A 256,491-nucleotide genomic window follows, 5' to 3' on the forward strand; every position below is an offset into this window, starting at 1 on the left:
AGCGCTGAACGGGCGCCTCACTGGGAACTGAACAGACAGCATCGATCAATGAACGGACTCCACATTACGTTAACTGAAGTTTGTTAAATTGTTTGGGATTAATGTGAGTTTTCAATTTTCTCTTTCCAGTTTTACCCTTTTTTAAAAATTTTATCAATAAAACAACGTCATTTCTATAACCAGGGGGGTGTTCCATCGACGTCGCTGGAGGAAAGTCTGGGCTTGTTTTGACAAGTCTCGCGAGATCTATCAAGATATGCCTGGATCTTTTTAAGAGTCTCGCGGGACTTGGCGAAGTGGGCCTAGGTTTTCCTTTGGCGACGTTGATGGAACACCCCCCAGGTCTCGCTGGTTGGGAAGGCATTTTCGTTTAGCTGCCTGTCAAATCATACTTAGGGGATAGCCCTGTAAGCTCATACGGGTCTGTATGTCGTCCTGAAGACCGGCTGTTAGATCATATAGCTGAAGTTTGTCTCCATCTTACAACACTACTTTACATTGTTAGCAGGCTCATAAAACAAACCGTGTTAGTTGACTAGCGATGTGTCATTGATTTTCGACAACGCGGAAATGTATTCACATTTTTCGAAAGAAAAGTCAAAGCATTAGAACGTAGAACGGAACATCGCACGCGCGCGGAAAGCCACCGGCCCCGATTTGGCCAGAACTTTTTTTTCCGTCAGGAGATTTTCTTTTTGTTGCTTGAATCCCTGGGCTCCCCCGCACACCGTGATTTAATTCGCACACTGTCTTAGTGTAAATGTTGTCCGTTTCGTTTGTTATCCTTGTTATTGTGCGATAAAGATAAGGCTTTCCGCTTCGGGCCACCATTTTCAGCTGGGCACCGGACACACACACTCGTGCACGCGCGGCACTGCCCGAGAGAGAAGGACCCGCCCCCTTTGGTTAGCCTATAGGCTGGCTGGAGGGGGCGGGTCCTTCTCTCTCGGGCAGTGTGTGTGCGTGGGTGTGTGTGTGTGTTTGGTGCTCAGCTGAGAATGGTGGTGATTATTTTCACCGGACATTTTGTCCGACGAGTTTTCAGTTTGTCGGACTTCAACAAATGTTACCGGACAAAGACCGGTAATTACCGGTTAACGGAAACCCTGGTGTGTGTGTGTGTACCCTAGTTATGGAGTGGAACCCTAGTTGTGGAGTGGAACCCTAGTTCTGGAGTGGAACCCTAGTTGTGGAGTGGAACCCTAGTTCTGGAGTGGAACCCTAGTTATAGAGTGGAACCCTAGTTATGGAGTGGTACCCTAGTTATAGAGTGGAACCCTAGTTATGGAGTGGAACCCTAGTTACGGAGTGGAACCCTAGTTATAGAGTGGAACCCTAGTTATGGAGTGGTACCCTAGTTCTGGAGTGGAACCCTAGTTCTGGAGTGGAACCCTAGTTCTGGAGTGGAACCCTAGGTATGGAGTGGAACCCTAGTTATGGAGTGGAACCCTAGTTATGGAGTGGAACCCTAGGTATGGAGTGGAACCCTAGTTATGGAGTGGAACCCTAGTTATGGAATGGACCCCTAGTTATGGAGTGGAACCCTAGTTATGGAATGGAACCCTAATTATGGAGTGGAACCCTAATTATGGAGTGGAACCCTAGTTATGGAGTGGTACCCTAGTTCTGGAGTGGAACCCTAGTTCTGGAGTGGAACTCTATAGTTATAGAGTGGAACCCTAGTTATGGAGTGGAACCCTAGTTATGGAGTGGAACCCTAGTTATAGAGTGGAACCCTAGTTATGGAGTGGAACCCTAGTTATGGAGTGGAACCCTAGTTATAGAGTGGAACCCTAGTTATAGAGTGGAACCCTAGTTCTGGAGTGGAACCCTAGTTCTGGAGTGGAACCCTAGTTATGGAGTGGAACCCTAGTTAGCTTTGGCGGGCCGCATCTGGCCCGCGGGCCGCCTGTTGGTGACCCATGGTTTAATACATCAACGGGGGGAAAAGCGAGATGAACTCGCGACTATCATGCTTCCTCCATTGAACGGAAAGTCCTATCTATTCCATTCAAAGTGTTTTAGTCGAGTGCTCCGGTCTTGCTGGTAGTCAAATATTAGGGATGTCCCGATCCGATACTGATATCGGATATCGCCGCGATATTGGACCTGAATGCTTGATCGCGGATCGCACCAGAAAAAAAAAGGCTACGATCCGCGCTCTCGATCTGGTGTGTCACTCAAGTGACGACAACAGTAGTAGCCAGTGATCACGTGCATGACCAGGGCTCGATAGTGCGACTGTTTTGGTCGCATTTGCGAGTGAATATATTTCTGTGCGACTTGGAAATACATTCAATCGCACCAGTGCGACTAAGAGACTGCTGAACTACTGTCATGCGCAGTCAAACTTATGTGTATAAGCGAGGAGGGAATGAAAACAGTGAACAGAAACGCGTGTCGCAGAAATGCTTCACGCGAGTCCTATATGCGCTTAAAATGCGCATAATGGATACAGCTCTCATAGTTCGTAGCGCTGTGTGCTTCCGGTTTCATTACAAAGAGGTTAACCCTATATGTGTCTGACGTCTAACAACATTCAAATGACTCTAACTTCATATTTTTTTGGATTTCAATGTATGACACATCATTTGAAAGCTTATGATCCGTAGTTCCAATCCACAACACGTCGCATTTGTTGCTTTAATAAAGGCTGGCAGCCCGGCTCGCCAGATCCAGATATGGCCGAGGCACACGGGAAGCGGCATATTGGCCGGCCGCTTCCGAGGGTGGTATAGGAGTATTTCTGGACTAGGATCCGTCGCGCAACACCGCCCCCTGGGCGCCGGAATAACGGTACTGGGCTCGAGGAGCCAGTCAGCCTAGTCTGCCTGGCGGCCTCCTCTGGGACTGCCGGCCACGGGGTCGTGCGGCGGATCCTATGCAATAGGCAGGGGATAATTGGATGCTACGTTGGGTTGAATTGGCTACCAAATTGGGTGAAAAAGGGATAAAATCTGAAAAACAAATTTAAAAAAAATAAAATAAAATAAAGGCTGGCAGTCTTTAATTTAACTGTTGTTGGTGTGGACTATATACTGGGGAGGTATTTGTTATTATTCAGGGGTCAAAAAATGTATACAAATATCGGATCGGTATCGGTATCGCAGATACCCGAAGCCCAGGTATCGGTATTGGTAGTGAAAAAGTGGGATCGGGACATCCCTATCAAATATATACAGTATATTTATATATACAGCATATGGATGCTACGTGCCTGTTACCTGCCGCTTTCAGTTCTAATAGTTTAGATCTCGCAACCAGGGAAATGCCTTAAAGGGAGCAAGACGCGAATCTACCGGCATTTGACTGCCGCTGGACTGAGGAACAGCATAGGCACAGCACATTGCCATAATAGCGATTTTTTTGTTATGCTTGTTGTAAATAAAAGTTCTATGATGCATTGAAATGACATTAAACTAAGATAATACGATGGTTAGCATAACTTTTCTAATCTTTATTAATAAGTTATTACAGAAACAGTAAGTGACATTTTCCTAGAGCGAAATCTGTTGTGGTATTTAAAGATGGCGGTTAGCGAAGAAATCTATGAACATGGGATGACGATTTCCATTGACCAATCAAGGGTGTGCAGCGTCACACGTCACACGCAGCCTGGCAAAAAGGTACCTTTCGGCCCTGTAGTTCCTGCTCGTGAAGGGTAGCTAAAGAACCGTGCCGTACCGTGCCGTGCTGACCCGGGCCGACAAATGGAAAAGCGCCAAAGAGGAAAAGCGCCATTATACTTTCAAATTGAACATGATAAATATGTTGTCTATGTGCAATCACAGTATCTATTTGACTAAAAACATGTAAAATCTAATTCCGATTTTGTGTTTTTCTTATTATTACACTGTTATTACACTCTTATAACATGCAGTCAGTTGTAAATAACTGACAGATTTGGAAAAATGGGCCAAAGCAGCCAGACGGTGTGGCGGGACACGTGCTGACAGACTGCGCTGACCAGCTGGCGGGGGAGAAACATGTCTTTTATACAATAATAATGATCTTATCATTCACTGAAGACTGGATGAATAACAAGAATGGTATGTGACTAAAAGTGCAGGTGCTAGATAAAGAGAGACTCTCACTCCCTTCTCTCCAAGGCTAAAGTGAAATAGTTATGCTCAGTTATCTGTACCCATGTGATGTTGTACAAGAACTGAATGTTGAAACTATAAGATGAACCAACCCCATAGAGAGGTGGGCTTTGTACTTTGGAACCCTATGTTGACTGGGGCCCACCCGCTGTGCCGACGGACCACGATGCCGACAGTTTATTAGCGGATTTCTGCGAGAGCTGACAAGACGGTACATGTGGGAAAACTAGGGTTAGGGTTAGGTGCTAGGGTGCTACGGTTAAGGTTAGGGTTGGGGTTAGGGTTAGGGGTAGGGTTGGGGTTAGGGGTAGGGTTAGGGATAGGATTAGGGTTAGACATGCCAGCATGTACCAAGTCGACGTAGCACCTAACCCTAACCCTAGTTTCCCCACATGTACCTAGACAGAGAAGCGGAGAGCATTCACGGCATATTGATGCGGCACCATGTTGACTGTACAGAAGCTCCTCTCTTACAAGATTGAAATAAACACTCTGAAATGACATTAGTTAGAAAGGGATACAATCAGTAGGCCTACAGACAAATAGAATCGCATAACAGTCCTGTTACTCTTCGTCCAGTGTAAAGTCAATATTGTAACTATGTGAAGCCTCCAGTCATGTAACTGTAGTCATTCTCCTAGTAGTCCAGACTGAGGAGGTTTATTTACTGTGAACAAACGGAATGAACGCGCAACTTCCACCAGAGAACCTACACGGACACTTTCACATAGCGGTTCATTTCATCCATATCAACTTCAGCACATAGCAGCTATGTAACTTAGAGCATCACGGACATTTCAGGTGAATGAACCAGCTGCATTACAGAGACGCTCGTGTTTCCTTACCTGCGCTCATGCGATATTCACCAACCTCGACGTTTCTAAAGTTGTTATGATCGACCTGCTCAACTTCCTCACGACCAGGAAGAAGTTACTTCAACAACTTCCGCTTTTGAGGAAACGTCCAAATAAAAGCTAAAAAGAATATTGAAACGTTGATATAACATTTGATTAGGAACAGTATAGTAATACTATAGTATAGTATTATAATATAATATATATTATTATATATACACACTACCGTTCAAAAGTTTGGGGTCACTTAGAAATGTCCTTATTTTTGAAAGAAAAGCACCGTTTTTTTCAATGAAGATAACATTAAATTAATCAGAAATACACTCTATACATTGTTAATGTGGAAAATGAAATTGTCTGGGTGACCCCAAACTTTTGAACGGTAGTGTATATATATATATATATATATAGTAATATTAGGAACAGTTTAGTAATACTGGGCCTCCCTTTGTAAATGACCCATTTAAAGACAACGTGTCTAAGTTATATTGTAGTTTAGTTTATTTCGTTTATTTGTAAAGGGACAATGCATATTATGTAAATACGCCAGATTTAGCCAGAAGGCTAATTTTCATCCGTAGTCCCTTGCAGTGTATATAGCCTATATATATATATATATATATATATATATATATATATATATATATATATTTGGGGGTCTTTGCATTTAATTCGAAATTGTACATTTAGATTTTCAATATGGAGTTTATAAGGTGACTTTTATTTTGACAAGCCGTCTATGTTTTGCGTGGGGCATGTAGCCTATGAAGAGAAAAATATTCCGGTGAAACAAATAAATCGATTGAGAAAGGAATAAAGAATAAAGATTTTTGTCTTCTAATCCACTAACTCGAGTTATTTGTTATTATTATGTTTGTGTTAAATTGGTTAGGGCTAGCATGCTAACGTTAGCAGTGTCTTGTTAGGTCAGCTGTAACCTAGCAACGGTGTTATAGTAACGCTGTAACCTAGCAACGGTGTTATTACAGTTTTTCTCAGTCGCTTTGGTGCATTTCTCACATCACTATTAACATTTGCACAACAGTTAGTGCATTTCTCAAAACAATTAGTACAAACTGCAAAACCTAGTTGATAACCTGCAAAAGCGTGTCACTTGCTCAAAATGGATAGTTAATTCCTCAAAAGCAAGTATTCATGTCAATGAAAGTGTCATCAAAATGAAAAGTCCTGACAACACTGTTTATGAACAAGATAGTCAAATGGCTTTGTCATGTTTTCATTATGACAGTTCACTCTGTAAGTGTTTTCCAATGCAAAAAAGTCAGATCTTGGTGACACTACCTGAAAATGCTCAAGACAGTACTATACACTATTTGCACAGTCATTTGAAATGGGTTACACATTACTGTATTTAGTGAGGTAAATGAGTACAAGACACTGAATACGTATGTTTCACATTTTTACTGCATATGCTCTTTGCAATTCTAATTTATTCACAGCATTGTGCAAAAGAAAAATACTAACTTATTTACAACAAACATAAGAAACAGAGCTGTGCACAACTGTAAACAATATTGCAGTACATATTGGAACTGAATTGGAACATACAACAGACACAGAACTGTAAATCATTCATTCACATCCAGACATTCCTGTCTGTCTGGCCACATATTTTCATCGACATCACAGCGGATATCATCCCTGGCAATGCAGCGAGGAAAGTATCTCCTTGAGTGAAAAATCCACCCTCTGCAGGGCTGTGCTGTGATGTCATCACATGCTGCATCCATGGCCGCTAGCAAGGCCATTTGGGTATGTGGATGTCGGTCATATACCTTCCACCTCCAGGCAGAGAAAAACTCCTCTAATGGATACAGGAATGGGGAGTAGGGAGGGAGATATTCCACCAGCATCCTTTCATGTGCTGCAAACCACTGTCTGACCAGATCTGAGTGGTGAAAACGCACATTATCCCAACAACATACTTGTTCAGATGGTCTCCATTTAGACCCCTCTCATTCTCAGGGATTATGTCCCGGGAAAGAATGTCTAAAAAAGTCAACACAACAGTGTTTGGGTCAACACAACAGATATGGGTGAGGGCGCCGTTTTCTGAGATGGCTGCACACATTGTAATATTCCCTCCACGTTGGCCTGGGAATGGTTGCTCTCTGTCCAATGTGATTTCTTCCACGCCTTCTACCTTTTGCCAGATTGAAACCCGCCTCATCAACGTATATGAATGTGTGCAGCGGTTCCCTGGCCTCCAGCTCCAGTACACGCTGTCACGACCCAACAGCAATGTGCGTACATTGACAGTCAATGGGCTCGTTCCCACACAGGGCCGAGGCCGGACACAGGTAGATTAGCTCAGGGTTAGCTGACAGCACTCAGGTAGATGTTTAAGGGGAAATGGCTTACCTGGCTCCGATGTATCGTGGCGTGGTCCGCGGGGATACTGAACAGCCCGCACGTTCGTTCAGTGGGGTCTTCCTTCCCGTTCAGTATTGACATATAACAACACAAACAAAACCGGACACGACACAACACGACCTCGGGGGCAATCCACTATTCCACACGGTAATAGTCTTGATAGTAATTGTCCAAGGGGTTCTCTTCTAGGTAAGGCGTCTCAATCAGTATTACTCTTCTCCACTCTCCACTCTCTCGACTCTCGACTCTCGACTCTCCAGGTAGCTAATGAGCACCTGTCATATACCTTTCGAGAGTCCCGCCAACAGGCAAGCCACTCCCCCATGTATCCTGGGTAGCCAATCAACACCCCCTGAGCTTACCATGACAACTAGGAACAGTTGGATCGTGACATTCCTCCCCCCATAAACAAAAACACACACACAATTAACTTTTTCTTCATTTTGTGTTTGTTTTCTCTTTTTTTTCTTGTTTTCTTATTTTCTTTACACACACACACATATCTTCTTCTAAAATAACACATATAAGCTTTTATTCTAGTACTCTAGATTCTAAGCTTGCCATAAATCAGTAGTTTGTCTGTTCTTAAGTGAGGTAACGTTTACGCTAGCCTGGAACTAAGAACACAGAAAATGAGGAGTTCACAAATAATTAGAAAATCTGATCTAACTCCTGTAGGAAAATCCATTAATCTAACATATAATTTCAACCTCTAGAGAGAGCATCAGCGATGACACCCTTAACACGTCTGTAATCCACACAGAACCTTTCTGCTCTGTCTTCCTGAGCGACTAAGGCCACTGGGGAGCTCCATGCACTGTCTGAAGGCTCAATAACTCCGATATGGGTCATATAGTCTACCTCCTCTTGTACTACCAACTTCTTCGATGGGGGAAGCCTATAGGAGGGGGCGCCCCCCTCCCCTCTCTGGAAGAGCTGTACAACACACGCTGTCTCAGGAAGGCCTCCAAGATCTCCAGAGACCCAACCCACCCTGGGTACGAACACTTTGCCCGGCTGCCCTCGAAAAGGCGGTACAGGACCATGGCCGCAAGGACAAACAGACTGAAGCACAGCTTCTACCCCAGGGCCATCCAGGCCCTGAACACAGCAAAGACCTAGGTTCTGGGCCCTGGACAGTCTGGACGGATTGATGGCAGCTGCTGGATTGAAAAAATCAGGTGTAGTGCTGAGGCACAAATGTGTACATTTCAAGCCTGCAAACTGCGACACTTTAAATTAATGTGCAATAACACTATGTGCAATATGACAACCCTAGTCGTCTTACCTGTACAGTATAGTATAGTGGATACTAGTGTACATAGCCTTTATTTATGTAAACCAGCTCCTTTCCCTTCCTGTTTTTTTCTTCTTTTTTTTTCCTAGCACCAGGGGAGCCACCCCTCCCAAATTTCGTTGTTTGGTACCTGTACTATAGCAATGACAATAAAGACCATTCATTCATTCATATGGATGCTGCTTCACAGGGTCAGCGTTCCCTGTTTCCACATCATGTACAGCCTTGTTGTTCTACCAGGAGTATCTCGTTTCAGTGATGGGAAAGAGTCAATGAGGTGTACTATATCCCCCCGTTGTGAGACAGTAAGGTACCCTAACTTCTCTTCCAACTCTGCACGAGCTTGGGTATTATACAGCCTAACATTAACAATGTCAGGGGGTGAGTCCCCAGCACTGGGCTCCTCTCCAATATCTGGTAGGTCACGTTGTACACAAGCTACCACCGTCTTAGGTATTTCTCCCTCATATGCTTTCATGGCATTTATGTGACATAAGCGGGTCTTAGACCGCCTCTCTGGGGTACTGACTACATAATTGAGGTTTTCAACCTTCCTCAAGACTCTGTAAGGCCCAGCAAACATAGGCCCCAACGGTCCGCGGGGTCCTGCACCTAAAACCAAGACTAAATCGCCTGGCTCAAATAGGCGACACACTGCCTTCTGGTCATACCTGGCCTTCATTCGAGCTTTAGCCCCTGTTAAATTCTTCGAGGCAACCTCATACGCCAACTGCATCCGGGCCTTCATCAATGACACGTACTCTAGCACGTCACCAGGGGGTGCTGGTCTAACTATTTTCTCCTTCAAGAGCTGTAATGGCCCTCGAACCTCATGACCAAAGACTAATTCGAAAGGGCTAAAACCCAAGGACTCAGTAGGAGCATCCCTGATTGCAAACAGCAAAAACGGGATAGCCTCATCCCACTCTTTAGGCTGACCCTCAACAAAAGCACGAATCATGTTTTTCAATGTCCCATGAAACCTTTCTATGGCTCCCTGTGATTGAGGATGATACGGTGAGGAATGCTTTACTGCTACATTCAACCCAGACAAAACTTGATGATACAGTTTGGCTGTGAAGTTGGAACCGCGATCCGACTGAATAGATCGTGGTAAACCTACAGAGGAAAAGAACTTCAACAAATGTTCAATTATAACCTTCGTTCTTATGCTACGAAGTGGAATGGCTTCCGGATACCGGGTGGCGATGTCTAAGATAGTCAATAAGTATTCATTTCCCTTCTTTGTTTTGGGTAAGGGGCCTACGCAATCTATCATGATTTCTGAGAACGGCTCTTGCACCACAGGTAAAGGTTGTAACGGAGAAACTGGCGGTTTACTGCCCTGTTTCCCCACCACCTGACAAGTGTGACAAGACCGACAAAACCCCTTTAACGTCATTGCGTAGCCCTGGCCAATATAATTGCCTGCTAATCTTAGCTAAGGTCTTTTTTGGGGGGGGAACTTAGTTTTTATTTCAGTTTCAACAACTTGTACAATCATGTCATGTTTTGTCTACAATTCTTTCCATTCTTTTAGCTGTACACATATGGTCCATGGATGTGGTTCAAAGCATGACACACAAAGCAAAAAAGAGCGATCAACAAAAACATTGAGATGTCAATGACGGAATAAAATTAAAGGTTTTGAAAAGAAAGAAAGAAAAAGGGTAGGGTCGGGGGGGGTTGGGTCAGGTGGGGGTTGTGTATGTATGTGTGTGTGTGTGTGTGTGTGTGTGTGTGTGTGTGTGTGTGTGTGTGTGTGTGTGTATGTGTGTGTGTGAATGCGTAGTGATATGAAGTGAGTATACGAGTCGAGATGTGTGGAAGGGTTCACTGTATTAATATGGACATAACCGGGCTCCATCTTTTAAAAAATAGATGTTTCTGGAGTCTCAGAGTGTATGTTATTTGTTCCATCTGGTAGATTTCCCATACTTTCTCTGTCCACATATTGTATGTAGGGGGGTCTGGTTTTAACCACTTAATTGTAATGCATTTAATTGCTGCCGTTAGTAATATTTGTAAGAGATATATTCTTGCCCTTCCATCAATGCCTTCTGGTATAACTCCCAGTAGTGCCATCTTTGGATCTTTGGTAAATTTTTGGTGGAATACTGCTTCAAGGGCCTCAAACACCTCTTCCCAAAATGTTCTTAATTTGGGGCATGACCAGAATATGTGGGTGTGGTTGCCAATTTGCGTACTGCAATTTCTCCAACATTTATTTGAGTGTGTTGGGCCCATTTTAGCCACTATTTCTGGGGTTCTAAAGAATCTCATAACCACTTTCTATTAGAATTCCCTCCATGTATTTGAATTGGTCACTAAATGTGCTTCAGTGCATATTTCCTCGAATATGTCCTGTGATATGTCAGTGTTCATTTCAGTTTCCCATCTCTCTTTCCTCTGTAGTGTATTATTCAAATCCATGGATAGAAACCCCTGATAAAGGTCACCTATAATTTTCTTATTCTCGTTTCCTTTTTGCAGCTTTATCAATAACTCTTCGATTTCAGTGGGCTCCAAGACTTTATTCCATTCTCTATGTTTCGTTAGGAAGCTTCTTAATTGTAGATATCTGAAAAAGTCTGTGTTAGGGAGCCTAAATTCCTCTCTTAACTGTTCAAATGATTTAAGGCTACCGTCTTTATGGAGTTGGTGTAAGTTAGTAAGTCCATGATCCGACCACTTTCTAAACCCTATATCTGTATTGGAGGGTTCGAAAATTTTCATCCAATATTATTGGATAATGCTGAGATTGCTTTAGGTAAGCCAAATGAGAGTTTTATTTTCCTCCAAATCTTTAGTGTGACTCTGGTCCATTCACCTAGTTGAGTTTCCTTTAGAGGGACATCTATGAAAGGCAAGGTCTGTAAGGGCATCGAACATAAACTTTTTTCAATGTTGAGCCATCGTGTATATGAAGAGTCTTGGATCCATGCTGTTAGAGGCTTTAGCTGGGCCGCCCAGAAGTAGTATCTTAGGTTTGGGAGTTTCAGCCTACCATATGGTTTAGATAGTTGTAGTGTTTTAAGTCTGATTCTTGGGCGCCTTCCTTGCCATATGAATTTTGAGATGAGTCTATCCCACTTATCAAATGTGGATTTGGGGATATCGATGGGTAGCATCTGGAACAGGTATAGAAGCCTAGGCAGCACATTCATGCGTACACTCTCAATACGGCTCAATAGAGACAGGGGAAGTGTTGACCAGCGGTCTAGATCTTTACTGATATTTTGGATTATGCTTTTGTAATTTGCATCACTTAGGTTTTCTAACACTGAGGGGATTTGAATGCCAAGATATTTAATACCATCCTTGGGCCATTTAAACTCACTCTGGATTTTGATTGTTTGTGGAATTCTACCTCCTATGTCCATAGCCATTGTTTTATCAACATTTACTTTATAACCCGAGAAGTACCCATAGTTGGAAATAAGATCTTTTAGGCGTGGGATTGTTGTTGCAGGTTCAGTTAGATAAAGAAGCACGTCATCTGCATACAATGATCATTTATGTTGTTCCTCATTTATTGTCAGTCCCTTTATGTTGTCGTCGTCTCTAATGAGCTGTGCCAGTGGTTCAATACTGATATCAAACAGCAGGGGCGACAAAGAGCACCCCTGCCTGCAACCCCGTTCTAGAGTAAATCGGTCCGACAGAAATCCATTCACTTTTACAGCAGCTTGTGGATTTGAATATAGTGTTTGAATCCATTTTATAAAATTGGGGCCAAATTTGAGTCGTTTTAGAGTTTGAAATAGGTATTGCCAAGATACTCGATCGAATGCCTTCTGGGCATCGAGGGATAATATCATTGCTTCTTCCTCCTTAACTTTAGGGTGAGTCATAATATTTAGTAATCTTCTTATGTTGTCCCCGTAGTATCTTCCCTTTATAAACCCGGTCTGATCGGGGTGGATAACTTGTGTGATAATTTTATTGACGCGTCTTGCTAGGATGGCTGTTAATATACGTAGGTCGGTGCATAAAAGTGAGATGGGTCTGTATGATTGGCATTGGGTGGGGTCCTTGCCCTCTTTATGTATTACAACTATTGTTGCGTCCCTCCATGAGGGGGCCGTGGTTCCAGATTGCAATGTATGGTGGTATGCTTTTAGCAATAAGGGACATACTGTCTCTTTAAATGTTTTATAGAATTCATTACTAAACCCATCCGGTCCAGGACTTTTATTGTTTTTTAGTGTAGAGATCACTTCTTGTATTTCCCATTCTTCAATTGGTTCATCTAGTTCTTTTGCCATAGGTTCAGATAGCTCTTTTAGTTTGATGTCTTTCAGAAATGCTGTCAATTCATTATCATCTTTGCAGGTGTCCGTATTTTTGTAAAGAGATTTATAAAATTCTGCAAAAGACCTTGAGATTTCATCAGGTTTTGTGAGAGTCGAGTTATGAGTTTTTAATTTCTGTACTATATTCGATGATTGTTGTTTTTTTAGTCTTAAGCTTCGTGCACACCAGGTCATTGCGTTGCACCGGAAGTCATTCATCTCAATGGGGCAGTTGCGTTGATCCGTTGCGTTGCTCTGCATTGCGTTTCTTGTCCGTCAGGGTGCGGTAATCAGTCAAAATATTTCAGCTTTTGCGTTGCGTTGGATCCGTCAAAACAACAGGAAGTAACCGGAAGTAGTTTCTTGACCAGAGCTTTCGCCACAGATGTAAAATCCGCTGTAGTATATTTCTGTAGTATGTATGATCTATGTATGAATATGTGGTATGTTTTAGACACACACACATGCCAGGGCATGCAGGGACACAGATGACCAGCAGGGACCTTTGGGGGTTGGGCAGGGACACACATGCACGCTGGCCCCTCCCCTCTGGAGGGGAACGGGAAGAGAGGGACAGAGAGCGCTCTCTTCTCACCCTGATGTCCATGGAGAACGCATGTAATGTATGAATCTGCCTGTAACTAATTAAATTGTCTTAAACTAACTGTTCTTTGATTCATAATCAATAAGAATACACGACAGTAAATGGCGAGCAAGCGACGGAGTTAATATAACTTAATTTACAGTATTGTGCGGACTCTTCAATTCGACGAAGAAGGTAGATTTTCTGCAGAAATCTCTCTCTAGTCGATTGGTGTGTTTAAAATAGGCTGTAAATCTCAGATAAGTTATAGTCAAAAGAATCTGTGTAACGGTAATCTTGTTGGAATAGAAGCAAACTTCATAATCTTTGATGGGTGGGTGGTGAGAGCCGGACTTGGAAGCCCGTTTTTTGTAAAATATAGTGTTTGATGGTATGTGATTTGTTTGTACGGTATTGGAATATCGTGTGTGTGGCTGTGTAAAATTCGGTGAGGTTGTGTTTATGTGTTGGAGTGTGGGTGGACTCGGTAGTCTGTTTTATATTGTAGCAGTGAAGAACATGTGAGGCTCTTTTGTCTGTTTGGAAGGACGCCATTGTGTTGCAGTGTACTGTCGGCGGAGTTTAGACGCCATTTGCATTTAGACGCCATTTGCAGTGTGTCAGAGAGTCCATTCTTAGACGCCATTTGCAGTGTGTCAGAGAGTCCATTCTTAGACGCCATTTGCAGTGTGTCAGAGAGTCCATTCTTAGACGCCATTTTTCTTTGTCCTTGGGGAAGGACACACACAGAGGCCATCTCTGTGTGGGAAACGTGAATACATTGTAGTGATTCAAAGATAGGAAGATAGTGAATTGATCATTGGGGTATTTTAAAGTAGTTTAAAGTTTAAGCAATGTTATGTTGTAAAGATTGATCTGGGAGTCCACAGCGGGTTTTTCCCCCAGAAGGACAAAGACTAGCCCCTCCTTCCCCTACTCCATTTTTACACGGAGGCGCTGGCGCATGCGCAATCGATACGCAAGTCGGTTACTTGGCGCCGCCTGCTGGACGAAATACGACAATACATTTTAAAACACTAAATCCTCAGGGAGATACAGCTGAGGTCGATGAAACAGTCCGATACATTAATAAATAGATGGTTATAAATGATTGTAATGTATTACATTAATTTAATTAATTTAATTAATTACAAATTGATTGAATTAATTATTCAGATCATTTTATTTCTCTGTTTTCACAAAACTTTGATCAATTGTTTTGTGACAATCTAATGATATGTTGATAATAGCTAATTGACTTTACAGGTTTACCTCAATGAAGTGTCAATGAATAATTCTAACTAATCATTCATTCCTTTCACTTAACAAGTCGATTTCTGTACAGATTGTAATTAATAATTAATCATTCATTCTTTTCCAAATAACAAGTCGATTTCTTTACAGGTTATAATTAATATTTGTAATTTACATCTTTTATTTTAGTTAGGTCATTTCCACAGTGTTTGATTAAGGAATAGCAGAATAGTACATATTTGATAGTTGAGCAGTAAAAGGGTTTTTGTGGATCGGTGAATACTTAGGTGTTGATCAGCCTTTGTGATTTAATAATTGTGTTGACCAGAACTGTAATTAGTATTGAATGAGTAATCAACACATATTCATAAACAATTAGGAAACACATTTAAGTATAAAGTACTTACACAGCTATTAGATTTAAGTTAATACTGCACTGACATACACAAGAGGCAAGTCTGTTATTCTGAAGTTGCAGGGTTTTTGTGGGGATGGTTAATACAGTTATATTGGACTAGCATTTGTTTAGCAAACAAGACAAAATAAGGTGGGTTGTAAGAAGCGTACACCTTATCTAATATAGAATATTGTCAGCATATTGAACAAGTAGAATGGGGTCGAATTCCACGAAGCTGTTAAAAGATATTAGTGAACATCGTGGAATGTTGGCTACGTTATCCCCTATGGCTATAGTGGAAAAAATGAATCCTCTTGTTAGGGAAATTAGCAAAATGTCAACGAAATGGAATAGCCGTTGGGCATACATTGAACAGCCGTGGCCGAAAGAGGGCAGCATTAATTTACAATTAATTGCAACATTGGAAATACTTATCAATGGGCACAAAGCACATCAAAGAGGAAAGATTAGATCAGAGAAACGCAAGTTAGAGTTAGCTATTTTAGATCTATTTAAGGTAGAGGGACAGAAAATAGCTCAGTGTCCTGCCTCCAGTCCCCCTCCATATGCTAAGGCACTGGAGGATCATTCCCAGAAGAAGAAGAAGGAGCCAAGGGGAAAAGGGGACGACAGGAGTGACGAGGAAGATGACAGCGAAGATGGCAGTGCAGACTCAAGTGATGACGACAATGCAGATGGAGGCTACAACGCGCAGGTCAGGAAGAGGATAGCCACAGCCGAAAGGAAAGGTGGGAGAAGACGCCCGGAGAAAGAGGGAGATTGTCACCGAATGTCATCAAATACATTAAAGAACTGTCCAGTGCTGATTCGGGGTAACAAGATGGAATATCATCCGTGGCATCATACAGATTTGTCTGAAGTGATCGAGAAACTCCCAGTTCTTCAAGAGGGAGGACATTCGTGGACGCGAGAGGTCGACGTGATACTGACAGGAACGCAGGCCGCGATGGGAGACCTGAAAAGACTCTTAGCTTTTATTGCAGGATTGGATACAATGCAGGAAATATTGATGAAGGCAGGACTTCATAGATATATCAATACATCAGTTTATGATCCAGAGCTCTTCGCAGCAAACAGAGGCAGGCTGTGGAAAGCAATCAGAGAGACCTACCCTACTCACATTCACCCAGACAATATCATTGTGAAGCCACTGGGGGGGAATGAGAATCCCAGGGGTTATATTGCCCGTATGCACTCTCAATGGAGAAGTGTGACAGGGAAAGACGCTGAAGATAACCCCTTAGAAAAATCCATAATCAGGGAAAAAATACAAGAAGGGCTTCCTACCCCAGTTAAGGATAAGCTAGCAGAAGTGGTGGGGCTACGACACATGAACAAAGCTGTTTATATAGACCACGTAGCTCATCAAGTTGAGTTATATCGAAAGAACATTCAGATACAGAAGGCACGAGATGAAGAATCCCTCAGAATATTGACTCATTTGCAATTGACTGAAAGCGAGAGGAACATAGAGGGAGTGCAGGCTTTAGCCCCACAGCAACAGCCACCTGGAGTGCAGACTGCTACTTACCAGTCCTACTCACAGGGGCCACAAGGGGGGTATCCTGCTACTTACCAGTCCTACCCACAGGGGCCACAAGGGGGGTATCCATACCCACAAGGGCCACCAGGGGTGCAAGCGGTTCCATACCAGATGTACACACAGCCTGGCCAAGGACCACCACCAGGGGGATGGACAGCAGCAGGGAAGGAGATGCTAGAGCCATGCCAATGCGACCAGAATGGACATCTAGCCTGTGCCTGCTGCAACAGGCCCCAGGGGGGCGCAGGGGGGAGCCAAGGAGGAGGATATTGGCCCCCTACTACACCTGCTCCAGGAGTGATGAACCCTTACGGAGGCCCAGCAGCTGGCCTATAGGGGTGCCCGGAAGATCCGAGTGGGAGGTGCCAGCTGGTGGTGACACAGAAGCCTGAAGGCGCCACGCACCTCCCTATGTCTAGAGAATATGTGAAGACAATCGGATTTGAGGGAATTAAACAGCTGATTCCTACAACTGAGCTTGTAGACTTAGAGTACAAGGGACAGAGAGCAACTCTGTCAACACTTGTGTCAGAACACACGCCAACAGGGCTGCTAGGGAGAGATGCTCTATGCCAATTGAACTGTACAGTAAAATGCACACCTGACGGCTGTCAGGGGACGATGCCATCCGGTGCTCAGGTTCCATCGACAGCCAGAGTGATTAAGCATAGAACAGACCTACAAGCTTTGCCTTTAAAGGGAGCTGATATAGAATATTGGGTTGATGGGTCTTGTTACGGGGTAGGAGAAACTTTGTGCGCTGGGTATTCCTTAGTTAAAGCACAAAATTCAAAGTTTATTGTAGAACAGGCTGAGGCAGTTCCTCAGCCTTGCTCGGCTCAGTTGGCTGAATTGATTGCCCTCACAGAAGCATGCAACTTGGGAACCGGACGGAGAGTGACAGTGTACACCGACTCTGCCTATGCACATAATGTTTGTCATTTTAATGGAGCTGTATGGAGGGGGCGGGGTTTTAAGAGAACTGATGGTACGCCTATACAGCATCACGCACAGATCATGAAGCTGTTACAAGCCATGATGAAGCCAAAGGAATTAGCTATAGTGAAGTGTGCCACACACAGGTCTGACTCATCACATGTCACACAAGGTAACAGGGCTGCAGAGGATGCAGCCAAAGCCATTACAGGAGCAGACAAGGCAGGTAAAGGTCTTCTGGTCACACATGAAAAGCAGTTACAGGGCATGGTCACACTTGAGGATTTATTGATGTTACAGAGTAGAGTAACTACGTTAGACAAGAGCGTTTGGCTAGCAAGGGGGGCAAATCAGGATGACACAGGTCTATGGAGGAATCATGAGGGGTTGGTTGTAGCACCCTCAGATTTATTAGGCATGTTAATACAGGAAGCTCATGGATTAGCACATGTGGCTAGGGGGGAGGTAAGACGCAAGATTACCAAGAAATATGGGTTTTGGAGTCCATATTTGATGGAACAGATTGACCATGCTTTAGGTCAATGTGGGGTCTGTTGGAGAAACAACATCAGAGTGGGTACACCAGTGGTGTCTGGGCATATCCCTACCCCAATAGGGCCACGGGTGGTGGACAGGGGGGTGGATGTACAGAGTAGGCAGGATGTTGTGCCAACAGGTGCCGAGGTCCCCAGAGAACCTGAGAAGGAGGAGCTACGAGGAGATGCTGTGGTGTTGCCAGAGCCAGTGGCAATGCCAGTGTTACAGCCAGTGACATTACCGGCAGTGCCTGAAACCGAGGGGACAGCGGAAAGCTGTCCAGATGCCAATGAACCAGAAACCAACGAAGCAGAGAGTGTTGACAGTCTGGAGGTCCAGCCTGGGGGTGTCCAAAGCCTGGACACCTGTGCTACTGGGGATGCTGGCGAGTGCCTGCACCATGCTTCAGATGATGCTGAGGGCGACTCCCCAGACCTTGATCAGCGTGGGAGGGGACCAGGCGGCTGCCTTAACCTCAATGACACTGACGGACGACGACCAGTTAGGAAAAGATTAAAGACTATGAATAGGGTAGTGAAGCAGCAGATCAAAGGGAACGACGGGAATGGACAGCAGATGATAGCATGGCTGGAAACGGTCTTAGGGGCATGGGAAACTTATTTTGCCAAGATAGGAGCACCTATTATAGCAGACATGATTTTTGACTTTCTTAGGAGGCAGGGCCTCATTGACTGTTTTTGGAAAATCAGTCACTCAGTCCACGTTAATGAACTTTTCAGAAGACTAGTCCTCACCTGAGGTGAAGATCTATGCATTAATGCATTCCCTTTGTCCTATGCTTACTGTTGGAGAATTATGTGTTATGATAACTGAATGTCATTATTTGTGTATTGTTTGTTTGTTTCTATATCGTGTGATTGAGGTCAGTTGAGAAGTGATGTGGTGGTTATACAAAGCTAGGAGAGAGGTTCTGTTCCTAGCGCAACGAAGATGGAAAGCTCCTGACTATGGAAGTGTTATCAATCTGAGACAGCGGTAAAGGCTGTTCTCCAACTGGGTACAAGTGCTAGTAACCTCTGACCCCGACGCTTCAAGGACAAAGAAAACATCGGTCGTTGGAAGTTTCTGTATTGATTTGTGCATGATAAACTGTGTTTAGTTTAATTGTGATTGTTATTTTCAAAATTCTTTTTATTATTGGTTGTTTTCTATTTTTTGTTTATGATATCTTTGGTTCCTAATACTGGTCCTGGGTTGGTCTGTGTTATTGTGCTTCTTGTGTTGTGTGTTGGTGTAGTTTTTCTGTCTGTTGTTGTTTATTTTTTAATTTTTAATTTTATTTAAAAAAAAAAAAAAAAAAGATTTTTTTTTTTTTTTTTTGGGATGTTTTGTGGGGTTTTGGGTTTTGTGTTTTTGTTTTAGTTTTATGGTAGTTTAGTTTCGGAACACCCTCTGGGTGGTCCGAGGGGGGATGTGTAGTATATTTCTGTAGTATGTATGATCTATGTATGAATATGTGGTATGTTTTAGACACACACACATGCCAGGGCATGCAGGGACACAGATGACCAGCAGGGACCTTTGGGGGTTGGGCAGGGACACACATGCACGCTGGCCCCTCCCCTCTGGAGGGGAACGGGAAGAGAGGGACAGAGAGCGCTCTCTTCTCACCCTGATGTCCATGGAGAACGCATGTAATGTATGAATCTGCCTGTAACTAATTAAATTGTCTTAAACTAACTGTTCTTTGATTCATAATCAATAAGAATACACGACACCGCCATTGGCGAAAATCTTTAATTTGGCTCTACAAGTGTTAATATGTCATTTTATGAAGTTTTTATATGTTTTCAGGCGAGAAAGTAACCATATATATTCGGGTCAATGACGTGACGCCTACTTTTTCTGTCCAACTGATTTTTTTACCTTAAAAAAAACATAAAAATACATAAAAAGATAACATGTATGTCTAATACCTTCCCCATATACATAACCACTCTAACTTCTCCAAACATTTTAGTTATTGGTAATTTTTCTGCTATCTGAAGTGTCAAAACATCATGTGGGGCGACCGTCCAGCCTTGACTTCTATTTAGACAACCGGTTTAAAATCACTTTAAATCGATTTAAATATATCCCTTGCTCTATTTGGCATAATTTCAAACATGTTTTACATTAATTGACAAAATTATTAAGCATTTGCACTTATATTTCCATCAGAAAATACAAACGAATGTTGTCCGAATATGTTAATTTTATGAAATATCATCTCGGGCGACCATCAAGAAAACACAATTGTGGGACTTTTATTTTGAAACCACCTCAAGGACAGATGTTGCATCCGCCAGTCACATGTGAGGGACCCAGAGAAACAACTGGCATGTTAGTAAGTCTCTCTCATATTTGCAAATAAATCTCTTTTTTAACTGCTGTCATGTACTTGCCACTTTTGGATATCATGTGGGACGACCCCCACAAAACTGTGAATAATACGTTTTATCTGCAAATCTATATTTTGATGATAAATTTGATAGTGACATGTGGTAAGAAGTAGCTAGTTTGGTTTCTGTAGCTAACTGTTAGCCTGTAATATTTGACTGAACTTGAAAACATCATCTGGGGTGACCTAGTATCATGTGGGGCGACCACTGCTGAGTGTCTTACATGATAGATATACGTCCTGTATTTGTAGTTTCTGTATATTTATATTTTATTAATGATTTATATGCATACAGTTCTTTGTTTTAGCATAACTCTTTGTATACTTTAACACATATTTGTCTACATTTCAGTCATTTTCCATTCCTATTTAGGAATTAACGTTTCTTTTTGATTATTGTGCAATCTTATGAAAGAAATGTAAAAAATTGTATAGCATGACATTCCATTTAGGTAATTGTAGATGTATTAGTTATGTTTAACTAGTTTAACCTATGTTCTAGATGGCACCACAAACAAGCAAACAGAAGACTGCTCGATACAGGCAGCGGGTCAACGCAGACCCTGCAGCAAGAGCCGACTATCTTGCCAGGAAAAAGGAAAGGTAAAAAACTATAGGTAACATGCAGTAGGCTATATCTTTCTCTGGTGTATTTGGAACTGTCATGTTAGTAGGATTAGGAATGACCTTTTCTGTAATATCTTGAACTTAAGTTTGTATGTAAGTTAGGCCACCAGAATGCTTCTCGCGTCTCGAAGCTGACTTGCCAAGACTGGGTAAAGTTCAGAAATGCCTGGGGGCTCATTTATAAAAATTTACTTGAACGTCATCTTTAACTTGCACGTAAGCACATTTTTCTAAATGGACGTAAGCATTATTTATAAAACGGGCTGTGCTTGTTTAAAATTGCGTACGTCTGTCGTACGTACTTCCGTCTATAAATAACAAATATACTTGAAATTGAACGCAGGTGAATGAGCTTTGTATTTACGCCCTGTGATAGCGGCTCAATTATAGCAGCTGAATTAAGCCAAGTGCTATAAATAGGCTTGATTGAGGTGTTGAGCAGCACCTTTGACGAGTTCACATGATGGTAGACAAACAAAAGAAGAGAAACTTTACTGAGGAGGAGATCGACTGTCTTATCAGAAATAGACGCGCGGTCGCAAACGCTCGCCCCCGAATTCCCCCGATCACATCAGGCAGGATGCGGCTGAAGGAGGGCTGGGATCAGGGACGCGGGAAGGGGGGTGCTGAGGGTGCTGCAGCACCCCCTAGCGGCAGGCAGAAGGAGCTCCTCCTGCCTGAATTTAAAAAATAAAAATATTATTCAAACAATAAGTTAAAACAATATAATAACTATTGTTGCTTTTGGGAATAAAAATAAATGTGTTTTTTGTAATAAATGTAAAAATGTGTTTGTTAGTTTTAATGTTAGTGATCACATGGTCATATCTTGCTAGGGAATCTCTGAGTTCTTTAGCAAAAATGCTAAATCAGCCAGAACAATTGAAGTGGAGTTGGAAGAAGATGCTGATGCAGTTGCTTGCTTCGCTTAACAACACTCCCATTAATGCTCTACTGTCGGACGTTGTTGAGAAAGAGCAACAGACGGCCAGAAACGTATTAGAACTGATATTCAGATCCATCCGATTCTTCGGCAGCGAAGGGCTTCCAAGAGGCAATAACAATCGACATGGAATGCTGTCTGTAATAATGGTCAACATCGTGTTTGTGGACATTGTGGGACACTGTGAGCTGAGTGGAAATTACTGTAAATTCCAACACATTGTTGGTAAAATATTTAACGTTACGTCGTTGTAGTGTGTGGGTGCGTGCGTGCTTAACTATTATTGCCCGTGCGTTGGGGCCCGTCGTTATGCCACTGTGTGCGTGTGAGCGAACGAGCAATCAGCGAGAGGGAGGGAGGGAGGGAGGGAGAGAAATCGTTATAATGTTTTCCCTGGCAATTTTTTTCCCTGTAGCGTATATAGACAGCACCTCAGCACCCCCAGTCAAAATACCTTCCCGCGTGCCTGGCTGGGATATACCCGACTGCCTTTATCACGCCTCAATTTAGAATGATTACACCATACAATAGCCTAATGGCATATAAAGGAAGACTGAAATACAATCATAAACATCAGTTCCCTTTAAATCTTGAATTAAACTAATTTTCTCGGCTGATAACAACATTGTTAATTTTATTACGAGCCACTTTCACTTCGCATGAATTACAGTTAAGTAGGCATTAACGTGTTCGAGTGCGGCTCACATGCCTGTAATAACTTTGCATAACTAGTAGGTAATGTGCGTACGTCAAGTCAAGACCTGACGTAGAGCTACGATCGTTTCCACTGTCAAATTGACTCACGTTGACATTTTATGATTCACTATTTTGACATGGTTTTCTACGTACGCCAAGGGTAAGATCACATTTTATCCAGATTCTATAAATGAGGCCCCTGGTGTTAAAGAAATGCCTGCAGTTTACCATGAGTCTGGTCACAATGATTAGATGGTCATTGGTCACAATGCAATGAGTAAGGAAAATGAAATGGCAATAAAATGGGGAAATAAAGGAACGAAAAGAAAATGGAAGTGACAAATGAGAATGAAATGACAATAGCAAAGACAATGAAATTACAGTAACAATGAAATGGAAATAGCCTAGTTTGTTACATGCTGATGTTCCTAAACATCGTTTTAATGTAACAAATGATCCACTGCTCCAACCAGCCTGTGTTGTAGGTCATATACAGGGAACTGATACAACTGTGTTGTAGGTGTTTAGTGTTGATTTCATCCATGCAACTATGTTGGTGTTTATTGTTTATTGACTCTATAGAACTGTGTTGGTGTTTAGTTTTTATTCCATATACAACTGTTTACTTTTTATTGACTGAAATTGTTGATCCCTGTGCAATGTGACTACCAGGGTACACAAAAGTGATGCTACTTAACCCTCCTTCTCTCTCTCATAGATTGACAAAACCAAAGATGAGATGACAAGGATGTGAAAATTTACATTTGTGAAATGTTTGTTCTTGAAGAAGTTCCTGAAGCATATAATGTGCATTGCACTTTAACTTTTTAAATGTTTAATGTTTTTAAAATTTGTGATATTTTAATGTTCCTGACGAAACTTGTAACCTACGCGTTTTACATTTGACATTTTTTTTGTTCTGTGATATTTGAATGAATTTAAGAATATTTTTGACTTGACCACTTGAAAAGATTGTAATAAAAACTTTGTTCCATTTTCTTTAGTCTGAACTGTATTGTGTACATTTTAAATAGACTTTTAACTACTTGCGGTTTTTTCATCATTTGGGGCGACCATCTGTCATGTGGGGTAACCAACTATTGGCAATTACTGTACTAAATTCAAAATCGAATATCCATCAGTTTTGGCTCAAATATTAATCAATTGTATACTATGCTTAAGTGGATATTATCTGTACACATTTTAAATCAGTTTTATGGGTTTTAGAACAAAAATGGGTATTGTAACTGCATTACGAGGGAGACACTGCCATTATAGAATAAACTTGTGAAGACATGGTTTACAAAAAATGAAAGGGCACACAAGCCTGTCTTTCTTAAACAGTTTATTTAATTACTGATACTTGTTAAAATATTAGTAATGTTAAGGAAATATATGCATTTTTAGATAAATTACGGTCGCCCCAAATGACTTTTTTTAAGGGCGTGTCCTATTAATTCAACTTTAAAAACACTAAAATCTCTTAATTTGGGTTTTTTGCATAAATGCATGTGTACACTACATTCCAAATGTTTGAATAATGGCCAAATATATTGTTATTGTTAGTATTTTAAAATTGGCCCATTCAAAAGTCTTATCCGTCAATGACCCATTCACAAAATGTGTCCAGTTTATCAAAATAACCCGTTTATATATCTGATGTTAACATACTGACTGTGTCCGCGAATGCTATGCTATTGTTGTGCTAGGTGCATTGACTGACTGTCCGCGAATGCTATGCTATTGTTATGCTATCTGAATGGTGTACTAGTTTTCACTGAATAAATCGCGATTTCTTTCAAAGAAGGTAGCAGGTGTTTATGTCCATGTCAAGGAGAAGGTACGACTTGTATGACAGTAGTGTGATTAGGACATAAGTTGAGGATATTAGTCTACCTCTGATGCTAACTTGTATGGCATAGTGTTTGTGATGCTAACGGCGCCATCTTTGCTATCTCCTCCGGACATAATATTACGATAGTTATGGAGATAGACTCCAGTTCTATGAGTGGAGCGGAGCCCCATAGGGGAGCTCTGCTCCTATTGGTTTACCCGCTACCTAAAGTAGCCAATGACTGAATTTTTCAATGCCTGCGCCCGCCTAGGGTGCTATATAAAGGGGCGTACTTCGCTCCATCATTCTCCCAAACATACAAAACAGCCGGGTTTGAACGAGTCGAAGTGGGCCAGCAGCCCTATGGGGCTCCGCTCCACTCATAGAACTGGAGTCTATCTCCATAACTATCGTTCTATATCGTGGAGCTCCGCCCCATAGGGGAGCTCTGCTCCTATTGGTTTAGGCGGAGCGAGCGAGGCCAAATGTACCCCCACTGAGACTATTAATCCGAAAACAATCTCAGCGGCACCCGGAGCTGACCACTGATGTTGGTTCAAGACAACCTTAAAAAGTTGGCCCAACCCACACCGAGTCTGCTCCACTGATCTAGCCCTTACGTGAGCACGCAGGGTTGTAGATCTAACGGAACATGTCCTGGAGGAGGGTCCCCTCCCCAGGCACATCCGTAATCATCCTGACAGCACTTGAATAGCATCCCCAACCAGGGTAATCCAAGTGCCATCCCCACTACATCAGTCCTCAGCAAACTGAGGACAGAATGAGAAAAGGATGAGGAAGAAATATCACTTACCCAACCCTTACGTTGGGTTGTTGATCTAACAGACATGTCCTGGAGGAGGGTCCCCTCCCCAGGCACATCCGTATTCATCCTGACAGCACTTGAATAGAATCCCCATGACCAGGGTAATCCAAGTGCCCTTCCCACAACATCAGTCATCAGCAAACTGAGGACAGAATGAGAAAGGATTGAGGAAGAATATCACTGACCTAACCCTTACGTGAGCACGTAGGGTTGTTGATCTAACGGAACATGTCCTGGAGGAGGGTCCCTTCCCCAGGCACATCCGTATTCATCCTGACAGCACTTGAATAGAATCCCATGACCAGGGTAATCCAAGTGCCTTCCCCACTACATCAGTCATCAGCAAAACTGAGGACAGAATGAGAAAAGGATGAGGAAGAAATATCTTCAAGTAACACCGTATAAAAAGTGATGGCGACGACCAAGACGCCGCCACACATATCTCCTCCACTCCCACTCCCCTGAGAATGGCCACTGATGCGGCCATGCCCCTGGTGGAATGAGCCCGAATGCCAGTCGGCACGGGCTGCCCCTTCGATTCGTATGCGAGGCTAATAGCCTCGCAAATCCAAAGGGACAGCCTCTGCTTCGAGAGTGGTGTCCCGGCTTTCTGTCCGCCATAGCAGATCAGAAGCCGGGGAGAAGATCTCAGTCCTGCCTCGCGCTTCACATATTGTGCCAACGCGCGCACCGGACAATACAATGTAAAACGCCTCTCCCTCTCTCCGTCGTGAGGAGGAGGAAAAAAAGGCGCTCAGAGCACAGCTCTGAACCCTAAACCCACGATTAACCGTAGGGATAAAATCCGGGTTAGGGCGTAATACAGCTTTTGTTTCGTCATCAGATATGATCAAACAATCTGCCCGTGACGAGAGAGCGCACAAATCACTCACTCGCTCAGCCGTAGTCAAGGCGAGGAGTAGACTCGTCTTGAGAGACAATAAAACGCAACGACACAGTGACAATGGGTTCGAATGGGGGCACGCACAGCGCCTCTAGCACAATCGACAGATCCCATTTTGGCATTAGAGTCCTATGAGGGCGTCTAAGCCTACACACTCCAGTCAACAAACGCTTAACCAGCGAATGACTGAAAAAACCAGTGTCGTTGTCGCAAAACCCTCATGACAAGCTGAGATGGCAGCCGCGTAAACTTTAATAGTTCCCGCCGCCAATCCCTTGTCAACAGCGACTGTAAGAAGCACAAGAACGTTTCGACCCGACAACAGACAGGGTCAACGTCCTGTCCCTCACACCACTGTGTAAAACTCGCCAGCGCGCCGCATATCCCTTTGCAGTGGATTGCGCGCGCGCACTCTGAATGGTCTGAATGACCGCGTCTGTCAGACCCCTGCGTTCTAACAATCCCTCTCAGTAACCAGGCCATGAGGGGCCCCCCCTCATAGGCGGCCCCTTCACCAAGCCTCCGGCTTGAGGGAGTGCATCTTGTCGATGAGGTATGGGCCATGGGCCCTCTACCAACATCTCCATCAGTTCCGGAAACCACGGGGCTCCGGGACGGTCCGGGGCTACAAGAATTAACTCTAGCCTCTCTGACCTCACTCGTGCCAACAGTGGGAGGATAGATGTCAGGGGTGGGAACGCGTATAACAGGACCCTCGGCCATGGGTGGTGTGCGAATGTATCGACTCCCAATGGCGGGTTGTCCTGTTCGCGCAGGGAGAACCAAAGGTGACACTGCGCATTCGTCCGTGACGCAAACAGAACCACTTCTGCTTGCCCGAACCGTGCCCAAATCAGCGACACAATGGAGGGTGCTAACCTCCAGTCGTCGTCCCTCGGGCCTCCCCGTGATAACAGATCTGCTCCTTCGTTGAGCAGACCTGGAATGTGGAGAGCTTTCAGCGAACTCAGGCGACTCCGCGCGCGATGACGCGCGGGTCTCTCCAGTAGCTCAGGTCGGTTTTGACCGATCTCTGTATTACAATCAACTTGCGACGGCGTCTCACTGGAACCCGTCGCAGTCGTGCGAACCGCCTCTGCAGTCTGCGCATGTATAACAGGCCTAAGGGGACCACTACATGGGCTGCAGACATCAGTCCTAGTAAGGACATCCTTGACAGAGCGGTGATTGTATTTGTCACTCGACACACCCGGAGAGCTGACGTCAGTGTCGCTCTCCGTGGTGCCGATAAACTGGCCCTCATCTCGGCAGTATCCAACTGAATGCCTAGATAGGAAAACTGTTGAGCCGGCCACGGAGCACTCTCTGTCCAGTTTACAGCTAACCCCAGCTGAGTGAGGTGCTGCACCAGTGAGGTTGCGTCCCGAATGGCTCGATTTGGGCATTGGGCCAAGACCAGTAGGTCGTCGAGATATGCTAATATGCGTATCTCGTTTCGCCTCAGTGGTTCGAGTGCTGTCTGCACGCATTTGGAGAAAAAACGAGGAGCAAGCGTGCACCCGAAGGGCAGGCGCGTGTACTCGTAAACCTTCCCTTGGAAAGCAAAACGTAGGAATTTCCTGTGCCACTCTGTGATTGGCACACGAAATACGCGACCCTCAGGTATCTACGAAAGGGGCGTTTCGCCACTCTCTCGTTGAGGACCCTGAAATCTAGTATGGGTCTCATGTCTCCCGAATTCTTTGGGACAAGGAAATACGGGGAGTACCATCTCATGTCCCACTGGTCCCTCGGAACCAATGTCACTGCGCCCTTTGTTAGGAGATTCGTAATCTCCTCCTGGAGCGCACGTGTCTTTATCGGGCAGGACAAAAAACAGTCTCTCTCACGCCCCTGAAGGGCGGAGGAGGCTGAATGAACTGTAGTGCATATCCCCTCCTCAATGTCCTGTCTAGTCAGCCCGACAGAATACCTGTCCCTTCTAGTCATTCTGCATAACGCAACGACAGCGGCTGGACCGTCTGTTGTGGTGCAGTCGACAGAAAAAACTTGAATTTCTGTATGATCCCAGCCGCCGCTGCACACCGAGGAGGTGGCACAGCCCAAGGTGGGGTCATTTCGAAAGGGATGGGCTGCCGTCTGTAAAGAGTGTTTGTTATGTGTAACAATGCTCTTTATTGACGCAGGTTTATTATGCCTGATAATCAAAGAACCGGCCGCACGCTCATGAGCTGGGCCAGGTCTTGATAGACATGGAGGGGTTTTTGATGTACATAACGACCCCTCTATACGGCTACATACAGGGGTGTTTAACCCGCCTCGTGTCGTGATAGGGGTAAGTCCGCTAGGCAGAGAGCTGGCCACACGCCGGTAAGCTGGGCCAGTCTCCGCCTTGTTTCTAACCGGTAGCGATTCGACCACACTCTGACAAGGCAGGTGGGTCTCCGCTCTGGTAGATACCATGGAAAATCCTCCTTAGGGATGGTTTGCCGTCTGTAAAGAGTGCTTGTTTTGAGTAACAATGCCCTTTATCGACGTAGGTTTATTATGCCTGATAACCAAAAAACCGGCCGCACGCTCATGAGCTGGGCCAGGTCTTGATAGACATGGAGGAGTTTTTGATGTAATAACGGTCCCTCCATACGGCTACAGACAGGGGTGTTTAACCCCCTTTGTGTCGTGATAGGGGTTAGTCCGCTAGGCAGAGAGCTGGCCACACGCTGGTAAGCTGGGCCAGTCTCCGCCTTGTTTCTAACCGGTAGCGATTGGACCACGCTCCGACAAGGCAGGTGGGTCTCCGCTCCGGTAGATAACATGGGAAAAATCTCCTTTACTGAAAAAGTAAGGTGGGGATTTTCCTTCTTTTGCCTCTTTATGAGGTAGCAGCCATGAAGAGGAAACCGGTGGTGGGGTCATTACCGACCCCTCCGCCCGTGAAACCGGGCCACGCTGCCGTGGGGGGCCATAGCGGGCCCTCCCAGTGGTCAGCGGCGGGGGCTGGGGATGCCGAGTGGGGCATGGCTCCGTCGTTTAGAGGTAGAGCCAGTGCCGCATCACGCCGAAACCTCCGTTTCGCAGTGATTTTCGCAATGGCGGCGTTAAACACGGCGATGTTATTCGCCGCTGCCGCCGCCTGCGCACCGAGATGGGGCGGCGAGGGCGGGGAGCACGTGCTCTACCTGCCGCTCGCTCTCATCAGAGCTTTCTGATTCTGACACCGGCACCGACCACTCAGCTGGGTGAGGGCGGCGTGATGTCAGGGCCGGCTGAGCGGGCGGGACCATCCCTACTTGGGGAGGTGCCTGCCCAGAACGCCGTTCTTGCTTGTCCTCCGCTGCTAGAAAATCGCAGCGGCAGGTAGTCCGCTAGGCAGAGAGCTGGCCACACGCTGGTAAGCTGGGCCAGTCTCCGCCTTGTTTCTAACCGGTAGCGATTGGACCACGCTCCGACAAGGCAGGTGGGTCTCCGCTCCGGTAGATAACATGGGAAAAAAACTCCTTTACTGAAAAAGTAAGGTGGGGATTTTCCTTCTTTTGCCTCTTTATGAGGTAGCAGCCATGAAGAGGAAACCGGTGGTGGGGTCATTACCGACCCCTCCGCCCGTGAAACCGGGCCACGCTGCCGTGGGGGGCCGTAGCGGGCCCTCCCAGTGGTCAGCGGCGGGGGCTGGGGATGCCGAGTGGGGCATGGCTCCGTCGTTTAGAGGTAGAGCCAGTGCCGCATCACGCCGAAACCTCCGTTTTGCAGTGATTTTCGCAATGGCGGCGTTAAACACGGCGATGTTATTCGCCGCTGCCGCCGCCTGCGCACCGAGATGGGGCGGCGAGGGCGGGGAGCACGTGCTCTACCTGCCGCTCGCTCTCATCAGAGCTTTCTGATTCTGACACCGGCACCGACCACTCAGCTGGGTGAGGGCGGCGTGATGTCAGGGCCGGCTGAGCGGGCGGGACCATCCCTACTTGGGGAGGTGCCTGCCCAGAACGCCCGTCTTGCTTGTCCTCCGCTGCTAGAAAATCGCAGCGGCAGGTGTCCCGGAGGAACTTCTTCGTGGTCGGCGGCGGACGATCCATCGCTGAAGGGAAAAGTCTCCTCCACTGAAAAGTGTCCTCCGCTGCTTGGAAGTCGCAGCGGCAGGCGTCCCGGAGGAACTTCTCCATAGGCGGCGGACGATCCATCTTGAAGGGAAAAGTCTGGCGGGTCCTCCAGTCTTAGTAGTCGTCCTTCTCAGTCTTCAGATATAAACCCGTGCTGAACTTTTTGGGAGAATGATGGAGCGAAGTACGCCCCTTTATATAGCACCCTAGGCGGGCGCAGGCATTGAAAAATTCAGTCATTGGCTACTTTAGGTAGCGGGTAAACCAATAGGAGCAGAGCTCCCCTATGGGGCGGAGCTCCACGATATAGAACCGCTGTGTTGTTGCGTTTGCATCGCATGCGACATGCGTCAAGCCCATCCCACCAGGTTGCGTCAGAACGGTGGGTCACGGTTCGCGGTGTGCACGAAGCTTTAGTGCACGAAGCTTTAGTGCTAATAATCTACTAGCTCTGTTTCCATTTTCATAATATTTTTGGTTGGTAAACCTTAAATTGCCCTCAATCTTTTCAGTGATTAGGCTATTTAGATCCCTGCGTGCTTGTTTGAGAGCATTAAGTAGATTGGAGGTTGGTGTTCTTTTATGCTGTTGTTCAAGCAGCCTTATTTTATCCTCTAATTCTCCTTGTTTTGCTTCTCTATTCTTTTTTTTCGCGCTCGCGTATGAGATAATGCGACCTCTGATGTATGCCTTAGCACAGTCCCATAGGATGAGAGGTGATATTTCAGGTGAGTCGTTAGTTTCTAGGTAATACTTTAGTTCAGTTGTTACAAATGTGATAAATTCCTCATCATTTAGAAGTGATGTATTTAATCTCCATTGTTTGGTTTTTGGCCTGTGACCTATGTTCCATGATAATGCAAGAGGTGCATGATCAGATAGAGTAATTGGTAAGATCTTTATGTCTTCTATCCTGTGTAGTTCTGCTTTGGGTGTAAAGAAATAATCAATTCTCGAATAAGATGAATGTCTGTGCGAGTAGAAAGTAAAATCTCTACCTTTAGGGAATCTGCTTCTCCAAACGTCCACTAGGCCTGATTCTATCGACAAGTGTTTAAGCATTCTACTCATTCTAGAAGTGGGAGTTTTGGAGGTAGGTTGTCTATCCATTAGCTGGGACATAACACAGTTGAAGTCTCCTCCCAACAGTAGGATACCGGAGCTGTGTTGTATTGCTGTGTTAATGACTGTGCTAATGAAGCCGGGCTCATCCTCATTTGGAGCATATATGTTCATGAGGGATACATGTATCCCATCTATAGATCCATTCACTAAAATGAATCTTCCCTCAATGTCCTTGTGGACCGTTGTTGGTGTAAAGTTAACCTGCCTATGTATTAATATAGCCACTCCTCTCTTTCTACCTGACTGATGTGATGAGTAGAACACGCTGTCTGTTCCATATCCGACAAGTGGGTCTCCTGTAGGAATGCTATCTGACAGTTGGCTCTTTTTAACTGATTAAGGATTTTCTTTCGTTTTATAGGATTGTGAAGGCCTTTAACGTTATAGCTTATAACCTTAAGTGATCCCATGGTTCAGAGTAAGAATTAGGGAGGATCTTAATTTTACCTGTAGGTATGGTGATGGCAAGGATAGGCACATGAATAGGAGAAGATTCTGAACTGCATGTAGTACAGTGTCTATGTGTGTGATTGTGTGAGTGTGGGTGTGTGGATATATGAGGGGTGGGTATGGGTAGGAGGTGTGGGGGAGTTGGGGAGTATATATAAGGGAAAAAAACTAAATAATGCAAAAGAAAACAAAATACATAAACATACACGTTGCTCTTATTCTTCCGGTATGATCCCTGTGGAACAGTGGGATCTGAACATCTGAAAAATCCGGACACTCAACCGACATGAGTGTCTGGACAGACTTTTGGGACATGGTCCCAGGCTGCGAGTCTGAACAGGCAGCTGTGCGAACAACCTTTAAGAGGGTTCGCCTTTGCTTGGTTATAGTACCAAACAGAATAGCTAGGAGTAGTTTGTTAACATTTCAGGCTCCCGTCGAACCTTGAGGTAAAACAAAAGGAGGGTGAAAACCCCCTAACCTTAATTTTGACATTGTCGAATACATTTTACATTGTATATGTATATATAAAGAAATAAGAGTAATAATAATGATGTCTAGAGGCAGAAATAAATAAAAGGATCGGAGAGAAGCATTAACGCAGTGGAAATTAAGAAACAAATAAAAACAGTCTCCTGGTCAGGTAATTTTCACTTCCCTGCCCCTTATGAATAAACAGATAGATTATTTCCCCCTTGGGGTAAGTTTTAAATTGAACTAACATATGTCCAGTCTCCTTCAACACTTGCATATAAACTGATTTGAAGAACTACAATAACAACAAAGGGGTGGCATTGACGATGGTAATATATTTAAACAGATATCGTCCCGTCAAAGTTGGTCTTGTAATGACACTGAGACCCACTGGTCCGTGGCTGGGGGAGACCTACCCTTAACCTGTTGCAGGGATGACGTTCTTCTTAACGTAGTCCATCGCTTTGTCTGCATCTGTGAATTCCTTTTCTTCTCCGTTGTGTGTGATGCGGAGTCGGGCTGGAAACAGTATACCATACCGGATGCCCTGACGGTTGCGCAGCAGCTTCCTGACCTCCGTGAACGCAGCCCTGGCCCTGGCGACGCTGACAGCATAATCCGGAAAGATGGCGATGGTCTGCCCGTTGACCTGGAGAGGAGCTCGAGTGCGCGCGCAGCTCAGCACCTCAACGCAGTCCTGGTAGTAATGGAGTTTAGCAATGATGGCGCGCGGTTTCCCCTCCGGTCTCCTCGGAGCCAGGGTTCTGTGTGAACGGTCCACAAGCACATCTCTATCCAGTTGTAGCGCTTCCCTCAGTAGTTTCGAGACCGATGCAGTAGAGCATGATCCATTCGTCTCGGCCACCCCTAGTATTCTGATGTTGCATCTCCTCATTCTTCCCTCCATGTCGTCGCATCTCTCTCTGAGCCCGGTTACCTCTGCTTTCAAGCCCGTCACCGTAGTCCGCAGGGCCACCACCTTGTCCGACCACGTTGACAGGCCGCCCTCCACCTCCGTGATTGTAGCCTTTATTTGGTCAATCTCAGACGGAACCGCCGCAGAATTGTTAATTATTTCAGATTTTACTGCTTGAAGTTCACTTTTAATATAGTTGAAATCTTCGGCTAGTGCATTTTTAATCTCTGTCTTTATCACCTCGGCAATGTCGGATTTCAGCGAGAGGAGGATCTCTGTTTTCAACGCTACAGCGTCCATCACTGGGCTGTCTGTCCGGGGCGGGACCGTCTGAGCCGGGGTAGCTGTGGGACTCGATGTCGCGGTGGCTTTTGGCCTAGTAGTGGACGGATTGTACTTATATTTGCGCAGATTTGCAGCCATTGACCCCTAAATACACAGACTTTTGATTTTAGGAATATGTTAGAGACAAGTTTCCCAGTATTTTGTCATGTAGAAAGCTTATTAAATTAAATAAAACAGAAGTCCGACGGGAGCTCAAGCGAAACACGTTCTACTCCATTGCCAGCCCACGTGATCCGATCTACTCTTGCTTTTTAAAGTTTTAAATGGGATTCTTCTGTGAAAATAACGTTTCTTTTGCTTTATTTAATTACAGAAGCTGTCATGAACCTAAAAAAGGTCACAGAGGTGGAGGCAAGGGCGAGCATTGGAGATCACCTGAAGCAGGCCCCAGGCAGAACGGGCGGTGCTGGCTACAGACAGAATAACCCAACCTAAATGTTGTCTCCATAACTGTCAATAAATACTATTATGTTGTTAAATGTTCCTATTTCATTGTTATTATGTTATTAAATGTTGTTAAATATGTTGTTATTATGTTGTTAAATGTTCCACATCAATCAACATTGTTAATATTTAATATTCTTTTTTCCTTATTTTTATTTTGTATTTACTAGTAAAATGTTTACTAGTTAAATGTTTACTAGTTAAACGTTCCTATTTCATTGTTATTATGTTATTAAATATGTTGTTATTATGTTGTTAAATGTTCCACAACAATCAACATTGTTAATATTTAATATTATTTTTTCCTTATTTTTATTTCGTATTTACTAGTTCCCTAAATAAATACATGTTCCTATTCATATTTCCTTATTTATATTTACTTATTACTCATGAAAATTGTATTTGTCTACTTATACTAAGTGTTTAAACGTCTAGGCTATAACAAAGCTAAATTTATGTGAAATTGGAAATTGAAACGTCTGTTTAAACTGCATTTCAACAGCTATATATAGTCTGCCGTTGAAATGCCTATAGAAACAGTCGTTTCAATTTCACCTCCATTAGGCTTTGTTTTAGCCTAGACGTTTAAACACTGGTGTTTCAATGTCTAGGTTATAATTAAGCTAAATTTAGGCTAAATTGGAAATTGAAACAACGTCTATGTTTAGACGTTGAAATGCCGTTGAAACATAGAAAGGGAAACAACGTCTATGTTTCAACGGCATTTCAACGTCTAAACATAGACGTTTTTAAAATATCCAATATGGCCGATATTTAGCCTCGATTTGGCCTAGACGTCTACGGGCCATTTAGACGTTGTTTAGACGTCTAATCAACGTAAAATTGCTCACTTGATTGATTGATTGAAAACTTTATTAGAAGATTTGCAGAAGTAGGTACATGAAAGTACATATTACATACAAGGTCAACTAACAGGATAAAAACCCAAGAAAGCCACTGGCTTATTTCAATTGGGGTCCTTCAAACTTTCAAACTTGAGGGGTGTTCGTATGACACTTGAAAATCACATGACTCATTCTAGAAGTGTTTCTGAGTACTGAGTAATATGAATCAAGTGGATATGAATCAAGTCAATATGAATCAAGTCAATATGAATCAAGTGGATATGAATCAAGTCAATATGAATCAAGTGGATATGAATCAAGTCAATATGAATCAAGTGGATATGAATCAAGTGGATATGAATCAAGTTGATATGAATCAAGTGGATATGAATCAAGTCAATATGAATCAAGTGGATATGAATCAAGTGGATATGAATCAAGTCAATATTAATCAAGTGGATATGAATCAAGTGGATATGAATCAAGTCGATATGAATCAAGTAGTGGATATGAATCAAGTCAATATGAATCAAGTGGATATGAATCAAGTCAATATGAATCAAGTGGATATGAATCAAGTCAATATGAATCAAGTGGAAATGAATCAAGTGGATATGAATCAAGTCAATATGAATCAAGTGGATATGAATCAAGTGGATATGAATCAAGTCAATATGAATCAAGTGGATATGAATCAAGTCAATATGAATCAAGTGGATATGAATCAAGTCAATATGAATCAAGTGGATATGAATCAAGTCAATATGAATCAAGTGGATATGAATCAAGTCAATATGAATCAAGTGGATATGAATCAAGTTGATATGAATCAAGTGGATATGAATCAAGTCAATATGAATCAAGTGGATATGAATCAAGTCAATATGAATCAAGTGGATATGAATCAAGTGGATATGAATCAAGTCAATATGAATCAAGTCAATAGGAATCAAGTGGATATGAATCAAGTGGATATTAATCAAGTCAATATGAATCAAGTGGATATGAATCAAGTCAATATGAATCAAGTGGATATGAATCAAGTGGATATGAATCAAGTCGATATGAATCAAGTGGATATGAATCAAGTCGATATGAATCAAGTCAATATGAATCAAGTGGATATGAATCAAGTCGATATGAATCAAGTGGATATGAATCAAGTCAATATGAATCAAGTGGATATGAATCAAGTCAATATGAATCAAGTGGATATGAATCAAGTCAATATGAATCAAGTGGATATGAATCACGTGAGTTTCAACCTTGAGGGGTGTGATACAAAGTATTCTTGGTCCTTTCCTGCGTCCCAACAGTTAAAAGTGCCACCTCTAGATTGCATAGGGAACCCATAATGGACTGTACACACAAATATTTCCAAGGCTATAAACATGATTACTACCACTGTACTCAGCAACACTTGTAGAATATGGATCATGTGAGTTTCAGCCATGGTGACACACAGCTGTGTCTTGTCATATAAATTCTACTAATTAACCACTAAAGACACATGTGAGTTGCTAGGCTTACAAGAATTGACCCCTAAGGACACACAATGTGATGAAGCTAAGGGTGTGTTCTCACTGTAGAACATTTGCTTCACTTGAAACGGAGTTTAGGATAAAGTTCGCTTTGCTCTGCGTCGTTTGGAGCTGTGAGAACGCGCATTCGAAGTCGCTCCCAGAGCAAACAACCGACGGATGCTCCGCTTGAAAAGGGTGGTTTCGCTTCGGTTAGAAACGACGCATCCATCACTTTGCTTCGCTTCGCTTTGGGTGAGAACGCTGCCCGACGCAGTCCATAGGAAAACAACAGCGCAGGGGTGTTGATCTGTAGAGAGCTGGACAACGGGCAATTCTAAATGTTTCTGACCAATCAACTACCACGTCTGTTGCTTAGATTGCGTATGTTACTTTGTTTACATGAAGGGCTGTGAGAACGCAAATCAGAGAAATAATTTATGCAACAATGTTGCGAACTCATCCACTTGCTCCGGGTCTCGATTCGGACTTTCATATGAGAACAAGACCTGAGTCTCCTCAGTTTATTAACACTAGAACAGCCATGAGGGGTCATGACCCCTGTGAGGAAAGAAAAATGTGATATCTTTGCACTCGATCAAATTTCAGGACCCTCCTTTCATGACTTGTCCTAGGTATGTGCGTTCTACCACCCAGTATCCTTACATTTTCTAAATCACATCAGATTAAGCTAGTATAAAGCTATTTTGCAGTTTTTCTGTGTAGGAGGCAGGCTAATTTACAAGCGGCCAACTAGTGGTGGTTGTGTGTAAATAGCAGCTTAGCATTGTAAAGAGGGGGTCATTTAGGAGGTAAAAAGGCACGGCTGTTCTAGAAGCTGGTAGAGGAGCAAGAGAAGCGAGACCCAAAGCAAAGCTCTGGCTCAGTTCTGAGGGGGGCTGAGGGGTCACTTCCCCAGCAGACAGCATCTGGTACTAATAACACAACAAGGAAGACAACAGGTTAGCACTTCTGGACATTTGGGATTTGATTTGATTTGTATTTGTCCCAAACACAATAAACATATAAAAACATAAAAAGTTCAAAAGAAAAAAATTGTTATCCAACACAAATTCACCTCGTGCAATTTACACTAGCGTGTTATTTCTGTCTCAAAGCTATGTATCTGTGTATTCAGGTTTTTTGTGACATCCCACCGTTTTGCTCCATAGATATGATTTTGTTTGTGGTTGCTCTTATCTTATTGACATGTATTAAGTGTTCTTTGTAGAAGAGATATAGAATAGACACAGACCTTCTTCAGGCATAAAGCAGTGACAAGTGAATGCAGGAGTATAAAAGGTTCAAACAACATCACTTTATTAGCACACAACACACGTGTCAAATATGTCACCTAATGGCTAGATATCTGGGGAATTGTAGTCCTAGATTTAGTGGACTACAAAAACACATACACAGCTGAACTGAACAGAAATACATACATAACACTGAGACAACAAACTATGAGTATAAGTAAGTGATGTTAAAACTATTGTTTGTTACATTGAGGCTCTTCAACCTTTAAACTTTCATAACATAAAAAATAAGAAAATCACATTTAAAAAAAAACATAATTAAACAATCTGTACACGCAGGCTAGAGGCCAATCTAACAAATGTGGGGGAGGAACAGTGTTGGAGTACATCCAAGCGTATGTCCAGAAAATAAGCTGTTCTAATAGAAAACTGAGAAGTGATAGGATCTATATCTTAATATAATATGATGTACAACATCTCAGTCTTCCAGCTGAAACGTTAGGAGGATTTATTGCAAACATAACAACATACCAGTATTCATTCACACTCGGCTTCTAAACACCAAGGCCACAACTGGGTGGAAGGGGCGGTGACCACATGACGCAGGAGGGACATCTCAACTCCTACGACCTCGATTCCTCCTTCACTCTCCAGGAGGGAGAGGAGAGGAAGGGAGGAAAGGAAGGGAGGAGGAGGAAGGAGGGAGAGGAAGGGAGGGTAGGAGGAGAGGACGGGAGGAATTGAGAGAAAATAATCTAGAAAAGGCTCATGTCATGACACAACCTTCTCCCTGATCCGATCAACAAGCACATGTACATACAGTAGATGATGGTGCAGCCAGCAGACCCCCCCCCCCTTCTTCTTTAGGGCTCCTGCCTCCTTTAAACTCCTCCCACACTGGGAGCAGTCGTGTTAACTAGTGTGTGTTCTCTGGTGTTTCTTTAGGGATCCTGCCTGAATGAAACTCTTCCCACACTGGGAGCACTGATGTGGCCTCTCTCCTGTGTGTATTCTCTGGTGTCTCTTTAGGGATCCTGCCTCACTGAAACTCTTCCCACACTGGGAGCAGTAGAATGGCTTCTCTCCTGTGTGTGTTCTCTGGTGACTCTTTAGGTTTTCTGCCTGACTGAAACTCTGCCCACAATGGGAGCAGTAGAATGGCTTCTCTCCTGTGTGTATTCTCAGGTGTTTCTTGAGGTGTCCTGCCTGACTGAAACTCTGCCCACACTGGGAGCAGCAGAATGGCTTCTCTCCTGTGTGTATTCTCTGGTGTGTCTTTAGGTTTTCTGCGCGACTGAAACTCTGCCCACACTGGGAGCAGCAGAATGGCTTCTCTCCTGTGTGTATTCTCTGATGGCTCTTTAGTTTGCTCATACAACCAAATCTCTTTCCACACTGAAGACAAGAGTGAGTCTTCTGTCCTCCTTGAGTCTGTGGTTGTGATTTAAGGTGAGTTGGACAAATGAAACTCTCACTGCAATCTAAACAGTGGTGATTCTTCTGTCTTGAGCTCCTCCTCCTCCGTCTGTGTTGGCTTCCTGATGCGGTGGAGCTGGGCTCCATGTCTGAGTCTGGGTTGGAGCTCTCTCCTGTAAGAATAGGAACATATACAGGATTAGAAACAACATGAACAAGTGCTGCTTCCATAGACTCAGCAGTGCCAGAAGTAACACCACATCTCTGGAGTCTGCACACGCTGTGGGAACATGAAGTGTTAGGATACCTGTAATGGAAAACTGTAATATTCCATCCTTGATAGAACTGTGTCATTTAACTTAGGGATGCACCCAATTGAAATTTCATGGCCGAAGCTGAATTTAAGGAAACATTTGTCCGAATACCGAATGCGTACCGGCAGTTTTCATTTCACTATTGATCACTTTTATTGAACACTCCAGCAGACATTAGGCTATACCAACAAAGCACAATAACTGGAAATAAATAAATAAATAAGAACAGCATTGCACTGTTTGATCGCGTCATCAAAAACGTCTACTCAGGGTTTTTCCTGCCACAAAATAAGGTTATGCCAGAGAAGGTTTGTTAGTCCTTGTTAATGACAGTAGTACCATGTCATTCCAAAACCTATTGTTGACTGTCTGATTAATACAACTTTTCAGCAATTGAAACCCCTGACAGACTTCAAAACTGATCATTTTGCAAATAATACATTAAAAGGAGCACTGACTAACGCTAGTATAGGCTCAACTTGTCATTCTGGATAATGGAACAGCAAGCCAATGTTGCTGGCTGGTTCCTTGTTCTGTCTTCGCTAGCAAACACCAAAGCTAAGCTTATTTGCAGCACAGCGCCACCAGGGTTAAGGTTAAATAGCGCCCCCGCCACCACATGGGCGCAGTGCCGCAATTGCAGTTAGAAATGACAGAAATCCACCGAGTGCAACGCTTGTCGAAAATACGACCGTCAGAGTTTTGACGAGAGCTGGAGGCGGCAAGAAATATGACGGAGGCGGCTGCCTCATAATTCTCTATGCAGGAAAAACCCTGAAACCCTGCTACTATTCACCTGTATAACCAGGGGTGCACATAACTTTTTGGGGCCAGTGCTCAGAGGAGCACCTAGGGATGCTGCTTGGTGCTCCCCGAGCTCGCGAGTCACGACCCGTCCCACAGGATGGATAAAAAAGGGATACATGGATAACTTATATTAGCAAAACGACATGTAGTCATAAATAAAGATGAACAAACAAATGATTGTGTGATTGTGTGCAAAACAAAAGAAACAAATGCAAATTCAAATGACTGCTCTTTAAGCATGAAAGTCTGTCAGACTCCTTTAAATACAATGAAATCAACTGACATCTCTTTAAGCACTAACTGAATGTCTGTTCTTTAAACACACTGAAATAAACGGACATCTCTTAAAGCACTGCTCTGTTCTGTTCTGTAAACACTGAAATGAACTTTTCAACAAAAAGTTACAGCCTAAGCATTTATTTATGCTACAAGCTTAATCATCATCATCATCACTGCTCTCTTGACTGCTGTTATCACTGTCCTCAATTTCAACCATGGTAGAGGATTTTATAGGCTATCACTTTAAATAGCTCATTATTTTGATTGTGCAACAAAGTCTTTTTTTCTTCTTTTTTCTAATAGAATTCCCAACCATATTTCCTGGGTCAGCGGTCGAGGTGCGATAATGAAGCTGTAAAACAAACGTCTGAACGTTTGAAAGCTTCAGAGAAAAGAAACGTGATTGAGGCCTGAATGGGATCTGAGAATATCAGAGTCAATGTGCTTGTTTACTGCTTACACCTGCATGTTACATAACCCATCTGTGCCACACGAGAAAAAACGTGAAAAAAAATCTGAATTGTGTCACTTGGACCTGCGGTGTAAATGCAGCCTAAATATCTGCCAGCGCCCTTTGATCTACTCATTAACCTGGCCTGGCCTTCGCCAAATACATAGCATGAACTCACCATCCTCATCATCTTCATCATCCTCACCAACTTCATCATCCATGTCCTCTTCATCCTCCCCTTCCATCACCACGTCTTCCTCCTCTACTTCCTCTTCTTTCACCATCACATCTTTCTTCTCTTCTTCCTCTCCTCCTTCTTCCTGTTCTTCTTTTACGATCACATCTTTCTTCTCTTCTTCCTCTCCTCCTTCTTCCTGTTCTTCTTTTACGATCACATCTTTCTTCTCTTCTTCCTCTCCCCTTTCTTCCTGTTCTTCTTTCACCATCACATCTTTCTTCTTTTCGTCCTCTCCTCCTTCTTCTTGTTCTTCTTTCACCATCACATCTTTCTTCTCTTCTCCTCCTTCCTCCTCCTCCTCCTCTTTAATTGCCACATTGAGTTTGAGTGTTTTCCTGCAGTCTTCCAGCATCACTGCCACCATCCATCGGCCGTGTGTGCTTTCCAGGGCTGGAGAACCACACCCAGAACCAGGGGACTGTGTGGACCTGGGGTCAGACATGGTAGCTGGGCTGTGAGGTGGATCTGTGCAGTGGAAACAAAGGAAGCATAAACAGTGAAGAGTATATTTCACAAACAATACCAACAACAACCCCTAACCAGACACTTAACTCTCTACTCCCTCCACCTGTCATTCTAACCAGACACTTAACCCTTCTAACAAGACACTTAACCCTTCTAACCAGACACCTAACCCTTCTAACCAGACACTTAACCCTTCTAACCAGACACCTAACCCTTCTAACCAGACACCTAACCCTTCTAACCAGACACCTAACCCTTCTAACCAGACACATAACCCTTCTAACCAGACACTTAACCCTTCTAACCAGACACCTAACCCTTCTAACCAGACACCGAACCCTTCTAACCAGACACCTAACCCTTCTAACCAGACACTTAACCCTTCTAACCAGACACTTAACCCTTCTAACCAGACATTAAACTCTCTACTCCCTCCACCTGTCATTCTTACCAGCCTGGGAGTAACTCTGCCAACAACCTAACAGGGAGGACATGAACACACTCACTGTTATTAGGATAAAACACACACACACATCAAGTATGTTGCTATATCATTTGATGTGTGACCAGAAAATGGGGCATAAAATAGTAAAATACATAAATATAATATGTATGTAGAAATATAGGCATATATGGCTTTTTCTGATGCAGTTACCCCACACACACACACACACACACACACACACACACACACACACACACACACACACACACACACACACACACACACACACACACACACACAGAGAGAGATTTGCCTTTATTCATGCTTTGTTCGTGGCACTTAAATGAGCCGTTGTCATGTGTTATTCTCAAAACGTCTGATACTCCAAGCTAACTATTAAACACAAGTAGCAAGCTAGCCACTCTTCTACAACACCACTCTGAGAGATTCATGTAAACAAGCTAACTATTATATTATTTGTTTATAGAATTATATTGTATTTCATGTAAACAAACGCGCAGCTTCTGGGCGGGAAAGCACTGGTTTGTTATCAGCCCCAACAGAGAGCCATACAGACAGATCCACGGTTCATCTCTTCAGATCAAACCTCAGCACATATTGGTCTAACTTAGAGCATTCGCGGACATTTCAGGTGAATGAACCAGCTGCATTACAGAGACGGTCATGTTTCTTACCTGCGCTCATGCGATATTGGAGAACGGTGCAGATGCAGCCGCAGGCGGACTTGTTATGGTCGACGTGCTCAACTTCGCCCCGACCAGGAAGCAGTCACTAGAAGACTTCAATGAACTTCCGGTTTTTCGGAGATTTCAAAATAAAAGCAAAAAAATATAAAATGTCTATTAAAACGCGGATAGAGATACTATTGGACCGTTTTCCACTGATATTGATGCAGTAATCACAATATATTAATTCCAAACAATTTGTTTTAAATTAAATGTTTCATCAAATTAACAAGACTGGATATTATTCTTATCTGCCATGTATACATTGGATATACAGACAAAACACAGCTGAGTGTCTCAATGACAGTGGGTGGGAAATACTCAGCACAGTCCCTAGCAACCCTTTGAATTTGAGCAAAAAGAGATGTCTTATAGATGTGTCTAAACCCCACCCATAGGGTCATTATGCAGTAGAGCTAAGAAAGATGGAACAAGTCGGCAACCAAACAAATGTTCTGACTTTTATTATTTTAAATAAATGTGTGTAAATGACCCTATTACATCACCTGAAAGGAACACGAACACACACACACACACACACACACACACACACACACACACACACACACACACACACACACACACACACACCGTATCAAATATGTTTGATAAGTAGAGTTATCCAAGTAAAGGTATATTTATCATGGTATCATGTTGTAGCCTCATAAAATTAATGTCTGCTCTCTAAACTCCGACAAACATGCTCTCTAAACTCCTATAAACATGCTCTCTAAACTCCTACAAACATGCTCTCTAAACTCATATAAACATGTTCTCTAAACTCATATAAACATGCTCTCTAAACTCCTACAAACATGCTCTCTAAACTCCTATAAACATGCTCTCTAAACTCCTATAAACATGCTCTCTAAACTCCTATAAACATGCTCTCTAAACTACAGACATGTTCTCTAAACTCCTATAAACATGTTCTCTAAACTCCTATAAACATGTTCTCTAAACTCCTATAAACATGCTCTCTAAACTCCTATAAACATGTTCTCTAAACTCCTACAAACATGTTCTCTAAACTACTATAAACATGTTCTCTAAACTCCTATAAACATGCTCTCTAAACTCCTATAAACATGTTCTCTAAACTCCTATAAACATGCTCTCTAAACTCCTATAAACATGCTCTCTAAACTCCTACAAACATGCTCTCTATACTCCTATAAACATGCTCTCTAAACTCCTATAAACATGCTCTCTAAACTCCTATAAACATGCTCTCTAAACTCCTATAAACATGCTCTCTAAACTCCTATAAACATGCTCTCTAAACTCCTACAAACATGCTCTCTATACTCCTATAAACATGCTCTCTAAACTCCTATAAACATGCTCTCTAAACTCCTATAAACATGTTCTCTAAACTCCTACAAACATGCTCTCTAAACCCTGGTGGTCAAAGCCACGTCAAATCAGTGTCTCTCTGACCAAATTAGATCACATTTGGAATGATTTTAATACCCTGGACAGAAAACTTGTATTTGCTGACATCTAGTGGTTAGCAAATGCATAGATATATAGACCATCATGCAGGTGTATGTGCATTCATGTAATGATCAGAATCTCTAAAATGATCTAGAAAAATGAAACATGTTAGAGCATAGCTAGAACGAGGATGGTAATATCGATATCTGATGACATCACAAGGAGCCTCAACTGAGGCCTTTATTACAATAACACAAAGTCATCATGAATAACAACTTACATTCAGAATGTACCCAGAACACTGGTAAACTTCCAACACCCAGTTCATATATCATTTCTTTTTACACAATCAGCCTAGAAAGAGAGAGAGGTCTGTATTTTGAAGGATCATTTCAGAAGTGTGATGAATATAACATTTTAATTTCTCCATGCTCTATGTATTTATTTATGAAAGTTGTGTTTTGTTTTGTATTCTGTTGAAAGGGGAAATTGTGATAAATAATTGACTCAATCACTATCTAATATTATTCCCACAATGTTGGCAGATTGCTCTATTATTGTGAGTCATGAGGTTTAAATGTTCCCTTATGAAATAATGCATCAATGACATCACTGGCACCATTTTATACCAAAGTGAGTGACAGCAGCTGGTGAAAGGTGGACCAAGTCGATACGGTCATCTTTCCTTTTTTTTTTTTACAGATTATGAAAGTGTAGATTGTCAGCTCTCAAATGATGATGTCAGCACTGAAACCAGTTGAAATTAGATTAATTTATTGTTTATGTGAATGTTGGTACACCTCGATTGAACTAGCGGAGAAAATCTCCCTGAACCAAAACAAACAAACATATTTGGTTTCAGACATGGTTTCAGACAGTGCTCCATCGCGCTAGCTAGCTAACAACAACAACAGCTGCTCTGCATGTTTAGCACATCACAACATGCTGACAGAACATGAACATGCTAAAAACACATAACTACACAAAACTAGATCACACAGTCCCTAAACATGAACAAGACATGTATCACCATGACAACACTCACCGAGTACAAAGCTCAGAACGTGTTAGAGCAGACGAGTGTTGTGAATCACGTCATGAAAACAAGCTTAGTTCGCTGACAAAAAGTATTTAAGGATTCTAAAACTGTTGATTGTTATATTGAGGGGGCTCTAAAACATTTAAACTTTCATAATAAAATAAAAATAAATGATTAAAAAAAAAAGAAAAAAAAGAATCTGCATTGTTGTCAATGTCAATCCGTACACACAGGCTAGAGGCCAATCTAACAAATGTGGGGGGAGGAATAGTGTTGGAGTACGTCCAGGCGTATGTCCAGAAAAAAGCTGATCTAATAGAAAACTGAGAAGTGATAGGATGTATATCTTAATGTGATATGATGTACAACATCTCAGTCTTCCAGCTGAAACGTTAGGAGGATTTATTGCAAACTTAACAACATACCAGTATTCAGTCACACTCGGCTTCTAAACACCAAGGCCACATCTGGGTGGAAGGGGCGGTGACATGACGCAGGAGGGGACAAGGACATCTCAACTCCTACGACCTCGATTCCTCCTTCACTCTCCAGGAGGGAGAGGAGGGGAGGAGATGAGAGGAAGGGAGGAGAGGAAGGGGGGAGAGGAAGAGAGGAGAGGAAGGGGGGGAGGAAGGAAGGAGATGAGAGGAAGGGAGGAGACAGGAGGAAGAGATGAGGGAGGAGAGGATGGGAGGAGAGGAGGTTATGAGAAGAGGACAGGAGGAATTGAGAGAAAATAATCTAGAAAAGGCTCACAACCTTCTCCCTGATCCGATCAACAAGCACATGTACATACAGTAGATGATGGTGCAGCCAGCAGACCCCCCCCCCCCCTTCTTCTTTCGGGCTCCTGCCTCCTTTAAACACCTCCCACACTGGGAGCAGTCGTATTAACTAGTGTGTGTGTTCTCTGGTGTTTCTTTAGGGATCCTGCCTGACTGAAACTCTGCCCACACTGGGAGCAGCAGAATGGCTTCTCTCCTGTGTGTATTCTCTGGTGTGTCTTTAGGGCTCCTGCCTGACTGAAACTCTTCCCACACTGGGAGCAGTAGAATGGCTTCTCTCCTGTGTGTATTCTCTGGTGTGTCTTTAGGGATCCTGCCCCACTGAAACTCTTCCCACACTGGGAGCAGCAGAATGGCTTCTCTCCTGTGTGTATTCTCTGGTGTGTCTTTAGTTCACCTGCCTGACTGAAACTCTTCCAACACTGGGAGCAACAGAATGGCTTCTCTCCTGTGTGTATTCTCTGGTGTCTCTTTAGTTCACCTGCCCCACTGAAACCCTTCCAACACTGGGAGCAACAGAATGGCTTCTCTCCTGTGTGTATTCTCTGGTGTGTCTTTAGGTCTCCTGCCCGACTGAAACTCTTCCCACACTGGGAGCAGCAGAATGGCTTCTCTCCTGTGTGTATTCTCTGGTGTTTCTTTAGGGATCCTGCCACACTGAAACTCTTCCCACACTGGGAGCAGCAGAATGGCTTCTCTCCTGTGTGTATTCTCTGGTGATTCTTTAGGGATCCTGCCTCACTGAAACTCTTCCCACACTGGGAGCAGCAGAACGGCTTCTCTCCTGTGTGTATTCTCATGTGTTTCTTTAGGGATTCTGCCACACTGAAACTCTTCCCACACTGGGAGCAGCAGAATGGCTTCTCTCCTGTGTGTATTCTCTGGTGTGTCTTTAGGTTTTCTGCGCGACTGAAACTCTTCCCACACTGGGAGCAGCAGAATGGCTTTTCTCCTGTGTGTATTCTCATGTGTTTCTTTAGGTTTCCTGCGCGACTGAAACTCTTCCCACACTGGGAGCAGCAGAATGGATTCTCTCCTGTGTGTATTCTCTGATGGCTCTTTAGTTTGCTCATACAACCAAATCTCTTTCCACACTGAAGACAAGAGTGAGTCTTCTGTCCTCCTTGAGTCTGTGGTTGTGATTTAAGGTGAGTTGGACAAATGAAACTCTCACTGCAATCTAAACAGTGGTGATTCTTCTGTCTTGAGCTCCTCCTCCTCCGTCTGTGTTGTTTATGGCTTCCTGATGCGGTGGAGCTGGGCTCCATGTCTGAGTCTGGGTTGGAGCTCTCTCCTGTAAGAATAGGAACATATACAGGATTAGAAACAACATGAACAAGTGCTGCTTCCATAGACTCAGCAGTGCCAGAAGTAACACCACATCTCTGGAGTCTGCACACGCTGTGGGAACATGAAGTGTTCAGAGTGTTAGGATACCTGTAATGGAAAACTGTAATATTCCATCCTTGATAGAACTGTGTCATTTAAATTAGGGATGCACCCAATTGAAATTTCATGGCCGAAGCTGAATTTAAGGAAACATTTGTCCGAATACCGAATGCGTACCGGCAGTTTTTCATTTCACTATTGATCACTTTTATTGAACACTCCAGCAGACATTAGGCTATACCAACAAAGCACAATAACTGGAAATAAATAAATAAATAAGAACAGCATTGCACTGTTTGATCGCGTCATCAAAAACGTCTACTCAGGGTTTTTCCTGCCACAAAATAAGGTTATGACAGAGAAGGTTTGTTAGTCCTTGTTAATGACAGTAGTACCATGTCATTCCAAAACCTATTGTTGACTGTCTGATTAATACAACTTTTCAGCAATTGAAACCCCTGACAGACTTCAAAACTGATCATTTTGCAAATAATACATTAAAAGGAGCACTGACTAACGCTAGTATAGGCTCAACTTGTCATTCTGGATAATGGAACAGCAAGCCAATGTTGCTGGCTGGTTCCTTGTTCTGTCTTCGCTAGCAAACACCAAAGCTAAGCTTATTTGCAGCACAGCGCCACCAGGGTTAAGGTTAAATAGCGCCCCCGCCACCACATGGGCGCAGTGCCGCAATTGCAGTTAGAAATGACAGAAATACACAGAGTGCAACGCTTGTCGAAAATACGACCGTCAGAGTTTTGACGAGAGCTGGAGGCGGCAAGAAATATGACGGAGGCGGCTGCCTCATAATTCTCTATGCAGGAAAAACCCTGAAACCCTGCTACTATTCACCTGTATAACCAGGGGTGCACATAACTTTTTGGGGCCAGTGCTCAGAGGAGCACCTAGGGATGCTGCTTGGTGCTCCCCGAGCTCGTGAGTCACGACCCGTCCCACAGGATGGATAAAAAAGGGATACATGGATAACTTATATTAGCAAAACGACATGTAGTCATAAATAAAGATGAACAAACAGCCCCGCGGTGGTGTAGCGGTCTACGCACTGGCCGCTAGTGCATGCTGCCCACCGGGGCCGGGGTTCGTATCCCGGCTCGCCAGATCCAGATAATGGCCGAGGCACACGGGAAGCGGCATATTGGCCGGCCGCTTCCGAGGGGGGGTATAGGAGTATTTCTGGACTAGGATCCGTCGCGCAACACCGCCCCCTGGGGTGCCGGAATAACGGTACTGGGCTCGAGGAGCCAGTCAGCCTAGTCTGCCTGGCGCCCTCCTCTGGGACTGCCGGCCACGGGGTCGGGCGGCGGATCCAATGCAATAGGCAGGGGATAATTGGATGCTAAGTTGGGTTAAATTGGCTACCAAATTGGGTGAAAAAGGGATAAAATCTGAAAAACAAATTTATAAAAAAAAAAAAAGATGAACAAACAAATGATTGTGTGATTGTGTGCAAAACAAAAGAAACAAATGCAAATTCAAATGACTGCTCTTTAAGCATGAAAGTCTGTCAGACTCCTTTAAATACAATGAAATCAACTGACATCTCTTTAAGCACTAACTGAATGTCTGTTCTGACTGAAATAAACGGACATCTCTTAAAGCACTGCTCTGTTCTGTAAACACTGAAATCAACTTTTCAACAAAAAGTTACAGCCTAAGCATTTATTTATGCTACAAGCTTAATCATCATCATCATCACTGCTCTCTTGACTGCTGTTATCACTGTCCTCAATTTCAACCATGGTAGAGGATTTTATAGGCTATCACTTTAAATAGCTCATTATTTTGATTGTGCAACAAAGTCTTTTTTTCTTCTTTTTTCTAATAGAATTCCCAACCATATTTCCTGGGTCAGGGGTCGAGGTGCGATAATGAAGCTGTAAAACAAACATCTGAACGTTTGAAAGCTTCAGAGAAAAGAAACGTGAAGTCCCTTGGTGTTGTTTTTCCTTTTAGCGACGAGTCGTTCGGGACTGAATTTTCACGTGGCGGCGTGATAACCGTGCGATACGCGGAATGAAAGTATGAGTTACGATACTTTCCGAATGTTTTCATGAGGGGAGTCGCCGTGGTCGTCGTCGGTCGACTGTTGTGATGGATTACTCGTCGGGCCTTCGGCTGAGGTGACGGCAAATAGTTACTTAGTGGGGCTTGCTTCTTGGACATTTTGACGGCTCGTCGGGTGCCGCAGTGATGCAGCAGTCAGCAGCTGGATTTTGAGGAAGTAAATTCCTCTCCCAGCGGTTCCAGCTGTTGGTGCGCAAGAGCGCCTTCATGCGGCTGATCTGCCGCGCAGCATGCATTTTGGCGACGCATGCGCACTGGCGCACCAGTTGTGTGCACCCCCGTGTATAACCCTGCTACTATTCACCTGTATAACCCTGCTACTATTCACCTGTATAACCCTGCTACTATTCACCTGTATAACACTGCTACTATTCACCTGTATAACCCTGCTACTATTCACCTGTATAACCCGAACTCTTTGACTTCAATAAATGGAATGATCATTTAAAAACTGCATTTTCTATTTACTCAGGTTATCTTTGTGTAATAGTACAATTGGTTTGATGATCTGAAACATTTAAGTGTGACAAACATGCAAAAACACACGGAATTGGGAAGGGGGCAAATACTTTTTCACAGCACTGTATATGCGACCTGCCTGCTGAGACCGCAGTAGACATGACACATATCAGATTCATATCTGATAGAGGCCGGCATGAGATTGAGGCCTGAATGGGATCTGAGAATATCAGAGTCAATGTGCTTGTTTACTGCTTACACCTGCATGTTACATAACCCATCTGTGCCACATGAGAAAAAACGTGAAAAAAAATCTGAATTGTGTCACTTGGACCTGCGGTGTAAATGCAGCCTAAATATCTGCCAGCGCCCTTTGATCTACTCATTAACCTGGCCTGGCCTTCGCCAAATACATAGCATGAACTCACCATCTTCATCATCCTCACCAACTTCATCATCTTCACCATCCTTGTCCTCTTCATCCTCCCCTTCCATCACCACATCTTCCTCCTCTACTTCCTCTTCTTTCACCATCACATCTTTCTTCTCTTCTTCCTCTCCTCCTTCTTCCTGTTCTTCTTTTACCATCACATCTTTCTTCTCTTCTTCCTCTCCCCTTTCTTCCTGTTCTTCTTTCACCATCACATCTTTCTTCTCTTCGTCCTCTCCTCCTTCTTCCTGTTCTTCTTTCATCATCACATCTTTCTTGTCTTCTCCTCCTTCCTCCTCCTCCTCCTCTTTAATTGCCACATTGAGTTTGAGTGTTTTCCTGCAGTCTTCCAGCATCACTGCCACCATCCATCGGCCGTGTGTGCTTTCCAGGGCTGGAGAACCACACCCAGAACCAGGGGACTGTGTGGACCTGGGGTCAGACATGGTAGCTGGGCTGTGAGGTGGATCTGTGCAGTGGAAACAAAGGAAGCATAAACAGTGAAGAGTATATTTCACAAACAATACCAACAACAACCCCTAACCAGACACTTAACTCTCTACTCCCTCCACCTGTCATTCTAACCAGACACCTAACCCTTCTAACCAGACACTTAACCCTTCTAACCAGACACTTAACCCTTCTAACCAGACACTTAACCCTTCTAACCAAACACTTAACCCTTCTAACCAGACACTTAGGGCCAATCCCGATTCCCTTTTCTACCCCTATGGCTCGTTTTCGAGTGTGACTCGATTCGAAGCCAGGGCCTTCGAACAGAGCCACAAGCCATACCCCTTGAAATCTACATCTATGAATTGGGACGGCCCTTCACGGCGGCTACGTCATCAACAGTGGTTTAAATAGACGCGGTACGGGTGACGCGTTATGTTGCCGGCGAATTCTCACATCTCGCAATGCCTTCTTCAGCTGTGTTTATTTCTGTTGCGTGTGCTAAGTATCGTGTGCTAAGTATCTTTTTTCGTTTGTTATCAACACACTGTAGTGTTTAGACGTTCCTTTTTTAGTCTCTTCCGTCAACGATGTCTTTTTTGTGGACATCGCAATAATGACAATGAATGACTCCAACCAAAACACAGAGTATTAACCAGATCTGTCAGCGCACGATGTTCCTCCAAAGATACCCGTGACTCAGCCACCACATACACACAAGTCAATCAGTAGTCATAAAGCGTTGTCCAAAAATCACGTTACCAAGCGCCTTTCTCAGAACAATTCGTCGTCAAGAATCCAAAAATCAATCCATCATAGTCGTGGTCAAAAACGTAGAAAGAGGATCTCTTGGGGACGCGGCCACATTTGCCCGTGAAGGAGAGATGACAAATAGGCGGAAACATTTCTCAGTAGAGTCGAACGGTGATAGATCATCATCCTTTACGCGTATCCTTAACTGTAGTTACATTTCGCGTGTCATATGCCATTAGACATGGAAATATGTCAATGCGCGGCTGTCATGCACAAATCAGCTTGTAACGTTAGACACACAGCACATCGGCATAATTACGTTTTGTTGTTGTGCTTGTTATAAAGAAAAGGTCTATAATGCATTTAAATGAATGATACAACCCATTAATAATATTACATATTAACAACTGCTCGGATTAGATTGCGGGTGCCGCTACATGGAAATAGGTAAAAATGTGCATCATGTCAGCTGAACGTTTGGCAGATAACTTTACATATGTGTACCATCATCCGCTGTCAAACGCCACAGGTAATAATTGATTTATGATTACATCTCTGAAATGCTCGACTGTCATGCAGCGTTGCGTTACTGTAACGTTAGACACAGCACCGACATAAAAGCGATTTTTTTTTGGTTATGCTTGTTATAAATAAAAGGTCTATAATGCATTGTAATGACATTAAACTAACATAATAACATGGTTATCATAATTTTCAAATCTTTATTAATAAGTAATTACAGAGGAAGTAAAATGAAATTTACGCATTGAATAGAGCGACATAACATTTCTGTAGATGATTCGCAATGCATCCTGGAATCAAGGGGTAGCGTACCCCTATGGCTTCGAAGCTAGTCTGGTCCTGGAATCGCTCGAAACGAAGTCATAGTTAGCCCTCGAAATGAAGCCATGGCTCGATGAAATATGAATTGGGATAGCCCTCCCCCTAAACGTGAACGCGCAAATCGAGCCATAGGGGTGAAAACGAAGGGCTAGGGGTGAATTGGGATTGGCCCTTAACCCTTCTAACCAGACACCTAATCCTTCTAACCAGACACCTAACCCTTCTCACCAGACACTTAACCCTTCTAACCAGACACCTAACCCTTCTAACCAGACACCTAACCCTTCTCACCAGACACCTAACCCTTCTAACCAGACACTTAACCCTTCTAACCAGACACCTAACCCTTCTAACCAGACACCTAACCCTTCTAACCAGACACTTAACCCTTCTAACCAGACACTTAACCCTTCTAACCAGACACCTAACCCTTCAAACCAGACACTTAACCCTTCTAACCAGACACCTAACCCTTCTAACCAGACATTTAACTCTCTACTCCCTCCACCTGTCATTCTTACCAGCCTGGGAGTAACTCTGCCAACAACCTAACAGGGAGGACATGAACACACTCACTGTTATTAGGATAAAACACACACACAACAAGTATGTTGCTATATCATTTGATGTGTGACCAGAAAATGGGGCATAAAATAGTAAAATACATAAATATAATATGTATGTATAAATATAGGCATATATGGCTTTTTCTGATGCAGTTACCCCCCCCCCCCCCACACACACACACACACACACACACACACACACACACACACACACACACACACACACACACACACACACACACACACACACAGAGAGTTTTGCCTTTATTCATGCTTTGTTCGTGGCACTTAAATGAGCCGTTGTCATGTGTTATTCTCAAAACGTCTGATACTCCAAGCTAACTATTAAACACAAGTAGCAAGCTAGCCACTCTTCTACAACACCACTCTGAGAGATTCATGTAAACAAGCTAACTATTATATTATTTGTTTATAGAATTATATTGTATTTCATGTAAACAAACGCGCAGCTTCTGGGCGGGAAAGCACTGGTTTGTTATCAGCCCCACCAGAGAGCCATACAGACAGATCCACGGTTCATCTCTTCAGATCAAACCTCAGCACATATTGGTCTAACTTAGAGCATTCGCGGACATTTCAGGTGAATGAACCAGCTGCATTACAGAGACGGTCATGTTTCTTACCTGCGCTCATGCGATATTGGAGAACGGTGCAGATGCAGCCGCAGGCGAACTTGTTATGGTCGACGTGCTCAACTTCGCCCCGACCAGGAAGCAGTCACTAGAAGACTTCAATGAACTTCCGGTTTTTCGGAGATTTCAAAATAAAAGCTAAAAAATATAAAATGTCTATTAAAACGCGGATAGAGATACTATTGGACCGTTTTCCACTGATATTGATGCAGTAATCACAATATATTAATTTCAAACAATTTGTTTTAAATTAAATGTTTCATCAAATTAACAAGACTGGATATTATTCTTATCTGCCATGTATACATTGGATATACAGACAAAACACAGCTGAGTGTCTCAATGACAGTGGGTGGGAAATACTCAGCACAGTCCCTAGCAACCCTTTGAATTTGAGCAAAAATAGATGTGTCTAAACCCCACCCATAGGGTCATTATGCAGTAGAGCTAAGAAAGATGGAACAAGTCGGCAACCAAACAAATGTTCTGACTTTTATTATTTTAAATAAATGTGTGTAAATGACCCTATTACATCACCTGAAAGGAACACACACACACACACACACACACACACCGTATCAAATATGTTTGATAAGTAGAGTTATCCAAGTAAAGGTATATTTATCATGGTATCATGTTGTAGCCTCATAAAATTAATGTATGCTCTCTAAACTCCTACAAACATGCTCTCTAAACTCCTATAAACATGCTCTCTAAACTCCTACAAACATGCTCTCTAAACTCATATAAACATGTTCTCTAAACTCATATAAACATGCTCTCTAAACTCCTACAAACATGCTCTCTAAACTCCTATAAACATGCTCTCTAAACTCCTATAAACATGCTCTCTAAACTCCTATAAACATGCTCTCTAAACTACAAACATGTTCTCTAAACTCCTATAAACATGTTCTCTAAACTCCTATAAACATGTTCTCTAAACTCCTATAAACATGCTCTCTAAACTCCTATAAACATGTTCTCTAAACTCCTACAAACATGTTCTCTAAACTACTATAAACATGTTCTCTAAACTCCTATAAACATGCTCTCTAAACTCCTATAAACATGTTCTCTAAACTCCTATAAACATGCTCTCTAAACTCCTATAAACATGCTCTCTAAACTCCTACAAACATGCTCTCTATACTCCTATAAACATGCTCTCTAAACTCCTATAAACATGCTCTCTAAACTCCTATAAACATGCTCTCTAAACTCCTATAAACATGCTCTCTAAACTCCTATAAACATGCTCTCTAAACTCCTACAAACATGCTCTCTATACTCCTATAAACATGCTCTCTAAACTCCTATAAACATGCTCTCTAAACTCCTATAAACATGTTCTCTAAACTCCTACAAACATGCTCTCTAAACCCTGGTGGTCAAAGCCACGTCAAATCAGTGTCTCTCTGACCAAATTAGATCACATTTGGAATGATTTTAATACCCTGGACAGAAAACTTGTATTTGCTGACATCTAGTGGTTAGCAAATGCATAGATATATAGACCATCATGCAGGTGTATGTGCATTCATGTACCGTAATGATCAGAATCTCTAAAATGATCTAGAAAAATGAAACATGTTAGAGCATAGCTAGAACGAGGATGGTAATATCGATATCTGATGACATCACAAGGAGCCTCAACTGAGGCCTTTATTACAATAACACAAAGTCATCATGAATAACAACTTACATTCAGAATGTACCCAGAACACTGGTAAACTTCCAACACCCAGTTCATATATCATTTCTTTTTACACAATCAGCCTAGAAAGAGAGAGAGGTCTGTATTTTGAAGGATCATTTCAGAAGTGTGATGAATATAACATTTTAATTTCTCCATGCTCTATGTATTTATTTATGAAAGTTGTGTTTTGTTTTGTATTCTGTTGAAAGGGGAAATTGTGATAAATAATTGACTCAATCACTATCTAATATTATTCCCACAATGTTGGCAGATTGCTCTATTATTGTGAGTCATGAGGTTTAAATGTTCCCTTATGAAATAATGCATCAATGACATCACTGGCACCATTTTATACCAAAGTGAGTGACAGCAGCTGGTGAAAGGTGGACCAAGTCGATACGGTCATCTTTCCTTTTTTTTTTTACAGATTATGAAAGTGTAGATTGTCAGCTCTCAAATGATGATGTCAGCACTGAAACCAGTTGAAATTAGATTAATTTATTGTTTATGTGAATGTTGGTACACCTCGATTGAACTAGCGGAGAAAATCTCCCTGAACCAAAACAAACAAACATATTTGGTTTCAGACATGGTTTCAGACAGTGCTCCATCGCGCTAGCTAGCTAACAACAACAACAGCTGCTCTGCATGTTTAGCACATCACAACATGCTGACAGAACATGAACATGCTAAAAACACATAACTACACAAAACTAGATCACACAGTCCCTAAACATGAACAAGACATGTATCACCATGACAACACTCACCCGAGTACAAAGCTCAGAACGTGTTAGAGCAGACGAGTGTTGTGAATCACGTCATGAAAACAAGCTTAGTTCGCTGACAAAAAGTATTTAAGGATTCTAAAACTGTTGATTGTTATATTGAGGGGGCTCTAAAACATTTAAACTTTCATAATAAAATAAAAATAAATGATTAAAAAAAAAAGAAAAAAAAGAATCTGCATTGTTGTCAATGTCAATCCGTACACACAGGCTAGAGGCCAATCTAACAAATGTGGGGGGAGGAATAGTGTTGGAGTACGTCCAGGCGTATGTCCAGAAAAAAAGCTGATCTAATAGAAAACTGAGAAGTGATAGGATGTATATCTTAATGTGATATGATGTACAACATCTCAGTCTTCCAGCTGAAACGTTAGGAGGATTTATTGCAAACTTAACAACATACCAGTATTCAGTCACACTCGGCTTCTAAACACCAAGGCCACATCTGGGTGGAAGGGGCGGTGACATGACGCAGGAGGGGACAAGGACATCTCAACTCCTACGACCTCGATTCCTCCTTCACTCTCCAGGAGGGAGAGGAGGGGAGGAGATGAGAGGAAGGGAGGAGAGGAAGGGGGGAGAGGAAGAGAGGAGAGGAAGGGGGGGGAGGAAGGAAGGAGATGAGAGGAAGGGAGGAGACAGGAGGAAGAGATGAGGGAGGAGAGGATGGGAGGAGAGGAGGTTATGAGAAGAGGACAGGAGGAAGTGAGAGAAAATAATCTAGAAAAGGCTCACAACCTTCTCCCTGATCCGATCAACAAGCACATACAGTAGATGATGGTGCAGCCAGCAGACCCCCCCCCCCCCTTCTTCTTTCGGGCTCCTGCCTCCTTTAAACACCTCCCACACTGGGAGCAGTCGTATTAACTAGTGTGTGTGTTCTCTGGTGTTTCTTTAGGGATCCTGCCTGACTGAAACTCTGCCCACACTGGGAGCAGCAGAATGGCTTCTCTCCTGTGTGTATTCTCTGGTGTGTCTTTAGGTGTCCTGCCTGACTGAAACTCTTCCCACACTGGGAGCAGTAGAATGGCTTCTCTCCTGTGTGTATTCTCTGGTGTGTCTTTAGGGATCCTGCCCCACTGAAACTCTTCCCACACTGGGAGCAGCAGAATGGCTTCTCTCCTGTGTGTATTCTCTGGTGTGTCTTTAGTTCACCTGCCTGACTGAAACTCTTCCAACACTGGGAGCAACAGAATGGCTTCTCTCCTGTGTGTATTCTCTGGTGTCTCTTTAGTTCACCTGCCCCACTGAAACCCTTCCAACACTGGGAGCAACAGAATGGCTTCTCTCCTGTGTGTATTCTCTGGTGTGTCTTTAGGTCTCCTGCCCGACTGAAACTCTTCCCACACTGGGAGCAGCAGAATGGCTTCTCTCCTGTGTGTATTCTCTGGTGTTTCTTTAGGGATCCTGCCACACTGAAACTCTTCCCACACTGGGAGCAGCAGAATGGCTTCTCTCCTGTGTGTATTCTCTGGTGATTCTTTAGGGATCCTGCCTCACTGAAACTCTTCCCACACTGGGAGCAGCAGAACGGCTTCTCTCCTGTGTGTATTCTCATGTGTTTCTTTAGGGATTCTGCCACACTGAAACTCTTCCCACACTGGGAGCAGCAGAATGGCTTCTCTCCTGTGTGTATTCTCTGGTGTGTCTTTAGGTTTTCTGCGCGACTGAAACTCTTCCCACACTGGGAGCAGCAGAATGGCTTTTCTCCTGTGTGTATTCTCATGTGTTTCTTTAGGTTTCCTGCGCGACTGAAACTCTTCCCACACTGGGAGCAGCAGAATGGATTCTCTCCTGTGTGTATTCTCTGATGGCTCTTTAGTTTGCTCATACAACCAAATCTCTTTCCACACTGAAGACAAGAGTGAGTCTTCTGTCCTCCTTGAGTCTGTGGTTGTGATTTAAGGTGAGTTGGACAAATGAAACTCTCACTGCAATCTAAACAGTGGTGATTCTTCTGTCTTGAGCTCCTCCTCCTCCGTCTGTGTTGTTTATGGCTTCCTGATGCGGTGGAGCTGGGCTCCATGTCTGAGTCTGGGTTGGAGCTCTCTCCTGTAAGAATAGGAACATATACAGGATTAGAAACAACATGAACAAGTGCTGCTTCCATAGACTCAGCAGTGCCAGAAGTAACACCACATCTCTGGAGTCTGCACACGCTGTGGGAACATGAAGTGTTCAGAGTGTTAGGATACCTGTAATGGAAAACTGTAATATTCCATCCTTGATAGAACTGTGTCATTTAAATTAGGGATGCACCCAATTGAAATTTCATGGCCGAAGCTGAATTTAAGGAAACATTTGTCCGAATACCGAATGCGTACCGGCAGTTTTTCATTTCACTATTGATCACTTTTATTGAACACTCCAGCAGACATTAGGCTATACCAACAAAGCACAATAACTGGAAATAAATAAATAAATAAGAACAGCATTGCACTGTTTGATCGCGTCATCAAAAACGTCTACTCAGGGTTTTTCCTGCCACAAAATAAGGTTATGACAGAGAAGGTTTGTTAGTCCTTGTTAATGACAGTAGTACCATGTCATTCCAAAACCTATTGTTGACTGTCTGATTAATACAACTTTTCAGCAATTGAAACCCCTGACAGACTTCAAAACTGATCATTTTGCAAATAATACATTAAAAGGAGCACAGACTAACGCTAGTATAGGCTCAACTTGTCATTCTGGATAATGGAACAGCAAGCCAATGTTGCTGGCTGGTTCCTTGTTCTGTCTTCGCTAGCAAACACCAAAGCTAAGCTTATTTGCAGCACAGCGCCACCAGGGTTAAGGTTAAATAGCGCCCCCGCCACCACATGGGCGCAGTGCCGCAATTGCAGTTAGAAATGACAGAAATACACAGAGTGCAACGCTTGTCGAAAATACGACCGTCAGAGTTTTGACGAGAGCTGGAGGCGGCAAGAAATATGACGGAGGCGGCTGCCTCATAATTCTCTATGCAGGAAAAACCCTGAAACCCTGCTACTATTCACCTGTATAACCAGGGGTGCACATAACTTTTTGGGGCCAGTGCTCAGAGGAGCACCTAGGGATGCTGCTTGGTGCTCCCCGAGCTCGCGAGTCACGACCCGTCCCACAGGATGGATAAAAAAGGGATACATGGATAACTTATATTAGCAAAACGACATGTAGTCATAAATAAAGATGAACAAACAAATGATTGTGTGATTGTGTGCAAAACAAAAGAAACAAATGCAAATTCAAATGACTGCTCTTTAAGCATGAAAGTCTGTCAGACTCCTTTAAATACAATGAAATCAACTGACATCTCTTTAAGCACTAACTGAATGTCTGTTCTTTAAACACACTGAAATAAACGGACATCTCTTAAAGCACTGCTCTGTTCTGTTCTGTAAACACTGAAATCAACTTTTCAACAAAAAGTTGCAGCCTAAGCATTTATTTATGCTACAAGCTTAATCATCATCATCATCACTGCTCTCTTGACTGCTGTTATCACTGTCCTCAATTTCAACCATGGTAGAGGATTTTATAGGCTATCACTTTAAATAGCTCATTATTTTGATTGTGCAACAAAGTCTTTTTTTCTTCTTTTTTCTAATAGAATTCCCAACCATATTTCCTGGGTCAGGGGTCGAGGTGCGATAATGAAGCTGTAAAACAAACATCTGAACGTTTGAAAGCTTCAGAGAAAAGAAACGTGAAGTCCCTTGGTGTTGTTTTTCCTTTTAGCGACGAGTCGTTCGGGACTGAATTTTCACGTGGCGGCGTGATAACCGTGCGATACGCGGAATGAAAGTATGAGTTACGATACTTTCCGAATGTTTTCATGAGGGGAGTCGCCGTGGTCGTCGTCGGTCGACTGTTGTGATGGATTACTCGTCGGGCCTTCGGCTGAGGTGACGGCAAATAGTTACTTAGTGGGGCTTGCTTCTTGGACATTTTGACGGCTCGTCGGGTGCCGCAGTGATGCAGCAGTCAGCAGCTGGATTTTGAGGAAGTAAATTCCTCTCCCAGCGGTTCCAGCTGTTGGTGCGCAAGAGCGCCTTCATGCGGCTGATCTGCCGCGCAGCATGCATTTTGGCGACGCATGCGCACTGGCGCACCAGTTGTGTGCACCCCCGTGTATAACCCTGCTACTATTCACCTGTATAACCCTGCTACTATTCACCTGTATAACCCTGCTACTATTCACCTGTATAACACTGCTACTATTCACCTGTATAACCCGAACTCTTTGACTTCAATAAATGGAATGATCATTTAAAAACTGCATTTTCTATTTACTCAGGTTATCTTTGTGTAATAGTAAAATTGGTTTGATGATCTGAAACATTTAAGTGTGACAAACATGCAAAAACACACGGAATTGGGAAGGGGGCAAATACTTTTTCACAGCACTGTATATGCGACCTGCCTGCTGAGACCGCAGTAGACATGACACATATCAGATTCATATCTGATAGAGGCCGGCATGAGATTGAGGCCTGAATGGGATCTGAGAATATCAGAGTCAATGTGCTTGTTTACTGCTTACACCTGCATGTTACATAACCCATCTGTGCCACATGAGAAAAAACGTGAAAAAAAATCTGAATTGTGTCACTTGGACCTGCGGTGTAAATGCAGCCTAAATATCTGCCAGCGCCCTTTGATCTACTCATTAACCTGGCCTGGCCTTCGCCAAATACATAGCATGAACTCACCATCTTCATCATCCTCACCAACTTCATCATCTTCACCATCCTTGTCCTCTTCATCCTCCCCTTCCATCACCACATCTTCCTCCTCTACTTCCTCTTCTTTCACCATCACATCTTTCTTCTCTTCTTCCTCTCCTCCTTCTTCCTGTTCTTCTTTTACCATCACATCTTTCTTCTCTTCTTCCTCTCCCCTTTCTTCCTGTTCTTCTTTCACCATCACATCTTTCTTCTCTTCGTCCTCTCCTCCTTCTTCCTGTTCTTCTTTCATCATCACATCTTTCTTGTCTTCTCCTCCTTCCTCCTCCTCCTCCTCTTTAATTGCCACATTGAGTTTGAGTGTTTTCCTGCAGTCTTCCAGCATCACTGCCACCATCCATCGGCCGTGTGTGCTTTCCAGGGCTGGAGAACCACACCCAGAACCAGGGGACTGTGTGGACCTGGGGTCAGACATGGTAGCTGGGCTGTGAGGTGGATCTGTGCAGTGGAAACAAAGGAAGCATAAACAGTGAAGAGTATATTTCACAAACAATACCAACAACAACCCCTAACCAGACACTTAACTCTCTACTCCCTCCACCTGTCATTCTAACCAGACACCTAACCCTTCTAACCAGACACTTAACCCTTCTAACCAGACACTTAACCCTTCTAACCAGACACTTAACCCTTCTAACCAGACACCTAACCCTTCTAACCAGACACGTAACCCTTCCAAACCGGAGCTGTTGGCGCAGACAGTATTTTACAGCGTTCCTTCAAACCAAAATTCCTTCGTAATTCATTAAACTAGCATATATCATGAACTATACTATATATGCAATTCATGAACTATATGCCCAATCTAAAAAATTAAAACAGTTTCTGAAAGCAGAGAAGTTGCTCGTTCTTTATTTTTTAGGCTAATTATGGTAGTTCACCAAAAAAAGAAAGCACAGTGCTCCACGTGTCAGGAGAACTAAAAATAGAATCTGGGCTTTAAAAAATAGAGCGGGGAGAGAGAAGCGGCGTTGTGCGAGTCGTGTTTTAGCAGTATTTAGCATTGGTATCTTATAGTTTTGTGAGTTTCTGTAAATATATATGTGTGTAAAATGTCACGAAGAACATCAAGAGTAACGAAACCACCCAAAAGGTTCGTTGAGGACGACGACGGACCGATTTCTTCTTCTGAACCTGGGTATGTTACGTTAGTTCTAGCGAATTTACATTACATGTAAACTGAGCTTTACCTCAGAATACCTCTACCTAGCGTACAGGGCTATTAGCATTAGGTAGAATACCTCTACCTAGCGTACAGGGCTATTAGCATTAGGTAGAAATCTGTGTGTGTGGGGAGGGAGGGGGTGGGTGGAGTGTGTGTGGAGGTGTGTGTGTGTGTGTGTAGAGGTGTGTGTGTGTGTGTATAGGTGTGTGTGTAGAGGTGTGTGTGTGTGTGTGTGTGTGTGTGTGTGGAGGTGTAGGTGTGTGTGTGTGTGTGTGTGTGTGGAGGTGTAGGTGTGTGTGTGTGTGTGTGTGTGTGTGTGGAGGTGTAGGTGTGTGTGTGTGTGTGTGTGTGTGTGTGTGTGTGTGTGTGTGTGTGTGTGTGTGTGTGTGTGTGGAAGTCTGACAACACACTTGGAGGAAGTGGAAGGCACATATTTTTTCAACTGCAGGTATGTTAATATCTTCAAACTTGCAGTGGCCTCAACAGTGTGTGTGTTTTAGTAAATATAGCCGACAACAGATATTGATTTCACTTTCTCATTATCTCTTTTTAGGACGTCTTCTGCAGGCGGGGCCGTAGGCTCAGTCGGGGCCGTGGAGATGCTGGTGCCGGTGATGCTCCTAGCCGGTCACCAATTCTCCAGCCTAAACATGTTGTATTTATGCAATCACACTTTATTGTTCACTAAGTAAACTGTTATTACACTGTTATTACACTCTTAGCCAGCGAGGGGCGATAACGGTGCAAAATCTGCAATGTGAGCACTACCTGTTTCAGGGATTTCCACAAAGGCCCAACAGTGTGACATAGGCCTGTGTTTTCAGCCAGAGAGGCCCAACAGTGTGACATAGGCCTGTGTCTTCAGCCAGAGAGGCCCAACAGTGTGACATAGGCCTGTGTCTTCAGCCAGAGAGGAGAGAGTTCAGAAAACACCTGTGTACAGATATGTACACATAGTTTTCTTTTTTTGGCCTGTTTTTCCAAACTAAGAGGCCAAGGCTCACCAACTGTCTTGGACAGATGTTTTACACTTATGGCGCTTTTCCACTACCGACCCGAACTGGGCCGCATTTGTATCCGAGCCGTGCCGTACTTTCAGAAACGCTTCTCCACTATACAGGAACGACCCGGGACTGTAGGAGGAGTTACGTGTCATAAGATTCCCCCCGCTATACAGATCAGCGGGGGGATGCGATAAGAATTATGTCAAAATGCAGCACTATCGTGCACAGATCAGCCTTACAACATGTAACGTTAAGTGCCTGTTACTTGCCGCTTTCAGTTCTAGTAGACTAGTTTAGATCTCGCAACCAGGGAAATGCCGACATGAAATGCCGACACGATTCTATTTTTATTTCTCCTGACACGTTGAGCACTGTGCTTTTTTTGTTGGTGAACTACCGTAATAAGCCTAAAAAAGTTCAACTGTTCAAAAAGTGCAACTTCTCTGCTTTCAGAAACTGTTTGAATTTTTTAGATTGGGCATATAGTTCATGAATTACGATAGTTTGAAGGAAAGCTGTAAAATCCTGTCTGCACCTACAGCTCCGGTTTCGGAGCAAGACGCGAATCTATCGGCATTAGTCAAATACATGCTCACATCCAGTCATCCACTCACTGCTCTCCATCAAAAAGGGCACATCCATCAATAATATTACATAATAACAACAACTGCTCTGATTAGATTGCTTAGATTGTTTAATACATCAACGGGGGGAAAAGTGAGATGAACTCGCGAGTATCATGCTTCCTCCATTGAACGGAAAGTCCTATCTATTCCATTCAAAGTGTTTTAGTCGAGTGCTCCGGTGTCTTGCTGGTAGTCAAATATTAGGGATGTCCCGATCCGATACTGATATCGGATATCGCCGCGATATTGGACCTGAATGCTGGATCGCGGATCGCACCAGAAAAAAAAAAGGCTCCGATCCGCGCTCTCGATCTGGTGTGTCACTCAAGTGACGACAACAGTAGTAGCCAGTGGTCACGTGCATGACCAGGGCTCGATAGTGTGACTGTTTTGGTCGCATTTGCGAGTGAATATATGTGTGGTGGCCTGGGAAAACCCGTCGGATGTCGCTGGCGTTCGTATGTGGCAAAGAGCAAAAATAGATGGAAATCGCGATTTTGGCGTTTTTGATATTATGTGGTATTCTAGTACTTTGAACTCCATAATACATTATGGTGAATAAACATTTTAAGAAAACAAAAGAGAAAGTACTTATTTTTATGTTTTTGTGGTGGGTAGTTTGTCTGCATCACAAGCAGACAAACGAGACCGGCTGATCTGCATAGGCTCCTCCCCCGACCCGGAGGAGAAAGGAGTCGGGGGCAGCATGGGGGCAGCATTTCTCATCTTTCACTTTTTTTGACATGATACATTAAAATGCTCATAACTTTTTAAAATAAAGGGCTATCTCAGTCATTCAACCAGTTATGAATAGCTGAGAACTTCTAATTTATGGAAATATAAAAAATGAAAATGTCAAAATGCCACCATGTGAAGGGTTTTCCCAGGCCACCACACATATTTCTGTGCGACTTGGAAATACATTCAATCGCACCAGTGCGACTAAGAGACTGCTGAACTACTGTCATGCGCAGTCAAACTTATGTGTATAAGCGATGAGGGAATGAAAACAGTGAACAGAAACGCGTGTCGCAGAAATGCTTCACGCGAGTCCTATATGCGCTTAAAATGCGCATAATGGATACAGCTCTCATAGTTCGTAGCGCTGTGTGCTTCCGGTTTCATTACAAAGAGGTTAACCCTATATGTGACTGACGTCTAACAACATTCAAATGACTCTAACTTCATATTTTTTCGGATTTCAATGTATGACACATAATTTGAAAGCTTATGATCCGTAGTTCCAATCCACAACACGTCGCATTTGTTGCTTTAATAAAGGCTGGCAGTCTTTAATTTAACTGTTGTTGGTGTGGACTATATACTGGGGAGGTATTTGTTATTATTCAGGGGTCAAAAAATGTATACAAATATCGGATCGGTATCGCAGATACCCGAAGCCCAGGTATCGGTATCGGTAGTGAAAAAGTGGGATCGGGACATCCCTATCAAATATATACAGTATATCTCAAAAGTGAGTACACCCTTTAGAGTTTTGCAAATATTCTGTCATATCCTTTCAGGGGATAACACTATTTTAATGAAACTTTGATATAACTTAAAGTAGTCAGTGTGCTGCTTGAATAACAGTATAGATTTATTGTCCATTGAAAATTACTCACTACACAGCTGTTAATGTCTAAACAGCTGGCAACAAAAGTGAGTACACCCCATAGTGAACATGTCTAAATTGTGCCCAAAGTGTCAATATTTTGTGTGACCACCATTGTTATCTAGCACTGCTTTAACCCTCCTGGGCATGGAATTCACCAGAGCTGCACAGGTTGCTTCTGGAATCTTCTTCCACTCCTCCATGACAACATCACGGAGCCCACGGATGTTGGACACCTTGCACTCCTCCACCTTCCTCTTGAGGATGCCCCACATGTGCTCAATTGGGTTTAGGTCTGGAGACATACTTGGCCAGTCCATCACCTTAACCTTCAGCTTCTTCAGCAAGGCCGTTGTCATCTTGGAGGTGTGTTTAGGGTCATTATCATGTTGGAAAACGGCCCTAAAAAACGGCCCAGTTTCCGAAGAGAGGGGATCATGCTCTGCTGCAGGATGTCACAGTATATATTGGAATTCATGTGTCCCTCAATGAAATGCAGCTCCCCAGTGCCGGCAGCACTCATGCAGCCCCAGACCATGATGCTGCCACCACCATGCTTGACTGTAGGCAAAACACATTTGTCTTGGTACTCCTCACCAGGGTGCCACCACACACGCCGGACACCATCTGACCCAAACAGGTTTATTTTGGTCTCATCAGACCACAGGACATGGTTCCAGTAACTCATGTTCTTGGATTCATTGTCTTCAGCAAACTGTTTGCGGGCTTTCTTATGCATCGGTTTCAGAAGAGGCTTCTGTCTGGGGCGACGGCCATACAAACCGATTTGATGCAGTGTGCGGCGTATGGTCTGGGCACTGACAGGCTGACATCCCACTTCTGCAACCTCTGCAGCAATGCTGGAAGCACTCGCACGTCTATTTTTGGAAACCAACCTCTGGATATGACGCTGAGCACGTGGACTCAACTTCTTTGGTCGACCCTGGCGAGGCCTGTTCCGAGTGGAACCTGTCCTGGAAAACCGCTGTATGATCTTAGCCACTGTGCTGCAACTCATTTTCAGGGTGTTGGCAATCTTCTTATAGCCAAGGCCATCTTTGTGAAGCGCAGTAATCATTTTTTTCAGCCGCTCAGAGAGTTCCTTGCCATGAGGTGCCATGTTGTCCAGCATTCAGAGAGAATTGTGCCCAAAACACCAAATTGAACAGCCCTGCTTATCATTTACACCTGAATCCTTGTAACACTAACGAGTCACATGACACCAGGGCGGGAAAACAACATCATTGGGCACAATTAGGACATGTTCACTATGGGGTGTACTCACTTTTGTTGCCAGCTGTTTAGACATTAACAGCTGTGTACTGAGTAATTTTCAAAGGACAATAAATCTATACTGTTATTCAAGCAGCACACTGACTACTTTAAGTTATATCAAAGTTTCAGTAGGATAATGTTATCCCCCGAAAGGATATAACAGAATATTTGTAAAAATCTAAAGGGTGTACTCACTTTTGAGATATACTGTATATTTATAAATACAGCATATGGATGTTACGTGCCTGTTACCAGCCGCTTTCAGTTCTAATAGTTTAGATCTCGCAACCAGGGAAACGCCTTAAAGGGAGCAAGACGCGAATCTACCGGCATTTGACTGCCGCTGGACTGAGGAACAGCATAGGCACAGCACATCGCCATAATCGCGATTTTTGTTTGTTATGCTTGTTGTAAATAAAAGTTCTATGATGCATTGAAATGACATTAAACTAAGATAATACGATGGTTAGCATAACTTTTCTAATCTTTATTAATAAGTTATTACAGAAACAGTAAGTGACATTTTCCTAGAGCGAAATCTGTTGTGGTATTTAAAGATGGCGGTTAGCAAAGAAATCTATGAACATGGGATGACGATTTCCATTGACCAATCAACGGTGTGCAGCGTGACACGTCACACCCAGCCTGGCAAAAAGGTACCTTTCGGCCCTGTAGTTCCTGCTCGTGAAGGGTAGCTAAAGAACCGTGCCGTACCGTGCCGTGCTGACCCGGGCCGACAAATGGAAAAGCGCCATTATACTTTCAAATTGAACATGATAAATATGTTGTCTATGTGCAATCACAGTATCTATTTCAGGGTTTCCGTTAACCGGTAATTACCGGTCTTTGTCCGATAAAATCTGTTGAAGTCCGACATTTTTAAACCTCTTCGGTCATAATGTCAGGTGAAAATAATTCCCTTTAAGCACAATTTGAATACAATTTGATAAAATTAATTTGTCACATATTCTGATTCCTTCTACATTAAAAAAGACGAATATATAGGCTATATGTTTTCTTTTATTATTAATGTGTAGACTAGCCTACGCGATGACAAACAGCGGCAGGGTTGCCAGATGGGATTGACAATTTACAGCCTAACTAGTCCGCTAAATAACCGCTAAACCCAGTAGCCCATTCGGCGGTAACCCCACCCCCATCTGGCAACCCTGTCTCTCAACGGCGCGAGTAGTTTAGTCAGTTAATTTAGTTTGATCTAGTCTAAATAAAACCACTGCAGTGACCGGAGTCAAGGTTATTGTTCTGCGTGTTTTGGATGTGCTAGAGCACAGTGAATGACCACCGAGGGCCGTGAGATGTGGCTAGTAAAGGACGCTAGCGGCCATCTCAACCCCGTTCATTGATTGAGCCTGCCATGCCCTTCCAGCCCTGAGTCGGGAGATTCAGAGTATAACATCCCCACCATTAGATTAGGATTGATTAGATTAGGTTGACAATACCACACTACATTTGAGTTTAGGGATATCAATGTTAAATATTTGTGTATGTTTTATCTTTATGTATTAAATGTTATAATTGTTCCACATTTGAGACCTGTCTTCCCCCCACTCAGTTATTCAGTCGGTGTCCATCATTTTAGTTCAATTTAGTCTATCTATAGTGTTAGAGTTTAATTTGTGCAACTAAGGTGAAATAGTCCACGGGTGTGTATCCCCCCCGATACATCCTCCCCATTCTCATACTCCCGAGTCCGAGTAAGTATGATTTGACAGGCAGCTAGACTTAATGCCTTCCCAATCAGCGAGACGTGGTTATAGAAATTAGGTTGTTTTATTGATAAAAAGGGTAAAACTGGAAAGAGAATATAGAAAACGTACATTACTGTCATGAAACTATTTAACACACTTCAGTTTACGTAATGTGGAGTCCGTTCATTGATCGATGCAGTCTGTTCAGTTCCCAGTGTGGCGCGCGTTCAGCGCTGGACATAATGGCATAGCGCGCATGCGAATCATGAAAGCCTATATTATTCTATTTATTATATAGCTCGCATCTAATCGTATCGGATGAGAAATAGACATTAAACGGCATATATAGGCTACACAACAGTAATCACCGCGACAAACAGCTATATTATATTTTAATATGATGACCGGAATATCTCACGTTTGTCCGGTAAATTGAAATCTTCCCGGACACGATGACCGGCGCCAATTTTTTCTAACGGAAACCCTGATCTATTTGACTAAAAACATGTAAAATCTAATTCCGATTTTGTGTTTTTCTTATTATTACACTGTTATTATACTCTTATAAGATGCAGTCAGTTGTAAATAACTGACAGATTTGGAAAAATGGGCCAAAGCAGCCAGACGGTATGGCGGGACGCGTGCTGACAGACTGCGCTGACCAGCTGGCGGGGGAGAAACATGTATTTTATACAATAATGATGATCTTATCATTCACTGAAGACTGGATGAATAACAAGAATGGTATGTGACTAAAAGTGCAGGTGCTAGATAAAGAGAGACTCTCACTCCCTTCTCTCCAAGGCTAAAGTGAAATAGTTATGCTCTGTGTTATCTGTACCCACGTGATGTTGTACAAGAACTGAATGTTGAAACTATAAGATGAACCAACCCCATAGAGAGGTGGGCTTTGTACTTTGGAACCCTATGTTGACTGGGGCCCACCCGCTGTGCCGACGCAGTGTTTCCCCTAGGTTTGCTGCCTTGGGAGGGTGGCATGGATCCTCCAACCCCCCCCCCCCCCCGTTGTGAAATGTTAATTTCTCCTCACCCCCGCTCTTAGTAACAGAACAAGTTATCTCTGTAATATCATAATATCAATTTATGTGACTAGAACAAATATGATAATTTATAGACTTTATTGTTGAGCCACAAAGCCATCACTTATTTTTATTAATTGTTTTACTGTTTTGACACTACAACAATCTTGACTTCACTATCTGTCCACTTTCTCACCTGGTTCTTCCTGCTCTTGCTCTCTCACTCTCTCTCTCTCTGTGTCATCTCCATCCTCCTCTCTCCCTCTTTGCACTGACAATCACACACAAACATATGTGACAGGGTCTGGTTAAAAAGTCTGCAAGTCTGGCAACATCATTTTTCAGTTTTTTTACTACCTTTCATTATCTACCTGTCATCTGTCAGTGATGACATGCTGACATGTTTAAATAGCAAAAATGTTTTGCTAATTCAAGATTCATGTTTTTTTATTGCCATGTGTGTCAAACGTTTATGACAACCTATTACAAGTAATGAAGGGGAGTGCTGAGGGTGCTGCACCAGAACCATAGGTTCTCAAGGCTACTTGTGGTCTTGACTACCTGTCCACTTTCTCACCTGGTTCTTGCTGTCTCTTTGGTGTGCTGACTCCATCCTGCTCTCTCTCCTCCTCCTCTCCCTCTCTATCCTCCTCTCTCCCTCTTTTGCTGTCCACCGAAAGGCAAACATAACAACCAGAATATGTATAATCTAATAAGAGGTATAAATTGATCCATATCAATGTATAACATCATTCTAATTGTATATTGGGTTGCTGTGGGCAATGCAGTCAGATAATGTCATTTTGACTTGACTCTCACCTGAAAAACAATCTTATGTCCATCTATGGAAAAACAGACATTTCCAATGAGTGAGGGTTTGTTCCAATGCTTCAATCCACTTTTTTATTGTATTTTATTACCATAAAGCCCAATTCTAGCAGAATAAGACATATTGTATTATTACTACTACCATCTATTATTACTAATCACCTCTGAGCTAGCTAGCTAGCTTGCTAGTTCGTTAACACTATTCACACAATGGAACTAGACACTTTCTAGTCACCATGGAACTACAATCAGACACTTTCTAGTTAAGTCACAATAAAAACGAACAATTTGAACCAATGTTTTCTGTCAGAAATTCAGAAATTATATTTGCTACGGTTACTTACTTTCATCTGCTGACCTCTCTCTCTCTCCCTCTCTCTCCCTCCCCCTCCCTCTCCCTCTCTCCCTCCCTCTCTCTCTCCCTCTCTCCCTCCCTCCCTCCCTCCCTCTCTCACACTCGCGCGCTAAACAATTATTCTCCAGGCGAACTACTTGCGGACCAACGAGGTGCGTGTATGTAGGCTACTGGACCGGAGTGTGTAACATCATGACTGTAATTGGGCTAGAATGATTTCAGAAAATAATAATAATAATGATAATAATGATAATAATAATGATTATTCTTTTTTAGGTCCTGCTGAGATGAAATTTAGGGATACTCAAGCACCCCTAAAAAGCGTCTAAAATCGTCCATATCGCCAGATTCGGGTTTGGGTGCGTTTAATAAACGCGGGAAGTTAGCCTGCTTGTCAGAGGTTTGGGGTCTACGTCCATCCATTACTAAAACTATTATTGTTGGCCTTTATTTGCACTTACAGTAGAGACGAATGGCTTGTTTGAGATGAGCACGTCAGAGCGTGTGTGTGGAGGGAGCTGAGCCCCGCCCTTCGTGAAACGAGGAGACAAGCGGACAAGCGTGGCAGCAAAACGCACCGAGGAGAAACATATTAAATGAGGGTGCACATAAATTAGGCAAATGACACAGAATAAACATATTTCGACCACATAATAAACATATTTCGGCCATATACAACTGGGAGAAAAATATTATTATAAAAAAAAAAAAAACATGAACCAAATTGACATTGAACTTTTTTCTTGCGTGGGCGGGAGGTCCCGTTGGCGTCCTAACGATTCCCACCGTAGTTGGGTCAGACCACGCCAACACCACGCCCACGCCACGCCAACTTCTGGAATATGTAGGGGTGTTCTCTGTATCTTGTTCTTCACGTAACACGGGGTGCACGATTAGAATCTAAAATTCTTAGAATCTAAGATATAGGTTACCCATCTATGTATGCAACTCGGCGGCGCTGAGTGTGCCGCGGGCCAACGGTCAATGTTCGCCGCGGGCACGGACGCAAGCGGCCGGGCGCGGCTCTCATTGCCCTGTGGGCCCTGGAACGCGCGCCTATTCTTAGTGTCAGTGATTGTGTTTGTGTTTGAGAAAAAAAAGAAAAAAAAACACCCCTACATATTCAAGAAGTTGGCGTGGTCTGACCCAACTACGGTGGGAATAGTTAGGACGCGTCCCGTTGGGGGGGAAACACTGCGACGGACCACGATGCCGACAGTTTATTAGCGGATTTCTGCGAGAGCTGACAAGACGGTACATGTGGGAAAACTAGGGTTAGGGTTAGGTGCTAGGGTGCTACGGTTAAGGTTAGGGGTAGGATTAGGGTTAGACATGCCAGCATGTACCAAGTCGACGTAGCACCTAACCCTAAAGCTGCATGCACACCAGGTCATTGCGTTGCACGGAAGTCATTCATCTCAATGGGGCAGTTGCGTTGATCAGTTGCTTTGCTCTGCATTGCGTTTCTTGACCGTCAGGGTGCGCTAATCAGTCAAAAAATGTCAGCTTTTGCGTTGCGTCCGTTAAAACAACCGGAAGTAAACCGGAAGTAGTTTCTTGACCAGAGCTTTCGCCACAGATGTAAAATCCGCCATTGGCGAAAATCTGTAATTTGGCTCTACAAGTGTTAATGTCATTTTATGAAGTTTTTATATGTTTTCAGGCGAGAAAGTAACCATATATATTCACAAAATGTGTCCAGTTTATCAAAATAACCCGTTTATCCTAGATACTACGGAGGATGTTATCATAGTGTTGTTAGCATAGTGTTTGTGATGCTAACGGCCGCCATCTTTGCTATCTCCTCCGCTCAACAACCCAGGAGAAGAAGATCCTCATCTATCATCTATCATCATCTTTATCATCCTCCTGGGCTTAAACACGACTAGACTAGTGTGATCATGTCATATTACTGTGTTAGTAGAAATGATGCATTGGTTTAGCATTGGTTTAGTAGTATAGTACATGACAGTAGCCTTTAGCTACGGCGCTAGTTGTTGTGCTAGGTGCATTGACTGACTGTGTTCACGAATGCTATGCTATTGTTGTGCTATCATGTGCTAGTTGATTGTGTGTACTAGTTTTCACTGAATAAATCGCGATTTCTTTCAAAGAAGGTAGCAGGTGTGTTTATGTCCATGTCAAGGAGAAGGTACGACTTGTATGACAGTAGTGTGATTAGGACATAAGTTAAGGATATTAGTGTAGTTGTACTTTAGCCTGTGGAGACGCGATAGCATTAGCTCCACACGGAATTAACATGAACAGTAGTCAGACACTTGTAGTAGTAGTAGCTGTTGTATAAGGTGAATAGTGAGTTAACATGTTTATTAGTTGTATCCCTTCCTTGTTGTAAAACGTTGTTGTTGTTGAACATGTCTGTGACTGAGATAGACTAGATACTATGGAGGATGTTATCATAGTGTTTGTGATGCTAACGGCCGCCATCTTTGCTATCACAAATGTCTTTTTTTTTTGTTCAAACTTCCCCCGCTGTGTTGTTGCGTCTGCATCGCACGTGACGTACGTCAAGCCCATCCCACCAGGTTGCGCCAGAACGGTGGGTCACGGTCCCTGGTGTGCACGAAGCGTGACCCTAGTTTCCCCACATGTACCTAGACAGAGAAGCGGAGAGCATTCACATGCAGGGAGGGCAGTCGGCACAACGGTCCGTCGGCATATTATTGATGCGGCACCATGTTGACTGTACAGAAGCTCCTCTTACAAGATTGAAATAAACACTCTGAAATGACATTAGTTAGAAAGGGATACAATCAGTAGGCCTACAGACAAATAGAATCTCATAACAGTCTTGTTACTCTTCGTCCAGTGTAAAGTCAATATTGTAACTATGTGAAGCCTCCAGTCATGTAACTGTAGTCATTCTCCTAGTAGTCCAGACTGAGGAGGTTTATTTACTGTGAACAAACGGAATGAACGCGCAACTTCCACCAGAGAACCTACACGGACACTTTCACATAGCGGTTCATTTCATCCATATCAACTTCAGCACATAGCAGCTATGTAACTTAGAGCCTCACGGACATTTCAGGTGAATGAACCAGCTGCATTACAGAGACGCTCATGTTTCCTTACCTGCGCTCATGCGATATTCACCAACCTCGACGTTTCTAAAGTTGTTATGATCGACCTGCTCAACTTCCTCACGACCAGGAAGAAGTTACTACAACTTCCGCTTTTGAGGAAACGTCCCAATAAAAGCTCAAATTTGTATTGAAACGTTGATATAACATTTGATTAGGAACAGTATAGTAATACTATAGCATAGTATTATAATATAATATATATTATTATATATACACTACCGTTCAAAAGTTTGGGGTCACTTAGAAATGCACCGTTTTTTTCAATGAAGATAACATTAAATTAATCAGAAATACACTCTATACATTGTTAATGTGGAAAATGAAATTGTCTGGGTGACCCCAAACTTTTGAACGGTAGTGTATATATATATATAGTAATATTAGGAACAGTTTAGTAATACTGGGCCTCCCTTTGTAAATGACCCATTTAAAGACAACGTGTCTAAGTTATATTGTAGTTTAGTTTATTTCGTTTATTTGTAAAGGGACAATGCATATTATGTAAATACGCCAGATTTAGCCAGAAGGCTAATTTTCATCCGTAGTCCCTTGCAGTGTATATAGCCTATATATATATATATATATATATTTGGGGGTCTTTGCATTTAATTCGAAATTGTACATTTAGATCAGGGGTGCTCATTACGTCGATCGCGATCGACCGGTCGATCGCGAAGGTAGTGTGGGTAGATCACACGGCATTGAAAAAAAAAAAAAAAAAAAAAAAAAAAAGTTTAAAAAAAAAACATTTAAATATTTTTTTTAGAAAAGTAGCCGGGGACGCCTCCCGTCTGGACCACACAGGAGAGGGCATCACTCAGCCCCGCGCCGCCTCACAACACACACACACACACACACACACACACACACACACACAGACAAGCACACACACACACACACACACACACACACACACAGACAGACAGACACAAGCACACACACATGCACACACAGACAGACAGACACACACACACACAAACACACACACACACAGACAGACAGACAGACACACACAGACAGACAGACAGACAGACACACACACACACACACACACTCCGCCGCCCGGAGACGTCGATGGCACCTGGCTTGGCACTGGCCAGTCTGGTGTAAACCACTCAGAGCTCCTGAGTTAATGTTAATGTTAATGGACTACCAGTGTGAATATTTGTTATATAGTTTAATAAATCTCTTCTTTGATTTTGAAACAGTGTAGCGTGGCCTTAATTTGTTATTATTACAGTACATTTTTGTGTTCGCAGCAATGGCAATATGTTTTATTTGGTTGGTAGATCTTGTTGAGCTGGTAATTTGAAAAGTAGCTCACAAGCCTAAAAAGTGTGAGCACCCCTGATTTAGATTTTCAATATGGAGTTTATAAGGTGACTTTTATTTTGACAAGCCGTCTATGTTTTGCGCGGGGCATGTTGCCTATGAAGAGAAAAATATTCCGGTGAAACAAATAAATCGATTGAGAAAGGAATAAAGAATAAAGATTTTTGTCTTCTAATCCACTAACTCGAGTTATTTGTTATTGGTTAGGGCTAGCATGCTAACGTTAGCAGTGTCTTGTTAGGTCAGCTGTAACCTAGCAACGGTGTTATAGTAACGCTGTAACCTAGCAACGGTGTTATTACAGTTTTTCTCAATCGCTTTGGTGCATTTCTCACATCACTATTAACATTTGCACAACAGTTAGTGCATTTTATTATGTTTGTGTTGTGCTAATAAATGTAGATCCACACAGGTATACAAACTGAGCTCCGTTTACTGCCATGTGCCATTCATTCTGACAACACACACACACCTTCGTAAAGCTCTAACAGACGTACGTAACGTGACGTCGTAAAGGGCAACAAAGTGCTGCAAAGACAATGACACTGTCGTACATAACATTTCCCCCCCCTTTCCAAAACTCAAACAACTAAAGTAACAGTCAAACAGGAGTAGGGCCTGAAGGCCTATGTGTGAAATTTAGTGACATAGTCCTGGAGGTGTGCAGGGCGAGCCCGTTCCCGCTGTGGCCTATCGACCTCCCCACTGGGCTGTGACCCTGCGAGGAAGCCAGGGTTAGGTGGAGGAGGGTGAGGAAGAGGAACAGCAGGTAGAGGCTGAGCGGGTGGAGGCCACATAGGCAGTGGCTGCGGCGGAGCCTGGGGCGGCCTAGCTGCCCTTAGCAGTACAGGACTCGAGGCCTTTGAGACAGTCCTATCTGTCTCTGCTGCACCGGCTGCTGGCAGCAGTGTGGCCATGGCAGGCCCAGGAGGACCAGGCACATTCCGCATTCGGCTGGCGTGCCAGAGGGATCCGTCGCTCAGCAGGAACGTGGCTGGCCCCAGCTGACGTGTCACCTGAAGGGGCTGAGACCAGAAAGATGCCATCTTGTTATGTCGCTGGGGCCTACGGGCCCGAACCCAGTCGGACACCTTGATGGTGGTGGTCTTTACTCCACGTTTCTTGTCGAAGCGTCGCTTCATCTCCCCCTGATGTGTGGCCACTGCTGCTTGAGCAGCATCTCGGGTGCTACCTGCTGCAGGTGTCACTGCATCCCGGGACCTGAGTCTGTTCAGTGGCAAGTCCATCTCACGGCCAAGCATGAGGGATGCTGGAGAGGTCTGCGTTGTTGCATGCTGACTAGCTCTGTAGTGCAACAGTGTTTGGTTGAGTGCGGCCTGGAATGTGCACCCCTGGAACAGATGTGCTCGGATCCCATTTTTAAGGCTTTGGTTGAAACGTTCCACCCCCCCGTTGGCCTGAGGGTGGAAGTATGCCGTGCGGATGTGCTTGATCCCCTTGGTGCGGAGGAAGTCCGAGAACTCTGCTGAGATGAACTGGGGCCCATTATCTGTGGTGATGGTGAGTGGCAGACCCCATCTAGCAAACAGGCCATCCAGGATGTCAATAATGGTCCGTGTTGTGACCGTTCCTGCTGGGACCACTTCAGGCCATTTGGAGTGGAGGTCGTATGCCACCACCAGAAAGTGTTGGTGGTGCGGGACCCCTCGGCCATGGATCTCTCCACAGATATCAAGCTGGAGGCCCCGCGGTGGTGTAGCGGTCTACGCACTGGCCACTAGTGCATGCTGCCCACCGGGGCCGGGGTTCGTATCCCGGCTCGCCAGATCCAGATATGGCCGAGGCACACGGGAAGCGGCATATTGGGCGGCCGCTTCCGAGGGCGGTATAGGAGTATTTCTGGACAAGGATCCGTCGCGCAACACCGCCCCCTGGGTGCCGGAATAACGGTGCTGGGCTCGAGGAGCCTGGCGGCCTCTTCTGGGACTGCCGGCCACGGGGTCGTGCGGCGGATCCTATGCAATAGGCAGGGGATAATTGGATGCTAGGTTGGGTTCAATTGGTTACCAAATTGGGTGAAAAAGGGATAAAATCTGAAAAACAAATAAATAAATAAAAAAGATATCAAGCTGGAGATGCTCCCATGGGCGGGGCGGCCACGGGGTAGGTTGCAGGGGTGTTGAGGCTGGCAACCCACTTTTCCCTCTGAGCAGACATGGTGCACAGTCCTTGACCATTGTTTCGATGTCACGGTCGATGCCTGGCCACCACACCAGGTCGCGGCATCGTTGCTTGACCCTCACTATGCCCAAATGACCTTCGTGCGCCATGGACATGACACGCGCACGCAGGCCACTTGGGATCACAGTGCAGAGGCCCCTGGAGACACAGACGTCCCCCCAGCATGAGAGTTCGTGCCGTACTCTAGCGAACGGGGCCAGATCCTCCGGCACCCGTGATGGCCATCCGGTGCGTATGTAGGTGCGCAGGGTGGATAGCAAAGGGTCCTGTTCCGATTCCCGCTGCAGCTCCTCTAGTGACACTGCTGTCTGCAGGGGCCCATGCAACATCTGGATGAGCTCTGGCTCTGTGTCGTCATCCGGAGAGACAGTTGGGGTGGGGGCCTCGATAGACCGAGAGAGGAGGTCGGCCACTACGTTGTCCCTCCCCGGGGTGAACCTGAGCTGGTAGTCATACTGCCTGAGCCGCTCCCCCCACCTGTGCAAACGGAGAGGCCTGTGCCCACTGCCTGAGGCTGACAGCAGTGTGGTCAGGGCCTGGTGGTCTGTACGGAGGGTGAACCGCCGGCCGTATAGATAGAGGTGCCACCTCTCACATGCCCAGACACAGGCTAGAGCTTCGCGTTCGCCGACTGAATACCTCTGTTCGGTGGGGCTAAGAGCCCTGGAGGCAAAGGCAACTGGCCGCTCGACGCCGTCCTGAACCTGTGAGAGCACGGCACCCACCGCCCCGGCTGAGGCGTCACAGGTGACGAGGGTAGGGCTGGACGGGTCAAAGTGGGCCAGGATGGGGGTTGTGGTGAGCTGGATCTTCAGCGAGTGGAACGCCCTTGAGCATGCTGCAGTCCACTTCCATGGCTTCTCTTTCTTGAGCAGTTGGCGAAGGGGAGCTGTGGTCTGAGAGTAGTGGGGCAGGAACCGTAGGTAATAAGCTGTCATGCCCAGGAATGAGGCTACTTGGGAAGCAGAGGTGGGCTCCGGAATCCGGTGTATGGCGTCGACATTGGACAGGAGAGGTGTGATGCCCTTTGCTGTGAGGCGAAACCCCACAAAGTCGATGGCGGTAGCGGCGAAGGAGCATTTCTCTGTGTTCAGGGTCAGATTATTGTCCAGGAGGGCTGCAAACACCCTGTGAAGCCGCTCGTTGTGTGTTGGCACATCTGGGGCATGGACCACGATGTCATCCAAGAACACCGCGACCCCAGGGATACCAGCAAGGATGGTGGTCATGACCTTCTGGAAGCAGCTGGGGGTGGAGCTAAGCCCGAAAGGCATTCGGGTGTACCGGAAGACCCCAGCGTGCGATACAAAGGTTGTCAAGTCTCTGCTGGCTGGGTGGAGGGGAACCTGGAGATAGCCCTGGCGCAGGTCGAGCTTTGTGAAAACCGTGGAGCCGTAGAAGTGGGTGGTCAGCTCCTCTGAGGTAGGCAAGGGATATTTATCTGGAATCACCGCCTTGTTGACAGACCGCAGGTCCACACAGACTCTCAACCCCCCTGACTTTTTCTTAGCGATGACCAGGTTTGAAATCCAGGGGGGGGCGTTGACCGGCTCGATGATGCCTGCCTGCAGCAGCATGTTGAGTTCCTTTGTGACATCATCCCTCAGAGCGAGAGGGATCCGGCGCAGGGGCTGCATGACTGGTGACACCTCTGTGTTCACCAGGGGTCTGTGTGTGAAGGCTGTGAGGCAACCCAGTCCATCGAACAGCGCTGGCCATTTCTGCTCCCAGGTGGAGGTGACATGTTGAATGGCTGACCCACTGTCGTCATGCAGTGTGAATCCCAGGCCCGTGAACAGGTCGAGGCCCAGCAGATTGGCACCCCGCTTAGCGATGTGGAATGGGAATGCAGACATGTGCTTAGATCCATAGTGCACTGGTACCTGAAGGATGCCCACAATCTCTATCTTAGAGCTATCATATCCACACAGAGGAGTGGAGGGCTGCTGCAATGGCAGGTGGGCAAAGAATTTGTTGTAGGTGCTGAGATTGAGAAGAGACGCAGCCGCGCCTGTATCCAGTAACAAGGGAAGGCTGACCTCAGCCAGCTGCACTGTGCATGTTTTAAAGCTCACATGGTTTGTAGACACAGTTCTAATTTCAGTATGGTCGCTGCGAGTTGAGCGGGGTCTGGACTGTGGGGGATGAGCCGCAGGAGCAGACCTGCACACTTTAGCAAAATGGTTGGGCTTCAAACAGTTCCTGCATGTCTGCCCTCGAGCTGGCCAGTTAGGAGCCCGTGCATTGTGTGAGCTAGCCCCACAGTTATTACAGCTATCAGAGCTACGTGTGTTCCCCTGTCTGCGAGCTTGCTGCACTGGGAACCACGCATCTGTGTCCTCTTGGCTGTCCTGGTAGGCAGGCTGAAGCTGTTGCGTTAGTGAGGCTGTGGAGGCGGAGTCGGAGCGTGAGCTGGCAGTCAGCATGCTAGTACACTGTAACGCTGATTCTACCTGCATGGCTCTAGCTAGAGCATCATCTAGTGTTAGCTCATCTGGCTCCAAAAGTAATTTCTCCCTGATTTTCTCACACAATGTCCCTTCAATAAGCTGATCCCGTACGATTTGATCGTGAATCACCCCGTAGTTGCATTTTCGGAGAAGCACCCGTTGTTTGCCGGCAAAGTGATTAGTGAGGAGAGCGACAGCTTCCTCGTAGGTCTCAGCGCAGCCGAGGGCTCGGAATATCCTCTGACCCTCCGTACCGAGACAGTGACGGAGCAGCGCCATTTTCCGCTTGTCGGAAAGTTCTGTGAAGTCCATGGCGTCTAGGTAGACAGTAAAGTCATCCAGCCATCCTACCCACGGAATAGGAGGCTCGCCGGGCAGAGACAAGAAAGGTGCCGGTGGTGGCAAAGTAAATTCAGCCATCTTCGTCGCCAATATTATGTTTGTGTTGTGCTAATAAATGTAGATCCACACAGGTATACAAACTGAGCTCCGTTTACTGCCATGTGCCATTCATTCTGACAACACACACACACCGTCGTAAAGCTCTAACAGACGTACGTAACGTGACGTCGTAAAGGGCAACAAAGTGCTGCAAAGACAATGACACTGTCGTACATAACACATTTCTCAAAACAATTAGTACAAACTGCAAAACCTAGTTGATAACCTGCAAAAGCGTGTCACTTGCTCAAAATGGATAGTTCATTCCTCAAAAGCAAGTATTCATGTCAATGAAAGTGTCATCAAAATGAAAAGTCCTGACACCACTGTTTATGAACAAGATAGTCAAATGGCTTTGTCATGTTTTCATTATGACTAGGGATGTCCCGATCCCACTTTTTCACTACCGATACCGATACCGATACCTGGGCTTCGGGTATCGGCGATACCGATACCGATCCGATATTTGTATAAATTTTTTGACCCCTGAATATTTTTTTTTTTTTTTTTTTTTTTTTTCCTAACACCAGGGGAGCCACCCCTCCTAAATTTCGTTGTTTGGTACCTGTACTGTAGCAATGACAATAAAGACCATTCATTCATTCATTCATTCAAATACCTCCCCAGTATATAGTCCACACCAACAACAGTTAAATTAAAGACTGCCAGCCTTTATTAAAGCAACAAATGCGACGTGTTGTGGATTGGAACTACGGATCATAAGCTTTCAAATGATGTGTCATACATTGAAATCCGAAAAAATATGAAGTTAGAGTAATTTGAATGTTGTTAGACGTCAGGCACATAGGGTTAACCTCTTTGTAATGAAACCGGAAGCACACAGCGCAGCGCTATGCGCATTTTAAGCGCATATAGGACTCGCGTGAAGCGCTATGCGCATTTTAAGCGCATATAGGACTTGCGTGAAGGATTTCTGCGACACGTGTTTCTGTTCACTGTTTTTATTCTCTCATCGCTTATACACATAAGTTTGACTGCGGATGACAGTAGGATCGGATCGGATCCTTTTTTTTCTTCTGGTCCGATCTCCGATCCAGCATTCAGGACCAATATCGGGTCGATATCCGATCTCAGTATCGGATCGGGACATCCCTAATTATGACAGTTCACTCTGTAAGTGTTTTCCAATGCAAAAAAGTCAGATCTTGGTGACACTACCTGAAAATGCTCAAGACAGTACTATACACTATTTGCACAGCCATTTGAAATGGGTTACACATTACTGTATTTAGTGAGGTAAATGAGTACAAGACACTGAATACGTATGTTTCACATTTTTACTGCATATGCTCTTTGCAATTCAAATTTGTTCACAGCATTGTGCAAAAGAAAAATACTAACTTATTTACAACAAACATAAGAAACAGAGCTGTGCACAACTGTAAACAATATTGCAGTACATATTGGAACTGAATTGGAACATACAACATACACAGAACTGTAAATCATTCATTCACATCCAGACATTCCTGTCTGTCTGGCCACATATTTTCATCGACATCACAGCGGATATCATCCCTGGCAATGCAGCGAGGAAAGTATCTCCTTGAGTGAAAAATCCACCCTCTGCAGGGCTGTGCTGTGATGTCATCACATGCTGCATCCATTCCCGCTAGCAAGGCCATTTGGGTATGTGGATGCCGGTCATATACCTTCCACCTCCAGGCAGAGAAAAACTCCTCTAATGGATACAGGAATGGGGAGTAGGGAGGGAGTTATTCCACCAGCATCCTTTCATGTGCTGCAAACCACTGTCTGACCAGATCTGAGTGGTGAAAACGCACATTATCCCAACAACATACTTGTTCAGATGGTCTCCATTTAGACCCCTCTCATTCTCAGGGATTATGTCCCGGGAAAGAATGTCTAAAAAAGTCAACACAACAGTGTTTGGGTCAACACAACAGATATGGGTGAGGGCGCCGTTTTCTGAGATGGCTGCACACATTGTAATATTCCCTCCACGTTGGCCTGGGAATGGTTGCTCTCTGTCCAATGTGATTTCTTCCACGCCTTCTACCTTTTGCCAGATTGAAACCCGCCTCATCAACGTATATGAATGTGTGCAGCGGTTCCCTGGCCTCCAGCTCCAGTACACGCTGTCACGACCCAACAGCAATGTGCGTACATTGACAGTCAATGGGCTCCTTCCCACACAGGGCCGAGGCCGGACACAGGTAGATTAGCTCAGGGTTAGCTGACAGCACTCAGGTAGATGTTTAAGGGGAAATGGCTTACCTGGCTCCGATGTATCGTGGCGTGGTCCGCGGGGATACTGAACAGCCCGCACGTTCGTTCAGTGGGGTCTTCCTTCCCGTTCAGTATTGACATATAACAACACAAACAAAACCGGACATGACACAACACGACCTCGGGGGCAATCCACTATTCCACACGGTAATAGTCTTGATAGTAATTGTCCAAGGGGTTCTCTTCTAGGTAAGGCGTCTCAATCAGTATTACTCTTCTCCACTCTCCACTCTCTCGACTCTCGACTCTCGACTCTCTCGACTCTCCAGGTAGCTAATGAGCACCTGTCATATACCTTTCGAGAGTCCCGCCAACAGGCAAGCCACTTCCCCATGTATCCTGGGTAGCCAATCAACACCCCCTGAGCTTACCATGACAACTAGGAACAGTTGGATCGTGACATTCCTCCCCCCATAAACAAAAACACACACAATTAACTTTTTCTTCATTTTGTGTTTGTTTTCTCTTTTTTTTCTTGTTTTCTTATTTTCTTTACACACACACACACATATTATCTTCTTCTAAAATAACACATTTGGGGCCGGTTTCGGAGACAGGGCTTAAATTAAGACAGGAGTAGGCCTAAGTCAGACTAGTTAATCCTGGCTATTTAAGTGGCTTGCATGGACATGGCTTAAATTTGGCTTAGTTAGTCTGAGACTATGGAGTCCTGGAGTAAGCTTAGGCCCTGTCCACACCTATACGTTTTTTTGACAAACGTGGATTTTTCTATTCGTTTTGGGGGGTTCGTCCAGACGCAAACGAGTTTTTGCCCTCTGAAAACGAAGATGTTTAAAAACGCCTGCCAGAGTGAAGATCCTTAAGAAACGCTGTATATTTTTTGACGTCTGGACGAGATAGACGAGTTTTTTGTATTCGTCACGTCATCATGCGCGTAGATGATGCGCAGTGCAGCTGTTTTCTGTAACCCGCATGCGCTAACCCAGCCAACAACAACAACAACAACAATGGCGCCTTACAGGGTTGTTGCGTTCGTGCTGCAGAAGCTATTGAGCTTGATTGGGCTTTTACAGCAAAATGTACTGTTGCTCCTCTACTACCACCGACAGCAACAAATGGACATGGAGAACATCTACAATATGTTCTTCAATACACCGCGGAGGACAACCAGAAGGGCAACCAGGCGAAGGTTTTGGGTGAGACCGGGCAGAACCAGCAGTTGGTGGGATAACTTTGTGAATGGCGTTGTCGTGGACGATGAATGGAAGGAGAACTTTCGCATGTCCAGAGCCTCTGTCATCGCGCTGAGCGAAGAACTGCGCCCATATATCGAAGGGCAAACAACAAACATGAGGGCACCAATTGATCCACTGAAAAGAGTTGCGGTAACACTTTATTACCTGAGCGACGAGGGAAGGCTACGGAAGACTGCTAACGCCTTTGGCGTGTCGCGACAGTCTGTGTCCGTCATTGTTAGGCAGACATGCACAGCGATCGCCACCCACCTGGGTCCAAAATACATCAAGCTGCCTTTTACGGAGCCTGCGGCTGAGGATCTAGTTGTGGCCTTCCATCGTGCTCATGGCATGCCACAATGTTTTGGAGCAGTCGACGGCACCCACATCGAAATCAAGCAGCCATCTAGCAACTCCATGGACTACATCAACAGGAAAGGCAAATATTCCCTTAATGTACAGGCTGTCTGTGATTACAAGTACAGATTCTTGGATGTTGTGATAATGTGGCCTGGGAGTGTGCATGATGCACGGGTCTTTGCTAATTCAAAGCTAAACATGTTCTTGAAGACGGGCAAGATCCCTGCTCTGAAAAAACAGATTGTGGATGACGAGGAGGCCATACCAATCTTTCTTCTTGGTGACCCTGCCTACCCGCTGCTGCCTTACCTGATGAAGGAATATTCAAACGGTGGCTCCACACCTCAGGAGCAGTACTTTGGGCTATGTTTGTGTAGGGCACGTATGGTCATTGAGTGTGCTTTTGGTCGCCTCAAGGCCAGATTTGCTGCACTTGGAAGGCCTATGGACATAAACATGGATGACCTGCCCTATTTCATTTACTCCTGCTTTGTCCTCCACAATTTTTGTGAGGCCAGTAAGGAGGCTGTGGATGATCACTCTGTGTTGGGAACAATACAAGGTGAAAGGGACTCACAGCCTCCTACACAGTGCAATAGATATCTCACTGACTGTAATGAAGGGGAGGGAAAGAGAGTGAGGAGAGTGCTCACGGAGTACCTTGACCCTTAAGGACTGACTGAAAAACAGACTGATATTTTTGGGGAAGATTTTTTTTTCTATTAACATCTGATAAATATTATTTGTCACTTAGGAGCTACAGGGTGCATTTTAGGTGCTTATGTGCAGCATCATTTACTGTATATGTTTGGTCGTTGAAGAGCGGAAGAGGGTCAGGAGGGTCCTCACTAAATACCTTGATCCATAAAGGGACAGCTTATCTGCAAGACCAGGTATGTCACAGCATCACAACAACTGACCTGACTAACTGTGTCACGCACACACACACACACACACACACGCAGGCACACACATGCAGGCACACATGCAGGCACACACACGCATGCACACACGCACACACACAGATATACATACCTCATAACATAACCAAATCTAATTTCCCTTATTGTCCCCTTTGTCCTGTGTGTGTGTGTGTGACCCTCCAGGGATACAGGATGTGAAGGATTTAGAGCACAGAAGACCCAAGACATTCTCCAGGCCCTGGACCAGCATGGCTGTCTGTGGCTGCCATCAGTTAATTCATAATTTGATTAAATAATAATTTCAGAAATAAATAAATAAATGCCTGTATGCAAAGGACACCTTGTGCTCGTAATTCTTAACCGGGGGAGCTACACACACCATGACCTCCCAGCACACACACACCTCACTCCTGACTTCACATTAGAACCTCCTACTGCACATAGTGCCAGACCTACACTAGACAGATGCACTGTCAATCAGTACATCACTTCACTACATTACAATACAATACAACACTACACAACATTACACTGCAACGCTACATTACAACACTACATTACACCAGTACTACACTACAACACTATGACACTTACTAGGACAGTTGCATAGGAGAAAGACACTTAAGAGAACATTGGATTAGTCTTTTCTGTAAGTGAAGATATTATACAGAAGTCCTGTTCTGTGTTTATGTAAATTGTTCATTGCTATTCTTTTTTGGGGCTTTTGCCATTACTTACTAGGAGAGGTGCATAAGAGAAAGACAATGTAGAGAGCCACAGTAGATTATTACACACTCTTATTTCTGTAAGTGAAGAAATTTTTGTTTATTATTTGCGACATAATAATTACGACACGGCGTCTGATTGGCCAGCAGAGCTATGGGGTTAAAATGATATCGCCGACTACTGGTGTGGAATGCTCAATGACAGCGTTTATATTGCGTTCATACGTATGCATCTGGATGCAGATATTTTATAAACGTGCTCGTCTGGAAGGTGATATTTTTATATACAAAAAACGTTTATCAAAAAAACGTATTGGTGTGGACATAGCCTATGACCATAGAGTAAGAACTCTGATGATCCAGAGAAACGCAATTCAATTGTTGATCATTGAATTATGATAATTGTTGACCATTTAATTCAGTGTCACAATGTTGATAATTGTTGATGATTCAATTATCAGCAATTGATAGCCTAATTGGTGGGGAGGAGTTGAACCTGTCAGTGAATGCACTTTAGAATGAGACGCACATTAATTCAAGCTCCTCTCGCAGCTGATGAACTGAGACAGCTGATGTTGCAGTTTGATAGGAATCTCTTCAGCCCTGTCTTGTGTTTGCTGTGTTGTAACACAAACTCTTAACCAAACTGTGCTTTGTGCCGTCGCTCCAAGGTCAGCATTTTTACCTTGTCGATCATCTGCATCTCTTCTTCATCACTCTTGTCCTTGATATTGTAACTATATTTGGTCGTCGTTATTGTAGATATGATTAGTCTGTGCATCATGTGAGACTGCTCAGACCGATGCTGTGCCTGTTGGTTTTTAAGTGAATAAAATTCCCAGTTTTGTAAAAAAAAATAATGATTGTGTTTGTATTCAATGTGTCTTAACCTAGTGTATCATACATTATAATTACTGATTACATTGTACATAACGACACATTGCATTGTCCCTTCATTGCATAATTTTGTCTTCATCAATCATCGAACATAATGTTATTGTACTCCTTTGTGGGTGTCTTTCTGCATGTAGTGAGTCTCAGAAATGTAGTATTTTGGTCCTCAGTCTCGGGGCTATCAGAACCCCATCTTGTTGTCCTCTCCTGCCCTCCTCTCCTGCCCTCCTCTCCTCCTCCACTTCTGCTCTCTTCTCCTGTTCCCACCTGCTATCCACTCCTCCTCACCTGCTCTCCTTCTGTCCTTCCCTCCTCATCTCTCCATCCCTCCTCTCCTGCCCTCCTCTCCTCCTCCACTTCTGCTCTCTTCTCCTGTTCCCACCTGCTATCCACTCCTCCTCACCTGCTCTCCTTCTGTCCTTCCCTCCTCATCTCTCCATCCCTCCCTTCCTGCTCTCCACTACCCTTCTTATCTCCCATCCTCAGCTCCCCTCCCCCACTCCCTCATCCTCTCCTCATCTCCCATCCTCTCCTCATCTCCCATCCTCTCCTCAGCTCCCCTCCTCATCTCCCCTCCTCTCACCCCCCCCCCCCCCTCTCCTGGCCTCCCCAGTGCTACCTTGACACGACAGAGGGTGACAGAGCCTGTGTCCTTGGACCACCACTGACGGGTCAATGTGAAGAGGAAGAGTGACAACAGTCACACAACCCTGACGGTTAGGCTGTCTGCCTGATGATGTCACAAGGACATTGTCACTATTGTCACGATTTTGTCGCACCGCGAATTCGATTCCATTGTTTTGAATGAGACAAGGCACAGGGCGTGCGATGCGATATTGTCGCACGACAACATTCGATTCTCAATTCACACCACCAAAGTCGGACCAGGCAGGCTGAGAATCGAATGTTGTCGTGCGACAAAATCGCACGCCGTGTGCATTGGCCTTAAGGTTGTGCCAATTGTGCCAATTAGTGACCTCACTCTCACATTCTGAGACTGTCAAGTGTCTCTTTAGTGGAGAGCAGAGGATGTAGTGGAGGGTAAACTCATTGTATTCACCTTTTTTATTATAAGATTTATTGACCTTTTCTTGTCAGTGTTATTTACAGTTATCCACTTTAGGGTTATCCATGGTGTTCAGGGTCTACCCATCTATTCTATCCATGGTGTTCATGGTTTCCCACGTGTTCGTTTTCTAACCACTACAGCACATCCCTGTAAGGATGCCTTTCAAATTAGGGCAAACGCCTCCTTGAAATACTGATTTTTCGGGGCAGACACAATGACACACACACACAGTTGGTTTCATGTGTGCGCTTTGTGGAAAACAGTATTCCAGTGGAGATTGGAGAATGTTTCCAATCGTTCACACAAGGTTCTCATTTGCATGTCCCTTCTCCTTCTCCTGAGTGTGCTAATCCTCTACATGTGACGTGGCCAGCATCGGTTTAATCCCAAAGCAGTGCAGGGTTTTACATGTAGCCTATCCATATTTTGGAAAATGTTCTTCATTTGCATCTCTATTGATGCAACTAAAACCTAAATATTCAAAGCCTCTAACTAACATCTTCAGAGGAAAACAATCTTAGTGACATTCTCTCTCTCGCAGCCTTTCAAGTAGCACCCAAAGGACAGAAGAAGGGTAGGTAGGTTACACAACGATATATTTCCTGGCCATGGCAAAAAACCCAACATTTGACAGGTTTAGCCGGCCCATATCAAATTAATTCCAATAATCAGCCTCATTTTCACGTCTGGTATTTCCCTTTGGATAGCGTGCATATGATTTCTGGAAGCAGAGATGCCAATTACTGCTCCTAAACATCTGATCATCCAATAATATAAATAAATACAAAATCATATCTGGCCTAAATTGACTCAGGTGGCAACTTCCTATCATGCACAGCCTTAGCTGTGTTAGACTGCCATCTACTGGCTATTTTAGGACCTTGCACCTACATCTCCATTTCATGCGGCGGAAACGCAATGCGATTGGAGGATCGTTCAGTATATCACAACGTCACTTCCACTGCTCGAACTCTTTTTACCGTGAGGAACAGAACTCCATACGGCGTTGTCTCGTGGTGAGATACACTTTGTGCATTTTCTTGTAATAACACAGCATAGACAATTATTAATGCACTAATACAGACTGTTAGGAAGCTTTGCATTGGCTGTCAACAATATCAGCCGAATTAAAGCAGCAGAATCGGTTAATTTCAATGGTAGATGAGACTCTTCACTAGGCCTTGAAGCCATGCCGTCCATGCTCGTTGCTTGCTGCACCTAGGCTGGCGGATCGCGTCTGTTAGGCGATCCGCATTAACGGATTGCCTAATGATGTGTTTCAACATTGACAGTGTGATCTGTGATGTTTACACTCCATTCTAGCATGATCATACGGTACGGATTGAGATCGTGCAGCATGATTGCGCAGCATGTGTAATCCCAGTGCTGCAGGTTTCACATTAGGTAGTGTAGTATATTTTTACACATTAACGGCCTTCTTATATTCACGTATATTTTACACATATATTCACGTATATTTTACACATATATTCACGTATACTTTTGATACTTCATTATAAACGATCTTGTCGCACATGCGCTGAGACACACACACACGAATTGTTGCGCATGCGCAGTCACACACACACGCATATGCACGCCCCCGAGGGTCTGGGCCAATCAGAGGCCTAGGAGGAGGGCTATAAGACTTCCGTGCAGAGGCGCGAGCGGCCTGCTTTTTGACTATCTCGATTCACGGTGTGACTGTTCAGTGTGCCTGTAATCTGAAGACCCAACCTTTTTTGAATAAATACTTTTAAAACTTTGGACCTTCTTGTATCACTGAAACAGAGAAAATACTCTACATAAGTGGCAACCACGAAGGGACCCTTTTTTAATAGCTTTGGATCGGTCGTTTTGCAGCTCTCCAGGGTAAGTACAAGGCGAGCTGTGCAAATTAGCCTGTGTAAGCTATATTTTAAACGGATCCTCTTTAATATATAACTGGGTCGAGATTAGTCAGAGAGAGCCGGGTTATAAAGCCTGTATTGAGGAAAGTGTTTTAATTGTACGATTTCTATCGTGTGTGTGGTTATTATTGTGGTCTTGTTTTAAGAACAAGGTATTGGCATAAGCTAGGGAAAGACGTTTTTCTAAGCGGGCTAATAACTGTGATTTGTGTCAGGCAATAGTCTGGTGGAGTGTAAAATAGCTTTATTCAAATGGTAATGGAATTGGAATTCCTAGTTTGAAAGAGCAGAGTCCGTGCTATTTTAGAGATATGCATTGTTAAATTACTTGGGAGCACGGAGGAGAAACGTGGCTGGTTGAAAAGGGCGCCATATTATCCCTTTGTCTGAAACGCATGTCAGACCTGTGAACAAGGCCGCTAGTTTTCCCTTTGTGTAGATGCATGTCTGAGTTGGCGCCAATTTCTCCCTTTGTGTGGACAGAGGTAGGCTTAGTGGACACACAGGGCCTAGTGGAAAGCATGTGCCATTTTACAAGTATTTGAATAAGATTATCTTGGCAAATAATACATTGAACTGCATTGAAAAATAATCTTGATATTGCTGTGTCGTGGAGAATAATGATTATTGTGGAAAAGCAGTGTTGTGAAGATTAATCTTACAGTCTTGGCTTTTTTCCCCCTGACATTCATTTTTTTTCAAATACACACGCGCGGGTTTTGATAAATGTCAGTACTCATCTCTTAAAAGATAACGATAAAACCATACAAATAGACTGGGATTGATAAAAATAGAGATAGAGTGAATTGATCTCGGGGTATTTCAAAATAAGTTTAAAGAGATTGTTTTAAAGCAGGCTACAAACACGCGGGGGTTACCCCACAGAGAAGGACAAAGCCTCTCTTCCTTCTTCCTCTGTTGTTCAAACATACAGACACGTTGCGGGTGATTGTTGCATTACATAGATTTAACGTAGTTTAAAGATATTTGTCATAGTTTGTTAAAAGTAAAGATAGATTGTGACTTTAGGTTAGATTCAAAGCATATGTGGCATTTGTGCGTGAGTCTAGACCAGGCTGCTTTCCCTGAGCAGAATCACAGCAGGGTCACAGACCTCAATAAAACGGCCCTGTCTGCTTGCATAGAATGCTGACGAGAGATCTGTAGAGATCACTCATAGATTGATGTTTTTAATTGATTGTCCTATAGTAAATTACTTTAATTAATTTAATTAATTACTTATCAGTTGAATTAATTATTCAGAGCATTCATTTTCTGTTTCCCAGAACAATTGATTGATTCCATAAGTTTTAAATCAATGTATATGATGATATAGTGAATAATTCTAACGAATCATTCATTCATTTCACTTAAACAATTGATTTAGGGATAGATTGTAAAAATAAATCAGAAGATTGAGAGTTTTAGGTAAGGTAGTCATTCTGTAAAACATCTTCGGTGTGGCGGCCTCTATTGGTCGAGACACGATAGGACGTTTTTAATTCTTGACTGCCATCTAGTGGTTGACACAAGATAGGACGTTTTTAATTGTGTACTGCCCTCTGGTGGTTAGAACAAGACAGGACGTTTTTAATTGTGTACTGCCCTCTGGTGGTTAAAACAAGACAGGACGTTTTTAATTGTGTACTGCCCTCTGGTGGATAAAACAAGACAGGACGTTTTTAATTGTGTACTGCCCTCTAGTGGATGAAACAATATAAGACATTTTTAATTGGTTGCTGCTCTCCAGTGGACGGAATACGAATCACACTGGACCACTGGTTCTCCATCAGTGCATCCGCCTGAGGTCGACGATATAGTCTTTTACAATGATAAATGGAGGGTTACTTCAATTAATTTAAGTAATTACAAATTGATTTAATTAATTATTCAGATTATTTCATTTTCAGTTTTCACAAAACTTTGAGCAATTGGTTTATAGTGGTCTAGGGATGACGTTTTCTTCCACAGGATTCCATCAATGAAGTGTAAATGACTAAGTCTAGTTGATTGTGCATTCCTTCCAAGTAGCAGGTCGATTTCCTTACAGATTGTAATGAATAATTAATCATTTTATTCCTTCCCAATGACAAGTCGATTTCTTTACAGGTCGTGATTAATATTCGTGTTTTACATCTTTTTATTTGAAGTTAAGTTCTTTTTTCACAGTTCTTGATTAAAGAATAGCAGAACAGTTTCTATCTAAGGATTGATCAAGCAAGGGGTTGTGGATCAGAAAGACTTAAAGCGTGACCTGCTTTTTGTAATTTGATAATTGTGTTGAACAGCCTTTGTAGTTTAATAATTAAGTTGACCTGAACTATAATTAGTATTGATTGAGCAATTAAGTGACACATTCATACATAATAAGGGAAAAAACCATTTAGATTAAAACGCATACACATAGATTACATTTAAGTCAATAATACACAATACCACTGAAACAATCCGTTGTTCCGGAGTTGTAGTGTTCTGTGTGGACAGTTGACACAGTTAAGAGTTGGACTAGCATCTGTTTAGCAGATACAGCAACAGAAGGTGGGTTGTAAGGAAAGTACACCTTATAGCATATTTTCAGCATATTAAGCAGTATAAATACTTCAAACATGGGAGCCAAACCCAGTAACATTGTGAGGGCTGTTAATACAGCCAAGGGAATATTAGCAAATTCATCTCCTGTGGCTATAGTGGAAAAAATGAATCCTCTTGTTAAGGAGATTAGCGAGATATCAACGAAATGGAATATTCGTTGGGCAGACATTGAACAACCATGGCCAGCAGAGGGCACCTTTGATTTACAATTAATTGCAACATTGGAGATACTTATCAATGTACATAAGGCGCATCAAAAAGGAAAGATTAGATCAGAGAAACGCAGGTTAGAGTTAGCTATTTTAGACCTCTTCAAGGTAGAGGGGCAGAAAGTAGCATTAGCTTGGAAAGAGAAAACAGCTCACATGGATCCAGAAAAAAGAGATGAATTGGCCAAAGCAATGGAAGAGAAAGTGAACATTCCATTCTCACACACAGCTCCAATCTCCAGTCCTCCTCCCTATGCCAAGAGACTGGAGGACAATTCTCAGCGGATCTACCCTCAGGTCCCTGTCCTAAGTACGAGTGGAACCTTCACTATCAAAGATAAGGATGACAATGTACTGGAGAGGGGAAGAGCGAAAGTGACCGTGGACTTCGAACCAGAGAACAGGTCTGGTGCCAAACCGAAAATAAAGGAGGAGCCGAGGGAAAAAGGGGACGACAGGAGGGACAAGACGGATGACGGTGAAGATGGCAGTGGAGGAGATGGCAAAGATTCCAGTGATGACAGCAATGCACAAGGAGGCTACAGTTCTCCGATAAGAAAACTACTAGCCAGGGCCGAAAAGCAGGGAGGGAAAATACGCTATAAGAAGGGAAAAGAAGAAAATAGTTCTGAAGATGAGCAGAAGTCTCTGAAGGCAGGGAAGAGAAGAGAGAGCTTAGAGCAAAAGAAGAAGAAGCTGCAGGAAGACAGGGATGAAGAGGAGGGAGAAAGGAGGGCAAGAAAACTCCGTGCGAAAATCCTAAGAAACGAAGAGGACTACAGACAACAGCTGCAGGACCTAGACGTAGAAAGAGAAACGTGTCGTCAATCTCAAGCGGCAGCTTCACCTGCATCCCGGTTGAACTCCCCAAGGTCCGGAGCGACACCAAGGTCCGGAGCGACACCAAGGCGGGAAGCGACACCAAGGCGGGAAGCGACACCAAGGCGGGAAGCGACACCAAGGCGGGAAATAAAGACGGAGCCACAAGAGCCACAAGTAAGCGATTATGAAACAGCATCGGAAGAAGAGGAAACTCAGGGGAACTTCCCTGTGCTGATTCGAGGTAACCAGATGGAATATCGTCCTTGGAATCATACGGATCTGTCAGAAGTGATCGAAAAACTCCCAGTCCTGGAAGATGGAGGTCATCCTTGGACGGCGCAAGTCGACGTGAGATTGACAGGGACGCACGCTGCTATGGGGGATTTGAAAAGACTCTTAGCTACCATTACAGGATTGGACACCATGCAGGAAATATTGATGAAGGCGGGACTTCATAGATATATCGATACATCCGTTTATGATCCAGAACTCTTCGCAGCAAACAGAGGCAAGCTGTGGAAGGCAATCAGAGAAACATACCCTACTCACATTCACCCAGACAATGTCATTGTGAAGCCACTGGGGGGAGATGAAAATCCCCGGGGGTACGTTGCCCGTGTGCACTCTCAATGGAGAAGTGTGACAGGGAAGGATGCCGAAGATAACCCGTTAGAAAAAGCCATAATCAGGGAAAAGATTCAACAAGGTCTCCCTACCCCAGTTAAGAACAAGTTAGCAGAAGTGGTGGGCCTACGACACATGAGCAAGGCTGTTTATATAGACAACATAGCACACCAAGTAGAATTATTTAGAAAGAAGATTCAGGCACAGAAGGCACAAGACGAGGACTCACTCAGAAAACTAACTCAAGTGCAATTGCAAGAAGGCAAGAAAACCAAAGAGAGAGAGCAGACTATAGCCCTACAGGTCCCATCTCAGCCACAGCAACTGCAAATTGTCCCTCCCCAGTCATACCCACAGGGGCCACAAGGGGGGAATCCATACCCACAGGGGCCACCAGGGGTGCAAGTGGTTCCATACAACCAGCCTGGCCAAGGACCACCACAAGAGGGATGGACCACAGCACCGAGGAGGGTACTAGGACCATGTTTCGTATGCGGCCAGTATGGACACTTAAAACGTACCTGCTTTAAGAAGAACCAGGGGGGCGCAGGGGGGAAACAGAAAGGAGGAAATAAGCCCCCTGCTGCACCGGCTCCAGGAGTGGTGAACCCCTATGGAGGCCCAGCAGCTGCGCTATAGGGGTGCCCGGAAGATCCGAAAGGGGGGTGCCAGCTGGTGGTGACAAACAGGCCTGAAGATGAACCTACAATATGGGTGTCGGTCAACCAACGTCCATTAGAATTGATGGTGGACAGTGGAGCAGCCTACACCTGTCTGAAGCCTGAAGACGCCACGCACCTTCCTATGTCTGGGAGATATGTGAAGACAATCGGATTCGAGGGAATTAAACAGCTGATCCCTACTACTGAGCTTGTAAGCTTAGAGTACAAAGGACAGAGAGCAAATCTGTCAATACTTGTATCAGAACACACGCCAATAGGGCTACTAGGGAGAGATGCACTATGCCAGTTAAATTGTACCGTGAAATGCACACCGGACGGCTGTCAGGTGACAGTGCCACAAGAGAACAGACAACTGTCTGTCATGATGGACAACAACGCATCTATGGTATATTGGGTGGGAGGGCTTAGCCCAGACCTAATGGAACCAGCAAGGATGTGGGACAATTATATCCTGGCACACATGGCAGAGGCCAGAAGGCCTACTGATCCATTGCATTGTACACTCCAGTATTTTAGAGAAGTTGCAGATGCAACCCCAGATGAGTGGCTGAAGCATCAGCCAAAACAGGTACAGCTTAGTGCAAGTTGTATAATCCTAGGCCCTCAGGGAGTGGCTATGAAGATAAACAGTGACACTTATCTAGATCAGGAGCATAAGATTGAGGGTAGCATCCCTCATGTGACACTTATGATATCTGAACACTATAAGCAGAAGCATTTAGGGGCAATGATGGCAGACTCAGAAAAAGCCAGATTTGTAACGACAAAAGAAAACCCTGCTATCTGGAGGAGCATTGATGGACAGTTCACCAAACTGATGATCTCTGCTCAAGGAATAGGACATCCGCAGACTGTGAAGCTAATGAACCAGCTAATCCTTCCTGTACAAGCTGACAGAGACCTCAGAGAAGAAATGATGCAGAATGTGCCAGCCGACCTGTGGGCAAAGAACAGTACAGACATTGGATTTGTGAAATCAGCTCGTCCATTGAGAGTTGAACTCATACCGGGTGCAGAACCCCCTTGGAAAAACCAATACCCATTGAAACAGGAAGCAATTGATGGAATTGAGCCACAGATCAAAGGACTGTTAGAGGCAGGAGTCCTGAAGATAACTCAATATCCGTTAAGCAATACACCTCTTCTGCCAGTGACGAAACCTGATGGTTCATATCGTCTGGTACATGACCTACGGGCTGTGAATGAGGTAGTCGTCAGCTATCCAGCTGAAGTTCCTGATCCTCATGTGCTGTTGACTCAGATTCCATCTACAGCCAAAGTATTTACAGTGATTGATTTATGTGGGGCTTTCTTTTCTATACCTCTTAGTGTAGAAAGTCAAGGGTTATTTGGGTTTACCTACAAAGGTCAGCATTATCAATATACCAGAATGCCACAGGGGTACAAACACAGTCCTCATGTTTTTAATCAGGTCTTAAGGGAGGACTTAGACGGGTTAGAACAGATGATAAGTAGTACTGCCATTCAGTACATGGATGACATACTCCTTTGTGCCCCAGATGAAGAAACATGTCACAGGGATTCCGTCAAACTGTTAAAGGTTTTGGCGGAGAAGGGACACAAGGTGTCTAAAAAGAAGCTACAGTATTGTCAGGAAAAGGTAACTTACTTAGGACAATCCATTACGCAGGGACATCGCAGCGTCACAAATGAACATTTGGAAGCTATTCAGAGGGCTCCAAAACCACGAACGGTTAGGGAAATGATGATGTTTTTGGGCATTACTGGGTATAGTTCAGCATGGGTGGAGGATTACTCTAGACTAGTCGCTCCATTGAGGGGGATGATTAAGGAAACAGGTAGTGATAACCTCCAATCTTGCATTACTTGGACAAGGGAAGCTGATTTGGCGTTTGAGACAATTAAACACAAATTGCAAGAAGCGCCAGCTTTAGCGCTTCCAGATTATTCCAAAGAATTTGGATTGTATGTTTCTTCTTCAGCCGAGGGGAAGTATGCCTGCGCTGTTCTTACGCAACCAACAGGCATTGGACCTAGTCCACAGCCCATAGCCTATTACTCTGTCGCATATTCAGAGGTAGAAATGGGTTTCGCGCCATGTTACAGAGCAATGGCCGGGGCTTATCTTATGTACGAGAAGGCAACAGCCTTAACCATGGGGTACCCAATTACCATTCTCTGCCACCACAGTCTAAGGAACCTCTTGAATCAAGGCAAGTACACTTTGACGATGCCTAGGATTAGGGATTATTACAGGATGTTGGAAAGGGAAGATGTAACCTTACTAAGATGTAACACACTTAACCCAGCAGAGACCTTGCCAACCCCAGAAGATGGGGAACCACACGATTGTGTGAAGGAAGCTACGAGGTACTCTAAGCTTAGAGCAGATCTACTAGCTTTGCCTTTAAAGGAAGCTGACGTTGAGTATTGGACTGATGGATCTTGTTACCGGGTAGGAGAACATTTACGTGCCGGGTATGCCATAGTCCGATCCCAAAATTCGAAGTTCCTTGTGGAACAAGCCGAGGCTGTTCCTCAGCCTTGTTCAGCTCAGTTGGCTGAATTGATTGCCCTCACAGAAGCATGCAATTTGGGAACCGGACAAAGAGTGACAGTATACACCGACTCTGCCTATGCCCACAATGTGTGTCATTTACATGGAGCTGTATGGAAGGGACGGGGTTTTAAGAAAACTGATGGTTCGCCTATTCAGCACCACGCTCAAATCATGAAGCTGTTACAAGCCATGATGAAACCAAGGGAATTAGCCATAGTAAAGTGTGCCGCACACAGATCTGACTCATCACATGTCACACAAGGTAACAGGGCTGCAGATGATGCAGCCAAAGCTATTACAGGAGCAGACAAAGCAGGTAAAGTTCTGCTGGTCACACATGAAGTACAGTTACAGGGCATGGTCACGCTTGAGGATTTGTTGATGTTACAGAGTGAGGCAAATGCGTTAGACAAAAACTTATGGTTAACAAGAGGAGCTAGTCAGGATGACACAGGTCTATGGAGAAATCATGAGGGGCTGGTTGTGGCACCCCCAGATTTATTAGGCGTACTGATACAGGAAGCTCATGGATTAGCACATGTGTCCAGGGGGGAGGTAAGACGCAAGATCACCAAGGAATATGGTTTTTGGGCTCCATATTTGTTGGAACAAATAGACCATGTCCTTGGTCAATGTGTGGTCTGTTTGAAGAACAATATCAGACCTGGAATACCAGTGGGAACTGGGCATATCCCTACCCCAAACGGGCCAATGAAACATTTAGTGATTGATTATGTGGACATGATTCAACCTATTGCAGGATACAGGTACATGCTAGTTGTAGTAGACAGGTTCAGCAGATGGGTAGAAGCTTGCCCCACTCGAAGAAAGGATGCTCAGTCTGTAGCAAAGTTCCTATGCAGGGAAGTCATGCCTAGGTTCGGAATTCCAGATAGGATATCGTCAGACAATGGTAAGGAATTTGTGGATAAGACGGTAAAGCTTATACTACAAAAATTGGGAATCAAGCAGAGACTTGGGTGTATTTACTCACCTCAAAGCCAGGGGATAGTAGAGAGGATGAACGGGGTCCTTAAGAACCGTCTTTCTAAGGTCTGTAAGCATACAGGTCTTAATTGGTTGGAAGGACTCCCTCTTGCATTGATGGCCTGTCGTTCCAGTGAGATTCGAGGGCTGCACTTGACTCCCCATGAACTGGTAATGGGGAGGATAATGACAGCTCCCTGTGTACGAACCAGTGGGAAAGGGCCAAGTTTGGCTCTCCTGGAGAGTGACATGAAAGCCTATGTACAGTACATGACTAACCGGCAAAAGAGTATCTCTTCTTATGTGCTCCACAAACAGGAACGTGAGGAGGAGGTGAACGCACAGGAGAGGAAGGACGCGTTGCAACCGGGTGACAAGGTCTACGTGAAGGTCTACAGACGGAAGTGGCATGAGGCTCGACGGGAAGGACCTTACGAGGTCGTTCGGTGCACTGGGACTGCCCTCCAGATCAAGGGGTCCCCCACCTGGTATCACGTTCATCACTGCATCAAGGCGCCCAATGAGGACGATGAGGGAGAACCTCAGCAGGATGGTGAGGAGATCCCTGGGGACGAGGAAGTCCACAGCTTGGACATCCAGGCTGACGAAGATGTTGGTGAGTATCTGCGTCATGATGCAGATGATGCCGGGGGCCTCGTCCCAGACCCTGTCCAGCCCACTGATGAGTGGGTCAACGGAGACCGTGAAGGATCCAGTGACTGCGACACCCCTCTTGGGGGTTCTACCGAGCCTGGTGTTGCCCCTGTTGTCACCCCTTCCGACCCTGACAATGCTCCAGACGGAGATGTCAGCAACCCGGGCGGATGCCCGGACCGAGGTACCATTGAGAGACACAGACCTGTCAGTGATACACCTCAACCAGTCAGACCCCGTAAAACACCAAGGCCAATTAGGAGGAAACTCAAGCCATGCCGTTTCAGAGACTGATATACCCCTTAGTGTTCCTACCCCATTGACTTCTTTGGACAATGTTACACTTTACTCACACACTGTTATGCCTGGACGTCAGAGAAGAATGATCATAGCAAGTAGAGCTTTTACTTGCCCACATTCACGTTGTACTATTGATGATTGTTTGATCTATACCGCCGAAGAGAGCGAGTGGTATTTATTGGATACTACATATATTACACTTGATCAGTACTCAAGCAACATGCAAGAAACTCGTGTGACATTAACTAATGTTGACCAGGAAGAAAGCTCGTATTGGTGTGCTAGACGTGATATCGGTGAACCGGTGTCTAGTAAATCCAACAATTTCAAGGACAATATTTGTAGGACCAGGCCTGACTATCCACACCACTTTAGGACCTCGGACTGTGAGACATTGGTGCATAGATATGTTCACGATGAGTTACCAGGAAAGGTTGAAAATGTTGCTGTGAAGGCTCCTACGAAGGCGATTGTAGTTGCTACTGACGATTATTTGTTGTATGATTCTAATCACCTGGGGACACGGTCCCACCCTAATTCTGCCACTAGTATCATGAAAGATTTTGCTTCAAAAATGAATTATTCTGATTGCTGGATTTGTCAACAGGTCCCTGTAAGTGCGTCTGCTCCTATGTTTTTCCCCATCCCGTTAACTAAAGCAGAATGGCTTCATTATAATTGGCAGGGTTTAGCCCCATTTGTTTTACAGGGCAAGAACCAGAGCTCTTCTTGTCAGCCCAGCACGATTCTGGTTCCTTTAAATTCTTCCTATGCAGGTGTGGATATTGGTGTGTTGGAACGTCTGACAGCAGCGGTTAACAAACACCATAGGCCTAGCGGTGTGGGGAAGGTTATTATTGATAGGCTTACACATTTGTCACAACCAACAGGTCCGAAGAAGATATATATTATCCAAGCTATGTTCGCTCAATTAAATGGTACTGCATTGAGTCCTCATCTGTCATGTTCTGGGAGTGTGACTTCTACACGGTGGAGGGGTTCAGTTGTTATTTCTGGATTAAAATGTAAAGTTGTTGATTGTGCTATGGTGCCTCAAATGAAATTACATGATACCAATACTACCAGACGGCAGAGAGGCACCACGCAGCTTAAAGTCATGCCTCTCGTAAATGTTACAACCTGTATTGACATTCAAGTACGGCCCAAGATCAGCTCGGTTCGTCAGTTAGGGGCTGCGTCTTGTGTAGGTGGAACCATTTTCTCGTATCCTGGTACGGAGCTTCAACTCCCGGAACATGTGTTTCTTGTGTGTGATAATGATGCATTCTCTAAGCTTCCTGCTTTCATTGAGGGTGGTTGTTATTTGGCTCATCTGATACCTTTGATTAGGAAAGTTACTCGGGAGGAGATGTCTGTACTTCACAAACAAGCAACCCATCGTAGTCGTAGGGCGTTGTCTGCCGCTCAGAAGTTTTTTGGCCTAATATTCCCAAGTTATGGTGTCTACAACACTCAGACTGAATTAAGTGCCTTATCATCCGTTCTTGAAAAACACATTAATGCTTCGGATGCTGTAGTGTCTGCCCTGGCCACTGAATTGACTGAAACTAAGAATGTAGCTCTCCAAAATAGAATGGCTTTGGACATTATTTTGGCCAGTCAGGGTGGTACTTGTGCTTTGATAGGCGGTGAATGCTGCAGTTATATTTCGGATTCTGGTGACGCTTTGCATGATTTTCATGAATCTAACAAGAAGGGTGTAGAGGATTTACATAAAGAACACGGTTGGAATATGTTAGATTTCTTTGATTCTGCTTTTTCAGGTATTGGTAATATGGTCAGGTCCGTCGCTATTATTTTTGTTGTCATTATCATCTGTATTATGTTACTTGGTATTTTGATCAAATGTTTTGGAAAGTGTATTTCGGATGTTCCTATTAATGCTTTGGTGTTGACCAACGTAGCTGATGAGCAAAAGCTGGATTCTGTTTTGCTTTCTGATTTTGTTTCCTCTTTTGATGATTTGTTTATTAAGTGATGTTTTGTGATTATTTGCGTCGATTACTGTTTGTTTCTTTCTGTATCATGTGATTGATGTCAGTTGAGAAGTGGTGTGGTGGTTATGCAAAGATAGGAAAGCGGTTCTGTTCCTAGCGCAACGAAGAAAACGCTCTTGACTGGGAAGGATATCAATCTGAGACAGCGGTAAAGGCTGTTCTCCAACTGGGTACAAGTGCTAGTAACCTCTGACCCCGACGCTTCAAGGACAAAGAAAACATCGGTCGTTGGAAGTTTCTATGTTAATTTGTGCATGATGGACTGTGTTTAGTTTAATTGTGATTGTTGTTTTCGAGATTCTTTTTATTATTGGTTAGTTTCTATTTTTTGCATGATGTCTTTGGGTTCTTAATAGTTATTTTTTATTTTTTTATTTTTTTTGATTTTTTGTTTTTTATTTTTGTATTTTCTTAGCTGTGGTATGTGGGGTTTGTGTTTTTGTTTTGGTTTATGTGATCATTTAGTTTCGGAACACCCTCTGGGTGGTCCGAGGGGGGATGTGTAGTATATTTTTACACATTAACGGCCTTCTTATATTCACGTATATTTTACACATATATTCACGTATATTTTACACATATATTCACGTATACTTTTGATACTTCATTATAAACGATCTTGTCGCACATGCGCTGAGACACACACACACGAATTGTTGCGCATGCGCAGTCACACACACACGCATATGCACGCCCCCGAGGGTCTGGGCCAATCAGAGGCCTAGGAGGAGGGCTATAAGACTTCCGTGCAGAGGCGCGAGCGGCCTGCTTTTTGACTATCTCGATTCACGGTGTGACTGTTCAGTGTGCCTGTAATCTGAAGACCCAACCTTTTTTGAATAAATACTTTTAAAACTTTGGACCTTCTTGTATCACTGAAACAGAGAAAATACTCTACAGTAGTAACCACTATGACTGGCATTATCTTCTAGACAGGGAACAGCACTAACTCCGATCATTCATACTATTCAGCTGCGCGTAGCCAGAGCATTTACTGTTCAGTGTTTCCTCCAGGATTTTTCACATCAGTGGCGGGATGGTCAGTTTAAGATGAATGAACAGTGTAGGTCCACCCCTTCAAAAAAGCACTCGCGTGGTCTGGTTAGTGGCTGTGTGAGTTGTCGATGAAGGGCAGAGTGAGATCATCGTTGGTGGGTGAGGTGGCAGTTTTATACATGCTGTACAATCTCAATCCGTGATGGAACAACATTCGAACCTGGCAGGATGTTAGTCATGGCACCAGTTCTTGCACAGAATATTGTTGTAGTCTGTTTTATTGGTTACAAAGGTAGTTAGGATGAAATATGCTTCTGCGGCCCGCCACGAATCAATGCATATAGAGGAAACACTACTGTTTGCGACATACTGAGACAACACTAGGCATACACACAACTAACAAGACAGCAGTACATTCAATTCCAATGGAAGTCAGTGACTCAGCGATTAATACTTTGCCTAAATTCTCTCCCCTCCCCCCCCCCCCCCTCTCTCTCCCCCCCTACCAGCTTTTCCGTTAAATTCGTAACGCAGGAAAAGTGGTAACGATGTCCGGAGGTCTAGATGTCCTTCAGATGAAGGAGGAGGATGTGCTCAAGTTCCTGGCAGCAGGGACCCATCTGTGAGGCACCAACATGGACTTCCAGATGGAGCACTACGTCTACAAGAGGAAGACCGATGGTGAGTAGAGTAATGAATGGGAGATCTCCGGTTGTCCCCGGCTGTCCCTCAGATGAGTTACCCTGCGACCTGAAGCGAAGTACAGTCGTTTTCTACCTGTTATGGATTCAAAAACGTTACAGGAATGCAGTTGTGTATGTCAGTATGAAGAATAGTTGTAACGACAACCTTGAACAGTTTAGATGAATGAACACGAACAGTGTAGGTCCACCCCTTCAAAAAAGCACTTGCTTGGTCTGGTCAGTGGCTGTGTGAGTTGTCGATGAAGGGCAGAGTGAGATCATCACAGGTGGGTGAGGTGGCAGTCACTTACACATGCTGTACAATCTCAATCCGTGATGGAACAACATTCAAACCTGGCAGGATGTTAGTCATGGCACCAGTTCTTGCACAGAATATTGTTAGTCTGTTTTATATGTTACAAAGGTAGTTGGGATGAAATATGCTTCTGTCGTATTGTTGGATCAGCTTGAACTACATAGAACTGGTCATTCTGGAGCTCATAAAGGAAATCGGCACGAGTAATGACATCTTGCTCACTATCCTTTTAAAAAGAAAAATGTAAAATGCAATTTAGCAGATGCTTTTATCCAAAGCGATTTACAATTAGTCTCCCGGGAGTAACTTAGGGCTAAGTGCCTTACTCAAGGGCACATTAGTGGTGGTGTCGTTTGACCTCACGACCTTCTGATCACCAATCCAATTTACTATCCAGTAGGCCACCGCTAGATTAAAAAAGCATGGAATGTATGTGTTGCGGTACATGTGGGAATACGGTACATGTGGGGAAATTAGGGTTAGGTGCTAGGGTGCTACGGTTAGGGGTAGGGTTAGGTGTTAGGGGTAGGGGTAGGGGTAGGGTTAGACATGCCAGCATGTACCAAGTCAACGTTTTATGCTGCCATGTCCCCGGAAATGCCAACATAAACCGTTTTCCCCACATGTACCCTAATATGTATACTTAAGCATGAACGATGCACAATCAGTCTGCAACCTTAATGTTCATTTGTTATTAGACAATCTAGACGCCACTGCGAATGTATTTCTTTTTTGTCATAATTATATTAGTAACACATTCATCATAAACAGTTGACTTGACGCCTTCGTCGTTGGTCCTTCCCAGGTGTGTTCATCATCAACCTGAAGAAGACCTGGGAGAAGCTCCTGTTGGCGGCCCGGGCCATCGTGGCCATCGAGAACCCCGCCGACGTGTGTGTCATCTCCTCCAGGAACACTGGCCAGGTGAGGCGCTCTGCGTTAACCTAGCCAGGACGCAGTCAGGAGGACGCATGTAGCTGAAGATGACGTAAGTCTTTTATATGGAACATATCCAGAGCTGGTTTCACAGACGAGGCTTAAGCCTAGTCCAGGATTAAATCACATTTGCAGTGGAGGATCTCCACTGAGGATGCCGTTTAGTCTCGGATTAGTCTTAAACTGCGCCCGTGAAGCCGGCCGGCGTCCATTTTGTAATTGACGGGGCAGCACACATTTAAAGCCTGGCACCGTGTGGTCGGTGTTCGGGTGTCGGAAGTGTGCCAGAGAGACTCGGCCAGGATTCGCTAACACCAGAAGGGCTTCCCGCCCAATGACTGGAGTTTGATAGTAACCTGCGCCACAACAACATGTCACCATTGACCTGCCCACAATGCCATCGTTGGCTATGTGACGGACGCCTAGTCGAGGCAAGGTGAATTGTATATATTACAGATGGAAATGATCAAAACATATGCATATTAGTCCTAATAAAAGATTCAACTGTATTGTCGGAGTACAGACCACCAAGTACTGACAACGCAATGTAGTTCGTGCACACGCCCCCCCCCCCCCATCCCCCCTAGGAAGAACTGGGCTCTGGTCTACCTGCTGCCTAACTATCTTCTGTCGTCTTGGTCTCCCAGGGCTGTTATTCATGTTGTCCTAACCTCGCTGTAACTTTAACACACATTACGGGAGCAGCAGTAGCCTAGAGGTTAGAGAGGCCGGCTAGCAACCGGAAGGTCGCTGGCTCGATCCCCGCCTCAGGAGGGAGCTGCGTGTGCCCTTGAGCAAGGCACTTAACCCCTGATTGCTCCAGGAACACCGACTATGGGCTGACCCTGTGCCTCGAGCAAAACAACAATTGACTGACAAGTTGATTGCATGGCAACAAAACTATTAGAATTATAATTATTATTAATTCTTCTTCTCTCCTGGTTCTTCCCAGAGGGCTGTGCTGAAGTTCGCGTCCGCCACCGGCGCCACCACCTTCCACGGTCGCTTCACCCCGGGGACGTTCACCAATCAGATCCAGGCGGCGTTCCGCGAGCCCCGCCTCCTGATCGTGACGGACCCCCGGGCCGACCACCAGCCCCTGACGGAGGCGTCCTACGTCAACATCCCCACCATCGCTCTGTGCAACACCGACTCCCCGCTCAGATACGTGGACATCGCCATCCCCTGCAACAACAAGGTATGACACAGACACTCAGAAACTCAGAAACTCACAGACACTCAGAAATAGGGCTGCACGATTTTGGGAAAAAATCGAATTGCGATTATTTGGACAGATATCGCGATTGCGATTAATTTGCGATTATTATTTTTTTAAATAGCAAAAAAAAAAAAGGGGAGTTTTTGTAAAGTGTGGCCATATCTCCGGCTAGGAAGGTCGTATCAACGTGCAGTTTGTTTGTACGTCTTCAGGGGACTTAGAGGCTCCCTCCTCTAGCACCCCCACAGCCCGAGCTACGAGTGAAAGAACTAAACTTACATTGGGTTGCTTTAAAGTTGGGTTGCTTTAAAATCAAGCTTCAGATTAAAACATGTGATGGAGCATTACTAACCTGACTCAGGTGGTTTGTTTCACACAACCATCTAGGAAAGCTTAATTGGAAGCTGTTTGGAAAAGGGCAGGTACTTTCAAAAAATACTTGGCAGGTGATTGGATGAATCTATCTATCACCTATTTTCAGAGAGCATTACCACATGATACCATCAAACTATTAACTGCTCTAATTCTAATGCAAGGATGAGAACTTAAAAGATATGAATTGGGACAACATATTTATTTATGTTTTTTTTAAACAGCAACACCATTTTGTTTCTCTCAACAAGTGTCTTTTTTTTTTACGTTCATTGACGTTGACGTTCATTGACGTTGAATCCGACGCGCTGTATGACGTATCCCATACGGGTAGTGGTGTTTCTCAACCCTCTCCTCGGGGCGCCCCAGCCGCTCCACATATTTGATCTGTTCCACCACCAGCACACCTGATTCAACTAATCAAGTCCAAAGCAATTATGATTTGGTGTGCTGGTGGTGGAACAGATCAAATATGTGGAGCGGCTGGGGCGCCCCGAGGAGAGGGTTGAGAAACACATAGTGAGTTGGACTTGTGATCGGAAGGTTGTGAGTTCAAATCCCGCCTGAAGCCACACCACTACTAGTGTGCCCTTGAGTAAGGCACTTAGCCCTCAGTTACTCCAGGGGGAATGTCCCTGTAATTCGTAATTGTAAATCGCTTTGGATTAAAAAAGCGTCTGCTAAATGACCAAAAAATAAAAAATCGCAGGCAAATCGCAGGCTTTGCGATTAGCTAATCGCGTCATTTCAAATCGCGATTTCGATTTAAAATCGATTAATCGTGCAGCCCTACTCAGAAACTCAGACACTCAATACTGCTGAGGAACAGTTGAATGATCCCTGATGTTCACGCAAAGAAACACAAACACAAAAGTGTGACTTATCTATTGTTGTTTACAAGCTTAACCTGGCTACTAGGAAGGAACTGCATGTGCCTTTGAGCAAGGCAGTTAACCCCTAATTGCTGTAGGAGCGCTGACTATGGCTGACTCTAGAGCTGACCCTAGAGCAAAAAAAGACCAAATTCCAACAATTGACTGACAAGTTGATTGCCTGGCAGATCAATGATAATGTCATAATACATTAGACTTATATAGCGCTTTTCTAGACACTCAAATAAGCTTTACAAACTGAAAAGATTGAGTAGTAATAATAAAAATAAACAAGAAATAAATAAAAGAAAGTATAGGGGCCTAATTAAGGTAGTGCTGGGGACACATGGGAGGGGGGAGGGTTAACTAATGAAGGCGAGCTTGAAGAGGTGAGTTTTGAGGGCCTTTTGAGAGTTTAAATGTTGGGAGGATGTAATAAAACCTTCTACTCTCCCGTGAGTTGCATAATGGGAGTTGTAGTCCGTACAGCACACATTTAAAGCCTGGCACCGTGTGGTCGGTGTTCGGGTGTCGGAAGTGTGCCAGAGAGACTCGGCCAGGATTCGCTAACACCAGAAGGGCTTCCCGCCCAATGACTGGAGTTTGATAGTAACCTGCGCCACACTTACACAACACGCATCATGACCTGTACTTTAATGGGGGTAGATAAGAGTGTGTTTTTATGATATTACCCCACCCCTCCCAAAACAACATTATTTAAAACAACACACCCTCTCTGGTTGGCATGGTAACATCTAATCCCACCCACTAATTCTGTTTACGTGCTCTGACAATAACTGAGCCTCATAGTGCTGCACATTCCCCACGGGGCATTCACACTGTGTGTGTATGTGTGTGTGTGTGTGTGTGCCTGCCTGCCTGCCTGCCTGTATGCATGCATTCCCCGTGCGTGAGAGAATGTGAACATTTTGCCCGTACACTGCCTAGTGTTGTCCCGCTGTGTTGCGTTCCTCCATTGTCTCCATTGTGCGTGAAGCCAGGGGGGGGAGAAGAATGTTTACATGCCTGCCGCACCATGGACGTCAGAGGGTGATTCTGCGTCCTGTGAATGACCTTTGTCTGGGCAGTGGTGGCCTAGTGGATAGTGGAGTTGGACTGGTGATCAGAAGGTCATGAGTTCAAACCCCACCTGGGAACACCACCACTAGTGTTCCCTTGAGTAAGGCACTTAGCCCTACATTACTCCAGGCTCCCTGAGATCTCTTAATTCTAAGTCGCTTTGTATAAAAGCGTCTGCTAAATGGCTGTCATTTAAACGTCTGTGTGTGTGTGTCTTGTAAGCTAACGTGCGGGGTTTCTCCTGTGTTCCAGGGGCACCACTCTGTGGGGCTGATGTGGTGGATGCTGGCCAGGGAGGTGCTGAGGATGAGGGGCACCATCTCCAGGGAGCACCCCTGGGAGGTCATGCCTGACCTCTTCTTCTACAGAGACCCCGAGGAGGTGACACCCCCACGCATACACAAACTGGCCTACTGCTGTGTACACAAACACACACACACACACACACACAAACTGCTCTGTACACACACACACACAAACTGGGCTACTGCTGTGTGTACACTGCTGTGAGTATGTACGCGCACACACACACACACGTGGGCTACTGCTATTTACACATACGCACACACACGCAGGGCTACTATGGTGAACCCCCCCCACATGCACAAACACTCCTTAAAAAAAGCACTTGCTTGGTCTGGTCAGTGGCTGTGTGAGTTGTCGATGAAGGGCAGAGTGAGATCATCACAGGTGGGTGAGGTGGCAGTCTTAACACATGCTTGTCGTCACGGGTAACGCATCACGTTGCCTTAACCACCTCCTGTCCCTGTTTCAGATCGAGAAGGAGGAGCTGGCCGCGGCAGAGAAGGCCGTCGGCAAGGAGGACTTCCAGGGCGAGTGGACCGCCCCGGCCGCCGACTTCGCCCAGCCCGAGGTGGCCGACTGGTCGGAGGGCGTCCAGGTCCCCTCCGTGCCCATCCAACAGTTCCCTGCGGGCGTTGAGGGTAAGGAACCCCGTAAGTTACCCTGTGGGGGTCGCACCGCCGCGAGGGACTAGTTGCTTGGGTGTCTTAGTGATCTTTAGGTCAGTTGTTAGTGGCCACCCCTTCAAAAAAGCACTTGCTTGGTCTGGTTAGTGGCTGTATGAGTTGTCGATGAAGGGCAGAGTGAGATAGTCACCGGTGGGTGAGGTGGCAGTCTTAAACATGCTGTACAATCTCAATCCGTGACGGAACAACATGCATCAAACCTGGCAGGATGTCAGTCCTGTTATGTTTTTTTTTTTTACTGAAAATATGAAATGAAACTGATCACTTGCTAAACCTGTTTCTCTTGTTGCTCTCAGCTGCTGCCCCAGCCAAGGCCCCAACCCCTGCTGAAGGCTTTGCCGGTAAGTTATTTATATCATTATGAATCATCGTTATTATAGTTACAGGTATTATATTGTTTTATTACTATTTTACATGTTCCAGTTTGGTTGTATGTTCACACACACACACACTCCTGTCTCAACAGAGGACTGGAGTGCCCAGACAGCCACTGAGGATTGGTCAGCTGCCCCCACCGCCCAGGCTTCTGAGTGGGGCGGAGCCACTTCTGATTGGTCTTAGGTTGATGTCCGTCATAACCCAGGCCTGACTCATAAGCAGCTGTGACCTGTGAACTGTGAAGTCAATAAAGTTGGCTGGTTATTTATTGAGCCTGGTGTTTGTCTGTGTTAATGGGGGGCGGTGGTGGCGGGGGAGTCACGGTTATATTTAGTTTGGGTACGAAGGCGTTAGGGGTGGGCATCGACGATCGATAATTGATCGATAATTGATCGATAAGGATCTTGGTCGATCACAAAATAAAACATTTTTTTTTTTGTTTTTGTGATCGACCAAATGTTTTATTTTGTGATCGACCAAGATCCTTATCGATCAATTATCGATCGTCGATGCCCACCCCTAGAAGGCGTTCTCCTGTCCAAAAGCAGAAACAAAACAAGGTATCCGATACTGACCCCATTGCTATGGATACTGCCTACTAAAACCCATTGCATTTATGTGCACTGTACAGTTTATGGTGATGTGTGAAATCTTAGACATAAACTGTAACTTGGACTGAGAATTGATAGTTGGACACATTATCATGTGTTAATGGTGGATTTTGGACCAATACAATTAAATGGACAGACATGGATGAACAAAATGAAAAAACATTGAAGGAAAAAGGCACCAAACGCAAGGTGAAAAGGCTGTCTTAAACGTTATTTTGAATATCCAGCTTCAACTGTTCTCAGATCTGGGCAGTCACTTTACATTTCATGAACATATACTTAACACATACATGGCCAATTCTTATCGATGTTCAGAGATGCAATGAACAACGGAATTTAAGTTGTGTTTATTTGTCATTACATTGAATACAATTCAACGAAATACCGGAGGCAGAGCAGCTCTATAATAAAAAATGTAACAAGAATAATACATAAACTGACAATAATAAAAGAGTAGAAATAATCAGAACATACAGGATTATTACAGCAGCAGTCATCCTCCCTCCTGAAGACCTCTGTCTAGTTCTTCTACTCTTAATAATAAAGAAATAACTTCTAGCATTATGACTGTCAACGGCACCTGCTCATAACAGATTTTTCCTTATGATCACAGAGATGATTCACTTACTTTAGACAGATGTGCTTGTAAGTCTCTTAAAGTGACTTACAACAAGTACATTTGTCCAAGTAAGTGAATCATATATCAGTTAATATACATAATATGTACATTCGTGTGTGTACTTTACTAGTGCTCCTTTACATTTTAGACGGTAATATGTATATTAATGATATATTAATGTTAAAATGATTAACTTTAATATACATATTAAACTCTAAAACGTAAAGGAGAGCTAGTGTACAGAGTACCGTAACATATAGAAGATATTCTGAAACCTGTTGGTCTGGGACCAGAAGCTTCAGTGCTGTCTGCCAGATGGAAGCAGAGAGAACAGGACCATCTTCCCCTTCCTGGCCTTCCTCTTACATCTCTCAGACTAGACGGCTGGGATGGACTGGGCCCTGGACACCACTCTGCAGGGTTGTACAGTCATGTGCGTTGCAGCTGACATACCAGGTGGAGATGCAGACAGACGGGACGGTCCACCATCAGCTCCTTGGTTTTGCTGAAGGACGTTCAGACAGATTATTATCCTGTCACCAGTCTGCCAGGACGTTTAAAGTTTAAACTCCTCCTCGTAGGCCCCCGCCTCGTCACTGTTGGCTGCTGATGACATCAACCACGGTCGGTGGTGTCCTCAGCAGACTTGATAATGGTCTTGGAGCTGTGTGTGGCCACACAGCCGTGGGTGAACCTTCTAGAACCTTCACACACACTTCTAGAACCTTCTTCTATAGCATTATGACTGCCAGTGGCCCCTGGTCCACAGGACCATCTTCCCCTTCCTGGCCTTCCTCTTACATCTCTCAGACTAGACGGCTGGGATGGACTGGGCCCTGGACACCACTCTGCAGGGTTGTACAGTCATGTGCGTTGCAGCTGCCATACCAGGTGGAGATGCAGACAGACGGGACGGTCCACCATCAGCTCCTTGGTTTTGCTGAAGGACGTTCAGACAGATTATTATCCTGTCACCAGTCTGCCAGGACGTTTAAAGTTTAAACTCCTCCTCGTAGGCCCCCGCCTCGTCACTGTTGGCTGCTGATGACATCAACCACGGTCGGTGGTGTCCTCAGCAGACTTGATAATGGTCTTGGAGCTGTGTGTGGCCACACAGCCGTGGGTGAACCTTCTAGAACCTTCACACACACTTCTAGAACCTTCTTCTATAGCATTATGACTGCCAGTGGCCCCTGGTCCTAAAAAATACTGTAGATTACTTTTTCTTACAATGAATGAATGAATGAATGGTCTTTATTGTCATTGCTATAGTACAGGTACCAAACAACGAAATTTAGGAGGGGTGGCTCCCCTGGTGTTAGGAAAGAAAAAAAAACACAAGAAGGGAAGGAGCTGGTTTACATAAATAAAGGCTATGTACACTATCCACTATACTATACTGTACAATGACTGATAGTATAGACGAGTCACTTACTCAGACAAACGTATTTGTTGTCAGTCGCTTTGGATAAAGGCGTCTGCTGAACGCAAAACATGTAAATGTAAATGTAGGCAATAAACAGCATTCTCACGTAGGTGCCCTTCTTGTCCAGGTGAGAGAGCAGTGTGTATGTATGTACACTATCCTTCAAAGAAAGAAACAATCTGAACTAAGCGAACGCCCAGTAGTGATGTCATCAGAAAACGCCCAGTGATGATGTCATCAGAAAACGACAATGTTTGTGTGATTGTCGCTCAATGATCTCAGCAGCGTTTTCATTCTATATTATCAATGATTGATTAGATTCTCCTTATACAACCTATGCAGTTCGATACTCCCAGAGGTTGAATATATGAAGCATCGCATTGCAGGTAAGAAGAACGAATATATTAGCTAGAATAACTTTAACTGGGCAGAGGCAAGTTCATATAGCAGATCGTCAGATTGCATCTTCGTGTGTATCAGTACGGCCCTGTTAGCCCTGTTGAAGTAGCTTATTTAAGGTCTATATGGCGGTGTTGAAGTAGCTTATTTAAGGTCTATATGGAGGTGTTGAAGTAGCTTATTTAAGGTCTATAAGGTCTTGCACTTGAACAGTAGGAAGGTTGATGCAGGCTCACTAGTCAGCTATAGCTTCATGTTGGCATGGCCATTTTATATTAAAACACCTGCTAGCATGCTAATTTCACACGTAATTATAACTGCTAATGTTGCGGAGTTGGCTAGTTAACCCACATCACATCAGCCAAAGTAGTGATGCATATAATTCCATAACTGGATGCTACGTTGTTTCCAATCATAGCTAGCTGGCTTACTTACTTAGCTAGCTTACTTACTTATCAAATGTAGCTTTTATGTTTATACATCAGGCGGTCACTAGCCCGAGACCCCTGGACCCCACATACGTACAGTGGTTAGGTCCGCTCAGCCCAATTTATACTTCTGCGTAACATCTACACCGTAGGCCCGGAGCCTCATACCCTTTTATACAGACGATTCATAAACTAATGCCACCTGTGTGCCACCTACCCAGCCAGGGCATGCAGTCGGGGGGTCCAAGTGCAATGCATATGAAGCATTTACATTTAAATGTTTGTAGTTAGCAGTGTTTCCCCTAGGTTTGCTGCCTTGGGAGGGTGGCATGGATCCTCCACCCCCCCCCCCCCCCGTTGTGAAATGTTAATTTCTCCTCACCCCCGCTCGCCCCCCCCCCCCCCCCCTGTTGTGAAATGTTAATTTCTCCCCCCCCCCCCCCACACAATTAGTGTAACAGATTAGTAACAGAACAAGTTATCTCTGTAATATCATAATATCAATTATGTGACTAGAACAAATATGATAATTTATAGACTTTATTGTTGAGCCACAAAGCCATCACTTATTTTGTATTAATTGTTTTACTGTTTTGACACTATAACAATCTTGACTTCACTATCTGTCCACTTTCTCACCTGGTTCTTCCTGCTCTTGCTCACTCACTCTCTCTCTCTCTCTCTCTCTCTCTCTCTCTCTCTCTCTCTCTCTCTCTCTCTCTCTCTCTCTCTGTGTGTCATCTCCATCCTCCTCTCTCCCTCTTTGCACTGACAATCACACACAAACATATGTGACAGGGTCTGGTTAAAAAGTCTGCAAGTCTGGCAAGTTGGCAACATCATTTTCCAGTTTTTTTACTACCTTTCATTATCTACCTGTCATCTGTCAGTGATGACATGCATTGCTGACATGTTTAAATAGCAAAAATGTTTTGCTAATTCAAGATTCATGTTTTTTTATTGCCATGTATGTCAAACGTTTATTACATCCTATTACAAGTAATGAAGGGGGGTGCTGAGGGTGCTGCACCAGAACCATCGGTTCTCAAGGCTACTTGTGGTCTTGACTACCTGTCCACTTTCTCACCTGGTTCTTGCTGTCTCTCTTTGGTGTGCTGACTCCATCCTGCTCTCTCTCCTCCTCCTTTCCCTCTCTATCCTCCTCTCTCCCTCTTTTGCTGTCCACCGAAAGGCAAACATAACAACCAGAATATGTATAATCTAATAAGAGGTATAAATTGATCCATATTGTATATTGGGTTGCTGTGGGCAATGCAGTCAGATAATGTCATTTTGACTTGACTCTCTCACCTGAAAAACAATTGTATGTCCATCTATGGAAAAACAGACATTTCCAATGAGTGAGGGTTTGTTCCAATGCTTCAATCCACTTTTTTATTGTATTTTATTACCATAAAGCCCAATTCTAGCAGAATAAGACATATTGTACTATTACTACTACCATCTATTATTACTAATCACCTCTGAGCTAGCTAGCTTGCTAGTTCGTTAACACTATTCACACAATGGAACTAGACACTTTCTAGTCACCATGGAACTACAATCAGACACTTTCTAGTTAAGTCACAATAATAACGAACAATTTGAACCAATGTTTTCTGTCAGAAATTATATTTGCTACGGTTACTTACTTTGCTTACTTTCATCTGCTGACTTCTTACTTCATCTGTCTGTCTCTCTCTCTCTGTCTCTCTCTGTCTCTCTCTGTCTCTCTCTCTCTCTCTCTCTCTGTCTCTCTCTCTGTCTCTCTCTCTCTCTCTCTGTCTCTCTCTCTCTCTCTCTCTGTCTCTCTCTGTCTCTCTCTCTCACACACACACTCTCTCTCTCTGTCTCTCTGTCTCTCTCTCTCTCTCTCTCTGTCTCTCTCTCTCTCACACACACACTCTCTCTCTCTCAATTCAATTTCAATTTCAAAGGGCTTTATTGGCATGGGAAACTACATTTACATTGCCAAAGCATGTGAAGTGTGAAGATAAAAAAAAACTAAAACAAAAAGAATGTAATGTACATACTAGAATAAATAATTAGATTACATACTAGATTACAAATAAATAGATTACAAATAGATTACATAAATGAAAACTTATTTCAATTCTTATGGTGGTTTTAGCCCATTTGATTGCCTTTTTCTATCACAGCAGCTAACAAATCTTGCTGCTGTGTTTGCACATTGCTGTACCTCACCCAGCAGATATGGTAGCCTTTCGACATTGGTCAAGTCCTCAAAGTCTCCCTGGATGTTGGTGATCAGTGGGAAGTATGTGTCCCTGATGTCCTTGTACAGCTGGCAGGTAGTTAAGAAGCGCAGCTCTGTTTCCACCTGGTTTTGTGTGCAGTGGTAGCACAGTCTGTCTGGTCTGGGGAGCCAGGTCTGCCTATGGCGGCCTTTCTCGATGGCCAGGTTGTGTTCACTGAGTCTGTACATAGTCAAAGATTTCCTTAGCTTTGGGTCTGTCACAGTACTCAGCTATTCTGCCACTGTGTATTTTCTGTTTAGGACCAAATAGCATTCCAATTTGCTCTGGTTTTTGGTTGATTCTTGCCAATGTGTCAGGTAGTTTTCTTTTTGTTTTCTTATAATTTGGTTTAGTCTAATAGGTGGCTCTGCTTGTGACTGTGAGAGTCCCAGAACTAGCTGGCTGAGGGGGCATCTCCCTAGAGTCTCTCTGTGGGTAAGGGCTTTGTTGTGGAGCGTGTCAGGGTGACTTTCTTTTAGGTGGTTGTAAAATGTAAACGCTCTCTTTTGAATTTTTATAATTAGTGGGTATCGTCCTAATTCTGCTCTGCATGCGTTATTTGGTGTTTTACGTTGGATACGAAGAATGGATTTGCAGAACTCTGCATGCAGAGTCTCAATTTGGTGTTTGTCCCATTTTGCAAAATCTTGGTTGGCAGGTGGACCCCAGACCTCGCAACCAAAGAGTGAAATGGGTTCTATAACGGAGTCCAATAATTTGAGCCAGATTTGAATAGGGATGTCTAACTTGATGTTCCTTTTGATGGCGTAAAAAGCCCTCCTTGCCTTATCTCTCTCTCTCACACACACACTCGCGCGCTAAACAATTATTCTCCAAGCGAAGCGCGAGACTACTTGCGGACCAACGAGGTGCGTGTATGTAGGCTACTGGACCGGAGTGTGTAACATCATGACTGTAATTGGGCTAGAATGATTTCAGAAAATAATAATTATTTGGCAGCAACACGCACAGAGGAGAAACATATTAAATGAGGGTGCACATAAATTAGGCAAATGACACAGAATAAACATATTTCGACCACATAATAAACATATTTCGGCCATATACAACTGGGAGAAAAATGTGACAGGTTTTGATTAAAAGGTCCCCATCTCGGCCATTGTGAAACCTCGCAATCGAGCCAAACAAGTCTTGTTGTGAAAAAATGTGTTTTACGGTTTTTGGCATAGGACGACAAACGAAGCGATGAAGAACCCACTCGATATCATATTCAACAGTTTTACATTCACTAAATACCTACATTTAGTTAGCAAAGTCGGGTGGGGGGTATTAGTGTGACAGTGTGTGTAGCCACGCCCACCCCAGCTGTATGTCAAGGAGCCACCTGTGTTTGTTGACAAGTTTACGTTTAAGTTTAAGTTTAAGATGTAGGCTCAAGCTCTCGCTAATGCTATCAACAGAATTTCATAAGCAGGCAGAAATATCGACAGTGGGCAATTAATGAACTCCTTCATATTGGACTATACATAATGGGAACTCCGAACGGGAACTCCAAACTCCGAATCTGACGATGACAGATGACAACGGAATTTCAGACATTGATCTCCACTTCACTTTCATGGGACAGTCGTCTACAGACAGACCTTCTGCTGTGTTCTTGGGTAAGTTTTAGTGAGTTACATGTGTTGTATACTATTTTGTGTTGTTTACTTAGGATAGCCAAACAGTTATTTGTTGTTTTGTGAGTAAGGTAGATAGCCCCGTTGTTAGCATCAGTTATCAGACCACTGAAACTACTCACCACAATTATGCCACCCCTCTACAAAACTAATGAGATGGTGGGAGGAAGAAATACGTTGTCAAAGATAAAACATAATGAATAAATACATTTGTTGCAGACCTACTAAACATGCAACATACTGTACAGTATGTTTCATTCACCATTTTAGTGTGCGTGTGTGTGTGTGTGTACCAGCTAGCCAAACAAGTGTTAGCTTGTTAGCTAGCTAGCTAGCTTTGTTAGAGATGTAATAGATTATAGAAAAAGTAAATGCTTTTGTAATGAACGGTAATCAGGGTTTTTCCTGCATAAAGAATTTTGAGGCGGCCGCCTCCGTCATATTTTAGCCGCCTCCAGCTCTCGACAAAACTCTGACAGTCGTATTTTCTAGGGTGGATTTCTGTCATTTCTAACTGCAATTATGGCACTGCGCCGACGTGGTGGCGGGGGCACTGTTCCGCAAATAAGTTAGCTTTCGTTTTTGCTAGCGAAAAAGCTGATAGTTGATATTGACTGCTCAAGGAGAATACATATTTGAAAGTACAGAATGCCTGAGAGCCTTATATTGCATTATATTACATCATATTTTGATTGGTCATCTGGTGCCTGAATATTGTGTTTTCCTTTACATAAATAATGACATTTCCACCACAAGTTGATGCAGAAAGGTCACAAATTGGTGCATATCAATTCACCGGAATGCAAGAAATTAAGTGTTTGATGCTCGTTTAAGGACCCCCAGACAGCCCCGCTTCATGGGTCCCCCCCGATGTCAAACACCACTGGTACCACCTCCGCCTCATTTTGAGCCAGGAAAAACCCTGGTAATGTTATGTGGAATCAAAAAGAATGATTAATTCATTGATATGTAGATTTGCTGTAGAATAATACTGTGAATTGAAATGATTTCACTAGCCTACTTCAGTACAAGTACAGTACACTGAGTCTATGGAAAACCTACACTAGAGAAGTGTCCACACCTCTGACCTGAAATTTGTGTTACAGAATGAGGAGGTGAGAGGTTCTGAGAGATGACACCTTGATGAGAGTCACCAGCACTTCAGGTATTTGTCATTGTCATTGAATAAGCAATTCTATTTTATGAAGATAGTAGTAGGCTATTTCGTAAAAGTGGTGTTGGTAACAGTGGGCATCATTTGAAATGTACTGTCTTCTTTTTTTATTACAGCTTTGATGCCCAGATGGGATGGGAAGGAACTACGCCGAAGTCCCACTAGATGCTTTATGGACTATAATGATAAATGCATGCACACGGACAACATTATTATTTTTTACCATTGTTAAAATTATTAATTATTGTATTGCTCAATTGTATCTTGCCTAATTTTTTCCATTGTCATGAATTTTACTCTCTTGTACTTGTAATGGGACGTAATAAACTTTTGGCACACATGGCAATAAAATGATGATGAATCATGAATCTTGAATTATTATTATTATTATTATTATTTAGCTATTTAAACGTGTCAGCCCTGTAATTTTGCTTCCTGAGGGTTAGCTGACAACCCCACTGACAGATGACAGGTAGGTAATGACAGGTAGTGTAATGGGGGAGTGGTTGTCTTGAGGGTGTGGTTGTCTTGAGGGAGTGATTAGGGTGGAGTTAACCAGCTATTGTTCCCACCCATTACCTCTGTGAAAAACGTCTCTGAAGAAGTTTGAGGCTAGATATCTCAGTACGGTGGTTCAGGGGGTATCACCATTAAACTATCCATGACTTCTTCAACTTGTTTCAGATTTCAATGTATGACACATCATTTTAAAGCTTACAATCTACCCTTTCATAATCCGAAAAAAACAGAAAAAAGATTTTGCCCTAGTTGAGGACTTTTTAACCATGCCCTGTCACAAATATTATTATATAAAAAAAAAAGGAACCAAATTGACATTGAACATTTTTCTTGCGGGGGCGGGAGGTCCCGTTGGGGGGGCGGCCCAAGGCAATGGTAGGGGAAACACTGAGTTAGTGAATCATCTATCCATCAGTCATAGCAAGAAAAAGTAGCCTAATCTATGTAATCTAAGTTAGAATGCTAGAAGAAGGATTTATTTATTTATTTATTTTATTATTATTTACAGTAGAGAAACTGTACAGGGAGGTAGAGGGGATGTAGAGATCTCAGTTAAGGTGTAGCCTTAGTCTACGGCGGAAGATAGGGAGTGACTCTGCAGTCCTGACAGAAGTGGGCAGCTCGTTCCACCAGCAGGGTGCCATCACAGTGAAAAGCCGTGACCGGGTAGCGCGACTGCTACTGAATAAACACCGCCTTCACCTGCTCAGTCTCCCATATTGGGTCTGATTATCTACCCGCTGTCAGAATGGTGCACTTGTTCATGAACCCCCTGTGCATTCAAAAGCATTGGATTGGTGCAAGCATGAGACTCCACCATGTTGCTTAGACCAGTCTATTCCATTTAAGTCCATGAGGGGGAGTGTAGAGTGCACCATTCAGCCAGAGGGGTAGAGAATCAGGATGCAGACCAGCCAATGTGAAAGACGCTTTACAATAACAATTCATAGTAGTGCATCTGTCCTATCTGTTGTTAGGTGTTTGTTAATCTGAATGGTTGTGAAATTAACTCTCCACTATGTGTGGCTCTTCCTTTGTTTACATTACACAGATCCATCTCCTCACAGCCCAGCTACCATGTCTGAAGCCAAGTCCACAGAGTCCCTGGGTTCACAGCAGGGTCCAGAGATGGTGGCAGTGAAGTTGGAGGACTGCAGTCAAACACTGGAACATAATGTGGTAGTGAAAGAGGAAGAAGAAGAAATTATGGTGAAAGAAGAGGAGGAAGGAAGAGAGGAAGTGTATGAAAAAACAATGGTGGTGGTGAAAGAAGAAATGGAAGAAGAGGAAGTGGAAGAGAAAGATGTGATGGTGAAAGAAGAGGAGGGAGGAGAGGTTTTACCGGAGACAGATAGTGAGTTGGATGGTAAGTTCATGAATATTATAATTGTATTTATTGTACATTATTGCTCTATGGTGTTAATTGTGTATTAGGGATGGGTCCTTATTTATTATTACCTTCACCTACTTGTTCAGAGGTTATCTGGATCAGGTTCATGTAGCTCAGGGGTGCCCAATACGTCGATCGCGATCGACCGGTCGATCGCAAAGGTAGTATGGGTAGATCGCATGGCATTGAACAACAACAAAAAAAAAGTTCGCCTATCATCCATCCTCACTATGGCTTTTGCCACTTGATTGACGTACAGGTAAGCCAGTCTGCGATCTGATCTTTTCACCTAACACACGGTTCACCACGCATGCGCAGTCAACAGCGCCAACTACAAAATACTAAATACCGGCGAGACTAATTAACTAGTTAGCCTTCCAATTTCTACTATTTACTACTAAAGAAAGGGTATACAAATGAGTGGGGAAGCTGGACCAAGTAAGAAACCAATAACGTACAACTTCCATCCAGAATGGGAGGAGGACTTTTACACGATGTGATATTGGAAGTGCGTCTGTCTGATCTGCAGATCTACGATGGCTGTTAGAAGGGAAATGTGGCAAAAGAGCGAAAACGTACGGCTGTAACGATAGCTTCTTATCGCGTCAGTCACGTTCTTGTTAAACACAAGAAGTCATTCAAAGACGGCGAAATTGTGAAAAAAGCGTTTCTCGAGGCTGCAGATTGCCTTTTCGATGACAGATCCACAGTGGCTGATGACACCTTGCAGCCTGCCTACACCTTGCAACCAGCTCCTACAGCCCTGACTACTAGAAACTAGCTGCCTCCTCCCAGTGCCAGGTCTCCCACTAAGGTAGAGAAATGCATTTATTTCCTCCTTTCAAACTAGGGAACTACCTGTTTTGTATCTGGTTTACTTTTCTGTTTGTTGGATCAGTAGTTGGCTATGGTACTGCAGACTGGCTGTCAGTGTGTGAGTGAGAGACATTGAGGTGTGTGTGTGTGTGTGTGTGTGTGTGTGTGTGTGTGTGTGTGTGTGTGTGTAAGAGAGAGAGAGAGAGAGAGAGAGAGAGAGAGAGGGGGGGGGGGGGAGAGAGAGAGGGAGGGTTTGTGCTATGGCTCCCTATGCAGACTGGCAAATGTGTGTGTGTGTGTGTGTGTGTGTGTGTGTGTGTTTGTGTGTGTTAGGGATGGACGGTTTCCAATTATTGAAACCGAAAAACCGTCAAAGACTAAAACCGCGGTTTTCCGGTTAACCGAAAAGGTAAAAAAAAAAAAAAGACAGAAAGAGCGCCAATTTCAAATAATTGAGCCCTACTGCTACAATACACATGTCGAACACCATTAAAACACCGTAAGCACAGTCGCAACACATTTAGGCTGCTTAGTTTCACAAATATAAGTGGAAAGGCAGACTTTTGTAAGCTACACCATACATGAAAACACATGAACACTTAACACACCAGCTCCGCTGATCCAGGGTGCACGCCTGCACGGAAGATCATCTCTTGGAACAGCGTCTTCATTGAATGAACTGCTTTCTCAATATCTTGGTTCTTAGACAAAGTTTCAGCTGCTGCTCAATGTATTTAAATATTTGAATACTGCTCAATAATCACTGAAATATTAGACTTAGAATTATGCAGTGAACATACTTAAAGCTTTTCATAAAAACCACATGCCGCGAGACTGACTCGTCCTGAACTGTCGTAAGTCAATCAACAAAGAATGCCCCATCAAAATAAAAGTGCCCATGGTAGAGCTGTCAAAATAGAGCTTTCAAAATAAATGTACTAATACAGATAGAGATAAATACAGAACTACCTTTGCGCCACTAAGTGACCGCGTATCTTCTGAGACATGCGTTCTGTCATCACTTTCAGTAGCGCCTTCACACACAGTGGCGCTGTGCACAAACACTCTTGATCCGTATAGCTCTTGTTTTATTATATTGTGGTTTAGTAAATACTGCACTTGGAGTTACATTCAATGCATGATTTGTGCTATAGAACATAAATAAAGTTTGATTGATTGATATCAAATCACATTTTATTTCTATAGCGCATTTCTCACAAAAGTGACCCAATGCGCTTTACAGAGAGCAGCGAAAATTATCTTATTAAATGTAAGCGAGTAATTGTAAAAAACCTTTCCTATCTACCAATAACTGAAGGCAACTATCTTTCCCATAGAGTGATTCGTTACTTAAATATAATCCCAATTAGATATTAATCCTCAGTTATTCTTCACAACTGACCAAACCTCTCACTCATTGCGCGGCAGATTCAGACTGTATCATTGTTATTTTCACACATGACAAACATGTGACATGTTCCAGTTTTATTCTTTGAACAACATAGAATATACAATAGAATAGAAAACGTAAACAAAAACATCTATAAATATAAATACAAACGAGTGCAAATTGAGTGCAAGCAGGTAAAACAATTGTGCAAAGATATCACTGATCACATTCATTCTAATTCTAATTCACAGCCTATGGCTAATAACTAAATAACAAAAACTGGCAGTAACAAAAAATGAGCATAAAAGCTATTAAAGGCTATTAAATAGTCCGTTAATCGAGGTTCTTCGCAAGAAACACGAGCATGTTCACCTTTTCAGGATTCAGCTGCGCTCGGAACGGACTTACAATTTTGCCTGCTGCGCTGAACACCCGCTCTGAAGGTGAACTTGTGGCACACACGCACAAATATTTTCGGGCCACCCGCGACATCAGTGGAAAACGGCGGGCTCCATGTGATTGCCACCACAGAAGAGGGTCTTCGTCCCCGTCAACCACAGGCTCGCGACAATAGGCAGTCATCTCTGCTTCTGCTCGCTCCTCTGTGGTGACGTGGGGAGACTGGGGACCTGCCGCAGCCCGAACTTTCTTTTGCAGCAGACTGCCCAAAGTCTTCTTCTTTTTCGGGGGTACAGGCTGCGCATCTCTCTCGCCACTGAACCGGCTGCTGCACCTCCTTGCCTCTCCAGTCTCACCATCTCAGTCTCTAACGCGGACTTTGTCTCACCCAGAGCAGTGTCATCCCTCTCGTATCCTCCACGGTACCGAGCGTCAAGGAAGGTGCATTTGCGCATCAGCTCGCGCACCGCATCACCTTCATACCTGGCCTGAAGCTTAATAAGAATTCCAGCCTTTATGGACTTTGTCAACTGGACATCCTCATCTGACACAGCCAACACATCGTCCCTGCAGAGCTGGAGCATGGGTAGGAGAGAGGAACTGGTGACATAGTTCTCTCCAGACAAAATGTCAGTAAAATTACTGACTGGCTTGAGAGCAGCCTGCACAGCCTGCAGGACATCAGTGTCCTGCCATGAAAGTTGGAGGTGGCACCTTCTGTCATCAGACAAGACGTGCCTGATCGCCTGTGCTTGCTCCAGGATGCGCTCAACCATTGCGAGTTTAGAACCCCAGCGAGTAGCGCAATCCTGTCGATTAAAAAAACATTTTAAAATTAATTCATTACTTAATTAATTACAATGATTTAAGAAGTAGGCAATAATGAACAACAAACATCATGCACTGTATTAACCTGTAAGATTATTTATTAGTCATTCTGCACCACATTAGGCCTGTAATAAATTGGTGTATGCTGGCTTACCGTTATGAGACTATGCTCTGGGAGTCCTAATTCCAGCTGTTTTTTGTGCAGCTCTTTCTTACGGTGCCAGCTGTGTGAAAATGCCCCGTTGATTTCCCGGCAGAGTCCAAGGGCACGGTCTGTCGTCCGTCTTTGGTCCTGCACTGCGTTTGTCACAGCCAGGTTAAGGTTGTGGCCGAAACAGTTAAGCCACGGCCAATGCAGGGACCTGATTGCGGCAGCAATGTTGGCAGCATTGTCCGTGGTTATTGCCGAGAGTTTGTTCTCGTCCAGTTGCCATTCCCGAAGTGCGTCTCCGAGCGCGTCAGCAAGATTGACCGCTGTGTGGCTCTCGGGAAAGTACGTGGTCTGAAGGCATTTCGACTCCAGTTTCCACTCGGGTGTAATTGTATGATACGTCAACGACATATATGGTGTCATGTTGACTGACGACCACATATCTGTCGTCAATGAATAACTGTCTGCCCCCGACAGCAGCACGTGAACCTCCTGCTTAACTTTATTATAAAGCTCCGGAATTGCAGTTTTAGAAAAATATTTCCGTCCAGGCAGCTCGTACTGGGGGTCCAGAGTTTGTATCATGGCCTTAAACGATGTCTTATCCACCGTCTGAAAAGAGACCATTTCTTTAGCCAAATACCTGGTCACAGCAACAGTGCAGGTTTTCCATCGCATACTGTCCTTTTTATATTTGCCTTTCCCAGCGAACGCACCCATTATTGTTGGCTGTACCAGTGAAGTGGTAGGTCGCGTGGATGGGCCTGCTTGAGCAGCGTCGGCCTGTGAACAGTGCGAGACCATCCTTGCAGCAATAAGCGGGTGATTTGTTTTTAGATGGCGACGTAAATTCGAAGTATTGCCATCTTTGGCTACCACCTTATTCATGCAGTGTCGACACACTGCCTCGTCCACGTTTGCTGGCTCACCTGTGGTTATTTGGTACGAAACCAAAACGTGTTTTTCTTGAACACCAACTCGTTCACGCTAGCCATTGTTTTTTTTCTCCTCACTCTCTGCTCTGAAGAGAAGCTGTCACGTGACCCGTCTTTTTAGACATGTCATTTATTTGACAAGTTATAACAAAGTTATAGTGTTTACAAAATCACTTTTATAGCATCTTCATAATAAGTGACCGCGTATCTTCTGAGACATGCGTTCTGTCATCACTTTCAGTAGCGCCTTCACACACAGTGGCGCTGTGCACAAAGTACACTCTTGATCCGTATAGCTCTTGTTTTATTATATTGTGGTTTAGTAAATACTGCACTTGGAGTTACATTCAATGCATGATTTGTGCTATAGAACATAGTTTGATTGATTGATATCAAATCAAATCACATTTTATTTCTATAGCGCATTTCTCACAAAAGTGACCCAATGCGCTTAACAGAGAGCAGCGAAAATGATCTTATTAAATGTAAGCGAGTAATTGTAAAAAACCTTTCCTATCTACCAATAACTGAAGGCAACTATCTTTCCCATAGAGTGATTCGTTACCCTTAAATATAATCCCAATTAGATATTAATCCTCAGTTATTCTTCACAACTGACCAAACCTCTCACTCATTGTGCGGCAGATTCAGACTGTATCATTTTTATTTTCACACACGACAAACATGTGACATGTTCCAGTTTTATTCTTATTCTATTTTATTCATCTAAAAAAAAAAAAAAAAAAAATCCGGTTTCAGACGGTTTTGATAAAAAAACGTTTCTAATTTTAGAAACCCCGGTTTTCGGTTTAACCGAAAAACCGTCCATCCCTAGTGTGTGTGTGAATGTGTGTGTGTGTCTGTGTGTGAGTGAGAATAGCAAAGAGGGAGGGTTTGTGATGGTCTTCTCCTGTGTGGCTGTGTGACAGAGAGAGAGAGTGTATTGTGAGTTTACTATGCAGGCTGGGAAGTGTGTGTGTGTGTGTGTGTGTGTGTGTGTGTGTGTGTGTGTGTGTGTGTGTGTAGTACGTGCGTGCGTGTACGTTTGCGATGTTGAAACTAGACTGGTAGATCTTGGCAGACTGGCTACTTGAAAAGTAGATCTTGGTTCAAAAAAGTGTGGGCTAAATGGGGTTAAATCAGGTTTTTTGGACATAACAAAGGATCGATTCTTGGTCAGGTTATTTTTTTGTCTATTGATCAGAAGCTTCTAAAGCCTTTTTTTTTTACAAGCTGTTTAAAAGCACAGTCAACTTAGTGTACCGTATTTTCCGCACTATAAGGCGCACCGGATTATAAGGCGCACCTTCAATGAATGGCCTATTTTAGAACTGTTTTCATATACAGGGCGCACCGGATTATAAGGCGCATAGAATAGAATATAGAATACTGCAGTCAAACGTTTGACTGGGGTTGCGTTACGCCCAAGCTCCACCTACTGCGTTGCGTCACCTCTCCATCGGTGTTGTGTCAACTTCCCGTTGTCCATGCTCCACCTGAGCGTTGTCACCGTCAACGTTCTACCTGCTCCACTGTCAAAAATATATATTTTTCCACCTCAAGTATCAGCCGTTCGTCATCCATTTTTGCAACAAGCGTCAAGGACCTGCGGTGATTCACAGCTGACTCGCGTGAATAGCAATTCGCAATAGCTGCGACCACGAGATATAGAGTAGTTAGCTACAAGCATTTTCAATCTGCTATTATCTCTATTAGTGGATTAACCGCTGTGGTGATTTAACAGCTGATAAAAATACATCAAGTAGACTACAAACAGAGCAAAACAATAAAACAACACCAGAAAACAACCAATAGGCTATACAATTATAACCAACAACCAATATGTGACAGCTCCTGGTGAAATGTGCAACGTAATTTTTCAGTTTTTACACATGCTTAAACTACAGATTGTAAGCTTTCAAATGATGTGTCATACATTCAAATCAGAGAAAGATTGAACACGACAGGTGTATTTGAATGTTGGTTCACCTCAAACACTGAATGGGAGAAAAGTGACTCTGAACACAGCCCCAGCTATGAACGCAGCCACAGCTACGAACGCTGCTAACAAAACACATCGCTACGAAGGTCTAAACTGTATTTTAATAACATGACAACATACTGGGAGAACATCGACATGCTAAAAACACATAACTACACATAACTAGATGAACACACAGTTCTTGCTTTTGAACACGAGCTAAAACGAAAGTATGTTTACAAGTCAACCCTCCCTTACCGGTAGCCTCCGGCAAACGAGAATAATGAATCCAATACACAAATTATAAGTGTTTAGTGATCGTTAAACTGTTGTTTATTATATCGAGTGGGTACTTTAAAACTTCAAGTTGAAAGCACCAAGAAGGACCGCCTCGAAATTCATCGATGTTCATGTCCCGTGCTAGCGCTGTTGCCTTCATTCGAATAGTGACTGTAGAGACGCTTCTACTTGCTGCTCTCTGTTCAACAACCCACTGTTCGAGTTTGTCCTCTAACTGTGTCTAACTGTGGCCATCTCGCTTTGTTCCCTCGGAAACTCTGTTTAGTCTTCTTTACTTGGGGTCTTGTGGTGTGGGACTGTGAGTAAGCACATCAGTACCGGTGTTTACTGATTACCGTAATGCTGCAAGCGGTGCGGCTTTGTAGTTTACCAGTCGTACTGAAACATTTTGACAGAGCGCCTTGAGCACCGTGTACAACCAGTATGGATCAACCAATTAACCAATTGATCCATATATAAGGCGCTCCAGATTATAAGGCGCACTGTCGTTTTTTTTGAAAATTAAAGGCTTTTAAGTGCGCATTATAGTGCGGAAAATACGGTATGTACACTTATTTATAATCTGTTTGTAAATAATTGTTCGGAAACGTTACATGTGTCATGCACAAAGAATATGTCCTAACCTACTTGCCTAAACTATATTTTGTTAACATGAAATCTGTGGTTAAAATAGTTTTTATTAAAATCTGTGGAGTGTTTAAGAAATTAGTTTTAATGACTTCAACCTAAGTGTATGTGAACTTCCAACTTCAACTGTACATGCCATTGTTGTATATGTGACGGCGATTGGTGTGCGTAGCAACCACCTGCAAATGACAAAGCCTCGAAAATTAAAGTGAACGTTATTTTGTCAAGAAAATCTGTTTTTCTTTTTTTTTTCATGATACGCAACTTGAAGTTTTGAAGTACCCACTCAATATAACAAATAACAGTTTTAGGATCACTAAATACTTATCATTTGTGAATTGGATTCACTGTGTCATCTGCATGGCTTGTAAACAAACTTTAGTTTTAAGACGTGTTCAAAAGCAAGGACTGTGTGATCATCTAATTATGTGTAGTTATGTGTTTTTAGCATGTTGATGTTCTATCAGCATGTTGTGATGTTATCAACATGCAGTTAGATGTTTGTAGCGATGTACCTTCTTAGCTGCTAGCTGTTAGCAGCTGTTTTGCATGTGTTGATTCAGAGCGAGGTTCTCCCATTCTCCGTTGGAGTCAACATTTAAATACGCATATTGTCTTCACCTTTTTTTCGATTTCAATGTATGACATTTGAAAGCTTACAATCTGTCGTTTCAGAATATGTAAAAAACTGAAAATGACCTTGGCTACTGGTTATTCAAAACACATACAGTCTGCATTCATTGTCCTATAAAAAGCTTTTAAAAATTGGTACTTAATGCTGGAAAAACCAACAATGTGTTATGTATAGGGCTGTCAATGTTAACACGCGAACGCTCACGATTAATCTGGAAACCTTAATGCGGAAAAAAAATCTTAGACCAGGGGGGTCGAGAATCGGGCCGCAGCCCAGCCAATATGAAAGACGCTTTACTATAATAATCATAGTAGTGCATATTCCTTGTTAGGTGTTTGGTAATCTGAATGTTTGTGTAATTAACTCTCCACTATGTGTGGCTCTTCCTTTGTTTACATTACACAGATCCATCTCACAGCCCAGCTACCATATCTGAAGCCAAGTCCACAGAGTCCCTGGGTTCACAGCAGGGTCCAGAGATGGTGGCAGTGAAGTTGGAGGACTGTAGTGAAACACAGGAACATAATATTGTAGTAAAAGAGGAAGAAGAAGAAATGATGGTGGAAGGAAGAGAGGAAGAGGAGGAAAAAGATGTGATAATGAAAGAAGAAGAGGAAGTGGAGGAGAAAGATGTGATGGTGAAAGAAGAACTGGAGGGAGGAGAGGATTTACCGGAGACAGATAGTGAGTTGGATGGTAAGTTCATGTACTTGGTTAATATTATAATTGTATTTATTGTACATTATTGCTCTATGGTGTTAATTGTGTATTAGGGATGGGTCCTTATTTATTATTACCATTCTGAATCAGACTTCATGTAGCTGTATTGAATATTATTTAACAGAGAGAACGCAGTGTGGCCTTTTATTGTGACCAAGCTAAGGCACACCTGTGCAATAATCATCAGGCATGATAATCGCTCACCTTTCGTCGAAATTAGCCGTTTTGAATCCAAAATAGGTGACTTCCCTGAATCATATAGATCCGATGAGTTGTTTGTTTTTTTTGTTTTTTTGGGGGGGGGGGGGGGGGGGGGGGGCGGAGCGGCCCATTAGTCTGGAACGCACGTAAATGATTTGCCTCACAAATGGAGTTCAAATCTTATATACATTTACATTTTACATTTACATTTTTGGCATTTAGCAGACGCCTTATTCCAAAGCGACTTACAATCAATACATTTGAATACTAAGTATGTGAATCAGCAGTCCACCATTCGTTGCAGGAAGAGTTCTCTAGCTCGGGCCCGTGGCCACTGATAGAAGGAAAAACCTTCTCCCTATTATCGCCTTCTACTAAAACCTTTTTTGGGGGGAATATATACAGTTGCAATTAGGGATGCACGATATGCATTTTTTCCAACCGATACCGATACCGATATTTACCCGCTTCTCGTGGCCGATAACCGATACCGATACCGATATTATTATTATTTTATTTTTTCTTTCCTAGCCCCAGGGGAGCTCCCCCTCCCAAATTTCGTTGTTTGGTACCTGTACTATATCAATGACAATAAAGACCATTCAGATATAATTTCACAGTTGATAACCTGTAGTTCATGCACACCTGAAGGTAAGAAAGGCTATGTAGTGAGCAAAGATTGATGATTTAATATTCCATAGTGATCTCACCAAATCTAACTTACATCACTATTGTTAACACAACAAAGAGAACACTTCTGACTAGGGATGTCCCGATCCCACTTTTTCACTACCGATACCGATACCGATACCTGGGCTTCGGGTATCGGCGATACCGATACCGATCCGATATTTGTATAAATTTTTTGACCCCTGAATTTTTTTTTTTTTTTTTTTTCTAACACCAGGGGAGCCACCCCTCCTAAATTTCGTTGTTTGGTACCTGTACTGTAGCAATGACAATAAAGACCATTCATTCATTCATTCATTCAAATACCTCCCCAGTATATAGTCCACACCAACAACAGTTAAATTAAAGACTGCCAGCCTTTATTAAAGCAACAAAAATAGTACTCTGCAGTACTCAGTGACCACCTCTCTTAAAACGACATGGACTTTGCTTTTGTTAATTTTCCATTCGAGCAGCATCTCCTCCATGGCTGCCTTAATGGAATCCCCAGTGTGTGAGCCACGGAACTCACGGGCATGCAGCACCGCTTTCTTGAAAGTAAAATCAGAGTCTATCCAGTGTGCTGTGAGACTCAACAACGACATTGGACACACGTCTGAGCTCCAAATGTCCGTTGTGAAGCTAATAGCATCGACATTCTCCAATAGTTTGGCGAGGAACTCACACACTTCATTGTGCATTTTCGGGATGGCATTTTCGGTTATATAATGCCGACTGGGCAAAGTATAACGCGGCTCTAGGTGTTCAATTAAACTCCGAAACCCCACATTCTCTACCACCGAAAGTGGTTGGTCGTCGAGCACAATAAACCGAACCAATTTCTCCGTTATTGCTTTTGCAATTTTGCTGTCTGGGGGGAGTTTCTCTCGCATCTCGCCAATGTTATGTTCAATAACGGAGTCGAACTCAGAGCTTGTAGTCGGAGCTGGCAACTCCATTTAATCAAACACGAGTGTAACACAAAACGTAATACGGCACATGTCGTAAAGCCCAAACTGTCGTAAACACAGACGTAACACAGACGCGGATCGGGCACGCGGATCGGAGCCTTTTTTTTTTCTGGTCCGATCTCCGATCCAGCATTCAGGACCAATATCGGGTCGATATCCGATCTCAGTATCGGATCGGGACATCCCTACTTCTGACTCTTCAAATGTTCATTTATTATTTCCTCTAACAAACTAAATCTGTTATAGACAGTGCACAATGCGTTTTTTAGCCAAGATCTGGCCTCCTTTTATGAAAACAAAAAAGGCTCACGACACCTAAGAGTAATTAGATGCGTTGTGCGACCTCATCATTGTCCGAGTCTCTCCTAGGGTCATAGCTGTAACATACTGTGTGTTGTCTCACTACACCACACTAACACACTGATGTGATTCGCTTTCTGTATCCGTCGTGTCCCAACGGAGTTGCCGTAGGTCGCGGCCAGCAACCAGAAATAAACTACATGTCTACAGTAAAGTCGTGTCCGTGTCTGTCAAGAACATTACAATAGCGAGCAGCGGTAAAGCTGTCAATTCCCTTGTCATCCAGTACCGGGAAACCGATGTCAGGGCTATGTGGCACTAAGTCCGCCCAGCATGGTGTCGGTAAACCTGGAGACATGTCCGCGTTAGACTGTGATGGCAGCGGATCTTCTCCCGACAGGCTAGCCATGCGACTTAGCCGTCAGCGGAGAAGTTTCTTGGGGAACACTGCACAGTGGATACACTCATCGGTAGAGATAACAGCGGCCTGGGCGTGGATTAATCCCAGACACGCTGCGCACTTAGAGTGGGTGTCCCAGCTAACCATTTACGTCTCGGCTGTGCTAGGTCCGCTAGCCTCAACGTTAGCCATTGCTGGCTAGGGGTTGTAGGCTAGCTGCTAGCAGGCCTCGCTACTTCACCCGTTAGCTTGTCAGCTATCAAGGGAAAACAGAGGGGCCAGGGGAGGGATATTACTATCTACCCGCTACAAGATGTGTCGTTGTGTTGTAACTCGTAGACCTTTGCCCTCCTCTCCGAACTTTTGTCGAACATGTGTTGCAAATTGCAAACGCAATGTCTGCCTCAGAAACTGTGAAGAATGTCCACACCGGGGAAGGCATGTTTCGCTCGCGTCTCGTCAAAACAAACTGCGTGCCTGAGTGCGGAAACCGGAAGCAGAGCGCGGAAACCGGAAACCGGAAGCAGAAATATTTCCGGCTTCATAATATCGGTTAAATATCGGCTAAATTTTATAAAACCGATAAATACCGATAAACATTAATGTCCCATTATCGGGCCGATAAATATCGGTGCCGATAATATCGTGCATCCCTAGTTGCAATCAAAATAATTCAACCCCCATTGCACATTGGGTTTATTGGCATAATATAACGTTTCTCAGCTGTTTGCAATAAACAAAGTAGACAAGAACAGTTTAAATAGTTCAATAAAACTAATATAACTATGGTTTTTATCCAAATTTAACACAAAATGCTACTTTTAAACTGTTCTTGTCTACTTTGTTTATTGCAAACAGCTGAGAAATGTTATATTTTGCCAATAAACCTAATGTGCACTGGGGGTTGAATAATTTTGATTGCAACTGTAATTTTCCTACTACACGCATGATTTTGCAACTGCAAAAGAGGCCTTGTCCTCAGTGTGTTTTCCCCTGTATGAATGAAGGTTGAATGAAATGTTTCTAATTAGTGTTGTTCCGATACCATTTTTTGATCCCGATACCGATACCGATACCTGACCGTGCAGTACTTGCCGATACCGAGTACCGATCCGATACCACGGCGTTTAAAAAAAAATATATATATATATATATAAATCACAGAGAATGGCGTGGACCTTCAATAATAAGTAATAATACATTATTAAGTAAATATAAACGACAAGTGAAAATAAAAACACAAGAGAAAATACAACATTTTAGAGTAAGACAAGAACAAAGAAGTAGGCTAATGTTACCTTGGACTTTGGGATGTTCCAGTTAAGCAGCATACTCTCAATTGCTTCTGCAATTGCTTCACCAGTGTGGGACCCCTTGAACTCGTTTGCATGCAGCACAACGCTTTCCCGGTTGTATGATTCGGAGTCCACCCAGTGAGCAGTTAAACTAAGCAGGGACAGTGGGGAGACGTCGCTGGTCCAAATATCCGTAGTGAAGCTGATGGCCTGCACCTTTCCTAGTTTATCTGAAACATGCTCAGTCACCTTCTTATTGAGGGCAGGGACGGCCGTCTCCGTGATGTATTTGCGACCTGGTATTTTGTATTTAGGTACCGCGTGAGCCATAAAAAGGCGGAATCCCACATTGTCAACAAAGGAGAGGGGCAGGTCACAGAGCACAATCATTTCAGACATTTTCTCAGTCATCTTTCTTGCCATTTCACTCGTCGCGTCCCACTGGTCCTTTTTATGGAATGAGCTACTCAGCGTTTGTTGTTTTGGTCCATCCGTTCTCTTGCTCGCTGTCGCTGCAGTAGATGACAGAAACTCGTCGTGCTCTTTAATATGTTTTAGCTTTAAATGCTTAATTAAGTTGCTAGTATTGAAACTGGCAGCTTTAGTGCCACCCCTCGACACATTGAGACCGCAAATTGTGCATTTAGCCGTTGTACACACCGGACTATCCACCTTGAAATATCTCCAAACCGCCGACATGTTTTCCTCACTACACCTCTATAGCATGCGTGTTTGTTTTTCCGCGATAGTGAAAAGTGAAAACGAAAGCTGCCACGCCATTGGTTGAGAGCAGCTGCTCTGGGAGGAGCATGCCTGGGCATGTCTGCGCATGTCTGTGTTAGGAAGGCGGTGTCAGGTTACAGACGAGCTGAGAAAAACGTAACGTGGTATCGGGAGTTATTATTTGTTAGTACTCTCCGATACCGATACCAGCATTTTTGTGCGTATCGGTGGCCATGCCGATACTAGTATCGGTATCGGAACAACACTACTTTCTGCATGGTGATCTGTGTATGGTCTATTATGTTTGGCAATATAATATGCTATATTGAAGACATTCTTAGTGGAGGCTAGACACTCCTCTTGTGTTTTCAGAAAGTTTGACTCCAAAGTGTTTTCACCCTGTTTTTAGTTTAGTTTTCTTCTGCTAGCTTGTGGCTCTGTGAGACACTGTGTTCTTGTATCTTCTTTCTCAAAGATTTCATTTGTTTCTCCCTGGTTCTGCCATATTGGCCAATAGAGTCCACCTGGAGTCCTTATCAAACTCTACCTAGCTATGACAGATTCAGTTAATCCATTAATCAGATACCCAAAGCTAAATATATAAGCTGCAATAAATTATTTTAGAAACAATTCGAAATTCACTAGCCTAACTTAACTTAACTTATAAGTTTAACTAATCTAGCTAGCTATCCTTCCTTACCGTTGAAAGAATTCTGTAATTTTTCTCAGTTTTCCTCCTATCATGTCCATTTTATATTTTCTGTAATAGAATAAAGCTAGTTTAAAAAAAATAAAAGGACACAAAGCAGTTCGTTTTTACATTCCCCAAGGGACGAAATACATGAACAGAACACCCAAATTTAGCTTGATTACGTTGCTGAGCCTAGTAATATTATAGTGCTAGCTAGCATGCACATGGGACGGTGGGAGTTCGCCATGCTGCAGTTTGATTTAACTTACGTTAGCTCGCCACTAACGTTAGTCAGGTAGCTACCGTTAGCTAGCTAGTTCTTTCTTAATTCTTTTTATTGATTCTTTTAGACATATACGTTAGACATTACACGTTACTTATGGGGTGGTCGGGTGAGCTGGTTCATATCAGGCATAGCGGCATGTTACATGAAAAAATAAATACATGAGTATATAGATATACAGTATATATATCTAAAAGGTAGTAAATGCATAGAAAATGGAGAGCCACCTCCATCAGCCCCTATACAGCCTAGTATGCCCCTAGATGTTTCCCACCCCCAGTTCATCATTGATAAAAAGAAATAAATAAAACGTAATGGTAATACCCCTAAAAGAAAAGTAATGAAATTAACACAAACCAAAAGCATAACCCCAAACAAACAATAACATAAAATCAAAATCATAATAGGACAATAAGGGGGGGAGGGGGGGCATCTAGTCATCATCTGGTTGAATGGTGATCTTACTCAGGTGGTCGGCGAAAGGCTTCCAAGTCATGTCAAAGGTTGTATTGTACTTTCTAAGTGAAAATCTAATTTTTTCTAGTTTAATGTGGTTCAGGATCTCTTTGAGCCAGCTATTATGTGAAGGGGGGAGGGTGTGCTTCCATTTAAATAGAATAAGTCTTCTTGCCAGTAGCGTTGTAAAGGCAAGGACGCGTCTCTTTGTAAGCGAAAACATGGGTGTTGTAGGCGGTGGGATACCAATTCAAAATAGGGCTGTGAGAGGTTCAGGTTCGAGGTTCCTGTCAAAAACTGTCCCTAGTGTGTCAAATACCTGGCGCCAGAAGTCTGTCAATTTCGGGCAAGACCAAAACATGTGGGTGTGGTTAGCAGGTGATTGTTTGCATCTGTTGCAAGTGTCGCTGGTGTCTGGATATATTTTTGCCAGTTAGCTAGCTAGTTGTTTGAATGAAAACACGCTAGAGCTAGACAAAACGTTGTTTAATCGGTATATTGGACATACTCTGAGGTATACTCACTCTTTAGGGCTCCATAACCAAGATTATACTGTCAGACATCTGACAGTGACAGTCTGATGCTGGCCATGAAGCGAGGATACTGACAGCCAGCTGACAAGTCATGTGAGTGAACAAGAGAACACAAAAGACTCAGGCAGGCAAGCAGGCAACTGATGCGGTGGTCACGTGACAGTGAGGACGCGATATCATTTCAAACTTTCACGAATTAACATGTATAAAAATCTAATGTCAATAAAATTATTTGTGATTTATTTTAGTGTTGCTAAATACTGCAACAAAAATGTAGAAATAAATGAACTGGTGATGTGCGAGGGCTGAGCCCCGGCTGACCATATTTGGGAGGGTAAGTGCCGGTGTTTGACACCGGCGAGCCCCGGCCCACTTAAACCCCTGCCATTATCTACTTGTTCAGTGGTTATCTGGATCAGGTTCATGTAGCTGTATTGAAAATTATTTAACAGATGGAACGCAGTGTGTCTTAACTGATGGGGTTAAATCAGGTTTTTTGGACATAACAAAGGGTCACAAGGACCAATTCTTGGTCAAGTTTGTTTTACTATTTACATTAAGAATATTGTAAATAAATAATTGTAAATAATTAAGTAATAATAATCCTGCATTTACAGTTGAAGTTGGAGGTTTACATACACCTTAACCAAATACATTTAAACTCAGTTTTTACAATTCCTGACATTTAATCCTAACATTCTCTGTCTTCGGTCAGATCGGATCACTACTCTATTTTAAGAATGTGAAATGTCAGAATATTAGTCAAGAGAATTATTTATTTCAGCTTTTATTTATTTTTCTTCATATTCCCAGTGGATCAGTAGTTTACATACACTTAGTTAGTATTGGGTGTCATTGCCTTTGGTAGCATTGCCACATGGGTCAAATATGCTTCTCGCATTAAGTTGGTGTAATTTTCCTCCTGACAGAACTGGTGTAACTGAATCAGGTTAGTAGGCCTCCTTGCTCGCGCAAGCTTCTTCACTTCTGCCCACAAATGTTCTGTAGGATTGAGTTCAGCGTATGACGACTGTATGCTCATATAATGTTTATACTTGTGTACTATTGTTTGTAGAGATTTACGTGGTACCTTCAGGCATTTGGTTTGACAAATAGTTGAAGTTTAGAAACATACAGAGGAGCTTGTTAAAAAGCTAAGAGTTAAGATGGGCTTCTTTTAAAGGAACAGATCTTGGCATTCCCTGAACAGCACAAATCAGATCAACTGTGCCATCAACCTTCATGCCAGTGCTTGATTATGGTGATGTCATCAACAAAAATGTAGCAGCCACTACCCTTAAACCTTTGGATGACATCTACCATAGTGCCCTTTGCTTTACCATAGGTGATTGTTTTAAAATGAATCATTGCATACTTAATCAAAACGTTGTCTGGACGTTGTGAAAGTCCCGTAGATCTCGCCTTCTGCATAAACTCCCATTTACCTAACCTCATTACTGAAATTCAAGACCATAAATTGCCGAACTCTTTCTCAAAGTTGGTTAACTCTTGAGGTTACCTGGGTCTCCACCAAACTGGGTAAATCCACTTTTAGTTCTGGTGCACCTCACTGCAGGGAAAATCTACAAAAACATTCCAGTTGGTTGTTCTGGTGTCACTCAGGCAATTTAGGGTGTTGATAGAGGACCTCTTTGGTGATTGTTTCTCTTCATATATTGTGGTTTTAAGTGATGTATTGATGTCTGTATTCAAATGTATTTCTTATGTGTTGTTTTGTAATGGTATAGATACTGTGGACAGGGGGCAACTGCAAAAGAGGCCTTGTTCTCAGTGTGTTTTCCCCTGTATGAATGAAGGTTGAATGAAATGTTTCTAATCCTGTATATGTTCCTTCTCTTACAGGAGAGAGCTCCAACCCAGGCTCAGACAGTGAGTCCAGCTCCACCATGTCAGGAAACCACAAACAACCACAGGCTCACAGAGGAGAACATACTTACCCTGACCGTCAGTGTGGGAAGAGTTTAGCTTCCCCTAACACCCTAAAGAAACATCAGAGGAAACACACAGGAGAGAAGTCACACAACTGCACCCAGTGTGGCAAGAGTTTCAGTCAACTCGGAAACCTAAAGTTACATCAGAGGATACACACAGGAGAGAGGCCATACAACTGCTCCCAGTGTGGGAAGAGATTTACTCAGGCAGGATCGCTACAGACCCATCAGAGAATACACACAGGAGAGAGGCCATACCACTGCTCCCAGTGTGAGAAGAGTTTCTCTCAACTAGGAGACCTAAAGAAACATCAGAGGATACACACAGGAGAGAGACCGTACCACTGCTCCCAGTGTGGGAAGAGTTTTACTCAGGCAGGATCGCTACAGACCCATCAGAGAATACACACAGGAGAGAGACCATACCCCTGCTCCCAGTGTGGGAAGAGTTTTACTGTGGCGGGAGCGCTAAAGACCCATCAGAGATTACACACAGGAGAGAGGCCATACCACTGCTCTCTGTGTGGGGAGAGTTTCAGGCATACAGGAGCGCTAAAGACCCATGAGAGTATCCACACAGGAAGCACGCCATACCACTGCTCCCAGTGTGGCAAGAGTTTCTCTCAACTAGGAGACCTAAAGACCCATCAGAGAATACACACAGGAGAGAGGCCATACCACTGCTCTCTGTGTGGGGAGAGTTTCAGGCATACAGGAGCGCTAAAGACCCATGAGAGTATCCACACAGGAAGCACGCCATACCACTGCTCCCAGTGTGGCAAGAGTTTCTCTCAACTAGGAAACCTAAAGACCCATCAGAGAATACACACAGGAGAGAAGCCATACCACTGCTCTCTGTGTGGGGAGAGTTTCAGGCATACAGGAGCGCTAAAGACCCATGAGAGTGTCCACACAGGAAGCACGCCATACCACTGCTCCCAGTGTGGCAAGAGTTTCTCTCAACTAGGAAACCTAAAGACCCATCAGAGAACACACATAGGAGAGAAGCCATACCACTGCTCCCAGTGTGGAAAGAGTTTTACTCAGGCAGGAAACCTAAAGACACATCAGAGAACACACATAGGAGAGAAGCCATAACATTTGTGGGGAGTGTGAGGAGAGTTACAAACATCCCCTAAAGGTACATCAGAGAATACACACAGAAGAGAGTACCACTGCTCCTAGAGTGGGAACAGTTTCACTAAGTCCTGCAACCTGAGAGCATCATGGTACGGACACTGACAGAGTTCCATTGCCCCTTGTGTAGTACCATATATCCCTGCTGGGACCATATATACTGAAACATGTATGCACTCACTGCAATGTAAGTTGATTTGGATGAAAGTGTTTGCATATATTATTATTCTTATTCTTATTATTATTATTCTTATTATAGTAAAAACGAAGATAGATTCATCCATGTATTTATAGTAACTTGTGGTCTTTGTTCACAGAACAGGAAGGTTGTGTCCTCTAATGGATTCTGTATTTGACCTCATTAGAAATATTGTAATAACCAACACATGGTCCTCAGTGTTAGGAGTTAAGTGTGGGAGTAGGGTTGGAGTATCAGACTGTTTAGTGGTCACAGATATCATGGTTTTTAACGGGATGGTTCAACCTATTTTCATGATTAGATAAAAATGAATCTTATTTCACTATTGTCCTCATAGTGAAATCCTATCTAGGAAACATTCTTGTGGTGAAGAAAGTGCAATTGCAGGTGCAAATAACTGAGTGGCAGACATTGTATATACTTCTGATTTGTTTTTACCTATTATTTCTGCAATTTCAAGGTTTGGTTTTATTGTATTTTTGATTATATTTTCTGTTTCATATTTCAAAGTTTGCTTTCATTATTCATATTATTTCATATTGCCTATCCAATATATGTTTTTTGGTTGAAATAGTATTGTGTAATGCCTGTCTTTCTAAAATTACATTTAAATTAAGCTTGATTCTTGAGTCTATGGATAAACATTTTGGGATGCATATTGTAATTCTGTATATTCTTCGGATGGTACTGAGATGAGGTACTGCAAGAGGTGCAAGGACGCTGGCAAAGACAGGGTCAAGACACCTGTATACTGCAGGAAGGGCCAGGTCCCTCTGTGCCTCACATTAAAAAGGAGCTGTTTTGAAGAGTGGCATGGTGCACTATAGGAACTGTTTTGAGGAGCGTTAGTGCAAATGCAGGTGCAAATGACTGAGTGGCAGACATTGTACATACTTCTAAGTTGTTTTTACCTGTTATTTCTGCAATTTCAAGGTTTGTTTTCATTGCATGTTTGATTATATTTTCTGTTTCATATTTCAAAGTTGTAATTTTGTATATTCTCACTTTGACAATAAATCTGAGTCAAACTTCATTTTCTTTGTATGCTTTTCTTTGAGTGGGAAAATGTATAGAGGTGAATGGTTTACTTTTCAAAACAAGTGAGAACAGTTGAATTTGCATGGAATTTATACATATAGTGATCTGTCAGTGAAATATAATTCGTTTTACAGTCTGGTACATGAGAAAGGTCAAATGGCGCTGGTGGTGCCAAAAGTTCTCCAAATGGCACAATGTGGTGGTCCGTCTGAACATACCTATACTAAAACCTCTCCAAAGTGTCACTGGCTCACATTACTAGCATCTAACTTGGCACAAGTACTAATCTTACATTGGAATACTGATTACATGCAAAGTCCTAGCTCTATTTGCTACTACACAGTAACATCTATTTTGATTCTGACACCCCACAGGTGTTAGCTTTCATCTGATACCAAGATTATTACAATGGCCCTTATGGTTGTGGAGATATTCATTGTGGTCATGTCACTTCCTGCCGGTTATAATTCTGCTTCAATTATTGATGATTGTATATCTTTGTTATGTGTAGAATGTTATTCTGAATCTGAAGTCAGATCTGAGCATATCCACACAAAACCTGAAGGTGGTATCCTGGTATTGGTATTATTTTTGGGCAGTGGATGAGCACAGCATGCCAGGAAAGGACCATGTGGACAGCCTGGCAGAGTATCTGGTGGACCTGAGGACACACCAGCCTAGTCCTCAGCAACCAGGGGGCTATTCCACGAACGTTGATTAGTATATCGGCGCTAAAAATAAATCCTGCGATCAGGCAACTCGGGATTGGAATTCAAGCCTCAGGTGATTCCTCGAACGAGGATCAGGCTTGTGTCATGAGTGTTCACAGAACACCGGCTTAGAAATCTTCGATATGGGCGTGTGCACGCAGACATAAAGAGCCCTGAAGAGTCAAACTTTCGAAATGAAGATACTGCACTCTTTTTGCGCAGCACTTTTTGCGCAGCACTCCTAATTATTGATCTTTATGAAGAACAAAAATAAGATGTAAAATAGTGCAATACTGCCGCAATTAACAAGGCGAGGGAAATTGTTTGGCAAGATATTGCAGGCCGATTAAATGCATAGGTCATACTAGCCCCAGTTATTGTTATATGTTCATATTTTAATAAATTAATATTTACTACTGTGGTGATATCAGCAGCAGGCTACAAACCGTTATATCGCCACAATGGCCTAGTGGTGTCAATCTTTGTCCCCAGGTACTTAAAGGATTGTACCTGCTCAACCAGCTGGCCGTTGATGCTGAGGGCCGTTGATGCTGATAATATAAGAAATTGAACAATGCATTGCATAGTATTTGTCATAAATGACAGGGTATACCCACACACACACACACACACACACATGATGCAGCAGTCGCACTACCCGGTCACAGCTCTTGACTGTCCTGGCACCCCGCTGCTGGAACGAGCTTCAGGAGAATACATAAATCTCATAACCTCATACTGAGAAAAAAGACACACCTCCGCATGTTTAATCCAATCATCAAAACACACAACTCCCAGGTCACAATGACCTTTGAGCAGAGCAGTGTGTTGTATCACAGTTGATTGCACAAGACATCATGAGAATGATATGAAATGCTGATTCACTGAGAAATATAGAAATTTGATGACAAGCATGATATTCCATGAGACTCATATCAATATATGTATTCCGATTATAAAACATGTGTCTTTTTGTCACAAAGGTATGCATGTGACGTATGGGTCCTCTTCTGGTGAAGTAGATTAAAGAGATCAGCTCCTCTCTCCTGGTGAAGTAGATGAAGGAGATCAGCTCCTCCCTCCTGGTGAAGCAGATGAAGGAGAATCACAAGTGGCTGCTCACTGTCTATGGGAAAGATATGATAGACAGGGTGGACCACATCAAGGAGAGGATCACCGCCACCTATGGGTCCGTTTTGAAAATGGACTCCACTAAGAAAGTAAATATTACAAATGTGAGCATTTATGTTATGTCAATTATCAATAGCAAAGCAGAACATTTCAAAGCCTTCTTCACTACTGATGTGTAGTCTCATGAGGGCCTCTGTGTTTATTGTGTGTCATTTCAGATCACCAGGAAGCTGGCGGGAACAGCTAAGGGGACCGCACTGTGGATGTCCTCTGTGAGTAATGAGGTTCTGTTGAAGTCCTGTCAGAACTGCAGAGTCACTACCCATCTTCCATCAGAGACTGAAGACCCATCTCTTCAGGTTACACCTTAACTGCTCCTCCTGAGACATCTACTACCCCCCAGCACTGTTTCTCCTGAGACACCCGCTTTTCCCATTTACTGTGTCCCCCAAGACTTCTACTGCCCCCCTGTACTGTTTCTCTGTTTATCCAGTGTCTATACAAAAAACAACAACAACAACAACAACTGTATTTTGTCTTTTTGTTCCTTCTATCACTGAGACTGCCAATGGCCCCCGGGCCTGAGCTAGATTACTCTTCCTGCTACGACTGGTGGATTGATGATTCACTTGCTTAGTCGAACGTATTAATTGTAAGTCGCTTTGGAATGAGTCGTCTGCTAAATGCCATAAATGTAAATGATCAGTGTCCTGTCTGCCCAGGAGGGACCTGGGCTGGATCTGATGGTGGCAGGCCTCATGCAGCGCTACAGCCAGGCAGGTGTGGCTCCTCCACACCTCCTCTATGTGGCTCCTCCACACCTCCTCTATGTGGCTCCTCCACACCTCCTCTATGTGGCTCCTCCACACCTCCTCTATGTGGCCCCTCCACACCTCCTCTATGTGGCCCCTCCACACCTCCTCTATGTGGCTCCTCCACACCTCCTCTATGTGGCCCCTCCACACCTCCTCTATGTGGCTCCTCCACACCTCCTCTATGTGGCCCCTCCACACCTCCTCTATGTGGCTCCTCCACACCTCCTCTATGTGGCTCCTCCAGATCTCCTCTATGTGGACGTGTTAATGTGTTGAGACTTCCCTGTGGCGTTCTATCGATGGTTTTATCGAAACTTCCATCTGGAAGCTTTTTTAAATGAAATGTGCCGTTGAGGACAAGTCTGGACTGAAGTTTCCTGCTGGTTTATTTCCGGTGCTGGTGGGGTTCAGACAGTTCATCACTGCAACATGTGACGCCCCCTGCTGGTGAAACCCCAAACCACACTGTGTTTAGCATGTCCATGTTCTCTCAGCTTGTTGTGATGTTATAAAAAAGCAGTTAGACGTTCCTAGCGATGTACCACTGTTAGCCGCTAGCTGTTAGCAGCGTTTGTAGCTGCGGTTTCATTAGTCACTTTTCTCCCATTCTGTCCCATTCCCATTCTTGAGGTGCATCAACATTCAAATACTTGTGTAGAAAAATTACAAATGGTTTATGATTTCACCAGCTGGTGTCACATACATTTTTGGTTTATCTAAACTTCCATCTGGAAGCTTTTTATTATGAAATGTGACGTTCAGGACACCAGGGGATGTCTCCTCAGTTATCATGTTGAAGGCTGGACTGAAGTGGACGTTGAAGCCCAAATCTTCGATTGCCAATTCATCCCATTCCAACACTGGGTATGGTTTCAACCATGCATGTCAAAATACCTTTTATCTATTGGGGACACTCACTGGCAAGTTACACAACAAAAGTATTCATTTCATGAACAGTGTTTTCCACAGAGACATCAGCCAGGGGTGTGACACTATTTACATCCCAATAACCACTGTAATGAGCTCATTGACCATTTGGCTGGGTTTCTGTGGAATGTTATTAAAAAGGCACAACAAAATACTGGAACGAAACATCACACAATAATGACAACAACATACTACTCATAAAACATACATTAAAATAAGATCAAACATGACTATACACCCAACTATTAATACATTCAAACGTAATAACAAGGAAAAAAGGGGTTTGACGATTTGATCACAGACAGGATGTCTGCTAGGTGCGCTCATTCATCTTTGACACAAAGGACCCAGAACACTTGTAAAGTGTAAAGTGGTGTAAAGTGGTTCCTTTCTCTTGCTTCTCTAAGAGCTCTTATGGTTGAAACTCACTTGATCCATATTCTAGGAGGTGTAATGAGCTCACTGACCTGTGGTGACTGTCTGACTGATGCACCATTTGATTTGGTTGAACTCCTGTGTGGTATTGACTTCTTTGACCCCTGTATGACCCCTGCATGGCACATCAGCTCAGTTGGATAAAAAGGAGAAATTTCCAGCAGGTAAACGGACCTACATGCACCTATAACTATTAACTATAACACTGCTTTACATTGTTAGCTGGCTCACAAAACAAGCTGTGTTAGTTGACTAGCGAGTGTGTCAACAAAGCTGAAATGTATTTACATCTTTAAAATAAAATCCATTCAAACATTGAACAGCTTCCACCCCACTGATGGAAATGTGTTTGTGTTGATGAGAAGTGATAATATCTTGTCTTCCTTATTGTTGTATTATTAGTATTTTTACCCCTCAGTAACCCCTCAGAACTGAGGTAGAGCTTTGCTTTGTATCTTGCTTCTCTAAGAGCTCTTAATAAACGGAGGAGACTTTGTTTCATCACATCGTGTACCCTTAGTGGTAAGTTCTTGTGAGCCTAGCAACTCACGTGTATCTTTATTATTTATTAATTAGTAGAATTTACATGACAAGACACAGCTGTATGTCTCCCCTCATGGTTGAAACTCACTTGATCCATATTCTAGAAGTGTTGCTGAGTACAGTGGTAGTAATCATGTTTAGCCTTGGAAATGTTTTTGTGTACAGTCCATTATGGGTTCCCTATTCAATCTAGAGGTGACACTTTTAACTGTTGGGACACAGTAAATGGTCAAGAATACTTTGTATCACACCCCTCAAGGTTGAAACTAACCTGATTCATATTCAATTGATTCATATTACACAGTACTCAGAAACACTTCTAGAATATAAATCAAGTGAGTTTCAAACTTGAGGGGTGTCATACGAAGTATTCTTACACATATTCTAACATGATTACTACAATCATGTTTAGCATTGGAAGATTATTTCTTTACAATCCATTATGTCCACTATGCAAAGCAGCAGTCTTTCATCACAATAATTAGGATATTGGAAGAATGATAAACCCTTCAAAGCAAAAATAATAGAGTAATGGAGTAGGATCTTTATTTACATGTTTATTTCAAGATGTAGAAGCATATCATTTGGGTTACTTTATCCAAATGTAGTATTTCTAAATGCTTAAACAAGTTGAACGCGGGCGCTTTTATTTTGAATAAATATACCTGAGCTAAGTGGGCGGAGTTCCAGAACACAGCTACGAAAAGACCCAGTGATGACGTCATCAAAAGACGACAACGTGTTTATAACATGTTTCATTCTACTTCTCATGTGAGTCCGTCGAGGTAGCTCGCTTGTAGGAATTGTATTTTATTTCTGGATGATTAGACGTCCGACAGGGCCGTTTGGAGCAGCGCCGGTATCTCCACATTGGTGAAAACGCAGAAATGTAAGTAAAACGTGTTCGTAGCCAAGTCCTGCATTGCATTGCTTCGTTCGTCTCGTAATGGTGGTTGTTTCTTGCGGAAAGTTTAAATGAGGTGAACATACTAATCAGAAGAGATGTTGTATCTGTTTGATCGTTTCTACCGGAATACACCACGGATCAAACATTATGTTCTGATGAGTATTTTGATTTCATATCAACATTCCGCAAGAAAGACCAAACAACAAACACGTGTTCGTCTGTCCTTTGTGCAACTCGTGTGAGGCCTTGGTTTGCAGTTGCAAAGTCACAATGTCTGCTCTGAATGAGGTCGAAATGGGATAGACTGGATATCAGAGTAAAGAACAGTGATATTCTAGACTTAATAGGGTGAATTTACAAAGGCTGAATAGATGAGTCGCTTTGAAAGTTGTTGACTTCTGTTACAGTATGTCCTCGTTTCCAATCTAGACCTTATTTATCTATGAAATATTGCAGAATGGCATTTCTAGTTAGTCTGGTTAGTTGAAAGGTTAGATGGTTAGACAGAGTCAGAGTTTGATAGATAGATAGATGGATGGATGGATCGATTGTATGTTACATAGCTAGATAGATATTAGGGATGCTCCTATTTATCGGCCACCGATTTCACTCCAAATGACTCGATCGGTGATCGGCAAAAATGGCCGATCGCAAAAACCGATATTTTATTTATTTATTTATTTTTTTCCCTGGGGAAGACAGATAACTGAACAGAAAACATAGGAGGACGTAACAGTATGTAAACCATGAAGGCCACGTTTATGATGTCTTTTATACAGCCATATCGACTGACTTGGGCTTCAGGCCCTAACTGGGTGATAGGCCAGACTTTTACTATGCCATAAAAATGGGTCTGCGTTTGCTTGGTGCCTAATGGATCAAAACTTTTGTCTAAAAAGCAAAAAATATGTAGGCTATCCAGTCAGTAGGCCTACAGTTATGTATTTAAAAAAAAATCGGTATCGGTATCGGTTGATCTTGAGGAAAAAAATCGGTGATCGGTATCGGCCCCAAAAATCCAGATCGGAGCATCCCTAATAGATATGAGGTTGGAAAGATAGAAGGTTAGACAGAGTCAGATAGTTCCATAGATAGATAGATAGGTAGATAGATAGTATGATAGATAGATAGGAGCCTGGGGTAGTTCAGTGGACCGGGTGGAGGGTTGGTTGACTGGTTGAGAGTGGTAGTGTCGGTTGTTGAAGAGTTGAGTGTTGTTGTGTAATCATTGAAGTTGAATAGGTATCAAAACTGATAGTCATAAAAACACGAGTTAGACGGCTCTGCGTTTTAAAGTTGGATTTGTGTGAAGAGCTTGTTGTATGGTGGGTTTTCTCTCCCTAACCCTCATGATTTCAGAGAAGGAATTTAGCAATAAATGGTACCATTTGTTATTCAGGGAGACAGCCAGCCAGGAGGTAGGCTATTAATGATGCCCAGAGTTATCATGAGAAGGGCTTGGAATAGGCCTATATGGGGGGAAAGAGTTAGCCTAATCACTGATCAAAGGGTTTCACAGCAACAGGCCCAGGATATTGAGCTGGGAGTTGGGGGCACGGTATGTAAATGAGTATTTGGGGAGGGGTCCCCAGGAGAATTCTACAAGAGATGATATTTCTGAGTGCCTAGAGAGTTGCATCGTGAACTAGCTCAGGCCCCAGTCTGTAATAAAGGGCCTCTTGTGATCAGCAGCTCCGGTTTCTTAGAGAGTTTTTATTGTTATTATTTGAAGGTGTTAGAGTAAAGTCTTCCCCAACAGTTATATGAGTAGCAGCAGGTGGAAGAATTTAAACAAGTAAAGTAACATATACACTAACGTTAGGCCTGTATGCACAACTCCAACTCTGTCAACCTAACTTTTCAATTTGTAGTGTTTAAATGATCTATTATAACTGTCAAGATATCCTATACTGATCACCTCAATACCCACCATAATAATAATCTTAACCTTGGCTAGAGCGTTTGTCAAGGCTTCTTCTTCATTTCTTTATAATACTACTTTGCATATGCTGTCTACTGACAATCGCCCCCTGCTGGATCAATAACGGCATTGCATGGAAATGCTTCTTGAAGGGAGATTCTCAATGCAGCAAAGCAATCCTGTATACTATCCTGTACTGTGGCAGAATCCTGCATGCATTCAAAAGTATTTTGACAGACCACATGTCAAACTGTTCTTGGGCAAGTCACTGAACCCCAAATTGCTCCCAATGAGCGGGCTGGCGCCTTTCATGGTAGCTTGCCGCCAGTGGTGTGTGAATGGGTGAATTAGAGGCCATTGTAAAGCGCTTTGGAATAGGTCAGTCCATTTACTATTACCATTTGAGACACCACCATATTGCTTAGACCAGTGTATTCCTTTCAAACCCACCAGAGCCAGAGGGTGTAGAGAATTGGGTCTCAGCCCAGCCACTGCTAAAGACGCTTTACAATAACAATTCATAGTAGTGCATATTCTTTGTTAGGGGTTTGGTAATCTGAATGGTTGTGTAATTAAATCTCCACTATGTGTGGCTCTTCCTTTGATCCATCTCACAGCCCAGCTACCATGTCTGAAGCCAAGTCCACAGAGTCCCTGGGTTCACATGGTAAGTTGGATGGTAAGTTCATGAACTTGACTCCTATTATAATGTATTTATTGTACATTGCTCTGTGGTGTTAATTTGTATTAGGGATGGTCCTTATTTATTAATACCATTACCTACTTATTCAGAGGTTATCTGGATCAGGTTCATGTAGCTGTATTGAATATTATTTAACTGACAGAACGCAGTGTTTCTTAACTGATTAAGGTTAGCCTAAATCAGGTTTTTTGGACATAACATAGGATGGATCAAGGATCGATTATTGGTCAGGTTCTTTTTACTATTTGCATTAAGAATATTGTGTTATCTGTAAATAATTAAGTAATAATAAAGTATCCTGCATTTACAGTTTTTACAATTCCTGTCTTAGGTCAGATAGGATTACTACTCTATTTTAAGAATGTGAAATGTCAGAATATTAGTCGAGAGAATAAATTATTTCAGCTTGTATTTTTTTCGTCATATTCCCAGTGGATCAGTAGTTTATATACACTTAGTTAGTATTGGGTGGCATTGCCTTTGGTAGCAATCAAAAGCTTCTCGCATTAAGTTGGTGGAATTTTCCTCCTGACAGAACTGGTGTAACTGAGTCAGGTTAGTAGGCCTCCTTGCTCGCGCAAGCCTTTTCACTTCTGCCCACAAATGTTCTGTAGGATTGAGTTCAGCGTATGATGACTGTGTGCTAGGGCTGCACGATTTGGGGAAAAAATCGAATTGCGATTATTTGGACAGATATCGCGATTGCGATTAATTTGCGATTATTATTTTTTTAAATAGCAAAAAAAAAAAAAAAAAAAAAAAAAACGTTTTTGTAAAGTGTGGCCATATCTCCGGCTAGGAAGGTCGTATCAACGTGCAGTTTGTTTGTACGTCTTCAGGGGACTTAGAGGCTCCCTCCTCTAGCACCCCCACAGCCCGAGCTACGAGTGAAAGAACTAAACTTACATTGGGTTGCTTTAAAGTTGGGTTGCTTTAAAATCAAGCTTCAGATTAAAACATGTGATGGAGCATTACTAACCTGACTCAGGTGGTTTGTTTCACACAACCATCTAGGAAAGCTTAATTGGAAGCTGTTTGGAAAAGGGCAGGTACTTTCAAAAAATACTTGGCAGGTGATTGGATGAATCTATCTATTTTCAGAGAGCATTACCACATGATACCATCAAACTACTTCTGCTGAAGCCATTATCCACCATGAATGTTGCTATTGCTAGCTACCGAAACGTGGGCGTTTCACGTGCGATGTTGTTGGTGTGCGTTCATTGACGTTGACGTTCATTGACGTTCACGTTCATTGTTGACGTTCATTGTTGACGTTCATTGACGTTGACGTTCATTGACGTTGAATCCGACGCGCTGTATGACGTATCCCATACGGGTAGTGGTGGTCTAGTGAGTTGGACTTGTGATCGGAAGGTTGTGTGAGTTCAAATCCCGCCTGAAACCACACCACTACTAGTGTGCCCTTGAGTAAGGCACTTAGCCCTCAGTTACTCCAGGGGGAATGTCCCTGTAATTCGTAATTGTAAATCGCTTTGGATTAAAAGCGTCAGCTAAATAGCAAAAAAAAAAAAAAAAAAAATCGCAGGCAAATCGCAGGCTTTGCGATTAGCTAATCGCATAATTTCAAATCGCGATTTCGATTTAAAATCGATTAATCGTGCAGCCCTACTGTGTGCTCATATTATGTTTATATTTGTGTACTATAGCTTGTACAGATTTACATGGTACCTTCAGGCATTTGGTTTGACAAATAGTTGAGTTTAGAAACATACAGAGGAGCTTGTTAAAAAGCTAAGAGTTAAGATGGGCTTCTTTTAAAGCAACATATCTTGGCATTCCCTAAACAGCACAAATCAGATCAACTGTGCCATCAACCTTCATGCCAGTGCTTGATTATGGTGATGTCATCAACAAAAATGTAGCAGCCACTAGGGGTGCAACGGTTCAGTTAGCCCACGGTTCGGTACGGTTCGGTATTTTGGGTCACGGTTTTCGGTACGGTTCGGTTCAGAAACAAATGCTACTATTTATTTACAAACAGTACTTTACTTTATATTTGCTTATACATATGGAACTTTAACATACACATGTATATGTAATGTATATAATGTTTATATAATGTATATATAATTGTATATAAACAAAAAAGACTTTCAAATTTCCCCCCCAAAATAAACACTTTCGAGACTGCTGTCTGCTCACTGACGCTACCTGACTGGCTTTCCTGCTCCCAGTCAGTGTTATCGTTGAGTGGTAGCGGCGAATATGCTGTTTCATGTTAGAGGTGCATCCATTAGCATATGGCACACGCTTTAAGCAGAGCTTGCAGACAGTAATGTTTCTGTCCACTGTTTTTTCCCCTTTATTGTCGTATTCCCCCCACACCGCAGACTTGTAGGAATCCGGGGCTTCCTCAAACTGTTGCCTCTCAACTGGGTTCGCCATGTGTTCTAATCCGGTCGCCATCTTCACCTTTTTTTTCTCTAACAGTGTTTTTGTTTCTTCCCTGTGATTGGATATTAGGCAGCCAATTAGGCAGTAAAGATGTACAACTGGGTTCCAGACCAACTCGACCTCTGACCAAAGGCCGCGTTCGAGGCATTCACGTGGACGTTCCGGCGCTCTCAGAGCTAATTTAAGAACGCGGCCAAATTGATCTTCTCGCCATAAAGCTTAAGCGTACAGTGGGCTTCCTGTATAGATTTAAATCTTGCTTTTCCTTGGCTTCCAGAAAACGTCTTGTCTCCGCCCTTTTCCTTTCACAATTGGATTATGGTGATACAGTATATAGGTTTGCTTCTCTGTCCACTTTATCCAAGCTAGACCCCCTGTATCATTCGGTTCTAAGATACATCACCAATAGTGCCTTCAGGACCCATCACTGTACACTGTATAGTCTGGTTGGATGGCCATCTCTTTCTGTCAGAAGGCTCCAACACTGGTACACTTGTGTTTAAAATCATCTCTGGCTTCTTACAGAATTATCTGGGCCTGAAGTTCATCCCAATACCGAGTGGCTCGGGTCTCAGGTCTCGTAGATGGCTACAATACAAAATACAAGGTGCCACTTATCATGAACAATGTTGGAAGGGCAAGCTTGTCTTATTATGGCCCTTGGTCTTGGAATGACCTACAGACTACTTTTAAATTAGAGGCCCTTATTTCCATAAGTATCTTCAAGCGTAGATTAAAGGATGTGGTCACCGCTCGCTGTACCTGCTTTGGTTAGACTTCTCAATGTTTTAATCACCTTGTAAATACCCCTACCATTGTTTGTCTATTGTATTGTTGCCACTGTCTTATGTCCTGTCTTGTTATCTGAACTGTTTTTTTAAGCTACTATTTTGACCCTGTCTTGGCCAGGTCTCTCTTGTAAAAGAGGTTTTAATCTCAATGTGACTTCCTGGTAAAATAAAGGTTAAAAAAAAAACGAAAACCGTCACGGTTCACTAGTGAATTGAGCCGTGGAACGCAAACCGTACCGTCCGTAAAAAAAGCGAGAACCGTTGCACCCCTAGCAGCCACTACACTTAAACCTTTGGATGCCATTGACCATAGTGCCCTTGTTCTGGGTTAGGTATGCAATGATTAGGGTTGTTTTAAAACTAATCATTGCATACTTAATCAAACCGTTACCTGGACGTTGTTAAAGGTCTGTAGATCTTGCCTTCTGCATAAACTCCCAGCTTACCTAACCTCATTACTGAAATTCAAGAGCACAAGTTGCTGAACTCTTTCTCAAAGTTGGTTAACTCTTGAGGTTACCTGGGTCTCCACCAAACTGGGTAAATCCACTTTTAGAGCACCTCACTGCAGGGAAAATCTACAGAAACATTCCAGTTGGTTGTTCTGGTGTCGCACAAGCAATTTAGGGTGTTGATAGAGGACCTCTTTGGTGATTGTTTCTCTTCATATATTGTGGTTTTAAGTGATGTCTTGATGTCTGTATTGAACTGTGTTTCTTATGTTTTGTTTTGTAATGGTATATATATTGTGGACAGGGGGCAACTGCAAAAGAGTTCTCAGAGTGTTTTCCCCTGTATAAATGAAGGTTGAATGAAATGTTTCTAATCCTGTATATGTTCCTACTCTTACAGGAGAGAGCTCCAACCCAGGCTCAGACAGTGAGTCCAGCTCCACCATGTCAGGAAACCACAAACAACCACAGGCTCACAGAGGAGAAGATATTTACCCTGACCGTCAGTGTGGGAAGAGTTTAGCTTCCCCTAACACCCTAAAGAAACATCAGAGGAAACACACAGGAGAGAAGACACACAACTGCACCGAGTGTGGGAAGAGTTTCAGTCAACTAGGAGGCCTAAAGACACATCAGAGGATACACACAGGAGAGAGGCCATACAACTGCTCCCAGTGTGGGAAGAGATTTACTCAGGCAGGATCGCTACAGACCCATCAGAGAATACACACAGGAGAGAAGCCATACAACTGCTCCCAGTGTGGGAAGAGATTTACTCAGGCAGGATCGCTACAGACCCATCAGAGAATACACACAGGAGAGAAGCCATACCACTGCTCCCAGTGTGGGCAGAGTTTCTCTCAACTAGGAGACCTAAAGAAACATCAGAGGATACACACAGGAGAGAGGCCATACGACTGCTCCCAGTGTGGGAAGAGATTTACTGATGCAGGAGCGCTAAAGACCCATCAGAGAATACACACAGGAGAGAAGCCATACCACTGCTCTCTGTGTGGGGAGAGTTTCAGGCATACAGGAGCGCTAAAGACCCATGAGAGTATCCACACAGGAAGCACGCCATACCACTGCTCCCAGTGTGGCAAGAGTTTCTCTCAACTAGGAAACCTAAAGACCCATGAGAGAATACACACAGGAGAGAAGCCATACCACTGCTCCCAGTGTGGGAAGAGTTTCTCTCAACTAGGAGACCTAAAGACACATCAGAGAATACACACAGGAGAGAGGCCATACCACTGCTCCCAGTGTGGGAAGAGTTTTACTACTCCAAATAACCTAAAGACTCATCAGAGAATACACACAGGAGAGAGACCGTACCACTGCTCCCAGTGTGGGAAGAGTTTTACTGATGCAGGAAACCTAAAGAAGCATCAGAGAATTCACACAGGAGAGAGACCGTACCACTGCTCCCAGTGTGGGAAGAGTTTTACTACTCCAAATAACCTAAAGACCCATGAGAGAATACACACAGGAGAGAAGCCATACCAGTGCTCCCAGTGTGGGAAGAGTTTTACTGACGCAGGAAACCTAAAGAAACATCAGAGAACACACATAGGAGAGAAGCCATAACATTTGTGGGGAGTGTGAGGAGAGTTACAAACATCCCCTAAAGGTACATCAGAGAATACACACAGGAGAGAGTACCACTGCTCCTAGAGTCGGAACAGTTTCAGTAAGTCCTGCAACCTGAGAGCATCATGGTACGGACACTGACAGAGTTCCATTGCCCCTTGTGTAGTACCATATATCCCTGCTGGGACCATATATACTGAAACATGTATGCACTCACTGCAATGTAAGTTGATTTGGATGAAAGTGTTTGCATATATTATTATTATTATTATTATAGTAAAAACGAAGATAGATTCATCCATGTATTTATAGTAACTTGTGGTCTTTGTTCACAGAACAGGAAGGTTGTGTCCTCTAATGGATTCTGTATTTGACCTCATTAGAAATATTGTAATAACCAGTGATGTGAATAACGGCGTTAGAATAAACGGCGTTACTAACGACGTTACTTTTTTCAGTAACGGGTAATTTAAATGATTACTATTTCCATCGCTATAACGCCGTTACCGTTACCGGTAATTCAATGCGGCGCGTTACTAGTTACTTTACTGAAGCTTCTCATTGTCATCCGACCTCAGTCACAGCTGCAACAGTGTTTTTGATTGCTGGGGAGGGGAGGGGCGAGACAACCGCTTAAGTGATCATGATTGGGTATGGTAGAGCCAACCATAGTTCAGTGTTGTGCGGATGTTTCTACACACAAACCACACGCGCGCACAGCACCACACACACACTCAAACTATCAGAGAGCAATGGCGAGTCCCGAGTGTTCTGAGGTGAACGTGGCGTTTTCACGGTGGAAATACAGGCACTATTTCAACTTCATTGAGGTAAAATGTAAAAACGTACATGTGATGTGTACTTTATGTCCCGGAGCTAAACGTTTGTCCACGTCCGTTGTAAGCAACTCTAACCTGATGAAGCATCTCTCAACGGTACACGCTTCTACAAAACTAGTGGCTAAAACCGTTGATGATGATAGCAGGCCAGGTGTGGCAAACGTGAGCTCCGCTAACAAAGAAGGACACGGAGCCACGCCGTCCAAGCAGCTAAAGCTGGATTTTTCTGCGTCAGCTCCACAAAAACTTGTGACACAGACTGAACTGAACGGAATGTTAGGCAGGTATGTTGTTGAGAACATGCTTCCGTTATCAACAGTTGATTCTGACTCCTTCAGAGCCCTAATTGCCAAAATACCGGCGAGAGGAGGGGCCGGTCCGCCATGCAGAAAGACGTTTTCTAAATATATAGACGCCGAGTACGCCAAAATGAATGCCGAGCTCCAAAATAAATTTGAAGAGTTAGAATATGTCTCTACAACTGCAGACATTTGGACTGCACATAATAAAAGCTATCTTGGCGTGACCGCGCATTGGATTCATCCACATAGCATGGAACGAAGGAAAGCAGCCCTGGCATGCAGACGATTCAAGGGCCGTCATACTCACGACAGTATTGCAACTGAACTTGACTACATTCACTCATCCTATGGCATATCCCACAAAATAACATCAACTGTCACGGATAATGGCTCTAATTTCGTCAAGGCCTTCAAAATGTACCAGCCAGCCAAGGAGGATGACTCTGGGGAGGATGAGGATGAGGTGACTTTTATGAACATTAATGATGTCTTGCAAAACAGTGTTGGTGATGATGCTGTGATTACTTTGCCGCCACATCAGAGATGTGCATCGCACACATTAAACCTGGTTTCATGTACTGATGTTGACAAGTGGCTACTGTCAAGACCAGAAGCAAAAGCAATATACAGAAGTGCTACGACAAAATGCACAGGCTTATGGAACAAGGCTAGCCGTTCAACGGTGGCCGCAGAGACCGTGGATGATGTCATCGCAAGGAAGCTGCTAGTCCCTTGCACTACTACAAGATGGAACTCGTTCTATGATGCCCTTGTTCGAATCTGTGAGATCCTTATAGTCGAGCTGAACACCATCTCCTCCAAGTTCGGGTTGAAAGCCATCACTGAACGAGAGCATCAGTTCATCAGGGAGTACTGTAGTGTAATGAAGCCACTAACAGTGGCCTTAGACATTCTTCAGGGAGAAGACCACTGTTTCCATGGCACACTCCTACCCACGCTCGAGACACTGATGTTCAAGACCCTGGAACTGAAGAGTGGCCTGCAAATCCTTGTTGACCTCCCAGAGGCAGTTGTCAAGGTAAGAACTAGTATTTATCTTTAAATACATTAAATGCATCCATACATTATGAAAAGTTTTTAAATATGGTTAATGTGTAATGCTATTAGTGTGTGTGTGTGTGTGTGTGTGTGTGTGTGTGTTTGTTTGTGTGTGTGTGTGTGTGTGTGTGTGTGTAAGACAGTCAGTATAATATGCTCTTTGCATTATGTATCATTTCAGGCAATCAAAACAAGATTTGACTGACACCACGGCTAGCCCACTGCACCGTGGTAAAAAGTAACGCAATAGTTACTTTTATAATGAAGTAATTCAGTTACTAACTCAGTTACTTTTTGGGATAAGTAACTAGTAACTATAACTAATTACTTTTTTAAAGTAACGTGCCCAACACTGGTAATAACCAACACATGGTCCTCAGTGTTAGGAGTTAAGTGTGGGAGTAGGGTTGGAGTATCAGACTGTTTAGTGGTCACAGATATCATGGTTTTTAACGGGATGGTTCAACCTATTTTCATGATTAGATAAAAATGAATCTTATTTCACTATTGTCCTCATAGTGAAATCCTATCTAGGAAACATTCTTGTGGTGAAGAAAGTGCAATTGCAGGTGCAAATAACTGAGTGGCAGACATTGTAAGTAAGTAAGTAAAGCTTTATTTATATAGCGCCTTTCGTACATGAAATGCAACTCAAAGCATATATATATTTGTATATTGTATATACTTCTGATTTGTTTTTACCTATTATTTCTGCAATTTCAAGGTTTGGTTTTATTGTATTTTTGATTATATTTTCTGTTTCATATTTCAAAGTTTTCTTTCATTATTCATATTATTTCATATTGCCTATCCAATATATGTTTTTTGGTTGAAATAGTATTGTGTAATGCCTGTCTTTCTAAAATTACATTTAAATTAAGCTTGATTCTTGAGTCTATGGATAAACATTTTGGGATGCATATTGTAATTCTGTATATTCTTCGGATGGTACTGAGATGAGGTACTGCAAGAGGTGCAAGGACGCTGGCAAAGACAGGGTCAAGACACCTGTATACTGCAGGAAGGGCCAGGTCCCTCTGTGCCTCACATTAAAAAGGAGCTGTTTTGAAGAGTGGTATGGTGCACTATAGGAACTGTTTTGAGGAGCGTTAGTGCAAATGCAGGTGCAAATGACTGAGTGGCAGACATTGTACATACTTCTAAGTTGTTTTTACCTGTTATTTCTGCAATTTCAAGGTTTGTTTTCATTGCATGTTTGATTATATTTTCTGTTTCATATTTCAAAGTTTGCTTTCATTGTAATTTTGTATATTCTCACTTTGACAATAAATCTGAGTCAAACTTCATTTTCTTTGTATGCTTTTCTTTGAGTGGGAAACTGTATAGAGGTGAATGGTTTACTTTTCAAAACAAGTGAGAAAACAGTTGAATTTGCATGGAATTTATACATATAGTGATCTGTCAGTGAAATATAATTCGTTTTACAGTCTGGTACATCAGAAAGGTCAAATGGCACTGGTGGTGCCAAAAGTTCTCCAAATGGTACAATGTGGTGGTCCGTCTGAACATACCTATACTAAAACCTCTCAAGTGTCACTGGCTCACATTACTAGCATCTAACTTGGCACAAGTACTAATCTTACATTGGAATACTGATTACATGCAAAGTCCTAGCTCTATTTGCTACTACACAGTAACATCTATTTTGATTCTGACACCCCACAGGTGTTAGCTTTCATCTGATACCAAGATTATTACAATGGCCCTTATGGTTGTGGAGATATTCATTGTGGGCATGTCACTTCCTGCAGGTTATAATTCTGCTTCATTTTGTATTCAGTTAATTATTGATGATTGTATATCTTTGTTGTGTAGAATGTTATTCTGAAGTCAGATCTGAGCATATCCACACAAAACCTGAAGGTGGTATCCTGGTATTGGTATTATTTTTTGGGCAGTGGATGAGCACAGCATGCCAGGAAAGGACCATGTGGACAGCCTGGCAGAGTATCTGGTGGACCTGAGGACACAGACCAGCCTAGTCCTCAGCAACCAGGGGCCTATTCCACGAACGTTGATTAGTATATCGGCGCTAAAAATAAATCCTGCCATCAGGCAACTCGGGATTGGAATTCAAGCCTCAGGTGATTCCTCGAACGAGGATCAGGCTTGTGTCATGAGTGTTCACAGAACACCGGCTTAGAAATCCTCGATATGGGCGTGTGCACGCAGACATAAAGAGCCCTGAAGAGTCAAACTGTCGAAATGAAGATACTGCACTCTTTTTGCGCAGCACTTTTTGCGCAGCACTCCTAATTATTGATCTTTATGAAGAACAAAAATAAGATGTAAAATAGTGCAATACTGCCGCAATTAACAAGGCGAGGGAAATTGTTTGGCAAGATATTGCAGGCCGATTAAATGCATAGGTCATACTAGCCCCAGTTATTGTTATATGTTCATATTTTAATAAATTAATATTTACTACTGTGGTGATATCAGCAGCAGGCTACAAACCGTTATATCGCCACAATGGCCTAGTGGTGTCAATCTTTGTCCCCAGGTACTTAAAGGATTGTACCTGCTCAACCAGCTGGCCGTTGATGCTGAGGGCCGTTGATGCTGATAATATAAGAAATTGAACAATGCATTGCATAGTATTTGTCATAAATGACAGGGTATACCCACACACACACACACATGATGCAGCAGTCGCACTACCCGGTCACAGCTCTTGACTGTCCTGGCACCCCGCTGGTGGAACGATCTTCAGCAGAATACATAAATCTCATAACCTCATACTGAGAAAAAAGACACACCTCCGCATGTTTAATCCAATCATCAAAACACACAACTCCCAGGTCACAATGACCTTTGAGCAGAGCAGTGTGTTGTATCACAGTTGATTGCACAAGACATCATGAGAATGATATGAAATGCTGATTCACTGAGAAATATAGAAATTTGATGACAAGCATGATATTCCATGAGACTCATATCAATATATGTATTCCGATTATAAAACATGTGTCTTTTTGTCACAAAGGTATGCATGTGACTTATGGGTCCTCTTCTGGTGAAGTAGATTAAAGAGATCAGCTCCTCTCTCCTGGTGAAGTAGATGAAGGAGATCAGCTCCTCCCTCCTGGTGAAGCAGATGAAGGAGAATCACAAGTGGCTGCTCACTGTCTATGGGAAAGATATGATAGACAGGATGGACCACATCAAGGAGAGGATCACCTCCACCTATGGGTCCGTTTTGAAAATGGACTCCACTAAGAAGGTAAATATATGTAAATTATGAATAGCAAAGCAGAACATTTCAAAGCCTTCTTCACTGTTGTCTATTCTCATGAGGGCCTCTGTGTTTATTGTATGTCAGACCCATCTCTTCAGGTTACACCTTAACTGCTCCTCCTGAGACTTCTACTACCCCCAGCACTGCTTCTCCTGAGACACCCGCTTTTCCCCTTTACTGTGTCCCCCAAGACTTCTCCTGCCCCCCCTGTACTGTTTCTCTGTTTATCCAGTGTCTATACAAAAAACAACAACTGTATTTTGTCTTTTTGTTCCTTCTATCACTGAGACTGCCAATGGCCCCCGGGCCTGAGCTAGATTACTCTTCCTGCTACGACTGGTGGATTGATGATTCACTTGCTTAGTCGAACGTATTAATTGTAAGTCGCTTTGGAATGAGGCGTCTGCTAAATGCCAAAAGTGTCAATGTAAATGATCAGTGTCCTGTCTGCCCAGGAGGGACCTGGGCTGGATCTGATGGTGGCAGGCCTCATGCAGCGCTACAGCCAGGCAGGTATGGCCCCTCCACACCTCCTCTATGTGGCCCCTCCACACCTCCTCTATGTGGCTCCTCCACACCTCCTCTATGTGGCTCCTCCACACCTCCTCTATGTGGCCCCTCCACACCTCCTCTATGTGGCCCCTCCACACCTCCTCTATGTGGCTCCTCCACACCTCCTCTATGTGGCTCCTCCAGATCTCCTCTATGTGGACGTGTTAATGTGTTGAGACTTCCCTGTTGCGTTCTAACGATGGTTTTATCGAAACTTCCATCTGGAAGCTTTTTTAAAATGAAATGTGCCGTTGAGGACAAGTCTGGACTGAAGTTTCCTGCTGGTTTATTTCCGGTGCTGGTGGGGTTCAGACAGTTCATCACTGCAACATGTGACGCCCCCTGCTGGTGAAACCCCAAACCACACTGTGTTTAGCATGTCCATGTTCTCTCAGCTTGTTGTGATGTTATAAAAAAGCAGTTAGACGTTCCTAGCGATGTACCACTGTTAGCCGCTAGCTGTTAGCAGCGTTTGTAGCTGCGGTTTCATTAGTCACTTTTCTCCCATTCTGTCCCATTCCCATTCTTGAGGTGCATCAACATTCAAATACTTGTGTAGAAAAATTTCAAATGGTTTATGATTTCACCAGCTGGTGTCACATACATTTTTGGTTTATCTAAACTTCCATCTGGAAGCTTTTTTATTATGAAATGTGACGTTCAGGACACCAGGGGATGTCTCCTCAGTCATCATGTTGAAGGCTGGACTGAAGTGGACGTTGAAGCCCAAATCTTCGATTGCCAATTCATCCCATTCCAACACTGGGTATGGTTTCAACCATGAATGTCAAAATACCTTTTATCTATTGGGGACACTCACTGGCAAGTTACACAACAAAAGTATTCATTTCATAAACAGTGTTTTCCACAGAGACATCAGCCAGGGGTGTGACACTATTTACATCCCAATAACCACTGTAATGAGCTCCATACCAATTGTCATGAGCTCATTGACCATTTGGCTGGGTTTCTGTGGAATGTTATTAAAAAGGCACAACAAAATACTGGAAAGAAACATCACACAATAATGACAACAACATACTACTCATAAAACATACATTAAAATAAGATCAAACATGACTATACACCCAACTATTAATACATTCAAACGTAATAACAAGGAAAACAGGGGTTTGACGATTTGATCACAGACAGGATGTCTGCTAGGTGCGCTCATTCATCTTTGACACAAAGGACCCAGAACACTTGTAAAGTGTAAAGTGGTGTAAAGTGGTTCCTTTCTCTTGCTTCTCTAAGAGCTCTTATGGTTGAAACTCACTTGATCCATATTCTAGGAGGTGTAATGAGCTCACTGACCTGTGGTGACTGTCTGACTGATGCACCATTTGATTTGGTTGAACTCCTGTGTGGTATTGACTTCTTTGACCCCTGTATGACCCCTGCATGGCACATCAGCTCAGTTGGATAAAAAGGAGAAATTTCCAGCAGGTAAACGGACCTACATGCACCTATAACTATTAACTATAACACTGCTTTACATTGTTAGCTGGCTCACAAAACAAGCTGTGTTAGTTGACTAGCGAGTGTGTCAACAAAGCTGAAATGTATTTACATCTTTAAAATAAAATCCATTCAAACATTGAACAGCTTCCACCCCACTGATGGAAATGTGTTTGTGTTGATGAGAAGTGATAATATCTTGTCTTCCTTATTGTTGTATTATTAGTATTTTTACCCCTCAGTAACCCCTCAGAACTGAGGTAGAGCTTTGCTTTGTATCTTGCTTCTCTAAGAGCTCTTAATAAACGGAGGAGACTTTGTTTCATCACATCGTGTACCCTTAGTGGTAAGTTCTTGTGAGCCTAGCAACTCACGTGTATCTTTATTATTTATTAATTAGTAGAATTTACATGACAAGACACAGCTGTATGTCTCCCCTCATGGTTGAAACTCACTTGATCCATATTCTAGAAGTGTTGCTGAGTACAGTGGTAGTAATCATGTTTAGCCTTGGAAATGTTTTTGTGTACAGTCCATTATGGGTTCCCTATTCAATCTAGAGGTGACACTTTTAACTGTTGGGACACAGTAAATGGTCAAGAATACTTTGTATCACACCCCTCAAGGTTGAAACTAACCTGATTCATATTCAATTGATTCATATTACACAGTACTCAGAAACACTTCTAGAATATAAATCAAGTGAGTTTCAAACTTGAGGGGTGTCATACGAAGTATTCTTACACATATTCTAACATGATTACTACAATCATGTTTAGCATTGGAAGATTATTTCTTTACAATCCATTATGTCCACTATGCAAAGCAGCAGTCTTTCATCACAATAATTAGGATATTGGAAGAATGATAAACCCTTCAAAGCAAAAATAATAGAGTAATGGAGTAGGATCTTTATTTACATGTTTATTTCAAGATGTAGAAGCATATCATTTGGGTTACTTTATCCAAATGTAGTATTTCTAAATGCTTAAACAAGTTGAACGCGGGCGCTTTTATTTTGAATAAATATACCTGAGCTAAGTGGGCGGAGTTCCAGAACACAGCTACGAAAAGACCCAGTGATGACGTCATCAAAAGACGACAACGTGTTTATAACATGTTTCATTCTACTTCTCATGTGAGTCCGTCGAGGTAGCTCGCTTGTAGGAATTGTATTTTATTTCTGGATGATTAGACGTCCGACAGGGCCGTTTGGAGCAGCGCCGGTATCTCCACATTGGTGAAAACGCAGAAATGTAAGTAAAACGTGTTCGTAGCCAAGTCCTGCATTGCATTGCTTCGTTCGTCTCGTAATGGTGGTTGTTTCTTGCGGAAAGTTTAAATGAGGTGAACATACTAATCAGAAGAGATGTTGTATCTGTTTGATCGTTTCTACCGGAATACACCACGGATCAAACATAATGTTCTGATGAGTATTTTGATTTCATATCAACATTCCGCAAGAAAGACCAAACAACAAACACGTGTTCGTCTGTCCTTTGTGCAACTCGTGTGAGGCCTTGGTTTGCAGTTGCAAAGTCACAATGTCTGCTCTGAATGAGGTCGAAATGGGATAGACTGGCTATCAGAGTAAATAACAGTGATATTCTAGACTTAATAGGGTGAATTTACAAAGGCTGAATAGATGAGTCGCTTTGAAAGTTGTTGACTTCTGTTACAGTATGTCCTCGTTTCCAATCTAGACCTTATTTATCTATGAAATATTGCAGAATGGCATTTCTAGTTAGTCTGGTTAGTTGAAAGGTTAGATGGTTAGACAGAGTCAGAGTTTGATAGATAGATAGATGGATGGATGGATCGATTGTATGTTACATAGCTAGATAGATATTAGGGATGCTCCTATTTATCGGCCACCGATTTAAATCGGCCGATTTCACTCCAAATGACTCGATCGGTGATCGGCAAAAATGGCCGATCGCAAAAACCGATATTTTATTTATTTATTTATTTTTCCCCCTGGGGAAGACAGATAACTGAACAGAAAACATAGGAGGACGTAACAGTATGTAAACCATGAAGGCCACGTTTATGATGTCTTTTATACAGCCATATCGACTGACTTGGGCTTCAGGCCCTAACTGGGTGATAGGCCAGACTTTTACTATGCCATAAAAATGGGTCTGCGTTTGCTTGGTGCCTAATGGATCAAAACTTTTGTCTAAAAAGCAAAAAATATGTAGGCTATCCAGTCAGTAGGCCTACAGTTATGTATTTAAAAAAAAATCGGTATCGGTTGATCTTGAGGAAAAAAATCGGTGATCGGTATCGGCCCCAAAAATCCAGATCGGAGCATCCCTAATAGATATGAGGTTGGAAAGATAGAAGCTTAGACAGAGTCAGATAGTTCCATAGATAGATAGATAGTATGATAGATAGATAGATAGGTAGGTAGATAGATAGTATGATAGATAGATTGGAGTCTGGGGTAGTTCAGTGGACCGGGTGGAGGGTTGGTTGACTGGTTGAGAGTGGTAGTGTCGGTTGTTGAAGAGTTGAGTGTTGTTGTGTAATCATTGAAGTTGAATAGGTATCAAAACTGAAAGTCATAAAAACACGAGTTAGACGGCTCTGCGTTTTAAAGTTGGATTTGTGTGAAGAGCTTGTTGTATGGTGGGTTTTCTCTCCCTAACCCTCATGATTTCAGAGAAGGAATTTAGCAATAAATGGTACCATTTGTTATTCAGGGAGACAGCCAGCCAGGAGGTAGGCTATTAATGATGCCCAGAGTTATCATGAGAAGGGCTTGGAATAGGCCTATATGGGGGGAAAGAGTTAGCCTAATCACTGATCAAAGGGTTTCACAGCAACAGGCCCAGGATATTGAGCTGGGAGTTGGGGGCACGGTATGTAAATGAGTATTTGGGGAGGGGTCCCCAGGAGAATTCTACAAGAGATGATATTTCTGAGTGCCTAGAGAGTTGCATCGTGAACTAGCTCAGGCCCCAGTCTGTAATAAAGGGCCTCTTGTGATCAGCAGCTCCGGTTTCTTAGAGTTTTTATTGTTATTATTTGAAGGTGTTAGAGTAAAGTCTTCCCCAACAGTTATATGAGTAGCAGCAGGTGGAAGAATTTAAACAAGTAAAGTAACATATACACTAACGTTAGGCCTGTATGCACAACTCCAACTCTGTCAACCTAACTTTTCAATTTGTAGTGTTTAAATGATCTATTATAACTGTCAAGATATCCTATACTGATCACCTCAATACCCACCATAATAATAATCTTAACCTTGGCTAGAGCGTTTGTCAAGGCTTCTTCTTCATTTCTTTATAATACTACTTTGCATATGCTGTCTACTGACAATCGCCCCCTGCTGGATCAATAACGGCATTGCATGGAAATGCTTCTTGAAGGGAGATTCTCAATGCAGCAAAGCAATCCTGTATACTATCCTGTACTGTGGCAGAATCCTGCATGCATTCAAAAGTATTTTGACAGACCACATGTCAAACTGTTCTTGGGCAAGTCACTGAACCCCAAATTGCTCCCAATGAGCGGGCTGGCGCGTTTCATGGTAGCTTGCCGCCAGTGGTGTGTGAATGGGTGAATTAGAGGCCATTGTAAAGCGCTTTGGAATAGGTCAGTCCATTTACTATTACCATTTGAGACACCACCATATTGCTTAGACCAGTGTATTCCTTTCAAACCCACCAGAGCCAGAGGGTGTAGAGAATTGGGTCTCAGCCCAGCCACTGCTAAAGACGCTTTACAATAACAATTCATAGTAGTGCATATTCTTTGTTAGGGGTTTGGTAATCTGAATGGTTGTGTAATTAAATCTCCACTATGTGTGGCTCTTCCTTTGATCCATCTCACAGCCCAGCTACCATGTCTGAAGCCAAGTCCACAGAGTCCCTGGGTTCACATGGTAAGTTGGATGGTAAGTTCATGAACTTGACTCCTATTATAATGTATTTATTGTACATTGCTCTGTGGTGTTAATTTGTATTAGGGATGGTCCTTATTTATTAATACCATTACCTACTTATTCAGAGGTTATCTGGATCAGGTTCATGTAGCTGTATTGAATATTATTTAACTGACAGAACGCAGTGTTTCTTAACTGATTAAGGTTAGCCTAAATCAGGTTTTTTGGACATAACATAGGATGGATCAAGGATCGATTATTGGTCAGGTTCTTTTTACTATTTGCATTAAGAATATTGTGTTATCTGTAAATAATTAAGTAATAATAAAGTATCCTGCATTTACAGTTTTTACAATTCCTGTCTTAGGTCAGATAGGATTACTACTCTATTTTAAGAATGTGAAATGTCAGAATATTAGTCGAGAGAATAAATTATTTCAGCTTGTATTTTTTTCATCATATTCCCAGTGGATCAGTAGTTTATATACACTTAGTTAGTATTGGGTGGCATTGCCTTTGGTAGCAATCAAAAGCTTCTCGCATTAAGTTGGTGGAATTTTCCTCCTGACAGAACTGGTGTAACTGAGTCAGGTTAGTAGGCCTCCTTGCTCGCGCAAGCCTTTTCACTTCTGCCCACAAATGTTCTGTAGGATTGAGTTCAGCGTATGATGACTGTGTGCTCATATTATGTTTATATTTGTGTACTATAGCTTGTACAGATTTACATGGTACTTTCAGGCATTTGGTTTGACAAATAGTTGAAGTTTAGAAACATACAGAGGAGCTTGTTAAAAAGCTAAGAGTTAAGATGGGCTTCTTTTAAAGCAACATATCTTGGCATTCCCTAAACAGCACAAATCAGATCAACTGTGCCATCAACCTTCATGCCAGTGCTTGATTATGGTGATGTCATCAACAAAAATGTAGCAGCCACTAGGGGTGCAACGGTTCAGTTGGCCCACGGTTCGGTACGGTTCGGTATTTTGGGTCACGGTTTTCGGTACGGTTCGGTTCAGAAACAAATGCTACTATTTATTTACAAACAGTACTTTACTTTATATTTGCTTATATGGAACTTTAACATACACATGTATATGTAATGTATATAATGTTTATATAATGTATATATAATTGTATATAAACAAAAAAGACTTTCAAATTTCCCCAAAAAAATAAACACTTTCGAGACTGCTGTCTGCTCACTGACGCTACCTGACTGGCTTTCCTGCTCCCAGTCAGTGTTATCGTTGAGTGGTAGCGGCGAATATGCTGTTTCATGTTAGAGGTGCATCCATTAGCATATGGCACACGCTTTAAGCAGAGCTTGCAGACAGTAATGTTTCTGTCCACTGTTTTTTCCCCCTTATTGTCGTATTCCCCCCACACTGCAGACTTGTAGGAATCCGGGGCTTCCTCAAACTGTTGCCTCTCAACTGGGTTCGCCATGTGTTCTAATCCGGTCGCCATCTTCACCTTTTTTTTCTCTAACAGTGTTTTTGTTTCTTCCCTGTGATTGGATATTAGGCAGCCAATTAGGCAGTAAAGATGTACAACTGCGTTCCAGACCAACTCGACCTCTGACCAAAGGCCGCGTTCGAGGCATTCACGTGGACGTTCCGGCGCTATCAGAGCTAATTTAAGAACGCGGCCAAATTGATCTTCTCGCCATAAAGCTTAAGCGTACAGTGGGCTTCCTGTATAGATTTAAATCTTGCTTTTCCTTGGCTTCCAGAAAACGTCTTGTCTCCGCCCTTTTCCTTTCACAATTGGATTATGGTGATACAGTATATAGGTTTGCTTCTCTGTCCACTTTATCCAAGCTAGACCCCCTGTATCATTCGGTTCTAAGATACATCACCAATAGTTAGGGGTGTAACGGATCACCTAACTCACGGATCGGATCGTGTCACGGATTTTGAGTCACGGATCGGATCATTTTTCGGATCAACACAAAACATATTTTTTTTAAATAAAAACAACATTTTCCTTGAATTCTGTAAAAACACCACTTTTAATGTGTGAAACAAAAAAACAACATTCAAGATGTCAAAACTGATATATATATATCACATATATATATAACATCTATATATAACAACATATATATAACAACATATATATAACATCACTGCTGCAAAGTAACAGAGTACTTTTTTTACACAATCACCCAGGCTGCTTAGCGGGTGATATGACGTGATATAATTGGGACAGAGATGAGTGAATGAATGTTGTTGTCAACTCAGTACACATGCCAGGGCTCGACAGTGCGACTGTTTTGGTCGCATTTGCGAGTGAATATATTTCTGTGCGACTTGGAAATACATTCAATCGCACCAGTGCGACTAAAAGGCTGCTGAACTGTCATGCGCAGTCAAACTTATGTGTATAAGCGATGAGGGAATAAAAACTGTGAACAGAAACGCGTGTCGCAGAAATGCTTCACGCGAGTCCTATATGCGCTTAAAATGCGCATAATGGGTATATGGGATACAGCTCTCATAGTTCGTAGCGCTGTGTTTTGTTAGATGCTAGCTGCTAGCAGCGTTTGCTTCCGGTTTCATTACAAAGAGGTTAACCCTATATGTGCCTGACGTCTAACAACATTCAAATGACTCTAACTTCATCTTTTTTCGGATTTCAATGTATGACACATCATTTGAAAGCTTATGATCCGTAGTTCCAGTCAACAGCAAGTCACATTTGAAAGTGTTTATGTATTTTTTTTTACATTTGAAAGTGTTTTTTGTTTATATATATTTATATTATACAATTTACCAGTCATATTCTGGAATGTGTCTAAATGTTAAAGTTCCATAAGTATAAGCAAAATAAAGTAACAGTTTGTAAATAAATAGTAGCATTTAAAAAAAAAAAAAACGAACTGTGACCCAAAAACCGAGGTTCATACCGAACCGTGGGCCAACTGAAATTAATATTCTTACTTCCCCTTTACATTGTGTGAGTCTCCATTTTTATTACGGCCAAGAGCCGGTTATGATCATTTTGATATTTTATGATTATGATAATTTGTTGTCGTTGTTGACGAAAATTGCGCAATTTTCATTGTGCTACTGAAATTCTTGGTGTGCTACTAAATTTTTCAACATGGTAGCACAGTGCTACCTGGGGAAAAGGTAAGCGTCAAGCCCTGCATGCAGAGAGTGAGAATAAAGCGCACATGATTGTTTTTCTACCGGTTACATTTGAATGAATGAATGGTCTTTATTGTCATTGCTACAGTACAGGTACCAAACAACGAAATTTAGGAGGGGTGGCTCCCCTGTTGTTAGGAAAGAAAAAAAGAAAAAAAAAAACGATTTTGCTATTGATCCGCGGTACACATGCGTTCCGAACCGTGGAGGGCGATCCGAACGGATCACGGATTATCCGTGATCCGTTACACCCCTACCAATAGTGCCTTCAGGACCCATCACTGTACACTGTATAGTCTGGTTGGATGGCCATCTCTTTCTGTCAGAAGGCTCCAACACTGGTACACTTGTGTTTAAAATCATCTCTGGCTTCTTACAGAATTATCTGGGCCTGAAGTTCATCCCAATACCGAGTGGCTCGGGTCTCAGGTCTCGTAGATGGCTACAATACAAAATACAAGGTGCCACTTATCATGAACAATGTTGGAAGGGCAAGCTTGTCTTATTATGGCCCTTGGTCTTGGAATGACCTACAGACTACTTTTAAATTAGAGGCCCTTATTTCCATAAGTATCTTCAAGCGTAGATTAAAGGATGTGGTCACCGCTCGCTGTACCTGCTTTGGTTAGACTTCTCAATGTTTTAATCACCTTGTAAATACCCCTACCATTGTTTGTCTATTGTATTGTTGCCACTGTCTTATGTCCTGTCTTGTTATCTGAACTGTTTTTTTAAGCTACTATTTTGACCCTGTCTTGGCCAGGTCTCTCTTGTAAAAGAGGTTTTAATCTCAATGTGACTTCCTGGTAAAATAAAGGTTAAAAAAAAAACGGAAACCGTCACGGTTCACTAGTGAATTGAGCCGTGGAACGCAAACCGTACCGTCCGTAAAAAAAACGAGAACCGTTGCACCCCTAGCAGCCACTACACTTAAACCTTTGGATGCCATCGACCATAGTGCCCTTGTTCTGGGTTAGGTATGCAATGATTAGGGTTGTTTTAAAACTAATCATTGCATACTTAATCAAACCGTTACCTGGACGTTGTTAAAGGTCTGTAGATCTTGCCTTCTGCATAAACTCCCAGCTTACCTAACCTCATTACTGAAATTCAAGAGCACAAGTTGCTGAACTCTTTCTCAAAGTTGGTTAACTCTTGAGGTTACCTGGGTCTCCACCAAACTGGGTAAATCCACTTTTAGAGCACCTCACTGCAGGGAAAATCTACAAAAACATTCCAGTTGGTTGTTCTGGTGTCGCACAAGCAATTTAGGGTGTTGATAGAGGACCTCTTTGGTGATTGTTTCTCTTCATATATTGTGGTTTTAAGTGATGTCTTGATGTCTGTATTGAACTGTGTTTCTTATGTTTTGTTTTGTAATGGTATATATATTGTGGACAGGGGGCAACTGCAAAAGAGTTCTCAGAGTGTTTTCCCCTGTATAAATGAAGGTTGAATGAAATGTTTCTAATCCTGTATATGTTCCTACTCTTACAGGAGAGAGCTCCAACCCAGGCTCAGACAGTGAGTCCAGCTCCACCATGTCAGGAAACCACAAACAACCACAGGCTCACAGAGGAGAAGATATTTACCCTGACCGTCAGTGTGGGAAGAGTTTAGCTTCCCATAACACCCTAAAGCAACATCAGAGGAAACACACAGGAGAGAAGACACACAACTGCACCGAGTGTGGGAAGAGTTTCAGTCAACTAGGAAACCTAAAGTTACATCAGAGGATACACACAGGAGAGAAGCCATACGACTGCTCTCAGTGTGGGAAGAGTTTTACTTTGGCAGGACACTTAAAAGTCCATCAGAGAATACACACAGGAGAGAGGCCATACCACTGCTCCCAGTGTGGGAAGAGTTTTACTGTGGCAGGAGCGCTAAAGACCCATCAGAGATTACACACAGGAGAGAGGCCATACCACTGCTCTCTGTGTGGGGAGAGTTTCAGGCATACAGGAGCGCTAAAGACCCATGAGAGTATCCACACAGGAAGCACGCCATACCACTGCTCCCAGTGTGGCAAGAGTTTCTCTCAACTAGGAAACCTAAAGACCCATGAGAGTGTCCACACAGGAAGCAGAAGCACGCCATACCACTGCTCCCAGTGTGGCAAGAGTTTCTCTCAACTAGGAGACCTAAAGAAACATCAGAGGATTCACACAGGAGAGAAGCCATACCACTGCTCCCAGTGTGGAAAGAGTTTTACTCAGGCAGGAAACCTAAAGACACATCAGAGAACACACATAGGAGAGAAGCCATAACATTTGTGGGGAGTGTGAGGAGAGTTACAAACATCCCCTAAAGGTACATCAGAGAATACACACAGAAGAGAGTACCACTGCTCCTAGAGTGGGAACAGTTTCACTAAGTCCTGCAACCTGAGAGCATCATGGTACGGACACTGACAGAGTTCCATTGCCCCTTGTGTAGTACCATATATCCCTGCTGGGACCATATATACTGAAACATGTATGCACTCACTGCAATGTAAGTTGATTTGGATGAAAGTGTTTGCATATATTATTATTCTTATTATTATTATTATTCTTCTTATTATAGTAAAAACGAAGATAGATTCATCCATGTATTTATAGTAACTTGTGGTCTTTGTTCACAGAACAGGAAGGTTGTGTCCTCTAATGGATTCTGTATTTGACCTCATTAGAAATATTGTAATAACCAACACATGGTCCTCAGTGTTAGGAGTTAAGTGTGGGAGTAGGGTTGGAGTATCAGACTGTTTAGTGGTCACAGATATGGTTTTTAACGGGATGGTTCAACCTATTTTCATGATTAGATAAAAATGAATCTTATTTCACTATTGTCCTCATAGTGAAATCCTATCTAGGAAACATTCTTGTGGTGAAGAAAGTGCAATTGCAGGTGCAAATAACTGAGTGGCAGACATTGTATATACTTCTGATTTGTTTTTACCTATTATTTCTGCAATTTCAAGGTTTGGTTTTATTGTATTTTTGATTATATTTTCTGTTTCATATTTCAAAGTTTGCTTTCATTATTCATATTATTTCATATTGCCTATCCAATATATGTTTTTTGGTTGAAATAGTATTGTGTAATGCCTGTCTTTCTAAAATTACATTTAAATTAAGCTTGATTCTTGAGTCTATGGATAAACATTTTGGGATGCATATTGTAATTCTGTATATTCTTCGGATGGTACTGAGATGAGGTACTGCAAGAGGTGCAAGGACGCTGGCAAAGACAGGGTCAAGACACCTGTATACTGCAGGAAGGGCCAGGTCCCTCTGTGCCTCACATTAAAAAGGAGCTGTTTTGAAGAGTGGCATGGTGCACTATAGGAACTGTTTTGAGGAGCGTTAGTGCAAATGCAGGTGCAAATGACTGAGTGGCAGACATTGTACATACTTCTAAGTTGTTTTTACCTGTTATTTCTGCAATTTCAAGGTTTGTTTTCATTGCATGTTTGATTATATTTTCTGTTTCATATTTCAAAGTTGTAATTTTGTATATTCTCACTTTGACAATAAATCTGAGTCAAACTTCATTTTCTTTGTATGCTTTTCTTTGAGTGGGAAAATGTATAGAGGTGAATGGTTTACTTTTCAAAACAAGTGAGAACAGTTGAATTTGCATGGAATTTATACATATAGTGATCTGTCAGTGAAATATAATTCGTTTTACAGTCTGGTACATGAGAAAGGTCAAATGGCACTGGTGGTGCCAAAAGTTCTCCAAATGGCACAATGTGGTGGTCCGTCTGAACATACCTATACTAAAACCTCTCCAAAGTGTCACTGGCTCACATTACTAGCATCTAACTTGGCACAAGTACTAATCTTACATTGGAATACTGATTACATGCAAAGTCCTAGCTCTATTTGCTACTACACAGTAACATCTATTTTGATTCTGACACCCCACAGGTGTTAGCTTTCATCTGATACCAAGATTATTACAATGGCCCTTATGGTTGTGGAGATATTCATTGTGGTCATGTCACTTCCTGCCGGTTATAATTCTGCTTCAATTATTGATGATTGTATATCTTTGTTATGTGTAGAATGTTATTCTGAATCTGAAGTCAGATCTGAGCATATCCACACAAAACCTGAAGGTGGTATCCTGGTATTGGTATTATTTTTGGGCAGTGGATGAGCACAGCATGCCAGGAAAGGACCATGTGGACAGCCTGGCAGAGTATCTGGTGGACCTGAGGACACACCAGCCTAGTCCTCAGCAACCAGGGGGCTATTCCACGAACGTTGATTAGTATATCGGCGCTAAAAATAAATCCTGCGATCAGGCAACTCGGGATTGGAATTCAAGCCTCAGGTGATTCCTCGAACGAGGATCAGGCTTGTGTCATGAGTGTTCACAGAACACCGGCTTAGAAATCTTCGATATGGGCGTGTGCACGCAGACATAAAGAGCCCTGAAGAGTCAAACTTTCGAAATGAAGATACTGCACTCTTTTTGCGCAGCACTTTTTGCGCAGCACTCCTAATTATTGATCTTTATGAAGAACAAAAATAAGATGTAAAATAGTGCAATACTGCCGCAATTAACAAGGCGAGGGAAATTGTTTGGCAAGATATTGCAGGCCGATTAAATGCATAGGTCATACTAGCCCCAGTTATTGTTATATGTTCATATTTTAATAAATTAATATTTACTACTGTGGTGATATCAGCAGCAGGCTACAAACCGTTATATCGCCACAATGGCCTAGTGGTGTCAATCTTTGTCCCCAGGTACTTAAAGGATTGTACCTGCTCAACCAGCTGGCCGTTGATGCTGAGGGCCGTTGATGCTGATAATATAAGAAATTGAACAATGCATTGCATAGTATTTGTCATAAATGACAGGGTATACCCACACACACACACACACACACACACATGATGCAGCAGTCGCACTACCCGGTCACAGCTCTTGACTGTCCTGGCACCCCGCTGCTGGAACGAGCTTCAGGAGAATACATAAATCTCATAACCTCATACTGAGAAAAAAGACACACCTCCGCATGTTTAATCCAATCATCAAAACACACAACTCCCAGGTCACAATGACCTTTGAGCAGAGCAGTGTGTTGTATCACAGTTGATTGCACAAGACATCATGAGAATGATATGAAATGCTGATTCACTGAGAAATATAGAAATTTGATGACAAGCATGATATTCCATGAGACTCATATCAATATATGTATTCCGATTATAAAACATGTGTCTTTTTGTCACAAAGGTATGCATGTGACGTATGGGTCCTCTTCTGGTGAAGTAGATTAAAGAGATCAGCTCCTCTCTCCTGGTGAAGTAGATGAAGGAGATCAGCTCCTCCCTCCTGGTGAAGCAGATGAAGGAGAATCACAAGTGGCTGCTCACTGTCTATGGGAAAGATATGATAGACAGGGTGGACCACATCAAGGAGAGGATCACCTCCACCTATGGGTCCGTTTTGAAAATGGACTCCACTAAGAAAGTAAATATTACAAATGTGAGCATTTATGTTATGTCAATTATCAATAGCAAAGCAGAACATTTCAAAGCCTTCTTCACTACTGATGTGTAGTCTCATGAGGGCCTCTGTGTTTATTGTGTGTCATTTCAGATCACCAGGAAGCTGGCTGGAACAGCTAAGGGGACCGCACTGTGGATGTCCTCTGTGAGTAATGAGGTTCTGATGGGGGAGGGACAAGTCCTGTCAGAACTGCAGAGTCACTACCCATCTTCCATCAGAGACTGAAGACCCATCTCTTCAGGTTACACCTTAACTGCTCCTCCTGAGACATCTACTACCCCCAGCACTGTTTCTCCTGAGACACCCGCTTTTCCCATTTACTGTGTCCCCCAAGACTTCTACTGCCCCCCTGTACTGTTTCTCTGTTTATCCAGTGTCTATACAAAAAACAACAACAACAACAACAACAACAACTGTATTTTGTCTTTTTGTTCCTTCTATCACTGAGACTGCCCATGGCCCCCGGGCCTGAGCTAGATTACTCTTCCTGCTACGACTGGTGGATTGATGATTCACTTGCTTAGTCGAACGTATTAATTGTAAGTCGCTTTGGAATGAGGCGTCTGCTAAATGCCAAAAGTGTCAATGTAAATGATCAGTGTCCTGTCTGCCCAGGAGGGACCTGGTCTGGATCTGATGGTGGCAGGCCTCATGCAGCGCTACAGCCAGGCAGGTGTGGCTCCTCCACACCTCCTCTATGTGGCCCCTCCACACCTCCTCTATGTGGCTCCTCCACACCTCCTCTATGTGGCTCCTCCACACCTCCTCTATGTGGCTCCTCCACACCTCCTCTATGTGGCTCCTCCACACCTCCTCTATGTGGCTCCTCCACACCTCCTCTATGTGGCTCCTCCACACCTCCTCTATGTGGCTCCTCCACACCTCCTCTATGTGGCTCCTCCACACCTCCTCTATGTGGCCCCTCCACACCTCCTCTATGTGGCTCCTCCAGATCTCCTCTATGTGGACGTGTTAATGTGTTGAGACTTCCCTGTGGCGTTCTAACGATGGTTTTATCGAAACTTCCATCTGGAAGCTTTTTTTAAATGAAATGTGCCGTTGAGGACACGTCTGGACTGAAGTTTCCTGCTGGTTTATTTCCGGTGCTGGTGGGGTTCAGACAGTTCATCACTGCAACATGTGACGCCCCCTGCTGGTGAAACCCCAAACCACACTGTGTTTAGCATGTCCATGTTCTCTCAGCTTGTTGTGATGTTATAAAAAAGCAGTTAGACGTTCCTAGCGATGTACCACTGTTAGCCGCTAGCTGTTAGCAGCGTTTGTAGCTGCGGTTTCATTAGTCACTTTTCTCCCATTCTGTCCCATTCCCATTCTTGAGGTGCATCAACATTCAAATACTTGTGTAGAAAAATTACAAATGGTTTATGATTTCACCAGCTGGTGTCACATACATTTTTGGTTCATCTAAACTTCCATCTGGAAGCTTTTTATTATGAAATGTGACGTTCAGGACACCAGGGGATGTCTCCTCAGTCATCATGTTGAAGGCTGGACTGAAGTGGACGTTGAAGCCCAAATCTTCGATTGCCAATTCATCCCATTCCAACACTGGGTATGGTTTCAACCATGAATGTCAAAATACCTTTTATCTATTGGGGACACTCACTGGCAAGTTACACAACAAAAGTATTCATTTCATAAACAGTGTTTTCCACAGAGACATCAGCCAGGGGTGTGACACTATTTACATCCCAATAACCACTGTAATGAGCTCCATACCAATTGTCATGAGCTCATTGACCATTTGGCTGGGTTTCTGTGGAATGTTATTAAAAAGGCACAACAAAATACTGGAAAGAAACATCACACAATAATGACAACAACATACTACTCATAAAACATACATTAAAATAAGATCAAACATGACTATACACCCAACTATTAATACATTCAAACGTAATAACAAGGAAAAAAGGGGTTTGACGATTTGATCACAGACAGGATGTCTGCTAGGTGCGCTCATTCATCTTTGACACAAAGGACCCAGAACACTTGTAAAGTGTAAAGTGGTGTAAAGTGGTTCCTTTCTCTTGCTTCTCTAAGAGCTCTTATGGTTGAAACTCACTTGATCCATATTCTAGGAGGTGTAATGAGCTCACTGACCTGTGGTGACTGTCTGACTGATGCACCATTTGATTTGGTTGAACTCCTGTGTGGTATTGACTTGTATGACCCCTGCATGGCACATCAGCTCAGTTGGATAAAAAGGAGAAATTTCCAGCAGGTAAACGGACCTACATGCACCTATAACTATTAACTATAACACTGCTTTACATTGTTAGCTGGCTCACAAAACAAGCTGTGTTAGTTGACTAGCGAGTGTGTCAACAAAGCTGAAATGTATTTACATCTTTAAAATAAAATCCATTCAAACATTGAACAGCTTCCACCCCACTGATGGAAATGTGTTTGTGTTGATGAGAAGTGATAATATCTTGTCTTCCTTATTGTTGTATTATTAGTATTTTTACCCCTCAGTAACCCCTCAGAACTGAGGTAGAGCTTTGCTTTGTATCTTGCTTCTCTAAGAGCTCTTAATAAACGGAGGAGACTTTGTTTCATCACATCGTGTACCCTTAGTGGTAAGTTCTTGTGAGCCTAGCAACTCACGTGTATCTTTATTATTTATTAATTAGTAGAATTTACATGACAAGACACAGCTGTATGTCTCCCCTCATGGTTGAAACTCACTTGATCCATATTCTAGAAGTGTTGCTGAGTACAGTGGTAGTAATCATGTTTAGCCTTGGAAATGTTTTTGTGTACAGTCCATTATGGGTTCCCTATTCAATCTAGAGGTGACACTTTTAACTGTTGGGACACAGTAAATGGTCAAGAATACTTTGTATCACACCCCTCAAGGTTGAAACTAACCTGATTCATATTCAATTGATTCATATTACACAGTACTCAGAAACACTTCTAGAATATAAATCAAGTGAGTTTCAAACTTGAGGGGTGTCATACGAAGTATTCTTACACATATTCTAACATGATTACTACAATCATGTTTAGCATTGGAAGATTATTTCTTTACAATCCATTATGTCCACTATGCAAAGCAGCAGTCTTTCATCACAATAATTAGGATATTGGAAGAATGATAAACCCTTCAAAGCAAAAATAATAGAGTAATGGAGTAGGATCTTTATTTACATGTTTATTTCAAGATGTAGAAGCATATCATTTGGGTTACTTTATCCAAATGTAGTATTTCTAAATGCTTAAACAAGTTGAACGCGGGCGCTTTTATTTTGAATAAATATACCTGAGCTAAGTGGGCGGAGTTCCAGAACACAGCTACGAAAAGACCCAGTGATGACGTCATCAAAAGACGACAACGTGTTTATAACATGTTTCATTCTACTTCTCATGTGAGTCCGTCGAGGTAGCTCGCTTGTAAGAATTGTATTTTATTTCTGGGTGATTAGACGTCCGACAGGGCCGTTTGGAGCAGCGCCGGTATCTCCACATTGGTGAAAACGCAGAAATGTAAGTAAAACGTGTTCGTAGCCAAGTCCTGCATTGCATTGCTTCATTCGTCTCGTAATGGTGGTTGTTTCTTGCGGAAAGTTTAAATGAGGTGAACATACTAATCAGAAGAGATGTTGTATCTGTTTGATCGTTTCTACCGGAATACACCACGGATCAAACATAATGTTCTGATGAGTATTTTGATTTCATATCAACATTCCGCAAGAAAGACCAAACAACAAACACGTGTTCGTCTGTCCTTTGTGCAACTCGTGTGAGGCCTTGGTTTGCAGTTGCAAAGTCACAATGTCTGCTCTGAATGAGGTCGAAATGGGATAGACTGGATATCAGAGTAAATAACAGTGATATTCTAGACTTAATAGGGTGAATTTACAAAGGCTGAATAGATGAGTCGCTTTGAAAGTTGTTGACTTCTGTTACAGTATGTCCTCGTTTCCAATCTAGACCTTATTTATCTATGAAATATTGCAGAATGGCATTTCTAGTTAGTCTGGTTAGTTGAAAGGTTAGATGGTTAGACAGAGTCAGAGTTTGATAGATAGATAGATGGATGGATGGATCGATTGTATATTACATAGCTAGATAGATAGATATGAGGTTGGAAAGATAGAAGGTTAGACAGAGTCAGATAGTTCCATAGATAGATAGATAGATAGGTAGATAGATAGTATGATAGATAGATAGGAGCCTGGGGTAGTTCAGTGGACCGGGTGGAGGGTTGGTTGACTGGTTGAGAGTGGTAGTGTCGGTTGTTGAAGAGTTGAGTGTTGTTGTGTAATCATTGAAGTTGAATAGGTATCAAAACTGATAGTCATAAAAACACGAGTTAGACGGCTCTGCGTTTTAAAGTTGGATTTGTGTGAAGAGCTTGTTGTATGGTGGGTTTTCTCTCCCTAACCCTCATGATTTCAGAGAAGGAATTTAGCAATAAATGGTACCATTTGTTATTCAGGGAGACAGCCAGCCAGGAGGTAGGCTATTAATGATGCCCAGAGTTATCATGAGAAGGGCTTGGAATAGGCCTATATGGGGGGAAAGAGTTAGCCTAATCACTGATCAAAGGGTTTCACAGCAACAGGCCCAGGATATTGAGCTGGAAGTTGGGGGCACGGTATGTAAATGAGTATTTGGGGAGGGGTCCCCAGGAGAATTCTACAAGAGATTATATTTCTGAGTGCCTAGAGAGTTGCATCGTGAACTAGCTCAGGCCCCAGTCTGTAATAAAGGGCCTCTTGTGATCAGCAGCTCCGGTTTCTTAGAGAGTTTTTATTGTTATTATTTGAAGGTGTTAGAGTAAAGTCTTCCCCAACAGTTATATGAGTAGCAGCAGGTGGAAGAATTTAAACAAGTAAAGTAACATATACACTAACGTTAGGCCTGTATGCACAACTCCAACTCTGTCAACCTAACTTTTCAATTTGTAGTGTTTAAATGATCTATTATAACTGTCAAGATATCCTATACTGATCACCTCAATACCCACCATAATAATAATCTTAACCTTGGCTAGAGCGTTTGTCAAGGCTTCTTCTTCATTTCTTTATAATACTACTTTGCATATGCTGTCTACTGACAATCGCCCCCTGCTGGATCAATAACGGCATTGCATGGAAATGCTTCTTGAAGGGAGATTCTCAATGCAGCAAAGCAATCCTGTATACTATCCTGTACTGTGGCAGAATCCTGCATGCATTCAAAAGTATTTTGACAGACCACATGTCAAACTGTTCTTGGGCAAGTCACTGAACCCCAAATTGCTCCCAATGAGCGGGCTGGCGCCTTTCATGGTAGCTTGCCGCCAGTGGTGTGTGAATGGGTGAATTAGAGGCCATTGTAAAGCGCTTTGGAATAGGTCAGTCCATTTACTATTACCATTTGAGACACCACCATATTGCTTAGACCAGTGTATTCCTTTCAAACCCACCAGAGCCAGAGGGGGTAGAGAATTGGGTCTCAGCCCAGCCACTGCTAAAGACGCTTTACAATAACAATTCATAGTAGTGCATATTCTTTGTTAGGGGTTTGGTAATCTGAATGGTTGTGTAATTAAATCTCCACTATGTGTGGCTCTTCCTTTGATCCATCTCACAGCCCAGCTACCATCTCTGAAGCCAAGTCCACAGAGTCCCTGGGTTCACATGGTAAGTTGGATGGTAAGTTCATGAACTTGACTCCTATTATAATGTATTTATTGTACATTGCTCTGTGGTGTTAATTTGTATTAGGGATGGTCCTTATTTATTAATACCATTACCTACTTATTCAGAGGTTATCTGGATCAGGTTCATGTAGCTGTATTGAATATTATTTAACTGACAGAACGCAGTGTTTCTTAACTGATTAAGGTTAGCCTAAATCAGGTTTTTTGGACATAACATAGGATGGATCAAGGATCGATTATTGGTCAGGTTCTTTTTACTATTTGCATTAAGAATATTGTGTTATCTGTAAATAATTAAGTAATAATAAAGTATCCTGCATTTACAGTTTTTACAATTCCTGTCTTAGGTCAGATAGGATTACTACTCTATTTTAAGAATGTGAAATGTCAGAATATTAGTCGAGAGAATAAATTATTTTAGCTTGTATTTTTTTCATCATATTCCCAGTGGATCAGTAGTTTATATACACTTAGTTAGTATTGGGTGGCATTGCCTTTGGTAGCAATCAAAAGCTTCTCGCATTAAGTTGGTGGAATTTTCCTCCTGACAGAACTGGTGTAACTGAGTCAGGTTAGTAGGCCTCCTTGCTCGCGCAAGCCTTTTCACTTCTGTCCACAAATGTTCTGTAGGATTGAGTTCAGCGTATGATGACTGTGTGCTCATATTATGTTTATATTTGTGTACTATAGCTTGTACAGATTTACATGGTACCTTCAGGCATTTGGTTTGACAAATAGTTGAAGTTTAGAAACATACAGAGGAGCTTGTTAAAAAGCTAAGAGTTAAGATGGGCTTCTTTTAAAGCAACATATCTTGGCATTCCCTAAACAGCACAAATCAGATCAACTGTGCCATCAACCTTCATGCCAGTGCTTGATTATGGTGATGTCATCAACAAAAATGTAGCAGCCACTAGGGGTGCAACGGTTCAGTTAGCCCACGGTTCGGTACGGTTCGGTATTTTGGGTCACGGTTTTCGGTACGGTTCGGTTCAGAAACAAATGCTACTATTTATTTACAAACAGTACTTTACTTTATATTTGCTTATACATATGGAACTTTAACATACACATGTATATGTAATGTATATAATGTTTATATAATGTATATATAATTGTATATAAACAAAAAAGACTTTCAAATTTCCCCCCCAAAATAAACACTTTCGAGACTGCTGTCTGCTCACTGACGCTACCTGACTGGCTTTCCTGCTCCCAGTCAGTGTTATCGTTGAGTGGTAGCGGCGAATATGCTGTTTCATGTTAGAGGTGCATCCATTAGCATATGGCACACGCTTTAAGCAGAGCTTGCAGACAGTAATGTTTCTGTCCACTGTTTTTTCCCCTTTATTGTCGTATTCCCCCCACACCGCAGACTTGTAGGAATCCGGGGCTTCCTCAAACTGTTGCCTCTCAACTGGGTTCGCCATGTGTTCTAATCCGGTCGCCATCTTCACCTTTTTTTTCTCTAACAGTGTTTTTGTTTCTTCCCTGTGATTGGATATTAGGCAGCCAATTAGGCAGTAAAGATGTACAACTGGGTTCCAGACCAACTCGACCTCTGACCAAAGGCCGCGTTCGAGGCATTCACGTGGACGTTCCGGCGCTCTCAGAGCTAATTTAAGAACGCGGCCAAATTGATCTTCTCGCCATAAAGCTTAAGCGTACAGTGGGCTTCCTGTATAGATTTAAATCTTGCTTTTCCTTGGCTTCCAGAAAACGTCTTGTCTCCGCCCTTTTCCTTTCACAATTGGATTATGGTGATACAGTATATAGGTTTGCTTCTCTGTCCACTTTATCCAAGCTAGACCCCCTGTATCATTCGGTTCTAAGATACATCACCAATAGTGCCTTCAGGACCCATCACTGTACACTGTATAGTCTGGTTGGATGGCCATCTCTTTCTGTCAGAAGGCTCCAACACTGGTACACTTGTGTTTAAAATCATCTCTGGCTTCTTACAGAATTATCTGGGCCTGAAGTTCATCCCAATACCGAGTGGCTCGGGTCTCAGGTCTCGTAGATGGCTACAATACAAAATACAAGGTGCCACTTATCATGAACAATGTTGGAAGGGCAAGCTTGTCTTATTATGGCCCTTGGTCTTGGAATGACCTACAGACTACTTTTAAATTAGAGGCCCTTATTTCCATAAGTATCTTCAAGCGTAGATTAAAGGATGTGGTCACCGCTCGCTGTACCTGCTTTGGTTAGACTTCTCAATGTTTTAATCACCTTGTAAATACCCCTACCATTGTTTGTCTATTGTATTGTTGCCACTGTCTTATGTCCTGTCTTGTTATCTGAACTGTTTTTTTAAGCTACTATTTTGACCCTGTCTTGGCCAGGTCTCTCTTGTAAAAGAGGTTTTAATCTCAATGTGACTTCCTGGTAAAATAAAGGTTAAAAAAAAAACGAAAACCGTCACGGTTCACTAGTGAATTGAGCCGTGGAACGCAAACCGTACCGTCCGTAAAAAAAGCGAGAACCGTTGCACCCCTAGCAGCCACTACACTTAAACCTTTGGATGCCATTGACCATAGTGCCCTTGTTCTGGGTTAGGTATGCAATGATTAGGGTTGTTTTAAAACTAATCATTGCATACTTAATCAAACCGTTACCTGGACGTTGTTAAAGGTCTGTAGATCTTGCCTTCTGCATAAACTCCCAGCTTACCTAACCTCATTACTGAAATTCAAGAGCACAAGTTGCTGAACTCTTTCTCAAAGTTGGTTAACTCTTGAGGTTACCTGGGTCTCCACCAAACTGGGTAAATCCACTTTTAGAGCACCTCACTGCAGGGAAAATCTACAGAAACATTCCAGTTGGTTGTTCTGGTGTCGCACAAGCAATTTAGGGTGTTGATAGAGGACCTCTTTGGTGATTGTTTCTCTTCATATATTGTGGTTTTAAGTGATGTCTTGATGTCTGTATTGAACTGTGTTTCTTATGTTTTGTTTTGTAATGGTATATATATTGTGGACAGGGGGCAACTGCAAAAGAGTTCTCAGAGTGTTTTCCCCTGTATAAATGAAGGTTGAATGAAATGTTTCTAATCCTGTATATGTTCCTACTCTTACAGGAGAGAGCTCCAACCCAGGCTCAGACAGTGAGTCCAGCTCCACCATGTCAGGAAACCACAAACAACCACAGGCTCACAGAGGAGAAGATATTTACCCTGACCGTCAGTGTGGGAAGAGTTTAGCTTCCCCTAACACCCTAAAGAAACATCAGAGGAAACACACAGGAGAGAAGACACACAACTGCACCGAGTGTGGGAAGAGTTTCAGTCAACTAGGAGGCCTAAAGACACATCAGAGGATACACACAGGAGAGAGGCCATACAACTGCTCCCAGTGTGGGAAGAGATTTACTCAGGCAGGATCGCTACAGACCCATCAGAGAATACACACAGGAGAGAAGCCATACAACTGCTCCCAGTGTGGGAAGAGATTTACTCAGGCAGGATCGCTACAGACCCATCAGAGAATACACACAGGAGAGAAGCCATACCACTGCTCCCAGTGTGGGCAGAGTTTCTCTCAACTAGGAGACCTAAAGAAACATCAGAGGATACACACAGGAGAGAGGCCATACGACTGCTCCCAGTGTGGGAAGAGATTTACTGATGCAGGAGCGCTAAAGACCCATCAGAGAATACACACAGGAGAGAAGCCATACCACTGCTCTCTGTGTGGGGAGAGTTTCAGGCATACAGGAGCGCTAAAGACCCATGAGAGTATCCACACAGGAAGCACGCCATACCACTGCTCCCAGTGTGGCAAGAGTTTCTCTCAACTAGGAAACCTAAAGACCCATGAGAGAATACACACAGGAGAGAAGCCATACCACTGCTCCCAGTGTGGGAAGAGTTTCTCTCAACTAGGAGACCTAAAGACACATCAGAGAATACACACAGGAGAGAGGCCATACCACTGCTCCCAGTGTGGGAAGAGTTTTACTACTCCAAATAACCTAAAGACTCATCAGAGAATACACACAGGAGAGAGACCGTACCACTGCTCCCAGTGTGGGAAGAGTTTTACTGATGCAGGAAACCTAAAGAAGCATCAGAGAATTCACACAGGAGAGAGACCGTACCACTGCTCCCAGTGTGGGAAGAGTTTTACTACTCCAAATAACCTAAAGACCCATGAGAGAATACACACAGGAGAGAAGCCATACCAGTGCTCCCAGTGTGGGAAGAGTTTTACTGACGCAGGAAACCTAAAGAAACATCAGAGAACACACATAGGAGAGAAGCCATAACATTTGTGGGGAGTGTGAGGAGAGTTACAAACATCCCCTAAAGGTACATCAGAGAATACACACAGGAGAGAGTACCACTGCTCCTAGAGTCGGAACAGTTTCAGTAAGTCCTGCAACCTGAGAGCATCATGGTACGGACACTGACAGAGTTCCATTGCCCCTTGTGTAGTACCATATATCCCTGCTGGGACCATATATACTGAAACATGTATGCACTCACTGCAATGTAAGTTGATTTGGATGAAAGTGTTTGCATATATTATTATTATTATTATTATAGTAAAAACGAAGATAGATTCATCCATGTATTTATAGTAACTTGTGGTCTTTGTTCACAGAACAGGAAGGTTGTGTCCTCTAATGGATTCTGTATTTGACCTCATTAGAAATATTGTAATAACCAGTGATGTGAATAACGGCGTTAGAATAAACGGCGTTACTAACGACGTTACTTTTTTCAGTAACGGGTAATTTAAATGATTACTATTTCCATCGCTATAACGCCGTTACCGTTACCGGTAATTCAATGCGGCGCGTTACTAGTTACTTTACTGAAGCTTCTCATTGTCATCCGACCTCAGTCACAGCTGCAACAGTGTTTTTGATTGCTGGGGAGGGGAGGGGCGAGACAACCGCTTAAGTGATCATGATTGGGTATGGTAGAGCCAACCATAGTTCAGTGTTGTGCGGATGTTTCTACACACAAACCACACGCGCGCACAGCACCACACACACACTCAAACTATCAGAGAGCAATGGCGAGTCCCGAGTGTTCTGAGGTGAACGTGGCGTTTTCACGGTGGAAATACAGGCACTATTTCAACTTCATTGAGGTAAAATGTAAAAACGTACATGTGATGTGTACTTTATGTCCCGGAGCTAAACGTTTGTCCACGTCCGTTGTAAGCAACTCTAACCTGATGAAGCATCTCTCAACGGTACACGCTTCTACAAAACTAGTGGCTAAAACCGTTGATGATGATAGCAGGCCAGGTGTGGCAAACGTGAGCTCCGCTAACAAAGAAGGACACGGAGCCACGCCGTCCAAGCAGCTAAAGCTGGATTTTTCTGCGTCAGCTCCACAAAAACTTGTGACACAGACTGAACTGAACGGAATGATAGGCAGGTATGTTGTTGATAACATGCTTCCGTTATCAACAGTTGATTCTGACTCCTTCAGAGCCCTAATTGCCAAAATACCGGCGAGAGGAGGGGCCGGTCCGCCATGCAGAAAGACGTTTTCTAAATATATAGACGCCGAGTACGCCAAAATGAATGCCGAGCTCCAAAATAAATTTGAAGAGTTAGAATATGTCTCTACAACTGCAGCATTTGGACTGCACATAATAAAAGCTATCTTGGCGTGACCGCGCATTGGATTCATCCACATAGCATGGAACGAAGGAAAGCAGCCCTGGCATGCAGACGATTCAAGGGCCGTCATACTCACGACAGTATTGCAACTGAACTTGACTACATTCACTCATCCTATGGCATATCCCACAAAATAACATCAACTGTCACGGATAATGGCTCTAATTTCGTCAAGGCCTTCAAAATGTACCAGCCAGCCAAGGAGGATGACTCTGGGGAGGATGAGGATGAGGTGACTTTTATGAACATTAATGATGTCTTGCAAAACAGTGTTGGTGATGATGCTGTGATTACTTTGCCGCCACATCAGAGATGTGCATCGCACACATTAAACCTGGTTTCATGTACTGATGTTGACAAGTGGCTACTGTCAAGACCAGAAGCAAAAGCAATATACAGAAGTGCTACGACAAAATGCACAGGCTTATGGAACAAGGCTAGCCGTTCAACGGTGGCCGCAGAGACCGTGGATGATGTCATCGCAAGGAAGCTGCTAGTCCCTTGCACTACTACAAGATGGAACTCGTTCTATGATGCCCTTGTTCGAATCTGTGAGATCCTTATAGTCGAGCTGAACACCATCTCCTCCAAGTTCGGGTTGAAAGCCATCACTGAACGAGAGCATCAGTTCATCAGGGAGTACTGTAGTGTAATGAAGCCACTAACAGTGGCCTTAGACATTCTTCAGGGAGAAGACCACTGTTTCCATGGCACACTCCTACCCACGCTCGAGACACTGATGTTCAAGACCCTGGAACTGAAGAGTGGCCTGCAAATCCTTGTTGACCTCCCAGAGGCAGTTGTCAAGGTAAGAACTAGTATTTATCTTTAAATACATTAAATGCATCCATACATTATGAAAAGTTTTTAAATATGGTTAATGTGTAATGCTATTAGTGTGTGTGTGTGTGTGTGTGTGTGTGTGTGTTTGTTTGTTTGTGTGTGTGTGTGTGTGTGTGTGTGTGTAAGACAGTCAGTATAATATGCTCTTTGCATTATGTATCATTTCAGGCAATCAAAACAAGATTTGACTGACACCACGGCTAGCCCACTGCACCGTGGTAAAAAGTAACGCAATAGTTACTTTCCCTAGTAACTAGTTACTTTTATAATGAAGTAATTCAGTTACTAACTCAGTTACTTTTTGGGATAAGTAACTAGTAACTATAACTAATTACTTTTTTAAAGTAACGTGCCCAACACTGGTAATAACCAACACATGGTCCTCAGTGTTAGGAGTTAAGTGTGGGAGTAGGGTTGGAGTATCAGACTGTTTAGTGGTCACAGATATCATGGTTTTTAACGGGATGGTTCAACCTATTTTCATGATTAGATAAAAATGAATCTTATTTCACTATTGTCCTCATAGTGAAATCCTATCTAGGAAACATTCTTGTGGTGAAGAAAGTGCAATTGCAGGTGCAAATAACTGAGTGGCAGACATTGTAAGTAAGTAAGTAAAGCTTTATTTATATAGCGCCTTTCGTACATGAAATGCAACTCAAAGCATATATATATTTGTATATTGTATATACTTCTGATTTGTTTTTACCTATTATTTCTGCAATTTCAAGGTTTGGTTTTATTGTATTTTTGATTATATTTTCTGTTTCATATTTCAAAGTTTTCTTTCATTATTCATATTATTTCATATTGCCTATCCAATATATGTTTTTTGGTTGAAATAGTATTGTGTAATGCCTGTCTTTCTAAAATTACATTTAAATTAAGCTTGATTCTTGAGTCTATGGATAAACATTTTGGGATGCATATTGTAATTCTGTATATTCTTCGGATGGTACTGAGATGAGGTACTGCAAGAGGTGCAAGGACGCTGGCAAAGACAGGGTCAAGACACCTGTATACTGCAGGAAGGGCCAGGTCCCTCTGTGCCTCACATTAAAAAGGAGCTGTTTTGAAGAGTGGTATGGTGCACTATAGGAACTGTTTTGAGGAGCGTTAGTGCAAATGCAGGTGCAAATGACTGAGTGGCAGACATTGTACATACTTCTAAGTTGTTTTTACCTGTTATTTCTGCAATTTCAAGGTTTGTTTTCATTGCATGTTTGATTATATTTTCTGTTTCATATTTCAAAGTTTGCTTTCATTGTAATTTTGTATATTCTCACTTTGACAATAAATCTGAGTCAAACTTCATTTTCTTTGTATGCTTTTCTTTGAGTGGGAAACTGTATAGAGGTGAATGGTTTACTTTTCAAAACAAGTGAGAAAACAGTTGAATTTGCATGGAATTTATACATATAGTGATCTGTCAGTGAAATATAATTCGTTTTACAGTCTGGTACATCAGAAAGGTCAAATGGCACTGGTGGTGCCAAAAGTTCTCCAAATGGTACAATGTGGTGGTCCGTCTGAACATACCTATACTAAAACCTCTCAAGTGTCACTGGCTCACATTACTAGCATCTAACTTGGCACAAGTACTAATCTTACATTGGAATACTGATTACATGCAAAGTCCTAGCTCTATTTGCTACTACACAGTAACATCTATTTTGATTCTGACACCCCACAGGTGTTAGCTTTCATCTGATACCAAGATTATTACAATGGCCCTTATGGTTGTGGAGATATTCATTGTGGGCATGTCACTTCCTGCAGGTTATAATTCTGCTTCATTTTGTATTCAGTTAATTATTGATGATTGTATATCTTTGTTGTGTAGAATGTTATTCTGAAGTCAGATCTGAGCATATCCACACAAAACCTGAAGGTGGTATCCTGGTATTGGTATTATTTTTTGGGCAGTGGATGAGCACAGCATGCCAGGAAAGGACCATGTGGACAGCCTGGCAGAGTATCTGGTGGACCTGAGGACACAGACCAGCCTAGTCCTCAGCAACCAGGGGCCTATTCCACGAACGTTGATTAGTATATCGGCGCTAAAAATAAATCCTGCCATCAGGCAACTCGGGATTGGAATTCAAGCCTCAGGTGATTCCTCGAACGAGGATCAGGCTTGTGTCATGAGTGTTCACAGAACACCGGCTTAGAAATCCTCGATATGGGCGTGTGCACGCAGACATAAAGAGCCCTGAAGAGTCAAACTGTCGAAATGAAGATACTGCACTCTTTTTGCGCAGCACTTTTTGCGCAGCACTCCTAATTATTGATCTTTATGAAGAACAAAAATAAGATGTAAAATAGTGCAATACTGCCGCAATTAACAAGGCGAGGGAAATTGTTTGGCAAGATATTGCAGGCCGATTAAATGCATAGGTCATACTAGCCCCAGTTATTGTTATATGTTCATATTTTAATAAATTAATATTTACTACTGTGGTGATATCAGCAGCAGGCTACAAACCGTTATATCGCCACAATGGCCTAGTGGTGTCAATCTTTGTCCCCAGGTACTTAAAGGATTGTACCTGCTCAACCAGCTGGCCGTTGATGCTGAGGGCCGTTGATGCTGATAATATAAGAAATTGAACAATGCATTGCATAGTATTTGTCATAAATGACAGGGTATACCCACACACACACACACACACATGATGCAGCAGTCGCACTACCCGGTCACAGCTCTTGACTGTCCTGGCACCCCGCTGCTGGAACGAGCTTCAGGAGAATACATAAATCTCATAACCTCATACTGAGAAAAAAGACACACCTCCGCATGTTTAATCCAATCATCAAAACACACAACTCCCAGGTCACAATGACCTTTGAGCAGAGCAGTGTGTTGTATCACAGTTGATTGCACAAGACATCATGAGAATGATATGAAATGCTGATTCACTGAGAAATATAGAAATTTGATGACAAGCATGATATTCCATGAGACTCATATCAATATATGTATTCCGATTATAAAACATGTGTCTTTTTGTCACAAAGGTATGCATGTGACTTATGGGTCCTCTTCTGGTGAAGTAGATTAAAGAGATCAGCTCCTCTCTCCTGGTGAAGTAGATGAAGGAGATCAGCTCCTCCCTCCTGGTGAAGCAGATGAAGGAGAATCACAAGTGGCTGCTCACTGTCTATGGGAAAGATATGATAGACAGGATGGACCACATCAAGGAGAGGATCACCTCCACCTATGGGTCCGTTTTGAAAATGGACTCCACTAAGAAGGTAAATATATGTAAATTATGAATAGCAAAGCAGAACATTTCAAAGCCTTCTTCACTGTTGTCTATTCTCATGAGGGCCTCTGTGTTTATTGTATGTCAGACCCATCTCTTCAGGTTACACCTTAACTGCTCCTCCTGAGACTTCTACTACCCCCAGCACTGTTTCTCCTGAGACACCCGCTTTTCCCCTTTACTGTGTCCCCCAAGACTTCTCCTGCCCCCCCTGTACTGTTTCTCTGTTTATCCAGTGTCTATACAAAAAACAACAACTGTATTTTGTCTTTTTGTTCCTTCTATCACTGAGACTGCCAATGGCCCCCGGGCCTGAGCTAGATTACTCTTCCTGCTACGACTGGTGGATTGATGATTCACTTGCTTAGTCGAACGTATTAATTGTAAGTCGCTTTGGAATGAGGCGTCTGCTAAATGCCAAAAGTGTCAATGTAAATGATCAGTGTCCTGTCTGCCCAGGAGGGACCTGGGCTGGATCTGATGGTGGCAGGCCTCATGCAGCGCTACAGCCAGGCAGGTATGGCCCCTCCACACCTCCTCTATGTGGCCCCTCCACACCTCCTCTATGTGGCTCCTCCACACCTCCTCTATGTGGCTCCTCCACACCTCCTCTATGTGGCCCCTCCACACCTCCTCTATGTGGCCCCTCCACACCTCCTCTATGTGGCTCCTCCACACCTCCTCTATGTGGCTCCTCCAGATCTCCTCTATGTGGACGTGTTAATGTGTTGAGACTTCCCTGTTGCGTTCTAACGATGGTTTTATCGAAACTTCCATCTGGAAGCTTTTTTAAAATGAAATGTGCCGTTGAGGACAAGTCTGGACTGAAGTTTCCTGCTGGTTTATTTCCGGTGCTGGTGGGGTTCAGACAGTTCATCACTGCAACATGTGACGCCCCCTGCTGGTGAAACCCCAAACCACACTGTGTTTAGCATGTCCATGTTCTCTCAGCTTGTTGTGATGTTATAAAAAAGCAGTTAGACGTTCCTAGCGATGTACCACTGTTAGCCGCTAGCTGTTAGCAGCGTTTGTAGCTGCGGTTTCATTAGTCACTTTTCTCCCATTCTGTCCCATTCCCATTCTTGAGGTGCATCAACATTCAAATACTTGTGTAGAAAAATTACAAATGGTTTATGATTTCACCAGCTGGTGTCACATACATTTTTGGTTTATCTAAACTTCCATCTGGAAGCTTTTTTATTATGAAATGTGACGTTCAGGACACCAGGGGATGTCTCCTCAGTCATCATGTTGAAGGCTGGACTGAAGTGGACGTTGAAGCCCAAATCTTCGATTGCCAATTCATCCCATTCCAACACTGGGTATGGTTTCAACCATGAATGTCAAAATACCTTTTATCTATTGGGGACACTCACTGGCAAGTTACACAACAAAAGTATTCATTTCATAAACAGTGTTTTCCACAGAGACATCAGCCAGGGGTGTGACACTATTTACATCCCAATAACCACTGTAATGAGCTCCATACCAATTGTCATGAGCTCATTGACCATTTGGCTGGGTTTCTGTGGAATGTTATTAAAAAGGCACAACAAAATACTGGAAAGAAACATCACACAATAATGACAACAACATACTACTCATAAAACATACATTAAAATAAGATCAAACATGACTATACACCCAACTATTAATACATTCAAACGTAATAACAAGGAAAACAGGGGTTTGACGATTTGATCACAGACAGGATGTCTGCTAGGTGCGCTCATTCATCTTTGACACAAAGGACCCAGAACACTTATAAAGTGTAAAGTGGTGTAAAGTGGTTCCTTTCTCTTGCTTCTCTAAGAGCTCTTATGGTTGAAACTCACTTGATCCATATTCTAGGAGGTGTAATGAGCTCACTGACCTGTGGTGACTGTCTGACTGATGCACCATTTGATTTGGTTGAACTCCTGTGTGGTATTGACTTGTATGACCCCTGCATGGCACATCAGCTCAGTTGGATAAAAAGGAGAAATTTCCAGCAGGTAAACGGACCTACATGCACCTATAACTATTAACTATAACACTGCTTTACATTGTTAGCTGGCTCACAAAACAAGCTGTGTTAGTTGACTAGCGAGTGTGTCAACAAAGCTGAAATGTATTTACATCTTTAAAATAAAATCCATTCAAACATTGAACAGCTTCCACCCCACTGATGGAAATGTGTTTGTGTTGATGAGAAGTGATAATATCTTGTCTTCCTTATTGTTGTATTATTAGTATTTTTACCCCTCAGTAACCCCTCAGAACTGAGGTAGAGCTTTGCTTTGTATCTTGCTTCTCTAAGAGCTCTTAATAAACGGAGGAGACTTTGTTTCATCACATCGTGTACCCTTAGTGGTAAGTTCTTGTGAGCCTAGCAACTCACGTGTATCTTTATTATTGATTAATTAGTAGAATTTACATGACAAGACACAGCTGTATGTCACGCCTCATGGTTGAAACTCACTTGATCCATATTCTAGAAGTGTTGCTGAGTACAGTGGTAGTAATCATGTTTAGCCTTGGAAATGTTTTTGTGTACAGTCCATTATGGGTTCCCTATTCAATCTAGAGGTGACACTTTTAACTGTTGGGACACAGTAAATGGTCAAGAATACTTTGTATCACACCCCTCAAGGTTGAAACTAACCTGATTCATATTCAATTGATTCATATTACACAGTACTCAGAAACACTTCTAGAATATAAATCAAGTGAGTTTCAAACTTGAGGGGTGTCATACGAAGTATTCTTACACATATTCTAACATGATTACTACAATCATGTTTAGCATTGGAAGATTATTTCTTTACAATCCATTATGTCCACTATGCAAAGCAGCAGTCTTTCATCACAATAATTAGGATATTGGAAGAATGATAAACCCTTCAAAGCAAAAATAATAGAGTAATGGAGTAGGATCTTTATTTACATGTTTATTTCAAGATGTAGAAGCATATCATTTGGGTTACTTTATCCAAATGTAGTATTTCTAAATGCTTAAACAAGTTGAACGCGGGCGCTTTTATTTTGAATAAATATACCTGAGCTAAGTGGGCGGAGTTCCAGAACACAGCTACGAAAAGACCCAGTGATGACGTCATCAAAAGACGACAACGTGTTTATAACATGTTTCATTCTACTTCTCATGTGAGTCCGTCGAGGTAGCTCGCTTGTAGGAATTGTATTTTATTTCTGGATGATTAGACGTCCGACAGGGCCGTTTGGAGCAGCGCCGGTATCTCCACATTGGTGAAAACGCAGAAATGTAAGTAAAACGTGTTCGTAGCCAAGTCCTGCATTGCATTGCTTCGTTCGTCTCGTAATGGTGGTTGTTTCTTGCGGAAAGTTTAAATGAGGTGAACATACTAATCAGAAGAGATGTTGTATCTGTTTGATCGTTTCTACCGGAATACACCACGGATCAAACATAATGTTCTGATGAGTATTTTGATTTCATATCAACATTCCGCAAGAAAGACCAAACAACAAACACGTGTTCGTCTGTCCTTTGTGCAACTCGTGTGAGGCCTTGGTTTGCAGTTGCAAAGTCACAATGTCTGCTCTGAATGAGGTCGAAATGGGATAGACTGGCTATCAGAGTAAATAACAGTGATATTCTAGACTTAATAGGGTGAATTTACAAAGGCTGAATAGATGAGTCGCTTTGAAAGTTGTTGACTTCTGTTACAGTATGTCCTCGTTTCCAATCTAGACCTTATTTATCTATGAAATATTGCAGAATGGCATTTCTAGTTAGTCTGGTTAGTTGAAAGGTTAGATGGTTAGACAGAGTCAGAGTTTGATAGATAGATAGATGGATGGATGGATCGATTGTATGTTACATAGCTAGATAGATATTAGGGATGCTCCTATTTATCGGCCACCGATTTAAATCGGCCGATTTCACTCCAAATGACTCGATCGGTGATCGGCAAAAATGGCCGATCGCAAAAACCGATATTTTATTTATTTATTTATTTTTCCCCCTGGGGAAGACAGATAACTGAACAGAAAACATAGGAGGACGTAACAGTATGTAAACCATGAAGGCCACGTTTATGATGTCTTTTATACAGCCATATCGACTGACTTGGGCTTCAGGCCCTAACTGGGTGATAGGCCAGACTTTTACTATGCCATAAAAATGGGTCTGCGTTTGCTTGGTGCCTAATGGATCAAAACTTTTGTCTAAAAAGCAAAAAATATGTAGGCTATCCAGTCAGTAGGCCTACAGTTATGTATTTAAAAAAAAATCGGTATCGGTATCGGTTGATCTTGAGGAAAAAAATCGGTGATCGGTATCGGCCCCAAAAATCCAGATCGGAGCATCCCTAATAGATATGAGGTTGGAAAGATAGAAGCTTAGACAGAGTCAGATAGTTCCATAGATAGATAGATAGTATGATAGATAGATAGATAGGTAGGTAGATAGATAGGTAGGTAGATAGATAGTATGATAGATAGATTGGAGTCTGGGGTAGTTCAGTGGACCGGGTGGAGGGTTGGTTGACTGGTTGAGAGTGGTAGTGTCGGTTGTTGAAGAGTTGAGTGTTGTTGTGTAATCATTGAAGTTGAATAGGTATCAAAACTGAAAGTCATAAAAACACGAGTTAGACGGCTCTGCGTTTTAAAGTTGGATTTGTGTGAAGAGCTTGTTGTATGGTGGGTTTTCTCTCCCTAACCCTCATGATTTCAGAGAAGGAATTTAGCAATAAATGGTACCATTTGTTATTCAGGGAGACAGCCAGCCAGGAGGTAGGCTATTAATGATGCCCAGAGTTATCATGAGAAGGGCTTGGAATAGGCCTATATGGGGGGAAAGAGTTAGCCTAATCACTGATCAAAGGGTTTCACAGCAACAGGCCCAGGATATTGAGCTGGGAGTTGGGGGCACGGTATGTAAATGAGTATTTGGGGAGGGGTCCCCAGGAGAATTCTACAAGAGATGATATTTCTGAGTGCCTAGAGAGTTGCATCGTGAACTAGCTCAGGCCCCAGTCTGTAATAAAGGGCCTCTTGTGATCAGCAGCTCCGGTTTCTTAGAGTTTTTATTGTTATTATTTGAAGGTGTTAGAGTAAAGTCTTCCCCAACAGTTATATGAGTAGCAGCAGGTGGAAGAATTTAAACAAGTAAAGTAACATATACACTAACGTTAGGCCTGTATGCACAACTCCAACTCTGTCAACCTAACTTTTCAATTTGTAGTGTTTAAATGATCTATTATAACTGTCAAGATATCCTATACTGATCACCTCAATACCCACCATAATAATAATCTTAACCTTGGCTAGAGCGTTTGTCAAGGCTTCTTCTTCATTTCTTTATAATACTACTTTGCATATGCTGTCTACTGACAATCGCCCCCTGCTGGATCAATAACGGCATTGCATGGAAATGCTTCTTGAAGGGAGATTCTCAATGCAGCAAAGCAATCCTGTATACTATCCTGTACTGTGGCAGAATCCTGCATGCATTCAAAAGTATTTTGACAGACCACATGTCAAACTGTTCTTGGGCAAGTCACTGAACCCCAAATTGCTCCCAATGAGCGGGCTGGCGCGTTTCATGGTAGCTTGCCGCCAGTGGTGTGTGAATGGGTGAATTAGAGGCCATTGTAAAGCGCTTTGGAATAGGTCAGTCCATTTACTATTACCATTTGAGACACCACCATATTGCTTAGACCAGTGTATTCCTTTCAAACCCACCAGAGCCAGAGGGTGTAGAGAATTGGGTCTCAGCCCAGCCACTGCTAAAGACGCTTTACAATAACAATTCATAGTAGTGCATATTCTTTGTTAGGGGTTTGGTAATCTGAATGGTTGTGTAATTAAATCTCCACTATGTGTGGCTCTTCCTTTGATCCATCTCACAGCCCAGCTACCATGTCTGAAGCCAAGTCCACAGAGTCCCTGGGTTCACATGGTAAGTTGGATGGTAAGTTCATGAACTTGACTCCTATTATAATGTATTTATTGTACATTGCTCTGTGGTGTTAATTTGTATTAGGGATGGTCCTTATTTATTAATACCATTACCTACTTATTCAGAGGTTATCTGGATCAGGTTCATGTAGCTGTATTGAATATTATTTAACTGACAGAACGCAGTGTTTCTTAACTGATTAAGGTTAGCCTAAATCAGGTTTTTTGGACATAACATAGGATGGATCAAGGATCGATTATTGGTCAGGTTCTTTTTACTATTTGCATTAAGAATATTGTGTTATCTGTAAATAATTAAGTAATAATAAAGTATCCTGCATTTACAGTTTTTACAATTCCTGTCTTAGGTCAGATAGGATTACTACTCTATTTTAAGAATGTGAAATGTCAGAATATTAGTCGAGAGAATAAATTATTTCAGCTTGTATTTTTTTCATCATATTCCCAGTGGATCAGTAGTTTATATACACTTAGTTAGTATTGGGTGGCATTGCCTTTGGTAGCAATCAAAAGCTTCTCGCATTAAGTTGGTGGAATTTTCCTCCTGACAGAACTGGTGTAACTGAGTCAGGTTAGTAGGCCTCCTTGCTCGCGCAAGCCTTTTCACTTCTGCCCACAAATGTTCTGTAGGATTGAGTTCAGCGTATGATGACTGTGTGCTCATATTATGTTTATATTTGTGTACTATAGCTTGTACAGATTTACATGGTACTTTCAGGCATTTGGTTTGACAAATAGTTGAAGTTTAGAAACATACAGAGGAGCTTGTTAAAAAGCTAAGAGTTAAGATGGGCTTCTTTTAAAGCAACATATCTTGGCATTCCCTAAACAGCACAAATCAGATCAACTGTGCCATCAACCTTCATGCCAGTGCTTGATTATGGTGATGTCATCAACAAAAATGTAGCAGCCACTAGGGGTGCAACGGTTCAGTTGGCCCACGGTTCGGTACGGTTCGGTATTTTGGGTCACGGTTTTCGGTACGGTTCGGTTCAGAAACAAATGCTACTATTTATTTACAAACAGTACTTTACTTTATATTTGCTTATATGGAACTTTAACATACACATGTATATGTAATGTATATAATGTTTATATAATGTATATATAATTGTATATAAACAAAAAAGACTTTCAAATTTCCCCAAAAAAATAAACACTTTCGAGACTGCTGTCTGCTCACTGACGCTACCTGACTGGCTTTCCTGCTCCCAGTCAGTGTTATCGTTGAGTGGTAGCGGCGAATATGCTGTTTCATGTTAGAGGTGCATCCATTAGCATATGGCACACGCTTTAAGCAGAGCTTGCAGACAGTAATGTTTCTGTCCACTGTTTTTTCCCCCTTATTGTCGTATTCCCCCCACACTGCAGACTTGTAGGAATCCGGGGCTTCCTCAAACTGTTGCCTCTCAACTGGGTTCGCCATGTGTTCTAATCCGGTCGCCATCTTCACCTTTTTTTTCTCTAACAGTGTTTTTGTTTCTTCCCTGTGATTGGATATTAGGCAGCCAATTAGGCAGTAAAGATGTACAACTGCGTTCCAGACCAACTCGACCTCTGACCAAAGGCCGCGTTCGAGGCATTCACGTGGACGTTCCGGCGCTATCAGAGCTAATTTAAGAACGCGGCCAAATTGATCTTCTCGCCATAAAGCTTAAGCGTACAGTGGGCTTCCTGTATAGATTTAAATCTTGCTTTTCCTTGGCTTCCAGAAAACGTCTTGTCTCCGCCCTTTTCCTTTCACAATTGGATTATGGTGATACAGTATATAGGTTTGCTTCTCTGTCCACTTTATCCAAGCTAGACCCCCTGTATCATTCGGTTCTAAGATACATCACCAATAGTTAGGGGTGTAACGGATCACCTAACTCACGGATCGGATCGTGTCACGGATTTTGAGTCACGGATCGGATCATTTTTCGGATCAACACAAAACATATTTTTTTTAAATAAAAACAACATTTTCCTTGAATTCTGTAAAAACACCACTTTTAATGTGTGAAACAAAAAAACAACATTCAAGATGTCAAAACTGATATATATATCACATATATATATAACATCTATATATAACAACATATATATAACAACATATATATAACATCACTGCTGCAAAGTAACAGAGTACTTTTTTTACACAATCACCCAGGCTGCTTAGCGGGTGATATGACGTGATATAATTGGGACAGAGATGAGTGAATGAATGTTGTTGTCAACTCAGTACACATGCCAGGGCTCGACAGTGCGACTGTTTTGGTCGCATTTGCGAGTGAATATATTTCTGTGCGACTTGGAAATACATTCAATCGCACCAGTGCGACTAAAAGGCTGCTGAACTGTCATGCGCAGTCAAACTTATGTGTATAAGCGATGAGGGAATAAAAACTGTGAACAGAAACGCGTGTCGCAGAAATGCTTCACGCGAGTCCTATATGCGCTTAAAATGCGCATAATGGGTATATGGGATACAGCTCTCATAGTTCGTAGCGCTGTGTTTTGTTAGATGCTAGCTGCTAGCAGCGTTTGCTTCCGGTTTCATTACAAAGAGGTTAACCCTATATGTGCCTGACGTCTAACAACATTCAAATGACTCTAACTTCATCTTTTTTCGGATTTCAATGTATGACACATCATTTGAAAGCTTATGATCCGTAGTTCCAGTCAACAGCAAGTCACATTTGAAAGTGTTTATGTATTTTTTTTTACATTTGAAAGTGTTTTTTGTTTATATATATTTATATTATACAATTTACCAGTCATATTCTGGAATGTGTCTAAATGTTAAAGTTCCATAAGTATAAGCAAAATAAAGTAACAGTTTGTAAATAAATAGTAGCATTTAAAAAAAAAAAAAACGAACTGTGACCCAAAAACCGAGGTTCATACCGAACCGTGGGCCAACTGAAATTAATATTCTTACTTCCCCTTTACATTGTGTGAGTCTCCATTTTTATTACGGCCAAGAGCCGGTTATGATCATTTTGATATTTTATGATTATGATAATTTGTTGTCGTTGTTGACGAAAATTGCGCAATTTTCATTGTGCTACTGAAATTCTTGGTGTGCTACTAAATTTTTCAACATGGTAGCACAGTGCTACCTGGGGAAAAGGTAAGCGTCAAGCCCTGCATGCAGAGAGTGAGAATAAAGCGCACATGATTGTTTTTCTACCGGTTACATTTGAATGAATGAATGGTCTTTATTGTCATTGCTACAGTACAGGTACCAAACAACGAAATTTAGGAGGGGTGGCTCCCCTGTTGTTAGGAAAGAAAAAAAGAAAAAAAAAAACGATTTTGCTATTGATCCGCGGTACACATGCGTTCCGAACCGTGGAGGGCGATCCGAACGGATCACGGATTATCCGTGATCCGTTACACCCCTACCAATAGTGCCTTCAGGACCCATCACTGTACACTGTATAGTCTGGTTGGATGGCCATCTCTTTCTGTCAGAAGGCTCCAACACTGGTACACTTGTGTTTAAAATCATCTCTGGCTTCTTACAGAATTATCTGGGCCTGAAGTTCATCCCAATACCGAGTGGCTCGGGTCTCAGGTCTCGTAGATGGCTACAATACAAAATACAAGGTGCCACTTATCATGAACAATGTTGGAAGGGCAAGCTTGTCTTATTATGGCCCTTGGTCTTGGAATGACCTACAGACTACTTTTAAATTAGAGGCCCTTATTTCCATAAGTATCTTCAAGCGTAGATTAAAGGATGTGGTCACCGCTCGCTGTACCTGCTTTGGTTAGACTTCTCAATGTTTTAATCACCTTGTAAATACCCCTACCATTGTTTGTCTATTGTATTGTTGCCACTGTCTTATGTCCTGTCTTGTTATCTGAACTGTTTTTTTAAGCTACTATTTTGACCCTGTCTTGGCCAGGTCTCTCTTGTAAAAGAGGTTTTAATCTCAATGTGACTTCCTGGTAAAATAAAGGTTAAAAAAAAAACGAAAACCGTCACGGTTCACTAGTGAATTGAGCCGTGGAACGCAAACCGTACCGTCCGTAAAAAAAACGAGAACCGTTGCACCCCTAGCAGCCACTACACTTAAACCTTTGGATGCCATCGACCATAGTGCCCTTGTTCTGGGTTAGGTATGCAATGATTAGGGTTGTTTTAAAACTAATCATTGCATACTTAATCAAACCGTTACCTGGACGTTGTTAAAGGTCTGTAGATCTTGCCTTCTGCATAAACTCCCAGCTTACCTAACCTCATTACTGAAATTCAAGAGCACAAGTTGCTGAACTCTTTCTCAAAGTTGGTTAACTCTTGAGGTTACCTGGGTCTCCACCAAACTGGGTAAATCCACTTTTAGAGCACCTCACTGCAGGGAAAATCTACAAAAACATTCCAGTTGGTTGTTCTGGTGTCGCACAAGCAATTTAGGGTGTTGATAGAGGACCTCTTTGGTGATTGTTTCTCTTCATATATTGTGGTTTTAAGTGATGTCTTGATGTCTGTATTGAACTGTGTTTCTTATGTTTTGTTTTGTAATGGTATATATATTGTGGACAGGGGGCAACTGCAAAAGAGTTCTCAGAGTGTTTTCCCCTGTATAAATGAAGGTTGAATGAAATGTTTCTAATCCTGTATATGTTCCTACTCTTACAGGAGAGAGCTCCAACCCAGGCTCAGACAGTGAGTCCAGCTCCACCATGTCAGGAAACCACAAACAACCACAGGCTCACAGAGGAGAAGATATTTACCCTGACCGTCAGTGTGGGAAGAGTTTAGCTTCCCATAACACCCTAAAGCAACATCAGAGGAAACACACAGGAGAGAAGACACACAACTGCACCGAGTGTGGGAAGAGTTTCAGTCAACTAGGAAACCTAAAGTTACATCAGAGGATACACACAGGAGAGAAGCCATACGACTGCTCTCAGTGTGGGAAGAGTTTTACTTTGGCAGGACACTTAAAAGTCCATCAGAGAATACACACAGGAGAGAGGCCATACCACTGCTCCCAGTGTGGGAAGAGTTTTACTGTGGCAGGAGCGCTAAAGACCCATCAGAGATTACACACAGGAGAGAGGCCATACCACTGCTCTCTGTGTGGGGAGAGTTTCAGGCATACAGGAGCGCTAAAGACCCATGAGAGTATCCACACAGGAAGCACGCCATACCACTGCTCCCAGTGTGGCAAGAGTTTCTCTCAACTAGGAAACCTAAAGACCCATGAGAGTGTCCACACAGGAAGCAGAAGCACGCCATACCACTGCTCCCAGTGTGGCAAGAGTTTCTCTCAACTAGGAGACCTAAAGAAACATCAGAGGATTCACACAGGAGAGAAGCCATACCACTGCTCCCAGTGTGGAAAGAGTTTTACTCAGGCAGGAAACCTAAAGACACATCAGAGAACACACATAGGAGAGAAGCCATAACATTTGTGGGGAGTGTGAGGAGAGTTACAAACATCCCCTAAAGGTACATCAGAGAATACACACAGAAGAGAGTACCACTGCTCCTAGAGTGGGAACAGTTTCACTAAGTCCTGCAACCTGAGAGCATCATGGTACGGACACTGACAGAGTTCCATTGCCCCTTGTGTAGTACCATATATCCCTGCTGGGACCATATATACTGAAACATGTATGCACTCACTGCAATGTAAGTTGATTTGGATGAAAGTGTTTGCATATATTATTATTCTTATTATTATTATTATTCTTCTTATTATAGTAAAAACGAAGATAGATTCATCCATGTATTTATAGTAACTTGTGGTCTTTGTTCACAGAACAGGAAGGTTGTGTCCTCTAATGGATTCTGTATTTGACCTCATTAGAAATATTGTAATAACCAACACATGGTCCTCAGTGTTAGGAGTTAAGTGTGGGAGTAGGGTTGGAGTATCAGACTGTTTAGTGGTCACAGATATGGTTTTTAACGGGATGGTTCAACCTATTTTCATGATTAGATAAAAATGAATCTTATTTCACTATTGTCCTCATAGTGAAATCCTATCTAGGAAACATTCTTGTGGTGAAGAAAGTGCAATTGCAGGTGCAAATAACTGAGTGGCAGACATTGTATATACTTCTGATTTGTTTTTACCTATTATTTCTGCAATTTCAAGGTTTGGTTTTATTGTATTTTTGATTATATTTTCTGTTTCATATTTCAAAGTTTGCTTTCATTATTCATATTATTTCATATTGCCTATCCAATATATGTTTTTTGGTTGAAATAGTATTGTGTAATGCCTGTCTTTCTAAAATTACATTTAAATTAAGCTTGATTCTTGAGTCTATGGATAAACATTTTGGGATGCATATTGTAATTCTGTATATTCTTCGGATGGTACTGAGATGAGGTACTGCAAGAGGTGCAAGGACGCTGGCAAAGACAGGGTCAAGACACCTGTATACTGCAGGAAGGGCCAGGTCCCTCTGTGCCTCACATTAAAAAGGAGCTGTTTTGAAGAGTGGCATGGTGCACTATAGGAACTGTTTTGAGGAGCGTTAGTGCAAATGCAGGTGCAAATGACTGAGTGGCAGACATTGTACATACTTCTAAGTTGTTTTTACCTGTTATTTCTGCAATTTCAAGGTTTGTTTTCATTGCATGTTTGATTATATTTTCTGTTTCATATTTCAAAGTTGTAATTTTGTATATTCTCACTTTGACAATAAATCTGAGTCAAACTTCATTTTCTTTGTATGCTTTTCTTTGAGTGGGAAAATGTATAGAGGTGAATGGTTTACTTTTCAAAACAAGTGAGAACAGTTGAATTTGCATGGAATTTATACATATAGTGATCTGTCAGTGAAATATAATTCGTTTTACAGTCTGGTACATGAGAAAGGTCAAATGGCACTGGTGGTGCCAAAAGTTCTCCAAATGGCACAATGTGGTGGTCCGTCTGAACATACCTATACTAAAACCTCTCCAAAGTGTCACTGGCTCACATTACTAGCATCTAACTTGGCACAAGTACTAATCTTACATTGGAATACTGATTACATGCAAAGTCCTAGCTCTATTTGCTACTACACAGTAACATCTATTTTGATTCTGACACCCCACAGGTGTTAGCTTTCATCTGATACCAAGATTATTACAATGGCCCTTATGGTTGTGGAGATATTCATTGTGGTCATGTCACTTCCTGCCGGTTATAATTCTGCTTCAATTATTGATGATTGTATATCTTTGTTATGTGTAGAATGTTATTCTGAATCTGAAGTCAGATCTGAGCATATCCACACAAAACCTGAAGGTGGTATCCTGGTATTGGTATTATTTTTGGGCAGTGGATGAGCACAGCATGCCAGGAAAGGACCATGTGGACAGCCTGGCAGAGTATCTGGTGGACCTGAGGACACACCAGCCTAGTCCTCAGCAACCAGGGGGCTATTCCACGAACGTTGATTAGTATATCGGCGCTAAAAATAAATCCTGCGATCAGGCAACTCGGGATTGGAATTCAAGCCTCAGGTGATTCCTCGAACGAGGATCAGGCTTGTGTCATGAGTGTTCACAGAACACCGGCTTAGAAATCTTCGATATGGGCGTGTGCACGCAGACATAAAGAGCCCTGAAGAGTCAAACTTTCGAAATGAAGATACTGCACTCTTTTTGCGCAGCACTTTTTGCGCAGCACTCCTAATTATTGATCTTTATGAAGAACAAAAATAAGATGTAAAATAGTGCAATACTGCCGCAATTAACAAGGCGAGGGAAATTGTTTGGCAAGATATTGCAGGCCGATTAAATGCATAGGTCATACTAGCCCCAGTTATTGTTATATGTTCATATTTTAATAAATTAATATTTACTACTGTGGTGATATCAGCAGCAGGCTACAAACCGTTATATCGCCACAATGGCCTAGTGGTGTCAATCTTTGTCCCCAGGTACTTAAAGGATTGTACCTGCTCAACCAGCTGGCCGTTGATGCTGAGGGCCGTTGATGCTGATAATATAAGAAATTGAACAATGCATTGCATAGTATTTGTCATAAATGACAGGGTATACCCACACACACACACACACACACACACATGATGCAGCAGTCGCACTACCCGGTCACAGCTCTTGACTGTCCTGGCACCCCGCTGCTGGAACGAGCTTCAGGAGAATACATAAATCTCATAACCTCATACTGAGAAAAAAGACACACCTCCGCATGTTTAATCCAATCATCAAAACACACAACTCCCAGGTCACAATGACCTTTGAGCAGAGCAGTGTGTTGTATCACAGTTGATTGCACAAGACATCATGAGAATGATATGAAATGCTGATTCACTGAGAAATATAGAAATTTGATGACAAGCATGATATTCCATGAGACTCATATCAATATATGTATTCCGATTATAAAACATGTGTCTTTTTGTCACAAAGGTATGCATGTGACGTATGGGTCCTCTTCTGGTGAAGTAGATTAAAGAGATCAGCTCCTCTCTCCTGGTGAAGTAGATGAAGGAGATCAGCTCCTCCCTCCTGGTGAAGCAGATGAAGGAGAATCACAAGTGGCTGCTCACTGTCTATGGGAAAGATATGATAGACAGGGTGGACCACATCAAGGAGAGGATCACCTCCACCTATGGGTCCGTTTTGAAAATGGACTCCACTAAGAAAGTAAATATTACAAATGTGAGCATTTATGTTATGTCAATTATCAATAGCAAAGCAGAACATTTCAAAGCCTTCTTCACTACTGATGTGTAGTCTCATGAGGGCCTCTGTGTTTATTGTGTGTCATTTCAGATCACCAGGAAGCTGGCTGGAACAGCTAAGGGGACCGCACTGTGGATGTCCTCTGTGAGTAATGAGGTTCTGATGGGGGAGGGACAAGTCCTGTCAGAACTGCAGAGTCACTACCCATCTTCCATCAGAGACTGAAGACCCATCTCTTCAGGTTACACCTTAACTGCTCCTCCTGAGACATCTACTACCCCCCAGCACTGTTTCTCCTGAGACACCCGCTTTTCCCATTTACTGTGTCCCCCAAGACTTCTACTGCCCCCCTGTACTGTTTCTCTGTTTATCCAGTGTCTATACAAAAAACAACAACAACAACAACAACAACAACTGTATTTTGTCTTTTTGTTCCTTCTATCACTGAGACTGCCCATGGCCCCCGGGCCTGAGCTAGATTACTCTTCCTGCTACGACTGGTGGATTGATGATTCACTTGCTTAGTCGAACGTATTAATTGTAAGTCGCTTTGGAATGAGGCGTCTGCTAAATGCCAAAAGTGTCAATGTAAATGATCAGTGTCCTGTCTGCCCAGGAGGGACCTGGTCTGGATCTGATGGTGGCAGGCCTCATGCAGCGCTACAGCCAGGCAGGTGTGGCTCCTCCACACCTCCTCTATGTGGCTCCTCCACACCTCCTCTATGTGGCTCCTCCACACCTCCTCTATGTGGCTCCTCCACACCTCCTCTATGTGGCCCCTCCACACCTCCTCTATGTGGCTCCTCCACACCTCCTCTATGTGGCTCCTCCACACCTCCTCTATGTGGCCCCTCCACACCTCCTCTATGTGGCTCCTCCAGATCTCCTCTATGTGGCTCCTCCAGATCTCCTCTATGTGGCTCCTCCACACCTCCTCTATGTGGCTCCTCCACACCTCCTCTATGTGGCTCCTCCACACCTCCTCTATGTGGCTCCTCCACACCTCCTCTATGTGGCTCCTCCACACCTCCTCTATGTGGCTCCTCCACACCTCCTCTATGTGGCTCCTCCACACCTCCTCTATGTGGCTCCTCCACACCTCCTCTATGTGGCCCCTCCACACCTCCTCTATGTGGCTCCTCCACACCTCCTCTATGTGGCCCCTCCACACCTCCTCTATGTGGCTCCTCCAGATCTCCTCTATGTGGACGTGTTAATGTGTTGAGACTTCCCTGTGGCGTTCTAACGATGGTTTTATCGAAACTTCCATCTGGAAGCTTTTTTTAAATGAAATGTGCCGTTGAGGACACGTCTGGACTGAAGTTTCCTGCTGGTTTATTTCTGGTGCTGGTGGGGTTCAGACAGTTCATCACTGCAACATGTGACGCCCCCTGCTGGTGAAACCCCAAACCACACTGTGTTTAGCATGTCCATGTTCTCTCAGCTTGTTGTGATGTTATAAAAAAGCAGTTAGACGTTCCTAGCGATGTACCACTGTTAGCCGCTAGCTGTTAGCAGCGTTTGTAGCTGCGGTTTCATTAGTCACTTTTCTCCCATTCTGTCCCATTCCCATTCTTGAGGTGCATCAACATTCAAATACTTGTGTAGAAAAATTACAAATGGTTTATGATTTCACCAGCTGGTGTCACATACATTTTTGGTTCATCTAAACTTCCATCTGGAAGCTTTTTATTATGAAATGTGACGTTCAGGACACCAGGGGATGTCTCCTCAGTCATCATGTTGAAGGCTGGACTGAAGTGGACGTTGAAGCCCAAATCTTCGATTGCCAATTCATCCCATTCCAACACTGGGTATGGTTTCAACCATGAATGTCAAAATACCTTTTATCTATTGGGGACACTCACTGGCAAGTTACACAACAAAAGTATTCATTTCATAAACAGTGTTTTCCACAGAGACATCAGCCAGGGGTGTGACACTATTTACATCCCAATAACCACTGTAATGAGCTCCATACCAATTGTCATGAGCTCATTGACCATTTGGCTGGGTTTCTGTGGAATGTTATTAAAAAGGCACAACAAAATACTGGAAAGAAACATCACACAATAATGACAACAACATACTACTCATAAAACATACATTAAAATAAGATCAAACATGACTATACACCCAACTATTAATACATTCAAACGTAATAACAAGGAAAAAAGGGGTTTGACGATTTGATCACAGACAGGATGTCTGCTAGGTGCGCTCATTCATCTTTGACACAAAGGACCCAGAACACTTGTAAAGTGTAAAGTGGTGTAAAGTGGTTCCTTTCTCTTGCTTCTCTAAGAGCTCTTATGGTTGAAACTCACTTGATGCACCATTTGATTTGGTTGAACTCCTGTGTGGTATTGACTTGTATGACCCCTGCATGGCACATCAGCTCAGTTGGATAAAAAGGAGAAATTTCCAGCAGGTAAACGGACCTACATGCACCTATAACTATTAACTATAACACTGCTTTACATTGTTAGCTGGCTCACAAAACAAGCTGTGTTAGTTGACTAGCGAGTGTGTCAACAAAGCTGAAATGTATTTACATCTTTAAAATAAAATCCATTCAAACATTGAACAGCTTCCACCCCACTGATGGAAATGTGTTTGTGTTGATGAGAAGTGATAATATCTTGTCTTCCTTATTGTTGTATTATTAGTATTTTTACCCCTCAGTAACCCCTCAGAACTGAGGTAGAGCTTTGCTTTGTATCTTGCTTCTCTAAGAGCTCTTAATAAACGGAGGAGACTTTGTTTCATCACATCGTGTACCCTTAGTGGTAAGTTCTTGTGAGCCTAGCAACTCACGTGTATCTTTATTATTTATTAATTAGTAGAATTTACATGACAAGACACAGCTGTATGTCTCCCCTCATGGTTGAAACTCACTTGATCCATATTCTAGAAGTGTTGCTGAGTACAGTGGTAGTAATCATGTTTAGCCTTGGAAATGTTTTTGTGTACAGTCCATTATGGGTTCCCTATTCAATCTAGAGGTGACACTTTTAACTGTTGGGACACAGTAAATGGTCAAGAATACTTTGTATCACACCCCTCAAGGTTGAAACTAACCTGATTCATATTCAATTGATTCATATTACACAGTACTCAGAAACACTTCTAGAATATAAATCAAGTGAGTTTCAAACTTGAGGGGTGTCATACGAAGTATTCTTACACATATTCTAACATGATTACTACAATCATGTTTAGCATTGGAAGATTATTTCTTTACAATCCATTATGTCCACTATGCAAAGCAGCAGTCTTTCATCACAATAATTAGGATATTGGAAGAATGATAAACCCTTCAAAGCAAAAATAATAGAGTAATGGAGTAGGATCTTTATTTACATGTTTATTTCAAGATGTAGAAGCATATCATTTGGGTTACTTTATCCAAATGTAGTATTTCTAAATGCTTAAACAAGTTGAACGCGGGCGCTTTTATTTTGAATAAATATACCTGAGCTAAGTGGGCGGAGTTCCAGAACACAGCTACGAAAAGACCCAGTGATGACGTCATCAAAAGACGACAACGTGTTTATAACATGTTTCATTCTACTTCTCATGTGAGTCCGTCGAGGTAGCTCGCTTGTAAGAATTGTATTTTATTTCTGGGTGATTAGACGTCCGACAGGGCCGTTTGGAGCAGCGCCGGTATCTCCACATTGGTGAAAACGCAGAAATGTAAGTAAAACGTGTTCGTAGCCAAGTCCTGCATTGCATTGCTTCATTCGTCTCGTAATGGTGGTTGTTTCTTGCGGAAAGTTTAAATGAGGTGAACATACTAATCAGAAGAGATGTTGTATCTGTTTGATCGTTTCTACCGGAATACACCACGGATCAAACATATGTTCTGATGAGTATTTTGATTTCATATCAACATTCCGCAAGAAAGACCAAACAACAAACACGTGTTCGTCTGTCCTTTGTGCAACTCGTGTGAGGCCTTGGTTTGCAGTTGCAAAGTCACAATGTCTGCTCTGAATGAGGTCGAAATGGGATAGACTGGATATCAGAGTAAAGAACAGTGATATTCTAGACTTAATAGGGTGAATTTACAAAGGCTGAATAGATGAGTCGCTTTGAAAGTTGTTGACTTCTGTTACAGTATGTCCTCGTTTCCAATCTAGACCTTATTTATCTATGAAATATTGCAGAATGGCATTTCTAGTTAGTCTGGTTAGTTGAAAGGTTAGATGGTTAGACAGAGTCAGAGTTTGATAGATAGATAGATGGATGGATGGATCGATTGTATGTTACATAGCTAGATAGATAGATATGAGGTTGGAAAGATAGAAGGTTAGACAGAGTCAGATAGTTCCATAGATAGATAGATAGATAGGTAGATAGATAGTATGATAGATAGATAGGAGCCTGGGGTAGTTCAGTGGACCGGGTGGAGGGTTGGTTGACTGGTTGAGAGTGGTAGTGTCGGTTGTTGAAGAGTTGAGTGTTGTTGTGTAATCATTGAAGTTGAATAGGTATCAAAACTGATAGTCATAAAAACACGAGTTAGACGGCTCTGCGTTTTAAAGTTGGATTTGTGTGAAGAGCTTGTTGTATGGTGGGTTTTCTCTCCCTAACCCTCATGATTTCAGAGAAGGAATTTAGCAATAAATGGTACCATTTGTTATTCAGGGAGACAGCCAGCCAGGAGGTAGGCTATTAATGATGCCCAGAGTTATCATGAGAAGGGCTTGGAATAGGCCTATATGGGGGGAAAGAGTTAGCCTAATCACTGATCAAAGGGTTTCACAGCAACAGGCCCAGGATATTGAGCTGGAAGTTGGGGGCACGGTATGTAAATGAGTATTTGGGGAGGGGTCCCCAGGAGAATTCTACAAGAGATTATATTTCTGAGTGCCTAGAGAGTTGCATCGTGAACTAGCTCAGGCCCCAGTCTGTAATAAAGGGCCTCTTGTGATCAGCAGCTCCGGTTTCTTAGAGAGTTTTTATTGTTATTATTTGAAGGTGTTAGAGTAAAGTCTTCCCCAACAGTTATATGAGTAGCAGCAGGTGGAAGAATTTAAACAAGTAAAGTAACATATACACTAACGTTAGGCCTGTATGCACAACTCCAACTCTGTCAACCTAACTTTTCAATTTGTAGTGTTTAAATGATCTATTATAACTGTCAAGATATCCTATACTGATCACCTCAATACCCACCATAATAATAATCTTAACCTTGGCTAGAGCGTTTGTCAAGGCTTCTTCTTCATTTCTTTATAATACTACTTTGCATATGCTGTCTACTGACAATCGCCCCCTGCTGGATCAATAACGGCATTGCATGGAAATGCTTCTTGAAGGGAGATTCTCAATGCAGCAAAGCAATCCTGTATACTATCCTGTACTGTGGCAGAATCCTGCATGCATTCAAAAGTATTTTGACAGACCACATGTCAAACTGTTCTTGGGCAAGTCACTGAACCCCAAATTGCTCCCAATGAGCGGGCTGGCGCCTTTCATGGTAGCTTGCCGCCAGTGGTGTGTGAATGGGTGAATTAGAGGCCATTGTAAAGCGCTTTGGAATAGGTCAGTCCATTTACTATTACCATTTGAGACACCACCATATTGCTTAGACCAGTGTATTCCTTTCAAACCCACCAGAGCCAGAGGGTGTAGAGAATTTGGTCTCAGCCCAGCCACTGCTAAAGACGCTTTACAATAACAATTCATAGTAGTGCATATTCTTTGTTAGGGGTTTGGTAATCTGAATGGTTGTGTAATTAAATCTCCACTATGTGTGGCTCTTCCTTTGATCCATCTCACAGCCCAGCTACCATGTCTGAAGCCAAGTCCACAGAGTCCCTGGGTTCACATGGTAAGTTGGATGGTGATCATGGTAAGTTCATGAACTTGACTCCTATTATAATGTATTTATTGTACATTGCTCTGTGGTGTTAATTTGTATTAGGGATGGTCCTTATTTATTAATACCATTACCTACTTATTCAGAGGTTATCTGGATCAGGTTCATGTAGCTGTATTGAATATTATTTAACTGACAGAACGCAGTGTTTCTTAACTGATTAAGGTTAGCCTAAATCAGGTTTTTTGGACATAACATAGGATGGATCAAGGATCGATTATTGGTCAGGTTCTTTTTACTATTTGCATTAAGAATATTGTGTTATCTGTAAATAATTAAGTAATAATAAAGTATCCTGCATTTACAGTTTTTACAATTCCTGTCTTAGGTCAGATAGGATTACTACTCTATTTTAAGAATGTGAAATGTCAGAATATTAGTCGAGAGAATAAATTATTTTAGCTTGTATTTTTTTCATCATATTCCCAGTGGATCAGTAGTTTATATACACTTAGTTAGTATTGGGTGGCATTGCCTTTGGTAGCAATCAAAAGCTTCTCGCATTAAGTTGGTGGAATTTTCCTCCTGACAGAACTGGTGTAACTGAGTCAGGTTAGTAGGCCTCCTTGCTCGCGCAAGCCTTTTCACTTCTGCCCACAAATGTTCTGTAGGATTGAGTTCAGCGTATGATGACTGTGTGCTCATATTATGTTTATATTTGTGTACTATAGCTTGTACAGATTTACATGGTACCTTCAGGCATTTGGTTTGACAAATAGTTGAAGTTTAGAAACATACAGAGGAGCTTGTTAAAAAGCTAAGAGTTAAGATGGGCTTCTTTTAAAGCAACATATCTTGGCATTCCCTAAACAGCACAAATCAGATCAACTGTGCCATCAACCTTCATGCCAGTGCTTGATTATGGTGATGTCATCAACAAAAATGTAGCAGCCACTAGGGGTGCAACGGTTCAGTTAGCCCACGGTTCGGTACGGTTCGGTATTTTGGGTCACGGTTTTCGGTACGGTTCGGTTCAGAAACAAATGCTACTATTTATTTACAAACAGTACTTTACTTTATATTTGCTTATACATATGGAACTTTAACATACACATGTATATGTAATGTATATAATGTTTATATAATGTATATATAATTGTATATAAACAAAAAAGACTTTCAAATTTCCCCCAAAAAATAAACACTTTCGAGACTGCTGTCTGCTCACTGACGCTACCTGACTGGCTTTCCTGCTCCCAGTCAGTGTTATCGTTGAGTGGTAGCGGCGAATATGCTGTTTCATGTTAGAGGTGCATCCATTAGCATATGGCACACGCTTTAAGCAGAGCTTGCAGACAGTAATGTTTCTGTCCACTGTTTTTTCCCCCTTATTGTCGTATTCCCCCCACACCGCAGACTTGTAGGAATCCGGGGCTTCCTCAAACTGTTGCCTCTCAACTGGGTTCGCCATGTGTTCTAATCCGGTCGCCATCTTCACCTTTTTTTTCTCTAACAGTGTTTTTGTTTCTTCCCTGTGATTGGATATTAGGCAGCCAATTAGGCAGTAAAGATGTACAACTGGGTTCCAGACCAACTCGACCTCTGACCAAAGGCCGCGTTCGAGGCATTCACGTGGACGTTCCGGCGCTCTCAGAGCTAATTTAAGAACGCGGCCAAATTGATCTTCTCGCCATAAAGCTTAAGCGTACAGTGGGCTTCCTGTATAGATTTAAATCTTGCTTTTCCTTGGCTTCCAGAAAACGTCTTGTCTCCGCCCTTTTCCTTTCACAATTGGATTATGGTGATACAGTATATAGGTTTGCTTCTCTGTCCACTTTATCCAAGCTAGACCCCCTGTATCATTCGGTTCTAAGATACATCACCAATAGTGCCTTCAGGACCCATCACTGTACACTGTATAGTCTGGTTGGATGGCCATCTCTTTCTGTCAGAAGGCTCCAACACTGGTACACTTGTGTTTAAAATCATCTCTGGCTTCTTACAGAATTATCTGGGCCTGAAGTTCATCCCAATACCGAGTGGCTCGGGTCTCAGGTCTCGTAGATGGCTACAATACAAAATACAAGGTGCCACTTATCATGAACAATGTTGGAAGGGCAAGCTTGTCTTATTATGGCCCTTGGTCTTGGAATGACCTACAGACTACTTTTAAATTAGAGGCCCTTATTTCCATAAGTATCTTCAAGCGTAGATTAAAGGATGTGGTCACCGCTCGCTGTACCGGCTTTGGTTAGACTTCTCAATGTTTTAATCACCTTGTAAATACCCCTACCATTGTTTGTCTATTGTATTGTTGCCACTGTCTTATGTCCTGTCTTGTTATCTGAACTGTTTTTTTAAGCTACTATTTTGACCCTGTCTTGGCCAGGTCTCTCTTGTAAAAGAGGTTTTAATCTCAATGTGACTTCCTGGTAAAATAAAGGTAAAAAAAAAAACGAAAACCGTCACGGTTCACTAGTGAATTGAGCCGTGGAACGCAAACCGTACCGTCCGTAAAAAAAACGAGAACCGTTGCACCCCTAGCAGCCACTACACTTAAACCTTTGGATGCCATCGACCATAGTGCCCTTGTTCTGGGTTAGGTATGCAATGATTAGGGTTGTTTTAAAACTAATCATTGCATACTTAATCAAACCGTTACCTGGACGTTGTTAAAGGTCTGTAGATCTTGCCTTCTGCATAAACTCCCAGCTTACCTAACCTCATTACTGAAATTCAAGAGCACAAGTTGCTGAACTCTTTCTCAAAGTTGGTTAACTCTTGAGGTTACCTGGGTCTCCACCAAACTGGGTAAATCCACTTTTAGAGCACCTCACTGCAGGGAAAATCTACAAAAACATTCCAGTTGGTTGTTCTGGTGTCGCACAAGCAATTTAGGGTGTTGATAGAGGACCTCTTTGGTGATTGTTTCTCTTCATATATTGTGGTTTTAAGTGATGTCTTGATGTCTGTATTGAACTGTGTTTCTTATGTGTTGTTTTGTAATGGTATAGATACTGTGGACAGGGGGCAACTGCAAAAGAGTTCTCAGAGTGTTTTCCCCTGTATAAATGAAGGTTGAATGAAATGTTTCTAATCCTGTATATGTTCCTACTCTTACAGGAGAGAGCTCCAACCCAGGCTCAGACAGTGAGTCCAGCTCCACCATGTCAGGAAACCACAAACAACCACAGGCTCACAGAGGAGAAGATATTTACCCTGACCGTCAGTGTGGGAAGAGTTTAGCTTCCCATAACACCCTAAAGCAACATCAGAGGAAACACACAGGAGAGAAGACACACAACTGCACCGAGTGTGGGAAGAGTTTCAGTCAACTAGGAGGCCTAAAGACACATCAGAGGATACACACAGGAGAGAGGCCATACAACTGCTCCCAGTGTGGGAAGAGATTTACTCAGGCAGGATCGCTACAGACCCATCAGAGAATACACACAGGAGAGAAGCCATACCACTGCTCCCAGTGTGGGAAGAGATTTACTGAGGCAGGAGCACTAAAGACCCATCAGAGAATACACACAGGAGAGAAGCCATACCACTGCTCCCAGTGTGGGAAGAGTTTTACTACTCCAAATAACCTAAAGACCCATCAGAGATTACACACAGGAGAGAGGCCATACCACTGCTCTCTGTGTGGGGAGAGTTTCAGGCATACAGGAGCGCTAAAGACCCATGAGAGTATCCACACAGGAAGCACGCCATACCACTGCTCCCAGTGTGGCAAGAGTTTCTCTCAACTAGGAAACCTAAAGACCCATCAGAGAATACACACAGGAGAGAAGCCATACCACTGCTCCCAGTGTGGGAAGAGTTTCTCTCACTCAGGAGCGCTAAAGACCCATCAGAGAATACACACAGGAGAGAGGCCATACCACTGCTCTCTGTGTGGGGAGAGTTTTACTGTGGCAGGAGCGCTAAAGACCCATCAGAGATTACACACAGGAGAGAGGCCATACCACTGCTCTCTGTGTGGGGAGAGTTTCAGGCATACAGGAGCGCTAAAGACCCATGAGAGTATCCACACAGGAAGCACGCCATACCACTGCTCCCAGTGTGGCAAGAGTTTCTCTCAACTAGGAAACCTAAAGACCCATGAGAGTGTCCACACAGGAAGCAGAAGCACGCCATACCACTGCTCCCAGTGTGGCAAGAGTTTCTCTCAACTAGGAGACCTAAAGAAACATCAGAGGATTCACACAGGAGAGAAGCCATACCACTGCTCCCAGTGTGGAAAGAGTTTTACTCAGGCAGGAAACCTAAAGAAGCATCAGAGAACACACATAGGAGAGAAGCCATAACATTTGTGGGGAGTGTGAGGAGAGTTACAAACATCCCCTAAAGGTACATCAGAGAATACACACAGGAGAGAGTACCACTGCTCCTGGAGTGGGAACAGTTTCACTAAGTCCTGCAACCTGAGAGCATCATGGTACGGACACTGACAGAGTTCCATTGCCCCTTGTGTAGTACCATATATCCCTGCTGGGACCATATATACTGAAACATGTATGCACTCACTGCAATGTAAGTTGATTTGGATGAAAGTGTTTGCATATATTATTATTCTTATTATTCTTATTATTATTATTATTATAGTAAAAACGAAGATAGATTCATCCATGTATTTATAGTAACTTGTGGTCTTTGTTCACAGAACAGGAAGGTTGTGTCCTCTAATGGATTCTGTATTTGACCTCATTAGAAATATTGTAATAACCAACACATGGTCCTCAGTGTTAGGAGTTAAGTGTGGGAGTAGGGTTGGAGTATCAGACTGTTTAGTGGTCACAGATATCATGGTTTTTAACGGGATGGTTCAACCTATTTTCATGATTAGATAAAAATGAATCTTATTTCACTATTGTCCTCATAGTGAAATCCTATCTAGGAAACATTCTTGTGGTGAAGAAAGTGCAATTGCAGGTGCAAATAACTGAGTGGCAGACATTGTATATACTTCTGATTTGTTTTTACCTATTATTTCTGCAATTTCAAGGTTTGGTTTTATTGTATTTTTGATTATATTTTCTGTTTCATATTTCAAAGTTTGCTTTCATTATTCATATTATTTCATATTGCCTATCCAATATATGTTTTTTGGTTGAAATAGTATTGTGTAATGCCTGTCTTTCTAAAATTACATTTAAATTAAGCTTGATTCTTGAGTCTATGGATAAACATTTTGGGATGCATATTGTAATTCTGTATATTCTTCGGATGGTACTGAGATGAGGTACTGCAAGAGGTGCAAGGACGCTGGCAAAGACAGGGTCAAGACACCTGTATACTGCAGGAAGGGCCAGGTCCCTCTGTGCCTCACATTAAAAAGGAGCTGTTTTGAAGAGTGGCATGGTGCACTATAGGAACTGTTTTGAGGAGCGTTAGTGCAAATGCAGGTGCAAATGACTGAGTGGCAGACATTGTACATACTTCTAAGTTGTTTTTACCTGTTATTTCTGCAATTTCAGGGTTTGTTTTCATTGCATGTTTGATTATATTTTCTGTTTCATATTTCAAAGTTGTAATTTTGTATATTCTCACTTTGACAATAAATCTGAGTCAAACTTCATTTTCTTTGTATGCTTTTCTTTGAGTGGGAAAATGTATAGAGGTGAATGGTTTACTTTTCAAAACAAGTGAGAACAGTTGAATTTGCATGGAATTTATACATATAGTGATCTGTCAGTGAAATATAATTCGTTTTACAGTCTGGTACATGAGAAAGGTCAAATGGCACTGGTGGTGCCAAAAGTTCTCCAAATGGCACAATGTGGTGGTCCGTCTGAACATACCTATACTAAAACCTCTCCAAAGTGTCACTGGCTCACATTACTAGCATCTAACTTGGCACAAGTACTAATCTTACATTGGAATACTGATTACATGCAAAGTCCTAGCTCTATTTGCTACTACACAGTAACATCTATTTTGATTCTGACACCCCACAGGTGTTAGCTTTCATCTGATACCAAGATTATTACAATGGCCCTTATGGTTGTGGAGATATTCATTGTGGTCATGTCACTTCCTGCCGGTTATAATTCTGCTTCAATTATTGATGATTGTATATCTTTGTTATGTGTAGAATGTTATTCTGAATCTGAAGTCAGATCTGAGCATATCCACACAAAACCTGAAGGTGGTATCCTGGTATTGGTATTATTTTTGGGCAGTGGATGAGCACAGCATGCCAGGAAAGGACCATGTGGACAGCCTGGCAGAGTATCTGGTGGACCTGAGGACACACCAGCCTAGTCCTCAGCAACCAGGGGGCTATTCCACGAACGTTGATTAGTATATCGGCGCTAAAAATAAATCCTGTGATCAGGCAACTCGGGATTGGAATTCAAGCCTCAGGTGATTCCTCGAACGAGGATCAGGCTTGTGTCATGAGTGTTCACAGAACACCGGCTTAGAAATCTTCGATATGGGCGTGTGCACGCAGACATAAAGAGCCCTGAAGAGTCAAACTTTCGAAATGAAGATACTGCACTCTTTTTGCGCAGCACTTTTTGCGCAGCACTCCTAATTATTGATCTTTATGAAGAACAAAAATAAGATGTAAAATAGTGCAATACTGCCGCAATTAACAAGGCGGGGGAAATTGTTTGGCAAGATATTGCAGGCCGATTAAATGCATAGGTCATACTAGCCCCAGTTATTGTTATATGTTCATATTTTAATAAAGTAATATTTACTACTGTGGTGATATCAGCACCAGGCTACAAACCGTTATATCGCCACGATGGCCTAGTGGTGTCAATCTTTGTCCCCAGGTACTTAAAGGATTGTACCTGCTCAACCAGCTGGCCGTTGATGCTGAGGGCCGTTGATGCTGATAATATAAGAAATTGAACAATGCATTGCATAGTATTTGTCATAAATGACAGGGTATACACACACACACACATGATGCAGCAGTCGCACTACCCGGTCACAGCTCTTGACTGTCCTGGCACCCCGCTGCTGGAACGAGCTTCAGGAGAATACATAAATCTCATAACCTCATACTGAGAAAAAAGACACACCTCCGCATGTTTAATCCAATCATCAAAACACACAACTCCCAGGTCACAATGATCTTTGAGCAGAGCAGTGTGTTGTATCACAGTTGATTGCACAAGACATCATGAGAATGATATGAAATGCTGATTCACTGAGAAATATAGAAATTTGATGACAAGCATGATATTCCATGAGACTCATATCAATATATGTATTCCGATTATAAAACATGTGTCTTTGTCACAAAGGTATGCATGTGACGTATGGGTCCTCTTCTGGTGAAGTAGATTAAAGAGATCAGCTCCTCACTCCTGGTGAAGTAGATGAAGGAGATCAGCTCCTCCCTCCTGGTGAAGCAGATGAAGGAGAATCACAAGTGGCTGCTCACTGTCTATGGGAAAGATATGATAGACAGGGTGGACCACATCAAGGAGAGGATCACCTCCACCTATGGGTCCGTTTTGAAAATGGACTCCACTAAGAAAGTAAATATTACAAATGTGAGCATTTATGTTATGTCAATTATCAATAGCAAAGCAGAACATTTCAAAGCTTTCTTCACTACTGATGTGTAGTCTCATGAGGGCCTCTGTGTTTATTGTGTGTCATTTCAGATCACCAGGAAGCTGGCGGGAACAGCTAAGGGGACCGCACTGTGGATGTCCTCTGTGAGTAATGAGGTTCTGATGGGGGAGGGACAAGTCCTGTCAGAACTGCAGAGTCACTACCCATCTTCCATCGGAGACTGAAGACCCATCTCTTCAGGTTACACCTTAACTGCTCCTCCTGAGACATCTACTACCACCCAGCACTGTTTCTCCTGAGACACCCGCTTTTCCCATTTACTGTGTCCCCCAAGACTTCTACTGCCCCCCCTGTACTGTTTCTCTGTTTATCCAGTGTCTATATGTAGCGGGTACAAATATAAGACGAGCTCACATGAACGCACAGGAGTGCTTGAAAGGTGAACAGTTAGTTGGAACGAGCAACGTGAACGGAGCGGTAACTGTGTGGGCTGTTTACAAGTTTAAAAGTTTTGATGAGAAGATATTATCGAGTGGTCATACAAAGTGACACGCTTTAAATCAGTAACGCGGTTACGTTTGTGTTTTTCGTTTCCTTTGATAGTGCGAGTGCCGAAGTTTGGCTTCATTGAACTGAAATTGACGTTTGCTATTAGCTGGAGCTACATGGCGATGCACAGATAGGCTACATGGATGAAGATGGCTGGAAAAGCATTCAAGTGTGGGTCTAGTGCTGTTATCTAGATCGTCTATGTCGCTAAGAGGGATACGTTAATTTGCGAGGGTTTTATTTAGGAAGAGCAAGCCTGAACGTCGTCAGTATCGAGAGGTGCGGAGTGCTAGCTAAAAGTTATGCTCACCCCTCCCCCACCCGTATGTGAACTGCGAGGGAAAAGGAGCTACTCGTTGTTGGTGTTCGTTGCCCTGCACAGAGGAGAAGTGTGTGCCAGTGAGGCGTGAGTTCAGCGAGGTTTCTCGAAGTTTGCCCTGCCAGCCATCAGACATCCTTGACGTGCGATCTCTGCTGTATGGGTAATCTCTGCACCACACCTTGCCATTAACACTGACCAACCACGCATACCGTGCGCAGACGAACAGAACTGTGAACTGAACGGACTAACGCTCGCACGCGCACGCGCACACACACCCCGCACTGGAAGTGCACACACACAACTGTTAACAACGCCCACTGAACTGAACTGAACTGTACAGCAACGGCGCTGGTAACTAACACCTGCAGAACACGCACACACACACGCATACACAAACCCACACTGGAAGAAAAGGACTGCTCATTCAGACTGATATGTTGTTAAATGTCAATGTTAAAGTAAGAGTGAAATGCCTGTTTTGAGTTTATCTGCATTCAGTTAAGTTGATAATGTTACATTTAAAGGGTATGGTTTATTAAGTGTAAATTTCAAGCATTCAGGGTTGGATGGTGAATTAGAACAGATGTATTGTATGCATTGATTTGCCTTTCATGTGATTTCTTGCTAGTGACCAGTGTATTAATGAAACCATACCATATTGAATTTCTTGACCCAAATGTTAACCGTTTTGTGTTTGGATAATTTTCCATAAGCTCTGTGTTTATTCTTGAGTAAACATTTGAAGGGAATAACAGCTGTAATTTCCCATTTCATTTACTTACCTGGGGGTAGGGGCGCCTCACCTGTTTAGCTAGACCTAGGTAAAGTAGGGGGTGGTGTCAGGTCAGTTCGGCACTTACCTCGCACACACTGCACACACTTTTCACGGCCACCTACTAAAGCCCACTTTACCCCGTCTAAGAGGTTGACGTTAGCCCAAGCTACTAAACAGTAAACAACTTGCTCACTCACCTGAACATTGAGGCCATAGGTATTGGGTGTGGGGGACCTAGATCCTGTCCCACTCAGTCCTCCCCAGACTAAGTACTTTGTAACCCCTACAAGGCGGCGGTAATAATCCCGACCGTCACATATACAAAAAACAACAACAACAACTGTATTTTGTCTTTTTGTTCCTTCTATCACTGAGACTGCCCATGGCCCCCGGGCCTGAGCTAGATTACTCTTCCTGCTACGACTGGTGGATTGATGATTCACTTGCTTAGTCGAACGTATTAATTGTAAGTCGCTTTGGAATGAGGCGTCTGCTAAATGCCAAAAGTGTAAATGTAAATGATCAGTGTCCTGTCTGCCCAGGAGGGACCTGGTCTGGATCTGATGGTGGCAGGCCTCATGCAGCGCTACAGCCAGACAGGTGTGGCTCCTCCACACCTCCTCTATGTGGCTCCTCCACACCTCCTCTATGTGGCTCCTCCACACCTCCTCTATGTGGCCCCTCCACACCTCCTCTATGTGGCCCCTCCACACCTCCTCTATGTGGCTCCTCCACACCTCCTCTATGTGGCCCCTCCACACCTCCTCTATGTGGCCCCTCCACACCTCCTCTATGTGGACGTGTTAATGTGTTGAGACTTCCCTGTGGCGTTCTAACGATGGTTTTATCGAAACTTCCATCTGGAAGCTTTTTTAAAATGAAATGTGCCGTTGAGGACAAGTCTGGACTGAAGTTTCCTGCTGGTTTATTTCCGGTGCTGGTGGGGCTCAGACAGTTCATCACTGCAACATGTGACGCCCCCCGCTGGTGAAACCCCAAACCACACTGTGTTTAGCATGTCCATGTTCTCTCAGCTTGTTGTGATGTTATAAAAAAGCAGTTAGACGTTCCTAGCGATGTACCACTGTTAGCCGCTAGCTGTTAGCCGCTAGCTGTTAGCAGCGTTTGTAGCTGCGGTTTCATTAGTCACTTTTCTCCCATTCTGTCCCATTCCCATTCTTGAGGTGCATCAACATTCAAATACTTGTGTAGAAAAATTACAAATGGTTTATGATTTCACCAGCTGGTGTCACATATGTGACAGGGCATGGTTAAAAAGTCCTCAACTAGGGCAAAATCTTTTTTCTGTTTTTTTCGGATTATGAAAGGGTAGATTGTAAGCTTTAAAATGATGTGTCATACATTGAAATCTGAAACAAGTTGAAGAAGTCATGGATAGTTTAATGGTGATACCCCCTGAACCACCGTACTGAGATATCTAGCCTCAAACTTCTTCAGAGACGTTTTTCACAGAGGTAATGGGTGGGAACAATAGCTGGTTAACTCCACCCTAATCACTCCCTCAAGACAACCACACCCTCAAGACAACCACTCCCCCATTACACTACCTGTCATTACCTACCTGTCATCTGTCAGTGGGGTTGTCAGCTAACCCAAAAGCAAAATTACAGGGCTGACACGTTTAAATAGCTAAATAATTATAATAATAATAATAATTCAAGATTCATGATTCATCATCATTTTATTGCCATGTGTGCCAAAAGTTTATTACGTCCCATTACAAGTACAAGAGAGTAAAATTCATGGCAATGGAAAAAATTAGGCAAGATACAATTGAGCAATACAATAATTAATAATTTTAACAATGGTAAAAAATAATAATGTTGTCCGTGTGCATGCATTTATCATTATAGTCCATAAAGCATCTAGTGGGACTTCGGCGTAGTTCCTTCCCATCCCATCTGGGCATCAAAGCTGTAATAAAAAAAGAAGACAGTACATTTCAAATGATTGCCCACTGTTACCAACACCACTTTTACGAAATAGCCTACTACTATCTTCATAAAATAGAATTGCTTATACAATGACAATGACAAATACCTGAAGTGCTGGTGACTCTCATCAAGGTGTCATCTCTCAGAACCTCTCACCTCCTCATTCTGTAACACAAATTTCAGGTCAGAGGTGTGGACACTTCTCTAGTGTAGGTTTTCCATAGACTCAGTGTACTGTACTTGTACTGAAGTAGGCTAGTGAAATCATTTCAATTCACAGTATTATTCTACAGTACAGCAAATCTACATATCAATGAATTAATCATTCTTTTTGATTCCACATAACATTACCAGGGTTTTTCCTGGCTCAAAATGAGGCGGAGGTGGTACCAGTGGTGTTTGACATCAGGGGGGACCCATGAAGCGGGGCTGTCTGGGGGTCCTTAACACTAGAACAGCCGTGAGGTGTTAAACAGCACCAGTGAGTACCAAAAAAATTCTACCTTTGCACTCGATCACATTTCAGGACCCTCCTTTCATGACTTTTCCTAGATATGTGCGTTCTACCACCCAGCATTTTTACATTTTCAAAATCGAGTTAGTATAAAGCGTTTTAGCAGTATTTCTGTGTGTGTCTGTGTATTTGTGACTGCCATCTTTTTCTCCAAGCCTGCAATTCTCTTTTATATCAGCAGAGGTAGCAAGGGGGCACACACTGTGCTCAAATTCAGGCTTCAGTGCTGAATGAGACACAGTGCATAAGACTGATATTTGTGTTTATATATAGGCTACAATAACAATCAAAATAAGATATGTATATGTGCAGACAGTTATGAAAATGATAAACTGTACAGTATGTCTCCCAATCAATGTTCGTTCAGACAATACAACCAAAGGCGTAAAAATACTGATGTTCTCATAATGTAATTATATATATAGCTAAATTAGACTGTAGACTGCTATGGAGGTATATTGAAACCAATATATAGATTATATATATAGATTATATATACAACCTGATTGGATTAAATAAGATTCTGTTGTGATTGTGTTGACATTGTTGTGATTGCAAAATAAATCTTGGTTATGTAATGTGTAAAGAACATGATGACACGAATGCCTATTATGATGATATGCAAAAGGGACAATCTGTCTATGAATCTTGGTTCAATCAAGGTTGTACATAGATATACGCAGATTCATATTTGGATAGTTGATTTTGGCACCATTGTATAGTAGCCAATTGCAGAGAGTATACATTATTTTGTTTGTTTACTGCACATTATAAATGAAATGATGTGTATTAATTATTTTTGTTGGTTTGAATCCTCACTGTGTTCATGTGTCTGCTGATGTTAGGGCCGGCGTGAAGTTCACGACAAATAAACAGACTTTGTGAAGCTCATAACTATGATAACACAATATTGCAATATTTATTACTATTCTTTTTTAATAATGATAATCAACTTTCATTCATTAGTAAAGCTCCCGCAGTCTCAATCAATCTCCTCTCCATATATAGCATTTAATCTGTTCCATAGTTCGTTCTCAGCTGACTCAAGCTTCATATAAGATTGCTCTAATAATTTCCCCACTTCTCTGCTTATAGGAACTTTATGCATTTTAGAGAAACATGCAGAGCATGTATTTGACAAAGAAACGTGTAGGCTAAGAACTAGTTTATAAAGTGAGTTACAATCACTTGATGGTTGATACACGGGGGAGGGTAATCTTATTGATCGTTTCCCATTAGCAAACAATAGCTGCCAATTCATGAGCGAGCCAAGCGGGTTTCAAAGCTGCCAAGCGGGTTTCAAAGCTGCCAAGCAGGTTTCAACGCTTACAAGCTTACAGCAGTTGATTGTCTGCTGATGTTACGGGCACGGCCGGCGTGAAGTTAACTATGATAACACAATATTGCAATATTTATTACTATTATTTTTGTATAATAATAATCAACCATCATTCGTTAGTAATGAAAACTCCCGCAGTTCCGATCAATCTCCTCTCCACTTTACACATTACAAGATCTCTTTTGACATCACAACAATGTCAACACAATCACAACAGAATCTTATTTTATCCAACCAGGTTTTATATTTTGATTATGACATCATGTCTTTCAACATTGTCGCACTTTTCATTACACACATTAGCGGATTTATAATTCTGTACTATTTCTCTCCTTTCTTTCATGTATTTTCTTTTTCTCAATTAGTAGTCTCCTAATCTCGCTACAGTTTGAGCGAGACTGTAACTGTCATTGTTTGAATGAATGAATGAATGGTCTTTATTTGTCATTGATATAGTACAGGTACCAAACAACGAAATTTGGGAGGGGGGGCTCCCCTGGTGCTAGGAAACTAGGTGCTAGGAACTGGTGCTATAACTGTGTTCATGTTATAATGTTTAGTGAACGAACAATTGTTGGGTGTTTGCCACAAATCGGAATTATCTTGCCGTGAAATGTACATCAAATAACATGATGTCGGCGATCTACTAGAACTGCGGGACGACTGCAATGTAGGCTACCATATATATCTGCCATATCATACCGTTTTATATTGGAAAAATATGATGGTAAATAAATACATGTGGGACCGATGTATGATATGGCAGAGGTGTGGTGTGTATCAGTCTGTCTCGTTCCAGCGAGTCAACTCGTGTTGACTCAATAAGACATGCGCTTGATGGGGGGAGGGTTGATGGCTCTTGATCGTTTCCGATCAATGAACAAAGACATCGGGTTCCCCCGCAGTCACAGTGCTACATGAAAATATCTAGCCACACACCACATAGCATACCTCCGCCCTATATGTATTTATCATCATATTTCTCAATATAAAACGGAGGTACGATATATGGCAGATATATGTATGGTATATTATGGCAGTTTCTGGCGCCTGTCCCGTTCTGTTGTTCAAAGAATATAATATAAAACGCATCACTGCACTGCTGTCTGTCCTGTGTTGTTTTGTTTGCATTGCATTTTAGCACAGTGCGCCGATTAGATAGAAGATGTTCTACAGAGGGTGATGTAACCCCTCCCTCCCCTCCCTTCCCCCACCCCTCCCCTGCTGTTGTGTCTCGATACCTGGTCAACACAGCTTGGGATTCCAAGGAAATTACTTGGAACTATGTGTGAAAGGGACAACATTGCAATATATATTACAGTTATTTTTTAATAATGATAATCAACTTTCATTCGTTAGTAATGAAAACTCCCGCAGTCTCGATCAATCTCCTAGATCAATCTCCTCTCCACTTACTTAGGAAATCCTTTGTTTGGCTGATTACCTTCCCCCAAGATTACCATCCCCCATGCTTCAACCATTACATCAAGTGAATGGAACTGACTTTAGAAACGAGTTATTCTGGTTTATTTACGAGGACCACAGGAAAGGCCAAGGATTTCCACTTACACATGTGTGAGGAAACGTAACAGCGTTTTGTTACAGAACTGTTCGCAAATGTTCCATTTGTTCATTTGCTTTATTGAGGTGACTCTGCGAAATGACAATAACTAAACAAGTCCTGACAACAAAAATATATGTATAATATTGTATATAATGTTTTTTCTGTATATCACTGTAGACCACAGTCTCACTCACATATACACAACACAACACTGTTGTGTATAATACAGTTTTCTCAGTCGCTTTGGTGCATTTCTCACATCACTATTAACATTTGCACAACAGTTGTCAGTGTCATCAAAATGAAAAGTCCTGACACCATTGTTTATGAACAAGATAGTCAAATGGCTTTGTCATGTTTTCATTATGACAGTTCACTCTGTAAGTGTTTTCCAATGCAAAAAAGTCAGATCTTGGTGACACTACCTGAAAATGCTCAAGACAGTACTATACACTATTTGCACGGCCATATGAAATCTACAGTGGGTTACACATTACTGTATTTAGTGAGATAAATAAGTACAAGACGCTGAATAGTTATGTTTCACATTTTTACTGCATATGCTCTTTGCAATTCAAATGTGTTCACAGCATTGTGCAAAAGAAAAATACAAACTTATTTACAACAAACATAAGAAACACCCTTTGGGTATAGCTGTGCACAACTGTAAACAATATTGCAGTACTTATTGGACATACAACATACACAGTACTGCATCCAGACGTTCCTGTCTGTCTGGCCACATATTTTCATCAACATCACAGCGAATATCATCCCTGGCAATGCAGCGAGGAAAGTACCTCCTTGAGTGGCGAATCCACCCTCTGCAGGACTGTGCTGTGATGTCATCACATGCAGCATCCATGGCCGCTAGCAAGGCCATTTAGACCCCTCTCATTCTCAGGGATTATGTCCCTGTAAAGAGTGTCTAAAAAAGTCAGCAGATGTTGTGTGTTGTATGGACCAAGACAGGGTATATGGGTGAGGACGCCGTTTTCTGAGACGGCTGCACACATGGTAATATTCCCTCCTCGTTGGCCTGGGACATCAGTGGCTCTCTGTCCAATGCGATTTCTGCCACGCCTTCTACCTTTTGCCAGATTGAAACTCACCTCATCAAGATATATAAATGTGTGCAGCGGTTCCCTGGCGTCCAGCTCCAGTACATGCTTTATCCCAGAATAGAGAGAGAGAGAGAGAGAGAGAGAGAGAGAGAGAGAGAGAGAGAGAGAGAGAGAGAGAGAGAGAGAGAGAGAGAAACTATAACAACGTTTCCTGTGTAACATAATGCATTTTGGACAACATATTGTACAGTATGAACTGTCATGTAACCAGTTTACAGCACTGAACATTAGAGTATGCATAGAACACATAAATGTTTTACCTGTACATACTGGTGACGGATCTCCTTCACTCTGTCACTGTTCCGTTCAAATGGCACATTATACAGTTGTTTCATGCGCATTTCATTTCTCCTAAGCACTCTGTCAATTGTAGAGATTGAAACAGATTCAATATTGCCAAAGATATTGTCATCCTCTATAACAGCGCTCTGGAATCTGCAATCACCATTGCACAAATGGCTTCCTCTTGTTGCGGAGTAAAAATGGGCCCTCTTCCACCTCTGTGAGGTTGTCTTGCAATCCTATGTGGTGCAGAGTAAAATTAGAGTAATGTACAGTAAACATGAGATATACTGCTTTAACCCATATTACTGTAGTGTACAATAACAGTGCTTCCCACTTGTAAAATGCTGCAGTACAGTACCATACTGTAAATATGGCAAATATTTACTGTAACACTACTTTACACTACAATACAGTAAATATGTGCTGCAGTAAATCTGTAAATCTAAATGTAAAATGTAAAAAGTGACGACAAGTTCTTGTCCCACTGTAAGCTTCATGTATGACACAATGACAGTAGTGCAGTGCAGATAGTTTAGTGCTGAATTACTGTCCAATATACACACCTGTTCTCCCGACAAATGTTATGAATTAAAGTGAAAACGCAGGGTGCGTTCGTAAATTCGCTATGAGAGCGCCGGAGCGCACACCGGGTTCAACGTCATAAAGGGACCAGGTAATTTGATTGGACAAGAGGCATTCCATGGGTGCTGACCAGATTTCCAGCGCGAATTTACGAACGCATGCTAGCGAATTCGACGACGAAAATCGTCAGAGGAGATATACGGGTTATTTTTATAAACTGGACACATTTTGGGAATATATATTGGTACTTTCTCACCTGAAAACATATTAAAACTTCATAAAATGACATGGTAACACTTGTAAAGGCAAAATTACAGCTTTTTTTTTTGTGAAAAAAATGGAGGATTCAAAACGCCTTCTGCTTGCCGGTGCGAAATGCATTCTGGGAAAAAGGAGTGGGAGCCTGGCAGACGGCCTTGTGTGACATCGCCCTCCAGCGATCTTTGTGCGTCAGTACACTCTTCTCTATGTTAAACTATCATAGTGCTGAAAAACACCTCATCGCGATTGAATAAGGTCGCGATCCGCGGCTCTCCTAGTGTTAAACGAGCATCAAACACTTAATTTCTTGCATTCCGGTGAATTGATATGCACCAATTTGTGACCTTTCTGCATCAACTTATGGTGGAAATGTCATTATTTATGTAAAGGAAAACACAATATTCAGGCACCAGATGACCAATCAAAATATGATGTAATATAATGCAATATAAGGCTCTCAGGCATTCTGTACTTTCAAATATGTATTCTCCTTGAGCAGTCAATATCAACTATCAGCTTTTTCGCTAGCAAAAACGAAAGCTAACTTATTTGCGGAACAGTGCCCCCGCCACCACGTCGGCGCAGTGCCATAATTGCAGTTAGAAATGACAGAAATCCACCCTAGAAAATACGACTGTCAGAGTTTTGTCGAGAGCTGGAGGCGGCTAAAATATGACGGAGGCGGCCGCCTCAAAATTCTTTATGCAGGAAAAACCCTGATTACCGTTCATTACAAAAGCATTTACTTTTTCTATAATCTATTACATCTCTAACAAAGCTAGCTAGCTAGCTAACAAGCTAACACTTGTTTGGCTAGCTGGTACACACACACACACACACACACACACGCACACTAAAATGGTGCATACTGTACAGTATGTTGCATGTTTAGTAGGTCTGCAACAAATGTATTTATTCATTATGTTTTATCTTTGACAACGTATTTCTTCCTCCCACCATCTCATTAGTTTTGTAGAGGGGTGGCATAATTGTGGTGAGTAGTTTCAGTGGTCTAATAACTGATGCTAACAACGGCTCTATCTACCTTAATCACAAAACAACAAATAACTGTTTGGCTATCCTAAGTAAACAACACAAAATAGTATACAACACATGTAACTCACTAAAACTTACCCAAGAACACAGCAGAAGGTCTGTCTGTAGACGACTGTCCCATGAAAGTGAAGTGGAGATCAATGTCTGAAATTCCGTTGTCATCTGTCATCGTCAGATTCGGAGTTTGGAGTTCCCGTTCGGAGTTCCCATTATGTATAGTCCAATATGAAGGAGTTCATTAATTGCCCACTGTCGATATTTCTGCCTGCTTATGAAATTCTGTTGATAGCATTAGCGAGAGCTTGAGCCTCCATCTTAAACTTAAACTTAAACGTAAACTTGTCAACAAACACAGGTGGCTCCTTGACATACAGCTGGGGTGGGCGTGGCTACACACACTGTCACACTAATACCCCCCACCCGACTTTGCTAACTAAATGTAGGTATTTAGTGAATGTAAAACTGTTGGATATGATATCGAGTGGGTTCTTCATCGCTTCGTTTGTCGTCCTATGCCAAAAACCGTAAAACGATTTTTTCACAACAAGACTTGTTTGGCTCGATTGCGAGGTTTCACAATGGCCGAGATGGGGACCTTTTAATCAAAACCTGTCACATATGTGCACACAATTTTAGTTTTATCTAAACTTCCATCTGGAAGCTTTTTATTATGAAATGTGACGTTCAGGACACCAGGGGATGTCTCCTTAGTCATCATGTTGAAGGCTGGACTGAAGTGGACGTTGAAGCCCAAATCTTCGATTGCCAATTCATCCCATTCCAACACTGGGTATGGTTTCAACCATGAATGTCAAAATACCTTTTATCTATTGGGGACACTCACTGGCAAGTTACACAACAAAAGTATGGCAGGGTTGCCAGATGGGATTTTACAGCCTAACCAGTCTATTACCGCTAAACCCAGTAGCCCATTCAGCGATAACCCGGCCCATCTGGCAACCCTGCTTTTAACCTGCAAACGTTGCAGCTCAAAGTGCGAGCGAGAGGTAAACATGGCAAGACAAAGTAAGCTTAACAATGACTTCATGAAACCAAGCTACAATGAGTCTGAGGAGAAGTCTGACTCTAAAGAGATGGAGGTAGTGGCTCCTCCAGCCAGAAAGTCTCGAGGGTTCCGAGTTGAATGGAAAGAACATTTCCCCTGGCTGCATTTAGATGGGGATGGAAAAATGTTCTGCTCACCGTGCAAAAAATCGGGGAGGAATAACGGATTCACGAGAGGAGAAACGAATATGAGAATGTCGGCTTTCACTGATCACAGGCGGTGCAGTGAGCACATATCGGCGGTCAGGCCACTGTGAGCAGGCTAATGAAACGGCTAACAATAAGCTGCACTCTCAGCTACAAGTTGCATTTCACATGGCAAAAAATGGCATCGCATGTCATCAGTATGTGGGACTGACTGAGCTACTGAAAGCAGTTAAGTTCATTTAAAGCCTATTTATTTTCAAAGAGTTTTATTCTATTTTATTTTATCTGATAAAAGGCATATGAACGGAAATTAGGCTAGCCTATGTGTCACGCCAGAAGCCTACATGTAACCTCTTGCACTTTTCAATAAAATGTAATAAATCTAGACATTGTGGTATTTCTTTATATACGTATCCCAGCCTGCCTATCAATCGTTTCTCAATAAACAGTTATGTTCTCCTCATTGTCATACTCGCGAGTCCGATTAAGTATGATTTGACAGGCAGTTTAACTAAATGCCTTCACAACCAGCGAGACCTGGTTATAGAAATGACGTTGTTTTATTGATAAAAAAGGGTAAAACTGGAAAGAGAAAATAGAAAACTCACATTAATCCCAAACAATTTAACAGACTTCAGTTAACGTAATGTGGAGTCCGTTCATTGATCGATGCAGTCTGTTCAGTTCCCAGTGGCGCGCGTTCAGCGCTGGACATCATATTATGGCATAGCGCATGCGAATCATGAAAGCCTATATTATATAGCTCGCATCTAATCGTATCGGATGAGAAATAGACATTAAACGGCATATACTGTATAGGCTACACAACAGTAATCACACACCGCGACAAACAGCTATATTATATTTTAATATGATGACCGGAATTTCTCACGTTTGTCCGGTAAATTGAAATCTTCCCGGACACGTTGACCGGCACAATTTTTTGCTAACGGAAACCCTGCCTGGAATACTTGACTGTTAAATGCCGACCCTCCCGAGGGAATTCAACGCGGTGTACATAACAGCTGTTTACATTGCACCAAGCGCAGTTGCTAGCTTAGCATTAGCGCGGCTACATGACGTCATCAGTGGTGGACAGAGCGCAGATCCTCAAGCAGTACACAACATCGCGGGGGATTTCAATCATGCTGACCTGAAGGTAGTACTACCCAAGTTCTATCAGCATGTTAAATGTGCAACAAGAGGAGATAACACACTGGACATGGTATACACCAACATCAAGCTTGCCTACAAGGCTAGACCGCTAGCTCATCTAGGCATGTCTGACCACGTGTCCATCCTCCTGATCCCAGCCTACACTCCCATGAGGAAAAGTGCTCCCATCACCACTAAGACTGTCAGAACCTGGCCAGCAGGGTCCGCCCCACTGCAGATCTGCCTGAATGACACCTCATGGCAGGAATATGAGCATGAGGACCTGGAACAGTTCACGTCGTCGGTTCTGAACCACATAGTGAACTGCACCAACTCAGCCACCGTGGACAAACGTGTCCGGGTCTACCCCAACACGAAGCCATGGATGACTGAGAAGGTCCGAAAACTGCTCAAGGAGAGGGACAACGCCTTCTCAGCGAAGGACACACTGCTGTACAGCACCAACAGGGCTAACCTAAACCGTGAAATCCGGGAGGCCAAGGCAGACCACAGAGAGAAGATTGAGGAATGCTTCCTGAGCAACGACTCCAGGCGGGTGTGGCAGGGGGTTCAGCACATGACAAACTTCAGAGCCAACAGGCTCACAGCCACGGAGGACGACCCCCTGCTGGAATGGAATGGAATGGACTTTATTTGTCATTGCTACAGTACAGGTACCAAACAACGAAATTTAGGAGGGGTGGCTCCCCTGGTGTTAGGAAAGGGATTATTTTATTTTTTTTGAAAAAGCATAAAAGCATAAAATCACAAGAAGGTAAGGAGCTGGTTTACATCAATAAAGGCTATGTACACAATCCACTGTACTATACTGCACAGATAGTAATTTTAATTTTAATTTTGTCATTTAGCAGACGCTTTTATCCAAAGCGACTTACAATTACGAATTACAGGGACATTCCCCCTGGAGTAACTGAGGGCTAAGTGCCTTACCCAAGGGCACACTAGTAGTGGTGTGGCTTCAGGCGGGATTTGAACTCACAACCTGACGATCCTAAGTCCAACTCACTATCCACTAGACCACCACTACCCCTGTGGGTACTTCCCCTGTAGATAGTCAACTAGGGTTGTCATATTGCACAAAAGTATTTTTTCACGTTATTTTAAAGTGTCACAGTTTGCAGGCTTGAAAATGTACATGTTTGTGCCTCAGCACTAGCTGCCATACAATCCGTCCGGACTGTCCTGGGCCCAGAACTTAGGCCTTTTCTGTGTTCAGGGCCTTGACGGCCCTGTGGTAGAAGCAGTCCTTCAGTCTGTTTGTCTTAGTGGCCGGGGTCCTGTACCTCCTGTTCGAGGGCAGCCTGACAAAGTGTACGTGCCCAGGGTGGGTCGGGTCCCTGGAGATCTTGGAGGCCCTCCTGAGACAGCGTGTGTTGTACAGCTCCTCCAGAGAGGGGAGGGGGGCGCCGGTGATCTTCTGTGCTGTTCTCACGACTCTCTGTATACACACATGTAATTAGCACCGCGTTAAACTCCCTAGGGAGGTATGTGGGTCGGCATTTAACAGTCAAGTATTCCAGGTCTGGGGAGCAGTGGCTACTTACAGTTTTCGTGTTTAAGCACCAGCTGTCCTTCATAGATATAATGAGGCCGCCTCCGCGGGTCTTCTCACTAAGCTCCGTTCGGTCAGCGCGGTGCAACGTACGCCCCTCCAAGCTAACAGTAGCGTCCACAATGTTGTCATTTAGCCAGGTTTCGGTCAGAATAATCACACAGCTATCCCCTACGATGTTGTTTTTGGCCACCTGTAGTCTCAGTTCATCCATCTTGTTCGTCAGGGATCTGACGTTAGAGAGGAAAATGCTTGGCAAAGCTGGTTTGTTTGGGCTTCTCCTCAGCCTTGCTAGCAGGCCTCCCCGGCGGCCTCGCCGTTTCCTACGGTCTCGCCGCCGGCGTTTCCGCCTCAGGGAGGGGACTGTGAACCAGGGCTCTCCCGGTAGCCTGGCGATGTCCTTGTCAATTCTGTATTGCTCCAGGAAATCCGCCGTAACTATCTTGTCGTTTTGCGTGCCGACTTCTAATAAGTCGAGCCTGCTGTAGGTACTATATACATAACTGTTCCCTATAAGTACTTTAAAAAAAAGTGAACATACAAATGTTCTTAAAAACACAATGAAACACCAGTGTGGTAGCCCCCCCAGCTGCGGCGACTAAGCGCGCGGCCATCTTGGGACAAAAACAATTTACCGGCTGCCTACTATTTAGACCACCTCACCCATGAAGAACTAGCAAGATACACGGAAAAGCTACACATATTGGGCACTTGCGACCCATATTTAGCCCCCGCGGCTGTGTTTGAACCACTAAATGCAGCTAAGTCCCTGCCTGATCTCGTGTTCGGTGACATCTGGATATATCTGGTGGAGAATCCATCCCCATATACCGCAGCCAGGATGAAGGCTTTTAAAAGCACCGAAAGCTACAAATATTTCAACTCTGGTTGGGTAACTAATGCTGGCGTGTGGAAAGTGAAGAATTTCTTCATCGTCAAAGCCAAGGAGAGTGACGTTAAATTAGCCAATGCTATCGGTATGCTAGCTAACGTTACGTTACGGTCAGTGGTAAGCTAGCTCTAGCCTCTTGTCAAAGCGAAGGTACCTAACGTTTGCCTTTGGTTATGCTACGTTGTCTAATCTAACGTTACACAGCTAAATTACTCTCTTGTGCTAGATAGCTCTAATTTTGGTAGATAGTTACGTTGATCACAGATGTTTACAGCTGGTGACAGGGCTGACATTGATGAAATGAAATCTAAACAAAACCTCTGTCCGTGTCAGGTGAACCATTCCTACTGCCTCAATGATCCACCACTGACAGCATGGGTTGCTGTGGAAAAGGACGGATTCATCCGATTTGGTCACTGTGTCTGCATGGCAGGATTAGGAGAAGTTTGCTCCCACATAGGTGCCATAACATATGCCCTGCTTGCAGCTGTGAACAGGTATGATTTGATTTGATTCAACAAATGCATTATACATCACAGTAAAGTCATTTGTTAGGGACGTCACGACAAAGTTCGGGACTTATTTCCAGTGTGGTTCGCTTTACTACATCCAATTACATGCAGGCTAGATGGCACTGCATGCACTGAAAAGGCCTGCAGCTGGATTGAGCCCAGTATGGCATCCTTGAAACCAGCTGACTTGTATGCTGAAGCGAGCCAGATAAGGTTTACAAAGGTCCAGCGAAAGAGAGAAGCTGCTGGCTGGGGTGACCTCCCCCCAGCAAAGATACCACCTCCAACCCCTGATGAATGTACAGCATGCTGCATGCAACTGAAGACAGGGAGAAAAAACCAGTGAAAAGCTGCATCCTGTCTGTTGTCCCTGGCCATGCAAAGAGGTTAACACTAAATAATAATGATTGTTTGGTTTCCCAAAAAATAACTAACATGCCATGCCATCTTTATGATAGTAATTCATTGCATTTATATGGCAACTTTTCTCAGCACCAATAACAATTTACAATGGTCTTTTCATTCACACTCAGGTTCATACCAAGGGCAGTGCAGCTGAACATCCCTGCACCTTTAAGCCAACTGTACATGCCCCAGTATCGAGCTTTATCAGACAAAGAACTACAGGCAAAGAGTGAAGAGATCTTTACAGGGTTGAGTTTGACAGAAGAACAGGTAGGCTACATTTAGGCCACATCAGTCAGTAAATTTGGTCATATCCACATGTCACAAACTTGTTACTAAACCTTATTTATTTCAAATAGTGCCACGTGATAGAGAAGGAGACACAACTTCAAGCAAAATGTGCCATGTGGTTTGAGCAGAAGGCAGGAAGGGTGACTGCTTCCAACATACGAGCAGTCTGCCACACTGACCCAGTCAAACCATCAGTCTCCCTGCTGAAGAAAGTGTGCTATCCTGTCGCCTACAAGGATACAAAGAAAACACCACATTCCCTCAGGTATTCACAGCCACTTAGGTACTCACATCGACAGCGATCTAGGGGATGTAAGAGAAAATTATCATAAGCAATACTTGAATTGGGCTAGAACAATAGACACATTTAAATGACTACAAAGACTTGATTGCACAGTTTCTGCCTTTCTGTGTTCCATAAGATACATTTGAATATATGCAATTACCCTTTTGTATTCCATGCCTGTCGTTGACCCTAGAAACTCAAAACAATGCTGAGTCACTCTAGAGTGATGGCCCTGCATTGTTCATTCCAGGCCACCACTCCACCATTCCCCCTAAATCTTCATCCCCCATCACCTTTCTCGATGTACAATGAGTATATGATGATCCCTCAGTAATGTTACTGTGATAAGAGCTGTGTTCATTGCTGTCACATTAGCTGTGCACTTTGTTGTGGTAAACATGTAAGCTATTACCATAAATTGCTAAGACACACTGTTTGTGTTGTTTTTAGATGGGGTGAGTTGGACTTGTGATCGGAAGGTTGTGAGTTCGAATCCCGCCTGAAACCACACCACTACTAGTGTGCCCTTGAGTAAGGCACTTAGCCCTCAGTTACTCCAGGGGGAATGTCCCTGTAATTCGTAATTGTAAGTCGCTTTGGATAAAGGCGTCTGCTAAATGGCAAAATTATAAATTATAACATGAAGAAGAGGTTGTTAAGAAATACACCAAGCTCACGGAGAGCCAACACACCAACCTCACTGTTAACAAAGCAGGGCTGTTCATCACCCCCAAATATCCTTGGTTAGGGGCATCACCTGATGGTGTCCTAACATGTGACTGCCATGACATGGGTGTGTTGGAGGTTAAGGCACCCAGCAGCCTTCAGGGTACCACAATGGTGGAGAAAAGCAGAGACAGCACGTTTTGTCTACAACTGACTGAGGGCAAACTATCACTAAAGAGGGACCATCAGTACTATTATCAGGTGATTTTTAAAAAATCAATCTGTTTTTATATTTGCTGGTGTAAAGCATCGCAATTGTTACTTTCATTTCAAGTTGACTAAATATAATGCATTATTTATTATTAGGTCCAGACCCAAATTCACCTGACAGAAGCAAGCTACTGTGACTTCGCTGTTTGGGGACCAGGGACAGCAGACACAGAAGAAATGTACATTGAGAGAGTTCTGCCTGATTCAGACTTCTTTGACATTATCTGCGAGAAGGTCCACACATTTGTCAGGACCTGTGTAATTCCAGAGCTAGTAGGTAAAGTCTTCACAGCTCCTGTTCTAGCATCACATGCCACCAAACCAGCTGAAGGCAAGAGTTGTTACTGTGGAATGCCTGTCCTGCCTACTGATGACATACTTGAGTGTACATCAGGGATCTGTAAAACACAATACATTCACAGCGCTTGCTTAAAGATAGACACCACTAACATAAAACGATCATGTTGGAAATGCAGTGACTGTAAAAGAGAACTAGCTAAACAGAAGAGGGAGCAGAAAAAACTGAACAAACCTTGACATGTCTTCATTCATTCTATGGTATACACAGCACAAAGGACAAAAATGTTCAGATGTTAATATTTAATAAAACAATAACAATTAAAATAAAACAAACTTTCAGTACATGTTCAGTTTTTTTATTTCATTAAATGTACATAAGAATATGCAGTTTTTCCAAATGAAATGTACACATTTGTGATGAGGCATACAAAGAAATCTTCTACGGTGTGCGGGACATCCTATTTCCTAGTTTATTGTATTCACCCAGCACCCGTCGATGTGCGTACCATATACAGCTTTATCCATGTAGGTACTAACCCAAAGGAACAATAGAGGGAGCAACATTTATCAGAGCGCAACACACTTGCACTATCTTGTCTAGAGGTGTAAGAGCATGAGGATGTTCAGCTTCACACATTTGAATTCCAATTCTACTCTGAAGGATGGTGTATCTATTTCGGGCCTCACCAATGACCCTCTCCATGTGGATTCTGACAGATGCAAGCCCTCGTGTGGACTCCAACTCTACTGGACTCAGTTGCTTTTTGCCCCTTGTAAATGCTGGGATCTTAAGTTGTGCATTGAAAAGACCAACTGAATCTGCTACATCAAATCCTCGATCTGCCAATATAACATCCCCTGGGTTAAGTTTATCCAAAAACCCACATCTTTCAGTCAGGTGTTTGTCGGATGTTCTACCACCCCATCCGTTAGATATAAAAGAAACAGTTCCTTGTGGTGTGATACCAATAAGATATTTATGGTATGGTTGTGTTTGTAATTTGAATATGTCTGTGCTCTTGCTCTTGGGTCTCCAGGCTTTTCAATAAATATCTCGAAGCAGTCAATTATACAAGCACATCTACAAAAAACCTGTCTAAATACCATAGGCAGTGACAGCAATAGTTCATCTCTATTTGGCCAAAACACAAGTGCTGGAACAAGCTTGGCATTCAATGCATCAATGGTGTTTCTAAATGTTCTGCTAGCAGTTGGAACGGAGACTCTAAAGATGCAGCTAAGCAATGCAAGGGGCAGGTTCATTTTGAGTCTCATAAGGGTTAAGACAAGTTGTTGGAAAGGAGAGAGGATTGTACCAGTTGGTAACAGGGAGAAGACAAACATATAAACAACGTGTAATTTGGCATAGGTGGGCATTCCAGTCATTATTATCACTTTTTCATCATCATTTTCTAAGGTGGCTTCATCAAATGTACTTAATTTGATCATGTCCTTCAGCTGACGGTTCTCTTCCCTAAGGTACTTGCATTCCCTCTCTAGTCTTGCAACATTATCCTTGCACCTGTTGTTGTTACACTGCTCAGCCTCAGGAGCAGGTAGCTCTGGCTCCACGTCAGGTAGGCTTTGATCTGGCAGTGCTGGGGCAGCTGCATCTTGCTGCTTCTCCTCACGCTTTTTCATAATTTTGTTGTGCTGCTCGTACCTGTCCATTGCTTTCTCCCTTTTCCTCTTCTTGTTGGGTGATGTGTGCGAGAACACTGATGGAACCCAGTCAGGAGACAAAGGGTCGTCAGATTTGAAACCTATGAATCAAGGCGATAATAACGTTACGGCATTAGTAGCTAAGTGCTAACGTTAGCAACCTTTTGACAAGCCACCTAAACAAACCATGCAGAAATGATTAACGTTAGCTATGTACAGATAATGGCTAAATGCTTTGCAATTGTAGCTAATTATATTAACATTACTTTAGCTAACTTACCTTTGATGAAATGTTCGCTGCACAGACGTGTGTGCTTTGATGGCATCCATTCTTTCTGTCCCGCTCCCGGTACACTTCGTTTGATGGCATTAATCCACACATTTCTCCTCTCTTTATTTTCTTTTTCACTCGGTATCCTATAAAGACACAACCCAGGCCTATCTCCTCGCCGGTTTGTATACCCGATTGCACAGCAACTATCTGGCATGATTGTTTTCTAACCAATGCTACTGTGTTTCCTGGTGCTCTGCAACTTCACAGGCAGTGCCTTTTGCCCGTCAGGTGGGCGTTTCCACTATGCTGTGACGTCACATGAAAGCTATGAATACATGACAGCTTACTAGTGAATGAGTCACTGTAGATGATGATCAAAATCTCTAAAATGATCTAGAAAAAATCAACATGTTAGAGCATAGCTAGAACGAGGATGGTAATATCGATATCTGATGACATCACAAGGAGTCTCAACTGAGGCCTTTATTACAATAACACAAAGTCATCATGAATAACAACTTACATTCAGAATGTACCCAGAACACTGGTAAACTTCCAACACCCAGTTCATATATCATTTCTTTTTACACAATCAGCCTAGAAAGAGAGAGAGGTCTGTATTTTGAAGGATCATTTCAGAAGTGTGATGAATATAACATTTTAATTTCTCCATGCTCTATGTATTTATTTATGAAAGTTGTGTTTTGTTTTGTATTCTGTTGAAAGGGGAAATTGTGATAAATAATTGACTCAATCACTATCTAATATTATTCCCACACTGTTGGCAGATTGCTCTATTATTGTGAGTCATGAGGTTGAAATGTTCCCTTATGAAATAATACATCAATGACATCACTGGCACCATTTTATACCAAAGTGAGTGACAGCAGCTGGTGAAAGGTGGACCAAGTCGATAAGGTCATCTTTCCTTTTTTTTACAGATTATGAAAGTGTAGATTGTCAGCTCTCAAATGATGATGTCATACACTGAAACCAGTTGAAATTAGATTAATTTATTGTTTATGTGAATGTTGGTACACCTCGATTCAACTAGCGGAGAAAGTCTCCCTGAACCAAAACAAACAAACACGTTGGTTTCAGACGGTGCTCCATCGCGCTAGCTAGCTAGCTAACAACAACAACTGCTCTGCATGTTTAGCACATCACAACATGCTGACAGAACATGAACATGCTAAAAACACAAAACTACACAAAACTAGGTGATCACACAGTCCCTAAACATGAACAAGACATGTATCACCATGACAACACTCACCCGAGTACAAAGCTCAGAACGTGTTAGAGCAGACGAGTGTTGTGAACAGTGAATCACGTCATGAAAACAAAATTAGTTCGCTGACAAAAAGTATTTAAGGATCCTAAAACTGTTGATTGTTATATTGAGGGGGCTCTAAAACATTGAAACTTTCAGAATAATGAAAAAATAAAAACACCAAAAAAAATAAATCTGCATTGTTGTCAATGTCAATCCATACACACAGGCTAGAAGCCAATCTAACAAATGTGGGGGGAGGAATAGTGTTGGAGTACGTCCAGGCGTATGTCCAGAAAATAAGCTGATCTAATAGAAAACTGAGAAGTGATAGGATGTATATCTTAATGTGATATGATGTACAACATCTCAGTCTTCCAGCTGAAACATTAGGAGGATTTATTGCAAACTTAACAACAACCAGTATTCAGTCACACTCGGCTTCTAAACACCAAGGCCACATCTGGGTGGAAGGGGCGGTAACATGACGCAGGAGGGGTCAAGGACATCTCAACTCCTATGACCTCGATTCCTCCTTCACTCTCCAGGAGGGAGAGGAGGGGAGAAGATGAGAGGAAGGGGGCAGAGGAAGAGAGGAGAGGAAGGGGGGAGAGGAAGGGAGGAGAGGAGGAGATGAGAGGAAGGGAGGAGAGGAAGGGGGGAGAGGATGGGAGGAGGAAGGAGGGAGAGGAAGGGAGGGTAGGAGGAGAGGACGGGAGAAATTGAGAGAAAATAATCTAGAAAAGGCTCATGTCATGACACAACCTTCTCCCTGATCCGATCAACAAGCACATGTACATACAGTAGATGATGGTGCAGCCAGCAGACCCCCCCCTTCTTCTTTAGGGCTCCTGCCTCCTTTAAACACCTCCCACACTGGGAGCAGTCGTATTAACTAGTGTGTGTGTTCTCTGGTGACTCTTTAGGTGTTCTGCCTGACTGAAACCCTTCCCACACTGGGAGCAGAAGAACGGCTTCTCTCCTGTGTGTGTTCTCTGGTGTTTCTTTAGGTTTTCTGCCTGACTGAAACTCTGCCCACACTGGGGGCAGGGATATGGCCTCTCCCCTGTGTGTATTCTCTGGTGTTTCTTTAGGTTTCCTGCCACACTGAAACTCTTCCCACACTGGGAGCAGTGATATGGCTTCTCTCCTGTGTGTATTCTTTGGTGTGTCTTTAGGTTTTCTGCCTGACTGAAACTCTTCCCACATTGGGAGCAGCAGAATGGCTTCTCTCCTGTGTGTATTCTCTGGTGTTTCTTTAAGTCACCTGCTTCACTGAAACTCTTCCCACACTGGGAGCAGCAGAACGGCTTCTCTCCTGTGTGTATTCTCTGGTGTGTCTTTAGGGATCGTGCCACACTAAAACTCTTCCCACACTGGGAGCAGCAGAATGGCTTCTCTCCTGTGTGTATTCTCTGGTGTGTCTTTAGGTTTCCTGCCACACTAAAACTCTTCCCACACTGGGAGCAGCAGAATGGCTTCTCTCCTGTGTGTATTCTCTGGTGTTTCTTTAGGGCACCTGCCTCACTGAAACTCTTCCCACACTGGGAGCAGCAGAACGGCTTCTCTCCTGTGTGTATTCTCTGGTGTGTCTTTAGGTTGCTCATATAACCAAATCTCTTTCCACACTGAAGACAAGAGTGAGTCTTCTGTCCTCCTTGAGTCTGTGGTTGTGATTTAAGGTGAGTTGGACAAATGAAACTCTCACTGCAATCTAAACAGTGGTGATTCTTCTGTCTTGAGCTCCTCCTCCTCCGTCTGTGTTGTTTATGGCTTCCTGATGCGGTGGAGCTGGGCTCCATGTCTGAGTCTGGGTTGGAGCTCTCTCCTATAAGAATAGGAACATATACAGGATTAGAAACAACATGAGAACAAGTGCTGTTTCCATAGACTCAGCAGTGCCAGAAGTAACACCACATCTCTGGAGTCTGCACACGCTGTGGGAACATGAAGTGTTCAGAGTGTTAGGATACCTGTAATGGAAAACTGTAATATTCCATCCTTGATAGAACTGTGTCATTTAAATTAGGGATGCACCCAATTGAAATTTCTTGGCCGAAGCTGAATTTAAGGAAACATTTGTCCGAATACCGAATGCGTACCGGCAGTTTTTCATTTCACTATTGATCACTTTTATTGAACACTCCAGCAGACATTAGGCTATACCAACAAAGCACAATAACTGAAAATAAATAAATAAATAAGAACAGCATTGCACTGTTTGATCGCGTCATCAAAAAATTCTACTCAGGGTTTTTCTGCCACAAAATGAGGTTATGACGGCGAAAGTTTGTTAGTACTTGTTAATGACAGTAGTACCATGTCAGTCCAAAACCTATGGTTGACTGTCTGATTAATACAACTTTTCAGCAATTGAAACCCCTGACAGACTTCAAAATGAAGATGTGAAGATAGGACAGGAAAGTAAGGAGGTGAGGGTATATCAGCAGGGCATTGACCGGATTCGAACCCATGCCAACATGGGCATGTGTGTGAATGAATGATGATCATTTTGCAAATAATACATTAAAAGGAGCACTGACTAACGCAGGTACAGGCTCAACTTGTCATTCTGGATAATGGAACAGCAAGCCAACTAATGTGACTTTCAGGATTTTTGATATGAAATAACATTTCGACCTAAAAGACTATTCTGACAGTTGACAAAGTGACCAGTGTGCAAGTCCAGGGCTCAACATGTTGCTGGCTGGTTCCTTGTTTTGTCTTCGCTAGCAAACACCAAAGCTAAGCTTATTTGCAGCACAGCGCCACCAGGGTTAAGGTTGAATAGCGCCCCCGCCACCACATGGGCGCAGTGCCGCAATTGCAGTTAGAAATGACAGAAATCCACCAAGTGCAACGCTTGTCGGAAATACGACTGTCGGAGTTTTGACAAGAGCTGGAGGCGGCAAGAAATATGATGGAGGCGGCCGCCTCATAATTCTCTATGCAGGAAAAACCCTGAAACCCTGCTACTATTCACCTGTATAACCCTGCTACTATTCACCTGTATAACCCTAACTCTTTGACTTCAATAAATGGAATGATCATTTAAAAACTGCATTTTCTATTTACTCAGGTTATCTTTGTGTAATATTAAAATTGGTTTGATGATCTGAAACATTTAAGTGTGACAAACATGCAAAAACACACGGAATTGGGAAGGGGGCAAATACTTTTTCACAGCACTGTATATGCGACCTGCCTGCTGAGACCGCAGTAGAAATGACACATATCACATTCATATCTGATAGAGGCCAGCATGAGATTGAGGCCTGAATGGGATCTGAGAATATCAGAGTTAATGTGCTTGTATACTGCTTACACCTGCATGTTACATAACCCATCTGTGCCACATGAGAAAAAACGTGAGGAAAAAAAACAGAATTGTGTCACTTGGACCTGCGGTGTAAATGCAGACTAAATATCTGCCAGCGCCCTTTGATCTACTCATTAACCTGGCCTGGCCTTCGCCAAATACATAACATGAACTCACCATCCTCATCATCTTCATCATCCTCACCAACTTCATCATCCATGTCCTCTTCATCCTCCTCTTCCATCACCACATCTTCCTCCTCTACTTCCTCTTCTTTCACCATCACATCTTTCTTCTCTTCTTCCTCTCCCCTTTCTTCCTGTTCTTCTTTCACCATCACATCTTTCTTGTCTTCTCCTCCTTCCTCCTCCTCCTCTTTAATTGCCACATTGAGTTTGAGTGTTTTCCTGCAGTCTTCCAGCTTCACTGCCACCATCCATCGGCCGTGTGTGCTTTCCACGGCTGCAGAACCACAGCCAGAACCAGGGGACTGTGTGGACCTGGGGTCAGACATGGTAGCTGGGCTGTGAGGTGGATCTGTGCAGTGGAAACAAAGGAAGCATAAACAGTGAAGAGTATATTTCACAAACAATACCAACAACAACCCCTAACCAGACACTTAACTCTCTACTCCCTCCACCTGTCATTCTAACCAGACACTTAACCCTTCTAACCAGACACCTAACCCTTCTAACCAGACACCTAACCCTTCTAACCAGACACTTAACCCTTCTAACCAGACACCTAACCCTTCTAACCAGACACCTAACCCTTCTAACCAGACACTTAACCATTCTAACCAGACACGTAACCCTTCTAACCAGACACCTAACTAGGGTTGGGTACCGTTTGGTTTTATTCGATACCGGTGCCAAATCGGTACTTTAAAAACGGTACCGGTACCGAAACGGTACTTAAATCGGTACTTTTGAAAGAAAAAAAAATCTATATAGAAATCCAGGATTTTTCACATCAGTGGTCACTGACGCGATTTTTCGAGTGCACGCCATTAATGCAGAGCGGCGATGTTTTATATAAGGTGATCAAATACCAACATATCCTGATGCTACAGCTGCAGCAGAACATGGGGAACTACAGCACTGAACATAGGTTACCGTATAATATACATGTGACTGACAGATCCGCCCAAGACACACACACACACACACACACACACACTGAAAGATAATCAGCTCATTGAATATGAAGTACACAAGAGTACACACAGAACCGGGAATGCGCATACAGCACTGAACAACATCCGTAGAATATAAACTTGTGACTGACAGTCACATACACACACATACATACACACACACACACTGAAAGATTATCAGCTCATCAATATGAAGTAGGCCTACATGAGAGTACACGCACAAAACGGGCTAATTAACTGTTCACACAAGTAAAATCACAGTGTGACAGTCAGATGAAGCATTCGGTAAACAATCAACAGCAAGGTAATGCATCAGCTGAGTTAAAGAAAACCTACTTTTACCTTTGATGACACCGACATGAGCCCTGTTTTCCCATACCTCCGCCGTTCTGTTCGTGATGATTTTAGATTATTTTTGCACCGCGCATATTGCCCTGTAATTAGACCATGCGACCACAGCTTCCGTGTGTCTCTTATTGTCCAAATGTTCCCTGAATTTTAGCTGCATGTTTTTCCAGCATGTAAATCCGTTGTCAATAAAAATTAGACTCCAATTCTTTCCCCCTGCCAATAAAACGTTGTTAAAGTGATGGAGAGACGCAAAGGAGAGGGATTTCCTGAAATCCCTTTTTCCCGCTAAATTCAGAACAATCACAAAACTGTTTTGCAAGCGCGTTGCCTCGCACTTGTTGAGAGCGATTCAGTCTCGGATTACATGCACTGAGTGGAAGTTTAACAGGCGATGTCACGTGCGGTTGCATGTAACGTCCGTTTCGGACACCAGGGGGCGAGAGAGGAACCGAAACGAGGCACCGAAATCTCTGTTGCAATTCGGTTGGGTAGGTACAGAATGTAAAGTAACCGGTGCGCATGACGAGCAGCGAGTGAGACGTGTGGGTCCGACTCTCTCGGGGGAAATAATTGATTTTACCCCAAAATCAACTTGATATGATTTAACAAACTTTTCCTTATGCATTTAAGTTGATTATAACTCTGTCCGTCATTTGGGAAACTTAGGCAAACTTTCGCGAGTTGCCTATTGAACAAACAAACAGACAAACAAACAAACAAACAATTAACCACGCCTGTATGCCACCAAAGACACGCTCTATGCCGGTGATGGAGAAACTACAAGCAACGCTGGATACACTCGTGGCATCGAACACTAATCTCACCAGAAAAATGGATAAACTGGACACACTTTCGAACAAAATAGACAATCTGAGCATATCAGTGGCGTCCATCGGTAACCGGCTGGATAAAACTAGGGATGCTCCGATCTATCGGCCGATTTCACTCCAAATGACTCGATCGGTGATCGGTAAAAATGGCCGATCGCAAAAACCTATTATTTTTTTTTTTTATTTATTTTTCCCCTGGGGAAGACAGATAACTGAACAGAAAACATAGGAGGACGTAACAGTATGTAAACCATGAAGGCCACGTTTATGATGTCTTTTATACAGCCATATCGACTGACTTGGGCTTCAGGCCCTAACTGGGTGATAGGCCAGACTTTTACTATGCCATAAAAATGGGTCTGCGTTTGCTTGGTGCCTAATGGATCAAAACTTTTGTCTAAAAAGCAAAAAATATGTAGGCTATCCAGTCAGTAGGCCTACAGTTATGTATTTTTTTTAAAATCGGTATCGGTATCGGTTGATCTTGAGGAAAAAAATCGGTGATCGGTATCGGCCCCAAAAATACAGATCGGAGCATCCCTAGATAAAACCGAAGCCGACATACTCATACAAAGCAACAAGCTGGATGTGCAAGGTTCCAAAATTGAATCCCTGGAAAAGAAATTAGCGGATGCTATCAATGAGATTGACTTTCTCGAGAACCGATCCAGGAGGAATAATCTCCGCTTGTTGCACCTACCTGAGAAGAGCGAGGCTGGCTACACCATGGCGGCTTACCTGGCGAAGACCCTCTCGGATCTTCTAACCATTCCATTACAGGAGGAGGACATAGAAATCGCCCATAGAATCGGTGCCCTGGGTGAGGAACATACCAGGCCCCGCACGGTGATTTTTAAACTGCACCATCTCCAGAAGAAGTTCTGCATCCTGGAAGCTGCCGGAAAATGCAAGGAGCTGAGGCCCAGGGGTCTTCCAGGCGTGAAGCTGAACATCACTGTTGACATGTCGGTCCGCCGGAGGAAGCAGCGAGACCAATACTGGCCGATTCGGCAGCAGCTCCATGACAAGGGGATCAGGACCAGAGTCCGGGACCCAGCGACCCTCTGCGTCTGGACTGACAATGAAGCCCTGAAGTTCGAGAGCCTAGAAGAAGCTACTACTGATTTAAAACGTAGATACCCTGACATAGATTTCGCTAAAAAGGTTTCATGTTAGTAGGCTAAAAACCTGCTCTGGGGGTAATAGGCATGCCCCATCTTCCATTCTAAGCCTAAACGTGTTATATTATAGCCTATATATATATTCTTGTTTTTCATCCCCGAGACCTATGCATTTTGAGGCTGGGTAAGTTAGTTTATATTATTTCATTGTTGTTGAAATGGTCACTTATCTATATTATTTCATCATGATGTTAGTTGATCAGCGCTTGAAAGTAGGCTATAGGCTTTAAACTGCTGTTTTTTGTGGTTGTTGTTGACGGTTGTTTTGTTGCTAATTTTGTTTTCCCAGTATCTTTCATTACGGCCCTGCCTAAGGTTGTGTATTCTCTACTCTGTGTAGATCAACGGGCCGTATTGGTTTACCTAAAGTAAAGGACGTATTTTTCTTATGATCAATTTGTGACTGCTCCTGGTGTTTCTGGACACCTCTCGGAAATGAGAAAGACGTCAAATTCGTCTTTAAAGTTATTTTTTTTCTGTTTTTTTTCTTTCTTTTTTTTAGCTAACATTCAACTCGAAGATGTGAAGTACCCACTCGTTATTTTTCCGAACGGTTTTACGTTCATTAAATAAGTGTAATCTATAACACAATGACTTCGTTTCTTGTTGTTTGATGGGGATTCATTATCTTTGATGGGGATTTTCTGTGCTTAGTGATTTCCGGTGTAGCAACTTTCAAATACTCATGTCGTCTTCAATTTGTTTCCGATTTCAATGTATGATGCATCATTTGAAAGCTTACAATCTGTAGTTTAAGCACATGTAAAAAACTGAAAAATGATTTCGCCTACAGGTAGCCCTTTTCATTGGGCTGTGTCACATTTATTCTGCCCCCTTGGAGTTCTTTTTTCTCTAGGGACTCGCCTTCTAGTAATGGGTGGGAGGGTTAGGATTGCATGGGTTATCCATGTAGGATGTTGTTGTTCTTTTTGTGTTGTCTTGTGGTGTGTGTGTGTGTATTTGTTGGTTCTACTCGCTGCTCTGGTGTGCGTGTGTGTGTGTGTGTGTGTGTGTGTGTGTGTGTGTGTGTGTGTGTGTGCGCGTGTGGAGGCTGCGTGTGTGCGTGTGCGTGCGTGTCTGGCTGCACGTGGGTATGTGTGTGTATGTGTGTGTGTGCGGGAGGGGGGGGGGGGGGGGTACAGGTCTTGCTCTGCCAGTTTTTTTTCTTCAGCTCATATTGTGCCTTGCATATACCACCATCTAAATAACTAAGATAACAGTGTTTTCCTTTAATGCACGTGGCCTTAATTTACCACATAAACGTACAAGTTTTTTGGATGTGTTAAGAAGAGAGAAAGTGGATATAGCCATGGTTAGCGAGTCCCACTTGCTGCAGAGGGATGTCCATAAACTAAAAGATAAACATTATATGGTGAAGGCAAGTTCATCAGCCCTAAACAAAACGAAGGGAGTAGTAATCCTTGCTCGCCGTAATTTTCAGTTAACTAACTTAGGTGTAGGGGGCGATTTAGATGGAAGAATTACTTATATGAAAACCATTATTGAAAATAAGAAAATAGCCTTTTTGTCTATTTACGCGCCTAACAGTTATGATTCGGATTTTTATACACGCCTATCTAATATCATGCATGACCTGGTAGAATACCGTTTAATAATTGGGGCAGACTTTAATGCAGTGTTGGACCACTCAGCAGATAGGACAGCTTCTGTAGAGGGCAGTGACCAGAGAGCAACGTCTGGTGCATTAAACAAATGGGCCCAGGAATTTTCAGTTATGGATATATGGCGTGTTATTAATCCAAACAAACGAGACTACTCCTTTTTTTCCGGAAGACATCATACATTCTCCAGAATTGATTTTATTTTCGCCTCGAAGAATCTTCTCGAAAAGGTAAGCGCAGATATGCTCCCTCTCGCCTTCTCTGATCATAAGGCAGTTATCTGCAGGGCCAAATTATCAGAAACGCGCGACCGTGCGCCGCGCTGGCGTCTAAACACATCTTTATTGCGTAATGACAGCTTTGTGGAACAACTTCAAACTGGTCTGGCTCAATTTATTTTGTTCAATGAGCACTCAGTAGAAGATCCTCGGATACTATGGGACTCTGTGAAGGGTTATATTAGGAGTAATTGTATATCTTTTGCCTCTCATTTGAACAAGGCACGTCACCGTAGAACCCTTGAACTGGAACATGAATTCGGTCAACTTGAGAGAGACATGCACAGCAACACTACCCCTGAATCAATCATACAAAGAAACAAAATAAAGGATGAGCTGAACTCCTTGTTGCGACAGCGAGCTGAATTCCTCATTCAACGTTCACGCCGGAATCATTATTTCGAAGGTGCCCGCCCCAGCCGATCTCTTGCCATCAGCCTCCGTGCCAGTGAGAATTTTGCGAATATTTCATGCATCAAAACACTAGAGGGAGACCTAGTAACAGATCCCAAAACAATTAATTCAACCTTCCGCTCTTTTTATTCCAAGTTATACAACTCCGAAGTATCTTATGACTCATCTAAATCAGATGCTTTCCTTAACAATCTCAATCTTCCTAAATTGCTGCTGCAGGATGCCATATCTCTGGATAAACCCATTACTTTAATTGAATTAAAAAATGCTTTACACAAGCTTAATAAAGGTAAATAACCTGGGTTTGATGGCATCCCTCCAGAATTTTATTTAACATTTTGGTCTCAACTTGGCCCTCTACTTTTAAAGATGATTAATCATGCTATGTTTAGTGGAGCCTTTTCCAGAGATGTTAACACCGCTACTATAACATTGCTTCACAAAAAAGGCAAAGATCCAACTGAGTGCGCAAATTACCGTGCTTTGTCACTCTTGAATGCAGACATAAAAGTGTTTGCAAAAGTGTTGGCACTTAGACTGGAGCCATTCATGAACAAACTTATACATCCGGATCAAACCGGATTCATGAAATCCAGATTATCCTCAGATAATGTACGCAGGCTCTTGCACATCATTGATGCTTCTGCTGATAATGCTACTCCCTGTGCAGTCCTTTCTCTGGATGCAGAGAAAGCTTTTGACCGTCTGGAGTGGCACTACCTATGGTCTGTTCTCCAGCTTATGGGTTTCGGGACAAATTTCACCAACATGATAAAGACCCTTTATTCCTCTCCTTCAGCTATGGTTATGACTGGGAATGTGTGTTCCTCTTTATTTCCTGTCGGGCGCTCCTCGCGCCAAGGCTGCGTTTTTTCTCCACTTTTGTTCACTTTATCTTTGGAGCCTTTAGCCCAGGCTGTGCGTCAGTCACCCCACATTCCGATAACTGCCCATGGCACGGATCATTATATCTCACTTTATTGTGACGACATTCTACTCTATCTTGGTGATGCCGAAAATTCAACCCCACACCTTTTATCTATTTTTCACCAGTATGGGAGCATTTCCGGTTATAAAATTAACTGGTCCAAGTCGGCTTTCCTTCCCATCAATGAGGCCTCAAGGCAGGTATCACTACCATCAGATATCCCAGTGGTTGACCATTTCAAATATCTAGGTTTATCAATCTATCCATCACTACAAACTACAATACCTTATAATTATAACTCTACCTTGAAACAAGTGGAGACGGATCTGGAGCGCTGGTCATCTATTCCCAACTCTTTCCGATCTAGAGTTTCCATTATTAAGATGAACATCTTGCCCCGGGTTAACTTCTGTAGTGCTATGCTCCCCTTGGCTCCACCTGCTGGACACTGGGACAAATTACATCAATTGGTCTCCAGGTATGTCTGGAAAGGGAGACGCCCACGGATGAAAATGTCCACTCTGCAGAAACACACATCCTCTGGTGGTCTTGGATTGCCTAATTTCCAGTTTTATTTTTGGTCAACAACCCTTCGTGCTCTTCACACCTGGCTCAACCCAGATGCACAAGTAGCCTGGCGATCTCTGGAGGAGAAGTTGGTGAGCCCACATAGGCTTCAGGATGTTATCTATTCTAACATTCCTCTCAAAACCTGTAAATCCAAGTTTGGCCCTTTAATCTCTCATCTTGTCGCCACATGGAGAACTGTAGAAATGCAGGCCAACATTCATCTGAAGTTCCATCCTTACACTCCGTTATTTAATAACTTTGCCATTTGCTCAGGAGGTCGCCCCATTTCCTTCCCTCAGTGGAGTGAGAGAGGGGTTTACACCCTATCTGACATCACTGTAGGTAATGAATTTAGATCATTTCAAGACCTGCAATCTCACTTTAATTTACCTGGCACCTCTTTCTTTTTCTACCTCCAGCTCCGCAGTGCCCTACGGGCATACGGAGTTCCCTGGGGAGAAGACTTGAAGGTACATCCCATCCACAAAATGTTTGTTGGTAAACCTACCACAGCCTTAGTCTCTAACCTATACACACTTATGATCAAATGTGCAGATATCCCTCTACAAATTAACTTGCGTTGGAGCCATGACCTTTCTATCTCACCATCTACAATCAATTGGACTACGGTTTGGACTAAGATCAACTTAGCATCTCGCAACCCCAATCATCAGATGATTCACTATAACTTTGCACACAGGCTATATTGTACACCCCGCAAACTTTTTTTGATGAAATTAACACCCTCGCCAAACTGTCAGTTATGCTCATTAAACACAACAGGAACTTTCATCCATATGGTGTGGGATTGCCCTGGTGTTAAATCATTCTGGGGTATGGCCATCAATAAGATGTCTGAGTTTCTTGGGTCCTCTATCCCCTGCTCCCCAATAATTCTACTACTGAATGATTTTACCAGTTTAAATTTATCAATGATGCACCAACGCTGGCTTCTGGTAGGCCTCACAGCCGCCAAAAAACGGGTAGCTCAGAGGTGGAAAGACCCCCATGACTTGTCCTATCAGCATTGGTTAAACACTGTGTTAGATCTAGCCAAACTAGAAAGGTCCGTGGCCAGCATGCATGGCGCTCAAGCAAAGAATATTAGTTTATGGACTTCCTTTATAGTATGTATGCAGAGGTGATATGCATAACTTATGGTTTGTAATGGGGTGGGTATTGATATTTGAATATTATAGTATTTAATGTTTTATGTTTATCCTATTAAGTTTATTTATTTTATTTGATGGCATTTATGTTGAGCTGGTTTAAATCCTTCTTGAGGGTTTTTGGGCGGAGTAAGACCTTGGTGTGGGAGGGTAGGTAGGGGGAATGTATGCAGGTATGAAATGTTGTGTATTTTGGTAATTGTTTTGTCATTGTCCTTTGTGTGTTTGTACATAAAATCAAAATAAAAAATTGATCACAAAAAAAGAATGTAAAGTAACCGGTACCATACCTGTACCGGTTTTCGGTACCCAACCCTACACCTAACCCTTCTAACCAGACACTTAACCCTTCTAACCAGACACTTAACCCTTCTAACCAGACACCTAACCCTTCTAACCAGACACCTAACCCTTCTAACCAGACACCTAACCCTTCTAACCAGACACTTAACCCTTCTAACCAGACACTTAACCCTTCTAACCAGACACCTAACCCTTCTAACCAGACACCTAACCCTTCTAACCAGACACCTAACTCTCTACTCCCTCCACCTGTCATTCTTACCAGCCTGGGAGTAACTCTACCAACAACCTAACAGGGAGGACATGAACACACTCACTGTTACTAGGATAAAACACACACACATCAAGTATGTTGCTATATCATTTGATGTGTGACCAGAAAATGGGGCATAAAATAGTAAAATACATAAATATAATATGTATGTATAAATATAGGCATATATGGCTTTTTCTGATGCAGTTACATGTGTCAAGACTATGGCTTTTTCTGATGCAGTTACATGTGTCAAGACAATGAAGGCTTGTTGTTTTATCCAGTCTGTGACAGATGAAAATGTTTGAGAAAGTCAGACAGATTTTATCCCATCAACTAACAACCACCAATACCACACACACACACACACACACACACACACACACACACACACACACACACACACACACACACACACACACACACACACACACACACACACACACACACACACACATACATACATACATACATACACATACACATACACACACACACACACACACACACACACACACAGAGAGATTTGCCTTTATTCATGCTTTGTTCGTGGCACTTAAATGAGCCGTTGTCATGTGTTATTCTCAAAACGTCTGATACTCCAAGCTAACTATTAAACACAAGTAGCAAGCTAGCCACTCTTCTACAACGCCACTCTGGGAGATTCATGTAAACAAGCTAACTATTATATTATTTGTTTATAGAATTATATTGTATTTCATGTAAACAAACGCGCAGCTTCTGGGCGGGAAAGCACTGGTTTGTTATCAGCCCCACCAGAGAGCTTTACTGCAGCCAGTGTAAATAAAGGGGCTACAAACATAGCCTATCGGTAAACAAGACATCACATATCCCTCAGGACTGTCTCAAATAGCTTATTTGCATAATATATATATATATGTTATATACAAAATAAAAATGTGCAAAACTCAAACGAAAATAGTGCAATAGATGAGGGTATTTTGGGGAACAAAAAAACACATTTTATTTTTGCCTGCTTGCGGCTCTGTCAGTATTGATTGATTGATTGACTGAGAATGTTCATTATGTGAAGCGCATTGAGTTGCATCTTGTAAGAAATGCGCTATACAAATAAAATGTGATTTGATTTGATTTGATTGTAAACCATAATGTCCATGAAACTAAAGCCCTTCATTACTGCTTTCTCACTTTTTGGAGATTGGAAGATTTTATTCAGGAATAATAATCAATGATTATTAAAATACTGTAGTATACAGTAACAATAAGTTCGTGGAAACATCACAAATCTACGGAACCACTTATTGAGGCATCACCCTGACGTGAAACATGGAAAAGCTGATCCGAAACAAGCCTCGCTGATAAAGTGGCAAATGATTGTCAGGTACGAGTCCATTGCTCTGGATGTCCAGCTGTCACACGTTATGGCAACTCTCTGCTGGCTGAAGTGAAGTTGCGATGTCACGTTTCACCTGCGCGGACATGTCTGGGACTATCACTAGGGATGCTCCGATCTGGATTTTTGGGGCCGATACCGATCACCGATTTTTTTCCTCAAGATCAACTGATACCGATTTTTTTTTTTTATACATAACTGTAGGCCTACTGACTGGATAGCCTACATATTTTTTTGCTTTTTAGACAAAAGTTTTGATCCATTAGGCACCAAGCAAACGCAGACCCATTTTTATGGCATAGTAAAGGTCTGGCCTATCACCCAGTTAGGGCCTGAAGCCCAAGTCAGTCGATATGGCTGTATAAAAGACATCATAAACGTGGCCTTCATGGTTTACATACTGTTACGTCCTCCTATGTTTTCTGTTCAGTTATCTGTCTTCCCCAGGGGAAAAAAAAAAAAAAACGTTTTTTGCGATCGGCCATTTTTGCCGATCACCGATCGAGTCATTTGGAGTGAAATCGGCCGATTTAAATCGGTGGCCGATAAATCGGAGCATCCCTAACTATCACTTCACTCAACTGTTTGCGTGTCGGTAACACGTAGCGTGGTTCTAGTACACTGACGAGGCTTCGAAAGCGAGCATTTTCGACAACGCTTTACGGGTGTATATCCTTGCAAATACAATTTGCTACAGCCTCGGTAATTTGTTGGGCACGCGGAGAATTTGATTGTAATTTGCAACCAAACGTCTTTATCAGCGAGGCTTGTTTCGGATCCACTTTTCCATGTTTCACGTCAGCTCATCTCTATCGTCATAATTTGTACATGCAAAATGCACCCAGACATCTGCCTTTAAGCCTGGTGGTGACTTGAGTGTCCCTGCCATCGCCATGTTTTTAGATTTTACAGTGTTGAGACCTCTCGTTGCGTGAGATATGATAAATTATTGTAGCGTGAGATCTGGCCACGAGATCTCGTTGCGGGTTGAAGCTGCAAGCAGGAAAATGCATGAAAGATCGATCTCGGGATTTATGAATCGATAATCGCTCATTCAATGAAGATCGATTCAGAATCGGGAAATCGATTTTTTTTTGAACCCAGCCCTATTAACCGATCAAAGTCATCAAATAAAAAAGAACAATGCTTCATTATCAGACCATGACAGAATAGGTGATCTGTAGGCTATCAACCTGTGCTCCTACCTTGCCAGTCTGCACTGATATAGCACAACAGTGCAACAACTTTGCGGCTGAACTTAAAGGAACATTTCAGGCATCATCTGCCATCAAAGGGGGGAATGCAACATGAAGTATGTCAAAATGCGCCAGTATCATGCACAGATCAGCCTTAAAACATGTAACGTTAGATAGATAACATTAGACACGGAGCGCAGATTTATTTTTATGGCGTTCCGAAATCCGATGTGACAGGAACGCTGAAGAAATAGCCGCTGTTAGTCAGAACATGATATAACCCATCAATAATATTACATAATAACAACTGCTTGGATTAGATTTTGCATGTTTTGGTTTAATAAGTGCCATAGCTATAGCGTCATATGCCATCAAAGAGGAGAAATGCGACATGAAATAGGTCCTAACGCGTGACTATCATTCACAAATCAGCCTAATGTTTGATAGATAACTTTACATCAAATCCATCATGTAAGAATAACATTTTTTTTAAACAGGATTGTACATCTCAGAAATGTGAATCGCGCTCCGATGACATGGTGTATTTCTATGGGGAGGCTGTGCCTGGCGCTTCTATTGGACAGGGACGCCGGGGCGCTCATACAATCTCCGCGTTTGTTGCAGAGGAACAGGGTGACAAACGAGCAGATATGAGTGCTCCAGTGTCTTGCTTTTGGTAGTCTAACGGAAGTGCTCAGGTAACAGTTTAGCTATTATTGTCCTCTACTGCTGAGCACCAAAACCCTTAGATCTTAAACTTGGCTAAAGCGCGCTGGACTTTGGAACGGTGTATTTCTATGTTAAGCATAGGCACAGCACATCGGCATAATAGCAATTTTTTTGTTATGCTTGTTATTAAAAAAAAGGTCTACAACGCATTGAATGACATTAAACTAAGATAATGAGATGATTATCATAATGTTTCTAATCTTTATTAACAAGTAATCACAGAGTAAAAAGTAATGACATGTGTGGCTGTCTTCCGCATTGCCTAGAGCGAAATCAGATTTCTGTAGATGATTCGCAATGCATCCTGGGAGGTAGGGTTATGGCTCCGAAATCGAACATGGTCCCGAAAAATCTCCAAATGGAGCCGTGGATAGCCCTCCCCCTCCCCCCCTAGCCCCCGATGAAAACATGAAACGGAGCCATAGGGGTGAATTGGGATCTGGCCTTACTCTGCATCACGTAGCAGAGCATGGCGAGTTTGAAGAGCTGACCGCGGAGAAGGAGAAGAAAAAGGCAGAGAAAGTGTACAGACACAACTCGACCAGCCTAGCAAAAGGTTTGTGGAGATTTTTTAAAAGACTCAAAAACATTTAGGCCTAGGCCTCGCTTTATCGGATGCTGTAAATGTTAATTGTCTCATCCACACTCATTTTCGTTTTTTATTACCTATTACTATTAGGCTATTATTTGATCAGTATCGCCAGTATATTGGCCGATATTGCTCATAGATTATCGGTGGCAAAAAACAGTATCGGGACATCCCTAATAGATAGTGGCTATATCAAAGTAGGTATGTGCAATGTGCAAAAACAGCAGTAGTGCAATTGAGTGTTCACATTGACCAGGGGTGTGTGCAACCAAGCAGTAGTGCAAATGCTAAATTGGGTTGACCACAGTGTGGGAGGGAGGGGGGGGGGTACTGAGAGTCAATATGAGAGCAACAAGTAGTGCTTCCATAGGCTGTGCAATGCTTGAAGTGACAACATCTCTGGGGTCTGTAGAATATAATGACTGAACACAGAGTTCAAGAGAGACCTATCGATGCCACAATAGAAGAGACCAAAGAGGCACTGTCAAACTAAGTATTGACTGTTAAAGTAGTACACTATTAACACCATAGAGCACTGACTAGGAGTTGTCCAATGAATACCATTTTAACATTAGCCAAATTCATCACATGAACTTACCACCCAAATGTGTGTCCTCTATTTCCTCTCCCATCACATCTTTCTGCACCACTTCTCCTCCTTCCTCCTCTTCTTTCACCATCACTTCTCCCTCCTCCTCTTCCACTACCACATTCTGTTCCAGTGTTTGACTGCAGTCCTCCGGCTTCACTGCCACCATCTCTGGACCCCGCTGTGTGCTTGTCTGGGCTGGAGAACCACAGTCCGAACCCAGGGAGTCTGTGGACTTGTGTTCAGACATGGTAGCTGGGCTGTGAGGTGGATCTGTGTAGTAAACAAAGGAAGAGGCAGACATAGTGGAGAGTTAATTTCACAAACATACAAATGACCAGAAACCTAACAGAAGATATGCACTACTATGAGATGCTGTAGTAAAGCGTCTTCCACATTGACTGAACAGAAGAACAGAAAAGGTGGTCTGGTTTTCTAAGAAGAATGAGAAATAAAAGTATGGGGTTAGCTTACCAAACGGGTACATGCACCTTACGATCAGTGCCTGGGCCAGCTCCATCTGACCCTAACCCTATCACTGCCTGGGTCAGTCTGACCCTAACCCTATCACTGCCTGTGTCAGCTCCATCTGACCCTAACCCTATCACTGCCTGGGTCAGCTCCATCTGACCCTAACCCTATTACTGCCTGGGTCAGTCTGACCCTAACGCTATCACTGCCTGGGTCAGTCTGATCCTAACCCTATGACTGCCTGGGCCAGCTCCATCTGACCCTGACCCTATCACTGTCTGGGTCATTCTGACCCTAACACTATCACTGCCTGGCCAGCTCCATCTGAGCTCCCTTGAGTGGCGTGACCTGGCGGTGGTCTATAATGATAGTTTGTTCAGGTTTGTGGTTTTTGGTTGGTTGGTCCGGTAACAGAACCAAAATGTGCGCACTCGTTCACACACATTTATCAACAGTGATTCACACCAATATTTCTCAATAAAAACCAGACCATATGAAATGTAAAGGAAAGGAAGGAAATGGAGAGAACTATCTAACTATCACTTTCCACTCATTCTAACATTAGACAACTTCATAACATTAACTTACCATCCAACTCGCCATCTATCTCCTCCACATCCTCTACTCTTTCCTCCTCTTTCACCATCATGTCTTTCTCCACCACTTCTTCTCCTCCTTCCTCTTCTTCTGTCACCATCACTTCCTCCTCCCCCTCTTTCACTACCACATTGAGATCCAGTGTTTGACTGCAGTCCTCCAGCTTCACTGCCACCATCTCTGGACCCCGCTGTGTGCTTGTCTGGGCTGGAGAACCACAGCCAGAACCCAGGGACTCTGTAGACTTGTGTTCAGACATGGTAGCTGGGCTGTGAGGTGGATCTGTGTAGAGTAAACAAAGGAAGAGGCACATATAGTGGAGAGATAATTTCACAAACATACGGATTACCAAAAACCTAACAGAGGTTAGGCACTACTATGAATTGTTGTGCTAAAGCGTCTTCCACATTGACGGGGCTGCGGCCTGATTCTCTACCCCTCTCTCTGAATGGTGCACTTAGACTGGTCTAAGCAATATGGTGAACTCTCGTGCTAACACCAATCAAATGTTTTTGAATGCGCCCAGGATTCGTAACCAAGGCTAAATCCTGTTTCCCTTTTTCACCCCTACCCCTTGTTCTGGAGAGCCACTCTCTTTTCGGCTTGCCCCTCAGAACAGAGTTGCAAGGCAGTGTTTCCCCTACCATTGCCAACGGGACCTCCCGCCCCCGCAAGAAAAATGTTCAATGTCAATTCGGTTAATTTATTATTATTTTTTTTAATTTTTTTTATAATAATATTTTTCTCCCAGTTGTATATAGGGGTGTAAATCACCAGCTTCATCACGATACGATATTATATCGATTTGTTTGTATGACGATACAATGTTTGACGATATCACAATGTCAGTCACGATACGATTTCGATTCGATTCGATTCAAGATCGATATGACGATATGATCGATATGACGCGATATCATATGCCAATCTAACACAATTATCAATTGTAATAAGTGGTAATTAACATACAGCTCATTAACATACACACACACACACACACACACACACACACACACACAGGTTCAGAGAGACATCCAGTCACACACGCACACACACACACACACACACACACGTCCACACACGTGTCACACACGTCCAGCAGGTCTGATATTGGTCTGACTGGATTCGCCTCGAAGAGTAGATGTTAAAAAATATCTTTGGTGTCCAAAACGGTCAATGTATTCGCCCATTAGACTCCCGTTAGACGCACTCTCACTAGACGCACTCACACAAGCCGAACATTTCCGAAGATCACTGGAGATTGCCGAACGCGAGGAGAGGAGGAGGAGCCGAGAAGTGGAGCCGAGCCAGTAGACAGTCACACACGGTGAATGCGAACTCATTGCGAACGCGAGTATGTTCACGTCCCTGGTTCAGAGAGATGTTTCAAAATATATATTAAAAGGGATAGACTTACTGTCTCTCATCAAAAATGAAAAACATTAGTATCTTTTTCAAGTCTCTCTCTCTCTCTCTCTCTGCGCGCATAAGATGACGATATAGATCGATGTTTTTACATTGCGTCGATGTAATCAGATCGTTAGTCAATGAATCGATGCATCGATGTGAATCGATGTATCGTTACACCCCTAGTTGTATATGGCCGAAATATGTTTATTATGTGGTCGAAATACGTTTATTCTGTGTCATTTGCCTAATTTATGTGCACCCTCATTTAATATGTTTCTCCTCGGTGCGTTTTGCTGCCA

The 256,491-nt window shown here is 42.8% G+C and overlaps 2 protein-coding genes across 2 annotated transcripts; one reads left to right on the forward strand and one right to left on the reverse strand.

Moving 5' to 3' along the window:
* Positions 1 to 37,526: 37,526 nt before the first annotated feature.
* On the reverse strand, positions 37,527 to 240,518 carry LOC308165073 (uncharacterized protein; the record flags this gene model as incomplete). Its single annotated transcript, XM_080539173.1, has 6 exons — positions 37,527 to 37,554; positions 41,785 to 41,845; positions 50,659 to 50,967; positions 51,076 to 51,129; positions 61,110 to 61,580; positions 240,359 to 240,518. 6 exons carry the CDS (start codon positions 240,516 to 240,518, stop codon positions 37,527 to 37,529), a joined length of 1,083 nt encoding a protein of 360 aa, XP_080395299.1.
* LOC308165717 (small ribosomal subunit protein uS2-like) lies at positions 88,695 to 109,106 on the forward strand. The gene is made up of 8 exons (XM_080539865.1): positions 88,695 to 88,742; positions 102,573 to 102,744; positions 103,868 to 103,986; positions 104,951 to 105,196; positions 107,794 to 107,922; positions 108,317 to 108,497; positions 108,827 to 108,871; positions 108,997 to 109,106. Exons 2-8 carry the CDS (start codon positions 102,699 to 102,701, stop codon positions 109,089 to 109,091), a joined length of 861 nt encoding a protein of 286 aa, XP_080395991.1. The 5' UTR covers positions 88,695 to 88,742; positions 102,573 to 102,698; the 3' UTR covers positions 109,092 to 109,106.
* Positions 240,519 to 256,491: the final 15,973 nt, after the last annotated feature.

This window comes from Nansenia antarctica, assembly GCF_963989245.1.
Source record: "Nansenia antarctica genome assembly, chromosome: 9".
Classification (NCBI taxonomy): domain Eukaryota; kingdom Metazoa; phylum Chordata; class Actinopteri; order Argentiniformes; family Microstomatidae; genus Nansenia; species Nansenia antarctica.

Bases quoted from the DNA above. Each gene is read 5' to 3' on its own strand.
- LOC308165717 (XM_080539865.1), top strand. From the start codon at position 102,699: ATGGACTTCCAGATGGAGCACTACGTCTACAAGAGGAAGACCGATG. The intron at 105,197-107,793 runs GTATGACACAGA...CCTGTGTTCCAG, and splicing joins CCATCCCCTGCAACAACAAG to GGGCACCACTCTGTGGGGCT. The intron at 107,923-108,316 runs GTGACACCCCCA...TCCCTGTTTCAG, and splicing joins TCTACAGAGACCCCGAGGAG to ATCGAGAAGGAGGAGCTGGC.